The sequence below is a fragment of the Melopsittacus undulatus genome, chromosome 13 (assembly GCF_012275295.1).
Source record: "Melopsittacus undulatus isolate bMelUnd1 chromosome 13, bMelUnd1.mat.Z, whole genome shotgun sequence".
Taxonomy (NCBI): Eukaryota; Metazoa; Chordata; class Aves; order Psittaciformes; family Psittaculidae; genus Melopsittacus; species Melopsittacus undulatus.
The window spans coordinates 6,515,619-6,770,400 of NC_047539.1; the positions used below are offsets into that span (position 1 = coordinate 6,515,619).

General features: G+C 46.8%; 5 protein-coding genes across 14 annotated transcripts; 4 read left to right on the forward strand and 1 right to left on the reverse strand.

Annotated features, from left to right (window-relative positions):
- Nucleotides 1-37,855: 37,855 nt before the first annotated feature.
- LHX1 (LIM homeobox 1) lies at nucleotides 37,856-41,823 on the forward strand. The gene is made up of 5 exons (XM_034068930.1): nucleotides 37,856-38,322; nucleotides 39,440-39,666; nucleotides 39,910-40,187; nucleotides 40,760-40,925; nucleotides 41,249-41,823. The coding sequence occupies exons 1-5, from the start codon at nucleotides 38,153-38,155 to the stop codon at nucleotides 41,626-41,628; spliced, it is 1,221 nt and encodes a 406-aa protein (XP_033924821.1). The 5' UTR covers nucleotides 37,856-38,152; the 3' UTR covers nucleotides 41,629-41,823.
- Nucleotides 41,824-50,668: 8,845 nt separating this feature from the next.
- AATF (apoptosis antagonizing transcription factor) lies at nucleotides 50,669-102,918 on the forward strand. 3 transcript variants are annotated; one of them, XM_034068794.1, is made up of 15 exons: nucleotides 50,669-50,769; nucleotides 53,007-53,195; nucleotides 53,494-53,922; nucleotides 54,410-54,547; nucleotides 67,094-67,208; nucleotides 67,513-67,717; nucleotides 68,479-68,643; nucleotides 69,412-69,495; nucleotides 79,382-79,449; nucleotides 80,896-80,976; nucleotides 84,231-84,302; nucleotides 97,670-99,879; nucleotides 100,008-100,152; nucleotides 100,952-101,197; nucleotides 102,144-102,918. In XM_034068794.1, the coding sequence occupies exons 1-12, from the start codon at nucleotides 50,685-50,687 to the stop codon at nucleotides 97,731-97,733; spliced, it is 1,695 nt and encodes a 564-aa protein (XP_033924685.1). In that variant the 5' UTR covers nucleotides 50,669-50,684; the 3' UTR covers nucleotides 97,734-99,879; nucleotides 100,008-100,152; nucleotides 100,952-101,197; nucleotides 102,144-102,918. The 3 variants fall into 3 exon arrangements, with proteins under 3 accessions (XP_033924685.1, XP_033924684.1, XP_033924683.1); XM_034068793.1 differs by having other exon boundaries at nucleotides 97,670-99,108; nucleotides 99,310-99,879; nucleotides 100,952-102,918; XM_034068792.1 differs by having other exon boundaries at nucleotides 100,952-102,918.
- ACACA (acetyl-CoA carboxylase alpha) lies at nucleotides 102,349-217,094 on the reverse strand. Of its 7 annotated transcripts, none has more exons than XM_034068787.1 (56): nucleotides 217,080-217,094; nucleotides 209,924-209,970; nucleotides 208,986-209,235; nucleotides 198,244-198,376; nucleotides 197,488-197,626; nucleotides 197,155-197,264; nucleotides 196,650-196,731; nucleotides 195,912-196,010; nucleotides 195,241-195,347; nucleotides 194,432-194,542; nucleotides 193,719-193,928; nucleotides 192,987-193,157; nucleotides 191,191-191,352; nucleotides 190,741-190,904; nucleotides 189,771-189,921; nucleotides 189,176-189,279; nucleotides 188,834-188,915; nucleotides 187,568-187,713; nucleotides 186,508-186,658; nucleotides 185,050-185,184; nucleotides 184,468-184,614; nucleotides 183,843-184,031; nucleotides 183,181-183,281; nucleotides 182,525-182,613; nucleotides 181,533-181,657; nucleotides 177,788-177,901; nucleotides 176,158-176,271; nucleotides 175,428-175,517; nucleotides 174,848-174,966; nucleotides 167,612-167,635; nucleotides 165,206-165,349; nucleotides 164,543-164,639; nucleotides 163,134-163,241; nucleotides 161,158-161,214; nucleotides 160,803-160,847; nucleotides 158,400-158,441; nucleotides 158,027-158,242; nucleotides 157,400-157,555; nucleotides 155,525-155,728; nucleotides 152,883-153,038; nucleotides 152,369-152,515; nucleotides 142,128-142,397; nucleotides 141,702-141,799; nucleotides 141,065-141,185; nucleotides 140,536-140,646; nucleotides 127,578-127,721; nucleotides 126,817-126,943; nucleotides 124,382-124,478; nucleotides 121,736-121,832; nucleotides 121,146-121,281; nucleotides 115,754-115,931; nucleotides 115,224-115,336; nucleotides 108,008-108,162; nucleotides 107,494-107,664; nucleotides 105,510-105,646; nucleotides 102,349-104,255 (listed from the first exon to the last, which is right to left on the reverse strand). In XM_034068787.1, the coding sequence occupies exons 3-56, from the start codon at nucleotides 209,207-209,209 to the stop codon at nucleotides 104,129-104,131; spliced, it is 7,047 nt and encodes a 2,348-aa protein (XP_033924678.1). In that variant the 5' UTR covers nucleotides 209,210-209,235; nucleotides 209,924-209,970; nucleotides 217,080-217,094; the 3' UTR covers nucleotides 102,349-104,128. The 7 variants fall into 7 exon arrangements, with proteins under 7 accessions (XP_033924678.1, XP_033924677.1, XP_033924679.1 ...); XM_034068786.1 differs by lacking the exon at nucleotides 217,080-217,094 and adding an exon at nucleotides 214,058-214,086; XM_034068788.1 differs by lacking the exons at nucleotides 167,612-167,635; nucleotides 217,080-217,094 and adding an exon at nucleotides 214,058-214,086.
- Nucleotides 217,095-219,701: 2,607 nt separating this feature from the next.
- On the forward strand, nucleotides 219,702-222,418 carry C13H17orf78 (chromosome 13 C17orf78 homolog). Its single transcript, XM_013130350.2, has 6 exons — nucleotides 219,702-219,759; nucleotides 220,025-220,105; nucleotides 220,367-220,639; nucleotides 221,053-221,166; nucleotides 221,719-221,840; nucleotides 222,299-222,418. The coding sequence occupies exons 1-6, from the start codon at nucleotides 219,702-219,704 to the stop codon at nucleotides 222,416-222,418; spliced, it is 768 nt and encodes a 255-aa protein (XP_012985804.2).
- Nucleotides 222,419-226,474: 4,056 nt separating this feature from the next.
- Nucleotides 226,475-250,447, forward strand: TADA2A (transcriptional adaptor 2A). 2 transcript variants are annotated; one of them, XM_031053704.2, is made up of 16 exons: nucleotides 226,475-226,533; nucleotides 227,536-227,775; nucleotides 228,424-228,539; nucleotides 229,545-229,604; nucleotides 230,203-230,294; nucleotides 231,823-231,980; nucleotides 233,331-233,419; nucleotides 234,187-234,259; nucleotides 239,682-239,745; nucleotides 241,637-241,680; nucleotides 242,239-242,349; nucleotides 243,746-243,817; nucleotides 244,413-244,545; nucleotides 245,198-245,241; nucleotides 247,248-247,321; nucleotides 248,967-250,447. In XM_031053704.2, the coding sequence occupies exons 2-16, from the start codon at nucleotides 227,751-227,753 to the stop codon at nucleotides 249,150-249,152; spliced, it is 1,341 nt and encodes a 446-aa protein (XP_030909564.1). In that variant the 5' UTR covers nucleotides 226,475-226,533; nucleotides 227,536-227,750; the 3' UTR covers nucleotides 249,153-250,447. The 2 variants fall into 2 exon arrangements, with proteins under 2 accessions (XP_030909564.1, XP_005154430.1); XM_005154373.3 differs by having other exon boundaries at nucleotides 228,433-228,539; nucleotides 248,967-249,152.
- The last annotated feature ends 4,335 nt before the right edge of the window (nucleotides 250,448-254,782 follow it).

Here is a 254,782-nt window from a genome sequence, read left to right on the forward strand (position 1 = left end):
TCATAATATGATTGTCTGCTGTACTGATGCCTTCACCAATCCCCAAAACAGCTTAAACCCTCATCACGCTATGTAATGCACGATTCCCTCCTGGTCCAAACAGAGCTGAAAATAGACACGGCCCTGCCAACCCAGCGATGTTCTGACCATCCTGGTCCTGCCGCCCTCCTGGCTCGGGGCTTGCAATGGCACAGACAGGAGCTCCCATATGTCCAGGTTTCCCAGCCTGGAAGTTTTGCCCAGCCAGGATTCATGGACTTTGGCCCCGTGCCTGGATTTCCGGACATCCGTCAGCCCACTCATAGCGGTAGCTCCAACCGAGCTGTCGGATGTCTGGAAGTCACAGGTAAATGCCCAGTGTGCTGCACAGCTCCATAATGGGGCTGATATCCCACTGCCTTTGGAGAAGGGTCCAAAGATACTCCATCAGAGGTAGCAAAACGTTCACCTTGCTGATTATAAGATATAAAGGGGGAAAACGGGATCATAATTGTCCAGGGCTACAGCTACCCATCACCCTGCCAAATGTGATGGCAAAGCCCCACATAGAAGCACTGTGGGTTGGGGTGATGCCCAGCGGGTGGAATGGCCAAGGGAGCAGTGCTGAGCTGCTTCTCCAGGCCCTTGGAGCTTGGCACAGCTCTGCCGTATGTAATACTGGATTTTAATGTATAATATTCTTTGCTTCCTAAATGCTGGATAAGAAAATCTCACCAGGGCATTTCCCCAGCGCTGATTTACTGGTGTCTGCTCCAGCTGAGGCCAGCGTGAAACCTAATCTGGGGAGATTTGGATGTTATTGGAATTCAGGATTTTCTGCTTTGTTATTATTTTGACTATATATTTTTAAGGCAAACCAAAACTTGGGAATGTTTCATAGCATGGGGACAGCAGCCGAGCAGGCATCTTAGAGGATACCTTCTCCCCTCATGTGGGCAGCATCCCTGCCCTGTGGGCTGCTCAGGGGCAGAGGGATTCCTTACAGGCTCTTGGAGCAATGGCAGATGGGAGATGCATGGGGACATCTCTGGCCTCTGAGGAGGTAACACCATGTGTGACACTGGGGACTGCAAGGCAGGAGCTGGCCTGGGCACAGCACAAGGAAACAGAAGCAGGAGCATCGCACCAGGAATGGTTTCTACCATCCTGGGGGCAAGCTCTGACTGTGCTGTTTAATGGTTGACTCCTGTAGAAGAGATGCTTTAACTATTTCAGCTCTTAGCTCCGATGTGCTGCTGAGTGGCATGTGTAGTAGTGGGTGAACATCAGGGCAATTGACCCTGAAATGGAAGCTCACCCATAGGGATCCTTGCCTTGGTCCCAGATGAAAATCCATCCCTGTGGAAAGCAAAGGAGTTTTGTCTGGGGCTGGGATGTCTCTCATCCATGTCCTGGGCAGGAAAGCATCTCTGGAGTCTGCTTAGGAGGAGGAGCAGGCTCAGAGGCAGTTGCACCTTTACACCCAAAGCAGGAGGTTGGGTTGCAACCCATGTGCTGGTGGGACCAGATTGTGTGTGAGTTTGTTGCTATCAAAACCCACAAATGGTTTGAAGAAGAAAGCCTGGTTTCCCGCACCGCCGTTCCCTGGGCGGATTGTGCCTCATTTGAAGCAGTTTTGGCTTTGCTTCTCACCCTTTTGAAGTTAGTTATTATCGAGGTTCTGTGGTGCCTTAATTATTCTCCTCAGAAGCATGGAGGGAGAGCAGCATTTTGCACCTGAAAATAAATCAAGTGCTGTTATTATGCAGGTTTCCTCTTTTCTAATTCTTATTTAAAGAACAAGGGAGGGAGAAGAAGTGGGGCAGCAGAAAGGGCCTTAAAGAGCAAAATGAGAAATAAAGACCAAGTAAACACACTAATTCTTCAGCACCAGCATAGGAAATGTGTATTTCTCTTCCGTTTGCTCCTGTTCAGGAGGGAGGGGGAAGGCTTTGCTAACACATTCAAATGAATTTGATATTCAATCAATGAAGATTAACTTGCCCAAGGTAAGATGGTTTTTACATTCATAAGGAAGTCAAATACGATTATGCATATGAGGAAATTATACAGAGATGAGTAGAGTATAATGTATGATAATTATTTGAAAGGATATACTTACACACTGATTAGCATATCTTGAAGACCAGACAGAGATGGAAGAATAGAAGGTAAAGATATTCCTCAAGATGAACAAACTGTAGAAAACTCGCTCCCCCAAAATCATAGAAGTTACTTAGAAATAGCATTTTCTTAAGGAAGGCAACCTGAAAAAAAAACACCTTCACAAGTTCACCTCGATTAGAAATTAAAAAATAGAAAGAAAATTCAAATCGAGTGTGTGAAACTTTGCTAGGAATATCCTTCTGCAGAGGAACGGTGGCCACAAAGAGATGAAAGGGGAAGGCCAGCGGGATGTGCTGCCTCTCCCACCAGCATTAAAGAGCAATCAGTTTTCCCCCAAGTACTGTGTGCCTGGAAGCAGGCCCAGCCTAGGGAGCACCATGAGATGAACCAGCTCCACTGCCCCTCCATTGACTTCAGTGGTGTTACACTGGTTGAGAGCAGGCAGATCTGGCCCTACACATGGTTTTGCTCTGGCAGGGTTTGCCTTTTTCCTTTCTGGCAGTTGTGATGGGAAAGAAGCATTTCCATAGCCCATTTATCTGTTATCCAAATGAAATTCTCTGTCATCCAAATTTGCCAGCGGGACCCTCTGTGCGTGTATGTGTGGAGAGAGCAGCTGAGATGGGGTTTGTGTTAAATACAGGAGGAATATTGTATCTGCTTAAGCCAGGGCAAAACAATGAGCACAGCTCAGTTAATGAGATAGATGAGCTCCCGCTGCGCAGGAAGCGATTAGGATGTGCCGGCCCTGCTTTGTGGCATTGAGGATCTTACAGCAAGAAGGATTCTCCAAGCAGGAGGCAATGGGATCTTTGAACATTTCCACTTCTATAGAGCAAATCAGAAAAATATGGCCTGGAGTAAGTATATTCCCATGTCACGGTTTGTTGCTTTTGGTGTTGAGTGATGTACAGCACCAGTAAGTTGAAGTCCGGTTGGGGAAAAGCAGTGCTTACTCTGGAAGAGGAGGGTCCTCACCTTGCGGAGCAGCAGCAGGAGAGATGGTTGGAGGTGCACTGATGGTGTTTGGGATCAGGGGTTTGGTGGATGTGCAGCCAGCAGTTTGGGAATTCTGAGGTGCAATTGGAGCTGGGTGAAGCACCAGGCAGCCACAGTTGCTGCAGCACCAGTGGTGGGTTCAGGGCCGCTGAGCAGTCCCACATTGATGAAGGGAGCAGGTTCTCTGCTGGCCAGGGTGCTGCTTTAGGAAAGCTGGGCTAGCTCCACCAGCTGATAATCTAGTTTTGTTATTAAAAAAATACAGAGAATGGGATCTTTCTTCCCATTTTGAGGAATAAGAGCAGTTTGTTTTGATGGATCCATTCCCCTCCTATAAAACTCAGCAGCCTGTTAGGTCTGTTGTCAATAGAAATGCCCTTTTTATCAGCCACAAGGACACATTTGTACTGCTTGTTTTCCCATGCCCCATGTCTGTCCCTAGACCTCTTTGGCAACTGAACATGCAGAACAGCCAGTTCTCCCTGACACGGGGGACATATCAGCCACACAACTGCTGGGGCCCTCACCCGTTCAGACAGCCCTATGGGTCCCCCTGATGATGATATGGATGGGTCTGTGCTGCAACAGCAGCACCAGGTCCTGAGCATCCCTTGGCCATGGCTGTGTTCCCACTGCCATACCCATCATGTTGCGATGCTTAGAGCTCAAGCCTCACTGGCTGCCACTCTCCAGCACCAAACTTCCTTTGGGAGCTAAAAAAAGGTCCTTATTGGCACCGTTTAAACCATGTGATGGGTTTGAGCTCAGTGTGGACCGTGGCACTTGGAGAAGAAAGGCAGCACATGGGGGTGGCCAACATGAAGTCAGCTGGCTCCCATCCCAGCCCGGCATCTGTACCGGCGGCACAGGACCACAAAAGCAGGGGAGGGATTGCAGCCAAGGGAGGGGGCAGGGAGGGAAAGGTGATTTTATACAAGTTGAATACATTTGTCTGGCAGAGATTTCCTGGATCCTGCTTCAGCTTTTAAGAGCAGCACTGTAAATTCATCAACACCACATGATTTTGTCAATTCTGACAGCTAACTTCAATGTTACGACAAATCTGGCCCCAGAGGATATTAAGCAAAGACGCATGAGCCTATAATTTTCTGCTTCCACGTGTGAGATGCTATAATGATCAAAAGAAAATGACTTTCTAACTACCACATCTCTTTGTGCTGTTTTCTCCATGCCTGCTGCACTAATTGAATCACCCCAGAGCCACTGTATCAATTCTAACTTCTGTATTAGGATTTAATCAGGCATGTGGACAGACCAGCTTGGAGAGGTGAGGGGCCTTTGTGAGGTGCCCATCTGCCTCCGACATTAAAGCCGCTTCCATTCAATGCAGGCTGAGCAACTTCAGGGAAATCAGGCTGTGGACATCCAGGGAAGCATTCGGAGATTAGCTGGGAAGCGTGGCTGGGAAGCTCACCTCCGGAGCCAGTGGGGAGGGCTCCATGGGCACACGTTTAACACAGTACCCAGTCGCCAACTTGCTTGGCAAGTGGAGAGTTGGTCCCAAAGGTTTGAAGGGGGTTATCCAGGTGGGATGCACTGTGCTCCGCATCCCTTCCTGCTCTGCCAGCCGGGTCTGAGGGTGCTGTAATTAAATCAGAGCAAGGGGTGGCTGGAAAGTGCTGCTGGGGAAGGGCAGGGAGAGCTGCAGCAAGGGCTCAGAAGGGGTGGAGTGTGATGGGATCCCAGACAATGTCCCCAGAGCCGCTGACAGACGGTGTCTCTAAAGGGTTGTTCCCCCAACTGCCGCAGCAGCTGTGGGGATGCTGCAGGGATGCTGTGCACCGTGCTGGGCCCTCTGCCTGCCCATTCCTGCCCCATCAAGTGCAGGGGGTTCCAAACTGTCACTACCGGGGCTGCGATGGCCACAGCACAGTGTGGTGCATGCAGGACCCATGGGCCTCCTAATAGCAGGGTGGGTATGAGGCCAAAGTGGATGTGCTGCTGAGATCCCGTATCCTGCACCTCCCTGCTCCTTCTCATCCCCCTGCACTCACCCAGCTGGCTCATCTGGCTTCAAAAGGGATTAAGTACTTGCTAGAAGTGAAGCATCCTCCTTCCATAAGGATGCTTTCAGTAATCGTTGCCATAATCAGTGCAAGCACAGCTTCAGAGCCAGCTGTGGGGTGAAATCACATCCATGAAGTTCCCTATTGATGTTCTAGCTCTGACCCTTTCCATGTATTCTCTGATACAGGGCAGGAGAGTTTATAAAGTTGCTGCTGTTAAAGCAGAGTTAGATCAGGGGAAATGAGGATGGGATGAGGTCGCCTGGCACCGTGGAAGTGGCATAAGACACTTGGCAAATCACATCCCTTCACATGGAGACCTGGCTCTTCCCATCCCTGGCGTCTCAGATGGAGATGAGTGGGAGCCTGGAGTTCAGGGGTCTGCCAGGGATGTGGTTGGAGCTCCCCTCTCCTCCCGCCCCATGCTTCAAACCCCCCGTGAAGGGCAGCCGCCTCTCACAAACGGGGTCTTAACTACCTGATTAAATCTCCCCCGCTGAAGCGGTGCAGGCACTAATTTGAGGTTGGTTCCCAAATTGGGGATTGTGTTGTTCCCTTATTTCAAATGCAGCAGTGAATAGAGGCAGGGAGGGTGGAGGGTGATTATATCTGCCCGCTCGGGATGGAGGAGAAAAGAGCGGAGAGTCCCAAACCCCAGAAATATCAAAGCCAGAACAAAAACCCTCTTTCTTTGAGAGCTGAAAACCTTCTGCTCCTGAAAGGGGCTTTAAGTGGTGGCTCTTCATAGTTCTTTCATGCCAACAGCTTTTCTGCTTGTAAAAGGGCAGCTTTGAGGACAGGAACAAGCCCTGGCTAAAGGGTGGGCTGGAAGGAGAAGGAGAGCTGGCTTTGGAGACGGGAGAGGGCTTTGGGAATCATGGAGTGTCAGGGGCAGCAGGGATGGTCCACAGCCGCTCTCACAGGCTGTATTTTGGATTTAACGAGCATGAAATTGAGCCCAAACGTGTGTCCCTTGGAAACATGAGTGCTTTATTCACAGGGACATCGGAGAAATTCGGAGGAGGGGAGCGGGATAAAGAAAGAGCATCCACGCTCCGCTGGCTCCGCGTGCAGATGGAGCAGCAGAGGGGATGCCATGCCCCAGCCCTCCTCATCCTCCCGGCCCCTCTGCAGACCCACGGGAGGGGGGCAGAAAGGCCATAAAGGAAGGGTGAGAGAGAGCCATCACTTGCCGGTCCCCTGAATGACAGGCTCTTGAGTGAGGCACCATATGCCGGCTCCTGCCTCCCGATCCGGAGGGTTTTCAGCGGGCGCTGGCTGCACAAATTGGCACAATTCAGCTCTCGAGCTCCTCAGCTGGTCTCCACACCCCACTTGACATGGGAGCGACCTCTCTTTTGTGGGTCCCGGGGAGAGGGGAGGGGGGACCCCAGGGTGGTGGCGCATCAATCGGAGGCTGTTCTCGCTCAGAGGAAGGAGGGGAGAGGGAGCAAAGGTGCCCAATTAAATGCACATTTATAGGCGATGCCGAGTAAACAGCTGATTGAATACACAGCACTTGGTGGAGGCAAAGCAGTGCACGGGCACCAGCACCACCAGCTTCAGGCTGCAGCACCAGGGCACATGGAAATGCCAGGGAAAGCCTTGATGCTGTTTCCATTTCTGTCTTTATTCACCCCACTCCGAGGGGATGCCAGGCAGGGGCCAGGGCTGTTTGCTGTCATCTATGGGCTTCTTTTCACAGCCAGTGCAAATGCCCTGCAGAAAGCAGGGTCCTGTCACCAAAGAAGCAGTGTATTGCCATAGAAAAACTTTTAGTGGAGACATTTTGACTCCTCTTTGTGGTCCAACTTGGTTTCATACAGTAATTCCCTCCTTGCATACTTAGTTGTATGTACGTACCGATGCGTTTAAAGCTTCCCCAGAGGCTTTATGTTTGTAGCTGTTGTAATACATACCCATGTTGTTTAAAGCCTCCCCAGACAGTAAAAATGCAAGGGGATGGTTGGTTTGTTGGTTTGATTGCTAAGAGCAAAGCATTTTGAGCCCTTCACAGCATTCTCTGTGCTCCTCAGGCTGGGTGATGCGATCTGTGGATGTCCAGGTGATGCTGCAGTGCTGGCAGGGAAGGATTTTCCCTTCCAGCTGCTCCTGCCATCTGGGGAAATCAAAAGGAGAGGGGATTGGATCAGCTGGTGGAATTAAAAACTGGGAAACTTGTTTCAGCTGAGTTGTCTGATGGATTCAGGCAGAGGTAGATCAGGCTGGTTTTCCTTTGGAAAGGAAACAGTTTTTAATCTGTGATACAATGGGAATCCCCCGTGGGGGCTGGTAAGTCTTGTCATTTAATTATCCTTTAGGCTCCTGTGTGTTGGTTAAAAACTCTCTTCATTTGGTTCTTTGCCGTATTGTCCTTGCCTATCCAGTGTGGCAGGGCAGTAAGGCCAAGGAGATAGAAACATCCAGGGGAGGAAGGATGCTCCGTGGTGGGGAGGTGAATGGAAGGGGCCGCTCCAGGCCTTGGCTTCTCTGTCTGTGCCATGAGAGAGCAGGAGGTTCATCTCCTATAGTGGAAGGGTCTCAGGGAAGAGAAGTGCTGCATCCCTGCATCCCTGCTGACCTCCAGATCAAGAGCTTTTGATAGCTGGTTCCTTGCCTCCCCTTAGAAATAACTTCCTTAGAAATAACTCCCCTTTGCAATGCCCTCTGTGGAGCATGAACTGGCACCAGGCTCTCCACAGAGAGCACAGACACCCAAGCTTTCATCTTTACATAGAAAGACACAAAATCTCTGACTATTCTTGAGCTTTATCAACATTAGGAGGTTGCAGGTACCCTTAAAGGGCAGTTTTGGTGAAAGCAAGTGTTCAGCACCAGGAGAAATCAATTTTTATGAACTAATTTGAAGGGAAGGGGGTTAATCTTGTTATTTAAGTACTTCCTGTAGCACACAGAAGTTCTCCATTGTGAGCAGCACTGTGTTCTCCTCTTTCCCAGAGACAGGTTTGATTTTAAACATGTAATTTGCTCAGCAATTAGGGCTCTCCCCTGCTCTGTATATAAGCATGGCACTGCTGTTAATGTCACTGGGAAGCCTGTGGGCAGGAGAGCAGATCCCTGGATGCACCCTAATCTCTGGTGCAGTTGGGAGATGGAAATGGGAAGGCTGATGGAGTGAGCCTTGAAAAATGAGTGTCTGTGCTCGTGCCCTCAGGACCCCATCCAGAGCCATTCACAACCCTTGGGACTCTCTTTGCTCTCTTCAGTTAATGCCTGGGGAGGTTTATGGGAGGTCTGGTCAGCAGCAAGACTGTGCAGCCCATGCACAATCCCTCTGCTTTAGCCATGCATCCGGCAGCCTTGAGTTATCTCACCCACCAAACTTCAACCCTTTCTATTCAGCATCAGGAGCTGAACTAACAAGTGATGGCTACAGCAGCAGGATGGCTTATTCTGCAATAGTGCAATAGTGATGCTTTATTTAAGCCCCTGTTCTTAAACATCCCATGCAGAGATGGCCATCTCTTCTGCTGCTTGGGGTGGGGAAGGCAGCAGCAGGTTAATGGTGGTGGAGATGTGGGCTCTGACCATGGCAGCGCTGGCAGAAGGGTGCACTGAGGTGCAGGGACATGCTGGGATGGGATAGGAGAGCCGGGGTGAGGAAGAGCCAACACCCCCAAAGCTCCCAAAGGGAACAGGGCAGGGAAAGCGAGAAGAGGGCAGTTGCAAGCATCAGGTTTAGCCCTCAACAAAGCGCTTGTGTAGAAAAGAGGGATGCTCATCTTGGAGCATCCCCTGCTCCATGGGATGTGCAGGTTTATACTCTCTGGTCCAGCCAGGCTCTGCAGCTGCATCTCCTCTGTCACCAGGGGAAGGGATGAGAGTGAGTCTATTGCTCCTGCTTGGAGCCATCCGGCTGCAGGGAGGTGCAGACCTTGTCCCTGCTACCTTTACAGCTAAATCAGCACTTGGTGTTCTGATCAGACAAAGGCTGTTGCTAGATACGTGGCATCTGTTAGCAGCCTACTGCTGTCATTAGCTGCAACCAGGCATCTGCTGCTCCAACCCAACACAGAACAGATGCCAGTTTGGGAGCGGTGGGGGCAGGGAAACCCCCGAAGCTCTAATATTTCACTTCCCCACCGACGGCCCTTCACGGTTGGCAGCGGGGCCGGTTGCACCTCGGCAACTGCAGCTTTCAGATGGATCTCACAAATACCTCCCCATGTCCCTGCCTCTCTGCTCCCCCCGGCTCCGTCTGCAGGACAAGCCCATTCCCTGCTCGTGTGCTCCCTTCGTGCAAATCCCTGAGGTGGTTTGGGCATGTGGTGCTCAGCGTTGGTGCTGGCAGGGCCAGCGCTAATCCACAGCCGTGCAGCCGGCATCACCCTGTGCCTGGGTAAAGACAAGGCTCCGGTGGGTGAGAGCTGCTTCAGGGGCTCATGGTGAGACATAAATCCCAATCATAACAATAATAATGATGTATAAGGAAGGGTACAGGAGCTTTGGATCTGCCCAACCTTCACTGTCAGGTTTTCCAAGCATGTTGTGGGATGGATGAGGAGAAAAGAGGAAAAGCGCTTGTCCTATGGGGTTTTTTTCCCCCTAATACCATAGTGATGGAAAGATGAGGGCCCAGTGCTGATGGGTAATGAGACAATATCAATGGGCTGCGTTGTTAGCACCGTACCAAATAGGCTTTTAATTTTCTGGGGAGGTGTGGTGCGTCTCTGCAGAGCCAGCATCAATCATCGTCACAGGCACCAGGTCCCGGCGCTCCCGGGGGCTTTCCATGGAAAAGGATTCCCTCTCCCTCTTGACTGGGGGCTGTTCTACCTCCGTGGCGATGCCTCTCGCAGACTAATTGCTGATTTGTTCTTCTTATGATGATGGAGCTCGTGTCACCACGAAACAGAACATTAGGATAAAGTCTTTAAAGTGGCTGTGCAGCTGGAAAACTCATTTCCAGTCCCTTCTGGATATAAAAACATAGTGGAATTGGGGAAAAGGATATTATTTGTGTCCATAAATGGCTGGAAATGAATATGGGCTTGGTCAGAAGCTGCTCAATACCCACCTAGCATGGCTGTTTCCTTGGATATCTCTCCTTCTCTCCCAAATCTCTGTAACCAACTTTTCTTTTGGTTCCCTCTGGTTTCCTTTGGGAACTGGTGGTGCTCAGGATATTTATTCTTATGCCTTGGCCTCTGGAGCCAAGACCGATTTTCCGAAGTAATTCAGTACATAAGAGCCAGTCCCATGGAAAAGGAGGGGATTTGGGCTCTGTGGCCATGCAGGAAAGGAGTTTGGGAAGTAGTGTGGGCACACTGATTGTAGCATCACACAATAAGTTTGTGTATGCCCTCTAAGAGCCTGGGACCTCCCAGGTTATATTGATGTCACCCCAGCTGCTGCTGAGGACCATTTGGGGGTGATTCCCAAGCATGAGATTGCTCAGGAAGGTTAAATCCCTTTGCATCCCCATTGCCCTCTCTGCTCTTTGCAGGCACAGGGGATGGAGCAATGCAAAGAGAGAATAAGGGAAAACTGTTTGTGTGAGAGGCTGTTTGGGGGGAAAAGAAAGTATTGTTCAGAAAAGAAGGTGGCAAAGCAGTGGCTGCGGCCCCTTCCCCAGATGCAATCCCACTCCTGTAATTTCTGGGGGAATTGGTTCATCTTGGGTGCAGATATATTTGTGTCAAGGTGCAGCTGCACAGATAGCCTGACTCTATGCATAGTAAGAGGCTTTCAGAGAAGGAGGTTATGCCCAGAGCAAGGCCTTATCAGAGCAAGCTGCCTGCCATTTATCTGGTTCCCTATCAAATATGAAAACAGGCCTCAATCTGCTGCTTCTATTTTCCTTGGGAAGGCTATGGGTGGAATGATAATTTAGTCCAGGTTTTTTGTTTCCGATGCTAACCTTCTGCCAAACTCTGCTCTTCCCAACTTCACTCGGGCACCCACCGGCACGGACCCAGTGCCTTTGTGGGTGAAATCAGCCGAGCCCAAACCTTCAGGGAAAGAGGTCTCTGTACTCAGAAGGGGGCTTTACATGTGTTACGTGCAGGGCTTGTGGAATATCTGTCGTGTACCCATTTAACAGCATTGTAATTATTCATTATTTGTATTACAGTAGCCCCTAGAGGCCTCACCAGGTCTAGGGCTGGGTCCCCATGCAATGGCATGGGGATGGATGCAGCGGGATGGGACTATCTCAGGGATGCAGGGGATGTGTGCTGATCCCCAGCCTGCACCCAGCCCTTTGCAAAGAGGATGCTTACTTTGGTCCAAAGCTGAGTATATCCTTAGAGCCACCCTAAAGCATGTGGTGTCCCCCTGGGTGCTGGAGCAGAGGGATGGGGCTGTGTGGGATGTGACACAGGACCTGAGGAGCAGAGCCTGGGGCAGATCCCTTGGAGCTATGGCATGAAACCCCAGCGCTGTGCTCTTCTCCTCCCTCCTGCTGCCATCCATCCTGCAGGGCCTCCCCGCCGCAATAATAAAGCCTGAAAAGCCATTGCTTACATTTTTAATTCCATATCTGTGTCTAACTGCTGATGCTAAACTCCGATCCCACAGCTTCTGAGGGCAATGCGATCCACATGTTAATATTTTAAGCCAGCCACTAATATTTTTATGTGGGAAATTGAGATTTTCTACGGTTGCTGGATGAGCAGGGCCATTTCTCCATGCTGCTGGATGGATCTGGAGCTAGGGAAAACGTTATTTAACATATTTGTGTCTCTCAGGGCTGCTGTCCATGCTGGGGGGGGGGGGGTTGCTGCTCTCTGTCTTGTCTCTGCAATGGCTCCATCCTGACAAGGAGCCTGTGCCATTGGATGTGGGCAGATGCCCAAAGCAGCCAAGCCATGGGGAGTGTATGTGTCCCCTGTCTTGGCACTGCTGCAAAGTGGATGGTGTCTACATGGCTCCAAAAAGCTCTTTGCCATGGTTTATCAGTTGTCCTGCTGCCCTGGTGTCAACAGGACAGGATCAAAGTGGCTTTTCTATTTATTCTTGCCCAAAGTGGCTGTTCCTCCTCAAATCCTTCTTCCTCATGCTTTGTATTCTTAAAAACCCAAGAGCAGAAACCTATTTATAAAACTCAGGCACTTCTTGACAAGCAGCAAACCCCATCTAGTTAGGAAGTGGAGGGAGATGGGCAGTGTCCTGGCCACCCGAGCCCATGGCTGAAGTAGCAGCCAGTCCATCTGGTACAAGGAGCTGATATGAGAGGCAGTGTCTCTCCCTGATGGCTGCCTATAAATCACGTTTATGTGCTGCAGTCATGGTCCAGGCAGCGCTGGCTGGACACAGGGTTTGGCAGCACCGTGGCCAGGGTCACGGTGGCTGTAAATTGTCACCCAGACACAGGGAAGTCAAAGCTGCTCCGGAGCCAGCACAGGGATGCAGGACAGGGAGCGGGACAGAGGTGCGTGTGCTCACAAACACACACTTACCCCCTCCCCACAGCCCTAAACCTCTGCTGACAGCCAGGCAGATGTGGCAGAGCTTAAATGAAGTGCAGACAAGTGTCTGTGTCCCCAGCCTAATCACTCCATCTCCACGCTGCTGACACGCTGCGTTATCAGGCTCTATGGAAGTGCATGCCCGGGCTGGGCTCTGGAGCTTGGCGTCTTTGTCAGCTCAGCACTTAACCCAGAACCTCGCCTGTGTTTCCTGGCCATGCTCTGTCCATCAGGAGCCAGGGATGGGGCAGTGATGCTGACCTGGCAGTGGCTGGAGGTGGATCTGGGGGGTCTGTGAGTGGCCAAAGCTGGGGATGTCTCCCCCAGTCCACTGTGCCATCCCACGATAGGGCATCATATGTGCCTCTCAGCCCCAGCATCCACCCCACGGCAGTTGTAAGGATGCTGTGTCCAGAGCTGCTTTTGCCAACATCTACAAACCTGGTGGAAAAATGGACATAGAAATAGGGCAAACTCCAAAGAGCTTTACCCAAAATACACTGAGAGATTGTTTTCTCAATCACAGCAGGAATTTACAGTGTGAGGCAAGAGACTGAGTTCACTCCTTTGGGCATCTCTTTCCTACCACCCACCTCCATTAACCTGTTCCTTGAGGTAGCATGAGAAAATATTACAACACAAACTTATGGGAATACTCTCCACTGCATCAGACGGCCTCTTTCTGCTGCTAAGAATTGAAAGCATTCTTGGGATTTAAGCAGATTCCAGACGAAGGTGGATAAATATTGAGACAGATGCACCTCAGCATCTTTCCAGTAGTTAAACGTGCATTTTGTATGGATGGACTTTAACGAGTGCTCCGAGATTTTGACCCGCTGGTATAGATTACTGTGAGAGAACCTGCCAGGCCCACATCATTGTTTGAGACAAGTCCATGATGCAAATTGGCAGACAAAGCAGTGAGCAGTCAATACAGATTAGAATTAAGTCTCTCCTCTTGTCCACAACCAGGGGCCCTGCATTGATCGCATTGCAAGCGCCAGGAACCTGGGCTGTGCCCAGAGTGGCGGGAGCAGCAGGAGCTGTGCCCAGCTGGGAAGGTGCCATCGCTTGATCCCTCTCCTGGTTCCTGGCCTCAGCATCTGCAGAAACAGGTCCCCAGCCAAGCAGGCAGTGCTGATGCTGCTTTATATAAAGAGGCACCTTAAGAAATGTGGGAAAAGGAAAGATAGAGGAGGTCAAAGCTGTGGTTTAACACAGGGTGAAGACTGAATGCACATCTAAGCATGTCCTGCACTGGGGTCTCTTTCGTCTACATGGGAGCTGGCAGAAACATCCACCAATAGGCCAGGTTGGATGGAACTTGGAGCAACCTGCTCTAGTGGAGGGTGTCCCTGCCTGTGGAACCAGGTGAGGTTAGAAGACCTGCACAAATGCCTACAAGGGGAGGGAGCTACTCAGGAGCCAGGTCAGGACCTGCTTCAAAGGAATCTTAAGCTCCAGCGTTGGGCTCTGTGAAACATCTGGTCTTGAAACAGCAGGGTTTGGGGCAGCAGCACAGATGGGTTTAAGTTACAGACCTAAGAAGCCATCCGTGCCCTTCACCTCTCGGCACCAGCCTTGCCACTAACTCAAGACTTGGTTTTCTCAGCCCAGATACGTGGCTGTGGCACCAGCCCCAGGAACTCCTCCCTTGTGAAGAGCTTTGCACATGCAAAGGGTCTGAACAGACCCAGGGCAGGGCTGGAACATGAGAGCAAGCTGCTCTCGTGGAAGGTGCCCTGCCTGGGGCATGGGGTTGGAACTGGGTGAGCTTTAAGGTCCCTTCAACCCAAACCAGGCCAGGATTCTGTGATCACTGGAAGGTTTGGGGGTGAAAATGGAAAATACTAAATTACGCTTTCTTTCCAATGTGATAAAACCAATCTGCGTTGTGTCTTTTAGGTGGTTTTTCCCCTGTCAGATATTCCCATTGCACAGGGTTGGGAATCTCTTGGGTTTACCGGTGTTTTGCTGCCATGCAGCCCTCCGTGCCTCTTGGCATGCCAAGCTTTCCCCATGCACTCCCTCTGGGAGCAAGCTACCTGGCCAGGGCAAACCAAAGGTGAAACAAGATCACAACAGGCAATATTGTGCATGTAGAGCTAAACCTTCTGCTGCCACCAAGGAGCCCCCAGCAGCACTGTGGCCTTTGTTCATGCTCCTGGCCCCGCAGAGCCTGCCTGCCTCCCCTCTCCTAGGCAAGCCTTTGAATTTTTATGCCGGTGCTTTTCTTTGCATTGACCGGAGTTTATCACATATCTCTGGTTGGGATCCTGCCTGGCTTAGCAAAAGACAAAAATGGGGAGGAAGAGAAAAAAAAATAAAAGAGAGAGAAAGAAATCAGCTGAATAATAGGAGGGATTTGTAGCAGCTGAGGATTTGCATTCAAATGTGCGCCAGCCTCCTCTGAGCTCGAGTTTTATCATGTCTTTACAGCCAACAGCTTGTTTATGAATAAAAAATGTGGCATGAAACCAGAGGAGTGAGTTGTCTTTGTTTTGTCAAGTGTGCGGAGACAAAATGCTCGCTGCTCACAAGTCTTCACTTCATACAAGTCTGCCGGGACGGGGGCAGCTGGCCGCGGGCTGCTACCTGCGCGTTGCCATGGCCGGGGGCACCTCTGCACCCCTCCATATGCATGAGTAGGGACCCCGCCGGGCGCCTATGCAAAGCAGGCCCTGCTTTGACAGGCAGGCACTTTATTAACTCATTAAGCTCATCTTGTTCCTTTAAACGCAGTATAATTACAAATAAAGCTGTCACACTTTGTTTGCAGTTATAGCATTTAGCTAAGTGCCGCTACGACCTGGGATTCAAGGAGGAAAGGGAGGTTAGGAGCCGGAGCCACCAGGGAGGGAGGAGAAGTTTGAGGCTGTCCTCAATGGGGAAATGGGTCTGGATGGTAAATCAAAGGGTGAATCTGCAATAAACCCATCACCTTCAGTGTGTTGGCACAAGGAGCATCCCTTCTCCCTTCACCACCACTGCTGGAAAGGCAAGGAAGGATGGGGAGAGCTCCCAGATCAGACCAGCACAGTACACCCGTGGGGTTGGTTATTTGCAGTTAGAAAAGCACTGGTGCCGTGGCCAGGGAAAACGGGAATGTTGTTTGTGTCTTCTCACAGGGTTTTGTGGCCCTGAGCGGGAGGCAAAAGGAAGGGCTGGAAGCGGAGCGGGCGAGCGTGCCCCCACCTCTGCCGCCAGCCGGAATACAGAGCAGGGCTGGGAGCATCATTGGTAGTCAGGGCACAGAGCCGGGAGGGATGCGGGCGGAAAACCGGAGCGGGAGAGGGGAGGAGAAGCAGAGGTGATGGCAGTCAGAGAGCAGGGGGAAAGAGAGGGATAAGGAAGGGGGAAACTTGGAAGGAAAAGGCTGTGAGCTCTCCCCTTCAGTGGGTGAGGGCGTGAAAGGAAATCATCCCCTGCCATAATCCCCATGGATGTGCACTGGGAAATAGTTGCTTGTAACGGAGACTCTGGAGTTGGCAGGGTGTCAGAAAGGATGAATACTGATACAGGTGAGAGTCAATGAAACCATGCAAGGAGGGGCTTTAACACCTGATCTGGGTGCAGTCACCTTCCTTGTTGGAGGAGAAGGTCTCGTTCAGCAATAGTTCTGCCACAGGTTTAGCTTTGGTGCTTGGTTGCTGTTCACCCAAGTGCACTTGGCAAGTGGGATAATACTGTATTTTGGGAGGGAAAAACAGAGGGATTGGGCTTGTGAGAGATTTCAGCTGCAAATACTGAAAGAAAATGAATAGAAAATGCACACGTATGGAAGCATCCCTGACTTCTCTACATGGAATGGGCTTTCCCAGGTACTGGGGAAGGAGCAGAATGCTTTGTGGAGGTGATGGGAGCCCTCCTGTGCTGTGCTTGTGCAGGGAAGGTGTCCCTGGGAGCTTTGGTCTGCCTTCCTGAATGCTATCAGGATGAGGCCCTGCATCAGCAAAAAGGAAGGCTGGTATCTTCACCAGGGCTGAACCAATTAGCACCTGATTAAGGTCCTAAACGCCTTTGGGCCTGCTGGATAACCCACTCTGATGACATTAAGAGATGATTGGTTGGTATCAGTAGCTGATATGTTCTCAGCAGCCTCTTTAGTGGTGGAGGGGGGTCTGCATCATCCACACAGGACAACAGAGCACTGCTGCAGCACTGCACGTCCTGCTCACATCCTCGTGCCACAGCAGCCCTTGCTGCCCTACCTTACGTGTGGCTGGAGCTAAACCTGCCCTCATCCAAGCGGGAGCAGCGGGGTCCTGCAGGATGAGGACCAGGCTTGTCACACAGAGCGCACTGTAATAAAGAGCAGCTCATTTAACAGTCCCAACAAGGGAAACAATGGGCTGCGAGTGATTTTCCTGGTTTTTGCAGAAACTCCTCTAAGGCCGTGTCCTAGATTTAGCACAGGTTCTGATAAGGCTGAAAGAGATAAGTCCCAGATTGTACTGCTGTGCCCAACAGACTGGTTACATCGTGCTTGATGACACTTCAGACCCGTTGTCATGACCCCATATAATCCGGCATCCTGGACCATCTGACACACATTTACACTTAACATTTTGTTAGAGACTCTATAAATGAGATCTCTTTGACCTTCAATCCTTGGCTAATTGCTAGTTTCATGTACAAGACTAGCCTAATTTTACGTGATAATTACCTGGAAGTGGCAATACATATGGCATTGCATGTTTGAAATGTCAGAACTGGAAAAATATCAAGTGGCTGGAGTCTTAGGCAAATGGAGAGAGTGGAAGGGTCAGAACAATATACTTTACTGCTCAAATGATGAAGAGAGACTATATATCACTGTAAACCCTAGTAAATAGTATACATCTGTAATAAATCCTGTGCATAATGTTTGTTGAAGGGTGCTGTATCCCTATGCAGTTGAATGCTAAGGCAGACATAAAACAAAAAGAGATCTTGAATGTGCAAGTGGTTTGGTTGTTCGTTCAACTTGTTCTTTTCACCGAGGGATACACACTCTGTTGTCAGATAATCCCAGATTTCTCATACCACATTGGTACAAACCTGATAACATCCTGCCATGGACAGTGCATGGGATGGGTAAAGGGTGAGGAGCATCAACAGGCCGGAGCTAGGGAGCCATTTGGATAAAGCTTTTCATATTTGGGGAGTCTCAAGGGAAAAACCACCCTGTTGGGTTTTCCTTGACCATGGTGAGGAAGCAGGAGTGGGATGGGCTGTGGAGAGCATCCCAAAAGCATCCAACCCTTAGACGGGTCCATCTGGTGCTGGCTCCCCCCTCATTGATGGTTTGCTTTGCTGGAAGTATGACTATACTGCTTGTTTGCTTACCAGGGTGTATCCACCAAACAATGTCACAGCCCATATTTGGGTTTAATTAATTGATTAATAAGATTATAATTAATGAAAAGAAATTAAAATCGCTGTGGTAATTAATTCACTGTAAACATTATTGACAATGCTTCCTAAATACTGTAAACTCAGATTTAGAGCCCTGGTTAGCAATGCCGGGTTGTGGGATCACTGTAATTAAAGGTGGAACAGACCTATTGGATTATTGAGCCTATCCTCGCAGAGGGGCAGGTTATGTGTCCATATATATATATATATATGCTGTTGGCATTTTTAGCTTACCAGCTTTGCGATACTGCTTTAAATGTGTCAGTGATGCTCCTCTCCAGCAGACATTTATATTCAACCTGTGAAAAGCACATTTTCAGGTTCTCAGATGCCCCCTCTGATTGCACTTGTCTGAAATGTTACAGCCCATTTTTAGCCAGGTAATCCTGGTTTTTTTTCCCTGAGGTTTCCCTGTCCAGGCTGAGGACAGGGGGCATTTAATGTTTCCCAAACATATTTAATGTTTCCCAAAATGATGCCCAGCAAATGGGAAGTTCCAGAGCAGGATGTGGTAGGAGGATTCTACCAGAAAGGGTGAAGGGGAGCACAACTTCATCAGTGCCTATCTCTCTGTGTTTGTCTGGACAAACCTCTGCTGCCTGGTGTCTAGCACTGAAACAGGCTGCCCAAGGGAATGTCCATCACTGGCAGTGCTCAAGGCCAGGTTGGATGGGGCTTGGAGCAAGCTGCTCTAGTGGAAGGTGTCCCTGCCCATGGTTGTAACTGGGTGAGCTTTAAGGTCTCTTCCAACCCAAACCAGTCTGGGATTCTATGATGATTCTAATTGTGTGCTCCCATCCTGTGCAGTCAGCACGTGTCAGAGCTGGGAAAGGAAAGCACAGGGACACACCACTGCACACCCCCTTCCACCAGCACCTCGTGCCTCCTGCTCTGCTAACACAGCCCATTTTGTAGCCAAACAACCAAATTCAAGGTATTTGCAGTGCATCTCCTCCCTGCCATGTCTCAACCCAGGCTCTGTTTTCTCAGTGTAAAAAGCTAATCCTTTTAGGAACACGGAAATTGGGAAACAGACCCGGTGTCAGCCCAAACCACGTCTCTTCCCAGGTGTTCGTTAAGATTAAGCGCTGCACTTCCCTGTCCTTCCACACAAACTGATAAGCACTTGGTTTATCAGATAATAAATGGTAAACAGCAGAGTAAACAGGTTGGTAATAACTTTAGTGCAAAAGCTTTAGGGGAACAAGAAGTATTTGAGCTTCAGCCTCCTGTGACAGACGTGGCCATGGCTGCATACCCCCAGGTTACTCATAGAATCACACACTGGTTTGAGTTGGAAGGGACCTTAGAGAGCATCCAGTTCCGACTTGGAAGGGACACCTTCCACTAGACCAGGCTGCTCCAAGCTCTATCCAACCTGGCCTTGCTCATCTCCAGTAATTGTAACAGCGGACTAAATCCCATATTGCACTCTTCTCTGGGATACATGGGGCTGTAGGGAGTGCGTTTGCATGCTGCCTCATTGGTATTCCAGTGTCTGAGCTGGCTCATTCAGAGCCAGTGCAGAGCTCCATCCCTAGCTGCAGTGTATCCATACCCACAAGTGCCGCTGACGTGGGAGCAGCAGGATTTCACCCTGCGGGAGCTTTGCTGGGTATATATGCTTGGCAGAGCAGGGCCAAGCTCCGTGCAGAGCAGCCCCGGGCTCTTTGCGGACCCCAGGAGTGCTGTGACCCATATTTGCTGGATCAGGGAGCTGTGCTCTGCGGAAGTCCTAGTCTCAGGTACAGTGCCTGCAGGCTGTCTTCACACCTGCCTGCCCCCAGCAGTGGGCAGAGCAGGGATCCAGCTCGGTGGCTGTACAAACGTTTGGGCTGAACTCTCTGTAATGTCTATTTTGCCAAGCCTAGGCAGGCAGAAACATCCTGTGGGAGCCCTCTTAGGGCTCTCAACAGTGGTTTTCCATGGGGAAAAGGCAGTGTTACAACATGTGAGCAACCTGCTCTAGTGGAAGATGTCCTTGCCTGTGACAGGAGGTTGGAATTGGATGAGTGTTAAGGTCCCTTCCAATACAAATGGTTCTCTGGTTCTGTGATGTCCTCAAAGGCCAGAGATCCCCTTTCACAGATCTGATTGCAGGGATGGTGCGGAGCTTCCCTGGTGCCCCAAATGTTGGTTTTTATGTACTCTGGGTAGCAACAACTCCTTTTGGAGACGCGTTTTCTCTCCCATCACATCTATGGGTGCAAGGCACGGGACGTGATGGGTATCACACTGCTCCCCTCGCAGTGTTTGCCCACAGGAGGTTGTGCAGTGCTAGGATGTGTTGTGAGCTCAGATGCTGCCTCATGTCAGCTGCCTCTTCTGTTCTACTTAAAGCATGCATCATATTTTGTGCTGACTTAATACAACACGGATAGTTGTACTTTCCAAGTAGCTGGCAACCCTTAATCAATGTTAATTGGCTCTAATTAGCATATGTTAATTAATGATATTTACTACAAATTAAAGGTATGAGTGCTCCCAGAGGGTTTCCTGTTCATCCAATTAGTGCCAATTAGTTGCAATTAACACGTGTAAATGAGATGCCATTGAACCCAAAACAAACAGCACATAGTCTGCTGTACTCGCTTGCAGTTGAACTTGAGCGTGCGGTGACAAGGGGAGTGGAGAGGGGCTGCAGAGGGCTGTTAAATTACTTCAAGGTCTCTAACATCTATTTAAGCTGGCTCCTTATGTCTTATTTTGCCTCTCACTGCATGTGAGCAAGTTGAAGGGAAGTTGATCTGAGCAAAAGCCCTTGGCACAGGAAATGAGAGCTGTTTCCTTGTCTTGTTGGACTGTGAAAAGGACACGATGCTATTAAGAACACTGACATGTTCCTATCTGCGCCTAGCCCTGGTTTTGCATGTAGCAGGGGGATACACAGCCCCAAAACTGAGGTCCTTCTGCACCCAATGGGACCATGGGACCCAAGCTAATACCACAGTGAGTTATGGCACAAGAGAGCCCATGGCTGTTCCAAAGGATACCCATCATCTCAACTAGTTTCCCAGTCTTCCTTTGTTATTTTTCCCCAGCCCATCTCCAGCACCATCATCAAAAGGTGCATTTTCAGCTCTTTACTTCTCCTTTCTTTATCCTGGAGGTAAACACATCCACAAGAGCTTCCTGCCCTGGGCTCCCATTGCACCCGCAGTCTGGCAGGCAGCAGAACAAATTGTCATAATTGTGTTTAATTAAAAAGCATAAATGGATTATCTTCAGGTAAGGATGATTTATTTAACTAATCACTCTGATCACAGAAAATGTATAGTCTGGAGATGGAAATCATTTGGGGGAAATGGGTAATTCCTTTTCCCATCAGCTCCGAAGTATTGCAGACTTGCAGCACAAAATGCAGCCCAGAGAGAGGGGCTAAGCCAAGGCATGAGCCTTCATCCCAAGGGATGTTTTAGAACACCCTCTCACCCCACATCTCTTGTATTGAAGTGGTTCTTTTCCCCTTAATCCCCATTTTCAACATCTGGGTTGTCCCATTTTTGCATGGTTTGTGCTCCACCACAAGCTCAGCCCTAAGCACAACCCCTCACCCTATAAATTCAGTGGGGTGAGAGGATAACCCTATATGGATGGAGCCGGCAGTGCTGCTGCAACCGTTCCTGCAATGGGGAGGGGATGCAGTTTGGATGCTGAGCCCAGGGCCAGGCACTACAAACACCAAATGAGCATAATTAATTGACCATCTGCTTGAGAAGCCACGTTCTGGGTGGCACTGAAGTATGACTGTCACATCAGGAGCCCTCACATGGCTCTGGAAGTTGGGTGCTTTGGATACTGATGTACGGCTCAGACATCCTTAACCCTCCTTTGGGTTTGGAAGGTGCTTTGTGGCACAAGGCAAAGCCTGCAGCCCCTTGTCACCTCCAGGGGTTGGCAAGGAGAAGATCCTAAGGGATTCTAAGAAGGGTCTTTGCAGATCAATCCTCACCATAAAACAATCCCTTTGGTGTGGTTATGTGTTTGGGGAATTATTTGCAACCATTACAAAATGAGCTGGGAAATAAGGCACCTGTGGTGTTTCCTGTTATTCCTCAGAAAATTCTCCGTGTGTTTAATAGGTGGTGTTTAATAAAAATGAAAATGAGCTTATCCTGAGCAGGCATGCACGCCAAAAGCTGGCATTTAAATTAGAAATTATGATTTAATAACTTGTCAAGAAACTCACCAATGTAACAGCGTGATAATTATTGAAAGGAGGCTTCAGAAATACTGGAATACTGTGATCCACTGGGAGAACCCAGCTCAGAAATGCCCAGTGATCTCTGCATGGGATGGGGCTGCAAGAAGGCTCCCAAAGGAGTCCTACTCATGAGGTGCCCAGGGGATGATGTACTTTGGGTTTTGCTTGGTTCACTATGGGCTTACACAGGCAAGGGGTATCCAAGGGGTTCTCTTTGGCTGCAAAGGGAACTGCGGATAGGGTGGGCAGGGATGGATCCTGCTTTGGGAAGAGGGACTCTGGAGCTCCAGGACCAGGAGGTACATGCTTGGTGCAGTACAGAGAGATCATACTGGGAAGCTGGATACCTGCCATGGGTTGGCAGCAGCAGTGGCACAGCACCGGCACACAGCATCATGCTGCAGCAGAGCAGGATGGGGTTTGCAGTCACGATGATGCAGTGAGGAGCTTGGCCATGGGGAGCTAAAGCAGAGCCTCCTGGTGCTGAAGGCCAAGCAGACGGCGCGTGTCGGGCGCTGGGGCCGGGGAGGGATGTGACAGACGGGGCTGGAGGCAGCAAGGCTTTGCCCAGGGGAGCTTGGCCATGGCCCAAGGACGCTGTTCTGTGTCCAGCTCTGCTGCTAGTGTCTCCTGCCGGGCGGGAGAACAAGGCTCCACACAAGGGATGTGACAACAAACACACATTTATAGTCTTGGGAGGTCAACGTTGCTCCTCAACCCCCCCCAGCCCCCCAGGCCTCCTCCAAACCCTTGACTGATGCCAGGAAAAATTGCCTTTAGTGAGGCCTTATTGTCCCGTCCCTTAATTTAAGCAAAATGTTCACATAAGGAGTTTTTAATCTATACTTGAAATTACAGTCGTGACTTTGTGTTGGTTGATGATGGCATCTGACTCTCAGTTGGAAGGCCATTATTTCCGCCGTTATTTCTGCTATGATTTACAAAGCAGTTAAAGCAAAAGCTATGTAATAAATAGTGAAACACTGTAATAGATAATTCCATGTATTTAAATGCAACAGACCCCTTGGCATGATGCTTGGATGGCAGGAGGGCTTCCAAAACCTGGACAAAAGCAACTGGCAGGCTCAGGTTTAGGTTTCTGGCTCAGAAACCAGAAAGCCACAGGTCTCAGTACTGGGTGTCCCCATGGGAGCTGGACATCAGATCCCACAGGCTGGAACAGCTCTGGCTGCCCTCAGCTGAGAGCAGGGAGCTCAAATCAAGGTTATCCCATATAAGTGTAAGCCATTCCCACTATGGTTCTTATCGTGTGATGCCTACGCATGTAGTAAAAATGGGCTCACCAAAATGAGCATGAGAGCCCAATGTTTATAGCAGATTTCTGCCATAAATTAAGGGAGTGGGAATGGACCCCCCCAGTCCAGATTAACCCATGGCTTCCCCCTGTACCCCGGGATTCTGGCACCCTGACGGTGCCAAGGACCTGGTGCTGTGGCTGGCTCTCAGCATGACTCCCTGCTTGGTGCGGGTTCATCTCCCTTGTGCTCTCAGCAAAGGGCTTTTTCCTCTGGTCATCCAGCTGTGTTCACATGTAAACAGCTGGAACAGGAGAGGAGTCCTTCATAGAGCAAGTTCAACAGGGAAAACACAACCTCATCCAGACAGATGCTGGGGAGGGGAAAGGTTCCCGTTGACTTCAGGAGCTCTTGGGGCAGGGACTCCAAAATAGGCGAATTCCTGGTGAATTTGATTGTAAATGGAATCCCTCCCATACGTTCTGATCCCCGCTCTGGAACTGCCTGCACAAGTCAGGAGAATTCCATCTGGGCTTCGCAGGGAGGTGGAGGAGACACCGTTTGGCAGCTCTCTGCTGGCAGAGGATCAGCTGCAAACTGCTGTAAGTGCAAAGAGCCACACCTGAGGCACAGAAGGAGCCTTGGAACAGGGGATGCCCAATGGGCCTTTGTAGCCTCTCCCATTTGATACAGGATTATGCTTTAAGATCACAAACCCCACGTGAAGCAGTTTATTTCCATTCTGTAACAGGGTGGTAGGGCCATGAGTAGGGATCGTGATGCTCCCGGGGTAATAGAGCCCCATGGGGACACGCGGCCCTCCAAGTCCTCCCTCAGGCTATTGTCACTCTTACCAGCTCCAGGGATCTTAAGGATTATCAATTTAAATGTTGCTGAAAACTAAAGTCTCATAAAAGCTGAGCAAGGAAAACATTAAAAACTGGCTTCTTTTGGGTAACCTGTAGAATTAAAACATTTTGATATCTGTTTGGAAAGCATCAGAAACAAAAGAGCTTTGGTTATTTCTCCTCACTGCGTCCTTGTTTCTCAGGGGTCCCAATGCCTTGTTCATCCGGCTCCTTTCTATTTTACTGTGTGAGTGGCCATCCCAGAGGAAACTCTTGGGGATGAGTAAAGAGAGGGAAGCAAAAATAACAAACTATGAAAGTGATGGGGAGGAATTGCTCTCCTGTTTCCTCTAAACCCAGCAAATGGTAAGGCAAAACTTTCATACAGACTCTTCCAGTATTTTTCAGTGAAAAATATGTTTCCTTGGAGAAATTCCAGGTCATTCTATGACTAAATAGTGAGTCTGCTTATTATTCCGGCTGGTGCTCCAGGACTTTGGGGGTTTTTAAGTGAAAACAACTTGAGAGAGAAGAAAAAAACATCTCTTTGACACTAAAATCAAAGAGGTGCTTGAAAGTAATTGGAGTGGCCTGGAAAGAGCTGCTTAGTCGATAACTTTGAGTTATGTTGTGCCATATGGGGGTGATGGGGAGACCCGAGGTGACCACAAATCGTGGCCCCATTGGTGTGAGGTGCAGGCAGGGAGGAGCTGCTGCCTGCACAGGGGGCAGGGCCCCCCATGCCCATCCCTCCTGCACCCCCACCATGGTGCAAAGACCATTCCGAGCCCTCCCGTCACTTCCATCCCCTTTGGCACTTGATAAGATGAGGAGATGGCACCTGGAGAGCACAGTTATCCAGGCAGCATCCTTGGGAGCCACAGCCCTGGGGTGCAAGTGATGGTTTCCTCTGGCTGAGATCCCTGCCTAAACCTTGCTGTGGGAGCTGTTCCCTTGCTCAGCTGGGTCTGGCAAGATTAAGATTCATGACTTGTGACATTTTATGGCCAGATCGGCCAGGACTTTAAACCAAAAGTCCGTCTTTTTTTCTTTATAGGGAAAAAAAAACCAAGGAAAAAAGCTTTTTATTTCATTTTTACTTTCCCCCTCCTTCAATCTTTCCCTTAAGAGAAGCAAGGGTACCACACCATCATGATGATGCTGTGTCCCAAAGCCCCACCAAGCCAAGAGGCAGCTTTGCCCAGTGCATCCTGCGGGATGGGATTGCGGCTCTTCCTCCCCCCCGAGTCATCTCCTTCATCCCAGCAGTTTGTCTCTGGCTCTGGCCAGGCTGCCACATCTCTCACCTCCCATCCCCATCAAAGGTGGGACATGGAGAAAGGTTAAATTCAGGTCAGGGCTCCCCAGTCACACGTTCCTGAGCACATCCCTTGGGAAGCCGCAGGGATCCGCGCTCCGGCAGTGCCCGCGGCTCCGGCCACTCGCAGTCAAGGTGACAACGGTGGTGGGTGGATGCAGCCCCCCTCTTCCTGCACCACAGCCTCCCCACCCCAAGCAAACACACAGCTTATGGTGAGCTGGGGGCCAAACAAATGCGCCTTTGAAGAGTGACAATGAAATAAATCACCCGTTACTCCATTGGCACACTTGATAATGTCGTTATCGTCAAGAAGGGGCTGTTGGGAATGCTGGTGAGTGTGCCACAGCAGGGGCTGGGGATGCTGGGGGGGGAGCTGCATGCGTGCCCCTTCTGCAGTGGGGTTCTCTGCCCGCCCCAAGGAGTGTCATAACCTAGTGCTGATGTTTGCCTTCAGAGAGGCATGGAATGGTTTGGGTTGAAGGGACCTTAAAGCTCATCTAGCTCCAACCCCTGCCACAGTCAGGGACCCCTTCCACTGGAGCAGCTGCTTCAAGCCCCTGTGTCCAACCTGGCCTTGAGCACTGCCAGGGATGGGGCAGCCACAGCTTCTCTGGGCACCCTGTGCCAGCGCCTCAGCACCCTCACAGGGAAGAGCTTTTTAATGTCTAAATCTCCCCTCTGTGAGTTTCCCTGGAATTCAACAGGTTTGGGATCAGGGAGGCCTCATCTGAGGCTTTATCCCGAGGCAGGAGGGATTTTTCCTGCTGGTCTTGCCTCTCCATTGCACTGTGTGGTGCTTCCCCTGCCTGGGAGCATGTGGGTCTGTGCCCCGAAGGTGCTTTGGCACCTCAGTCCAGTGTGTTTCGGGCTCATGGTTGAAACTGATGGGTTTGGTTGAATTTGCTGCTGTAGATGCATGGACTAAGGCTGAGCTGATAGAAGCTGGGTGTCAGAGTGCCTCTGAGAGAGGGTGAAACTCTTTGTTTTCACTAAATCTGCATCAAATCAAGCTTTTACATGATGTGGCTCTGTGTAAATCCTGCTCCTGACCAAATCCAAGGAAGTAATCCTTGTTTTAGCTGAATTACATGCATCTGACCACCTCTATTCACACTGGACTCAATCAAGGCTACTCAGGCTGCCCGTGTCCCTCCTTCCCTCCCCTGTGCTCTGGGTAAGGAGTTCCCAGCTTTTCACTGGGCTTGGATGGAGCCAGGAGGATGGATAAGGAAATGAGGAGAAGGAGGAAGCTCCTTCCTCTACTGAAAGCTTCAGCCCTCATCATAGTGCTCAGGCTTCACTCTGGCTTAACCAAGACTTCTCAGCTCCTGGGCATGATGTGAAGTGGGTGCTTAAAAGCTTGATCCTGAACTATGGAATTTGGATGTTTTTCCACTGACTTGTGGAGGAGCAGGATCTGCCCTCAGGTCCCTGCGGGTTTAGGCCAGAGGGCTCCATGCCTGATGGGTCCTGTCCATAACAAAGGAGAAGGCAGAGAAAAGGAAAGGAAAAACAGGGGAAAATGAGGAATTGTGAATGAAGTTGTGCTTATTCAGCTCCCCCAGATGCCCAGGTCTCCATCACTAATATTAAGCAATCCCTGACAACACCGCTATGCTTTTTCCCAAAGAATAACCTGGGAAACCGACCTGGAAATGCACAGAATTCAGTCAAATGTCTTGTCTGCCGAGGCCTTTATGATAAATGTAACAAGGGAACAGCTCTGCCAAAAACTGAAATACAATTAAAATGTAGGAAATCGACATTTGGAATGGAGCTGGGATGCGCTGGGAACACCATCACCTGATCGACAAGGGGGGGACCTGCAGCCCTCTATAAACCCCAATAATACAGGCTAATTTATATGCAGTTATTCACGTGTGCAGTAAATTCCAATTATGTTTACAGATGTCTGCTTAACATTTATGGAAAAGGAACCTCAGCATGCCTGAAATATCCTTATAAGGGTTTGGATAGGGCTATCTCTGCCTTTTTCTTTCTCTTTTTACCAACACCAATTTAATTATGTTTTGCAGATCTGAAAATAAACCCCTCATCCAGCTGGGCTCTCTGATAGAAGGTTGAACATCTAACGCACAGATAGGGGTGGTGTGACCATTTCAGAGGTGTTTTAACTGTATTGGGTTTGTTTTCTGATGGAACTCAGGAGTTGAGTTGATGGTTTAGACACACAAAATAAACAGGAAGAAGCGCAGTAAAAGATGCACAGGTTCCCAGATTGCTTCCTGTTGGAGTGATCTTTATTCTTTGTCTTGGAATTTCTTTATTTAATAGGAATGTTTCATTGCTCATCACATGGTAGCATTGTGCCCTTGGCTGTGTGAAGACCCCTGGCACCCATCTTTGGGTTTCCCAACAGAAGGTGTTTCTCACCCTTCTCCTCACTGGACCTGCACATTCCCTCCTCTTCCCATGTTTTATATCCTGTTGTGTGTTGTTGCTGCTGGTGACTGTAGTGTTGGTAGGGCTGATCTTGTTGGGCCCCTTGGTCTGGGCTCTAAAGGCAACTGCAGCTCCAGGAGGTAACAGCCCCATAAGGGGGACCTGCCTGGCCCAGCCTTGCTCCCTTCACAAGCTTGGGCTTTAGCAGGGAATTTCACCCAAAGAAAAGGGTATTTTCTGCTAATTCCAAACCTGCTGGTATCACTTTTTCTTCCTCTTTCTCTCTGAATTTGGAACACTCACAATTATTACAGCATGTTGTGTGAGCAGCATCACAGCCACACGTCACTGCAGATGTGTCTGTCTGGGGACAGCATGTGTTCAGTTGGGCTCCAAGCACCAGGCACAGCCCTGGCATGATCCCAGGGTGTCTGAGACAGGGATTTCCACAAGGAAGAGAAGGATCGGGATGCTGTATTGGTGCCTACATCCACTTGCTTCTCCTCTGGAGAGCAAAGGTAATGCACACTGGCTTCCAGGGCTCTGGACACCCACCCTGCTGTCCTCAATGCCATGGGGTCCCTGAACACGACTGTGTCTGTCCATGTCTGGTGATTCATGTTAAGCTGGCACAGCAGCTCGCGGGGGTGGTGCAGACACTGGAGGTGAGGAAAAGCTTTTTCCATGGTCATTTTTAAAGCTAAACAAGTGGGTGTCTTACGTATGAGAGTGCTTGAATTCAAATAGGGGAATGAAAGCAGCATCAGTAGCTGGAAATGGCATTTCCCTCCCGCATGAAGCATCAGCCCTGTAGAATATTAATTGGGGGTTTTAAAAGCTACAGTAGGAAATCATCTTCCAGAGCACACACAGCCCTAAACCATTCCTCAAACACAGGAGCAACGCAGCAGCACTGGAGGACTCTGTGTGTTTGCTTGTCCAGCCTGTGGATGGTGGTGGGAAGGGAACCTTTCTGTGGGCTTCCTTGTGCAGGGTTATAATCTCCTGCAGGTATGCAGAGAAGATTTGTTTGGAATTAACACCATATTGATTCCATGCAAAGCCATCCGAGGGAGCAGAGATTACGCACAGCAGCCACCAGGCACCCACAGAACTCCACTGCCTCTGCTCTCCCGCTGCATTTCACCTTGTGCACAGACACTACGGTGATGGAGCTGCTACGAACACCATGGGGTGACCCGGTTAAGTGAAAGGAAACTCTTTCCTTCACAAGCTTTGGAGCAGCTTCTCTGGTTTTACAAGAGAAGTGACATAAGATTTGGTGTGAGGGGGGTAGGTTGGTTTGAGGGGATGCAGTTGGTCCGGGACTTGGAGATCAGTCCAGGGACTCACTGTAAAGCTCAGGTTGGGATGAGGATGAACACCCAAGCTCCTCTGCAGTGGTTAAATGACCCCTTTGGGAGGCCCTGGTGCCATTCTTACCTTGGCTGGCAGTGGGCAGGCCAGGGATGAGGGCACGGGTTTTAGTATCTGTGGTACAAGGTGGGATGGAGTGTTCATCCTCAGTCATCAACCCAACAGGTGTTAATGAGACATTTCAGAGAGGGAGAAAAGAGGAAGACCTCTTGTGTTGTTGGAGTAACTTGTTTGATCTGAGAGCGTATGTGGAATAAATGTGCCAGATTTTAAACAGGGACTTCCATTTATTAGCACAACCTTAAGGAAATAGTTTGTACATCATTAGGAGTGATGTCTTCTCAGCAACCATCATTACTAGTAACACATTTATCTAATAGCCATTTATTCTGGAATCTTATAGGCTTTACAGATATTACAAAACTACAGCAAGGAAGACTTTATTTCAACAACTGGGAAAATACACATTGGTTAGGAATTCTGCAGAATCAGAGATAAGAGTTTGAACGTAGAATCATCGAATGGTTTGGGGTGGAATGGTTTCCATTTTCATCTGCACATGGCATGATCTGCAGGCCAACACAGAATAGATCCCTCAGATAATTTCTTATGGTTTAATTTCACCATTTACAGGAGAAGCATACGTTGTAAAGCTGTTCACTGGGGTTTGGGGCTGCTCCCCAACCAAGTGACCCTCGATTTGTAACCAGGTTTACTTGTTGTAAAGAGGACAGGTTCCTGTGCCTTTGTGGTTACACTGGTTCAGGGTTGGATGCTCCAGAGCCACCTTCGCCTGTGGATAGAGAGAGGTGGTAAGAGCACAGTGGGACCTGCCTGATGTGAAGTTCTCATGAGTGACAAGTTATGACAGGCCCTAGTGAGGAGGGGAGCAGGGAGGGATCTCCCAGCCACTGTTAAGCTGCTCTGGTTACGTAGCATGTGTTTGTGGTTTGAGAAGCTGTGAGGTGTGATGTTAACAGTGTGCTGCCAGGACTTCAACAAAGAACCATGCCTTGGAAATACCAGATGGGAGAAAGACCAGTTCCAACTGTGGCATAACAAAGACAGGGGTGGGCAGCCTTTTGCATGACATTTTCACCACTTTGGAATGATAATGCTGCTGTGGTGCTGCCTTTCCAGTGCAGGTGATGCTCTCCCGTGCTTCCAGACCCTGGAGCCTCATCTAAACCTGCTGCTGCCTCCTGAGGGACAGCACAAATAGGGTCTGGAAAAGTTTTAGTTCCCTGTTCACCAGGGAACACAATAAGGAAAGGAACTCTGAGAGGTGATGGAGTCTGAAGGGTGCAGTACATCCATGTGGGAGTTGGGAGATTTGCTTTGTGCCCGTCTCTGTGTGACTCTCAAGAAGCTGATCCCCATCCCACAGGGATCTCCAGGCCCTGCTGGAATACGAATGACAAAGATGATAAGGAATAGTTGTTTTAGAATAATATATATATTTTAATGTATGCTTCTGAGCATGGAGGATCGGCCCTTGGCAACATTGGTGTGTGGCTCTGCCTTGCATGGGCGGCTTGTCCTGGAGCACGGCAGAGCATTGGCAGGCAGGGCCCTCCTGGGGATGGAGCTGTATCCTGGCTCCTCCTGGAACAATTAGCTGAAACTAATGAAATTTCACATTCTAGAACAAAATGGTTTGTTTTCATCTTGAAAACAGTGTAATGATGCACTTCAGAGCACTGGGATTGTGGCTGTGCATGCCATATCCTTGCTGTAGAGTGGAAATAAGCTCTGTGTGTGTACAGCCAAACTTACAGCATCGCTTACTGTACAAAGGGGAGGGAATGGGTTTTAAATGTACATCTTTTTAATCAAACAATGTGTTTGGACACATCTCCACACTGCAATGCCCCAGTTTCACACCATCTTCTATAGGTGACCCTATAGAAATCCACTGCTCCATTTGCAGCTCAGGTGTCACAAGCAGTGTGTGCTGTGCTGTGCTAACGAGCCCTGTCTGGAGCATGCTGGTGACCTCTTTAATTGCATCCACGCTCACAGCACAGGGGGATGAGCACTTGAATGAGCCCTTGCCTCTTACCTGGCTCTCACCCACTGGCCCAGGCAGCAGAATGTGCTGAGCCACAGACACCCAGCACCCAGGAACTTTGCTGGACTCAGGCTGTGTGAGCCCACATGCCTTGCTCTGTGAGTGTGTGATGAAGCAGGGAGAAAGCAGGGCATGCTGGCCAGAGCCTCCATGCCCTGTCAGTAGCCTTAAAATAGAAGCCTATATAAATAGGCGGTGACATAGGATATTATATAGTAATGTGGTATCAAATTGTAGAATCTATATATAGAAGATTAATCAGCACTGGGGACTAAGCAGATAGATATAAATGCAGCTGGGAGCTCTGGGTTCATTTTCATAGGAGTGAGGGAAGTCCCTAGTGCTGTGGTACCTGGTCCAGGTGATGCTGCTTTATCACCTCAAACCCAGACCTGCTCCTGCATTCAAAGCTACATTGGATGAGGCTTGGAGCAACCTGGTCTAGTGGAAAGTGTCCCTGCCCGTGGCAGGGGCTTGAAGCTGGATGAGCTTTAAGTCCCTTCCAACCCAAACTATACTGTGATCTATGATTCTGTGCTCCACAGCAGGTAGGCAGAGGGCAGTGCTGGTTTCCCCACCGTCGCAGGCATATTATCCCTCTATTTTATTGGGATAGTCCTATTTTTCTTTTATATCAATTATTTTCCTCAAACACTCTGCATGAGGATGATGTCAGACACCCAAAGTTGATGCTCTGCTGATGACAAAACCCCTTTGGCATTGGGAACCCTTTTCTCCAACAGTTTGCTAAGGATGCAGAAGCCCTTTCTGTGTGCGCATGTGGGAAGCCAGCGACTGGTCTATAGAGAGAAGTCCATGCAGTTACTCCTTTCTAAGCAGGAAGATCCGATCCTGCTGGGCAGGAAAGCACTGTCGCCCCTCACAAATAAGAAAACCAGGGAATTCTCCCGGAGCCAAGTCCGTGGCAGGAGCAGAGAAAAGCTCTGGACACCCTCTTCCCTCTGCCACTGCCGCTGCACAAGATCCCATGTACGTGTTAGATGCGTGGCTGAGATTGACTCTCACGCCCAGGGAAGTTCAGCGACTGTGAAATTAGTAAATTACACAGGCCCACAGAACTTGGAAAAACAATATAATCCTGGGGGGACTGAAATAATTAATTTGCTAATCAACTACACCTTGCTTTTTTTAATTTGCAAATAGGACTCGCGTTTGTTTCCCCATTTCAGCCGCCTCAAGAGCAGCAGGATTTCGGGCAGCAAAGGCCAAGGGATGCAGGGCAGAGCTGAACAGTGACCCCAACAAGCACCGGGTGATGCTTTTGGGGCGGGGGGGGGGCTCTGGATGCAAACCCCGGATCCAGGCACTAACTTGCGAGGGAAGAGCCGGTTACTGGTTTGTCTCCTGGTCTCATTGCACCCGTTGTTTGCTTTAAATCATTTCAAATGCGGAGGTTGTCAGACAAGACAATTAACATGGGGAAGGGGGAAAGTATTACCATCCATTATTTGCCATAACATGAATTTAAGCCAGGAAGTCAAATGATAAAATATGTGGTGAAAAGTGGTGGTGGTGGGAGTGCCTCAATGAGTAATAGCCCTGGGCTTCTGAGCCTTGAACTTAACGCGCTAAGTAAATCCCCGAGGTCAAAAAGTAGGAAAATTGTTGCAGCTTGGGGAGATATATTTTAACTTCGCAAAGGGTCCTGGCAAACCTGCCGCTGGGCTTCGGGGAGAGGAGGATGGAGAACGGTGCGCTGCGCTGGTGGGTGCCTGCAGCCGCTCCGGAGCGGCTCGGACCGACGGTCTGGGGCTGCTTCCTTGTTTTGGGGCGAAAAAATCCTTATGTATATGTATATATGTAGATTAAAGCGGCGAGGAGTGCGCCGGAGCGGGGCTATGGGGTACTCGGTAGGGGCGGGCAGGTCCCCAGCGCCGCGGCAAGAAGCGATCGAGGCGCCGACGGGGCCCCCCGGGGCGGAGGGGAACCGGGAGGGGATTGCGGGGTCCCCGCTCCGCTCCAGCTCTTCCCCTTTAAACCCTGTTCCTCCCGCCCGAGCTGACCACGGCGCTGGATTTATGGCGAGCGCTGTTTTGGCAGAAATCCCCCGAGCCTCCCCTCAGCCCTAAATCCCCAGCCCGCGCTCCCTGGGAGACCTCCTGACACAGAGCATGCCAAAACAGCTTCGTTTTGCCTATGCATTAGCAATCTATTTTACCTTTTTGACATCTCTCACACATAAAACCGTAAGAGAGAAATAAAATATCTGTCTCTGGGCGAAAATAAAGCTTTGCCTCCCTCCTGATCTATAGGATATAAAATAAAGCCATGGCTTTGATAGTGGCTTTTCCTTATACCGGAGTTGCTTTTGCACACACGGAGACAATGAAGATGGATGAGCCGGGATCGGTGCTTCCTCCCGGGGTTTGTTTCACCCTCTTTTTTTATAGTCTCCCCCCGCCCCCGCCCCCTCTTTACTTTTCTTTCTTTTCTCTTTTATTCGTCTTTTATCTGCCCTTTTCTCTCTTCAGCAAGGGGAGGAATCCCCTTCGGCTGTCACACACAGCCCTGCCCCGACCCCCAGCGAGCTCCCGGCTGGGCTCTGGCCCCTTCCCGGGCTCTCGTTCCCATTCCCGGGGAATTTCCCCTTTCCCGGACACTTTTCCCCTTCCCGTCGGCCGGCAGCTCTCAGTCAGACGCATGGGCGCACACCTCGGGTTTGGAATAATTTATTAACTCTATTTCCCATAAACAATGCATGAGCTTCGAGTGTAAGCGACAACATTTAGCGACGTGGAAAGAAACCCGGGGGGGGAGGGGGGAAAGCTAATCAAGGGGGGAGCAGAATAAATAAGGCCAGGGAAAGGCGAGCGGAGCCGGTGCCGACTTCCCTCCCCCGGCATCGCCCCGAGCGCAGCAGAACCAAGCGGGACCCTCCGATAGGTATTTTAAGGAATTTCTGGGGAGTCCAAGCTCCTCTAAAACAAACCTGGCGCGGCGATGGATCCTGTCCAGCAACGGGGTTATGGCGTGGGGTTGTTCTACCGGGTTTAATTACATCTTCACTGTTTGGTTAGGGCAGCGGCCGCGGAGATGTTTAACAGGCGGAGGTGCTTTTCCTACGGGGAAAAGTTAGGGAAGGGGAGAAGGGGTGAGCGGGGGTTGATGCTCACGCTTCACCCGCGCTGTCCCCCCGCAGCGCTGCCTTGGGTGCTCCGACCCGCCGCGGTGCTCCCCGATGGATGCGGGAGCAGCGCTCCCCCGGGATGCGGAGGAGTCCGGGAAGGGGGGAAAGAACTGGGATGGACACGGAGAGCGCGTCCGTGCCCGAGCAAGAGGGACGTTTGTTCCTCGGCTTCGCCCCGGGGGCTCTGCCGGTGGCCGGGCGAGCGGCTCCGGTGTTTGTACAGCACTAGTGCCCCGTAAAGGAAAGAGAAATCCCATTACCGGGCGCAGCGGTGTAGAAAGGCTGCTGATAACCGGGGTGATGTTTAACTAAAAAGACGGGAACGACACCTATAAAATGCAAACTCAAACGCACCTAAAAGGGGCATTTTCCCCCCCTTTTGTATCAGATGTAAAATAAATCCGAGGGAGTTTTTATTAACATTATTTTACTCTTTTAATTTCCCTCTTTTTGGACTCCCGGGCCGCTCGGCTCTGAACACTTCGCCCCGTTCTCCCCCGGGTATGGATAGGCTCGGCCCCGCCACCCCATCACGGGGGGCTTGGGTCCGGCCGGGACCGGGCCTGGGAGAATTGCGGAACACAATGAAAAACCAAACTGAAATGAAATCAAATCCCCACCCCATGCGCTGTGCCCGGCCATCCCCGTGGCTTGCAGGGATTCTTCCCGTTCCCTCATGCCCCATGGGTGCCCCCCGCCGTGTCCCGCTGGGGACCGGGCTCGGTGGGGTTTTACTTTCTCGGATCCCACTGGAAACAGCACCGGTATTTTCACCGCTCAAACACCCGCTGTAACTCGGGGTCCCCCTTCCCTAGGGGTGTTTGGCCCTTGAACACCCCACGGCAACGGGGATGTGTGTGTACTGGGGTAGAAGGGAGACCCGCCGGTAAATCACTATCGCGGCACTGCGGGTACCGGGTACCGCTCGCCCTCCGCACCCCGGGGGACCGGATGGGATCGGGATGTGGATAGGGGCACCGTGATGTGTGCCTGCCTCGGCGTCCCCAGGCCCTGCGCAGAGCCGTCGGGACGGGAGGGGCAGGGGATAACCAGCTGCTTTCGCTAACGCCTGGGAAAGGAGAGAGAAAAAAACACAACAAAATCGCTGTGAAAACCTGGTGCTTGATGGACATAAGCTGCTCATCTCCCTCCCCTCATTCATCCCCACCGCCACATGTCACAGGGGGCCACGGTCAAAGGGAAGGGTCCCCTGACGCCAGCCCGCAGCTGTCGCCTTCCCGGGCGGCGGAACGGGGCTCGCTCCGCCTGGGAGCGGCCCAGCTGCGGGCACCGGCCGGGGGGCGCCCGCCCGGGCCTCCATTGATCCCGCAACCGCCGGCAAAGCAAAGCAACAGCTGGACGGGGACGCGGAGCGCCCTGCGCGGCCCCGACAGGGCGGGGATGGCCGGTTCCGGGGAGACCTGGCCGGGGGTCGGACGGACACCGGGCCCGCGGCTTTTAAACACCCGCAGAAGCACGGGGGCTCGGCAAGCCCAACGCCGGGCCCATCCGCCCCAGGCCGGAGCCCCGAGCCGCGGTGAGGGATTTTCTGCTTTCGCTTCCTTTTTTATGTTCCAATTTCTCCTTTCTCGTTTTTCCTCCCAAGAACGAGGAAAAGAGACATAAAAGGGGGAGCAGGATGATGCTGCGGGCGCCGGGGTCGGCTTCCACCAACCCCCGGTCCCCGGCAGCCGCGGAAGGTGCGCATCCCGCTGCTATGTGTGTGACCCGCTCAGGCCCTTTAATCCCCCATTTCTCTCCTAATTCCCCGCAAGCGAAATCCACCCGCCCGCGACGGGGGCAAGAGCGGGGACTCCCCCGCGGAAGGGTCATGGGCCCGGCGGTGACACCCCCCGGAGCACCGGGCAGCAAAGAGGACTCACGTCCCTCCTGAACCGGCCCGGAACAGACCGAGCCCCTGGAAGGTAAAAGCAAAGGAATCTTTATTTGACAACCCCCTCCCCGAACAACTGCTAAAAAAGTCCATCCGCGGCAGCGCTGCGAGCGCCGGTAACGGAGTCACCGCCAAGTTACCGGAGCCTTCCTTCTGCCGTCGGAGCGCCGCGGCCCCGGCCTCTCCGCACCTTTCCTCCCGGCAAATGCTATTCCCCGGCGGGGAACACCGCACCGCCCTGCGGGAGCCCCCGCGGCCCCGGGACGCGCCGTTTACGACGAGGGAAACCCTGTTAAACGGGGAACTCGTTGGGCACCGCTTCTTCAACCGTCCGCAACGGGAACCGGGCGGTGTTTGCCTCTAACGGATGCACGATCCCGTGAGGGTGCCGGACCTCAACGACCGTCCCTGTCCCCCCCCCGCTCACTGCCACCGCACCGGCACACCTACCGTCTGCTGCGCGCTCCCGGCGCTCCGAGCGGGGCGCGCCTCGGCCGGGCCCGACCGCGCCGGCGCCCCGGCGGCTCTATAAAGGGGCGCGGACGCCCCGTCCGGCGGCGGCGCGGCGGGCGCGGGAAAAAGGGGGGGGGGGGGGTGACGGGGACGGCAGCGGCGACGGCGGCGATTGGCCGGGCCCAGCGGTGACGTGTGCGCGCGGTGCATAAGGCTGCGGCCGCGGGGCTGCCGGGAACATGCAGAGCGCCCTGCGCGGCCGGGACGGCGCGGCCCGCGCCGCTCTCTGCCCGCCCTGCCCTGCCCGGCCCGGCCCGGCCCGGCCCCGGCCTGCCCCGGGAGGCTCCAGTGCAGCCGGCAGCACCGGGCGATGCCGCGCCGGCTCGGCGGGGACGCGGCCGGCCGCCGCGGGTAGCGCGCAGGGCGCTGCGCGGGGGTAGGTAGGAAGGAGTCGGGCGCGACGGCAGCGCCGGGACGTCGAGGGAGAGAGGCAGAAAGGATAAGGAAGGGAGAAAGAGGCGAGAGGACGGAGCGAGGAGCTGCGGAGCGTCCCCCCCTCCCCGCGTAAGGACGGCGGCCCGCTCCGTTCCGCGGGCGCGTAGCGCCATGTCGCCGCGGCCGCGGGCTGAGCCCCTCTGAGCGCCGCGGCCCCATGTCTCCGTTTGTCGTTTATTCCTTTTTCATTTTGTATTTTGATTTTGATTTCTCTTTGGGAAAAGCACTTTGACTCCTGACTGCTCTACCTCAGACCTGAGAAACACTCGTCACTCGCTTTTTGCCGTTGGGTTTTTGGGTTTTGTTTCCTTTTAATTTTTCTTTTTTTTTTTTAATTTTTTTTTTCGCTTTTGAATCGTTTTTAATTTTCACGAGCGCCGATCTTTCTGTCGTTGTCGTTTTGTCGTTCCTATAATTACTCTCGTTGTTGCTGTCGTGGTTGGTAGCGGCCGGGACCCTGCGGTGTGTGGAAGCGCTGGTCTCCTCGGGCAGTGGGTGGTTTCTCCTGTGTATCCCTTCTAGGACACTCGAACGAAGATTTGTTTCTTTTTTTGCTTCCTCCCTTTTCTTTTCCTCCTCCTTCGCTTTTCTGAGGCTTTTAAAACAAACACAAATTTTAAGCAATTTTCCGCCGGTGTCGTCTTGAAAAAAACACATCTTTTGATTTCTTTTTTGCTTGACATCTGGGAAACCGACCCCCGCTCTCAGAACTAACCAAAGACAATGGTTCACTGTGCAGGCTGCAAAAGGCCAATCTTGGACCGGTTTTTGTTGAATGTACTGGACAGGGCTTGGCATGTGAAGTGTGTTCAGTGCTGTGAATGTAAATGCAATTTGACAGAGAAATGCTTTTCGCGAGAAGGCAAGCTTTACTGCAAAAACGACTTCTTTCGGTAAGTACCGGGCCCTGCCCGCGGCCGTAGCTCCTCTGCAGCCGTTTCTCATCTCCCTTTTTCCCTATTTCGTTTTTATGCGCTTTCCCCCGTTGTCACCGTGACCCACAAACACCTTTTTCATCCGCACCCGTCGCTCTTCCTCCAGCCGGTCCCCCTGTGGGGTGGGGGGGTTCAGGCCGGGGGAGGCCCTGGCGCCCCGTCGAGGGCCGGCCGCTCTCCACTTGCCCAAAGTTGCCTCGGAACTATCGACCAGCGGGTCCCGGTGCTGCGGTCACCACCGCTGCAGCCGCTCTCCGCCGGTCAGAGCTCGGCGTTGCCTGCAGCCGCACCGCCGATGGAGGCCCGGTGCAGCAGCGCTCCGCTGTTCGGTGCGCGGCTCCGCGGGCCCTATAACTCCCGTTAAACGGAGCCGAGGCCGCGCCGGCGGGCAGCGACCCACTGCTGGCGGATCGATGGAGGGGGCGTTGGGTACCGACACCCGCTCGCCGCCGCATCCCCCGCGCATCCCGGCCGGCTCCGTCGGAACGAATCCCGGGCCGCGGGGCCCCTGTTCGGCCGGGCCCGCCGCACATCGGCAGCGATGACCGGTTCAGGACCGGGGTGCTCTCCCAGCCCTCCCCGCCGCACACCGAAGACCGCACCCGTGACCCGCTGCTCAACTGCCTGGCACCGGGAGGCCGTGGGGTGCCCCGGTGGAGCAGAGCGCTGCAGGTTCCGGTGCGGTTCGGGTGCGGGTCACCAGCGCCCGCCGGGCCTGGAGCGGCCGCAGCCCGTGAATAACGAACACGAGTTTATGCTTAATATCGATTAACGTGTCGTTAATTGCTGTGCCGGGGCGAGCTCCGGACATCGCCCCGATGCTGAATCGTTCCTCACACTTCACCCGCCCCGGATCGGGTCCTTTTCCCTATTCTTTTTTTTTCTCTTTTAATACATAATCCCAAGCACCCTCTGGTTATGGACGGAAACAATCCAAGGGATGCTTTATTTTATGGAATGTCTTTTGCGCGACCCGGTGGGGCGAGCGGAGGCCGCGGTGATGGGCGCGGGGCCGGGCTGCGGGCAGCTCTATGCAGTGAACGGCGCTGACCCGCTGCCCGGCCTCTCCCCGCAGGTGTTTCGGGACCAAGTGCGCGGGCTGTGCCCAGGGCATCTCCCCCAGCGATCTGGTCCGCAGGGCGCGGAGCAAAGTGTTCCACTTGAACTGTTTTACGTGTATGATGTGTAACAAGCAACTCTCCACCGGCGAGGAGCTCTACATCATAGACGAAAACAAGTTTGTCTGCAAAGAAGATTACCTAAATAACAGCAATACTGCCAAAGAAAACAGCCTGCATTCAGGTGAGGGAGCGCGGCCGGGGTGATGCCGGGATGCGCTCGGCATCCGCGGGGTGGGAGCGGCTCCGCTCCGGTCCCCTCTCCCTTTCTCCTCCCTTCTCTTTTCCCCTTCTCATCTCTTTTTCCCCTCACCTCCCCCTTCTCCTCTCCCTTTTCCCCTTCCCGATCGTACCTGCCCGTCTCCGCAATCGGTGTTTTCTCCGGGACGCCCCCAATCTGAGCCTGCTCCGCTTTGCTGTCTCGCAGCCACCACCGGCAGTGACCCCAGCCTGTCCCCCGACTCCCAAGACCCTTCCCAGGACGACGCCAAGGACTCGGAAAGCGCCAACGTGTCCGACAAGGAGACGGGCAGCAACGAAAACGACGACCAGAACCTGGGGGCGAAGCGGCGGGGGCCCCGCACCACCATCAAAGCCAAACAGCTAGAGACTCTGAAAGCCGCCTTTGCGGCCACCCCAAAACCCACCCGGCACATCAGGGAGCAGCTGGCACAGGAGACCGGCCTCAACATGCGGGTCATCCAGGTACCGCAGCCCCGGCGCCGGGGATGCGCTGCCGCGGAGGGGCCGGTGCTCGGGGGGAAGCCCCGGGGCAACGTCCCCGCCTCCCATTTAAATCGTTATTACCGAGGCGGCCCGGTGAGGGCAGGGGCAGAGCTGCGAGTTTCTTTTAGAAAGTCCTAAAGGATGCTGCAAATGGTATCGAAATTAATAACCATAAATGTGAGGGGTTAATGGATAAATAAGAATGATAATACGCTGGAATTATTAAAGGGTTTATAAACCCGCGGCGCTGGGGGTAATGGGGGGTTAAAGGACCATTAAAGACGAGGTTAGATTGGAGAGGCTCAGTGTGAGGGTAATTAGGAGTAATCTTGTCAGGGTAATAAGAATTAACTCGATCATTCTTGACCTGCGGGCGGCCGGGAGCGGCCTCGGGGCCGCGGTCACGGGTGGGTTCGGCCGCGTTTGGAACGAGAAGTAGCGCGGAGCGGGGTGCACCGGAACGAACGGGAAACGTGGGGGGGGGGGTCCCAGGCTGCCGTGAGCGGAGACTCCCCCGTCGGTGACCGGCTCCTCTCCCGTCACCCGCCCAGGTCTGGTTCCAGAACCGGCGCTCCAAGGAGCGGCGGATGAAGCAGCTGAGCGCGCTGGGCGCCCGGCGGCACGCCTTCTTCCGCAGCCCGCGCAGGATGCGGCCGCTGGTGGACCGGCTGGAGCCCGGCGAGCTCATCCCCAACGGGCCCTTCTCCTTCTACGGAGGTGGGTATCGCGCCCCTCCCCTCTCCTCCGGACACCCCGTGTCGCGATACCGCAGCCCCGCTTCTGCGCCAGTACCGGGGGCAACCCCACTGCCGGTTCTGCAGCCCTGGCTCTGCTGGAAGGGCAGCCTCGGGAACCAGCCAGGCCGTTAGCACATCCCCCTCACCCGGGCCAGGCCATCAGCACGTCCCCTGCCTTGTGTTTGTTGAGCTCTGGGTGACAAGTCGAGACATCCCCCCCCCCTGCAAATGCACTCTCGTGTCTTTTTCACTCGGTTGCTTTGCCTGTGTGTTACCTTCCCTCTGTCTCTCCTTGCCCAGCAGATTATCAGAGCGAGTATTACGGCCCTGGAAGCAATTACGATTTCTTCCCACAAGGACCTCCATCATCCCAAGCTCAGACGCCCGTGGATCTCCCATTCGTGCCCTCTTCGGGGCCATCGGGCACCCCCCTGGGGGCTATGGACCACCCCCTGCCCGGACATCACCCCCCCAGCGAGGCCCAGCGCTTCACTGACATCATGTCACATCCCCCGGGAGACTCGCCCAGCCCCGAACCCAACCTGCCTGGGTCCTTGCACTCCATGTCCGCGGAAGTTTTTGGCCCTAGTCCTCCGTTTTCTTCACTATCTGTCAACGGTGGTGCTAACTACGGCAATCACTTGTCACACCCCCCCGAAATGAACGAAGCGGCTGTGTGGTAGCTTTAAAACAGACTGGGTCTAAGTAAGTGATGATCATCTAGTCTGCTTATTGTTACGGTGTACAGAAATGAATACATAGAACATCTCTCCTGCCCTGAGACAATATTACCTTGGGCACGAACTGAACCCAAATCGCTCCAAGGGAAGCTTTGCTCTAGACCAGGACAATCTCCGCGTTACGGTTGTATCCAACAGGCAAAGGGACTGACTTTTTTTTGTACCATTGACAAAGGAACTGGTGAAGCTGTACAGTAAAGTGCTGCCATACCGTAGGATGGCGTGAGTGTGCTTACCCTGTCGGATGTCATCCTAAGAGCCACAGTCCTTAGGAACTTCTTGTTTTAAAACACAAAAAACCCACAAATTAATAACTGAAGGAAGGAAAGGTCAAGGAAAAAAAAGGGGGAAAAGGAAGCGTCAAGAACTCTAGTGTTCCGGTTAAGGATGGTTCTGGCATTTGAATTTGTTTGTTAGTTTCTGTCTCTCAGAAAGTTCGCCAACAAGACACTGTTTAGCTCCAGCCATTGCAGCCTGCTGACTACCAGGTGGGACAACTTTCCTTTTTTTTCCCCTTTCTTCCTTTTTTTTTTGTGTGTGTGTTTTCTTTGCCAAAATAGCAAATACTTAAATGTTAAAGCCCTCAGCACCAACTCTTCTACCTTCACAAAGCTACACGTACAAAACCTCCTCGGCATAGCGAAGGTCACCAGACCTCTAAGGCAAAATGACTTGAAAAGCAAGCAAACAAAACGCAAAGTATTCTACCTTCACAGAGAGAGAAAAGCTAAACAAAAAAAAGACTCTATTGAACTAAAAACAGTCAACTGTTTACGTCTAATGTTAAATTCAGGAGTTCAGTGTTTTGCTAATAAATCCTGTTTTAGAACCTCTTGTTCAAAAGCAAACGATTTTGAGCAACCAACCAAAATAGTTCCTTTTTTTCTTCTGTTCTGTCGCTGTTCTAACAGATCGCAGGGCTTGTGGTTCACTGTGCTAGTTTGTAAAAGGTGTTGTTTACAGAAGGCAGAGAAAAAACCCCACCAAACCCAGACAGTTGCCAAATAAAGTGAATCTATAGCACAAATACTGTAAGGTGCTTGGCACCAGCAACCCGAGAAGGTGATTAAAAAGTGTTACAAGGTTTCAAAGAGAAAAAGACAAAAAAACCCGACATCTTTGCTAATTTTTAGTCCTGTTGAACATTCATGGAGTTGTTAATATGACTTATATAGACCCACACAGGTTTTATTTTTGTGTCTTTAAAATAAAAGTCCAAAATATTTAAATTTTATGGTCAAATATGCAGTCAACAGCTGCTACTTTTTTCCTTTATATATTAAATTTCTCATATGTCTTTTATTGTTCGAATAAACCTAAGCTTGTGTGACCTCCAGTGCATATTAGACCATTCACTGTATGAAAGAAAACATGTTGGATAAAATTTGTGCGTTTTTAATAAAATTAGAAAATCTGATGTTTAGATAACTTGTGTTTCATTTGATGTTTGAAGCAATTTAAAAGGGATTCTCTCGAGTTAAAGAGCCCTGAGAAGCCTGATCCACTCCACTGATAATCCTGTAGAGCTCTTTTGCCTTGGTGGAAGCCTAAGCCCTGGCGTCCGCGCATTGCCCTCAGCGGCAGCTCCAGCCTCTCCTTCCATCTCAGGCTCAGTTGCTGGAGCACAAACCCCACGTTAACGCCGTGCATGCAATTCCCCAGCTGGAAACTAGTCAGGTTGTGAAATCTATTCACTTCTCCTTTGGAAACAGATTCCAAATGCTTATTTTATGTGTAAACAAAACTGTATTGTCAATGTAAAAAGCGTGCCAAGATGCGGGTTTTAATGGATGCATTTTTAGTTCGATTCATTCTCCAAAGGTAATTTTTCTTTGGGTTTTTTTTTCCCCTTTTTCTTTTGTTTTCCCGATTGGATGCTTTTGAACCTCAATGGCATGAAAGTCATTTTAATCCTTTTTCTTAGAGCTGGTACAAAGTCAATTATTTAATAGCATTTGGTGTGTCTGAAGTTCTGCAAGGGGCAGCGAGGGAGAATATTTTGCTTTGCACTAGATGCAGGCTTATTTTCTGGGAGAAAAATGAGTGAAACAAAAAAATCCCAGAGCTTTGTGAAATAACAGATGTAATGTTTTAATTCTGAATCACTGCAGAATCCCAAATACTCAGTTCTTCAAAAGGAAAACTCTCACTGATTCCAAGAGGACTTTGACTTGCGTTAGACACAAAGGAGCAGGTTCCGTTCTGGAAAGTCACTGCTTTAAATGTTTTCCACCTGCTGAGCTGCTAGAACAGGGTGAGCTGTAATTGCAGATTTCCTTCCATCTCTCTGCTAATAGTGACTGTGGCTTCTCTTTTATTTAACATAGACACAGAAAATGATGCTAAAACACCAACTTTTCCCTTCCCAGCAACTCAATTCTTTATCTTGTTGGACTGGGGGGGGGAGGGGATGAAATATCAAAATGCTTTAAAGTTGTACAATTTGTAATTTTCAATGGTGGTTTTTATTTTGTTCACAGCCTAATTTCTATGCCCTAGCAGAGGGGCCACCAAGATGAAGCAATAGTTCACTTTAAACACAAAATGTCTTATTTAATAATATAAAGGTAAAAATACCCCCCTATCTGCAAGGGGTCTGTAAGTGTTTCTATAAAACTAATTCATGCTTTATTAAATACAGGGGAGACTTCTTAAACTGCTGGGCTTGTGTCGAACTCATTTATTTGTCTTTTGTATGAGTGCTCTGGTTTGTGGCTCTTTTGCATTTATATAAGCAACGTAATGGGCGATCTATTTATTACAAACTTTTACCTATCTGGGCAAGTGCTCTTGATAAATGCTGCTGTATTTGCTGCTGGTCTATGCTGCTGGTTTATTGCTGAATCAATTCTTTTCAATGAGGATTTCACCAAATAGGCTGATTTTGTAGAAAACACATTACTGCCGAGTGAGATTTCTTTCTTTTTCTTTCCTTTTCCCCTTTTTCCCCCCTTTTGTAACGAGGTGCTTGTACTCTTCATTCCGTGTTCATTTAGGCAGCGATGCGATACGGTTCAGTTTAGGTCAGTGGCTTATAAAAGGGAGGGAGGAGAGCCTGGCTTTTTTTATTCCCGACGCTCCATCCCTTCCATAGGGGTTCTGCCCATCTCTGGGGGGGGAGCCCGGGAGCCGTTCCCATGCTTGAGGCTGAGCGTGTCCTTCAGTGCTTCCCGGGATCCGCTCCGGAGGCCCTCGTGCTTTGTGGATTTGAATTCTGTGCTCTTCAGAGCAGGCTGGGTGTTTCTGAAGACCCTAATCCAGCAACAATTGCACAGTCAAAACTCCTTTTGAAACCATTGTCACGTTGGGTTCTTGTAAGTCCTTGTTTACAAGAGCGTTTCCATTGACTTCAGTAGCGTTGCTTGGGTGAATAGCGGTCTGCGGGAGAAGGGCCTGGAAAAATCTGTGCTGTTCTACATGGGTTTTCCATGCAGAAACATGGACACGCATCCGTATGCACGTGCGATGGGATTTCAAGAGTGGTTTTAGAAGCAATTACTCTTTTGATCTTTTCCTCCTTGACCTTCACTTTGTTGCTGTGTCCAGCCTGGAGGAGGGTGTTGCAATGCGTGAGGCTGAAGGCTCATGCAAAGCCCATGTGTAGGACCATTTACTAAGAAAAAGTTACAAGGCCTTGTAAGTATTATTCCTATTGAGGTAATATATACAAGGGGATATTTTGAAGGCTGATCAAAGTGTCTTTCACATGCCTTGAGTTTCCAGCATCCCAACACCTCTGCTTTTGGCTCAAACTAATTGTCCCCCTGTGCTATCACTGTGCGATGCTCCTTGCTGCCCTTCCTCTCCTGTTACTCCTGGTATCCATTTACTCAAGCCTTCGCTTGGGGAACAGTGGGGGATTTGTAGATCTGCATCCCAGGAGGAAGAGTGTACTTCAGCTATGATTTCTAGACCAATGATGTCTATTATTTTAATACATGCATGTGTGCCCAGATGCTGAGCGATGGGTACATGATACAGAGCTATAAATAAATACAGTTTTCAAATATCAGTGGTGATTCACATACTTTTGCCATCCCAGGAGGTGGCAGATGTTGCAGTGTCCTCTCAGGAATGATTCCTTTGGCCATAGTCTGGATTTTTTCCCTGGATAAGAGTGTTGCATTGAAGCTTTGCATGTTCTCACAATGTTAAATGTAAGCATTTGCAGCCTCTCTTTCTGTTACTACCCCCAGTAGATAAATTCATATATGTTAAGTTTAAACAACTGATGCCTATCCTTAAATGCTGCCAGCACTGTTGAGCTGGGAGCAGGGGATTGTGGTGCTGGAGCAGCTTCTGGAAGGTCTTTTCTTTGTGTCTGCCATGGCACTGGGTGCTCAGCATTCCTCATGCCAACAAAACATCCATGAAGTTCTAAATGAAATTAAAGGGACCATTACAAATATATTTTGATTCTAAATCCTTCCTGGATTGCTATCATCTTCTGTTTCCTTTCTGGTTGTATTTGTGGTGATTTTAGCTGGAGACCATGGGGTTGTGCTTGGAAAGTGGAGTTTGTCGTTTGGAGAGCTTTTATCCATCAGGTGCTGAATTGTGTTGCAGAGATTGGAGAGTGAACGTGACCTTACAGCTCCAAATTACCACCCTCTGTACCTGGGATTCCTGTAAGGGTGCTCTTAGGCCAACTGCTTTTCCTGCAGTGTTTTCCCCATTTGTGTGTGGGATCACTGAAGGTGATGGGCACAGCTGGTTTATTGCCCGTGTCATGGTTTGGTTCTTGGAGAATCCCCTTGGTCCTCAACTTTCCGCTCTTGGGGATGAGGGGCACAATGGGGCTCTCTGCAGCCTTCTGTTACAGGCTGCCTTCAAATGAGGACCACCTCCACTTGGGTGCCATTTGGTGCGCTCTTAGAGAGTGGTTTTGGCAACTGTAAGAGTTCGAGTTCTTTTCCTGATTGGTTTTAATCCAAGTTCTTCCTGCAGAATCCAAGCCTTAAAGCAGCTGCTGGTATCTCACATGGTTTGGAATGAAACACTTCACTCTGCTCCTCGAGGAAGCCCAAGTTTGCAGGACAGGTCAAGTGGGACGTAGTCCAAAGGTCTCTTTATATGGTATGAGAATGGTCACACAGCACAGACCGGGAATATGAGCTGGAAAATATCCCCCTGGCTTCCATGGAGCCGGAGCGAGCTGCGGGGAAGTGTTGGGAGTGAGCACTGCCCTGCACGGTTGTGCCCAGTGACTCGGGAAGAGCCTTGTGCTGTGTTCCTGCACAATCCAGTGTGCATGGGAGGATGCTTTTTGTGGATGAAAAATAGAGATTTTGGCTCTGTCTAAAAAAGGTTTTCTTCCTGGTTTTGAATTGTCTCTGGGTGGCCTTTAAAATTCTTATCTGCTGGAAGCATCTTTAGGCTGCGCCTATTCAGGCTCACTGTATTCATTATGGTTCTAGATGTACGAGCCATTAAGTGTTGATTAAATCTTTACAACAGTTGTGTTTTCTGAGTGAGTGGTGGGCTAGGAATACCCGAACCACCCCAGTAAATACAAACACAGGTGAGAAATAGTAAGAAATATTTATAAGGAGAGTGGTTTTTAATGTACATAACCTAAATGTCCTCTTAGGTCATTTATTTTAGGGGGTGGGCTTATGAGTGCTCTTTTTTGCTTCTCCCCAGTTTTTTCCTCTTCTTTTCCCCCCTATTTCCCTGACAAATTGTGTTGCTGATTTAAGAAAGGGAAATCTCAAATGGAATAGCCTGGCTGCAACGAGAAAGCCTGGTTTGGGAAATTACATTTGCTAGCCAAAGTGTTGGAAAGATAAGCTCACTCGGGCTTGTAGCTATTTTTGGACAGCATTCAGTCCTCCGGATATGGGTCAAATCCTGCCGTTGATAATGCAATTCAATTAAATCCAGTAGACGCGGCTCTGGCGCCTGTCATTCCCATGGATCTCTATGGGAATCCCATCGCAGCCCGGAGCCTGCAGCTCACCTCACTCCCACCGCTCCGCTGAGCGCAGGTTCCACGGGCGAGCAGTGCGTTACTCGCTGGTGGTGTCTGAACAGCTTCACGGTTCCAACACGTTCCTTTATTTATACCTTTAAGAAATGCCCTGGAAAATGGATTCCTGTTAATAACCTGTAATTACACAGACACACGAGGATGATGTGGTTCTTCACTGCCAAAGCTACCATCTCATCTGACAGTTTCCTACAGGATGACAAGCTCCACGGGTACACGGGAGCACAAGAGGCTGGGTGTGAGGAATTAAAAGCACCTTCTTTCTTGCAGCGCAGGCTGTTCCAAATGCATTTGTTTATGTGCCCTGTGTTTAGGGTGTTAGTTCCATTTAGCAAATAAGCATGTAAATAAAAACGAAAATTAAGAGGAAAAATGCCACAGGAATTCTGTCAGTCAGTTTGATGGCTTCTGCTTATAGTTCATAAATAGGCAGAGGGGTTTACGGAACGCACCGTGATGCAGAAAAGGCTTTCGTGATTGTCTGGAATTAAGATGTATTGATAGATTTGGGGTGGTACAAATATTCCCCCGCATGATCCTGAGTGCAAACCGTGGCAGTGTGGTTTGAGGGCATGTGAACCAGAAATTAAAAGCGAGCCTGAGAGTCTCATTTAATTACCCTGCTAAGTGAAAGGCCAAAGAGAGGGAATGAACGGGCAGGAAGGAGGCTCCGGTGGTGCAATACGTTAACAATCCGTGACTTCCACACACTGCGTTTTCTGTTTGATGTGGGTTTATAGTGACTGGATCTCCTTATCAAACACTGTGAATTACCAGCTCCTTGTGCTGATCCCAGTAACCAGAGGAGGGCCCAGTCTGGGGCTCCCCCTTCTCCCCTGCACATGGAGGACACATGTAATGTACGTGTCCAGTGCATATGTGCGAGTGTAGCCTTTCTGTGTGTTTTGCACCAGTGTAAGCAATGGAAGCAGGACAGAAAAGAAACAGGTCTATAGAGTTTGCAGTTGTACATACAGGAATCTTAATGCATTGCTGGATTTGGGATTTATACCAACCAGTTGTCCCATTAGTCTCAGTGGGTGAAATCCTGATCTCGCTGGCGTGAGGGGCAAAAACACTGCTGACTTTAAGCAGCCCATTTTTCACTCCAAAGGAGTAATGCAGCTCACTGTGTATTTTTTATTAATTAGACTGGGTATGTTGTATTTAACCATCACTAAAAGCCTCTCTCCCTTTATTAACAGGGCTATTTATTATTCGTGAGGTTAGAGAACATCCCCTTTTCACTCTTTAAGAGTGCAGAGGTTCGAAAACACAGTTACACAGGGGGGTTCTTGGCACTGGCTCTTTGCTTAGGTGAGTGGTTTGTTACTCCTGTTTCACTTGTTTCTGCTCCTTAATTTTCTGTAGATTTATTTCTCCAGGCTCCTCCCTTTGTTTGCAATGGCATCTTTTACTCTGGAAATAAAACACCTATGAACTCAAAGGAAAAAGAAAGACCTAGAAGCAAAGCCAGGGAAGACACACGGTACCTATCTCCCAGTTTTTAAGTTTCCTGGTTTATAAACCCATGTCTTAGTGAAAAACAAATGATAGTAGTGCTTAATGTCACATTGCTGGAGCAATGGTAAACCCACATAATATATAATGCAGAGCATTGTAGCTGTCAATCACGGCATGATGAAATAAATACAAACTACAGTATGAAGGAGTGAGATGCTCAACAGCATAAACTCCAAGGGTTTTGCTTGCGATGGAAATGTGCATTTTCAGTGAACATTAGGTTTTATATACATTGAATTGTATATTGTCTATGCACTACCCGATATCATATGGTTTTATAGGGGGAGTCCTGGGATGTGTGAGAAAGGGGTGAGATGCTGGGGTGTTTCCCATCCATCCCCTGCAGGACCCCGGTGGCAGGAGCATCGATGGCTGCAATAATTAATGATATTCCTCTGCCCTCTGTAGGAGAGCTGCCCGCACTGAACGCTGCTGCGGGAGCACCCCGACCTGTGCAGCCCCCACCGCTCTGCATCCCAGTTAGAAACCAGGTCCGGATTCATTTTTAGAGCCTTTAAAAGCAGGTAAGAGTCCTGAGTGGACACGAAGGGGGTGATGAGCAGCAGCCTATGCAGCTCCTCTCCCAACCAGGGCGCAAACCAGCTCAAGTTTGCAGGTTGCTGCTGGCACCTTCATGGGGAAAATCCAAGTCCTGGAGTCCAGGCTGACCCCTGAAGCTGTTCGTTGTAGGGTCTGAAGTTCAAACCTGTGTCTGCAACTTGAATCCAAGATGCAGATTAAGGTCCCTACTCACTTGTGACAAAGTATGTGCCAGGTCCCATTGACTTTCCCCAATTCCGGGTCCACCTGTGTGTTTTGAGGTCACTTCACCCCACAGAGCAGCCTGGAGAAGCTGCTGGTGGCAAACCCAAGAACCTGTTCTCATTAATGTTCTCGGCTGGCCACTTCTCCATCACTTTGTTGCTCCTTCTAGATGAGAGTTGGGCAAAAGCACCCCAGGAGCTTTGGTGCTGGTGTGGATTTGGTGAGGTTGGTGTAACTCTGGTGTAAGGAGCCATCTGGTGTAAGTCTGGTGTAAGGAACTATTTGTGTACCACGACTGGGGCTAACTATGAACCCACCTTTCTAAGAGGGACCGTGGCTCCAGCAGAGGCTGAGGATATTTAACATACGGAACAAGGGAAGAGCTAATTCAGGTCTGTGCTGCCACCGGTGCTAAAAAGGTGCAATGTGAGTTAAAGCAGTTGTAGTATTTGATATTATATATTAGGTTTTTGCTTTTATACCACTATACCGTTATCCCAGTGCTGCTCAGCTTCATCACACCGGTTCCCACATCCGCGATATGCGGTTATCGTTATCCTCCATCAGTGAGGGGACCAGGAACCGGCACCTGCGGCCGGGCGGGCGGGCGCTAGGACCCAGCCGTGGCCCCGCGCCTCAGGCCCCGCCCCGCATAGCTCCACCCCTATATAGCCCCGCCTCGCTGCCCCTCCCTTCTCTCCCTCCTCCCTGCCGTGACAAGATGGCGGCGCCCTTAGCGCAGCAGCTGGAGGAGCTGCTCAACCCCCGGCCCAGCTTCCGCGACCCCGAGGACGACGCGGAGGAAGGTGAGGGGGGGACGGGAGGAAGGTTTAATACCCGCGGCCGCCGGGGACGGAACGGGGCGGAATGGGCGCTGCTGGGCGCTGCCGGACCGGCCGCACGTGGCGGAGGGGGTGCTCGGCCATGCCCGGTCCGGTGCCGCAGACGGGGCCCCGTCGTCCCCACGGACGCCTCGATCTGCCCCCTTTGGCCGTCGGCTGTCCCCGTTGTGCTCCCAGAGCCGGGCGGCCGTCGGCCCGCACTGCCCGCCGCACCGCGCCTGGATGGTCCATTGCGGGAGTCGGGGCTACCTTAGGGGTCAGGGTTACCTCAGGAGCCCGGGCTGGGGCTCCCTCAGGAGTCGGGAACACCTCAGGGATCGGAGTTACCTTCGTGGGGACCAGCGTTACCTCAGGACCCCTTCAGAGATCAGGGTTTGTTCCTTTAGGGGCCGGGGCCATTTCCGGGGGGACCGGAGTTACCTCAGGGGTAGCGGCCATCTTGGCGACCGGCGTTACCTGAGGGACCGGGTTTACCTCAGGGCCCGGGGCTGGAGTCACCTCATCGCCGAGTTTCCTCAGGCCTGCCAAGGCCGGGCTGTGCAGAGCCAGGCTGGGAGGGGATCTGGCTGGGAATCTTCAGGAGAAGAGAGCCGTAAGAGCGGAGCGGCGGGACGGGACAGGACGGTTCCTCTGCCGGAGCAGCGCGGCCGGGGCGGCTGAGGGAGCTGGGAGGGCCGGGCCGCTAGTGACACCCCTATGCACGCACACTCCTTCTGCTCAGAGCAGGGCTCAGCACATTACACACGTGTTGTCTGATGCTAAACAGCGGCCAAATTCTCGGTTTATATCTTTAATCGAGCTGATTTTGCCTTAGTTGTGCTTTTTGGTACCCATCCCTTCTCCCACGGCATGTAGGTGGCGATGTCCTCTTTCCAGGCTGGTGCCTGTTGATTCCTTGCCTTACCCTTTCCAGAGCAGTTTCCCCATGGGGCAGGACTCCTCTGTGGGACATCTTGTCCCAGGTTCCTGCACTTACCTCTGGAGACTGTGAGTTAGCCCTTACACACTGGTACCGGTTGGTGATAGAAGATGCTAGGCGCCATTCATGGTAAATGTACCAGCTAGCCTGGATCTTCTATACAAGTCTATGTAAGCAATAATGTTTTGTAAGCAACCTCTTAGTAACCACTGGGGAATCAATGTAATCAGCAGAGATACTTCCCCATTTTAATAATCATGGTTTAGTTTCATACATCAGGGGTGCCAAGACTGAGAGTGCTGGAAGATCCATTGACTGCCACGGGTCTGCCCCTTTTGCCCATTGCCCATTCACCCCTTGGTGCCGAGCATCTCTTGTAGCTTTGGTGACTCTATTCAGACCTGCTTTGGTTGTGAGCAGGAGATTTTTTTTGCTTCCCCCCTGCCTCAAGTAAACACTATATGTGAGGCATTTCCATTTCCAAAGAACATTAAAAGAGCACTTAGCGATGTTCAGCCACTTGGATCACTCAATTGGGTGAACAAAGCTAACCCTGTAATTTTGCATACAGGGTGTCTTGCACATGAATGGAAATAGGGAGGTGGGCTGGTAGGATGTGTTCTCTTTGCTGGACTGCTCTATACCTGTGTTCTGGAGAAGATGGGTATGAAAGAGGGTAATAACCACGCTGAAATGATTTTTCTCTGTTTAGCTTTGCTGAAGTGCTTATGTATTTTTGTGTAACAAGAGGCCAAAGTGCATCTGAAATTGCAGTTTTCCTCTTTCATTCTGTAAGCATGGAGTGAGTGAAGGCATTCCTGCTTTTCTGAGCCCTCCATCTGGAGGACTGTACTTCTCATGTGCTCTCTCTGGAAGGGCTTGGATTGGCTTAGTTTCATGTGTCCTCTCTAAAATAAAGAGGGGGCAGGAAGGAAAGAGTGAATGTGGGCAACGTTCATTCAAAGGAAAGAATTCAGCAGGACTTTTGTTAACAGACATCAATCCCTGCATTGCAGGTGAGCCCTGTGGTTCAAACCTGTCCTTCTATGCAGAACATGAGTGTGCTGGCTTTCCTTCACGAAGCAGGGAAGAGCCTTGCTCCCTGTCAGAGCCTAAAAGCCAGGTTCCTCTGTGAGGCTGTGTTGCCATCCACGTCACCTTTGCAGTGTATTTTTGTTTGTGGAGCATGAGGAGTTTTCCATGACTCCTTCCTGCAGCTGGTGGTTCTAGCCTGAAATTCAGTTCAGTTTAGTCATCCCTCCCGTTTTTCTTTTCCCCACAGCTACAGTTGCTAAAGTGATTGACAGATTCGAGGATGAAACAGCAGATGATGTTTTACCTGTTGGCAACATACGGAAAAAAGCTTCAGCCTCTCTCTTGGAAGCTGATAAAAGGTACAGTGGGAAAGCTACATCTCGCAAAGCTTTGCAGGAAGAACTCTGGGGAGATGCTGTATCTGAAGAAGGATCTGGTAAGAAATGTCATTTCTTTCCCCTTTTCACTAGATTAGTTGAAATTTGAGTAACTAACTGAGCTAGTGCTGTGTGAGCTGAGATGCCAAATTTTAGGTCCCTGTTACAGGGTAATAAACTGGTACATTTAGGTTGGACATCTTGAAGTGCCTTCCCAAAATTCGGGAGTAACATTGTGCGATGATAAAATGGCGTTTGGAGCTCAAATAGCCCAAACCAATAACTGTTGATGATGCATGCTGCAAAAAGACATATTTTGCTGGTGAGTAAATAACTGTTTTCTCTTTTAATTATTAGCTGAAGAAGCATTAGATGACTGGTACAGTGGCAGTGAGGATTCGGAAGAGAGTGGGAGCTTAGGCACTAAAACAAAGGAGAAGCTGGGCAGTGCTGGCAGTGACCAGGAGGATGACTTGGAAGATGACTTGGAAGACGATGAAGAGACAGATCTGTCTGCCAAGACCAAGGAATCAAAGTTCAGCTTCCAGAACGTCACAGACTTTGAGAAATTTACCGAGGGGATGGATGATGTTGGAAGCAGTGAAGGGGAAGATGAAGATGATGCCAGCATGGAAGAAGGAAATGATGAGGAGGAATATCAGAGTGAAAACCATGACAGTGTAGAAGAAACCAAAGACCATGAAGATGATGGGGGAGTGATGACATTCTCAAAAGGACAAGAGACTGATGAAGTAGAAAAAGGAAAAGCAGTGAAGAACCAGCTAGGTTTGTACACGTTTGCTTTGCATTTTGGCAAGCCTTTCACCTTGCTGACACAATAGAAACTGGCTGTGTTAGGAACCGCTTCAGCATGTTAACATGCTGTTAGCATACTGTGTGGGCATGCTACAGCAGCCCTAGTCATGTTTGCAAATGGTCTGCCAAATCTGCTATGCAAGCTGGTGTCACTGCTGCTACAAAGTCTCGTGTTATGAAGTGTATTTATCCACTGGCTTAATTGAACCAATAGTGAATTACTTGTGGCATTGGTGGAGATCAGGAATTACCACACTGGTAGTGCTGATGCCATTTCTGTTTCTTCTGAAAATGTTATACTGACTGCAGTTTCTTCCTGTCTCTCCTATTAAATTATCAAACCCCCATTTGCAGAGTGTACTTTTAAACAGTAAAGGAAAAAGATGTTTTTTCTTTTGTGGATTCTAGAATTGCAGTCAGGATCATATTGCTTTATTTTCTCTTTTTTTTTATAAAGCTCTGTGGGATCAGCTACTGGAAGGGAGAATCAAGATGCAGAAGGCGCTTATGACAGTCAACCGACTTCCACAGCCAGACACTTACCCAGCCTTCAGGAAGGAAGGTGGACAGGAATTTGACAATGCTGTTGAGAACTGTAAGAATTCTTTTATTTCTCTACTTTAGTTAGACTACTGTAGCCAGTATGGTTTGCCTGTGTAGGAAAGTGTTAATAGGAAGGTGAGGGCTTTGAGTTCTAGGTGTCTTGTGTTAGCTTTTGGTTTGTGTTGTTAGTGAAGTTCATGTGAGCAGAAACCAAAACCTGTTTTCTACCCCAGACAAAGAGACACCTTGCCCAGAGACACGTTGTGGCATCAATTTTGTGCTGGGGCAGTGAACATAAAAATTTGCCCTAACTAGGAGTGTTGTAGCCCATAAGAGAGGGCCTGTGCTGTTAAATCAGCAGCAGATACCTTTTCAGCTTGGAGCTGCTTTATCTGTTTATTTCTTAGAATCACTGTTAATGATATTGACCTGGTGAGATTTGTAGTAGATTCTCCAATATGGCAAATACAATTGCATCCTCCAGTTGATAATTGCCAAGTACTTCACTGTGTTGTGGGCCTATTTAATTTTTAGAATTAGACACCTTTTTTTACTGGAGTTAAAGTAAATGCACAGGGAGATGAATATTTGGTACATTATCCTTAGGAACAAATACAAACTATTGCAGGTATCAGTTGGTGTCTATTTCTCCCTGACATGCTGTCTTCTGATTGCATTAATCACAAATTAATGAACTTTATAGAAGTCACAAATTAATGAACCTCAAGAGGCTTTGAGACATTTTGGCCTGGCCTGGCACAATTAATCTTAAAACTGGATTAGGAACTTTCCCTGTCATTGTGCCTACACCAGGTGTAGATGCTCATCTTAGGGCGTATACCTCACCTGAACATGGCAGCTAATCAGCTTATGTGGAGTTACAGCAGGTGCGATCTGTTACACTTTAAACTTAGCTCTGCTGCTTTGAATTAAGTGATTAAGGGAGAAAAGGCAAACTCCCAACAATACTAAGCTGACCTTTCAGTGAAATACATGTTATTAATGTATTTAATGAGATGCATTACAAACTGCACTGAGCACCATGTTTCATTACAGGTCTAAAATGCAATATCATTAAAGACCTTTAACAGAAACAATGGTTGACATTTTGATATTTCCCATAAGCAAAATATGTCCAAGAGCATGGAGTATAATACTGTACACAGTACAGCAGGGAGGCTGATCTTTCAGTTGTTCAGAACACTGAAGCAAAATCCACTGTTAGTAACTGCCCGGCAGTTTCCTCCCCACCCTCGTCTCGTAGTCTTATCATAGAAGTTGTGGTAGTGTACTTGGATGTTCCTGGTAGTCCGGGTTTGTGTTCTGGATTTTGTCTGTGAAGACAGCAAGGAAATAAAGCTGGAGTAGGTTACAATAAACTGTAGGTTTTGATGAGCTATGCTACCATGCAGTGCAGCTGTCTTTCACTGCCCTGCAAAGATGCTCTTTCCAGAGATTACAAAGTGCCAAGCATGAAATAAAGAGTAAACTTAGACATGAAGATCTTCTGAAAGACTAGGGATATAGTTGGTGTTATGTGGCAAAGACCTGTTTCTCTCTTGCTGTGTTAGGCCTTGTGAGAGGGGTTCATGTCTGATTGATAGCTAGAGCTTTACCCAGTGTGCAGTCTGAGCTGTGCTGCATCTTAACTCTAGAACTTCTGCCTGGATAGCAGGGCTGTGGCCTGTCCATTTAGGAGGTGAAACTAAGTAATTCTGAAAGTATACATCATAATATATTTAATAAACTGTCTTACTTGGTTCTGATGGGGCATGTAGTAGGCTGGGTAAACACTCTTGAGTTCTCATCCTTTCTCTGCTACCATCTGATGAGTAGGATCCCATTCCCTGGACATGAAAAAATAGAAGAATTGAACATGAGAAGATTGAAAGATGAGTGTCCTGTAAAGTAAGACAGGACTTTAAATACTGAATGTTGAGGTGGTTCCTTTGTGTGTGATGCACTTTGGTCTTGGACAGGATTTGGGATAATCATGACATTGACGCTGTTTTGGACTGGATAGTACTCCCCTTTCAGGCAAGCCTCAGCTCCTTTCCAGATCACCAACAGAAATTTGGCATGCTTTCATTGAACAGGAAGAAAGGATTTGATGTTGATGCTGCACAAAGTAGTTAATGCCAAAAATTCAGACTCTGGATGTCTTCTGTAGCCTGCTGAAGGCAGGAGGGCAGAGAGGTCTGCAGCCACCTCTCTGAGGACCTGCACAGGTACTTTGCATCTCTGAAAGCTGTCCCAGAATCCTCAGTGATTTATCCCAAGTCCTTCCATTTCTCAGGAAATCTCTGCTCTGTGATCACAAGAAGGATGATTTTTTGAAGTGGAAAATGGTCCTTTGTGTATTTGCCTCTTTGCTATCTCCCACTTGTGGCAACCCTCTGTGCAGTTAGTGGTGGTAGTGAAATCCCCTTAGGTTTGAGTATAATTGTGTTAAAGAGTAGGCAGCAGTGCTCTATACATTTGCAGTTTGAAAGCTAAATCTGAGTGAACGCAGTAAGGTCATGCTTATTTTCCCAGTTTTGAGAGTAGAGGTTACAAAGCCTCTAGTGTTTTGATTTATTATTTTTTGTAATATTTTATGATTTTTTTCTTTAATGATGCCCCATGGTTTGGACACTCTGGATTCCTGAGATCTCAGGTTCTGGTGGATGATTTACTGCAAAATTGCTTATAAATTGAAGTAGAAAATGTTTTGCAGACCTGGCAGCTTTCAGGCTTCACACCCATTTGTCACCCAGCATTTCCCTTTGTGTATAGAACAAGAATTAATTAGGCTGCACTGCAGGAAAAGTTTATGGCCATAATTTATATAGGATGAATTCCTGTTTAAAGAGACAGCCTTGCTTTGTTTGCACTGTCTTACTTTTTCTTTCCCCCTCCTTTTTTTTTATTTAATCTTTAATTACATTCCAGCTTTTTTTTTTTTTGTCACTTTTTACATACAAATTGGAGACAAAACTGTGGTCATGGAGCTTCTGTTTATTCCTGGTTTGCATCCATGGAGCAAGTCAGAGTAGGTTTTAATACTGAAATCACAGCAGAGCGCAAATGTTTAATGCACCACACACATGAACTCCCACAGCTCACGTTCCTGAGGTGCTGCTGCCCGCGGTCTGTTTCTTCAAGATACATTTGTATTCTCTTGCACCATATCTTCCAGTCTAGTCCAGGGCTTGAGATGTTGCCTCTGTTTGGGGTCTTGCACGTTCAATTAATGTTTTTCATAATCAATGCAAGTCAGAATTTGCAGCCTGCTCCTGATTTGCACATTAAAGAGACCCATTAATTAAAAATTCCAATCCCTGGCATGTTCCCGCAGGATCCTTGCATTATTTACATAGAAAAAGAGTGCAAGGTGCAAGTTTCTGTGCTGTGGCTCTGTGCAGATTGCATGCCTGCCATTCATATTTGTGTGTGTGTTTTCAAGGGGGAGGAAGGTTAGAACTGGATCTCAGGAAAATGTCACCAAAAATGACCTCAAGGGCAAGAAAGACCCAAAGAAAAGGTGGAAGCAACATCAGTGAAGCCACATCCAGTGTCAGGATTTAACCAGTTCCTAGGTCTGGGGCTTGTTCTGTTAAATCTTGATACAGTGACAAAAACCCTGCAGCTAGTTGGGGGGCAGGGGGGCAGGCAACAAGAGCTTTAAGCAATGATCTCAGCTGACACAGGCTAGAAGCTGTTGTTCCATGTGCCCTCTGTCGCTGAGCTTCCCAGTACTGATGTGTAGCTCTGTTTATGCGATTTGCATTACTTTGTCTAAAGATAATTCTGGTTGAAAATATTGAGCTGGGAATGTTTGTTGACTAGTACTTTATGTTCCCAAAGATCTGGGAATTCTGACTTTTAAATACTGTAATATGTTCAGTTTTTAGTTGGTGAGATTAGTTAAAAGCAGGCAGAAACCCAGGTGAGGTTCTGCAAGATCGTGATGGAAATGGCAAGACTTTAAAGGGATGAGTAGTTGTACATGTTTTCATGTGTGTTTCCCAAGAGTTCAGTAGGTCCCTGAAATGTAAACTGCTGGCTGAATTTTTGTAGGTGTTTTTGCTTTGACTCTATCTGTCAGTGGATTAAGAGAAAACTCTGGAATTCCACATGGCTGTTCTTCAGCATAAGCTCAAGATAAATTGTTTTGGAGAAATGGGGGAAATACTGGTATTGGTAAGAGGTAGATATGCAGGATCTGGAAGAATGGGTTTCGTCACTGAAGGAACAGAAGTGGGGACAACAAATATTAACTGTTCTTTACACTTTGTTGAGCTGTGGAGAAGTTATACAAAGGTTTGTGATCAGTAAGAAAATAAACCTGAATAAAGTGAATCAGATAAAATCAAATTAAATGCTCCATGTGCTTGCAAGGCCAGTATCCCCAAAGCTGCTTGGATTATAAATGTATTAATGGAGCAGCAGCCTCAACTTCTCAGTACAGTGCCTGGTCAGTATATGTTTTAAATAGGGTGCTGGGAAGAAACTTCTTTCAAAGGAAAGATGTAGAAAGATGAAACAAGGGAAATGAGTGCGAGCTACATGTAAAGTTTGCAGGAAAAAACTTACTGTTCATATTACTGTGGCCAGTTTCTGCAACTCAGAGTCAGTTGCTGGATAACCTGTATTACACATTGATTAGTTATTCCCTTCAGGTGTTACATCTCAGGTGCAGCTAGCCAAGGGCTGATGTTTAATTATGTTTTACTGAAAAGTAGAGCTAAAAGGAGCACTTAAACTTTGCAGGTGTTGCTTGGGGCTGTATAGGTGTGGGTGCTTGTTGCCCTCTGGAAATGGAGGAGATGCTGACTTTTTGTTCCTAGAATGTAAGGTCCAGTCGAAACACTTTGACCCAGAAATGTCTGTTTCTGGGGTGGAAAAAGGTATGTTGTTTTGAGTGTGCCAGTAAATGACAGTGCTTGCACCTGGAGCTATGGGTACCTGCATAAGAATCTTAGTTTGCCAGATTGGTTAATCGCTCCTGTGACAAATATCTGTGGCTTGTGACTAAACAGCACATTTGTGGACAAGGCCTCTTAAGGATGTGATTAAGAATCCCACTTACATTCATTGCCAGCAGGAGACCTCAATGATGCCATGTGTTTTCTGGTTTTACATTCTTGCATATTAAATGTTTCTGTATGAATGCTTCACAACTGAATAGCTTCATTTTCTTCTAGGTTGCCTCTGTAATATTTTGCTGGGAAGGAGCTCAGGACTGATTTTATTCAGTATCTGTTTAGTGTATGTTCTTAGTGTCTTTTTAATAGAGGATTTTGTCTGGGTTCTGTTACTTTGGTTCCTGATCTTTAAAAAATGAATAATTACATTCTGTAGGCCATCCAGGTAAATCCTGTTGAAGAAGATGGTTAAGCATTGACTAACTGAGTAAGATCAAGTCTGCTTTAAGTAGCAAAGAACCTGTTCTACTTCGTGTAAGAGGATGTATCTGGCAAGGTGTCTTCCTCCCCAAATGTGCAGCATCCTCCTTCTGGTGGCGTTGTTCCTTGCCTTCACCTGGTTGTCGTTTTACACATCTGGTTAGAGAGAAGCTGTCACATGAAATGTGCTTTATAGACTTTGGGTTTTCCAGAGAAGCTGCAGGAATCAGCTACCAATAATTCATTTGTAATTTTATCATCTCTATTTGTGGATTGCTTTTAAAACTAAACTGTATCCACCCATACATCTGGAGATGATAATACATTAACACAGAGCAGGGTAGGTGTCACAGGGGAGTGGGGGAGGAACTGTGGCACAGGCAGATTGAACAGTTTCCAGAGGCACAGAGCAGTTACAGGATTAATTGGTGCTAGGCAAGATCATGGACTTAAATACATTCTTGCTTTGAAGATTTTTACTGGGAGCCTGTGCAAATGTGTGACAGCAGAACTGGGTTTCAGGCCTGAGTGTAAATTATTGTGATCAGATCTAGCCCACTTAAAACTGGTAGTTCATTTTAATTGAATTGTATTAGTCTAGACACTTGCTGAATACAAAACCCATCCTGCTTTTCAGTCCATGCAGGGTTGAATTTGATTTAAATGGATGTGGATGCAGGTGTCCCCAAATTTCACCTTTTCTCTCTGATCTAATGAAGAATCTATTCAACTCTTTCTGGGTCTGAGCCAAAGCCTGTTGACATTAATGAAGACTTTTCTCTCAACTAAAATAAATGAATGAACCAGACCGTTTTTTTGTAGACTTTGTTGTAATGGTCCTATGCTGTGGAGAGCTTTTGGTAAGAACTGGGGTCAGAAAGGATGATCTGCTCATGGGTGGCCATTGTGTGTTGTGCCAGTGAGTGAGAGGGAAGGGAGATGAAGTGAAAAGCTTCAGACAAAGGCACAGGTCTCATTTTTGGAGCTCACTTGTTTGTGCATGTTTAGATGGGTGACGGTGTGTGTGTGATGTGCAGGATTTGGGCTGTGCAAGGTACCAGGAACATACTTGGTGTTTTTTTGTTGCTGACTGTGAGTTGTTCATAGATCCTGTGTGGAAGGTGAAGTGCAGGATATTTATTTGTTTAACATGCAGTTTTAGTTTATGTTTTCTGCGTGTTTGTTGAGGGTTTTCACTGACAAAACCCATCTTGCCCTTCCTCAGGGAGTGCCAAGGCTTTTAGCTTGTGATAGTCTTTTTGAACAGAATTGCTGTCTGCTTCTCCTGTGCAGATGTGGTAAAACTGAAACGCTCCCATTTAACGGGTTATCTCCATAGCCATATGGGTTGGACACTAGTGGTGTTTGAGGTTTATTTAAAGCTGCCTTAATTTCTAGTGCAGGCAATGGTAGAAGAGTCCATACTATCCCAACTCTGGACCGTGGAATTACACCACACTTTAAGCACATCAAATAGGTTTGCTTGCACTTGAGTTTCCAAAGATAATTAATAGCTAATTAAATAGAGTTTAGCTAAATACTTACGTGTGTGAGTCTGTGTACTCCACAAACAAGATAGAGGGGAACAAAGGCTTGCAGAACATTCAGACAAGCATGTGCAAATGTCAGCTAACTCGGATTAATTGGCAATTGGTTACCTTGAGATGGAAACTCAGTGCTTGTCATGATAAATATAATGAATGGCCTGGTGTTATATGGGGAGGTCAGTCTGGATGGGCTAATGTTCCCTTCTGGCCTTAATATCTAGATAAGTATGAAATTTCACATTTCCTCTTCCTTTCTCATTCCTGTCTATGTACTTGGGGATTCCTGCCTGGCAGAGATGGGGATGTGTGCTGTCAGCTTCTTTACATTTACAGTAATGTAAAACATCAGGTTTTATAAATCTCATTTTTTAAAGCCCCATCCCCTCCCTAGTTTAGGCTGATATCAAAAGATGCCGATGGAGGCGAATCAGTAGAGCATGAACTTCATGGAAGTGTTTCTCTTTCTCTCCCTTCTCAGCTTTCCCCCTCCCCCAGCACCCACTAATAAAATCCTTGAATACCAAGCCTTTTATTCTGTTGTTGCATCTAGTTATATTCTTTACTTTTAGCAAACTCATCTATGTCTGATCCTGTTGTCCTTACTGCCAAATACAGTAATATTTGAGTGAAAGGGCTAAATTGAGTCTGTTCTGTGACTCTTTGGGAGTCAGCTGAACTGCTGGTGTGAAAAGGGTTTGCAGCATTGGCTCCTTTGTGCTGAAGGAATACAATTTCCCCTCTGCAAAGGCTTTTGCATCATTTGCATTCCAATGGAACCAGCAAATTGGGCCTTTGGTTTGGAGCAGACCTTTTTTTTTATTGCAATCAGCAGAAAAGTTGGCCTTTTTCCTCCTATCATTTGATAAAATTTCACAAACTCACTGTTTTGGGAAGCAAGAAGGGAATGTTACTCCAATTGTCCCAAATAATCTGGACATATTTACAAGTGCTTTGTGCTAGGATTCAGCTCAAGTCTGTGGATACATGTGTTTAACTGCACCACCACCTCTAAAACAATCCACTCTCTGATGCCAAAGGGCTCGCACCCAGCCTATAGTTTAGTATAGGCTGGCTCTTGTGGCTTCTGTCTTAGACTTATCAGTAGTCTGGGCACAAGGATGTACAGGGGTGCAAAACTGAAGATAGTGAAGTCCTGCCTGCACCATGTTGTTCCTCCTACAGTGAGTTAACGCAGCTGGAATGCCAGGAAAGCTATTGTCCAAAGCCCCATGCTTAAGATGTGATACCTGGAGGAATTCCCCCTTCCTTTTGCTAGCTGGGTAATGTTGCTCTGCTGTTGGGAATACAGAGCAAGCTCCAAAAGTAATACTGACAGACTTCAGAATTATGATACACTGGAGCTGTGGCGTAATTCTTTGTTGAAGAAGTTAGAGGCCTAAAATGTTAAGGCTTATTGTTATTCCGAGTTGATAATCTCTGCCTTGCTTTAATAATTTTTCCTCATGCCTGGATAGCCTGCGAGTTGCACAATAATCACTCACACAGCTTTGTAATCAATGCCCAAAGTAATAGGATTCCGCTGGCCAACGGCAATTAATAAATTTGTGTCTTTTTTAAAACACTGGCAAGTCGGGCCTGAAATACGACTGACTGCCTCTCCTCATTTGCATATTTATTGCAGTGGAAAAATTCTTGCCGAATGATTGATGTTGAGCCTGCCTCTTGAATTCCAAACAGCACATTATTATGAAATGAAAAATGCCGGCCATACAGTTGATTAAAGTTGAAGACAGTGGAATCGGTGTTTTTTAAGATTGTGGGAGAATTAAAGGCATATTTTAATAGATGTTGACAAGAAGTGAACTAACAAAAGCAAAGCAAAGGATTTGCTTGAAAAGATTTAATCAAACGTGTTTCGGGGGGGATTAATTGCTGGGGATGACTAGTGCAAGTGGCTGGCTTGTGGATTTGAATGAGAAGTATTGTTCTCAGGCCAGCATATCGAGTGCCATTGTGACCTGTAGTTTTAACTCCTGTCCCGCAGTTGTTTGAAAGGAGTGAAAATTCCCCCCTCTTCAGCTGAACGTTGGGATAAATGGGTGTACCTGATAAAGATGCTTTTCATTATGTGTAGCTATTAAAGTAAAAGAGGTTTGATTCCTCTCCTTTTTATCTGAGTGGGGCACTGTGCACACGCTGGGCAGCGGTGACTCAGTGACTCTCCACGGTAGTGGCACAAGGAACTCACAGTATTTGGCAGCTCATCTTTGCTCTGCAAACTGGTTCAAACACCGGGTGTGTTCCAGTTTTCCTGTGTGAGCGCTTCATGCAGCCTGTGGAGATACACAGAAAATTAGAAGCTGCCATGTAATGCCAGAGCCTCAGACTTAATTGGGGGGGGGGAAGTAATTTAATTCCCAGGATTGGCATGGGCTCTGTATTTCAGCTGTGGTGTGTGGTGTTTCATGCTGGTACATCACAGTAAGATGCTCCTGTCTCTATTTGCAGACAGTGTGTACATAGTAGCAAGCAGACACTATTCTGCAGGGGAGCACTGCCACCCCATCACACCCTGTTAGGTGCCAGCAACATGCAGCCATGGAGTTAAAAAATCCAGGGAGTTTTGCCCCAGTTTTTAGGATTCCCTCCTTGTCTTACCCCAAATCTGCTGGCTGGATGCACCAAGGAGCTTTTCGGGGTGGAGCAGTTTTGGGAATCCCACTGCTTAGCTCTCTGTGAATACCTTTGACAGCCTGGCCTTGAGGGCACAGGCTTTTTTCCATCAATGTAAAGTGTCTCCACATGAGGCTGGTCCCTGCTGCTCTGCACCAGCTGCTGCTCTCCACAGCTGCTTGGGAAGATGAAATGAGACCCCATTTTTAGAGGTCAGGAATAAGAGCACAGCTATTTTTCTGTGCAGGAAGCAGCATTTCTACAGCAAGTCAGAACCTACAGTGATGGGTGAGCACAAGAGCTATGTTGCCTGTAAGTCCCCAGTGTGGCAGTGCTCAGGCTTCAGTGGCAGTGGAGGCACAGGAGGAAGGGAGAAGGCTGGTGGGGATGGTACCAGAAGCCACCCCACATGTATGTACACATACAAGGGGATGCCAGCAGCACAGACAGTTTGTCTGTAAGCATTGGCATTGACAAAATTGATTTTTGTGGTTTGAGAGCAGTAGGACAGATTTCATCTCTGGTGGGTCTCCTGACACTTTGATACATGGCAGTGCTATCCCTGAATGGAGCTAAATACTCCAGGGCTACTTTCTGACTGGGTGAAGGGATGTATAAAATGAGAACGTATGAGAGAGTATTAACAGAAAGGCACACTTTGATTTACTGGTACTGGCTCCCAGCTTTCTTGGTGGATTGATATGCTGTCTGGTGGACCTGGAACAACTTTTTCACTCCTGAGCACAAACTGAAGGGGCTCCCATGGACTCTTAAAAGTGACTTTTATAACTTAGCGTCTCGCCACAGACGCTCCTGGGGTGATTCTCACTGGTGATATACAGCCCGGTGCTAAAGGTGTCAGTTCTGACAATGATGTCGATCTAAGGTAGAATATTTACCCCAGCACATTATAGTGCAGATTATTCATTGCCTGCTGACCATGGCCCTGCTACACCCCAGAAGAGCTGGAGTGCTACTTCAGTTGTAATTGACAGGATCAAAGCTGCCTGGGGTGCTTTAGCTGCTGCTGGAGGGTAGGCAGCAGGGAGAAAATAAACAGTTTGGGAAGCTCTGGGGACATTCATCTGTTTTGCAGTGGGGAAGATTTTGCTGCTGCAAGCTGAGCTCTCAGGCTGGGGTAGGGGTGCTTTCCTTTTGCAAGGGATGTTTTAGCTGCAGACACATACAACACATGCATTTTTAAGGGCTTTTGTCTGTCTCTTTTATTTGTTTTGATGCCAACACATGACTCTTACAAGTACAGCAAACCTAGTCCATCAATAGGTTTATATAGAGAATGGGTCAGGACATGTCTGTTGTGAACTGTGAGCCAGGGAAGGAAGAGTCCAACAAGTGATCTACAACAAAAATCTTAAAGCATCTTCTCCTTGACATTCTTGTTACTGAGGTCAGGCTGTAATCTATCTGAAGATGGTGACAACTGAGCAATATCACAGTGGTAACATGTGGGAGATTGAGACCTCTGAATGTCTGGGCTGATTTCTGCTTGCAGTGTCGCTGTCTAGCTGATGGAGATTTGCTGCTCACTCTGTCCATGATCCCTGGCTCCTCTGTTACAGAAAAGAAATAGAGTGATGAGAAGTTCTCTCCATTCTTTTACGGTAACTACAAAGAAACAGATTTGGGGGTTAAGCAAAGCAGCTCCACTAACTATCTTGCCAGAAAACAGATCCTGAAGCCATGTGCTGCTACCTTCCCCCAAACAGGGCCTGTTTTCCCCTTCTTGTAGTGCCTTTTTGTAAAAGTAGAAGGTAGGGCACCAGAGGCAGGTAAATAGAAATGAATCTGTATGAAGTTCAGCCTAGGTTTTTGGATAGAAGTGTGCCGAGTGTTTTACCTGTAAGAGCTGAGCTGTGATTGATGTGTAGCAATGTACTAAGGGAGAGTTGGTGTAGGCACAGACAAACACTTGTTTTATATCAGAGCATGCTGCAGGGAGGCTTGTTGGTCACCACAAAAGAACTGTTTTTTAAAGAACAGATGCTGCAGCAGTGTGCAGTTAACCCCTCCCACAGTCAGCTGCAACTCTGTGTCCTTGGAGAACATAAGATCATTAGACAGAGACCGTTTTCCCTGCATTTGCATAAGGGGAGATTGTCAAAGCTTCTGGATACACAGCATCAGATCTACATCCAACATTTGTGTCTGCAAACACCCTGGAAAGCAGCTACTCATCCCTGTAAAACTAAGCTTCCCACCATGTATTAATCATTTTGTACACCTCTCCACCCGAGTCTTCGCTTACTTTCTAAGGCTCTCTGAACCTGCAGTTCTGCTTTTTTGATCAGAATCTCCTCATTAAACTTGCCAGGTCATTGTTTAAGTTTCCCCCATAGATCAGATCTTGCTACATTTAATTTTACTTACAATCTAATTTCTTACACTTCCTGTGTGGTGAGCACAGTGGCACAGAAACCAGTGGTAATCACAGCCCTGCAGGAGTTTGGCTTTTCTTCTTGCCTTCCTCCTGCTCCCTATAACATGCACATTATATACAAGAAAGGAAAGTCAAGAGGTCAGGTTTAGATAGGATGTACACATACACGTTTTCCCTTGTGTTGCTTTATACTATTCAGAAGCTGGCATCTGCTCCAGAACTTCACAGAGGAGAGAAATGAGCGAGTCAGCAAGAAAGGTTGTTGTCATATGTGTGTGCCATCAGGCACTTCTGCACATAGTACTTGCTTCTTTAGTATGTTAATCCTTCAGGCTCTACAGTTGCAATGTTTGTGGATGAAACGTTAGCTCAGTATACTCCCAGTGTGCAGCCAGGCGGATGGTTAGGAGGCAGTCCTGCCTCCTTCCCTCCTTTTTCTTTCCCAGTGTGGTGGTGGTTGACATTAACAGCTATAAATCAGTTTGAATTAAAAAACACGTCTCTAAGAGAAAAACAGTTAATGGGACAGGCAGTAACTGTGGCAGAAATTCACATTCAAGATGAGAAACTAAGTGCAGCAAACCTAAGTGTTCACCAGTGGGAAATGGTCACTTGTATCTCTTCTTCTGCAGGTTGTAAAGCCCTGGAGGCGTTGATGAAAGTATTAGTGGAGCTTCAGGATGAACTGCTTTATCAATACCCAGGCACAAGGCATCTGGTAGATGGAAAACAATCCAAAACTGAGAGGTAAACACAAAACAAGACCTTTTGGAATCTTTTTGGTCTTCAATAAATAGGGCAGTGCAGAACCTTCCTGACCATCCCATCCTCCCTGTCTGCTGTTCTCTCAGGTCTCAGTTGCTGCTCTACTCTGAACAAATGTCTGGTTTGTAATCTTGCTGATAACAGAAGGAACTAAAACTTGTGTCTTTTACCATCAGTTTCACCATGGTGTGGAAAGAGCATGGGTGGTAGTGAAGGGGCTGTTAAGAATTCACACATGTTGCCTTAGAGAGATGTAGGGTGGTTAATCTGTGTGTTCTTGTTCCAGTGATGATGAAATCCCTAGCAGTAGTGATGAAGAGAAAGTGGATAAGGGTCAGGAGAAGAGGAGGAGCCTCCCCAAGCGAAAGCTGAAGCTGGAGGAGTACCCAGAGTTCATAGCCAAGCGCTATGCTGACTTCAGGACCTATCGGAACAGCGTCCTGCAGAAGTGGCATGAGAAGACAAAGCTGGCATCTGGCAAAGTGGGAAAGGCAAGTGTTTGTTAATGTGTGCTCACATGCTTATTGTTCAGCAGAGATCTGGGGAGCAAGCTGATGTGGAAATTCTGTATCTTGGATGTTCCAAATTAAGCTGAGAGTTACAGCACTAAGAACTAAATATGCAGGTGTGCTCTCTTCCCCACCCTTACAGGAGTCTGAAGGAAGCTCAGCCCTCATATGGCAAAGGCATAAACTCTTCTCCTTTGTTCTGAGCACATGGGCAGAAAACATTTTCATGGGTGAATGATTTCCCAAGTTTTGGGAAAAACTCTTGGATAATGTTGGTGTTCTCCCAGTAGCCAATCTCATCATAGCCAGTTTTCAGCAGCAAGTAAGCTTTGTGAAAATGCCACTAGTGCTTAGCAGCAAGCTGTTTGTGTTTTATAACAGAACTAGGGACTTTTGTGACTCTCCTCCTCCATGAAGTGTACACTTTAATACAGTGGGTAATCATTTCACCCGGAGATCCAGGGTCTGCTAACATCTGCGAGTCAGTATTAATCATTGAGAAGTTAATCTGAACCAGAACAGCAAAGGCATTTTGTTAAGCCAGGCGTCAGGTTGCCTCAGGTTGGGAAGGGAGAGAGAGAGAGAACAAATAAAAAATCCTAGCAGAAATCCCTGCAACGAAACCCAGACCCCCTCCTCTTGGAATGCTGTCTGCTTATCCACTGACATGGAAAGATAGAGGAACACTGCTGCCTTGAGGAAAAGCTTTCTGCATTATCTGACACTAGTTAATGTTGTTGCAGGGTTTTGGTGCCTTTGAGCGTTCAATCTTGACTCAGATTGATCATATTATGATGGACAAAGAGAGATTACTACGGCGGACACAGACCAAGCGGTCCGTGTATACAGTGCTGGGGAAGCAGGAACGGGAATCTCATCCCGTCCCCGAGTCTTTGCCTGAAAATTCGGTAAGATCTTTTTCTTTCTATAACTTACCGTGTAGCAGCAGAGAAACTGCAAAACAATTAGCTCGAGCCTTTAGCAGGTAATATTCTTGTTCGTGTGAAATTTATGGAGGAGATACCCAAGTGTTGATTCCTGTAATGTAATGGCTAAGAAGATGTAGACATTTCCATTCCAGTTTTATGGTGTTTGCATTATCTCCTGTGCCAGTTCTGGACAGGGGTAAACGAGGTTTGGTCTGTGATTGTGCCCTTCCTGTGCTGTTTGAAGTGATGATGCTGTCACTTAATCTGCTTTTTCAGGTAGTGGCTACAGAACTGTTCTTACTCTGGAGTTTAGAATCTTTAACCCAGAAAGTCACTTCTGAAGTCACACTGCATATAGCCTACAGAATATGTTAGTAGTAAGCCTGTTATTAATTTAGTATTTAAGAATGAATAAATACTCAATTCTGAGAGATCATGCAGAATTACTGCACTTGCAAGATGTATTTTTGCCATTACATTAAAAATATCTGTAGTATTTTGCCAGAAAGACTTCGCACAGTCCTATTTATTTCCCAGTAAAGGTCTCATAAATCTATTTTGGCACTGGCAGCGTTTCTGCTTTGCCTTTAAATGTATTCCTAGTCCTTAACAGCTTGTTATGTTGGGAGGTTTTCTCCATTCCTTCCTGTCTTCAAGTGTGTTTACAAGCTGCTGCACGTGATGTCATCAGAGTTAGGGACAGAATTACACACACATGAGCTTTCAGTCTTTCCTTTGTGCTTCTAGGAAGTCCTCCCTGAGTCAGAGTCCAACAGACACCTGAAGGACATAGATGAGGAGATATTTGACGACGATGACTTTTATCACCAGGTAGGTGATGGTAAATCTGTGTTGAAATTATGGCTCCAATTGGTTTTTTAATACTTACAGAGCTAATGTGATTGGTTCTGTGCTCTACATTTCTCTTACCAGTGACACTCAGTTACTCTTTTAACACCTGGAATCTCTGCAGATACCTGAGAGGACCTCACTCGCAACTTTTGATATAGGGCAGCGTGAGCTTAAGATTGCGCTGTGGATGGAAACTTACGGCTGTACTTGAGGAGTCAGGGCCACAGGATAAGGTCTGTCTCTGTTCTTGCTGGTGAATGTTGCTATACCAGAGAAAAATGACTGAAGTCTCTAAAGGTGACTGTTCTCTGTGGGTAGAGTCCCATTATGAAAAACGAGTCTAGTAGATCCTCAAGAGCACCTGAGTTACTCTCAACTCAACCTAAATCATCTACCTACTGAATGAAGAAGCTGCAAGGACTTTTCTTGGTATTGTGCCAGTTTGGATTTAGGCCAGTTACTCTTTTTATTTGCAAAATTCCTAGAAACAAGGGATGCGCACCCAGTGCATGGAGGCTGCAGCTTAGGGAAACCTCATGTTCGTGCTTCATTTAAGAAATGAGAATGCCAGCTTTATGCAATGCGGAAATGGCCATATATTGAGGAGTCTTGATTTGCTGTAAGTCCTTCCCCACTGCACAAAAACCAGTTCTATTCTGATGATCCATAGAGAGCTTTAACTTCAGGACTAAACAAGTACTATTATTGCATTAGAAAGGCTGAATTTTCTGATCTGAATAGCATTAGGGTGGCTAGGAAAGTGTTAGGGCAGTGGAATAGAGTTCCTGTCTCATGCCTGTGCTCTAATAACTGATTTAACCAGAAGCATTTGAATGGTTCTAAAATTTGGGGTTTCATGTACAGAGCCAGCACTAAAGGTGAATAAAAGATTTATTAAATTGCTAATTCTTACCTGTGTTTTACAGAAGGGAAATACAGGGAACTCTAATGCTGCCGTTTTTTTCCCTTCCAACAAGGTTTTCAACACACTTCCAACACTACTGTCCAAGACAAATATTTGCAGTAGATCTCACCTAGTACAGAATTAGGACCATGTGAATACTTAATGTTTGTGAGGAATGTGGTCAAGGCAGCCTGCCTTAGAGCCAGGACTCGGTACCAAGCCAGATCTTCTCCAGGCTGCATGTTACTGTAATGGCATCTCTGTGAGCATTGCTGTGAATTGAGGAGCATATCTTGGGCAGGTGAAGGTGCTGGGTTCATCTGTGGAGGCTCCAAGTGTCCATCTTTTGGGCAGCAGTGGTTGAAGAGGCCACATCTGTAAGGCAGGGAGATAATACTGAGGTGGAATTTGGTGTCCAAGTGGACCCAGAAGGGCAGCTTTGGGGGCCACCGTAAGAACACTGAATAAATGAAGTTTGTTTAACAAAACAGTAAAGTGGTCAAGGAGAAATAGCTTCAATTGACAGGTCTGTGGACCTTTGCAGGGAAGGTGCTTATTGGCCATGAAATGTTAAATTTGTAAAAGAAAAGCAGCAATAGATGAATGGCCCATCTTCCCTTCTAATAACTTTAACTTCGATGCATCGTGATTTCAGAAATATGAGTAGTCCCAGCTTAGCTTTTCCCCTCACTGGTTAATTGGGGTGCTGGGGTTAATCTAAATTAAAACTTAAACTAATAGAGGTCATTGAGGGAAGAGAATCACCTGAGTAAAACAAATGGGGCTGCCAGGCACGACTGTATCTTGGCCATTTCCCAAGAGGGAGGTGGCAGCAAATTGGAGTTGTTTCAGCATTCGGCAGAGGTGAAGGATGGGTGACACCGGTTTAATGTACGGCACCTCCGGAAGCGTTCCAGATTGCATTCCTTGCTGTACCAACTGCTGCCTCCTGCGCACAGTGACTGGGAGCAGGACCAGCCAACAACATCTGGCAGCACAGCAAGGAATGGGTGCAACCTTCAACACCCCATGGACTCTAAATATGCTGCTTAGGCTGGTGGAGGCTTTAATCACTTACCACTCTTTGGAAGCGGGCTACGACAGCTTATCCGAGCCTCGTACATCACGCACAGACATCTGCTGAGCCGCGAGGCAGCAACACATTCATTTTCCTTTCTTGCTTGTTGGGGTTTTTTTATATCCCACCCTCCCTTCTCTTCCACTGCTTTTCTCTCCTTCCATCCCCAATATGCTTCTTGGGAGAGATGATCTGTAAAGATTACTGCTTCACTGTGTGCAAGTAATTGTGGGGATGCCAGCCCCTTGCCAGACAGCATGCGACACCTGTGCTGCTGACCTGGTTAATATCTTCTGTTGAGTGGGATTTGGCAGAGATTGGAGCTGAAGCCATTTCAATGATAAGGCTAAAGAAAACTGCTGTATGGTTCCTGTCACCTCCCAGTTAAATTGGTTTCATAAAGGGCTTTCCTTTATTTGTCAGGGTGCTAAACTGAAGCTGAACATTGCACCCAGAGAGGGTAGAGTGCGTTACAATAGAGCACTGACAATGCAGTGTGTTTTCTCTCAAATGGGTCGTAACTGGGCAGCACTTTCATGTGTGTGGATGTACAAATATAAAACATTGGAAGGGACCTGGTTCTTTAGGAGTAATCAGTAGCAATGTCTCTGGTTTCTGGAGCTGAGGTTGCTCAGGAGCTCTGACCTCTGGGCATTATGCGCATTGCAAAGTGTACGTGTATGCTTCAATGAGGGCTTTTTTCCTTGTATTTGCATTTAGATGCAGACTTTTTTTAGTATCACTTTCCTTTTTCTAAGTAATGTTTGATAATCATCAGTTTATTTTGAATACTGTTTAGGGTTTAGTAAACAAGCAGATAAAGGAGGACATTGGAAACCAGCTCCTGTGTATTTCAGTGGGAAATCAAGTAAAAATGAAGGAGAGCTGATGAATGTGCACAAGTTACCAACAACCGAATAAGCAGCTTCACCATTTTGTTACAGATTATCATAAAAAACCTCCTTAATGAATCTACTTTTCCTGCGGAAAACCAATTTTCTTGTCCAGGTCTTGGTATTCAATGGAGTTCACTGTGTGGGGCTGGTGGAATTTTATGGCAATTCACATTTAAACTCTTTTGTGTCTGTTCATCCCATTTTGCTTTTTCTTGTCTTCTTCACTTGTTTTATAAGCAGTTATAATTTTTATTGTGGTGGCCCGTGGTAAATAGTAATGTGAAGCTGAGCTGAATAATGCAGGGGAAGTACTGTCACCTCGGTTGCACTGGCTGGGAATAGTGAAACTGTGTCAGCGGATCCTCATTCCTGCCAGCAGTGAGAGGCTCAACTCTGTTTCCTTTCCTTTTAAACTCTCCTTCATACATGGTTTTAAGGGAAGGAAAATGCTTTTTATTTTTACAAGTCATGTTTATGTAGAATTCATTACAGCTGATATTGCAGCATTAAGACTTAAAATTCCAGCCTGCTACCAGAGAGCTGCTGGTCTGACATGCTACAGTGGAGATTTTATTATTAGGTTGAAATACTCCTCTAGTAAAGGAGAGAGTGGAAATTGGTTTATTCCCAACAGGAATTAGGTTAGTGTTCATATGCTAAGCGTTCCACTGGTAGCAGCTCTTCCCAGAACAAATGTTCATCATCGATGGCAGCAGGTATGCCTAAGAATTAGGAATATACATAATCCCTTTTTTCCTCTGTTCTCCTGCTCCCTTCTCTCCCTAATTTTGGGTATGTTGTATGTCACTGCATTGTGTAACAACCCACAATCACCAGGGTTGTCTGTGATCACCACGACTTCAGCAGCTGAGTTGGAAGCAAGCTGGGGAACGTTCAAGGAAACACTGAAGACTTCAGAGGGATGGCAGCAGTTTGCCAGGCAGGGTTGCCAGTAGCTCCCAGAGGGTTGTCATATGTTGCAGTGAGCTGTGGTTTGTTCCCAAGGTGAGCATCAATAGCAAGAAGAGTTTTTTTCCCTTCCTTATCTATATCCTCATTACTTAGGGAAGGAGTTAATCCTGAAGGAAATATTGTTTAATTGTAGGACTTGTAGCTTTGCTGTTGTGAAGTGGCTGTGTGTGTGCCTGCCCACTCTTACACAGTCTGTGACAGGCATAATTTTTACAAGTGAGCAGGAAATCTCACTAACTTCCTTTCTCCTAGCTCAGCATCCCAACTGCCTGCTATAATCAGAGTAACCACAAACTTGCAACCCTGAATCTCTTGTTAAGATGCTTCTAGCTCAGTTTGTTTCTCTTCTGAGTTGTATTTGTGTCTAAACCACAGTGTGGCATTTTAGAAGACTTCACCTGAGGGGATAAATTTTAACTGATGTCCCAAGCAGGAGTTGGCCTAAAGCAGTTTCTGGGGCACAAACTGTGGTTTTCTCTCTCGGGTATTTGATAATGCCCTAAACAAGTAATTACTAATGCAGTGAACTATTAAAAGTCAATAATGGTGAGGAATAGAGAGAAGAGTGGCTTTCTGACAAGCTGGTTTACCTTAATTAAACTGGTGAATGATTAATATGGACAGTTGATCTCGTGTCTTTAATGAGATGCATTTAGAGTTTTGTGTGAAGAAGAGATGTCTCGAACCATCCCGCAGGTTAATGGCAATACAATACTCTTATCACAGGCATGTATCTTTCAAATGGCTGGGTAGATGGTTAATAACACGTTTTAAAGCTTGATTTGAAACTTCTCTTAATGGGTTATGAGAAAATATGCAAGTCAATGCCTATTCTGTACAAGGCTCAACTTCAAGAAAATGTTTTCTGAAAGGAGGCTGTCCAGTGGTTTCGTCTCATATTTTTGGTTTTTACATTATAAATAATGTCAGAAAGTGGTTCAAGGGGATTTAAAGATAATATTTGAGCTGCTGTCTGAATTTTCTCTGGTGTTGCTAGAAATCCAAATCGTGTTATGGTCCTGTGGGGCGGGAGCTTGGAGGAGGAGGAGAAACAGCTTGTTTCTGCATCTGGGCAGGACATGGTGTAAAATGTGTGCTGGGTAAGTCCTGGGCTATTGCACCTTGTCGTAATTGATACTGGTTTAATTCATTGTATGGTGTATAAATAGAACAAAGAGGGAAAAATGGATCTCTCCAAAGGCTAAAGGAGAAACAAACAAACATAAATACTGAAATTATACTGCTAAAACACAGCTTTGTCAATTTTGTGTTCAGAAATGAGGAAAAGCATTTGGGGTTTGTAGTCTTCCTTCTTGGACTCAACAAGTTGTACTTACCTTCTCCCTTGCTGTTTCCTACAGTGATTTTGTTAAAAAAGACCTGCTTTTTAACCGGTGTTAAAAGATGATTTAACAACAGCACATTTCTTCAGTGTGTGACATGTCATATTGTGGCTCTATGAAGCAGGATGAAGGTAATTTGTCTGAGCTTCTGAAAGATTCTGTGTTAAAAGATAGCGGAATGCCATTAGTAGACCTTAGCACCATAGTAATTGCTTACTGTCTCTGGGAACAAACACACATTCAGCTGGAGAAGTCCACAGAAGCAGTTGACCAATACTTTAGAGTTCCTCACTAACAGTATTTTTCAGCCAAGGGGTGACAGAGTGTTCTGTTAAAGGGAAGCAGCTAAAGTCTGCCTTTCTCACACTTTTCTCTTTGTTTCACAATTCACAAGTAGTCAAATCTTCGTGTGATTCTGCTGCTTTAGCAAGTGACCAAGATGGTAGAAGCCATACAAGGTTCTGTTTGTCTGTTGTTCTACACAGTTGCTTTAACATGAGCATTATCAGACCCTTGTTTGATATGATTATCAGCACAGGGAGCCTGATGGGCATTGTTTTGACTGCCCCATCCTGTAGCTCACCTCTTCGCATACCTGAACTGGTGAGTTCAAAGGCAGCAGTGCCATTTGCAAGGCAGAGCAGGTGCCTTTGACGCACTGTAGCAGGAATGACCTGTGCCTTTCCTGGCTTTTCTGAAGATCTGAGTAACATCAAAGTGTTCCTTTTGTTCTGATTGTATTCATAAACTTTGTAAACTCGACTGTTTCCTGTGATATACTGTAGATGAACTTCTGTGAGGTTTTAATCTGAATTGATCTGTAAGGTCTAAGAAGAGGGAGTCTTTTGTCGCCAGGCTTATTTCAGCTATATTTAGCTCTTTGTCTCAACTGGAAATTCTTAGGGGTCTGCAAATCAGAAAGGTCAGCAACTGTAGTATTAGAAACACTGATAGATAGTGCATGAAAATGAGACCTAACCTCTAAGATGAAAATTGACCTCTAAAATGAGAAATGAATCTCTATTACCCTTGAACAACACCCTGATGGCATTTCTAAATCTCTCTAATTCTGTACAATGTACTTTGTGTGCATGTCTTTAACCAGCACAGACAGGGAGTCCTTTTAAGGTGAATTCTTTCGAAATACACCCATCATGGGCTCTAGTGTCAATTTAACAATGCCTTTTGTGTCAGCAGAGGTGGGTGAGCACTAACCACTGCTGGAGCTCTCACCTTTGGACATGTTTTGTGGGAACACTGCCTTGCTCTCTGCTAGTGATGCAGATTTAAAGCTCTCTCACATGCTCAGGACACAGGAGACCGAGTCAGTTCCCATGTGCTCCCGGCCCTCCTCAAACATGGCTTGTGGTCCTTTGCAAACCACACAGTCTGTGTGCATTCCTTTGCTCGTGTGGTTGGTAGTCCCTGGTTTTGGAGTCTGGTTGGGTTGGGTTTAACAGCAAAGCTTTGTTGAGTTCAAAAGTACATGTTCAAGAGCACTCTTGGCATCGGCGCTTCGTTCCAAAGACAACTCACATTAACAACTTTCTTCTGCTTACCATTGTCCACTCTGCACATAGTTTGTCCTCCTGCTTCTAGCTTTTGGTAGGAGCAGCTTGGGGTTGAGGTGCAGGCTGCTGGATGTGGTTGCACTTCATTGCAGTAGGCAGTTGTGTTTGCTTACATGGGAGACTGAGCTTAAGGCTTTTGAAGTTCAAGGAAGATGTGAAGAGATGAAGGAGAGAAAGCAAAAAAGGATACGTTTCAAATCAAAGCCTTTTGATGCTGAAATTGCCTAACTCAAACTCTTGTCTTCACATATCAGGGCTTAATGCTGATAGTGATTTACTTACACTTCCTAGTTAATAATTAGACATTGGGAGACACCATATATCACTCCTAATGGAATATATGGGGTCTGATGAGAGTTTTCCGTTTTGACTAATAAATTTTAACCAGAATCGCCAAGCTTAATGAAATATTACCACTTCGGAAGGGTTTTAAGTCTTGTGCTGTGAAAACAGTGTTGCTTTTTTCAGTAAATGAATTTATCATTCCCTCTGTATCCTGAGCCCGAGCTGGCTCTGGAGCATAGGCTGAATGCAAGACTCTGAACTAGAAAGTGGAAAAACTAATCAAATCCTTAAAGACCAAAGGCAGCGAGGCAGGTCTAGACTGACTTTTTCAGTGTAGCCTCTGGCTACATCCACTTTTATGTTAGTAACCATTGTTAGCATGATTTATAACTTTAGCTTTAAGACATACGCTATTTAGATGTAATAAGATGCTTCGCAGCTTTTATTTCTGCTTCCTAATTTCCCTCTTGTTCCTGCTTTGTTTCATTTACCCCCATCCTCTTTGTCTCCCTGTCCTCTCCCCAGCAGCATCCTTAGTCCCGCAGTTGATGCTGTGATGAAGGAACACTTCACTGTCAGCACCAAGGTCAACCAGACTGCCTCAGCTAATGGCTGAGGGGCTGATGGCCTGGTTAGGGCAGAGAAGACCACTGTGTGTAGGGCTGAGTCTCCTACTGCTGCACAAAGCTTTTCCCTTCTAGCTCTGTGCATGGAGAAGCGGATATGCCCCCCAGGAAATAGGGATCCCTGCTAAGCAGGGTACAGGTCAGCTCCATGTCCTTCTAATCCATCATGGGAAACACTGGCATGCCAAAAAGAGAATGAGTCTGTTCAACAGGATGCTGCCCCCGTCCCAGGTACAGCATGAGGAACTTGCCCTAAAAAGGCATCTTGTTCTAAGCAGTGTAACCACAGCTGTAAGATAGTAGCAGGGCTCCTTAGTCTACCCAGCTCTGGGTTTTGTGAGTCCAAGTCCTGCTGAAAATGCCTTGCTGCTTCATTCTCTAAGAGCGTAGGATGTCTGCGCACTGTCTTCTCATGCCTTAGTCTCTGCTGTTACTACTCAGTGGGTTTTGCTGTGCATTGTGCCAAGGAAGCAGGATAACAGGGGACAGTAAACACACTGTATTGCTGGTACAGGAAGAAACCACTAAGCCCCTGTTGCACCATTTCTTGCTGCTGTTAAAACCCTCCCTCCCACCTTGCTTTTGACAGAATATTGACTAGGAACCAAGATCCCATTTCTGCTTAGCCTTAGGGGCAGCTGTTTACAGAGTGGTGGTGTTACACAGGTTTACTGTGTCGTATGTCTGTGTAAAACTGGATTTGGATCTTGTATTTAGCTGCCAGGAGTGACTGTGATGAAGTGGGAGAGATAAACTGATAGATTGTGTGCCAGAAAGATGTTGGGAATCAGTCAGATAAACAGGGCAGAGAAGTAGCTTGCTGTTTTCTAGTGATAATAAACCAGTGGCCTCTCTTCCTGGGATATTTAAATGTAATTGCTGCAGTCAGAATCTCAAAAAATAAGCAAGAAACAAGAGTCATATCAGGTGTTTAGTTATGATTGAATCCCTCTTTTTTGGTAATATGATGTGTGCCGTTAAGAAGAGGAAAGATGTGGTCAGGTATAATAAGTACAGTCTCCTAAAATGATACCCATTTACCTTTATGGCATTTTTCTTCTGTGGGGTGCAGACCTTTTCCCTTCCTTATTTCAGAAACCATAGGAGTCAGTGAGTTTCTCATGCAGCAATGAGCCTGGGACAGCTTTTGGCCTCAGCTGTGCTCAGTGGAGCAGCATAGGGTGGAGGAAAAGCACTTTTCCTCCTTTCTTCTCTAGCATCAATGTGGAATTGCCTGGACTCTGGTTTGCAGGAGGGTCTGTTTTGGGTTCTGACCTGCGGCAGTAGCTTCCATCGTCAGTGAAATGTCAGCCTCGATAAAGCAGTCTGTGCCTCTTGGTTTTGGAAGGTTTATTTCTGTTCTCTGTGTTAATATGTTGGCTGATACCCAAGGCACAGCACGTACAATTTACAGTGAGTGGTGATAAACATACAGCACCGGTCAAGTATCCAAAAAGACCGTTCACAATATTCTTTGGCTGCAGGAAGCAAAAAATACAAACCCCCAACCCTCAGGACATGAAAAGAAATAGGAGAGTCTGCTTGAGTGTTCCTGCTCTGGCTGTAAAAGTTATTTTGCTGTGCTGTTCCTTGGAGCGAGCATTACTGCCCAGAAATGCTTGACTTCTGTCTGGTGAAGTGTTTCAGTTCCCCCCTGCCCTCCCCACTCAAAGTGTGGGGCAGAGGTCTTGCTGCAGATCTGCCTGCCTTGTATCTCTTGCCCAGGAGAGCTGCATACACAACAGATTGTGAACTTTTAGGTCTGTTTAATCCTTCCAAAGCCACCAGCCTTGAAAACACAAGCTGAGGCTCAGCTGCTCACATCCCTTCAAGCTTGTCACCCATTTGCCCTCTGTGGGATTGTGCACTTTGCTCCAGGTTCTTGGGACGAGCAGTTACCCAACGCTGGACCATCTGACAGCCTCAGGGGAAGCTTTGCAGTGACCCGCAAGGACTCCACTCTAAACTACTCCTATATCCATTTGAAATTATATGCAGAAACTCTTTGTAGTGGCCTTTGGTATTATCATATATTCTGTGGGGACCTTTTTGGATGAGGGTGATGATCTGCAGTAACCTAAACTTTTAGCATCACCATGAGGCATCCAGGTCTTTTGAGAAACGTTTGAGCCTGCTGGCATTAACATGTCTTTTATGTGCTTTTCAATGGGATTATTGTCTTTCTTCTAGCTCCTTCGAGACTTCATAGAACGTAAAACCACTTCACTGGACCCCAATGACCAGGTGGCAATGGGCAGGTAAGTAGCAAGTTGTCTGTAACATCGGTAGCTTTACCCCAGCACTGCATTCCAGTCCAGAATTACTTGTGGGTTTCTGTTCCCGTTCATTGTAGAGGGTCACATTTGGAATGATTGCAGAAAGCATCATCTGGGCGTAAGAAACTGCATAACAAATAATGAAACCAGTATGACATGAGTCAGGAGAGTCATCTTCTGTAGCAGATTCCTGAGTTACGGATCACAGTGACTCCAAGTTTACCAGACTTTGAGCTGTGCCCTGGTTTCTCTGCAATCCCCTGAAGATAATTCCAGTTGTAAAAGGCTTGTTCCAGACATTGGATATTTCTCTCAGTGGTTCATGCAGTACAAATGGGATCCATAGAGGGGTGTCTTAACCATCCCTGGTTAGGTGGAACTAGACAAAGCGGCTGCCTGCTGCTGAAATTGGGCCTGTTCTTGTTACAAGCTCTCACTTGTCATTGTTTTAGAGGAGCAAACCTTCTGTCATGAGTTCATTTAAGGCAATTCCTGTGTATGCTCTTTCCCTGCTGTAGGAAAAGATACTATCCAGTTAAAACAATATCAGGGAATGTTCCCTGGATGCAGAAGTAAATACAATTCCAGGCAGGGAAACTCTTGTTTCTGTTAAATTCTCTAGTTAGAAAAGAATGTTCAAAATACCTCTTAATGAACAGGGTACATTTAAATAGCCGTGGGCTTTTAATTTAGAGTAGTAGAAAAGCAGAGGAAGGCTGCAGTAGGGCTCTCCACTGCAAAAGTGCTATGGGGTATATGTATGAGGAGGGGAAGAAAATGCATTAGGAAATTTTGTGATGGTGAACTAACTTTTATCCTTGTAAAATATTACCCAAATTTTAGTGCAATGTGTCAAATTTATTTTGTGTGTCTGGAATATTATGGAAAGCTCTTCACTATAATTTAACATGATATAGACAAAATTACATTTAAGTGGTGATTACATTGTACATTTATCTGACTTTACAATAAAATAGATTACAGTAATTAAGATTATATTAAGATTGCAGTAATTGGATTTTGCTAGATTTTTTCCCCTGATGTTGAGTTTTCATTGTATAAATCAGGTAAAATGATGCTCGTTCCTGTGAAGAAATATTTATAACTGGTAGAAGTTTGTCCCTGCTGAAAACTTCTTTAGTTTAATGAAGTTCTGTCTGAGAGGTTGGGCTTTCCCTTCTCAATACAGGCAGGGATCAGACAGCACTTTCTGAGTGTTATTGTCTCTTTTTGGCACGTTGTGTAAATGCCCTGTCTGTGGAGTGAAGCAGCTTCACAAGCATTTGGAGTTTCACACCTGAGGTTCTGATCTCTTTCACTTGTGTAAATGCAATAGGCAGCTGGGCTGGGAAGGGTCTCAGACCCTATGGTAGCTAATGCTCATTTTCCTCGTGGCTCTTTAGTTGTGTGTCCTTTTGCATTCCCCAGGCAGTGGCTGGCCATCCAGAAGTTACGAAGTAAAATAAAGAAGAAAGTGGACAGAAAAGCCAGTAAAGGGAGGAGAATCAGGTGGGTGCCAGCTTTTGCAAGCAAACAGTTCTGATTTTGCCAAATAAAGTCGTGACTACACTGGGTTGGCTCTGGGGTGCACTGGGAGGCTTATTTGTGCCTTTTAGGGCAAGATGTCTTGCTCTGGCATATCCACTGGGGCATCTTAATGTTCTTTGAGCCTAGAATAAGGGCTTGGTTGGATGCAGCTTGTGAGCATTGCCTAGATTAGTCTTGGGAAGAGTGTTCACTGGTCTCAGAAAATACTGGATAGAGGAGTTCAAATGTCCCCAAGTGATGTGGGGCCATAATTCCCAGTGAAAGCCAATAAACACCTTTTGTGCAATATGTATTTAGCTGATTGAAATGCGGGTAGCAGCTCTAGGGGAAGATGTATAGAAAAGCCTCAGTAAGGTAGATGTCTATTTTCCACTGACTGTCAGCTGGAATTTGGTGACTAATTTCTCTTTAATGTCTAAGTCACATCACAGCTTTCTTTAGCTTTAGCTTATTTCCCATCCTGACTCCTGGATCACTCAGTTGGGTTGAACTCTCCCCTTATGTTTCCAGTGGAAGACTCCTCCATGTGATAGGGTGGGAAGGGAAGCAGCCTGGAGAGGATAGGTTGGGCTTTTTCCCCCATCTTTGCAGAGCAGAGTTTGTCATGACTGCATGATTTGTGGTGGAAGAGGTGTCTGTGGCAGGGAGGCAGCAGCAAAGCTGCACCGCTTCCTGCAAAACCCGCAACATTAACCATCCTTTTGTGAGTAAACTATAAATCCTGAGTTTAGATGGCATCTGATAGAAAGTCAGTGGAGTCAGTCTGGGTCAGGCCTGGCATAGCAATTTTTAAGATAGATGTCATAAGATAATTTATTGAAAGAGGGAAGAGCTACTTTGTTGGCCTGAAAAGCCTATAATTATTGACTATCAATATTCCTTTCTGTCAGCATCACACATAATTGGATATATTCATGATTCAGTCAAAACGACTGACAACATCACACAACTGAGTCAGACTCGTAAACCTCCAGGAATAATGGGGAAGTCTCATTGTGTGCAATCTGTGTGCTTCAGCATTCCTGAGAGATAGCTCTCTGGCCAAGTCAATTGCCTCTTAGATCTTAGGGGCCTTTTTTTTTGTTTGCTTCTTTAAATAAAAGTTGTACTGACACTGCAGGGAAAATATCAATAACAGTAAAAAGTTCCATTGTCTGTGTTTCGGATTGACATGCAGTTAAGCTCCAGCATCTCTTCAGTATAGTCCACTAGAGCCTAAAGTTTCTTTCACTGAGAGACTCCGTGTCACCCCGAGCAGATCACTTACCCTCATCACTAAAACTGGAGCAGCAGTGCTTAGGTTTGATTTCATGAAGGGCTTGGAGATCCTGGAGAGCAAAGTACTAATACTAAGTTTCCTCTGTCTCCATAATTCTTCCTTTTTGTTTCTTCCTTCATAATTCTTCCTTTCTGTTTGGCAAATAAAGCAGTCCTTTAGCAAACCTTCAATATTAGAGTGTGTTTGGATGAGATGTGCTAATTTATTAGGGTCTGAGGATCTTCAAATGCTTTGAAAAGCAGCTGATCTTCCACTTGCCCTCCATGGACAGGGAAACTGCTGTACTAAGAGGGGAGGTGAGCTCATCTAAAAACTCCAGTTGAGCTTAGGAAACCTAGTGCCTGGAACTCTGCAGTGCCTTGCTAGGACTTACCTTTTCTTGCAGTAGACATGGAGGAGTGATGTGTGCACCCTATTTTTCATGTCAGTGATTCCTGGTCCTGTGCTGCTGCAATGTGGGATGTCTTCCTTTGAATGAAATGAAATAGTTTAGATCTGCTCGACTGGGGTTTGTAAAGTGCTCATTTAAAGAAACGTGCCATTAATGAGTTCTGGGCAAACTCATGTCAGAGAATTCATCTTAGCTGCCAGGTCCCTCTGCCACTGTCCCTGTATAAGTGTTGATCTCTAGGAATCCATCATACAATAATGTCTGATAAGTGAATTGTTTGATAGTCCAGCCTGTTGACCTGGGGTTTGTTTCAGAACTAGCCCTGCACAGCTATGTCTGTCCCCTGACTCCATCACCACAGGTAGACCAGGGCAGTTCCTTCCATTAACAGTGACAAAGACTTGATTGTGCGAAGAAGGCCTTGTGTAAGGGTGAGTGTATGCTCTGCCTGAGGAGCTAGTCTGAAATAGTCTTGTGAGCTAAAAATCCCCTCGAGGGAATGTTCCTGCATAAGCAAACAGAAGGGAGTGCAGATGTGGCAGAGTGGAAAGGTGATTCTGGGCAAATGCTCGTGAATCCTTTTGCTGCTGTTTGTCAAGCTCTAAAAATAGCAGCAGCTTGGATAAAACATTTCAGACCTGGGTGGGCAGCATTGTAGTGTACACCAAAAGCCACTGGTTTGGAATCCCCTGCCCATACACACTGGGGCTTAAAGCCACCTTTTCATTCTGAGTTTTTCAGTCCTCTGTTAAATATTATGCCAAGTCCTTGAATATAAGTCGTGAAATCCACTGCAGGTTCCTTTCCTAGCCCAATGTTGAGAGCAGGAAGGGGAGCCAGTATCTGAAGGTGTAATACAGCTTGCAGAAATGGTTTGGTGGATCAGGAGTGGAGACAGATGCAGCACTATCACATCTCTTCTTTGCACAGGTCTTTCTCCTTCGTTTTTTTTTACATGCTCCATTTATAAGTTATTCAGGGTAAGACTTTCCAGCTATGGCTATGGCTTGCAGAGGGGGCTGTTGATACCCTTTAGGGCCCTAGATACAACAGAGCAAGGAAGAAAGTGATAGCAGATGGATGCTCAAAAAGATCTGATGCTCTGATGCCTCTGCTGCCTGCAGTGGGCTCTTTGGGCACAAACTCCAGAAGGTGATTAAGATGCCAGCTGAAGGGAAGGCTGAAAAGGAGTTCTTGTTTCTTTGTCTCTGGAGTTTTCAGGGTTGTCTGTTTGGGAGCTTGATTAGGTACTTGCACACAATTAATGGATGCTGTCTGTCCTCTTGCTGGCTGTGATAAAAAAGGATTTGTTTGCCATTCAGTTCATTGTATCATCTGATTGTTCTTGTGTCCATGTTATAAGACAGGAAGAGGAGGAAAAGGAGGGGGAAGTGCCAGTTACAACTGCTGATTCATTAGATACCAGCCACCAGGAAAGCCAGTGCTTTGCATCTCAGGGGCTGGTATGTTTCTATTCAATCAGCAACATTTCCTTTTCATTAATAGTTACTAATGTGCTGTCTGCTTATTTCCTGCACTATTCAGGTATCATGTCCATAGCAAGCTGGTGAGCTTCATGGCACCTATTGACCACTGTACAATGAATGATGATGCCAGGTGAGTAATAGATTAATTATGTTTCTCAAATGGCTTCATGACAGTGTGATATTGACCTGTTCTTCAGTCTGTCGCCCCCTCCATTTCTTCTTATCAGTTAACCATTTGTCACTGGCCTCATAGCCTGGGTGTCTTGGTCACATCTGCCCAGGCATTCTGGCTGAGCTTTCACTCTGTAATTACTGTGGCACCAAACAAGAACTTTCCATAAATCTCAGTAGCTACATTTTGATTCCTGGTTTAAAACTCCTCTGATTTTGAAATCTCATTTTGGGAATTATTTTGGAAATAGATAACTAGGTTATATGATCTCTACAGGTATAACCAAAACTTACAGAGAACTTGTTTTCTAACAGAAACTGCAACTGGTTTAGATGTGTTTAGTATGCATTTCCTTAGAGCAGTTAATGACTGGAATAATTCAGTCAAGAAACACTCAAGACCTAAATGTTGCTCGTGCTTGTGTCTATTTAAAGAGCAAGGAATTTTATTGGCAGAATATACTGTTTTAATGTGCCCATTAGTAAAGCAGATACCAAGTCTTGTGCATGGTTAGTAGGTAGCTTTTCTGCATCTACACCTGTTTTTCTTTGGAATGACATTTTTAAACTAAAGCTGGAAATGCCGAGCGTTTTGTGGGGAAGAGGTGGGATAATTTTTCCAGTGAATGGATGTAGAATGCTAGAGAAACATCTTTCCCCTGGGTTGCAGAACATGTTTGTGCTTTGTGAGAGAGAGAGATGTCATCTGTCTGTTTGTGAAATGACAACCACATACCTGCTGGTTTTAGGCTGTTGCCTTTTGGGGTATTGCACAGGCTTCTGGATGAGAGCTCTCTAGTAAGCTGGCACTAAGATGTTTTATGGTCATAATATTACCTGTGCTGTTTCATCATGAATCTTTCTCATAGTTCTTTACTCTTTACTTATTTTTTTCAAGTGAGATAACTGCTCTGATTCCTGAATAGTATCTAAATCCTCTTGCCATGAAAATAAATGTGGTGCATGTATGGGGTGAAAGCTGTGCCTCCAGCCATTGAAAGTGGTCAGTTTTTCCACTCTCTTACCTGAATTATAGGAAAAGAGGGTCAGAAGTTGCTTGAGCACTGTGAGATTGAACGCACTGTGTACATATATATCGCACTGTCCCACAGATTAAGCAGGTAGCTCTGTCCCCAGAATAAAGGCACACTTAGGTTGTAATGGGGTGTACATGGGGGGGGGGGGAGGGGATGAAGGTGAAAAAAACCCAGTGAGACTGATCCTAATAATGTAGTAGTTACACCATGTTTGCTGTCCCCAGAGGTGACATTGCCTCCTCCTTCACAGTCCACTGCAATTCACTTGTGTTCCAAAAGTTGCATAGAAAATGCATTCTGTAAGCCAGAATTCTCCAGCAAACGTGAAGCGCATCGAAGCAGCTGGGACGGTGGAGTTGTTGTGCACAACAGCCTCCTTGGGCCTCAGCTACACTTCATCTGCCTGCCATCTTCATAACCCTTATCTTAACTCCTCTCAGGAGGCACCTTGAGTCCACCACGAACCGCACGAAGCCTGCCTGACCCTCAGAAGCTATTACAGCTAATAGGATGCCATCTACGTTCTGCTGTGTCGACACAGTTATCATTGTGGTAGGGACAGAGTGGTTGACATTTGGTTTACTGAAAATGTCTCCTGGGGGTTCTCTCCACGTCGAGCGGGTTATTACAGCGCTTGCATGCTTTGCAGAGTCTTTGGTGGCAGCAGCTGCTGCTGCTTATTGTCTGACTGCAGGAACTTAGTTCTTACATTAAGTTTATTAGTCACTTTGGAGGCCCGCCATACTTCCTCTTAATGGCATTTCAGTCACTCATCTCCTGATGCTGGTTTATCCGGCTACAGCAAGACTGTCAGTTGATGTGTTCTCACACCAGTGAGTGTGCCTGAGGGTCACATCCTGTGGGCAGCTGTGTCCCCTTCTGCCAAGATCAGGTTTTCTGGCAAACCCTGGACCCGGAAGAGGCAATGCTGGAATCAAGTGGGCAGGTTCTGTTTCTAGTTCTGCCAGTGGCTTCGTGGGTGACCTTGAGCAGGTTGCTCTGTTTCAGGGGCTCTGATTCCTCTTCTGTGCAGCAGAGCTCTGCTGTTGAGAAGTGCCTGTCAGAAACAGTGGTTTAGTAATAGTAGTATTTAATTTTTTAACCTGTGTAGGAAAGCTTTAGTTTTAGATACACAAGTAGAAGCTTAAGCTTCCCTCACTGTGTGTCCAAATGCCTGCTGCTTACCTCTAACACAAAGAATATGCCTTACCTTTGCTATTGCAAGCATTACAGACTTCCTTACACAGTGTCTCTGCAGCTTCCTCCCTACATGATGTGCTTTAGTATGTTTAGTACTAATGTTGAGCTTAAATTTCTCTCTGCTGTAATTTAGGTCTGTTAGGAGCAGATTCTTGCCTCCTTTCTGCAGCAGCACTTCCACATTTGGGCATTCTTACTCTGCACAGGGAAGACCTGAGTGTTACTTAGCTTTAGCTTCTTTCCTTTCCTCCCTGCTTTATATCGTTTGTGTTTGCATCCAGACATAAAACATACTCAAAATCCTGTAGTGTCTGAAGTGAAGCCTCTGTAGGTGTTTGGTTCAACTCTCCCAAAATGAAGACACTTGCAGGCTATCAGTCATTTTTTAAATCACAGCCACTCTCTAGGGGTCACTTCACATCTCTGTTTAAAATGCCTCTGCACTTGCCGTGGGCCATAATACCTCTGTAGCAGCACATAGCATCTGGACAAGGCAAGAAAAATTCAACATCTGCTTTAAAGTGCAAGTGAATTAAAAAGAAAGGACCAGGCCTGTATGCATGAGAGGGAAGCATTAATGAGAACAGCTTCCTCTGTGAGAGAAAAAGGTAATTTTATTGTTTGCAAGTATGAATTACTAGATTGAAAATGCAGGTATACACTTCACAGGATGTGATCATGGTCTGAGCCATTTCCTTTTTCTGGTCAGGCACACTAAAGGCACAACCCCAAAATGCATGCACGTCTGAACAATGGGGTTCTCTTTTGGGGTGTGAGAAGTTTTAATGTGTCAGTGAGCTACATATAGAAGAGGGCTGTAGAAACAGCTGGCAGAACATTCCCCTTGGATGAAGGGAGATTCTTGGGAAGTGCCAGTAAATGCCAATGCAGATGTGGGTGGGCAGAAGCTGTGGGGCTAGCACAGAGTGATGTAATTCTGGTTCTTTCTTGGCTCTGTCAAGTCCTCACACCTCCTGATGAATGCATAAGCCCTCTATCACTGGGGCAAAAGCAGAAGGGAGTTGTCTGTGACTGTTGTCTTGCTTTGCTTACTGCATATGGGTTACCCAGGATCTGGCACATCAAGTTTATCACTTCCCACTGCTGCTGGCTGGAGAAACAAAGAGCAAATACGTGTGAGGAGAAGCAGCCTGAGTACTGCGTGGAGAAGAGGATGAACAGTCACTCCAGAATTGTTTTACAGCCTGAATTTGAGAAAGGAAATGTCCACGTATAATAACTGCCTTTGTCAACATCACTGCCATGTTCTTTCTTATTCTTGCTGCTGGTTGGAATAATAGCATTTGTGCAGGCAATTAATCTTCCACTTGCCAGTTTTTCATGCACCCTACACATGGGCATGGCTGTTTAACCTCGTGCTCACATATATTATGTTGTAATGTGTGGGACACTGGTGGCCTCGAGCCCTCCTCTGTTTTAACCCCTCTTTGGTAGTATTTTAAAACATGCACTGGGAAGTGATTTTTATGGTTATATCAGGGTATATGTTTATAGACTTAAATACAGTTATTGTGCTCTTGGGCCAAGGTTTTTGTAGTTGGGCCAAGGTCATCACTACATAAATAGACCTGCCCTAACACAAGGAATCTGGAGGCAAAGGCTCGAGTGTAAGTGCACTGTCATGATTGTCCAGAGGAGAGGGCTGGTGTCTTGGGCAGCAATTACCTGGGATTAGAAGAGGGTTGACCTCTCTTTGGTGGGTGATTTCACCTGAGTTTGAGGGTGGCTTCCCTTGAAATCCTTTTTTCCCATCTTCACGACCTATGGTACTTCACTGATCCCATTGCTCCAGGGTCTGGTGTAATCATTAACACAATCATCCTTCAGTATCACCATGTGCAGCAGAGTTGGGAAGATTCCAGCCTTTTCTGGTTTACACTTTGGGAAATGAAGCATAGATCAATCATAGCCCATATCTCCAAAGGTATTGGGGTCCAGAAATCCATGAGTCAAGAGCCTCAGTGACTTGCCAAAGGTGACACAGCAGGCCTGGGTTAGAGCTGTAATTAAACCAGATCTTGTGAGCCTTCAGCTGGTCCAGCTTTGAACAGCCTCATGTTTTCAGGGGATCAGGTATCTGTGCATTCACAGCTCCTGTGCTGGGTAGACGTATTTCTCTGTGGGCAAGCTGAGGGTAGAGATTCCCACTGAATGCCCACACAGAGCATCTTTCAGCACACACAGAGCTGCTCTATCTGCAGGAGTGCACCCTGTGAACAGCCTGGTTGTGGCAAGGTCAGGTGAAGTCTCTGTTCCGGGGATGAGCTGTGTGTGGGTTTTGGTTTTGTTCTGCCTCTCTGTCAGCTTTGATACATAGATCCTCAGATCTCTGCACTGTACCTGTGTGTGAAACAGAGACTAAACACAGACACTTTAAAAAGTATATCAAATTACTGCTAAGTCAGGTGAGCTTTGTTATTTCACCTCTGGAGGACAGTAACTTGCAGGAGAGACACCCTTTAAGGACACAGATGTTTGGTCCAAACACCTTTATCTCCCATGAGGACTCAGGTTATTCTGACAGGTAAAACAAGATTGTGCAAATATGCAACAGTGATCTAATCAGCTGGAACAACAGCAATATTTTAACTGGCGCTACCTTTTAACAGCATCATTAAGGGCTCTCATTACTCTTTTATTAGAGGCTCACTCTATTTCTTATCAGATTACAGAATGAACATAACTCATGGCACTGATTTGATCTCTTGTTAAAGAGGATTACAGCTTTGCATTAACTTGGATTGACACGGTTTATAATTTGCTGTTGATACACATGCTGGCGGTGTCACATGTTTGACCCCCTCCCCACAGCACAGCCGAGGAAAAGGACACCCATACATCATCATTAAAGATGGCACCAGTGCAGGAATGGGAGGGAAAAGGAGGCTTTTCTGCAGTAAAGTCAGGCAGGACAAAAGAGACATGTTCTCAAGTGCACGCTGGAATTCAGGACAGGATTTATAACTGGGTGAAGGAGGGGGAGAATATATCAAGCTTTTAGAGAGGCTGCTTTTTGCCTCAGCAAATGGGTCTTCATTATGAAGGAGGACTTTGCATCTCTTATGAGCCAAATTAGGGGGAAGAAGTTGGCTGTAATGGGACTGTGTCAGACCATACATTTCTACCACAACATGAAGCCCTTCCAGAAGCTGGGGAAATCTCCCATTCTCTTTCCAGACCTCTCCACACTGTGATTGTCACCAGTTTGTGAACTGGTCCCTGCCCTCAGGCAGCATTGATCATATACCACAAGCTGATGGTGTAGCTTGGCCAGATAGCCTGTGTGCCTGTGGTGGCCCTTACCTTATTGTCCCTGGTTTGTGGGAACCCCAGGCAACTGGGGCTTCAAGACAGGGCTGTGTGCCAGTGTTGTGTCTGACTTCTTCCAGCTCCAATGCGCTGCCCATGCCTTGTCTCTCCACACCTCCTGTAGTAGGTTTTGTGTTTCAGGAATCACTGCTTGAAATCCCATAGCCAAGTGCAAGGACTTAAGCCCCTGAATCCACAGGGGCCATCCCATTGGCCTCAGGTCATGCTTGATAGAAGAGCATCCAGCCCACTCTTGTTCTTGCACGAGCAGACCAGTGCCTGATGGGAAGCTGAGTTAAGAAACAGATTATCCAGCTGCCAGCAAGGTTTGGATTAGAGCATTTCCCTTGGATTCAGGCAGGATGTTGTGTATTTTCCCCATCAGCATTCTCACTCTTGGACTTAGTGCAGTTGCTTTGTCACAGTGTCTCTTTCTGCAAGCAGAGGGGGGTACGTAGTAGGAAATCCTGGTATTAAGAGATTAGTTTACTTATATGACATAAGAGTTTAATATTAAAAAAAAAGGAAAGGTTGGTGAGATACCAGCCTTGAACTTAGCTCACTTTGTACTTTGGGTATTAAAGCACCATGAGACTAGATTAATGGAGGAATTTGGGCTCTGGGATTGTCAATCCAGTACATTCACCACGACAGAAGTCCCTAAAAGGAAGCCAAGCTCTTATTTCTGGAACAACTAAACCAGCAGCTTCTGTCACCGTGTTGGTGGAGAAGAATTATTCTAAGTTTCTGTAGACGCAGCCTGGATGATGGGTTACCCTGCTTTGTATTGGCTTTGTTTTGGGAAACAAAGGGAGTAGTGCTAACATGGAGGGCCGTTTCTGAGTGTGCAGTGCTCTGAGGTTTGAGGAGAAGCTGCTGTTCCTGGCATGAGGCTGTGGGTATGAGTGTGAGCTTCCTGCCTGGGTGCTGTGGCCTCTGGAAGAGCACCCTGGAATGGCAGGGACCCCCTTGGGGGATGTATGGGGTCTCCTGGGGAGGTGATGTGTAGCCTGCTGCACAGCCTGAGTTCACTCAGGGACTTAGTGCATGGCATGATGGAGCCTTAGACCTGAGCTCCACTGGGAACCAAGAAAAACCCACTGCTGTCCTATGAAACTCAGCCTGCTTGGCTTGACTGTAGGTCCTGAGGCACCATGGCCATGGTATCATTCTGTCCTTTGTGTATCATTGTTTGGTGGATTTTACCCTCCTAACCTTTGACTTTGCCTTAGAAGTCAGCTCATGTAGATGCAGTTAAGGATCCCATATCGCTTTTAACCACAGTTGTTAGAAAGGCTGGTATTTGAACAAGGAACTGTTGTATGTTTTGAGGCTGCAGTAGTGAAGTGGGATACGTGACCCTGGCTAGTGCCAGTGGGCTGAAATCATCATGTCCCAACATTTGATGTTTGACATCCCATGTAAGACGACAGGCGCCTCTGTTATGGAAATTTCCTTTTTAAAGGGAAAAAAAATAACCTGTTAAGAGCTGCAAGATGATTTGTCATCCTCCCTTTGTGAGACAATTTGTCTTCTCCTGCATCAAATCTGTTATAAAACAGGCAAGCTGTGAAAGAGGGAAATCATCCTAGGAATATGGGATGTTAAGGTACACAAAGAATGGTCCCCCCCGTGCGCCTGTGTGCATGTCTGCGCAGGACACTTCACGTGCAGCATTACAGTGGCTGCTCTGCTCAAATACCCATCTAAAAACAAAGAGTGGGAAGGCAACATTTTATGGATTTCATGGGGAAATGAAAGCTGCTGGAAGGCATGCCAGGGGAGCAGGCTGCAGCCTTCTGCACGTCCCTGTGTTTTGCTGCTTCTGCAGCCACTTGTCCACACCTTTTACACTTTGTGCTGTAAAAGCTCAGATGAAAATGTGAATACCGAATGCTGTTAGGATCAAAATCAGGATGAGAGAGGTCCCAAGCTCAGGGCTGGTCAGTAAGCAGATGGCTGTGTGCTGATGTAAGGGAGAAGTTTGTGGAATTGGTGACAGAGATGGCAGGTCTGCACCTTGGGTCTGGTTAAGTTTGGGGTGCGGTACCTTGAGCAGCATCTCCATCCTCTCCTCCCTGCCCCGTCCCCAGATGCAGCTTCACAAAGTGTGCTGAGTCCCTTTGTTTAGGGCAGGAACCAGCTTTCTGAAGTACTTATAAATCTTGTGCCTGCTCTCAAGAGACAAACCAGAGGTCGCATGTCACCTGTCATAATTTAAAGCCGTGAGGCTAAAAGCATTTGCAGAGACTTGGAGGACCCGATCCCGACCTGCCTGAGCGAGGGGGAATTGCAGCAGACCTGTCTGGATCTCCTTCAAGCACCCGGCACGGTGATGGGAGCCGTCTGGCTGGGTAATTTATAGCTGGAGTTGCACGCTCCGGGTTTGGGCCATGCTGGGAAGCGAGTGAGAGAGTGCCATCTCGTGGGCCTGCATCCCGGCCAGCACCGTGTCACCGCACAGCCACCGGACACGGATATGGATACCATGGCCAGGCACTGTGCACAACGCTCGGCTCTGCCAGTCAGGCCCCTTTGCTCTCAAAGACAAGAGTTTTAATTCTCCTTCAGTGATTGCTGCTGCTTGTTTTGCTCTGCATCATCGACCGTACCATGGGTTTGTTGCTGGGGAAATAGAGGAGCAGGGAATGCATGTTGGAAGGTGTGTGGATACGGAGCCAGATCCACACCCCAGTCATGCTGATGTAGGGCAATGTTTTTTGTCTAGAATTGAAAAATAAGGAGCTTCAGCTTGTTTCATCTTCCTGGGTACCTGCTCTGCTTGCTGGGCTCTTGATCATCTGAATTTCATACCACTGGCTAAAAGATTTCTTAGGATACAGACAGAAAGTTTTCCATGGAAGTGATCCACAGCCAGCTTCAGTTTTCATCCGGGGTGTGTGTTTTCATCCTCCCTTTCTTCTTGGGGGTTCATGTTCTATCTTTCTATATCTTGTGAATTAAAAACTCATTGTTCCCAGTGGAGGGTGTCGGGGAATGGAGTAGGTATAATTCAGTATTGCTTGTGGCATATTCTAAATTATCCTCTTAATTTTGGGCCTGGAAGAAGTAAAAGGTACATGGGGAAAGGTACAGAAATCTGCTGGAGGGCATTTTTAGTGAACCAGCACAGCAGTGACTCAGGCAGTGATGTTGTATTAATAACACTTGGGAAAAAAACACCAGAAATGGAATTTTCCTCCTTAATATTGTTCTACTCATTTACAGAACTATATTTAAACCCAAGAAGTAGCCTGGCTATAATTACATGGACTAGCCCAGCATCAGCTGTTCTTCCCTTCCGTGTGCACTTACGTGTTTGTTTTCCCTGTTGTATTTTTGGTGGAATAGTGTGGCTGCAGATGGGCAAAGGAACTGCTAACAGTTTTAATGATGTGTGTTTTGATGATTCATGGATTGATCAAATGTGCTGTTGCTATTAATATTCACCTAGGGCCCTCTGGCCCTTGGTGTGTGCGTTTCCTTGCTGTCTATTGCAAGGATTTTGCCTAAATAATGTGTGTAGCAGCAACAGCTGGGATTGGGGGCTGGTGAGGTCCATTGGTCAGTTGTACACCCCTGATACTGTCTGAAGCAACTGCTCCTTTCATTTGAGTTTTTAAAGACATGTTGTCGACATGAAATCCATCAGGTTGAATGGTGAGGAGCTGGTTGGCATCCCTGCAGTGCCGTGGAGTGGTGCTGAGCTGGGCCTTGGCTCCTCTTGCCTGCACAGGCAGATCCTTTGTCTGCAGAACGCACATCAGGGGCTCTCCACAGCCCAAAGCGTTGCTGTGACCGTGCCAAGGGCTGTGCAAGTGTTAGAGCTGTGAATGGGAAGGCAGTTGAGCTGCTGGCTTGAGGTTTGCATGGGGAATGCCCTCCCTGGGGTCCACAGCATGGCTGGGATGCAGGGACATCCCTTCTGTGCTCTTCCCACACAAGTGAGGTGGAAATAGCACCAAAACCAGGACTTTTTTTACAGTGCAAGGAGCAGAATAAAGCAGCTCCCTCACACACACCTTTTGTCTCAGGCTGCTGGTGCATTGAGAAAGGGCTGTGCAAAGTTTCTAGGTGCTGAGTGCCTGTGGAGTGAGCCCTGGAGCTGGGAAAAGAGTGAGTACTTGGGCACATGGCTCCCGGAGCAACCAGCCCGTATGCTGTCCTCAGCCCTTGGAGCCAGCTCTGAAGAAATGCATAAATAATGAAGGCAAGGTAGTTACACACACATGTTTTATGGCAAATGGCTGTGTGGTTCCTGATCATTTTTTCCAGAAACAGGTTTTATGATAATATAGTAAAAATATTAAATTAGAAAATGCCTCACTAAGGGTGATAAAACCTTACTACAGTGGAAATAGGTAATTATCCCCTCTGCAGCCTAAATGACAGTTTAAAAGAAATAAAAATGTTAGTGCTCATTACTTGCTTTTGTAGGTTGCAATAAAGGGTAAGTTAAATTTTAATTCAAGGAAGACCCCTGTATCGACCTGCTTCTTCCACACTCTCTACCTGAGGTGTAAGTACTGTTAATTACTCACATAGGTTACTCCTCAGCACACTGCTAAGACCAGCACCTCTTTGTGCTGAAGTCCCCTTTCCTTTACCCAGAGGTAGCAGGCTTGCAGCAGGGTGGGTTGCTTCAGCTCAAGTCTGGTGTTTAATATATGTGGGTGGAGGAGAGGAATTTTGTATGTTTTAACCAAAATCCAGGTTCATTATGCATAGCCTTAAGGGGGCTGAAAGTATTAAAATCCACACTTACCCTGGTGAATTGAAACAGAGACAAGGTTAAACCTGGAGGATTGATGAGTTTTGCTCTCTGCATGGTTAAATCCTGCTGAGGGGAGATGCTGTGAAAGGAAGGTAGCCCAGATGATAAGAGAGGGGAAAAAAGATTGTGGGTTGGGGTATTTCCATTAGGGTGAAATATTAGTTCTATTTCAGGGGTTCCCTCATTCCCCTCCTTCTCCTGCCGCTCTTTGACAGTGCCCATGCAGTGTTATTATCCAAACAGCTCCACTTGGATTTTGACTTAAACAGAGGTTACCAGCATTGTGCCCAGGAGGCTGGGGCTGTGGGGTGCTGTGAGCTGCAGGGCTCCCTGCCTGTGGCTGTGGGTGCAGCCCCTCTTTGCACCCATGAAACCCAGGGTGTGAATGTCAGATTCAGTCGGTGCTGGCAGCGTTTCTCTGCTGGTGAAGATAAATTCTTGCTTGAATTCATCTCCCTGGGCCCTGCTTGAGAAATGTCTGTTTATGTAAAATCTGTAGGGTTGGAGCAAATGCTGCAGTGATCCCTGAACTCTTGTACCCATCAGGAGGCTATCAGGAATCCAAAACCAGAGACAAACCAGAGGGGACTGGTTCTCCACCAGTGGGAAAGGCCAGGGTGAGCTGCAAAGAAACATTGCTTTTGGCTTTTGCTGGCTTACCAGGAAAACACCAAAACTCTTGTTTCTTTGGTTGGTTTCTCTGGGGTTCCTCAGAACGTGCCCATTGTATTTTGACTTCCTTGAATGCCTAAGAGAAGGGTGTATGTAGAGGAATTGCAGGCAGGAGCCTCTCTGTGCAGTGGAGGTGATGTTTGGGAGAAATTCCCCTTGGAATGCTGCAGAATGCCTTTGAGGTGTACTTGGCAAGCAGTGAGACGGTTTGAAGCTTGTTATCTGTGACTGAGGCTTGTGGGCAAAACAAAAGTGGTTTCTGTTGCTCACTGGCACCAAGGTGCGGGGAAGGAGAAGCCTGCATCCTGTGGGAGAGGATCCTCCCAAGGAACAGTACTTAGCAGAGGGAGGGGAGCAGGAATAGAATTGGGATGTTTCCTTGGAAGTGCTCGAGCTGCTCAGCCTCTTCTGATGGGGTTTGTCAGCTTTGGACACCTGAGTGTGAAATGATCTCCTATCAAAGCACCACTTTGAGCATTCCCTCTCTGCTCCCGGCACGTGAACCCCGCTGCTGCCCGGGAATGCCATCGATTGCAGCGCCAGTGGAAGCGGTTGTTGCTGTAATGATGGGGTCTGAGCCAAGCTGGCAAAGCCAGGCTGAGGGCTGTGATTGTCAGAGGACAAAATAGCAGCATTCTGCATTTCCTTTCTGATCACTGACACTGCCTTAAAGTCACATTGTCCCCATTGCCGCGTGCCACCTGACTTCTCAGTTAAAACAGCAAAAGTGAGTTGCATTTATCAGATAATAGTCAGAGAAGATGGAAAATGGTGCAGGTTTGGGTAAGGCGTTCCTCTCCCTCCTCTTTTTTCCTTTCAGGAAAATACAGCTTTTTGTGCATCAGCTCTGTTTTCTAGAGGTGTTTTGATTTGGTATTTGTGTTAAACTTGCCATAACCCCTGTGCACGCTCCCAGTGTAACACAGAAGCTCCAGCTGGGGTTTCACACTCTGTACACACAAAACACAGCATCAACCATTTTGTCATGTAAGGAGATGGGCACGTCCCTCACCACAGCCTCATTTGTTGATGGTAAAGCAGTGATTTGTTAATTAGCTGCTAAATGAGAATTAATAGGAGAGATGTGGCCCTGTGAATGAGAATGGTGGCTTGTCTCTGGTCCATGTGCATCCGTCCATCCTCCTGCATTGCCGGAGCTGATACTTGGTTCCTTGTCTTCCTGGGATTAATGGTTGGCGTTTTCCTGCCATCAAACCTCAGAAGTTCCCTCTTTCTTGAGGCTGACAGGTAACTTTCTGCAGTGGAAGTGTCTGCAGATAGTTTTCAAACCAGTTGCCATCTCTTATTGATCCCTGAAGGAGCAAAGCATCAAAGCAGCCCCTAGCAAGGGTGGTCCCTGTTGTAGCCTCCATTAAGGCAGCAGCTGAAATCACAGTGTCTGTGTCAGGTCTGGACTTCATCCTTTGAAGCCATGTTTTATGCAGTCTTGAGCAGTAGAGAAGTCTTTTCTCTGCCTGTCCTGACAGTTTTCCAGGATCAGCTTTCCCAAGTGCTGGCCCTGACAGACCAGTGAGACACTGGCCCACAGCGATGCATTATTTGATTACTGCTCTAAAAACCTGGTGATGATCAGTGTGTTCTGAAGGAAAAGCCCCATCCTCTGTGTAACCATCACTCCACTCGTGTGCCTGGCACACCAGGCTGTTGCTTTAGTAAATAAGGCTCTCCCAATGCTTTTCCCTTGATTTCCAGATATCTCTGATTTATAAACATGCTCTGTCCTTTCCCCATCTCTTATCTCAGGCTGCTTTGGTTCTAAAAGTTAAGGGTAAATACAACACCAGCCCACTTTGTTCTTGTAAAAGGGAAGCTTGCTCCTGTTACCAGAATTGCTGCCTAGGTGCTATTAATTGGAATCTTGTTGCTGGCTCATTGTCATTGTTTCTCAAGTACCGTCAAGTCCAGGAATATGTATGAAAACTGAATTACAGTCCCACGTAATGTGTGATTGAACCCTCCTCATGGCTCTGTGGGCTCATACATCCTATTAAAATACTCAGTCTTGGTTTCTTACTTGAAGAGCCTGTCTGTAAAGGGCAAACTTAGAGAACTCCTCATTCTCTGGAGATATGGTACCCAGCCACACTGAACTATTTACATACTGGTGTTGTGCATGTGATTGGCCTCAGGCAAGTTCTCCTCTTTGCCTGTATTTGGTAATGAAGATTGTTGAATGCATTTTTAATTATTCAAGGCCTTGTCATTTTAAGGGGATGGGTTTGCAGCCTCCTGCTTCCATTCTGACCTTGGATAGTAGCTTGACCCCCTCTTTCTCCTTCCTCTTTTCCCCAGGACAGAGCTTTATCGTTCGCTCTTTGGGAAGATCTCCAATCCCCAAGAACCGGAGCAGAATTAGCAGGGATTGACCACAGCAGCAGGTTCCTCTCCCTGCACTGGACACTGCCCCATCTCCTGACATCTCCTTGGTCTGGGCTGCTGCTCATCTGACCCAGAGCAAGGTCTCTCCAGCTGCTGGTTTGTTGCTGTAAAACCCACTGAAGGAGCATCCGATGCAGTTTCTGCTGAATCACACGGAAAGGAGAGCAGGGAGGTTCAGCTTGGCTGAACGCCCTCTCTCTGCCATGGAAATGAACTCTGCTTCTTCCCAGAGACAATCCAGTTGTAACTGTTCTCTTTGAAATTCCCGACCTTGATCCTGCAAGCTGGGCACAGCATTCTGCCAGGGGACACACACACGATGCAGAGCAGAGGGACCACCAGCCCCTCCCCCCCCCCCTGCAATCAGGTCACCCACGTTTGTAGTAAATCCTTAGAGATTTTCATGTGGGAGATGGGGGGATTGCTGGAGCGTGCTGTTCTGGTCGCTGGCTGCATATCTGGAATGTGTGACTTTAGTTTTCAGCGAGTCAAGAGGATTTAAATGTCATTTACATAATTAACATGGCCTTATAACAGAGAAAAGGTGCTCTCGCTTGCAGGCAGCCAGAGCTCCCTGTTCACACTGTTTCTCAGTGAGCTCTCACTGCACACAGGGACGTTTGCTGACTGGTGATGAGCAGGGCACTGGGGTACCTCTGGGGCTGTTTACTGGTGAAGTCCAGCACTGATCCTATGCACTGAATCGTTTCTGCTGATCGTGACTCAGCCATCCTGCCTTCACCATCATCATCACCACCGCTGGGGGATGCCAGTGCGGGTGTAAAACTGGCCAGAGGAGAGGACTCATGTGAGGTCTTATGGGGTGTTCATCTCCAAAGGGCAGAAGCTGGGAATGAAATCCCTGCAAGGGGAATCTGTCAGCCTGCTGTGATCAGTCTGCAGTGGAGGTTATCTTGTGTAAATAATCGCTGCATACATGTGTGTGTACAAGGGGCATTGCTTGTGACCATGTGAACTGAGCTTTGTTTTGTGAGTTTTGAGCAATCCAATTAAACTGTGTTGTAACCTGGTGATCCAAGTGTGGTCAGGGCAGGAAAGGGCCCAGCCCCACCAGCACGGTGTCACTTCACCTGCATTGCTTTGCACATCCCTGTGAGCTGCGGGCTCTGAGGACACCCAGCACACACCATGGGAATGTAAAGGCTTGCAGTTGTATTGATGTGTTTGTTCACTGTTTCTGAACTCCAGGGAAGGTCGGTTGGATCTTTCCCTGCCCACTGGGCTACGAGATCTCACTTTAGTTGTTCTTTGTTCTTAAGTAAACATGCATTCTAAGTATGTAGCAGATTGGATCATAAGGAAGGAAGCCCAGGCCATGACCTCTGCTTCAGGTGAGACCCAGTGCACAGGAGATGATCCCACTTTCTGTCTCCTTGTGGGAATTGCTCCTTTTCCCTCTGTTCCTGTCTCTGCTGGAAAAGGGCTGTGCTACAAGCACAGGTTTATCCTTTCCCCTCAGAAGGCTTTTGCAGTCCCCAGAGCTGTCTGCAGACCTGATACTAATTAATCATTTTTGCACCTCATCATTACAGATTGAAGTCTTGGAGTCACCTGCTTCCAGTAAATGGCTTCCTAACACCTCCAGTGATGTATGGGGAGAAAAGAGCCCTCCACAGCAAGAGAGACCCAGCTCAGCTGCAGAGACTTGCCCGGAACAAGTTGCTGTGTGAAATCACAGAGGGTTTGGATGCTGTTTAACAGCAGAACAGGTACACCTGTGTATGGGGATGGGTCTGTCCAGGTTCCACCACCCTGCACAAAGCAGATCCTGCAGCTCCATATGAGGGGCTGCTCACAGAACTATTCCTTTGGGAAAGGGGTTTCTTTTGTGACTTGCTATTTTAAAGCAGGGCATAAAAAGTGTGGTCATGCTGCTAAACCCAGCTCCTCCAGCTGCTGCTCCCAGGAGCAATGCTGCCTTTCTGCCTGGTCTTTAGGGAGCTGCTGGCTCCAAAAGCCATCAGAGCTTTTCTCTGTTCCTCCCCGGTGCTGGTCCTCACCCCTCTGGATCGATGCAGGGAGCGGCAGCAGCATGGGGCAGGCTCCAGCCCTGTGCAGAATGGAGCATTTTTCTTGGCTTTAGAAAATAAGTAAGTGCCAAGGTGAGTATTGACTTTGTGTGGAAAACATGCGGATCATGGATGAATAAATCTTCGTGCTCGCTCGCAGTGGAGCAGGAGCTGCAGCTCGCAGGGAAGTGCATTGATTTCTCCTGTTCTCCCCCCTGCAGCTCTCTGGTCAGGATTTGCCAGGCGGAAACACACTGAATGTCACCGTTGGCTCCTCTCTGCTCCCTTTCTGTTGCTGATGACCTTGTGCACAGCAGAGAGCCCAGCAGCACTGCTCGTCCCTCTGGGAAGGTGCCAGAGTCACAGGTAAAGCAACATGCCCAGAGCTGTGGGGAGAAGGGCCTGGAGGCTCCATGGCTGCAGGGAATGGCTGATCTTTAAGCCACTGGTACTGGGATACGATGAGTAATCCCATGTTCATTAGTGAGCCAGTTGGTTTAGTTCAGGCTGATGCCTGTCATTGGCCTCCTCTTGGTGTAACCATCATCCATGGCACATCCTGGTGATGGTTCTGTCCTCTCTGTCTACCCCCCACCTCCCATCAGTTCCAGCTCCCCAGCAGACACTGGTGTCCCCACCCCTTGAACTATACCTGCACTGGTTTCTCAGCAGCAGCAAAGCTATATGGTCTTCCACCATCATTAAAATCTCATGGTTTAATAACCACCACTCCAGATGGCATCAAGGGGAGTAAATTAGCTGCTTCCAGAGTTGGTGGTGGTGGAATGGGTTCACGCTGCTTGCATTGTCAGCGCAGGCGTTAAGGGTGTTTAACAGAGAACACCATGGCCCTGCCCTACTCTTGGTTTGCTCTGCTGGCAGCTTGTTGGGGTGCTGCCAGTGCTGTGCCACCCCTTTCTGTTTGACTCCTGTGTCCTTTACACTCCTAACACCAGGGCATTCCATTTTTTACCCTTTTTTCCTATTTGCAAGTGGGAGCTGGCTGCAGTGTTAAAGGGTAATGTGAACGCTTTACATCTGATAACTTCTCATTCACATTGTTTGAGGAGATAAGAGTCAAAGCCCTACTAAGCATGCTTTTGAATTCACTTATCAGTGCTTAACCAGCCTTTTCTCCCGCTGTCCCCTGTCACCACCTGGGTAGGGGCTACATGGGGAGAACCTGGACTGGCAGTGCCTGCTCACGAGTCCTGTTTCATCTGCTGATGGTGCTGTTAAGAGCAGGGCTTTATTCCTGCTGTCGGAGCAATCCCTCGCCTGGATTGGAGTGTGCTGCAGGAGGAGGTGCATCCTGTGTAATCCCTGAGCAGCAACGCATCAGAGGCTGCGGAGGTGACGTGCCCGTGCCCAGCAGTGGGATGACACAGCTCTGCCCCCCAGGGAGGCACAGGTAACCAGGATGATTCCCACCCAGTTTTCCTAATGCTGCCAGTTAACAGCAAGGGAGATGCCTCACACACCACCCTCCACCCCGTAAACTGTTAATTCATGATACAGCTGCTAATTAGTACCTACACGAACGGGCATTACACCTTTGCCAGACATTGCACAGCAGCTACGCAGTGGATCAGGGAATGATGCTTGCGATGGGAGGGACAGAGGGGCTGTGTTAATCCTTCCCCCCCTGCTTCCAACAGCAAAGAATTTCAACTTTGAGACAAACAACTTCATTTACAAGTGTGTCTCTAATTAGCTGCAGAATTAGTAAAGCCGAGTTTTCCCCCCATAGATCGGCCGGAGCCCCGGGGGAGGCTGGGGAATAGAGAGAATCGCATTTCCAATTATTTTGTTGAATTGCTAATTTAGTTATTGTGCCGGCTGTAATTGTGATGGGTATTGGGTGTGCAATTCAATTTGGTTTAAATATTTGTGGGAAGGCTGATCAGTAATGGAGCTGACCTATTTCATGGCCCACATTGAGAGAAGAGACTAAAACAAAACACAGCACCAGAGCCACAGTTTGCCTCCGTTTGTATTTTTGATGTCTCTCATCCCTCTTAAGACTGTTGCTGCAACAAAAGGTTTGCATTAAAAGATGATGGCACTTTGATCTTGGGCTTTGGAGAGCTCACAGCTTTGGTGCTGCTTTTCAGGGGGGTTTAATACGTAGATATTTTAGGCTGAGGAGTTTTCAATGTGTTTCTGGAGTTTGGGGGCTGGCCCCTCGTGTGTGTGTGTCCCCCAGTTTTAATTGTCAAGATTCTGGGTTGAAAAACAACTGCTGGAGTTGTGTTGGGAAATGTGCTCCCATTTAATGTCACAGGAATGCCTTTAAGGTGGGCAGCTGCCAATTGGTGTTTGTGTCATCACCCTCCATGCTGGTGCTTCCTTTCCAGGGGCTCCTGTTGGCCAGGTCCAAGGCCACCATCCCACCCCCTTAGGGACAAGCACTGGGTGTTTCCTCAGTTTCAGTCACAGTAATGGTAAAGATGACAATAAATCCATGGAGGAGGAACAGGACTTGCTAACTGCGCTGGGCTGGGGGCTGTGGGCTGGGAGAGAGCTGGGACCGGGGGGACAGACGGACACTGCAGGCAGCAGAACTGTCATTCATTCTTTTATTAAAAGAAGTTGAGGTAAGTGAAAGACTTCAGCACCAGCAGAACCGCGCGGCCCGAGGGCAGCTCCCCCCCCGCTGGGACGGCACCGGTGCCACTGCCAGGGAATGGTGCTGGAGCCCGACCTCAGACCAGCACTGATGGTAGCCAGTGGCTGGTTTTACCCCTGGATGAAGTGGAGCCTCACTCAGTGCCTGTATCTTGGGATGCCCCCCGAGCAGTCGACATTGCTGCCGGTCCTGTGTGTCCTGCTGCAGCCCAGGAACAGCAGCTCTGGGGCTTGTTTAGGGGGGAAAAAAGGTCTTTTAAATCAGATTGGGGTTCTTAGCTATTAAAACAAAGCAAGTCCTTCAGCTGACAGGGCTTCCTTGGCTGCTGGTCCCTTGGGAGGAGCGTGGGTACCCAGGATTTGGGATGAGCTCCAGCCCTGGCTGCGCTGCACTTCAGAAGGAAACGGTACAGGTGTGAGGCACTGGCACCATCACTAGTTAATTCTCCAATTAAAACATCCCTTCCTATTTATCTGTATTAAAAGAGGAATTGTAAATCTGAACTACCTTTAAGACCATCATTGGTGTAATCTCTCCAGTGCTGGTTAGACCAGATCCATTACAGTGTCTGTGTACTAGGGATTGACTGTGCTTCCAACCAGAATTCCACCTTTTCTGAGCTTTTACCAATGTCAGAAGGCCCACGACAATACACAAGTGTAGCAATAAGCTTGGGCTTGGGTCAGCCTGTGGGGATAGGTGCTTACCTGCCACACACATTCCTGCCCTGCTCCAAGAGTGATCATTGGAATTACCAGAAATCATTTCTCTTACATTCCCATCTTCCCATGTGCAGGCAGTGATGGAGAAAAAACTCTGCTCAGATGCAGTGGACCAAGGTTTCCTTGTGCGTTTCTAACCCCACTGCTGACCGTGGCTCTGGCCTTTCCCCTCCCCTGTGTTCTGCTGTTTCCCACTCCTACAAAAGGGATTAGCACTTACACAGCGTGTATGCAGCACAGGGATGCTCATGTCTGTAAACCCCTCTGAGTAAGCAGGGCAGGAAGAGCAGAGGTGTTGAGCAGCTGCGTTTTGGTCTCCTCTCTTACCTCCTCCCAGAAGGGCTTTCACACAGTTTGCTGGCCTGCTCTAAAGGAAATGGGCACAAGGCAAAGCAAGCAGGGAATTGCCCTCCAGAATCCTGCCCTCACACCATGGTGGTCCCAGAGCCATCCCCACAGCCTGCCAGGGCACAGGGACAGGCCTGGAACACGGTAACAGGACAGACATCCCCCTCAGGACACAGGCAGAGCCCAGCCTCGGCGATGGGCTCCCAGGGTCACATTGGCACTTGTCAGCGGGGAGGTGCCGCTGCAGGGTGAGGAGAGCCGGGGGGGGGGGTGTCAGTGTGACACCCCCTGCTCTGTGGTGCGCAGGCCTCACGGTGCTGCAGCACCCTTCATTGCCTGGCTGTGGTGCTGAACAGCATCGGTCCAGTCACGCTTTGTTAAATAAATAAGGTACAGTTAAGACAGCAGGGCCTCGGTTCCGCAGGCGCTTGTGTTTCTACATCACCTCCCTCGGGTCTCTGGCCGAGGAACACACTTCCTCCGGTCACTCTGATTGGAAACAATACAAATGTCCCTGTGGCAGCGCTCCCTGAGCTCCCGCTCGCGGTACAGTGGGCGCAGTCAAGCAGACAAAGGGCAATTCTGAGCTGCTGCTTTTTTCCTCCGCTGTACCGGGCAGGGGCAGTGTGGGAAATCGATGCTCTTACGTTGACGAAGGGGAGTCCATTGTGGAAAGGATCCGCACGATCTCGGCTCGCTGCGTGGGTGATATATGCTGGGTCATGTGCACTATGGAATCCATGGCAACCTCTGGATTGGCCTGGACCAGGCTGGAAAGAGGCAAAGAGTTAAGTGAGGGCAGCCCTGGGCACTTGCACCCGAGAGAGCTGGGAGCACCCACACCCCCCCCTGCCATCGCAGAGCCCCATCTGCAGAGAAGCTGCTGGAAATGATGGTGAGGGATGCCCTGAGTCACCAGACATGGGGCCCTGGACCCACCGGAGCATCCCAGCAGGGTCTGGAGCTCTCCCCTGAGCTCTTGGAGCTGCTTTAAAGGGGGATCTCCAGTTTAAGAAATAAAAATGACCAAAACCAGATCTGTTTGAATTCAGCCTCGTTTGTCTTGTGAGGGTCAAACTGGCTCCCATGGAGAGAAACTCCTGCAAGGAGAGCAGCTGATGCTCTGCCGGTTCTTTGGTGTAGTTCTAAACAGCACTCAGAGCTGGGCTTTAAGACACTGAGCAGAGAGGAAACCAGTGCGAGAGCTCAGGGGCTAATAAAAATGAAGGGAAATAAGGGTATGGATATTCTGGCTATGTGGGGGCAGCACAGCTCAGAGCTGATCTCTGGGCTTTAGGAGAGAACATATGTATAGATGTGTGTATGCATATATAGGTATGTGTGTGTATATATTTGTGTATATATGTGTATGTATATGTGTGTATGTGTATAGATGTATGTATATATGTGTGTGTATATATGTATATATGTGTGTGTATATATGTGTGTGAATGTGTGCACATGTATATAGTGTGTATGTATATGTGCATGTATGGGTATATATATAAATGTGTGTGTATGTGTATATATGTATATGTGTATGTGTATCTGTGTATGTATATATGTGGGTGTATGTGGGTGTGTGTATATGTGCGTATGTGTATATGCGTATGTATATACATGTGTGTATATATGTGTATATGTGTGTATGTATATATGTGTGTATGTGTATATGTGTGTGCATATGTGTATATATGTATATGTGTGAATGTGTATATATGTGTCTGTGTGCGTGTATGTATATGTGTATATATGTATGTATATGTGTGTAAATGTGTGTGTATGTATGTATGTGTATGTGTGTAGTTTGTGTCTGTATAAGGCCTGCTAAGCTAGTTTTCCATTACCTGTCTAATGGAGTGTCTGTGCCATGGCTCTGTCCCAGCAAAGGGCAGGGATGGCCCCAGAGGGTTCAATCCCTCTGATCACGTCCCTGCTGGTTTATGATCCTGCTCCAGGCACGTGCTGTGTCCTGGCAGGAGCAGAGGCCGAGCTCTAACCCAGGCTGTGTGCAGGTTCCTCACCTCCGGATCTGTTTGAGGATGTAATCCCGTGAGATGTATTTGATGTTTTCTCCCACCACGGAGCGAGTTCCCTCCTCCTCCGTCAGCTGCTTCTCCAGCCACTCCACCAGGTCCTTGTTGCTGTCCCACAAGTAGCCCTGTGAAGAGCCCACAGGCATCACCCCATGTCCTGTGCTGCGCTCCCAATGCACCCTTCCCAACTCACAGATACAGCAGCCGAGGGGGAACATTCGGGGTCTCCCCATCCCAAAAAGCTTTGGTGCCAACCCCCCCTTTTCTCCTTTGCAAGATCATTTCACCTGGTACTTGCCTACATAATAATTCAGGAGTGTGTTAGGCTCCTAATAGCCTTCTCGCTCCTCTCTGCTCCTCTCATTTTCTTTACAAATCATTTAAGAATCGTTTTGTTAATGGTTTCCGGAAAAGCAAGTACCACCATTAGCACTCATTCATATTTATGTCATTTTATTTGGGTAATTAAACACAAAGCTCCTCATTTAAAGGTGCACTATCCTTCTCTGTTATCACTAACCAAGTCAAAGTCAGAATGACAATGAGCTCGGTGCAATGCACCGTGGGGTGAGCAGGCACCCTCCTGGCACAGCACAGGGCAGCCCCCAGCAGCTCCAACAGGGAACCCCGGGCACTTGGGATGCTCACGGCTGTGCCTGTGGCCTGGCTGGGAGCAGAGTGATTTGGGGCCGCTTGTGGAACAGGAAGCAGGAGGATCCAATGGGTGTTTACACCCAAAAGTGAAGCCTTGAGCTGGGGGGGGGGGTAATGGGAGCAGCATCTTTCCCATCCTGCTGAGCTATGGCCCATGCCAAAGCCCAACTTCCCTGTCCTTAAACCCCAGAGAGGAGCACAAAGGCAGCACTCACCCATCCTCAGTGCTAACCTCTCATTATATACTGAATTACCTGTTCCAAAGGCCAGGAGATGGTTTTCCCCTTCCCTGGGCTGCTCCAAAGCTGTGTTCCTCTGACTGACGATGGAAACGGTGCTACACCCTTGGGTTAGAGCTGGCACTGCCATGAGCAGCCCCAGGCACAGACCCTACTCCAGCCCCAGCCCTACCTCACACTAATAAGGAACCTCCAGCATCGTGTCTATGATTGTTTGACCGCAGTGATGTCACCTCAACCTCAGGATTTTGCTTATTTCATTGTTTTCCCCTATTACTCATTTAAACTCCAGGTTTTGCTCCATGCCTCTGCCCCCAGACAGGCCAGAAACGCTCCCTGCATACAAAGCGAGGCCCATGACGCTGCCTTCACAGTTGCAGACCTGTGCAGAGCTCGATTTACCCAAGAATCCCAAAGCTTTTAGTTTAGGAGAATATTTAATACTCTTATTAATCATTTTTAATCCGTTTGCTTTTAATTAAGAAACAGCATGATGCTTTCCTATCAACATATGCCAGGGAGCAGATTAATTGTGGCTTAAGATAACTCTCCTTGATTGGTGTAATGTATTAGCTAACGAGATGCCCGCTTCTAAAGACGCTCAGACACTACCTTGGAAAGCTGCTGCCCCCCAGAGACCCCCCCCAGCCCCTCAGTGTTTGTGACTTTAAAAATAGAATCAAATCAAATCGAATCCAACACAAGCTCCGATTGGAGAACTCTGACAAACACAACCCGGGAGCAGCGACAGAGACTGCGGCTTCCCCAGCTCAGCACAAGTAAAGGACCCCTGGCCCCAGTGCTGGGATGAGGCCGAGGGGAGCTCAGATCTGTGTCCTGGCCTCTGATGGCTCCACACGGTGTTAACAGCACTGCAGGAGCCGGGGAGAACGGCCAAGGGCTCCCTGTGCTGAGATGTAGCAGTGGTGAAGGAGCACCAGGGCTCTGAGGTCTGACCCCACCAGCCCCAAGTTCCTGCTCCCCCTCAGGTGCTTGTGGACGTGGCAATTAAAACCCAGGCATCAAACCCTAACTGCACCTGGGAGGACCAACCCTTTGGTGAGAGCTTTCCCACTTACCTTCACTGTGCCTTCCACTTCCACAAACCAACGCCTCAGCATGGCCTGGATCTGCCCATCGGTCAGCTCGGGATTGGCATCGTGGATCTTCTTTTTTACCACATCTTCCAGAAGTAGACGTCTTAATCTCCAATAGAAGAAGGTTCGGGACGTTTTCCAGTCTAGAATATCCTGCCCAAGACATAAGTGGAGAAGGAGACATGAGTGAGGGATGACACATGGAGAAGTACATACCCCTTATTCCCACTGGCAAAAAAAGGCACAAGAGAACTACAAACATTCCCATGTCAGAGCTTTGACGGTTCGACCCATCATCCCATTCGGGCCCAGAAAACACAGGGTTTCAAATGGACACGGATCAGGTAGAGGTGCACAACACACTTGTGTTCTGGGCCCAGGACACAGCTGGTGTGTGCACAGGGTTTGCTCCTGGCACTTGGGGATGGGTTACTCTGCCTGCATGAGCCTCCATTCCTCCTGCAGCAAACCCCAGGGGCCGCTCCCTGGCACTCACCGTTATGACCCCCTTCTCCTGCATCCGGCCAGGGGTGTCGTGCAGGTCAGCAAACTGCATGGCTACCTGGTGGTAGATGGGAAGCAGGAATTCCTCCCGCTCCTTCAGCTTCGTCTCCAGCTCCTTTCGGTCCGTGGGGCTCAGCTCGGGGGTACCTGCAACCAGAACAGCCACATGTGAGGGACAGGGCAAAGCAGAGGGAGCACAGGGGCTGCTGTGCAGAGGAGAGGCCACCAGCTCTGCAGAGCCCAGAGAATGGGAGTTTCCTCCATAGAGGTGAAGCCCAGACTGCGTCTGGCCGAGACAAACACCAACCATCAGCTCCCAGCAAGGCCAAGTTGAGTCTTGAGCCACATCTGAGGGTTCCAGCCTGGATTTGCTGCCACCAGGATTTAGGCAAGAGCTGCAGAGGAGAGCTCACCATGGAAACTCTTCCATTTGAATGCCAATGAGCTGAGACATCACTTAAGTGACATTTACTGGGCTTACTCCTAAAAACAAACGATGTCCCAACGCACAGTTTAGAGGGAAACAGGGACAGTGTAAAACCACCTGCACAAGTCCAGGTTCTCCTGCAGGCTGATGCCATCGGGATCCCTGCCTCAGCAAACACGGGGACACTGAGCCCAGGCCGAGGGGCTGAGCACAAGCAGCTCCTGACACGGGGCTGGGGCAGGTCCTGCTCCTTTCTGCTTTGCATCACTTGTATCAAGCCATTTCCTTCCAGAGCTCCTCTTGCAGGCCAGAGGGGTCTGAACACACACGCACATTCTGAGCCACCGGCCAGACCCCAACGCTTCCTAGGGCATGTTCTTAGGTGCCTCCCAATACAAATGCTGCCCAACCTTTGCATTGCAAGGAAGGTTTTGAACTCGGAGCAGCTGCTCTTATAACCTCACAACACAGAATTCCTTGTGTCTGTCCCTGTTCCAGTCGCGGCTCCTCCGCTCCCTGGTTGAGATGGGTGCACCTCAGCCCATCCGCTGGTGCACGAGGCGAGAGCAGCCGGGGCTGGTAATGATTGAGGTGAGATTAACAAATATGTCAATGTCTATTTTCTGCTTAATTTAAAAGCAGCGTCTATAAAGATTTTTGACTTCTGAACCCTGTTCTCCTGCAAGCACAGAGGTAACAATGAGGAGGGGGATAAAGAGTGATTATCCCATCATCGATCGTTTGTCAGGAGCATTTCTTATTCACTGCACTATTGTACAAAGCTAAGCTCCCGATCAATCCCGTAAGCCCCCTGTACAATTAAATATCTTGGAATGGGTTTCTTTCTTCCCCAGTCAGATCTCGAGGCCTCGGGGTCTGTCAGGAGGATGGGGCTTTCTTTAGTTATTTGGTGGTAAAAGGAAGTCTCCTTCCACAAATCTCACCTGGGCAGGGAAGGAGCTGCCTCCGCTCTCAAGGTGCTTGACAGTTAATGGAACTGTTACAGTTTAAATCATAGCAACATTACCCAGCTCCGGGGATGGACTCGCTGCTCATCAATAGGGAAACAAAAGCAGCAGCTCCCTGCAAGGGGCACACTGGGATGCACAGCGCAGGGGCTGGCACCCAGGTGGGACACGGAGGCAGTTCAGAGGGAGGTGACCTTCCCAAGCACTCTGAGTACCAGATAATGTCACGTTTGTCTTGGATTGCTGTGTGCTCTGTGGGCTCCTAGTGTGCTGGGATCTGTTCTATGGTGCTGGAATGACCCTGCTCTGGCAGGGGCAGAAGAGGCCATGTAAACATCTTAATTCTGCTCGCAGCACCTCTGAAGCCTCCCCACAGTGGTGACAACACCAAAACCTCTCCATTCTGCACTGTCTTTACCTTTTTCTTTCCTGATCAGTAGCAAAACTGCCTTAAACAAGTTACAGAAGTGCCCTGGGAAGCACTGACACCAGGATACCATCAGATCAGAGTCAGTTCTGAGGGCAGTGGCCAGGGCCTTGCCCCCCCCGCACAAACAGACCCAGTTAAACCAACAGAACCCACTTTCAAACCACATTAACCATTAACCTAAAATGTTCCCAAATGCTTCCTGGAGGAACCTGGCAGCTCGCGCCTGCCCATCTCCCCCAGCATCCCCTCCCTGGCCTGTGTCCATCTCCCCATGGGGTGATTCCAGCCTCCTTATCCCTGGCTTTGGGGCTTACAAACTCCTTCTAGTGCAGAGATGAGCTGCAGCCAGGGCACAGGGACCTGCACACACACTGTACAGCCTGTAATGGTGGGAAGGCTTCAGAGGAGCTGCCCTCCCCATGCAGACAAATGCAAGAGCTGCAGCAATAAATCCCAGTGATCCCTCTCCAGTGCTGAGTATCCATTTACTCTCCTCTCCAAAAGTTAAGGGGAAGCATCACAGCAGGGAAGCAGCATCTGAACTGGTTTGATTTGTGCCCCATTAAACAGGAAGGGCTCTGAGCATCCTCTGTATGTGTGTGGGGCAGAGGGAGCCACCAGAGCCTGCTGCAGTGCAGGACAATGGGTGCTGGGATAAGGCTCCTGCAGGTGGGAATGGCTGGGCAGGACCAAGAATCATGGCTCCCGTAACATTTAGTAGCGAAATGGTTTTTGTAAATACAACCAGTTTCAGAGGTCAGACAAAATGACTTCCACAAATGTTACTGTCCATTTCCCTGCCTTTTCCTTGAACATTCACTCAAAGACCTGGGCAAACCCCAGCATCGAGGCCTCTGACCCAATGGATCTGAGAAGATGGATTCAACCTCAATAGCTGTGTCTTTCTAGACTTAGAATCAGGGAATGGTTTGGGTTGAAGGGACCTTAAAGCTCCTCCAGCTTCAACCCCTGCCAGGGCAGGGGCACCTTCCACTGAAGCAGCTGCTCCAAGCCCCTGTGTCCAACCTGGCCTTGAGCACTGCCAGGGATGGGCAACACCTGCAACTATAACACACCCCCCCCCCAGATCTCACCTTCACCCCCTCCCCACCTTTAACAAAGCTCTTGCCAGGCAAAAACTCAGCCAAGGCAGCAAGAAAGGCATCAGAGCAGGGGCTGCCCAGGGACACAGCAGCCACCCCAGCCCTGGGGCTGCGCAAGGGGAGGAGGGAGGTCACTCAGAGCCCCGCATGTCCCTGCACAGAGCAGGAGCTCTGGGTTGCTGCTTGTTTCTTTAAATGAGGCTGCTTGTAATTGCTTCGCTAAATATTCAGCAGGATTTATGTTAGAAAGGTGCAATAGGAAACAGCAGCGAAGGTCACACATGCCCATGACACGAGCTTGAAATATCCTTGTACGACTGCACCGGGGGATGTTCTGCCCTGGGCCTTTCCACCTCTGTGCTCCTGAGCCCTCACACTGGATCACAGCAAAGGGGCAGGGATGCAATGCCAGAACATCCCTATTACGGGAGGAATCCGAGGTGCCAGTGACAGGAGGGAGCTGACAGAAAGCAGCACTTGCTCTCCTAGGCTCATGATGGGGAATTAACCACAATTTGAATGCAGCAGCACTTGCATACAGAAGCAGTTACTGGGAATCAGCATCTATGAAAAGACAAAGTTCCAACCGCGCCGCCCGTGCTGGTCCAAGACGTGGTGAGCGATGGGATGGCAGCAGCAGCAGCATCCTTCTTGCTTGTTGCTCAAGAGGACAACCAGCATTTTGATTAATTACAACACTGAACAAACCAACACCCCCAAACCCAGAACCACTGGACTTGAGAGACGCAATTTAACTTTCCATGCTGAAGCCTGGAAGGAGGCAGGATGGGATGGAAGACCTCAGGCACTCAAGAAACAAGGCTGGCCCCAAGTCACCAGCAAAGTCTGTGGTACAGTCAGATCACAGGATCAGCCAGAGGATATTCCCCCTATTACAACGTGTATCAGGTGATGAACAGGAGCTTCCCTTCACTATGAGATAAATACCCAATAGGAGGAATATAGAAATGTAAAATCCAGCCCTGCTCCAACCGGAGCCGTTTTGCCATTCCTTTCCTTCCTATTCCCCCCATTTTTGGCACGCATTCTGCTGTGCACCCGCCATGCCCAGAATCCCTATGACAAAGCTGATTTTCATTCTGCTCCCACACGTTTTACTCTAATTGTAATAAATAAATACAATGGAATCTCTGTATTCCTCACCACAGCCTGAACCCTTTCTAGGCGATTTCTAGGCAATCACTGCTCCCCTTGCACATGGACTTGCACATGGAGCCGTGCTCGTGGGCAGGACCAGGGCTCTGCTTCCTTCCCTTGCCCTCTGCTCCTCGCTGTTTGCAATAGCACAGCTCCTGAGTGACATTTTAATAAAACATGGGGCTAATAAAACATCGCAGTGACCGCGCTGGAGAATTGATAATGAACAGATTTATGTCAAATTATTCAATATCTGCCAGCCTTCCCTGCTCTCGCACTCCTCGAGTGCAAGTCCAGCCCCAGCATCTCCAGATGCCTGCAATGAGACCACTGTCGCCCCCATCTCCCCATTGCTCTGCAAGATGTAGAGCATCTCCCTCTCGCCTGCTCTTCAGCAGCTCCAGGGAGGGATGACAGCCACTCAGGGGTTAAAGAGAGGCAGTGAACCCCCAGCTAATGAGTAAGAATTCAGCAGGCAGTGTAAGATAAATGGAGCTTTCTCTGCTTCTGCTGGAGTCAGCATGAACTGCGGCCCTGCGGCTTGTTTGTGGCAAATGGAGTGCGCGAAATATCAAAGGGCAGTGATCCAGAAGAAGACCGACTTTGACAAATTTTAAATTGGCCAGAAAGAAAACCAGCAAAAAAAAAAAAAATATATATATATAAAATAATTTATGCAATTCCTGTGTCCTGCAATTCCTGCTACGGCACCGAATGAGTGGCAAAACAACTGCAATGATCACCCGATGCTGGGAGCAATTACGATCCATCTAAGTGAGATGCTTATCAGTGACTGAAGCTTTTAGAGCTCTGGGTATGTACAGTTGTAAGTGACTTGCTCTCGTGTTGCAGTCATTTTAATTAAAGTCTATGGAGTTTGCTGGGAGTAATTACCCTGTAGAGGAAGAGAGGGGAAAAACCTCCCTGCGCAGGCTCCTGCCTCCTCACACAGCACTGGGTTGGATTTGTGGGGCTGGATTTGTGGGGATGGATTTGAGACTGGTGGCAGAAAAGCATCTCCCTTCTTTCCCCCTGTGTTCTTTTCCAGTGATGCTGGTGCAGGTCCCACTGGTGTGACTCAAGGGTGCTCTGCAGGTGTCCTGCACCCACCCTGGGTGACAGACCCCATGGAGGGGCAACCCAATAGTGAATTAGTGCGTGGCTCTGTTCCCCCCTTCCTCTACCACTTCAGCATTTGAACAGCATCAGCCAGTGATTGCTCCTGGGAAAGGACTCACGGGGCAGTCCCTGCACACAAGACACTGTTTCCATGCAGAGGCAATAGGTTGGTTTGTGCTTTTTATGGTGGGTGAAGGTAAATACTCTCAGCAGCAGTGCTCCCACTGTAGTGCCATTTATCTGCATGGACCGGAGCTGACTGCTCAGCACACTGCCTGCTCTAACCACACATCTGATTTCTCCTTCCCTTGGAGCCTTGATCACCAGAGAGGCAGCTCCCCTGTGTTGGGCACGGAGGTGTAGCTGAGTTCTGACTGTGCATGGAACTCCACTTTAAACAGCCCTTACACTGCAAAGCATGAAACACCTTTGGAAAGCAACTGCTGGGACCCTGTGCTCAGTCTCAGCAATGCAGTGTGCTCACACTATCTGTATAACACAGGTCAAAAGTGAGGTTTGGTGACATGAAATCTCCTTGCTGCAACTACAAACATTAAAATTGGGTTTTCATTCCAACAGACACAAGTGTGTGGAACACCACATCCATCCTTTTGGGTACCTGTATCCTCTATGTCACACAGTTAACACACAGTGTACACAAGCAAGACCTGAACTCAGATAAAACTGCTGCCTTGTGCTGGTCTGCAGACTCCTGCTAACCCTGCTTCCTGCCCAGAAAGCAATTGGCACAGGGAGAGAAAACAAAGGTGTCAAATACTATCATTAAAAAAAGAGAGGAAAATGTCTTTGATGCTATCAAAGACCTCAGTAAGAGCCTGGTGTTCAGCAAACAGCCTCATTCCCAACACTCCCCACACCCTCCCAATTATTATTCTCTTCCCAAGGCATATCAGAATGGTTGTTTGCTGTATAAGTTGTTGCACTGCCATAAATTAAAAAAAGCCCAATAATAAAATGTAACTGCAGCAATAGCCACGATTTATCAGTCATTTGCAGAACAGTTTTCCTCCTGAAGGATCCCAAAAGGCTTTATAAATTCAAACCATACCCACATAGCAGGCTTCTTCCACTGCTGAAATGGAGTCAATTTTGGAGGTAAAAAGAGGCTCTGCAAGATTATGCTCTTATAGTAAGAGCTAGTAAAGAACTATTTAAAGAGTCTATTCCCCTGAGAGAGCACATATCTGATATTAAGTGCATTTTGCTGAACACTCTCTATTTGGGGCTGTTGGGTATATACCAGGCGTTGGGATCATTTGGAGCAGAGCACAGTGATCCCACACAGGCAGCGATGTGCCAGTCACTGAGCACTGCACATCACCCAGGTGTTACTGAGGAGGGGAGGAGGATGTTTTATCCTCTTGTAACTCAAGAGCAAACAGACATCATCACTTGAAACTACCTCAGACACACAGTGATAGTGCAGCAGCCCAAAATGTCTTTGGCTGGATTCTTAGCTATGCCAAATGCAACAGCACCACAATACGGTTGGAACAAAATGAGCTTTAAGGTCTCTTCCAACTCAAAATAGTCTGTGATTCAATGATTCTGTGAAATGAGACCAGCGGAAAGGTTGGCCCATGAGCTTTTAGTGAGCTGAGCACTTTGCACAGATAGAAACTAGACCTGAGCATGTGGAGTAAGGGTCTGTTGTAAGACCCACGCAGTTAAAAAAAGGGATCAGTTCAACAAGACACTGTGTTACACACAGCTCAGCATGCTAAACACACATGGAACCAGAGAATCATTTGGGTTAGAAGAGACCTTAAACACATCCAGTTCCAACCCCTGCCACGGACAGGGACCTCTTCCACTGGAGCAGCTGCTCCAAGCCCCTGTGTCCAACCTGGCCTTGAACACTGCCAGGGATGGGGCAGCCACAGCTGCTCTGGGCACCCTGTGCCAGTGCCTCAGCACCCTCACAGGGAACAGCTTCTGCCTAAGAGCCCATCTCAGTCTCCCCTCTGGCAGCATGGACGTACCCAGCCGCTCTGCCAGGCGGATGTAGACGGGGTCCACTCTCCTCATCGTCTTCACCAGATCCTTCCTCCGGAACTTGATTTCTACTGTCCCCTCGGGCTCCAGGACTCCTCCTCTGATCAGCGAGGGGAAAGAGAAAAGAAAGGCACTTTCAGGTCATCAGACAAGGGGAAACACATAATGGAATGGTTCAACGTTGGCTAGAAAGTGTATAAGAAAAGAAGAGGGGAGGGAGACAAAACAGAGAGAGAACAAGAAAGAATCTTAGCTACTATTTATCCAATGCACCAAACACAGCAGGACTCAGAAACATGCCTACCCAACAAGCAATGCTCTCTGGCAGTCTCATTTCAGACCACAGGTTTCTCTGTCTTTGCTTCTTTTGAGCAGAGAAGGAGGCAAGGACAGAGGTTACAACTGGTAAGTGGTCAGGTCCTTCTAGTAATGAACTGCCACATTCTGAATGGAGAGCTTCTCACCCAGCCAGGGCAGGATGCTGCAAGGCAGGAGGTGGTAGAGGGAGCTGCCATACCTGCTCTCCCGGTCTGCATACATCTCCATATGGCGGGGGTTGATGGTGGGGTCAATGACAACCCAGGACCCTCCCCTCAGCTCTGCTTGAGGTGGGATGTAAATCAGCACAGGCTGACGATACTCTCTGAGGCCGTCCACAATGTAGGCACCAAACTTGAGCACTTGGTCATACATATCTGCAGAAGAAGGACATGGAGTTTGGAGTCAGAGTGTGTCAGTGTTCCAGCCCTGCCATGCTGGTCAAACCAGGAAAGAAATAGTTACTGAGCTCTTCTCTCCACCTCCTGCTACAACACTGCAAGATCCAGGTGTCCTTATTGGACATGGGCAAGACTTACTACCTTCATACAGTGTACCTGGCACATTTTGTGGCAGCAGACCTTTTACATATCTTTATACAAATGAAGTGTGTGGGGAGGGCTGTGATTCCTCTCTTCTTGCATTAGAATTTGTTTAAGGCATTTTACTCCAGCTTAATAAGAACAACTCCTCTGTGTAAAGACAGTGCACTGAAAACATCAGCCCCAAAGGTGATTTAAATAAGAGAAAAAAAGGAAGGCAAAAGAATTTGTATGAGATGATATAGTTTATAATGGATATAGTTCGTAATGGAAACAGGCACCCTCATATATATATATTTTGTTACATATAATTATATAGAGAATATAAAATCAAATATACAAGAAATGAAAAATACTTATTAGGATCATCTAGTCCATCTTTTTGTTCACACAGGACTGTATCCTACCTTTCTTTCCCAGTGCTTTTTAAGGCTTTCATTTAGAAATCCCAGACACTAAATCTACTGCTTCTTCAGGGCCATATCCACAGCCAAACAGATGAAATTTCCCTCAGTATTCAACCAAACTTCTCATCCTTCCCCATCTCCATTCATTTCACATTACTCCTCCTCCCATCACCCTACATAACCTCTCCATTCCTCTGGGCTTGCTGTGAATAGCAGTAGGTTTTTCAGTGGGGTTTTTCCCTTACACACACTATAGGTGTTCATTTCTCACATCTCCCAGGCCTGTATTTTCAGTCCCCTTCATCATGTTTGTTCTTTGCTCAGCATCTCCCAGTTTACCTCATTTTTTGGCATTAAAATACCAGTGCATAGAGCAGACAAACTAAACATGTTGCGTGTATGTATCACACACACAGGCTGGCCATCAGAGTTACATGACTGAGACACTTCCATACATCTAAAATCCTTCATCACTTGAGAAAACCATCATTTCTGGGGAAGAAAGAGACTCCAGCAAGGCCCCCTTGTCCTTTAACCCTCACTGTAATGTTAAACATTAATATTAACATAATTAAGCACTTAATTCTTTGGGAAATACACACAGTTTTATATACTACACACAATAACATATATAGAGCAAGTGAGAGGTGTATATAAACTGTGTGCAGATATAAAGTGTGTGTGCATATACATATTACATGTATAAAAGCACCACAGGCACTGATGTGACCTCTCCAGTTCATTTCCAAGGTCACTGTCCGAGTACCCAACAAAAGGAATTCCAGGTTATTTAAGGAATGTCAAATGCTGATGAAGAAAAGAACAAATGACTGCCTCTAATTGCCACTGAACATCAATCGTGGCAGAGACAGTGGGGACTGAGAACCAAACAAACCTCCCAACCTCCTCCTTTTGTCCTGAGCGAGGAAAAAAAAGGCCTCAAAAGGGGTGACAAATTTATTACTAATTATACAATTATTTTATTATGTAGTGCTAGTAATAAACTACTCTGAGTACTTTCAGCTAATTCCAGTGTTAAGAAAATAATTGCTTGATTCAAATTATTTTATTGGAATTAATTCTTTACTAGACATTTCTCACTAGTGCTACATAATAAAATAATTGTGTAATTAGCAATACATTTGTCACTCCTGCCAAGGGTATATATATATTTTACCCAGGTTAAGAGTAGAAGAAAAGCACCACTCCTTGTTTGAAGAAGGCAGAGAGGGAGGAGGAGCATCTGAGAGGAAGAACTTGATGCTTTCCATGCACAGCTCCAAATCTCTTCCAGGTTTACCTGGCATTGGCAAGGTCAGGGAAGTCTTTCTGTGCTCACAATACTTTCAGGATTGGACTTTCAAAGCTATCCAGCAGCTATGTGGTTCTGTGCACAGTTACTCCTTTGGGGATCCTGCAATACAGCACTTCCCAGAGCTTTAGTTAATATTTTATATATAGATTTATGCCAACCATGGGCTTCTGCACACTTGAAACATCTGCTGAGATCCTGGCCCTGCTGCTGCACTCCTGAGCTACAGATACACCTTAATACTTCCACATCTGTCTGCAGGGCATCTCCCCTTATGGTAACTGCTTCCACCACAAACACCAAGTCCTGCTCAGATAAGGAAGAGACAATCAACTGAAGGGTCTCTATGGTGCCACATACAGCTCCAGGCCATGGAACCTGCTGAGCTCCAGAGATGAGCCAAGGGGAGCTGAGTGCCCAGAAGCTATGGAAGGTTCCTGCTCTTCTGCAGGGTTCTTTCCTCCCCTCATCCCAACTGTTCAATCTGCCTACACTTACCACTTCAGCAAAGGGGGGACTCTTACAGAATGCCTTGACAGGTGCAGCTTTATAAACTGTTAGTACTGTAACTAACACACTGTGTTTAAAACAAACCCAAGTGCTTCCATCCTCATCTGCACAGCAAAGAGCTCCACACACATTTTAGGTGCAGGCTGCTCCTGCAAGGAAGTGGCTTATGTTGAGACTGGAAAAATGAAATACCCTATTTCTGAGCCAAATTTCATTCTTGTGTTCATTTAAACCTCATATAACAAGCCACTTGCAACACAGAAGTGCTGCAGGGGTCCTTGAGGAAGAACAGGGGTGTCTGGTTCCCAGCACACGTTCCCATTCCCTGCCTGCCTGCTCAGCTGCAGCGTGCATCCGTGTCTACTACACACAGACACGAAAGCTGCTGGAAGCTGTTATCATCACACTGGATGTGTAAATATTGGCTGTGGGATGCATCAAGCATGCTAGAGAGGCTGCAGACAGCTTTCTGCATCTCCATCGCGTCGGGCAGCGTGCCCTGAACCTCCAAAGCTGGAACGGATCTCATCAGCTTGGCTGGATTATCCGACAGGACCTGAAGGTAAACACCAGGCACATACTGGCTGCAGACACATAATGTCCCTCCTAAAGCCATTAGGTACAAGCAATACCACCATTCAACAGCCAGGTAATCAGAGCTTTAAACCAGCCTTTTCATTCTGCTGCATCTATTATATATATCTATATTTATTGTTATTTATAACCTGTCCCAGGAAAAAAAAACCCAGTAAAACATGAAAACCCAACTGCGAGTGACCCTGTAGCACAAGCTGCAGTTTAATGTTGTGGGGATTTGCATGCTATCAAACTATTCATGCTATCAAACTATTCATGCCATCAAACTATTCATGCCGAGCCCAAGACCCTGGTGCTAATTTCCAGTGAATTTCACGCTTGATGTCTCCCCGTCGTGGGTCACTGCCGGTTCGCCTAAATAAACCCCTTCCAAATGGCTCCTCCATCTAAATATTCCAGCCAGTTCTTATAATTTAATTTTGCATTATGCTGAAGAGCCTTCTGGCCAGAGAGAGCTTGTTGGGGGAACCACCACCACACTTGTGATCCGCCTTTATTTATGTTAGTTAGTTACTTACTTGATGGCTTGAATTAGACCTCCCAGGCCGACCAGGGAAGAGGGTTGATTTTTCTGTTTTCTCTCTTTTTTTCTCCCCCCCTCTCCCCCCCACCACTAATGTCAATTTTCAGCATAGCAAGAGCTGTCTCTAATCTTTTCCTACTCATTACACACAATTTTGGAGTCATTTTACCCACAGTGCAGTCGGCTCCTGGCAGTGTGTTTGTGTGCACTGAGGGGTGGCATAATTGTTTATTTTCCCTCCCTGCATAATCCCCAGCCAGCACTGAAACCAAACCTGCAAACAACTCCCCAAGGAGCACCAGGAGCAGCAGGAGAGACCTGCACTTGCTGTGCCAGCCCCAACAGCAACCCAGAGGCAGGAAAACACAAGGACCAAGGTGCAAACTACAATGGGTCCTCCTCCTCCCAACTTGGCTGGAATACGAAGGACACACAATATAAGTACTAGCATCCACCTTGGGTTTCTGGTCTCAACTCTAAAGCTAAGCTCAGTTTATAGAGTTCACAGAGGAATCCAGCAAAGGGCACTAGCAAAGCTGACAAAACTTAGTAAAATGAAATGATACTTAACCAACCCTTGGTGAAGTTACATCAACAGCTTCCCCCTAAGCTGTGCAGTAGGGAAAGCAAGTCACAGAGGGAGTACAGCAGCAGCACATGGAGCAGAAACCAGCCTGAAAGGTAACAGGTACTTCCCAGAGGAACGGATTTTTCCATCTTCCATCTTTGCAGCTGCAAACTCAATGGCATTGCTTTCTGCAGCTTCTGCCTTTGTCACCCTGTGGGTCTGTCCAGAGCAGGAACTCTCACCGTGTTAGTGCATCTCTTAACTCCTCTCCTGTGTCTGTAACTGCCACGTACAGTAAGAGGCTGTAATCTTTTACTTATTTAGATTTTATAGTATCAATCTCACATTCTTGGCACTTCACGACATTTAAAGCAGCAATCTGGTGCAAAATGTAACTGCTGGTACATTAACTGAGCAGTTTATAGCTGCTCACTTCCTCTGAACATCACCACCACCAAGAGAGTGAACTGGGAGACAGTCCTTGATAGGACAACATTACAGTGGGAAGAATCATCAGGGAGATAGTGTTGACAGAAGATACATTTTTGATAGGCAATGTTGTTGGCTTCCCCAGCCCCACATTTAAGCTGAGGCAGAAGGATATAAAGCTTTTTGAGCAGAAGGGGTTTCCTGAGATTAGTGTTTAACTAACCCAGGTTGGCAGCTGTAAATTCTGTTAGCAACTAGACCACTGTTAACATCCAATTACCTGTTCTCACTGCAGATGAGACTCGCCTGGACTCAATTGTCAAGGTCTTTTCCAATCTAAATGATTTTATGCTTCTACAATTCTATGATCTTGCCAGTTCCTGTAACTGTGTATGAGGTTATGTATAGAAATACAGTTGCACTGCATATTTGGGGAAGAACTTGATACCAATTTGCACCTTGTATAGTCTGTGTTATTCCTGCTACCTGCCTATGAAAGACAAGACATACATGGAGAGGAGAGGAATGAAAACCTTGGTCACCACAGCTACTGCTGCATGGTATGTCCTTTTGCTCTGCAGGTTCACAGGTACAAGCTGTCACCACAGTTAAGCCACAGCAGGGAACAGCAGAAGTGCCCTGGGCAGTGAAAAACAACCCACACTAAGGACAACACCAAAAGGGGATCCAAACTGATGGTTACCTTTCATCCCACCAGAGAAGCCTCTCCAGTTTGCAAAGACCATCAAGGGCAGCCCTTCTCTGTTGAAGTCACTGATAGCCTGTGCAGTCTTGAAGGCAGAGTCGGGGAACCACACCTGACCAGCCTGCTGGATTATCTGTTGGGAATGAAAAAAGACTGGTAAACCTTGAGATACATTCATGCAAGAGTTAGCATAAACCCACAGAAATAGATAGAACAAGAGCTGTGATATGGAATTAGCAATGACGAATACAGTGCATGAAATGGTTGGGATCTGCTTTTCCACAGAAAAATCAGGACAATCCTTTTGTCACCACATCATCTAAGGCCAGGCTGGATAAGGCTTTGAGGAACCTGGTCTAGTGGAAGGTGTCCCTGCCTGGGGCAGGGGATTGGAATTCTATAGCCTAAGGGAAGCAGGACCACTCAGGAATGTGCCTCCTGTGCAGTCACTCTTCCCAGCAACTACCAGGCATCAGCACCTTATCAAGGAGCACCTGTACTTTCTGTCCCACATTTGGGGGTGAAAAATCCCATCAAGGCAAGTGCCCTTTCCAGAGGACAAAGCCCTGAGCACACATTCAACCCACCTTGGCTTCCGAGTCCAGGTTTGCAGGATCTGCAGGGATGCTGAGCTCCACCGTCCTTGTTTCTACGGCAACAACTCCTACAGGTATTCCTCCCAGCCTGGGCACAAGCAACACAAATCAAAACTCAGATTTCAACACACTATTTCTGATTTGCACATCAAATACACAAGAGGGACAAGTGATGGAAGCAAATGGTGGGAGCAGCATTCCCTCCTCTTTGAAAAGTTTAGGCATGTGGCTGGAGAATTCCAGAGCGGAAGTCACAGTTCTCCAAGCAAAATCTAGCTCTAAAGACTAGCACATACCTCACCAAAAATTCAATAGAATGAAGCAAAACCCGAAGTTTGAACGATATCACTGCACCTTTGCCACCCTTCACCTGACAGTGATACCCCCGACCATGAGAAATAAGCATGAAGACCCCAGCATTCCCAGGCCCTGCTTTCCCAAGAGCTAGCGGCTGAGGAAACACATCCACAGGCTGCATGTCTCTGCAATGCTGATGTCTCAGCCACCCTAAACCTGCTCTGCTTACAAAAACTCCCTCTCCCAAGAGGTTAGGGTGAAAGGTGGGGACAACGTTTGGGTTTGCCCTTCTGCTGTGGGAGGCTGCAAGGGTGGAAGGGCGCAGGGACACCAGGGAGGATTCTCAGCTCTGCTTTCACTGTATCTAAGAGCTCCTGCAGACAAAGAGCATCTTTTGCTTGTGCTGACAAGTGCTTACCCCCAGGCTGGGAGTCCCAGCAGAGCCAACACTCTCTGCTCAACCACCTCAAGCCGGATGACACGGCTGCAGGCAGAGAAAGTGACAAGGCCCATGTGCACATGGGGGTTGAAAATAGTCCCATTCACTATGATTAAGAGTCTGCCTAGAAACCCGTAATTGCAGAAGCCGTCTTAAATCGGTAACTTATAACTTCCATATTAGGGCCCATGTGACCTAATAAAGAACATCTTTATCCAAGTATTACAGTTATTTATTGAACTTGAAAACAGCTCAAAACAACTTCTGTTTTCCATAATACTTCATATAAATTTTATCAGGCTAGCACATGAAGATGCTACATCTTGTTTTATAGTGTGTCCCTGGACAAGTTGCCATAGAATAATAAAAGACAATTTACAGCCACCAGCACACATATTCCAAACATACATACAAAAGATGAGTTTTGGCAGCACTTACAGTAACAATCCCAGAAGAATACACTCAGATTTGGTTTTTTTCAAATGTCACTGCCTTTGAAAGAAGTGGGTTTCATTTGTGTTGTATATACCTGTTATGTGAGGGTCCAAAGCAACTTGGAATTTGCCAGAAGAAAGGAAGCTGAGAATGGGCCTGGACAGAGATCTTCCTGCTTTGCCAAATCACTGTTTTACCCCCATTCCCCAGAACACTGCTTAGCATAAAAGCCTTTAAATAATTATAGGACCTTGTGAGATAAAACTTCAGAGTGTCACATGGTAGATAAAAATACCAAAATGTATCAAAAGGTGGCATGACATCCCAAATTCTGGGGCCCCTTGTGCTATCATCATAACAGAGATAAGAAGCAGTACTGGTTGATGGTGATGCACCCTGGTTAGAGCCTCAGTGTGCTCTGTGTTCCTGGAGCAGTGGTGTCTTTCCCTGTCCCACTGCTCTGGCAATCGAACACAGCATCCCTAATGGGACATCCTGGTGCTAGTCCTTGAGTCATAGATTTGGTGAGGCTTGAGGCTGATGGAGTCAGCCCCCAGGGGTGACCACGGGAATTCCAGAAGGAATTCCACCATTGTCAGGTGATGTGGCTCTGGATTGTTGGCACTGTGACACTGACAGTGCGGGAGGTGAAAGAAAGGCAAGGTTTTTCTTTAATGCAGACTTCTGCTGGGAACTAAGGCCCTCTGAACACCCACCATGCACAGGCATGACTGTATCTCATTGAGTGTAACACCTGCAGCCTCCAGGATCCCATTCAGACACTTCAGGTTTTTTAATTCCCTCTCGCTTGCTTCCAAAGAAGGAAAAAACCAAAAGGCTGACAATTAACCAAAGCCACTGACATCAGTGAGGAGCTGGGAGTTGCTGGAGGCAAGAGGATGAAGCTCTGTCTTGAGAGCAGAGCTGGCAGTAGTCGGAGGAGTGACAAAGAATAAGGATGCTGCATCTGGACAGCTCAAGCACTTGTATTGGAAACTCGAGGGAGATAAATGTACTCCTTCAAAATGTCTTTACTCTGAGAGGAAGCAGACAATCAGATCAGGAAACGCACAGTGCCATTAGAGAGGGCAAAAAACTAAAGCAGCAGCTATGAAAGAGGTGGTTGAAGGGGGTTTTGAGCCCAGCTCTGATCTGCATCCTCTCAAAATACAGGATCCTTTCTCCAGGCTTCTGCTTTCTGCCAGCTCTGAGATAACAGACCTGCAACACTGAGAACGATCCATGCTGGAAATGTTTCCATGGCATGGATCTAAACTTTAGGCCATGGGGAACAGCTCAGAATCCTGCAGCAGAGCCACTTGGGAGCTCCCTTTGGGGAACGTCCTGTTCAAGTAATGACTTATTTTCACTTAGAGCCATCAACTTCCAAAGGATGGTCCAGAAAAATGCAAAACACAACAAAAACTTGATTTCTACAGATGTCTAAAACACCCCTTAGGATTTACCTGGCTCTACCAACCACTACTGTCTGTGCCCAGGGCTGCATGATCTCCAGGAACGAGCCATTGTCAAAGAAACCACTCAGCCACTGTCCTTTTTGACCTGAAGGGAAGGGAACAGAAATGGAAACATCAGGGGAGGGAAGCAAAAAAAGAGACAATATCAAAGCAGCAACTAAAACTTGCTTGGAAATGCCAACTGGAGGAGGCAGCACTGTCTCTTTATTTATTTATTTTTAAAATAGATTGTAATACAAGGGAACATTAGACAGCTGAGCATTTGTCTGCCTTCAGCCATCATGTCTTATTTCATTTGCTAGCCTGCATAAAGACAGTAATTCATCAGCAAAAGCATCATTTATTGTTAAACGATGGGGTTCGGATAGCAGAGGGACTTCACACGCCCTTAAATAAATAACTGGTTTTTTCAAGACACTGCAAACATTTGTCAAAAGGCAGTAAAGCCATTAAAGATGGCTTTCAGAATGCTTATTTCTATTTGGGAACTTTTCTCACATTTTTTCCTCTTGATTCTGCTTCATCTTTCATTGAAAGAAGGAACACTGAAGAAATCCAGGAACTAGACATAAAAACTCCTAGGTTATTTTAAAACCAGACCACACATCTGAGCATGTTTCCCATTCTTCTTTTAGGAAGTCTGGTATGAAATATTCCAAGACCAAAAGCCTCCTTGCTCCACAGAAGACTCCACCTGATGTGCCTCTCCCTGAACTCAAGGATGATTTGGGAGTCATCATCCTGGAGCAGAGCATCTGCTTCCAGACCTGTTCTCTTGCCCAAAGAAGGCAGCAACTTCCTAATGCTTGAGAGAAATCAAACTGTTCCTGAGGAGGCAGTTACCAAATGACTTGTCTCACATGTCAGCTTCTATCCTGAAGTCTGAGGCCCTGAATACCCTGATCACACTAACTATGAATTAGGATTATTTGCCCTTTGTAAAGCCAGTGCAATATCAGACTTGGGGTTCCTCCTGCACAACAAACTCCAATATATTGCCAATATCTCTATGATCTTCAAGGTTTTCTCCAGCCTAGTTAACTCTGATTCGATGATCCCCATGTGCAAGAATATACCTGTTCACTAACAATCCACATATATTCCTGCAGATAGAACTCTCGGGATGACAGTTACAAAGTCCTATGAAGGAGTTAAGCCTCACTACACTGACTTGTGCAGTGCATGGCAGGAAGGAACACCATGGCAGGAAGGTTTTCCAGTATTTCAGCTCAGCCCCTGCTCCAATGAACAGGTAAGGCCACGATGAAGAGCTTTTATTTGGGCTGACTGCTGATGCTGCGCTGGGGAGTGACAAATCAGATGTGCAGGCAGCTCTGTGCAGGCTGTACAAGCTGAACAGCCCAATGTCAGGGCATTGGGCTACTCTACGCACCCACACAACTACAGAAACCACAACTCTCTGAGGCACCTGCTTCACAAAGCTCAGCAAAACACATTAACCAACCCCCCCCTACAAAATCCCTCCCAGCTTCACCCCTTGGCACACAGCTTCCAAGGAACGCTTTCATCTGAACAAGCACCTCTGCTTCTGCAAACCCAAGTCCAAAACCAATTAAAAAGTGGAGATCCAAGCAAGCTAACCTCTGCTGACTTAAACAGGATGGAGAGTGTTTTATCAAGACCAAACTTGTAATTACTGTGTTCTACATTCCTTGCCTCTGTGGCCCTACTGTAAAATGTGACCATCCATTTCAAAATTATCTCTTTATCGCGAGCCCAAAGCTGATCGTTTAGATTCTGGCCTCGTGTTGGGCGTCAGTTTGAAGAATATCACGGCAATATCTCCTCTAATAAATGGCTTTAACTTTTCACCTAGGAGATATCTGCTTTAACTTATCACAGGGAATCATCTGCTTTCCTTAACGCTTCCACTAAATTAAAATCTGAAGTCACTCGATTGGGAAGCCGGCACTGGCTGCACTCAGACAGCTGGATGAATTACTGGAGAGGGGATGGAAAAATATTAGCCAAACCCAGAAAACTTAGTTTATCACACATCTCATTTTAGCCCCCCAAAACTCATTAATAACAGCAGGAGGAATGGTCACCCAGTTTGCAGCCTGGCCATACGCAGGCTGCACAACGCCAAAAGCAGGCATGGGGGTTCAGTGATTTCCAGGGTTTCCAATCCAGTTATTGGGCAAGATCTGCAGGAATACTGTGATTCCTTCAGTGTGCAGCCTCTCTGAATATGGACTCTGGACCATAAAAATATCTATAGAAGTAACTAACAATTGTAGGTGTCCTCAAGCACTCAGAATGTATATGCTAGTTCTAAACAATTTGAATCTAATATATAAAAGTAATCACATGTTAAGCTCTGAAGTGTATCTGGATTGCAGATACAAAGTCCTGCAACAAGAGACATTCCTGCGTATCCTACCCACCAAAGATCTACATACTTGGATTCGGATTGGGGCGCCCAGCCAGCATCCAGCGAGGATCATAAGGAGTCTTGGTAGGAACAAAATCTATGGGTCTGTCTATAGGGTCCTTGACTTTGAGGATGGGAACAGGGCTGTAAACACTCTAAGGAAGAAAGAAAAACATTGAAGGAAGTCATCCATCTACATGGCTTTGCACCAAAAGGACATGAGCAGAGTCCTCTTTTCCCCCCACACTGCACAACCCTTCACCTGATGGGACTCCAGAGGCTTGACAAGAGCCTGGAGAAACTTCCAAGGTGCTCCATACTCTCTCCCAAACCTTTGGCATCATCTGGCACACACTGTACTGCGTGCTCTTGAACTTCAGGCATAGCCAGAATTAGTGAGGGGTTGCAATTTAATTCTGAAAGGTGCCCACACCACTGACTCATTCCATGCACTCTTTCCTGAAGGAAGGTGACCTGCCTATTCTTGCTGCCTCCCTGGCTGCAGAGCAGCTTGCACCTCTACACCAACTCTGACAAAGTACTGCCTCAGAGGGGAACTTTTAGAGCCTTTTCAGTAGGAGACAATCCACTGCTTACAGAACAATCCTGCTGCCCAGAGCAGTGAGGGCAGCACAGCAGGGGAGTGATGTGGAGGTACCCACAGCCCAGCTCCTGCAGCACTTAGAGACAAAAACTGTTGACTTCAATACCAGAATGGTTACAGCCTCAGCTGTTCAGGGACCATACAAGCACAGGAAAACCATGCACTCCTGCACAGGCAGGAATTACCTTTGGCATGTAGGAAAGCCACTGCAGAATAGTGTAGACTCCTTCAAAATCATCACACACGGTGCTGTGCGTCACTCCGTTGTTGTGCATGATCTGGATCCCGCCCAGCTGGTTGTTGGAGGTATAAACTTCCCGTCCAAGCACCTTTTGAAAGGAAGAGGAAAACCATCAGTGGATGGGATGTGACAAGGGGGTGTTGGCTAAGGAGATACATACAAACCCACCCCTGCAGCAAGTCATGATGACTTCAGCACCAAAGCATGGAGCAAACAACTCACAACAGCTCTTCCCAAGCCCTTATGAACAGTGATCCCCAAGGGAATAACACAAGTGGAGAAACTGAGGCAGGAGGCAGCAATGAAGCTGATACATGACAAGGTCTCCTGGGTGCTGACCCAAGCTCACTAATTCAAACTTGCTCTAAGACAACTGACAGCATGGACCCATTTAACCCTCTAACAGGGGAAAAAACACCGTGCATGAAGGCAGGCAGAGCAAAGACAAAGCCCCACCAGCTCCATAGAGAGACTGGAAAGAATAAGCTTCTGTTGGGCTTCTAATTCTCTTGCACAGCTCCATCTCTAATCTCAGCCCAGGCACCGCAGCTCTTTTCTCATTCTCCTGCTGTCTCTTCCCATTTGCCCTCTCCCTGACTGATACACTGATCTCTCGGTCACTCGGCTTTCTGCTCCGCTGAGTCCATATTACTAATAACACCTCTGCCACGGCCAGTTTACCTCATGAAGGCAGGAGCACATCATTACAAAATAAACTCATAACTTTGACATTCTAGCAAATACATGCCGTTTGTTATTTTTACGGGTTGAGTCTTTCTAACAGGCAGAGGGCATTACCTACCTGCTTCATTTAGATCTTAAAAAAAGCCCTCAAACACACACAGCCAACCTGCTCTTCCCCACTGAATCACCAGCAGCTTGTTCTAGGAAGAAGGGGTACCCCGTGCTGGAGCCCAGGGGAGCCTGGTCCTTATGGAAGGGATGCTTGGGTCTGACTTCATCCTCATCGTACAACAAGGGCTCGGGCCATTGCTCATCTACCCATAGTAGAGGGAACTCCTCATGTCTCAGTATTTCACCTTGTCTCAGGATGTGACCTTTTAGGCTGAAAGTAAAGAAGGTGCTAAAGGGATATGAAAATAGAAAAGTTTGATCTGGTTCTAAAGCTCCATTGGACCAATTGGTTTTCCTCCTGTGCAAGCTCAGTTTATCACAGCTAGGGTCAGGGAGTCACTGAGCCCATCCAAAGCATTGCCTTGAGTTGTTGTAAGGCCCAGTGCTGTCATTGCTAACTCCAAATTCATCTTCTTTTGGTGGTGTGGTGCTTCACAAAACTCAGCATCTTACAAGCACCAGATGATCCTCACAAAGCTCCTGATGTCAGATGTCAGCTGAGGTTTAAATCCAGAAGAGGCAGAGGCACAACAGTTATGCAGTAGCTCAAACACTTATAAATCAATGTCAGTGCTGTGGTTTTGCACAGAGACGTCCTGGGTCTCCGTTCTGAGCTCAGAGACCTTCATCTTCCCCTAACAAAATCAGTGCCATGAAAAAACATGGTAAAGAAGACAGCAGCATAGATTTAGGTTCAAGGAAAAGAAAAAGCACAGGCCTCCAGATGCCAGGCACAAGCCTGCTAAATGCTTTCCACAGAGGAAAATAAAAATAAAGAGGATTTAAGCTCCCCATCTACGAACTAATGCAAACGTATGTACATGCAAAATGGGCCTCTGCTGCTGCTTATCTAGAGACACTGTAGACAGCTCAGGTTTACCACTGCTGACAGGCAATGAAAACAGTCTAATATACCGCCTGCTCTCGCCCCTAAATCCCTTTTTGGAGATCAAGATAAATATGCAGTTCCTTTTCCCGAGTGCTCCAGACATTCCAGTGAAGTGGAGGAGCAGGGTGAGGGGCTGTGCAAATGCAATCCCCCTCTGCAGTCCTGAGCCAGCTTTGGATTTACCCATCAGTGTTTGGCAGCAGAGGCCACGGAGTCCCAAGCTGCAGGTAGAAGTTGGACCGGTGAGCGCATGCTGCCTTTGTTCATATGACATGTATGTCCACACGTGTGTGCTCACTGCAGCAAGAGGGACATGTAATAAGGGCACATGCAAGCTCTGAATCTTGACTCAAGCACAGATTCAAAGCAAGCTGCTCCACTCACTCCCCAGCACTGGAACTGTGCAGGTAAGGGGTTAAAAAGGCATTTTCCAGGGATGCTGCCAGGCTGGGTGCTGGTCCCCAGCCTGCTCCTGCCCATGTGCTCCTCCAGATTCAGGAACGATGGGAGATCCTGCCAAGGTGTTCCACACACAGAGCTGCAGACTGCATTGAGTGCCAGAGGTGAAAAGGCACTGAAGGGCCAGCCAGCTTATAGACAATGATGGTTGGGCTTGAGAAAGAAATGAATGCGATAGCTCATCCATTCAGCTCTGCTAACCACCTCATCTCTGACCTCAGAGGACTACATTTTTAAAGGCTGACAAGTAATTCAATCTCCAATTAACAATCTTAAATGGTGCAACGCATATTGCTGTATAAATGTTTCAGCAAGAAAATATCCAAGGGTAAAAGAGAACACATCTGCTGGAGAAGTCCAAACCTGATACAATTAAAGGGACTCAGATGTTCCTCAATAAGACACACAGCAGAGGCACAAGTGAATTTAGAAATGATTCTATATTGCTAAATCAGTAATGCTAGAAAGAGACTCATAGGAGAAAAGACTGCACAGGATGAAATCCTCTATCTGATATGACCAGGATCTCTTGAAAGGGAAAACTTCACCCTGAGAGGTTGGGGTGACCATGAAGGTCCACTGAGTCACACAAAGCAGGAGGTCAGAAGTGGAAGCAGCACCAGCCCAAGGCTTACAGAAGGCATCGGTTTAATGACCAAACATGTGCATGGAAGGTTAAGTTTGCAAAGCAGGCCCTTCCTAGCAGGAAGGTTACTGGCACTCCAGGGAAAACAGATGCAGCTGCAGCAGTCAGCTGCTGTAGAACTGAGATCAAGAATGCTTCAGCAAGAGGGGTGGGAAAGACCAGGTTCCAGGATTTTAAAGCTCAGGTACACAATAAGCATATGCCTGAGTCTTCGCACTATTGACCTCTGATTTTGTGCTTAATCTGATGGCCAAAACGGACAGAAAAGAGCAGCCAAACAGCAACCAGCTTCTGGCACCAGGAAATGTGCTTTACATTATAATTGTTTCCACTCCATGAAAGCTCAGAAACCCCAAAACTGTGTTTCTGTCCATGCAGTGTGACACACTGCCAAAGAAAGCTGCTGTGGGTTGGTGGCCCCACACAAAGACCCCAAACCTGGCCATTCTGAGGTCTCTAGTAAGGAGCCCTCACTATCACAATAGGAAACCACATTTCTTTTGCCTTCAGAGGATCTTTAAGGAAGTACTAAGGAAAGCAAGGATTCTAGCAGCCTTTACATCTTCAACAGGTCTATAGGTATGTTGGCTGCACATTAATCATCTCAAGCCCATGTTGATCAGCTGCTTTCTCTGCTCCTTTGCAGAAGCTGGTTAGTTGAGACATTCCCTATGAAGCTGCTTTGGCTGCAAACTTGATTGGCTCCTATGTTTCATCAAAGGGGAAAGATGTGAAAAGATGACAGCAGAGGGCTTGAATGGGAATCATTAGATAACATAAGTGCTGTTGTTATTCAGAGCATATCATGTGTTTATATCAAACAGAAGTGCCAGATTTTTATCCAAATAATCTCAATAATTGCAATTCTCATCCCACCATTCGTATTATCTACCAGAAACCTGAAGCAGAAAAGGCACATGCACGTACTCTAAAGAGCCTACTTTTCATAAGCAGGCAGAAATGATGGGAATGAAGGTCTCATCAGAAAGCACAATGTAGGAACTCAAAACCCCACTGCCATTATGTGCAGTCAAGCCCCAACAGATCTCACCGTTTTCATGCCCATCACTCAGCTCTTCCCTGCACACATATCATGTCATCAGAGGGTAAAACAGCAATGCTGGATGGGAGAACCAGGAAGAGCCCAGCTCTGCAGCCCTGCCCCGAGTGCTCAGCCCATCCACAGCCCCCTCTCCCTGCCTGCAGCCCGCTCTTGCATTTCTAATCCAAACGTGTGCAGTTCCTGCACTTCTAATTTACGAGCATTCAGTGGGGGACCCTTCTGACTTGGGAACATATTGGCTCGGTCTAATGCTTGGAGATTATTAAAGTCAGAGCTATACTCCACTATCAAGTCTACAGATCTTTTATTTAGAAGATATGGTGCTCTAAATGCACAAAGAGCTCCCTGTCACCTTCACATTAAAGCCCCTAGTGCCTGGTAAATGGAATTATATAGCTGTCATCTCCTTTCCCCAAAGTTTTAAGAGTACAATGGGCTCATTTTTTCACACTCCATCCCAGCTTCAGAACTAAGAGACCTACTTTGTATTGATTTAGAGTCTCAGAAATAAATAAACCTGCTTCACCAATGTGATTCACAAGAAATTCATGATACACTATTGCATGATATATTTCAAGCTGTGGCTCCAGCTCTTTTTTCCCTTTGGTGAGTGATGGGGGAGGTGGGAGGCAGGGGGAGGTGGGGGGAAGCTGACAGCCTGATGGTTATTGGAGATGGCTACTGACTGCAAATCCACACGCAGGTCTTGCTGGTGGAGCCTTTGTATTGCTTTAATTTGGTGAGATCAGGGGGGGAAGAAGGGGCAAAGCAATTGCACTTCACCCCAGCAGGGGAAGACACATCCGGATGGACAACGCGGCTGCAGCTGGGATTTCTCCACTACCTTCTGCCTGAGGATGCCAAGGCACCTCAGCAGTACACAGGAGCAGGGCTCCAGGCAGATCACGGAGGAGACATTCCCTCTGTTTGCTGGTGGCAACACAAAAGGTTATTGGGAGGAAACAGCTCTTCCAGCTTGCAAGGACTGATGAGGATTTCTGAAGGTTTCTGGCTTGCAACAATCACATTTGCAGTCTTGAGATGCGGTCAAACATCGGACAGGGTCAAGATGTTTGTTTCTCAATTGTGAGATATTTCTTGTAAATCTTAGAAATAAAAAATTCCTTTGAAAAGTCAATTGGGAAAAATAAAGAAAAAACAAAAAAACCCCGAACTTTTAATCTGACCCCAAAAATTCCAAAGGAGAAATTCATCAAACCTGCTGTTTTTTCCTGAAGAGTTCCAGTTTCAGTGAGGTGGCATTTCCAAATGAAATATGTCTTGTCTAAGAATCCCTGCCTAGTTCTCCTTCCATGGTGCACAGAGACCGCCTGGTTTGCTCAAGGTCACTCCACCAGTCAGTGCTAAATCAAAAGGACTCAATATACTTTGCCAACTAAAATTACAGCCCCTGATTCTACATGGGGCAAACACCCATAAATCCCACCTGTCCCAGCCAGGGGGTCCCTCATCCACACACCAGCCCGATAAACAGTACTGATGATTGACTTCATGGTACTGGTTTGGCCAATCCCTTGGTCACCTTCCAGACCTCAGAAGAATCCCAGAATGGTTTGGGTTGGAAGGGACCTTAAAGCTCATCCAGTTCCAACCCCTGCCACGGGCAGGGACCCCTTCCACTGGAGCAGCTGCTCCAAGCCCCTGTGTCCAACCTGGCCTTGAGCACTGCCAGGGATGGGGCAGCCACAGTTCCAATGGGCATGTGTGCCAGCACCTCAGCACCCTCACAGGGAAGGGCAGTACCTCCAGAATACCCTTCAGGACAGGTAATTTCTCCACAAGCCACTGCAGAAAAGACCCAGAGGCAGGTCCCTGATAACCACAGTGGAACACCCCAAAAGAAAGATTATTCTAGGCCTTCTTCCCTTCAGCTGCAGTGAACATCAGGTACCTGAGTTAATGCTCCAGTAAGAACATACACTGCAGGCACAGGAACCCTCCAGGCACTGGGATACAGTCCTGGTTTGGTGATACCTCTGTAGGGTTTAGAATCCACTGGAGTTTTCCTGGCAGGTTTAGATAGGCAGAATACAGGCCACCATGCTAAATAAACTCCTCTTTAGCAGGAATAAACACACACACAGCACCAGCACCATTCCCATAGATAAACTGATCAAGATCCATATTAAAAATGATAGAAGGAGGGAGGGAAAAAAGAAGTCAACAGGAATCTATTAGACTTTCTTCCCTAAGCAAACATAAAGGGACTGATAATGCGATGCCTGGAACGTAAATTGTCTCTAATGGGAACAATACACAAATATCAGCACTTAAAGAAAGGCAATTAAAAATAAAATGTAGAAACACAGGGTAATGTTTGTTTATTTGCACTCCTTCAAAGTCCAGGCATCCATCCTGCTCACATTCACCTCTCTACACTGAGCAAAGACCTCTGTCTGACCAGCACTGCCACCAACCAGCCCTCCCAGCAGCTAACGTCTCTCACTGGCATTAAAAGGAATCAATTCTGCTCTCTTCCTATTGCCAAACATTGCTAAAATGGGACTGATTTACTACAGCTTCACTGTGACCTTGGGTCTCAAACCAGACTGGCTTGGTTAGGGTGTGAGTGAAGGTGACCTACGTTAAGGAGACCTCCACCAGTACCAAGGTCCTGCATTGGTCCTGAAAGAGCTGAAGATACCAACCTGCATCCGTGTTCTTATCACATCACCTCCTGCATCCATCCCAGACCAGGCTGAGCAGCTCCTCCTGCTTCCCCCACTGCTGGAGCTAAGAGCAGGGTAACCTTGGTGAGATCCATGAGGAGCCGTGGATGCTGAATGCTGCTGAAGTGTCGATTTCTGTTTGACATTTCCTAGACCCTCTTTGATTAGCATTCTCAAACACCCGGCACCCATACCTATCTTCCTAATAGTCTTGCTGTGCCACTACAGAAAGATTCATATCATGCATTAATAATTATAATGCTCCTTTGAATGACAGGGATGGCACTTGCTGTTCTAACTCACATGATTGCTCTCACATGATTGCTTTGATCTAATCCCAAGACTGGAGTCATCTTGAGCAGACACTGAGCTATCCCTGCCTTGAATCTCAAAAGAAGAGCTTTCCCCAGTCTGCATTTTACAGTAAACCCCTCAAACAGCATCAGTCTCACAGGGTTTCTATTTATTCTTCCACATTGTGAAATTGAGGGGTAAATATTACTGTTTGCGAGACTGAAGATCCATCACTCACACACGACAGACTCTGTAAGCTCCCTATTCCTCACACGAGCTCCTCCAGGGAGTCTCAGACCCAACCCAGCACCCTGAGCAGCTCTGCCTGGTCCTCCCAAGCCCTGACCCATGTTCTCACCCTGGCACTGAGTCCCAGAGCAACCACCAAGCTCTGCAGTTTCCCTCAGCCACAGCCTGCAACCATCAGGTCAGCGCCAGGCTGCTTTAGCACTGGGACCAAATGACACCCCACCAGTAGGCAGGGTACCCCCACGAGTCAGTCAGAAGATGCTTAAGACCCACCAACAGCACAGAGCCAGGCTGGCTGAAGTACATCACTATAAACTTGTGTCACCAAGCAACCTACAGCAGGGGATAACCACTACCCAGGGAGCTGGTTCAAGCTCTCTCACATGTACACTGCTCCTCTCTGCCTGCCACGTGGATGCTCCCACCATTCAGCTGCAGATCTATACCAATGAAACCATCAATCTCCTCAAAAGCAGCCACATCAACCTCAGCTCTGGCTTTAATAGTCAATACAATTCAGGACTGAATTAAAATACAAGGCTATTCTCTCCTGGCCTCGTGCAAAGGGGTTGTTGGGGTGTTGGGATTTAAATGCACATTGTCAAAACGATCCTCACAGCAATTGTGGTCTGTTGTATCAACAAGTCCTCAGGGACTCACCCACAGTCACCTGATTGACACATACACCCCGCTGCCCATCACGTTAACGTCCTCACCACCACAGTCCTGTCTGCATCAGTGGAAAAGCTACTCAAAGAAGGTCAATGGACAAAGGCTTGGAAGTTCTTTGGATATTTACATGTTGCCTTAGCAAACAATCAAGGTTCCACACATCAGTTCACCTGACAAACACCCCTCTAAAAGGTGTTCTTCAGAAGTGTTTTCTCCCCCTAAAAAACACCAATTCTCAGTGCTAGAAACAGTGCATTACTAACCTGGTTGGTTAGTTCCTGAGCTCTTTCAGGTCTAGAATAGGTTATACAAGCAGATACACTGTTTAAATTAAGATCATTTTGAAGGCAAAACCTTCCACAGAAAGACATCCTGAGGATGGATGCAGGTACTTCCCATCTGATGAGCTCAAAACACATCCCAAATACAAATGAACTAAGGATTCAAGGCCAAGGTGCCAGCAGGTAATTGCTGATCAGACGTGTCACATCACAACCAGGCAGCTGCCTGCACACTGGGAAATGAGACCCAGAGTTCTGGTTCTGAGCTATGCTTTGAACATCTCAGACTGTAGTGATTTCTGACTCTTCACTGCCTCTTTCCCTACGTACTATAGGATATCACTGAGGGGAAATAAAGCTAAACAGGAAGAAAGGGAACAGAACACTGCTGGTTACATTCTTCCCTTCACCTCCAGAAGTGATGTGACGACCACTTTAGATGTCCTGTTGTGAAGTGCAGTGTGGGGAGCAGTTCATCATCATTCAGAAAATAAACTGAGATTACTAGGTTGACCATCTCTGTAACAGACTGATGTGTACCAAGTTAGTAGAGGGCTCTGAAAACCTCTCTATAACACTGATGTGTACCAAGTTAGTAGAGGGTTCTGGAGACCTCCCTGTAACACTGATGTGTATCAAGCCAGTAGATGGTTCTGAAGACCTCTCTCTAACAGACTGATGCATATCAAGTTAGTAGAGGATTCTGAAGACCTCTCTATGACACTGATGTGTATCAAGTTAGTCATAGAGGGTTCTGAAGATCTCTGCTAAACCTGGCTTCCCTTAGAGGAAGCCCAAGACGTGCCTCTGTAGAGATGTGATTGAGAGCCACTGTTTACATTAACAAAACAGCCTTAAAGACAGGCTCCCTTTTCAACACAAAAGACAAGGAGGAGCAAACTCATTACAAACAGGTCAGCCACAGACTTGGGAACATCCCTGTGAGGACTGGAAGCTTGAACCAGACGCACAAGGCATAAACAGGGAGCGCTGGGCTCTTCTTCCCTCTATTGGAAAGAAAACCAGTGGAAATTAACCTGTTAGGGATGAAAGCAGGGGGAAAGGGAGTTGAGGGAGGAAGTGGGGGTGGCAAAAAGGGGGAGGCAAAGTTAAAATATATATATATATACACATAAAAACCTCTGCCTCAGCAAAAGTTTTCATTAAAATTTTAGACAAATGATCTCTGTGTCCTTCCCCCGCGCTGCCTGGGGCTCCATGCTATTTCTATGCAAATAACAACCTCGTGCTTTAGATCTTATTATTTCCACCGGAGCTGCGGCGACATGACCCGAGACGTGCGCGAGGTAGACAGCGCTAGGAGAGGGAGGGAGGGAGGGAGGGAGACAGCCAGGAGAGGGGAAGGGAGGGAGATGGAGTGGCTGCTCGCTGGAGTGTGAAAAAATATTGTCAGGAGTGAGCAGCAGAGAACAAAAAGCAGAATTGCCGGGATAACGTGTTTATTTCAGCCCCTCTCCCCATGTGAACCGGCAGCTCTTAAAATTCATTGGGCATCAGGCGATCATGCACAATCCATCTGCTTTCACTTTATCATTTGCATTTCATGCCTCCTGGCTTTTGATGTGCTGATACTTTGATGCAGTCAGGAGACGCGCATTATCATTATTTCCATTTCCAGGGGGGTCAGCGGGCTCGGCACAGGCGCGCGCACACGCTCCCGGCACAGGAATGAAATGTCATTTCCACCTCTCCACCCCCCGCTGGAATGCACTGGGGGAAGACAAAAGGGGGACGGATGAAACGCAGCCCCAGTGCCCCGCATGCAGAGCGCTGTGTCCCCACCACGCAGCACCACCACCTTTGGCCCAGGTCTTCCCCCCTCCCCAATGCCTGTCGGTGTGGGCTAGGAACAAAGACAGCTTCATCAGGAGCAGAGGGAAGCCTCACACAGCTCCTGTGCTGCTTCTTGTCACCCCTGACAGGCAATGGGGCTGAGAGAATGCTTAAACCTGCCTGGTATCAGGTGTCTCGCAGTGATGTGCCTCTCTACTTACAAAGCAGTGACACGGACACAGCCAGCACGTGATTAACCAACCTCCAGAACCAAACATTAGCTCCGGCTAAAAATGCTATTGACCTTGAGCTCATCATCTAAGTTATAGGTTGTAGTCTGGTTTTGGCATCTGGACCTTTCCCTCTACACCTAAACCCTCAGGCTGGTTTTACATAATGATAATGAACAAGATCTGCTGGCACAGAATGTTTGTCACAGCCCCCCTCTGCTCCTCCTTTAAATGAGAAAGAATCCAGTATTTCAATAGAGAAAATTCAAACCAAAACTCAAAACCACCCCAGAAGCTCGCTCACTGCTCCCTGAAAGCCCAATTGTCCCCATTTCTGCACTGCACGCTCTCTTCCTCCAGACTAGAGACATTTTGAAGATGGATCTGTAGCCACAAGACCACGCGTAAGCTTTGCACAGCATCCTCCAGGAAGACAGCAGTTAAAAGTCAGCAATGGAAAAACCAGTCCCAAATCACAGGGACATAACTGGGAAAAGCTCAAGGAACATTTCCATACAATTGGGTCAGGATACCTCCAGTTCCAACTGTCAGGCAAGGCTACAGTTTGCATTTACTTCTGTTTCAGGCATGATCTTTCCTCCAGACCCTGTCAGTGGGACTGGGGACCTTCAATTCCCATGCAGTAAAGCACTGGCTTTGCTGCACAGGCTCTTCTCACCATCTGCTCTAAGGGGACAAGAAGCAGCAGAGCTCACCCACTCCACAGAGAACTACAACGGGTTTCCACCACAAGACCCTTTTGGAGTCTTATTCATGTGAATGAACAAGAACTCATACTTCATGCCCCAACAGCCTCTGCATTCCTTACAAAGGAAGACTTTGCTTAGCTGGCCTTGGCTGACATTGGGCCAGCCACTTTCTAGCCAAAAGAAAGTTCAAACTGTCCATCTGAATTCAAAGGACAAGAGTTTAACAGTTTACATGGAAGAACAGGGAGACAGAGGGTAAGCCTGAAGCAGATCCTGCATTAGCATCCACCATTTGCTTCACACTCTCCTTAAGATCCCCCCTGGACTAAGCTTGGTCACTTCAGGTTAGCACTGGACATCACTCTTCTGGGACACAATTATAGCTGCATCCATTCAAAAAGCTCTGACCAGAACTGGATTCCCACTCTTCCACTATTCAAGGACAGGTAAACTTATTGGGTCTGGGGTTCGCTGTCTCACTGGGAAAGCCGGATAGGATGGAACAGATTCCTCCTTTGCCTGACCTTTAGCCAGGTAGAGGTTCAATGCTTACCTAAAAACGTGTAGGGAGGAAAACTCTTGGGATGGGCTAAGTCACCCGCAGAAAGCAGCTCCTCCTGCCTACACCTGCTGACAGAAGCCTTAATTTAAGGTAAACCCTTAATTTTTAAGTGCCTAAAATGTAGTGAGATTAATCTAATCCTATGAAAACGTTCACTCCATGGGTAGAGAGAGCAGTTAAACCCGGGAAGAAGAGAGGAGGAAAGAAGGACTGAACAGCCTGGCCCTGCCATCTGGGAAACTCTGCAGGGCCCCGATCCCCCACAAATGACAGCTGGAAGCAGGCAACTTCCTCCACTTGAGCAAGCACTAAACTGACTCAATTTCTTTTTAAAGGATGGATCTTCAAATGCCTCTTTTCCTTCCATTGATGCAGGTGTGCGACGTGTGTAAGAGATCTAACTGAGGGTACTGCATCCTGGAGTTGATAGGATCAATGCTTCATTTTCTGCAGAGCCCCCTTTATTCAGGGAAATAATTCAACGAGAGACTATTTTCCTTTTATCTCCCATTGTCAGGCAGGCACTCCTTGAAACACAGCTTGCAATGAAGCACAACCACCCCAGGTGCTGGAGAGGGCCTGAGAACAAAGCTGCACAATGGGAAGGGCACTCGCACTGCACAATCCCAACTCCCACGTAAACAAAGCCCTCAGTGAGAGGGATGAGAACGGAGCCGTGCCTGCCTCAGACAAGGAGCTGGAGGCTGTGGTATTAATAGGCTTGGGGCAGCAAAGGGAGAAAAAGCACCTCTGGTGAAGGGGGGAGGAAGAAGAGCCACTTTAGGAGTGAAAGCAGTAAGTTTTCTTACAGCCCGAGGTACTCCTCGTGCTCCCACAGCTGAGATGTCCACAGCATTCCTGACCCCTGGGGAACCTCCATCCACACTCTCCTCATCAGGCTTCGCTGCTCCCCCCTACAGTGCTGTGGATGGCTGAAAGCTCAGGGAGATTAGGGCCCAGGAATTTCAACACACAAGCTTCCAGATACCGGAAACAGCCCCGTTTCCTCCATCGCAGTACACAGTGGGTGGAAGAAGATGCTGCCCAGCTGTGGGCTTCCCCACTGCTGTCATTTATCACTGCACAGAACCTATGTGACCTGGTTTCAGCTGGGGTTAAACCACAACACTGTGTTAGAAGCTGCTTCTCCTTCTTTCCCTTCACCTGGCTCATGCTCAAGCCCTTTAACGTGCAGCTGTGTCGAGGTGCCCTGCCAATCTCCAGCCGGGATGCCTGGAACAGTGCCTCTGGCTGTCGGTATGATGCTCTTGTCAAGAAAGGACTGCTTTCTGACCAGAGAGCAAAGGAAAGACACTGTAAAGGCAAGTTCCACAGCTGCTGCCCTGTGTTGGGTCTCCTTCTTGATTAGAAGGAGCCCCAGAAGGAAGAAAGCAAACAGGACCGAGCACAGTGATGCAGAGTGGTGGCAGCTCCCTGGGTCTCCAGCAGAACCCACAAAACCAGCTCAATTCACATAGTTCTGAAGACTGAAACATGTAAAGACTCACTTTGTTGAGGGCTCCACAGCCAGTCAGGATTATGTGAGAGTTCTCCACCTGGATAGTCCTCTGACCCAGCCGGACAAGGTAAGCTCCAATTCCAATTGCCCGACACGTAACCTTAAGGAAATAAAGCAATTACATTGATTTCTGTCTTAGCACACAGCCAAACCCCTCTGATTCAAACACTTAGATAACGCCAGGCATGTTTGTATTACAAGGCTGTAAAACCTGCTCTCACTGCAAAACTGCACATTCTATTTTTAGGTAAAACACAGTAGCTTTATTTAAAAAAAAAGACTTAGCAACTTAAGAGACTGAGCAAATATGAAGCCAAATAACAGTTTTCTACAAGCGTTTTAGATTTAGCCTGCAAGGGCTCCAGCTCCACAACAGTGCCAGTGGCATTGCTCAAGCCTATGGGAGCCAATTCAGAACAGCCAGAAGTCTGATCCCAGATGTCCCTTCTGGATATCACCGCAGGGTTTTTAGCTGAAGCAGACAATAGTCTGAAGAACAGAAAGCAGTGGGGGATTACCAAGTTGATGGTGATAACACTCTCATAGGCTAAAGATGATTCTCCAGCAATCATGCCAGATCCTCTGAGGTTCTCTGTTCCAAGTCCATCTTCCTTTCCGATAATATCTGTTATCTTATACCTGAGGGAGACACATACAGCCTTTGAGTCACAAGGTCCAATGATTTGCTGAATCAGTTTGCTACCCAGAAAATGGAAAGTGACTAAGTATCATTAAGGCTCTAACGAATAATGTGCATAAAACCCAGCCAGGACCAGCACATGGGCTCATTCTGCATGAAATAGTCCTGCATCGGAGTAGCCAAAGCAGCAGTGCAAAGAGGAAATGCCAAGGGAGAGGACTGCCCATGGAAAAGTTATTCTGTCATTCCCACGGGCCGTGAGGAGCAGGCTGATCATAGGAAAAAGGGCCAGAAAAGAAGAAAATGGAGCCCAAAGGAAAAAGAAACAGAACAAGAGATTATAATGAGGGTCTTACCTTTTCTTTACATTTTTTATGCCTTCCTTCCCCAGCACAATCCCCTCTTACCCAGCACTCTCAGGCTGGCTTCTGTCTTTCCCACTAGGCCCTTGCTAAGCAAAGTACTTCAGCATGTACTGAACAGAAAGGTTTTCATCCTGACCTGTCTGTGCTTACCTGGACTCTCCATTGTCCTCCACATGTTCACAGTGAACTGAGTTCAGGGCACTCACTTTCTTATAGTCTTGAGGAGTCAGGTACAAGTATTTGTATCCCTGCAGGGAAAAAAGAGTCCATTCATCTAATTCCCACCTGGACTCCCTTCCGAATTCCCAATAACCCCTTCCAAAAAGAACATTCTGAGAGAGCAGGATTTAATCCCAGACAGCAGTGAGAAAATCCTCTCTTAACATCAGAGCTCCAGCTGAGGGATGCTTTCAGCGTTTAGCACCAGTTCATTCCAGATGCCAGTACTGCTGCCTGAGACATCCAATAGCAAGGAAAACTTTGGATCTAACAGTCTGGCAAACATTTACCCTCACCTCTATTAAAAGAAGCAGTATAAAAGCAAGATGCTGCAGAGCTTCTCCTGTGCCTCCTTACCTTGTATGGATCATCGGGGTCTTCCCATGCTACTTGGAACATGTGCCGAATCTCCTCAGCCAAACCAATCCTGGCTCCACTGTTGGCAGCCACATAGATACGGGGGATGCCATGTGTCCGAGCAAGCTCTGAAGCCCTCAGGAACAGCACATCCTCTTGAGGCCCGAAAGAGCCAATCCGGTATGTAATGTCATTGCCAATGACAATGATATCACGGCCTTCGGGATATTCCGGGGTCTTCAGAGTCATCTTCCAGGCCACCATCCCAACCTGTGATCAAAGAGCAGAGAATAACAACAACTAAGTGTAGATCTTCCAGATAGAACAGGGAGGAATTATGCATTTTACTGTGTGTTGTTAGTGTATTTTCCTTGGGAACTCCGACAAGACCAGCTCTGATACGTGCTGCCAGTGTGGAACACAGCTGGGAAGTCTTAATGCTTCCCAGACTCCCTGCAGCACATCCTCCATTGCTCTTCCCATCCCAGATACCAACAGTGGCTCTCCCTTTCCCCATTCAGGGATCTGCCACGGGTCCAAAACACATCCTGCAGACACCCCTCTCAGGGTGCTGCATTTATTCCATGTGCCAGAACTCCCAGGGTGAGGATGGATGTGCTGCTGTACAGAATCGTGACCACCTGATTGGGATACCCAGGTATCACCCCAGAACCTCATCACCCTGTTTCTCTGTCACCCTTCCCTCATTTTAATCATCCTTCTATTCCTAACTGCCTCCATTAATTTTTGTTTGCCCTTCCTTTCATTTCTTTGGCTCTTCCCTTTTTGCTTCCCAAACATTGCAGCAGTTTCTTTCAAACCTGCCTGGATAAGTAATGCTTTTTTGCTGCATATTTCTCTTTTTAAAATCACCAGATGATCTCTTCTGACCCATCTTATGGAGATCAGCAACATCTGTACCCTGCATCTCCCATCTCTCAGCTGCCACGTATCGCTGCACTGGGGACTTGGCCATCCTGGAATGCCATTAACAGATGGAAATAGCAGCGTCCCTTGAAAGCCACATGCATCACCCAGTCTCCGCTTGCCCAAGGATCATAAGCTCTGAGTACACATTCCTCAAGCCGATTGCACATCCTCTGCTATCAGGAGGGTTGAAACTCTCATTGTGGAGACTCTGAATTCTGAACATGATGAACTAAAGTGGGAGGGGGAGAGGGGAGAAGCAGCAGATAGATATGTGCCATTTAATCCAAATCAAAACGGCACAATACACAGTTAAGATCCAATCAACATCTGCAATAAGATATGCCATAATAGGCTCCTTAAAAAAAATAAAATGGGAGAGGAATTAATCAAAGGGTCATTGGAAGTAAAGCAGGCAGCAATCCAAAGCCATTACAACTGGCTACTGGCAGCTCCTTTCCCTTGCACCTCCCATTCCAAGAGCTGAGATTGCAAGTTAACAGAATGAGGGTGTTTCAGTTCACCTTCCCCTCAGTTCCATCCACTGCTATTTTGACTGATGTGTCAGAAGGGATTAATGTGTTTGCCTCTGAGTATTTGCAGATTTACAGTTACATCTCAGCATCCAACTGCAGCCTTTGGAAGAGAGAGATACCGCAGCACTTGGAAAGGTGGGAGGATAAACCCCTAGAAGGCAGTGGGATGCTTTGCTCAAATACCAGTACTCTTGCCAAATTATAGGGAAAAGTTGTATTGATGTAAAACAAGTGGGTACAGAAAGACTGGGGGTCACAGAGATGAGTCCAGAGCTGGCAGAGGAACCTAATGGATCCCAAACGAAACCACACAGGCTCCTTGGACTTCTGCCCTTCTGCTGATGGACTTTCATAGCAGAAAAAGAGACGCCAGGGGCTGGATAATGTGCCTCTGTGCTAACTCGCAAGCCTGCAGTTAGAAACAGCAGGTTAAAAAAGGCTGCAAATCCAAAGTTAAAGACTTCAAGATTAAGAAGTAAGGGATGGCTGCCTATATACCCTGACACCTACTGCAGCTCAGTTCTTTACCAGCCCTTACAGGGTTTTGTTTATCCCTGCCACAACTAAAATCCATAAGTGGGCACTTACAGAACTTTTTGATACCACCTTAGAAACCAGCTCCAGTTATGGATGGAAACCCACAGGGAAGATGGGGGAATGTCCCTGTTAAAACTGCACCACCCCAAATGGCACAAACACCAATTTTACAGGGTGTCCCTGCAGCTGCACTGATCCCATCGGCCAGGACCACCCCAGGAAGCTTCAGGCACCATTAGATGAGCACAACCCACACAAACAACTCAGCTGCTCAGGCTTTATACTTGCTAAATACTCGTTACCACAGTAGTGTGAGATGGAAACACACGAAGCCACTGCCAGAAACCTGCATGATAACCACAATGAACTGGAGGTAACATCCTGGCACCCTCAGCTCACCTGCGAGGCAGGTGAATTAACACTCACCCCAGGGCTGAAGGAGTAGTGACTGAGCTCCATCAGCACCCAGGACTGGGTCCACAGGCTCTCACCTATACATCTAAGGGATTTTCCTCACTTTCATCAGCTTGTTGATTTTTGACAGCACAGAAAACAGGAAAATTAAAAGCTTTTCCTATTTAGATAACTCAGATTATAATAGAATTCATGGAATAGTTTCCTAACCTGAGACTGTGAATCCTCTACATAAATAAAATCCCTTTTGTTAATGCTGATGAGTACAACAGGAAAAACTACCTAGCCAGGGCATAGTAAAGAAAAAATAGTTTATAGCTAACAAATATGGAGCAATTTAAGAAAAGAAGAATTAAAGTGCACCACTTTATTAACTTGTGTCTTCCTGCCTCCCCCATACACAGCGTGCTTGGTGCTATTTACCAAGTAATAAAAAGCACAGCGCACAACTAAGGATGGTTTTGCTATGAATAACGTGGAGTCTGTTTAAATTTACAGGCAGGGGAGTATGGCTCTCTATTTGAGGGGAAAAAGGGAGATGTTGAAGTTAAACGCAGCATGCCAAAAAGTGGTGAGTTCACAGGTTAATGAGGCTGAGCTAATCACGTAAGAGCACTGTCAGAACAAGACTGGGTGATGGTAAGGAGCAGTGCCTTCAAAACGGGCTCCTGTTAAGAGCCAGCACAGGTTGGAAGAGCTGCTCCTGCCCCAGCTCTGTTCCCAGCATGCCCAGGAATGAAGGCGAGAGGGAGGGGAAAAATAAAAGCAGGAACCGTCTTATTTAACTGTTTTTATGTTGGCAAAATGATTTGTGCCACAGTATTTCCATAAGAAGTGGGGCCATTATTCTCCTGTAGGAACACATTTGGTTTGAAAAGTATCACTGGACAGAACGTGGAAATCAAAGCGGATGAATTATTCACAACCTCCGATCAGAAGTGATCATTATTTCTGATGTTCCAAACTGTGATTAGGATTCAGTGCTCAGATGTCATCTGCTCCCTGAATAGCACAGCAGCAATGCAGACTCGCACGACACACATACATTACGCACAAGTTTTATATATATAATTTTATACACATCTTCTCTCACTAGAGCTTTGGCTTAATGTAACCATTAACAGATAGTAAAAGCAGGGTATTAACTAACGTTCGTTTTCATGGTGCTCATAAATGCCGTTAGTTTGACACACAGTGTCAACACTAATCATGGCCTAAAATTAACACCAAAATTGACTTCAACATTAATTGCGCTATCGATGGGAACAGTAATACACACACTGATGCAGTTACAAATCGACTGCGAGTGGCAGCCGGAGCTGTTGACAACAGGCACCGAGGGGAATGGGAAAGAAACCGATCCTGGCTCCTCCTGCAGGCACAAGAGGCTCGGAATGGAGGCAGCCAAGGCAAACAGGGGCTGGTGTCCAGGCATAGGGAGCTTTACAGTCTCTGTCTGGCAGGATCTCTAATTCCTGTAGAAGCACAGCTGACAAAAGCTGATGTGAATGAGAGCAGTTTAGCATTTGACAGCATCTACGCTTGAGCCGTGCCAGTGGTGTCGGTTTACTCAGCTTCTCTCACAACAAGGGTGATGCCTGAGCTGAGGTACTTGATCATGCTTCATTTTTACTTATTTACATCCCAATTTGGAGACCTGAATGTGGGTCGTGAAATTTCTACATAGGACAACTGAGCTCAGAAAACCCTGGTAAGGATTCTGACTTGTTTCCATTCTGTGGTACCTATATCATATGGAAGTTTTATATGTAAAAATATATAGAAAGCATGAACACATTTGTATGTCAGTATTTATTACATACAAAAGTTATAATAACAAAGGAAATGCAACAGTTGAAGGGGTCTAGTATGTGAGCACTGGAAACGCTGAAGCTGACCATTAATGAAAGCCTGTTTTTCCCCTGCTGTACTTGCATGTTAAATCAAGGAACATGGGTTTTACCACCCCTTTACAACCTCTGTCTATTCTGGATGCAAACCAGCAGCCACAGCCCCAGGATGCTGAATCCCTCTGCTGCACAGCCATGGATAAGGTGTGTTTAGAAAGGGACCAAAGACATGCCCAGATGTAGCAAGTTTTGGTCTTTCATCATTCAGATCTGATGCCCAGACCTTCAGATCCCCACTTGCACTGTGACCAAAAGCTGTGGAGTTTATCTTCAGCGTGACCCGACTCCCCAAACCAGGGTGTGATGCACATGTCCTGCTAGAGGCACTCAGCTTCAATGCCTTGACAAGGGTGGAATGCCAAAACCCAGGATCCCTTCATCCTCCTCTTGGCTCTGAAAGAGATGTCATTTAGCCATCAAAGCCACAGTCGCAGGCAGCAGAGCCAAGCGCACATTGGCACGGTCCTTCCCAACAGCACGCAGCCAAGTGGATGAGAGATGGGAAGAAATGGTTCCAGGAGGAAACGTGGCAGAGGTTTGCTCAGTGAAAGCATCGTGTGACACCACGGACTGAAGGAGATGTGACTTTGCCCTGTCCTGGTTCTTTACACTAGACTGGAGGGTGCTCGGATGGCAAGCCAGGGTGGAAACGAGCACTAAGCTGGCTGATGATCACAGGGGAAGTGCATGGACACACAGAGCACCAAAAGGGAAGCTCAAAATAACCTGCTCAAGGAGTTTTTACTGCACAAACATCTGTGCTGCAAGGAATGAAGCTTGTGCAGTGTCTCTTGGGGACAGCAAAAGGCCTCACGCTGAACCCAAACCAGATTCTCTATCTAACGCAAACTCCTGCTCCAAGCTCACAAAGTCAATTGTGAACAACACTGCAGCTCTGGCACCAACAAAAGCATTTTTGATGAAGCTTTCCAAACTAAACAGTAAATGACTTTTCCCTAGGCAGAGTGTGAGGCTTGAAAACATCAGCTGAAACAGTCTGCATCCAGTGAAGCTACAGACAAAGATACATCAGACAGTGACATTAGAGGGGTTTTGGTACCCTGTGCCTGTCATAAACCACAGGAACATGGGGTGACAAAGCAGAACACGCAGTTCAACTATTAAGCTTTGCTTGTATAATATTCATGAAGCCGCACTTTCAGCCCCAGGCCATGCAGGGACTTTTCCTCTGCCCACCACCGTCCTGAGCTTCACCTGGCCAAACCTTCCTGCAGCCTGCCAGCAACCAGCTCTGATCATGGATTACTGCTGATCCTCATGCTGCTGAGAAGGGAAAACTGTGACATCTAGTGCCAATAGGGAAAATGACACATTTTCCATGGACACTGCCCCAAGCCTGAGCTGAAGGGTAACACGGGGTGTTGCTCCAGGCACTTCTTGCCCTCACTTTCTCCTTGCCCTTGAAGATGAGTTGGGTTTTCTCAGAGGATGGTGAAGTGCTAGAGCCAGATGATCATGGTAAATTGTAGTCAAAATACATGAAGTGCTAGAGGAAAACCTCAGAATGCCCAGCTCAAGAATGACAAGTCTTATATAGGCTGAGGGAATTGCCTTTTCACACTACGGCTTCAGTTAATATGCTAATCTTCAGAACAAAGCCACCTTCAATGGGTATTTGAAGGGGGTGTCACTACATTACAGGTCCTGCCATCAGCAGAGCCACTGCAATCAACAGCTGAAGTCTTTAAACCAAGTGTTTTATGTGAGTTGCCAGCAGTTCTGCATCCCCAGCCTTGCTCACTGCTCTGTGTTTACACTGTAACACAGATCTATTCCCCTTTTAGCACAGCCACGTAACTACAGAGGGAAATCAGGGGCTTCTCTTAAAGTCTTCTTCTTAAAAGCCATTTAAGGTTAAAACATGTAAGATTACAAATAATTACAACTGGACTTTTCCCACCTATATAAACTCTGTACTTTCCAACAGTCTGTGTCTATCTTAAGAGTCAGGCCAAGCATCCACCTCTGGTCCTCAGTTCTTGATATGCTCAATTGTACACTAAATTATACCCCATTTGTCCCAAAGTCTATTCAGTCTTTACTCAGGAGCGTTTAGCAGGGAGCTATTGACTGGTGTTTGGTTCTGCTGATAAAATACTGTCATCTTCAGCTCCCTTCTATAGCTGATGGGTCTGAGATGAGTTACAAACTGTTCTCCACTTTTTAGTGTGGCACATTCAGCCTTGTCAAAGGTGTGGGTTTACTGAAATCCTGTGGTAGCAGGCAGAGCTCATCACAAGAGTCTGACACATGAGCAGAGGTGTCAAAGCAGCCAGACTAGTAATAGAAGGGACACACACAAAAGAAAAGCCAACCCAACACCCCCCAAAAAACCCAAACTCCTAAAAAGAGAGCAATTAGAGAGCAGGACATAGTTCACAAGCTTAACATGAAGGTTCCAGAACAGAAACCATCCAGCAGAAAGCTCCAGGCAGCATCCAGGAGACTGTCTGCAGGCCAAGGAAACAGCAGATGCACTTCAGGCAGAGCTCTGGCTGCCCTGAGAACAAGAGGCTGGAAGAAGGCCCAGCATTAGCGATGTGTTCCAGGCAGCAGGGCCAGCAGCACTGCATGCTCCCCATGCACTGTGGCAAGAGGCAGGAGCCTTGCTCGGAAGGAGCAAGCACTGTGCAGGAATAAAGAGCAAGTTGTATTTTCATGGTCCATTAAGTCCTTGGCTTCTTTTGTTGAGACTCCCAGCAAAGAGATAATCACTGCCAACTGAGGTGGTGGGCTACAGGGAGGTGGTCCTGAGCTAAGTGGGGAAACACCTCTTGTGCTCCGCAAGTTGTTGAGAATTCCCATTTCAGGGGTTTTCCTGCAAACACAGGTTATAGAATGCTACCTGTGAACTCCGAGAGGACACGAGAAACTCAGCTTCCAGCTCCTGCTCTGCCTGTGCTCGAGCAGGGACTGGAATTCCAGTTGCTGCCATCCTGCTGAACGCATTGACCACAAATCTCCTGGATTTTCTGCTGGTTTCTCAATTTCCCTGCCAGCTAAAACAATCAGAGCACTCAGCCCAGCTGACTACTTTGAGAGGAAGAGTGTGTTGACCCCTTTTCACAGACAGAAAACATATCTGTTCATAGGGTGTCGCACAGCTCCAGCAGGAAAGACAAGCCCACCTCAGAACAGCTGGCACCACAGTGGTAAGGCACTAACTTCCAATGGGAATAGCTGTGTTTGAGTCTGATCTAAACCAAGTACACCAGTGAAATGCACTAAAGAGCAGCTAGATTTACCATAGCCAGATTTCAGCAGACATTTCCTCTTTAGTAACTCAGCTCACTGGTGCTGAACTGGAAACAGCTCATACCCCTGGATCTCAGGCACAGATCCCACTGGCACTGACTGTTAACTAACCAAAGCTGGGGGAATGCTGTAAACATAATACACAGCACTTATTTAGCAAATCCAAACCCAAAGACTCTTCTGTTAGTGATCATCTCCCCAGTAATGTGATTTTCAGTGTATGTGTGCCTCTGGCATTCTGAAGTCAAGTACATCTATTTGAGGACAAAACTCTTCCTTAAGAAGTGCAGGCAAGTTTAAAGAGCCAAGGAAATGTGCCATGCTTTGAGAATAGTCCCTAACATATGGAAGAAGTGCAGAACCAATCCCTATTTTGAGCAACCTGCTCTAGTGGAAGGTGTCGCTGCCCATGGAAAATGGATGAGCTTTAACATCCCTTCCAACCCAAACCAGTCTGATGATGATGATGATTGTGGCTTGACTCCTCTTCCTGTGCAATGCTACCAGCTATTTCCACCTTGACGGATAACCCCGGGGTTCTTTGCTACCTGGCAGAGAAGACACTGAACTTCTCTGCCCAGATGCCATGCAGACTGCTTCTCAAACAAAAGCAGAATGGATCCACTTACAGCCTTAACAAAGAAAAGGCTTATGCTCTGAATTTACCTAGCATCTTGTCTCTTCCTTCTCCACCCTTACAGCCATCTCCTTTGGAAAGAGAACCTGGAGTGTGCCTTTGTGAAAATGTGTTTCCTCAGCTGAAAGGAATTAAACCATAAAAGCCTGAAGTCAGCTCATCCAGATAAAGCAAGTGCAGCACAGAGGAATGAATCTGTTCAGCAGCTCGTCACCTCCTGAATGTCACCTGTCCTTCAGCCTGCTGCTGGAACCTCTTCCTCTCAGCTGTGAATGAGCGCTATTGTGTGTGGTGGTGACTGGTGACACAATTCAATACCAAAGCCTCAAACCTCATTCCAGCTGCACACGGTCCTACAGCAACTTGTCCAGCTCCAGCCAGGCTGGGCTGACATCCATGAGCCTCCCTAGGGAGGCACAGGGCACTTCCTGGGGCTCAACGCCAAGGCCTGAGCTGGGATTTCACCTCCATTCTAGAAGTCATTATAAATAAAGCATGTTACACTCCATACCTCCATAAGAAGGGATCTTCAGCAGCCAGACTGAAAAATGTAGGGAACATCGTGCTTCCCCCTTGTCCATCTCACTTTCCAGTGACTCAACCCCTTGGCATAACAGCCACAGAGGCAGGGCTGGAACCTGTGCTTTAGATAACATGCCAGCACACACCACAACAGCCATGTAAAGTCTTCACAGACTGAACATAACTAAGTCTATCAAGGGTTAAAAAAAGCCTCCTAATTTTTTTTTGGTTGTCTTTGGGTACAGAATCTCTTATAATAAGACTATTTGTATTCATACTGGCAGAGTAAACACTACATGTTCATGCCCAGGCAGCTCTGTGCTTGTAATTTCAGCAAGAACAGAGCTACGTCCCTGAGGGACTTTGCTATTTCCCCAGCCACCATCCACTCAAAGGCTGAATGAGAACAGAGAAAGAGAGAAAGATGATGGCATAAGCCTCCGCAGCACCACAGCCTCAGCTTTCACTGAGAATGCAGGGAATAGCTCATTTCAGGTTTAATTATACTAGTTAAAGCAGTTCTCCTATAGGCCTGTGAAAGACAAGGACACAGAGCTCCCCTAGTCACCATTTACTGATTAGGTTCAATCTGCAAACATCATATTCAAACCCTTCCCCTGACAAGATACATGCAGTAAATAGTGATGAAAACCCCTATTTCCTCCCATCACTATACCTGATGGTTTTCAACAGAGCTTTTGCAAATCTGAAGATGATGTATCTAGGAAAGGGATGGTGCTAGTTCAGTGATGCCAAGTAGGAATAAATGATACCACCACTTAGAAGTGTTCAGATTTAAATGACAGCACTGAATCCCACCTAGCCTTGGCAAAAGAAATAAACCCATCTTCTACCAGTAAGCTTTAGTCTCCGGTCATTTCAATGCTGCAATCTTTGGCTTGCTGGTGGATGACACACCAGCAAACCCCATCACAACAGCCCCTTCGTGCTCCACCTGAAGGAGTAGCTCCATTACCCCGGTAGCAATAGCAGGTTCTTAGTCTCAAGTAAATCACTCACTAGAGGGGGATGTTGCACACACCTTGCCAGTGCCCGCTACACAAACACTGCAGGGCGAATACTTCAAGGGAAAGCATAAAATTGTTTTTACTTTTTGGTTTTTAAGCAAATGAAAACATTCTATTTAGCCCTGTAAAACAGAGTTTGCTCCAATACAAACTCCAGGTACCTGGAATCGCTGAATGAGCACTTCTTAATTATGAAGGAAAACCAGCATAGGCACAGGTTTGAAACAGAATCATCATTTACTGGGGAGGTTAAAACACCCACTGTATGGAAGGTATTAATTTTTAATGAAACAAAAACCTCATTTTCAAGGGAGAGCTTTCACCTGTGAAAGAGTGAATGAATAGATCTTGTGCCTGGTTGGTAAATTTTCATTACCGTTGTCAAACCTAGTCCAAACCACAATGTACTGCAGGACATGGGAAGAAAAGTAGCATTAAAGAAAGTGCAACTTGCCTCATTTCCTCCTGGCAGCCTGTTCATGTGCACGAGCTGGCCCTGGTCATCCAACACCAACTCAGTGTACGTGAGGATGTCGGAAGGCAGCGGTGGCGTTGGCAGGAATGCGTGTTCATTCATAGAACTCCAGAGTTTAATCAAAGACTGGGCAATGGAAAGAGAAATTCTTGTTAAGACCATCTGCAAATAGGCTTATTTAATCCAATGAGACTTAATATTCGAGACAGAACACTCCAACACATCCCTCCCCCTGTCTGACTGACAGCAGTCCATGGGTATCACTTGCTCTGGTTTACGTTCTAGCTTCTACTGTTTGACTTATTAATGGAACTACAGCAGCAGTGCATCCACAGTCCTAATTTCTTCCAAAGCAGACTCAATCCATAGCTGTATGAACCCTGCCAGCCACTTCAGGCCACTTGTTGCCCTGACAAGCAAGGATGGCAACTGATAGCAGTGCTCTGCAGGTACACAAGTTGAGAGCTACCCACCAGGCCCCTAAAGTACTTACCTGCCGGAACATCTCAGGAATGTCATAGACATATGATGTCCCTAAAGACTGTGCCTGGAACCTCTTGGACTGCAGCAGATCTTTGGTCACATAGGGGGTATTGATCAGCATCCCATGAAGTGGTCCTTGTTTATCCCCATATGCCTGGAACATAATCTGCAGCACAAAACAAGACCAATTACTGTTTCATCCACTGGTCCTATACACCTATTTCATGCTGATTTCACCAAAAACCATCAGGATATTCCAGACTGATCAGGTTTGTTTCTGTGCTCTACAAGTATGTTAATACTCCCACAGGCTGTAACACTGTGTTTCATCATGCATTACTACCCTTTGGAGACAGAGTGGACCATTACTGCACGGATCTGTGTATCATTGACTTATTGCCATATCAGAGCAGAGAGCAACGTGAACAGAGCCACATCCCCACAGAACAAAGTCTGTGACTTAGATGACTTCACATTCCCAGCATTTCCCCTGACACCCTATCTATGCCGATGGATTGTGATAGCTGGGAGCAGAGAGGAGAACTCTGTTATTTATGCAGTCGAAGAGCACAGTACCCGCATCTCCACTGACTGATCATGGCAGCTAGGTCAAGACTTGCATATGTCATTTGGCTTGAAGTTTTGATCTTGTAAGTTGAAAAGATTTTCCCCGAGTAGCAACATGAATTATCAACTGCCATGCTTCATGGCACCATATATTCCACCCAGCCAGGACTCGGAAGAAATCTATTGCAACCAAGGAACAGGAGGAGCTGCTTAAGTGGGACAACACTGTTCAAATGCTGCCTAATGGAAACACGCCTGAGAGAAGTGACATGATTAAGGCTTGGTTTAAACAGAATGGGGATCAGTTCTAATGTTACACACATCTTTTTCTAATTGAAGATGAATTAATTGAAGAATTCACTAAGTAAATATTCACTATGATAAAATTCACTAAGTAAAGCCTATTTTAAGCTTTAGATTAAAAACAGTAGCTCATGCTCTCTCCAGTCTCCACAGACTTCCCTTTGTGAAGCAGCTTCTTCAATGGGAGAAGTATTTATTCAGGGTAACAAGTGCTTGTGACAGAGCCTGTGTTAAGAGCTTTTACTATACTTGGAGCCCAGTTCTTCTTGGATCTCTGGAAAGCTTCAGTATGGTTCTGTGGGAAGTGACTGGGAAATGTGTACTGAGCATCACCACCCGGTACCACAGAAGCTGAACAAGAGATTGGGATCATAAACAGATTCATGATGAATCTGTTTTTCCAGTCTTCAGAAGTCAAAGCACCCAGCTCAGCAGTAATGATTGAGCTCTTTTAGAAGAGTGTTCCAAGTTCAGAATAACTCTCTGAATACACAGGAGAAAACCACACAGACCCAAACCCATCCTATAAACCTCCATCACGAGGGGGAAGATTTACCAAGGTTACTTAAAAACTGAGCACCTCAAGCTCTGTAAGTCAAACCTTCCTCTCAACTACTCAAAGTTTAATCATAGTACTTCCCATGGTAATTTTTCCATAGTAATTCCACAGTAATTCCTATGGTAAATTTTTTTAATAGAGCCTGGTTTAATATAATGGAAAAAGAATCAAACACTGGGCAGGTTGCTAAAAGCTGCACACTCACAAGTGCATTCCCCAGCTTGAAAAACATAAAACTCATCCGAGACAGAGTTTAAGAGCAAAGGTGACCTTCACAAATGACTAACAAGAATCAAGTGTTAAGCTCAGTTACTGGAGATTATGAAAATGCTCTTTTCTTTCCCCATCTTCACTCCAAGGCAGAAATGAAGTAAAGCACACAGCCCCTATCTGCCCTGGGATCTCTGGATGGACTGTATGGCCAGGCAGCCTGCTGGAAACACTTAAATGGAGGAGGAGAAAAGGTGACTCAGCACTTTGTGTTCAGCATTAATGGTGCCCAAGTGATTTATTCTGCTGCTGCTTCTGCATGGCAGAGAGATTATTACAGAGGGAGAAGTAAACATTGCTGTATTTAAATATTTTTCATGCATCCTATGCTCCATGGATTTTAGCATATGTAGGGATTGCAGTTAACCACACTATTCCTGTGCCATGAAAAGCAGGAATACCAGAATAGCCACAACCATTACAAAAGAGCCCATTATGCTTCATAAAAATTATATAAAAGCACCTTCAATAATTTTATATCATCCTACCCAGGTCATTCCCTGTATCTTTAGAATTTAAAAGATAAGTTCACAGATTTTCTCCATCTACTCAGGGAAACATATAATTAGTAATATTTTTTATTACAACCTACAGAATGAGCACCAACAGCAATTGCTTTTCTATTGCTTCTTTGAGCACTCTGCCAGAGGAAAACAGATGTACAAATGACCAAAGGTGCATAAAACACAATCAGAAGGCATGCACTTCACATAACTGATTGCATTCTGCACACCTACACACCTATTGCAAGATTAGCTTTACATCCCTTTGGCAAGTTGAATGGCAATTTTATATCACCTGAAAACACCACAACCCACAGAAGAGCTTCATAGAATCATAGACTAGTTTGGGTTGGGATCTTCAAAGGTCTTCTAGTCTATTCAAAGGTCCTCTAGCTTCATTAGGTAGAATGTATCTCCCCCCAGAATGATTTGCTCATCAAACCACAGTACCTGTGCTGTTCTGGAGTCTGTCACCTCTTTGTACAGGCTGATGTCCAAATAGTAGCCTGACTCATTGGTCAGGAAGAGCCGAATGGGAATAGCCTTCCCAGTTGGAGTCAAACGGATGTTGATCTTCAGCTCAGCTTGGAGCACACGGAGCTTCCACAGGCGACTCCCGTAGCGCATCACCATGCTCCGCACCGACTCCTCAATCTTAAAACACAGGAGAAGAATTCTTGTCACCCTTCTGGACACATCCACCCCTTGGTCACCCCTCCATCCCCCTGCTGTGAGGTCCTGCTCAAAGGGCTATGGGGGAACATCACACAAGAGGAGAGATGGAAGCTGCCATGGCACCTTGGTGTCCCTCATTCTCATCCCAACAAGCCTTGAGATAGACAGGAGCTAAACTCAACCTGGGGACTTAGTGAGGTTGAGGGACAGCACTGGAATCACTCCCCTTTTTCCTCATGGCACATCACAGCCCAGCATGGCACAGCGTGCCCACTGCTTCCCCTTACCCTGCCTCTCCTCCAGGCACAGTTCACAGCTAAGAACCAGATGCAGGCCAAGGAAACCCCTGACAAACAGTTGCTCAGCACCACAATAATCATGTTTCACCACACACGCGGTACGGTGCTCTAAATCACCAAAGCAATTACTACTTGGAGCTTGGCCTTCTGGTGTTCTATTAAACTTGATAATATAGTGCTGTTGGCAAATGGTGCATATTAAAAGAAGGCAATTTATAGGCTGATTTTAACATTCTTTCAAAAACTGAAGTCCCTTTTCCACAGCAGCTTAGGGAAAAGTCATGGTTCATATCCAAGGGCAAGTGAAATTCCAGGGGCTGAGCATCCAGGCTTATTCTGAACTTTCCAAACCTAAAGATTTTGGATATGCCAAGAGAGGATTTATTCCAAAGCGATTTAAGCCACCAATTTCTAATCATGATTTAAAAGTTATTGAGCAAGAGACGCTTATTTTGATAACCAAGTCATCTTTTTAAGCTTCCAGTTACTCTTGTAAGGCAAGGTCAGCTTTCACCTTTGGGTAGCCATGAACAGAATGTTGATTTCCTACTAAATGTAGCCTTTACAATTTACTTGGGACATTCTTTGTAGTGCTTCTGCTAACCAGAAACATGCTTTAGGCCTTGACACTTGCATTTATGCATCTGTCAGGTTTAAGGTTCATTAAGTTATGATGTTGATCTCTGTGGTTTGGTATCAGGGAATGAAAATGAGGCACTTTTTGTAGCTGAATTGACAAATCCTTTTTAAGTCCATGATTTACCTCATGTTCTACTTGGACAGAATCTGGACTTTGGTAAAAAACAGAGAAGCATTTAAAGCTATTTCCTTATTAAAATTGTTTCTATCAAACACACAATGAAAAAATCAGTTTTGCTTCAAATACAAAACATACTTTTAATAAGCTACTCCTTGGTTCCCACAGAGGAAGTGAGCTGCATTGCCTGAAGGACAGTGTTACTCCACTAAACATATGAGCTCTGCTAGTTCTGGACTCTTACATTTAATATTTATTCCTAGATTAGAAGAAAACCCAAAGCTTTCTTCCCTCCTCGCTGCCAAGTGGGCTCTGTTAAGTTATGTGACTCTACTTTCTCCACTGAAAAGCAAAACTCCAGGATCTGTAGAATAACTAAACTGACCTTCACATTACCACTTAACACTGGTCCCAGTTTCCTGTGCTTTCTGTTGTAAAGTGGCGACTAGAAGCCACTTGTCGCTCCCCAGTGGGTATTAAACTGTACTCAATCAATAGGTGCATTTAAACAGCAATAAGAGGCAACAAGAAACCATTTAATTCTGGTGAGTCACACCCATGAAAACAGCAGTTTGGAGCTGGGGGAGATCTTACCTTGGATGGGTCCATGATGACAGTAGGCACAAAATTCAGGAAGATGTGATTGCAGTCTGTGCGCACGTTGGTGTTATTAAATGCCACCTCCAACTCATCCATGGCTTCCAACAGCAACCGCTCCCCCTCATTTTGCAGATACTCAAAGGAGGCTTCCTGCCAAATATTGTGAACAGATAATTTACTTTCTACTCCAAGCCTCACAGCCCAAGAATAGAGTGTTTGAAAATCTGCAGGAGTTGACTGTGAAAATAGGTTACATGAGTTTCAGCAGGATGTGCAACCCTGAAACACATCCATCACCATCACAGAGCCCGAACTCCCACTGCCCAATCTGTGCATCCAGCTGCCTTGTGCCCTCAGCATAAATCCAAAGCTAGACAGGGCAAGAGAAACACAGGGGAACTACAGCTGCCTCAGAACGCAAGGACTTCAGACAAGCCACCTGGGCCACCTCTTTGAAGCAGACGAATACAAGGTCCCTGAAGACATGCTTCTGCAGAGCTAGCAAACAGAGGACACACATACACAGCACTCTACACAGGTAAAATGTTTGTGTGCAGGTGCTAAAATGGCTCAAAAGACCTTGCATTGGAAAGAGACCTTGCATGGTCAATCAAAACTCACCTTGGTAACCAGATCCGAATGCCTTATAATAGCCCGCACGAAGAACCTGTAGTCTGTCACCTCTGCTCCCACTTCAACTTTAGCTGCTCCCAGGTAGAGATGCATTTTGTGATTGGCACAGGGAATGGCAGTGAGGTCAAAGTTCCGCATTCGGTTCAACTCCAGCTGAAAAGCCAGAGCTGGCTCCAGGTGCCGGTAAATCCGGTCCTCCTCAAACTGGAGGCATCAAACAGGTAGAAAAGAGGGTCAAAGAGAAGGGTGGGTTAAAGAAGCTGAAACAGCAAGAGCTGTGTTGCAACTGAAACACTGAGCCTAGAAGACAAAGTGCAAGAGAGCAAGTCCTAAGCTCAACTATTCAGAACACACAACTTACCTTATCCCGGGCACGGAAGGTGAAGAACTTTGGAAACTCCCTCTGAAAACAGAAACAACAGTGTCAGCCCTCCCAAAGTAACCCCTCTGCTCTACCCAGAGTGTTGCCAGGCAGACCTGGGCAGCACCACAGCACAGCAGATGACAGGAGTCATTACCAGCTACATGCTCAATAGCACAAAGGGTGGTGGAAAATCAAGTTTCCCTCCAGAAGACAGCAGAGGAAGCTTAAACCTGTCTTCACTGCTAATGCAAAGAGGATACCTGATTGGGGTTTTATCATTATTGATAATTATTAACAGACAATAGCAGGGAATTGTCCAGACAACAGTGGGAAACTTCTATTTTAGTTATGATTCCTGTGGAAATGTTTGGGAGCCATACAATGATATTAACACTCCATAATGGAGGCAGACGTACACACAACGATGACGTGTGTTCTATAGCTCTCTTCATACTATTACTGCTAGGAATACTCTCTTCATAAGGAAAACTATGACTTGTAATCTACCTAGTCTTCTTCCTTACTTGCTATAAAGCCCCCAGAACTTCACCTGATCAACCTCAGCTGAGCAAAATAACCTGTGTTTGACTAGTTTGACTAACTGGTGGTACCAGAAATCCCACCTGATAATTCAGGCACATCAGGTGAACTATGAGCATCAACTGCACTGAGAAAACTACCACTTCCATGTTTCCTCCCTTCTCTTCCAAATCCCTCCTACCTGTCTCCCTCTGCATGCTGCCAATTCCTCCTCTCATCATCCACGCTCATTCTATCCCTAATGTAATTGCTTTCAAGGCATTTGACGAGTGTGGTGGGCAAATATAATAATTAGATGTGCACACACACAAAATTCTCAGTGCTCTGGTACCAAAATCCAAAAGAGTGCTCCATTTCCCAGGCAGAAGAATTATCCCCCTGCTGTGTTCTAATCAACCAACCATCATCAAGACAATCACAATAATTTGCCTAAATTAGCCAATCCAGACACCCTGCAAACCACCGAATGTGCGGAGCTACAACAGAAATCATCAGAGTTGATTATTATACTAATAATCACGTTAAAAACCTAATGAGATGAGGAAATTGGAAGCTTGCTGGAGCAACTCTCTATTACCTCAACATGCTGGGAACTAATTATATAGACTGTAATTAAAACAAAAACAAACCCAAGCCCAGGCCCTGGCTAAGTTAATAGTTGGTCCAGTAATAAACGGGATAGAACAGGAGCTGTAATAAAGACTGACACTCACAGGAGATCCTGGAGGTGCTCCACAAACTTTGCAAGCACGTGCTACACCACACTGCCTCCTCCAGCTTCAGAACTAGGAGCATCCCAACAGTCCAAAGCTGCCAGTGATGTCTCCTGTTATCCCTTCCTCCTTTCTGACCACTGACACATGCTACATTCATTATTCATAGGCTTTCACTTTTCACTCCCAAATATCAATTCATTTCTCTAAAACTTCCTGGTTTTAAAATCTAAAGCCTGCACTTCCTTGCTTAAGATCCCAACACCTCTCCAAAGAATCCCATCTCCTATATAAGCCATTGACTGATACATGTCTGTGCCTGTACTGTGGCAGCAATTCCCATGTGGTGATACCCACATTTGTATAAACACTATTTATACTGGTTTGTAGGCTGCTTTTCCTCTCATGCAGCTTGCTAAACCACATGTGTGGAGCACAGGATGGATTTCTTGCACCTTCAAGACTCCTAATGATTTCCAGAGTTGTAAAGCAGATACACAAGGGATAAAAATCTGATTGATACCTTAACAATGCCACACTGAAAACAGGCTTAAAGTGGCCCTCACTGCTGCCCAAGCCCTGGGGAAAGAAGCAATCCTTAGCAGTAAGAGCATCAAACATTTGCCACCTCACAACGCTATTATAAGTCCAGAAAGTCACTTCAACTACTCCTCTGAGTTAAAGCCAGGGAGAAGGTTCAAGAAATCACCACACTATGCAGGAAATCCAAGCATTTAAGTTGATTGCATTTTAAGAATACAGAACAACACCAAACCAAACAAACCCTTTATTAATGTGGCAGTCATGAGCTCAGCCAGGTATCAAGAGAGACTTGAGCACGTGAATGACCCTTCTGAGTGCAAAAGGCCTGTTCCTGTATTTGAAATGAGGTGTTTAAATACTTCACGTAACTCTGACACCAACGTTGGCATTAAATCATAGATCCCAGACTGGTTTGGGTTGGAAGGGACCTTAAAGCTCATCCAGTTCCAACCCCCTGCCATGGGCAGGGACCCTTTCACTAGAGCAGGTTGCTCCAAGCCCCGTCCAACCTGGACTGAGAACCAAAGGAGAAACCTGGAGTCATTTACGTGTCTCCTGGCCTCAGGTCAAGAATACCACCGTGGTTTAGGCCCTTTTTACTTACATGAAATCTCTGATCCACCTCATAGTTGACCTGTTTCCTGAAGTCCTTACAAACGAAACATACAAACACAGGGAGACAAGGGGAAAAACAAAGCAGAAGAAAGCTACCAATTAGGATGAAAATTAAAATGAATTAATTCAAGAACACAAAGGCTGCAAGGATGGTTACAATTGTAAATTCATTTTCTTAAGCAAATTCATCAAAACCATTTCAAATTTTAGAGAACAAAACCAGTGAAGAAAGAACTAAATATAGTTAAATTCAGCTTTTAATGGGGGGAAAACACACATGAAGTGTCAGAGCTATTATAGGCTAGAAAGCAGAGTGCTGAGCAGCATGGGAGATGTCAAAATACCTTTTGTGCTACCAGGAAAGTCAGCCTCCGAATCCCGTGTTCAATCAGGACTGATTTCTGTGAAAGGCAAGGATGGAAGCAGGTGAGTGGAGTAACAGCACCAGAACCAGTCGAAAACATGTCAAAGCCTTCCTGTGAGCTGGAAGAGCTCCACAGAAGCTCCTGCATCTCTGCTGCGAGTTCCTAGTCCGCTTCAGCCTGCTCGTAGGTAGGATTTCTCATGTGATGACCGTCTGGCAGCACACACAGCAAATACATTAATTAAATCTGAAGAGGTAAGTAACCGAATCACAGGAACACGGCATTCCAGCTGAGCCTCACTAACAAGTACAGCACAAGAGTCACAGCCAAGTCTTGCAGGAAACGCTCTTGCTCCTTTGCCAAAGGAAGTTGGTCTTTTTTTTGCAAGGATCACTTTGTGAAGGGAGCTCAACACAGACATGGAAAACAATGGGGAATGAGGTTTAAAGGAGCTAACCCAAGGAAGGAGGCAGTACATACTCGATCTTGGCACAACAAGCACACAGCCAACCCGGGCCAGATGTGTCAATATTGTAAAGGTGAGAAGTGAAAGGTGTTATTTGTTTGGGGGTTTTCAAGTAGATTAGATAACATCCATTTGGGTTGCTTCTTTCTCAGATTCCACTAAGCCATGTTTCAAATGAGCGCTGCCATCAGTATTTGCCACATCACTGCTCTTCTGAAGTGTTAAGATCTCATAATTCTGCTCCTAAAACTTCTGCCTTTCTCCTCCTTTTTCCAATTTAAAAGCAACAGGAATGGAAAAAGGAAAGAACAAAAAAGAAACAACTGAGGCAGAGCAGGAACAAAACAACCCCTTTCAGCACAGACTGAAATGTTTTACTAAGGTTAAGCCCTTTGAAAATGAGCATCAGTGACTATATTCATGGCAAGAGGAAGAAAATAACTTTAATAATGCCATGATTTAAAAAGCAAAAATTGTTATTGCTTTTAAAATTCCACAAGTGGCAGACAATAACAGCATAGCAACAGGATTCTGATTACATCGTAATAATGTGGGTCTCACAGCAAGTCCACAGCTATTACAGAGCGATTAGCCATCAGCACCTGGAGAAACTCCATTTACACTGACTGCCTCAATCTCCTCCACAAGTCATTTACAAGTATATGATCCTAATTTCTATTAAAAAAAACACACACAACATGCTGGGACTAGAAGATTATTTGGACAATTTGGATCAACCTATTTGATAGTTTAATGTGGTTTGGAATTTTTTTTCCCCTTCTCTTTCCTTTTATCCCCTCCCATAAAACGCCTGGAGCATGATCAAGCAGATGAAAAGCAGAACTAGTTTTAATTTTAATATTTGGTTATATTCCTTGCTTAAAGAGACAGGGAACAGCTGAAGCCATGTGGATTCCAGCCCCATTTTAGAAGCTACTCACTCAGTCCTCCCACAGTGCTTGCAGGTACCACCAATGCAGCAATGTGGCCCATGCTTATGGAAGAGGCACAGAACAGATCATATCAATTCCACCTTGAGCCAGAAATATCCTGCTAGATGCTCCAGGATGCCAGCACCACGGAGAACAACTTTAAGTGCATTAAGACTGTTGTAATACAGCAAATACAGACTACTTCAATGTCACTTCCCATGCCTCTAACAACTGTGTCACCACGGAGAGGGATACAGGACATTTTTGCAGAGCATCTGAAGACAGATCAAGATTCACCTGATGTATTTAGAATCTTAAAGGTCTTTTACCCTATCAAAAAGTAAAGGGCAGAAATCCTGACCTGATGGATTAGAACACACTGCAAAGAGAAACAATGGCCCAGAGGCTTCAGGAAGGTGCAGCTACATCCAAAGCAGCAGCAAGGCTTTAGACAGGATAAATTAAGGATGTAACTGTTGCATTTATTTATTTCCCACAGCAAACAGAACCATCCTGCACAACGCCACAGCTCCAGGTAGAGGATTAAGGTGACTTACCTTGCTCTGTGTGAACTCTCTGAACATGGCTGCCAGCCCATCATCATCCACGTCACTGTCTGTTTTAATAGCAACATTGAGAATGTGAATGGGCTCCTCACGGGCAGCCTGCAATTGAAAGAAAACATTCCCCATCAGTAAACAGTTACCAACTAGTTCTCAAAAGAGGCTCCCTAAACACAACTCTAACATACAGATGCCCATGGGGAAATGGCCTCAGCAGAACATGCTGTGCACCAAGGAAAACCACGAGGGAAATCCTTGACCAAGCAGCCTCACAAATGTGAGCTCACAGGGGTAGGAGTTAATGGCCACAACAGGAGCTTCACTTGGAGAATCCAATTCTGATGGTCACATCTGATTTGGCTAACTCGAGTGTGGTTCATTTGGATGCAGAAGGAATGCAGGGTCAGGTCCTCTCTTAACAAGACACAGCACAGGCAGGACATTAGAGGACTTCGGCATCAAGAGAGGTGATGAAATTAAGTGAATTCAAAGTGTAGGAACAAAACAATGTGTGTTTCCAGATCTCCACCAAAATGCAATAATGTGGAAGCATAAATTACATTAGAGCTCTGAGAAATGACAAATTTAGCATTTAAGAGCCTGTGGTTCACAGTGAAAAACTGAGTATGAAAAGGAAGTTATCCCTGGTGAGGTGAGGGGGAGGTAGAGAGATCTGGGGGCATTAAGGCTGGTGGTAATATTCTGGAACAAGGCTACAGTACCCACACACGTCAAGATGAATGTATCAGTTTAAAACCAAGCCTTGTTCTGGACACAGACTGCATTCCCACAGAGTTTCCTGCTGTTGGGGGGCAGGACAGAGCAGTGGAGCAGCTACCTGTGTCTCTGAGGGAAACTGGTCTTCTGTTACTAAGGATTATGAACCATCTGCTCCCTCTGCACCTGTACTCCACATCAGTGCAAAAACTGAGGGGTTCCTCTCATCTTTTCCTCCTCAAAACAGTGCTGAGAGGTAGAACAGAAGGAAGACTCTGAAGGTAACGTGACTAGGAAGGGTGTAAGGCACAAAATAAGTGTGACTCAAGGTAAAGGTAGTTGAATATGCAGTTCAGTATCCCAATACACTTAATTGCGGGTCTAAGCTCTCAGTTACGCTGCTGTGGATCCTGTAATTGTGCTGATGTTAAAAGCCACAAACCAGAATTATATGGAGAGTGAGAGACTTCGTTGTCGTTTTAGAACAGAGTCAGAAAATGGCCACCTACTTTGAATCACCTGCTGTGGAGCAAGCAAACGAATCACATACATAAATACATAAAGCTTTTAACTCCCGCTTCCAGCACTCGAACCAGTGAAAAGTATCTAGCCTGCAGTCACTGCGGCATTCTGCACGCCTTCTCTTTCCAGGCTGAGAGCAATCTCCAGAGAAGAAAATGCTGTACCTTGTCTTCATCATACAAGGAAGCATGGCCAGCTTCAGGGAAGGTTGGGCTCTGGGGAGGAGAGTCGCAGAAGCAACCCATCACTTCATCAAAGATTCTGAAATACACCAGAGAAGTATTAGTCAACACGCTGCTGCAAGCCCACACAGCCCTGAGAGCCACAAATCATGTCACTAAAAGGGGGAGGGAGAGAAAGGAACTCCTTCCCTGTGCAGGCCAAACTCAGAAGATGAGGAGGCAATACCTCCTCCACCCCTCTAAACAAAGCAGAGCCTGGATCTTCTAACATTAGTCAGAGATCTCATGGTTGCAGGCCCTCATGACTACTAAAGGTTCTGCAGGGTGGGTTTTGCCTACCCCTACAAGATTGAAATCATAAAGACCACATCCTCCCACCTACATACATGTGAACAAGAGCATTAGAGGAAATCAGCACATCTACAAGTGATCTCCATCAGCAGAGATTCAAGATGCTGATTCTTCTGGTTGCAAACTGCTCTTACAACAGTCCGAAGCTTTCTGTTGCCATCTCAAGGATCCAAACAAACTTCCACCTGGAATCCCGGAACTCAGCTAACAAGCTCCAGCCCAGCTTAAACCTGACTCATTTGGGTCAATCTAGGAAGGTGGGAACACAACCAACCCTCACCCTGCCCCACATACCTGACAAAATCTTCAAAGGTGCGGAAGGAGACCATGCCACCCATGCGCTGGCATGGTGGGGTGAAGGAGTTATCCAGCAGTACGTCACTCACACTGGCTACATGGACCATCCCATAGTGATTGAGGTTGGAAGAGAAGGACATTCTAAATGGCAATTCAACAAGATAAGAGTTAGTACAGACAAGGGAGAGAAGAGCATCCCTGGATAAAGATCTGTGCACGTGTGCTCTGGCTACTTGAAGCGTGGCTGTTTATCCAGTACAACTGCTGCATCATTTGTTAGCTTCTTCAGCAAGCCAGACCTGCAGTGCTGCCTCCAACAAAGCCCCTGCACTGCTGGCATGCCTTGGTGCCATTAATGCCCTTACCTGGACATTGTCCCAGTGTACAGGAACAGTTAAAGGAGTTAGGAAAGGATGTTATAACCTTTTAAAACCAGAATTCCTTAAGGAGTTTCTTGCGATGGCAGGTCAATTCTGGCTATGCAAAGCTGAAGATGGTTTTCCTCCTGTATGCACGTTTTTGCTTTACAGGTGGACCGCTGAGATAAACAACAATAATTCTAAGCTTTGGCATTTTAAAGGTTTAGTAAATTTTTACAAATTAAGTTCAAGTGTACCCATGCTATCTTATTGCTTCCACAATTTTTCTGGCCATAGCATAATTTACGCTCCTCAGATGCAGTGTGGTTCAGTGTCCTCCCTAAAGCCCTGTGCCAGAAATGGAGGGGTTTATAGTCTGACACTAGAATTTCCATTAAATAAAGTCCTATTACAGTGCCTTCCACTTTAACTACTCACCAGATGCACTCCTCCAGCTAATTTAACCCGTACTTTAAAAGCATTGCAACTCCCCTTATTTATTTTGCTCAGGTTTGAGTGCTAAAAGGTGGCAGCTGCTAAATACAAGCAGTTGGCCACAGAACACAGAGCTCCAGACACTCACTGCTGTCATACTCATGCCTGATGTCCACCGTTCAAGCACTGAGGTCCACCACAGCACACACATCATTCATACAGGACCAAACCCTTACATAAGTGAGGGGGACTGCAACGTATTTACACAAGCTCAGAGGAAGGCACTGAGTAAGAGACTTCTATTTAAAGCAGAAGCAGCATTTACTAATGATCATCATTCCTTCCTGGCGGAAGGCAAGATCCTGAGTATGCTGAACATCACTCAGCTCTTATAAGAGCTGGGGTTTGGTTCACTTTAATAACTGTTTCTCGTTTCTGACCATGACTACAGTCATCTTCATCCACTGAGGAACCCACTTCCAAAGCTCCCTGCTACACAGTGAGACCCTCAAGCCTGCTCTGAAGGGAGAGGAATGCAGAACTGGCACACGGCAGGGCTCTGCAACACAGAACAGTGCACTTGTGCTTGCTTTGCTCTCCCCAGAGCTTAGGAAGACACTAATGGAGCTCAGCTTCTGTCCTCCCCAACTGGTGCCACAACAGGAGGCAGAAGGGGATGGGGACTGGAGGCTGCTGACGCTGCTACTTACCAGCTTTACTAAGACTTCTTTCTCTCCACACACAGAAAACCACAGTGATCTGGTCCTAAGTACATTGTTAAAGAGTCTAAAACATCAGCAGTTTGATTAATAGCTCTCCGTGCTTAAAGTCACTCTATGTTCCTCTAATTTACTTCTGATTAAGAGCCATGAGACTTCCAAGCCCATTTTTACTATTTTTCCCTAAATAGGTTTCTAAGCAGCAATAAATAATAGGTATTCACGTTTGGAAAGAGAAATATTTTTCAGGACATGCTTTGGTGTACATTTCTTACAACCAATACAACAAACTACCACAGAACAGTAACTAAACAAAGAGACAGCAGACATTTTTCATGTATTATTTAAAACAAGAAATACTTTTCAACTGAGACACAGGAGGAAAAATTAGTGTCCGAAACACAACAAAACATGCTGTCAGCTGTTTGAGATGTAGATTCATCTATGGTGGGAAGGAGGTGGAACAGCCTCGAAGCTAGTTATAAGCAACTAGGGTAGCAATAGGTATGTTATCGGGTAGGAGTGACTGCCTGGTTCCCTGTGACACCCTACCAGAGGGGCAACAGCTGGAATCCAGTCCCAAAAGCCAGACCCTACAAGCAGCATCCTGCTGGCAGTTGGCTGTGTACCATACTGCAGATGAGCTGAGTGCCCTGGCAAATTTAGTGACAAAGGCTGCTGCATGCAAAGGTTTTTTTCAAGGGGAGAGAAAAGCTGAAAACATGTTTTAGACAATGGGAGAGGAAAAGGGAAGGAAAAAGAAGAGTCATGTTTGAAAGCTTCCCAAGTAAAGGTAAGGGCACTAAAACAAAACAAGTTAAGACATTAAGTATTAGGCTACTTCTTTCTAGTCTGTCTTTTCAAATGTTAAAAGATGACAAGTACCATACCTGTTTAGCGTGGGGATGTTCCCTCTGTAATCAAACAACCACAGTTAGTTACCGATTGGTTAGTGACAGCCATCATCAAGAACTAGCATCAAGCTGATCCACAGACCAGCGACAAGTTTACAGTTTTACTAATCCCAAATTTGTCAACCGTCAGGAACGGGGCAGGATTCAACTTCCTGGACCATGAGAAGGCACCCACCACCTGACCTCGCCTGCAGGGCTGCCATGGGAAGGAGCACACATGCAGGTAACATACCCCAGGAAACCGTGCCACACTACCAGCATTTCTACAGCATCACACCCACCTCAAGCTCTTTGCATGCACACAAGCAAGACCAGAGCAGGGAGTTTACACTCCCTGATGGAAGGGCAAACAACACAGATGCTAGAAGTGACCATATCACACAGGAAGATTGCAGCGGGTTCAGGAAAACAAGGCAAATTCTCGTTGCCAAACCTCTCCACTAAGCAGCCATGCACTGGCTCCCACAACAAGGCAGCAACAAAGCAAACACATGCATAAACACCATTTAACACGTGGCATTTTCAGCATTTCAAGGCCTTGAATACCCAGAAGAACAAGCAGAACTTAAGGCTATTTATAAGAACATTGCGTGTCAGTCCACCTCTTCTCATATTTGCATGCAGACCAGGGCTTAGCGATGCACGTGAGGCAGAAGAGAGTTGAGGGGCACATCTTCACCCCAGCGTGTGTGAAGAACTGCTCATGCTACATTCATGAAAGCACAGGGTTGCATATTGCTCCATGCAAGATGCAAAAACTGCTGTGATCTGACATTCAACATGGTAAAGACTAAGCTGAAACAAAACCATGCATAAGGATGCTTGCACAAAGAGAACAGCAAACACTACACGATGGAAAGCGAAGCTTCAGGGAGCACATAACTGGACATTCACCCTCCCCTTCCCTATAGAAACCTGTAGGAGATCAAACCACAGACTTTCTTAACATCCTTGTCCATAGCCAGCACCCCAAGTTAGTGGCCATGAAGTTTCAGTACTCAATGACAGGGTATTCCCAGGTTAATGCTGCTAAACACCCCAACTGCACCCGGTCCTGTCCACAAGCTGGTTTTGTCACAGCAGAGTCATAGTCACTGCAAGGTTGTGTGTGTTTGGTGCATTACAGGTAGAGGCATGAAAAGTTCCTGTGATCCCCTTAAGCCATACAGGAGAAAGCACAAAATGACCTAAAGACCTATCTGTTCAATGGTAAATAGTGTTGTTTGGAGGCAGTGGGGAGAGGCACAGAGCCTGTGGGTAGGACCAAAGGGGCCATAGGGCCTCAGGGTGTTGGTGTGAGACTTTCTTTTGGACTATTATTTAGCTTGGCAAAGAGTGGGAAAGCTGCATGTGATCTATTTCAGCTGGGAAATCCAGTCTGGAGAGGCCTGGCAGTTCCTACACTGGGTACACTTGTGCAGTGCTCCCTGGGATGCTTTCAGAAACAGACAGGAAAAGAGCCCCAGCATAACAAATGTTCCTTTCCATCTCAGAAAGGGCTCCCTGTTGCCCTGCTCCAGGAACTCCAGCCACTCAGTACAGAGCTGAAGAGTCTATGGCAGGAATTGCAATGAGGGAAACAGAAGACTCAGGGGCTGGAGATGTCAGAAAGGAATGGAGGAGTAGTTTCCAAGCTGCACACTGTGGGGCTGGCTCTCTATCTACAGGTCAGGGTAGCTGCAGAGGGCTTCTCATAACAGGAGCTGCACTGTCACTTGTCACCAACACATGCTAAGAGGCAGAGGTTTGGTATTTGCAGTGCAAGCAGGCCTTGTGAAAGGGCATTGCAGTTCACTGAGCTACTGTACCCCTGCACTTCGACATAAAGCACCAGCCAGCAGCCAGGCTGCTCAGCCCTGGGCAGCACCAAGGGGTTGGGAGCTGTGTAAAGGCACCATCCTTCACAACCAGCTGGTCACAGGAGCAGAAACCTTCCCACCACACCAGCCCCAGCCCTTCTCCCTGTCTCATTTGAACTCCCTTCTTGACCAGGGAAGCTGATCTCATCAGGAATGTGCTCCTCACCAAAACACACTCTACTGTTACAATCCCCCCTTCTGCTCAAGCCAAAATCCCCTTGGCTCCCCCGGGATGAATGGGAATTTGTTTCCCCTTGTCCCTCCCTTTCTTTCTTTTATTTATTTCTTTCTTTTCCAGCAGGAGCACTCCCCTATGGAATGATGGCAAGGCATGCAAAGCACTGCTGGGGAGAGCAAGCTGTGAGAGCCAGTGCCAGCGCAGGGCAAAGCTTTTGAAATGAGGCAGCAAAGCGGAATCAGCAGAGGTCGGCTGAATAACCCACTTGTAGTTATTAACAGCAGTACCACAGGAGAAAGAGCAATTCCACCGGCTCTGACCAGTGGCATTCCTCTTCTGTTTCTTCATTTCTGTACAAGGATCTAAAGAGAAGGCTGTGAAACATGCCTCAAACCATACGTTTTGATGGGGTTTTTTTCCCTCTCCCTCTCTTCCCTCATTCTTCTGCTCCCTCTGTGATTCAGCCACGCTGAAGCTGCTGCTCAAGTCCAATTTGCATAAAATTATCTCCATTCCATTCAGTTTGCTGCCCCTTCAACAGCCCCTTCTTTGCTCTGCTGGAAGATTCTGCCCTTTCAGAAACAGGCAAAGCCAAGGGAACGGCAACACATTAGTGCTGCCTGCTGGCTAATTAACATCCAACCCTCAGCATGGAGCTGCAGGGATTTACAGGTGTCCTGGAAGCATTTCCCCCTCCCTCCCTCCCGAGAGCAGCCGCTCTTTCCCAACAAGGAGGGGACCTCAGGCTACCTAAGGACACACTGGAGTGGTACACCCGGGTCTGCAGTGCGGTCAGAGCCCGGAGCAGCCACAGCTGGTTCAGTACCAGCATTCCAAGGACTGATGCAAGAGGCTGTTTTAGCAACTCCTTCAGTCCCCAGAAAACACCCCTATTTCGTCAGAAATTCAAATCTTAGGAGTATATCATAGTAAAATGAGACTAGTAGGGAACCTATAAACCTGCTCTAAGTGTTGTTTCCTTATTCTTCTGTAAAAGCTCTGTTTGGAAACAGCAATAATTAATTTGGCTTTCAGCCTTCAAAATGGGTTTCTGCCTGTAAGCTAAGGAAGAGGCTGACAAGAAAAGAACAACCAAAATACTCCATAGATGATAAAACACCAAGAGACAGCAAAGGAGAGATCATGCACCACTCTTAAGCCTCGCAATGAGCAACATCAAAGTCCAAGTAGGGCGTCAACAAACATCCACAAGCACAGGAAGAGGAGGTACTGGGCAAAGCCAAGCACAAGATAGTTGAGACATTGATACTGCTAACTTCGGAAATGCGAAGAAGCTGAAGACTAGACTTGAATTCCACCCTTGGAAGCATCACGGAGAGCAGGATGCAGTCCCAAGAATGGATTCAGCCTAGGCAAGTTGCAGTAAGGCATTTGCCTGTATGTCCATGTTTGCCAAGTTGTGTGCATTCCCAACTCTGAACACGAGGGTGAGCTGGCATCAGAGAGCTTGGTACCAAGTTTCAAAGGTAAAGCTAAGCCAGTTATCAACACCTGAAGTCTTAATCTGCATTGTGGAAGCTTTCCTTCCCTTCCACCTTCCAATGGGACCTCCTGACTCGGGGATTCCCCAGGACATGTTAAGGCCAAATGTGACAGAGAGGGGTGGCATGTGGGACAAAAGGAAGGCTCAGCACATGGATGGACTGGGAAGGCATGGTCAAGGCATCAGAGGGAGCAAATCAAGCTGGGTTACACTTCTGTTTCCCCTGGGGCTCAGTGTATTCTGAAGGCATCACTGCCACACCCCAAAGTAGAGGTACATCCAGCATCTCCAGGTCCCCTTGGCAGCAACTGTCTTGGCATCTGACAGAGGAAACATGGTTACCTCTGAGTTTTTCCCTTCTGATCCTCCAGCACATCTGCTTCTGGGGAAGGAGAGAGCAAGAGAACAGCTGAACAACCTGGCTGGGGGACAGGATGAGCTGGAGACAGGGGATGCTTCAGGAAGAGCAGGGCAGCAGCACCATTCTGCAGCAGGCTCCAAAAGCTGGCTACAGCAGACAATGTCCCAGTTTAATTTAAACCTTAGAGCTTCAGACAGAAGAAAGGCTGTCCAAAAGCAGGACAAGAGAGGAGGATTATTAGAAAAACCCCTTCTCCTCTTGAAAAAGCACTATAATTCCCTCTCCTAGACACACAATGTTTCTTTGAACAGATTTTAAGCCAAGATTAGGCAAGCACTGTTTCATGCACTGAACACCTAAGAAAGGCCTTTCAGTGTCTGTCACCTGGCCTGCCATTCTCACAAAGGAAGCTGAACTCTCTAAACACCAGTCAATATTCCACCAGCTTCCCATCTCAGCAGGGCAGTCTGAACAAGAGGGAAGCAAAGAACAGCTCAGAACAGGGCTCATTTCTTTCTCCCATCTTTTCTCACCAGGACTCTAGATGACTGAAAGAGGCAGGTTATCCAAATGCAAGGGGCTCTGCACATCAGCATTTGTCTGCAGTACCCTGCTGCAGCACGCAGCCATCAGCATCCCGTGGACACTCTCGTCTCGCCTCCTCCAGATGGGATTACTGCAACGCCCTCTACTTGGAGAGGGCTGGCAAACTCCATTTACTGCAAAAGGCACCAGATGGTTACACTGTGCTCCTCATCTGCCTTGCACCGGGCAATAAGGATGCTGGGTTTGAGCTGGAAAGGCCTCTATGGTTTCAATTATAAGCAGTTTTTCTCCCTATGTCTTACCCTTGCAATTGGCATCAGTGGGGATTCTTACAACGGGATGTTTTCTATTAATTTAAACAAATAATTCCCAAAACAGTTTCTGCCCACAAAACCCACCAGGAGCAGGCTGCATTTCTATGACTTTCTTAGCAGATTTAATAGTTTTCCTTTCCTATCTAAAGCTTTCCTGTGGGTAGTTGATGGCAATTGTTCAGTGGCCAGAAATACAAAGCCTGAGTGGCTGGCTGTGATTAGTCAGATCAGAAGTAGTGACTGTGACTGCTACAATTAAGTAAAGACATAGCTGGATTAAATAACAAAGAATTTAAATATAGTATCCATTACCAGTTTGCAGTTTTCTCTACACGAATATTTGCTCCAGTAACATTTGGGCCCTTAAATGTTCACAGAAATCGACACAAAAGGGACCAGGGCTTAAAAATACCTGAGAAAGAGCTGGAAACCATGTGGCATCATACTAACATGATGGAGCTTAGTAACATCAGCTCCAATAAGGGAATGTTCTCTGGCTGATCAGGACCCAACCTCAAAGCCTCAAGGGACCTTTGGCTTGGTCAGCTGGGATACTTTGCCTATTGGGGTTTCCCTTGGAATGCATTTTTAGCTTTTCAGTCTAAAAGCTGGTGCTACAGAAGATACAGAAAAACAAACGATGGACGCAGAACATGGTCAAAAACAACAAAGAAGACTTCAGCAAGACAATATCAGTTTTGAGATTTCTGTATCTTGGACTTCGCACAAGGTCTGCCTTTACACCCAGCTTAAACCTCCACACACAGAGCTAACCTAAGCCCCAGGTATCCTGCTCCGGGCTGTGCTTCAGCACCCGAGCACACAATAGCTGCACAAGCTGGTACACACTGCAAGAAGCTGCATCAAGCAACAGGAGCCAAATTCATTGCTAACAGACTTAGGTGCAACTCCAAGGGACTGAACTCTAAGGGCTTGCCTGTGCAAGCAGTGGCTTTGTCCCCAAGCCCGCTGGCCTCTGCACAAGGACCGCAATGCGCTTTCCGTCAGCCATCAGTAGTGCTGATGGTTGAGAAGCAGAACTGAGCCACAGAACATTGCCCCAGCGAATCCAGCATAAAGGGGAGAGGAGATTTCAGGACAAAGCAGCAGTTCCCCAAGCAGGAAACAGTTCTCCTCTTCCAGCTGACCTTGTCCAATTAAGCTTGTGCGCAGTAATAGAGCCGTGGGCAGCACGGGCAGGCCAGATAACCCCCGAGCAACAGAGGTAACTGAGACCAGCGGAGGGAAGAAATGGAGAAAGAAGTGGAGGGCTCGGGGGGGAGCATTATAAAGGGATACTAAAAATAGTATGCAATTATTTACAAATATTCTAGAAATGTAGGAACCAGATGAGACCAAATGCATGTCCCATTTGTATTGGGAGTGGTTTGTGCTGCTTGTTGAGGACGGTCATTCATTTCTAGCAAACCAGATTCTGAAAACCATCTCATAAAATGTACTGATGGGTTCTCAATGAAGCGAGACTGGACCCCACTGCCCAGCCCCACCAAAAATAAAAGGAGGAAAAAGATGTTTGGAAACAAAGGAGAAAAACAGCGCCGGTGCCTTCCAGCCAAACCAGCACAGACCAACAGTGGCACCCGGCGGCCACCGAGTCTCACTGCACCAGAAACAGAACAGCGGCTAAAACACCCCCTGAGCTCCTGCTGCAAGTGAAAGAACACGGGAACTGACTCAGCTGCCAGTGCTGAAGGGGCTCTGATAACCAAGGGGTTTGGGGGTTTGTGTTTGGTGGGGTTTCTAAATGATCTTAGCACACAGTAGGAGATGCGACCCTGCTTCTGTAAGATGGAGCAGCCAACAGTTGATGCTTTTGGTTGCAGACGTAAGAAATACATCTGATAAACACCGGCTGAAAGCCACAGTACGTCAGCTCCAGCACTTCCATTTCAACCCATTCACACATGCATCTTGGGCTCCAAAAGAAGAAAAATACATGCTAGAAAAGGTTTCACCTCATCCGGTAAAGCCAGGTTTGAAAGTAGAGCCAATCCCAAACAGATACAAAGGGCTGGCAGGGGAGTGCTGCAGAAGGGACAGAGGATGTTTGACTGTTCTTTATTGGAATTCCAAGTAACTGATTATTCTGCCTGGAATTGTATCTTTTTGAAGGCTCCAGATTCAGCTAGAACTGAACTTCTAGAGGAAACTTCCTACAGAAGTGGAACTTCTTCAGAAAATACATGAAAACTATTGTATATAAATGAATCCAAACTGCAGAACCTACCCCCCACAGCTCCTGAGGCTGGAAATAGCTGAGGAGAAGGCACTGGGTAACACAGGGGCTTATCTTAAGTAGTTTGTGCTTATTTGAGGCACTGGGACTCTCCCTTTCTCCACCAATTTTGTTGCAAGCTTCCTTTGCTAAGATTGGATGTGGCCCCTCCCTAAACCTCCCGCTCCAAAGGCACCTGCAGACGTGATCTGACCTGTTTGGGTGGGAGGTGGGCAGCATGAACTGGAACTCCACCACACAAGTGTTGTCCTTCAGCTGGCGATGCTGAACGCTGTTTAACTCATAGGCAATATAAGCCCTTCGAACGTACACCTAGTTAGAGAGAAACACCATCAGCTTAGCTGGGGTAAGGAAGCAGGAAGAGACAAAGGAGACAAATAATACACCAGAGACTTAAAAAACAGTCAAATTGAAACAGATATCCCAAAAAATATCTAAATAGAACCCTAATTCACTAGAATTTAAAGTTATCCTTTGAGGAAGGCTGGTCTGGCAGGATGCAACCAACAACAGGGTAGAGGCTGACCACATTCTCTGACAGCAGCTTCATTTTCAACCCTTTCAACCATCTGATTCTAAAAGCAAAGAAGGTAAGTGAATGAAGTTCCAGATTCAAGTTATTAATATTAATGCTGTTAAATGCCAGGCTCCAAGTAACTGGCAGCTCCATGTAACTGGCAGCTCTCCTAATCTTGTGCTCAAAAAAAAATCCCCATAACAGAAACCAAAGAAAAATTAATGATATTTGGTTTTCTCAATGGCAATAGGCTTACCTCCAAAGCTGCCATCCTTACCACCTGGTTACTGTGGTAGAAAAAGTTGGGAAGCACATCAAAGATGGATGTCTCGGACAAAATGAGTTTCTAGAAGAGATCACATTAGGCATGAGCATTAAGAGGGAATCGCCTGTCTCGCAAACAGGGTCAGGCAAATAAACACATCCCAAATGAAGGCTGACTAATTCTACTTTCTGTGCTTTTCCTGTTGTACATCAAGGATTATGACCTTTTTCTATTAAATCATGGAATATCTCAAGGTGGAAGGGACCCAGAAGAATCAAATCCAACTCCCTGCTCCTGCTACCTAAAACTAAACCTATATGATTAAGAGCATCATCTGGACACTGATCTCTGACAGGCCTGGCACCATGACTGCTTCCCTGGGGATCCTGTTCCAGGGACCAACCACCCTCTCAGTGAAGAATCTTTCCCTCATGTCCAATCTGAACTTTCCCTGATGCAGATTTCCTTGTGTCCTATTGCTGGTCCCCAGACAGAGAGCAGCACCTCTCCCTCTGCTGCCCTCCTCGAGGAGGTTGTAGGCTGTGATGGGATCATTCTGATATTAGTATAGGGATGAAAACAAAAATGTGAGGGAAGCTACAAACCAGAACAATACAATTTAAAGCCACAAGGACCTTGGTACTACAGGTGAGATTTAATACAAAACATGGAGATCAAAGAGGAGAAAGCAGGGAAACAATGAGAGAAATTTGGTAGATACCTGCAGGTTCTCAATGCAGAACTGGTGTCCGTACATGTCAATAGCAGACAGGAAGATGGACTCCACCTGGTTGTGACGCAGCTCATAGGAGGGCAAGTGGGAAGCAATGAGAACCTGGTGAAGAGCACACACAGGGGATGTCAGTGGAAGGAGTGATGCTGAGCCATCAGCTGTTACCTCCGGAGCAGCACCAGCCTGCTCCATCCCAGCAGAGGCGGCTGGTTTCTCCTGTGAATTCTGTGGCACCTGGGTGATGCTGCAAACTCTCTCCCCTCCCCAGCCTCATTTGTGTATCTGCTCCGTTTGTATTATTGGCAATTCCCCATGGAGCAAAGGAACAGCTTCAATCAAGTTCCATCAGTGCATGTGATTTAGCACTGCAGAGCTGCAGTCCTGGGGATTGCCTGACCGGCTGTTAATTGGAAAGCAGAGCTGGCAGGCAGCAGCTGCAGGGAGCAGCACCACAGCCTGCCTCTGCACAGGCACCAGGACACACTGGTGCCAGGTATTAAATGCCCAACATGAAGGATGCAGAGATAGGAAGGGGAAGCAGCTTGCAGGGGAAAATGAAGTGAAAGAGCAACATAAAGACACAGACAAGGACAGCAGCACCATCCCCAGCATGCTGCTGAGAGGTTCAATAACTGAACGGTTCAAGGACACAAACACAATCCTGAAGGAAACATAAGGTCACTGAGCAGCTTCAAATGCCCCGTTCACTTTCAATAGTCAAGCTCTGAAATAAAAGGAGTGATCCTCAAAGTGTCAGCTTCCCTGCTTTCAGAATGGAGATAGGGATTGTGGAGTGTGAGCAGTGGATGGCATTACCATGAAACGATTGTGCCCTCTCATCCCTTCCTGCCTACAGACTAACTGCTAAAGAGGAAGCTCACAATAATATCCAAGTAGGTATCTGGCATTTAGATTATTATCTGTACCAAAATGTTGGAACTACCAATATCAAGAGTTCTCCCAATTATTTTCAGATTAAAAGAGATTGACAAAACACAACTCAAAGCCAAAAGAAACCTGCAAAAGACCAACATAATTCCTTGCAATAATTCCTTAGTGGCTGCAAGGAACATGTAGCTCCTGTGTAGATTTCTCTCCGTGTTCTGTGCACACCAATTCACAGTTGTAAGTCTGCTGATGAACCCAGATTCATGTCATGGCTGTTCACTGCACAGCTGCCTCCACATTCCAGGCAGCCTGAGCTAGTTGGGTTCACAGATTATACAGGCAGAAGGAACCAGAGCAACCATGTATTTCGACTTCCTCTGTCACACAAACCATAGGTGACTCTCAACTAACTCCTACTTGAGCCAGACAAAACCTTTTGGATGAGGAGGGACAAAAGGAATGTAATCTGTACTTCAAATATTACAGTGGTTGGGAATCCGCTGCAATCTGTGTTAGCCTGTCACAGTGATTCACCATCAGTTAATTCATTTCACTGTTAAAGCTGCTCACAGTAATCTACTCGTCACATTTGCACAGTAATCAAACTAAACATCAAGAGATATAGACTTTGCAAAAGAGAGAGCTCCGAGCGGGAGCAGTCCCTATTGATCCGACCAGCACAGCCTGGCTCTCGCCAGGATCAGCTTGGATTCTGAACACGCTCCCTTACCTGCCGCGCTCGCAGGGCCACTTTGGCGTTGGTCGTCTTGCTGAGCTGGGTCAGCTCTGTCAGAATATTAATCAGCTCATCTGTCAAGGTGGGGTCACGGCCACAGAGCTGGTCCTAAACATAAAGAGAACTGAAAATGCTTAGAACAGAGGAAAACCATCTCCCGTCCTCCTGCAGAGGAGCTGAAACCTGAATTACACACGCACGTGCTGGACAGCATCACCTCTGCAGGTCACCATCTCAATCACTCTGCAATGCTGTGCTGACAAGGGTACAGGTATTGGGCTCTCAATACTTTTACACATATAAATAAAGCTACAGAGGAAAGAAGGGACTGGCACTGTCACCCATTTTCTTATTTGCAGCATGTGCTGTGGCATGCAAACACATGAGAAATACTGACATGTCAGAGAGACTGGGGTTAAATGATTTCCCATTACCCAATTCCAGTTTTGCACCAGAACTCCCCTCTAGCAGCAATGCAAAACCCAAAGAGCATTTAATCGGAGTGAAATACCTTTTGTTGCACGTAAGGATTAACAGAGCTTCACCATGAAAGGTGATCAAACAGAAGGCGTTTATCTGGCAGGAGAACCTCCTGAAGTCCACTTCAAAAACACCCCAGAACCCCCCAAAACCCTGTAACTCCCCAACCACACATTTGACACAGCATCTGCAATACTGAAATGGAAGATCCTGTCATTCCTTTAATAAGGCTACAAAAAGCTAACTAAAACCATAACTTAATTCCCATGAATAATCCCACAGTCTTTGACTCAACTGTGGCTCACTGGCCTGGGAGCCTCTTCCTCTCACTCCCAAAGCCGGAAACCTTCTAGGAGCCTCTAATATGCTTCTTCTAGCCAGCACTTAACAGTTTTTCTCTTGGTAAATGAATCACAGGAGGAAAATGAGAGATGAAACTGGGATTTGCAACAGGAAAGAGTGCTGGCGTCTTTAAGAGATGTCAAACACAGAGTCCAGAAAAGACCCTTTGAAGATCCAAGAAGTAGAAAGGGGAAAAGGGAAACCTCTGTGCAGCAGGTTACACGGATAAGCCTGCCAGGGAAAACAAACTAAAAACCCAAAAGACAAATAATACAAGTCCTATAGACTGACTAACAAATTACAGCTCATGCTACATGTGATTCCAAAGGTAAACAGCTACTATCTCTTACTAGATCATTGTCCCCTACTAACCAGTCTTGGATCAGCAAACGTTTCAACACATCTAGGAAGGATGAAGTAGTTCCCATCCTGCTTTAAATGTGGTAGCTAAAAAAGGTGAAGGATGGCACAAGAACACAATTGCTAAACCATCCTCAGAGCCCCTTGTTACTGATGGATTCCCAGGGATACATCAATAACAGGATAGGCATGAAGGTATTTTGATATGACATTTGCCATTGGAGGACAGACTTACACCACCCCACAGAAATAACTTGGCAACGAAATGCCACAGCCCACCAAAAGTGTCAGGGGATCCCTCCAGTGTGTTTTCAGCTCTTGCACACTGGGATGTCAACCTTCACTTAAGTAGAAATCATAAAATCATCATAGAACACTTTGGGTTGGAAGGGACCTTAAAGTCCATCCAGTTCCAACCCCTGCCACGGGCACAGACACCTTCCACTGGAGCAGCTGCTCCAAGCCCCTGTGTCCAACCTGGCCTTGAACACTGCCAGGGATGGGGCAGCCACAGCTTCTCTGGGCACCCTGTGCCAGCGCCTCAGCACCCTCACAAGGAACAGCTTCTTCCTAGTAATAATTCCTAGGCCAGGAATTGGGAAGTAATGGACAGTGGTCGGCAGAATGGCTGCAGAGGAAGGAAAAGGAAAAGGCTTTGATGTTTCTCCGCATTCCCTGTTTCCCAGCACACACCAACACGAAGACACAGCACAGCTCTGCCTCTAAGACACGGCATGGCCGGAGGTGAAAAACCAGACAGAGAAAAGTTTCAGTCATGTTTCAGGGAGAAATAATCAGGATGCCAAGAGCAAACTGAAGCAGGGAGCTGGCACCGCGCTGGCTCTGCCTGCACTGATTGGCAAAGGCAGCAGCAAAGCCTCAAACCAGCTCTTTGACAAGGCCTAACGCCTCCCCGGCACCCCCGTGTAATTACACACTTGAGTGACTGGACTCTGAAGCAAATTGAAGGCCTGAGCTGCGAACAGCTGCCATTTTCTCTCTCCATCACGCCAGCATGATTACTTGAGAAATGAACAGCCCCGGCTCAAAGCTACTCCAGAATCCTCAGAGGAAATATGGCTCCGTGTTCAAATAATGAGATTCTTAAGGCAAGTGTTACTTACAATCACACAGCACAGCAGAAAGGGAAAGAAAGGAAAAGAGGAGGACAAAAAACACAAGGAGGGGGAAAGGAGAGGCAGAAAGAAAGAACCGGTCCTTCTACCTCGCAGACTGGAATTGAAGAAACCCAGCCTCAGCCTAGCACAAGGATGACTCTGTTCCTGCTTCTGAGAGCTATTTTGGGCATGGCTACTCTGGGCAGATTTTTGGCAGTACCAGCCCATATTGTGCTTGTAAAATGGAACAGAAAAGGAGCGTGGAGAAAAGGGAGATAGTATTGAAATGAGCCTCTTACAAAGCAGGATACCTAGCTGTAGTCTGTCACAGCTAAATTCAGCCTGCCTTGAGGAAGGGGGCATTCATCCTGCTTCAAAGCGTTTTGTGGGACAAGCAGCTCTTGAAGCTTTTTATGAAATATGAAATAAAGGAGACAGGACTCAACTGGGTTTTAATTATTTTTCCTGGGAATGTCATTTACTGGGAGTTTTACCCATGAGTGGGACTGAAGTAGATGAAACTGAGAGTTTTCATAGAGTAACAAGCCCGAAGAAGCAGCAAAGGTGATGGTGGGTGCTGGCATGAGGGTTCATTTGTGTTTCTAGGGTGGAATCTATGCATGTCCAAGAGGAATTCTGACCCTAGGACATTCCCCATCCTTTCACAAGCCCCCTGGACACCATACCAAGGGTCAGAGGCCTGATGTGAAGAGATCAGCTTTGTGCTGAGAAAGTGAGTTGGATTCCACCATGCAGACCAGCGTATACTGGTCCAAAAGCACCACTGCAAGTCTGAGATCAGGCTGAGACCATAACCAGGAAGAAGCCAAGAAAGTCACCATCAACCCCTAAGACTAAACTATAGCTCAATAAAACTCCTCAGCAGCATCCATATGGGCTGGCTCATGCTATTCCCTACCAGGGTATCACCCTCATTAGTAAAGAAGGACCATAAAAATGTTGCTATTACAACATCTGCTTTTCGTGCTGGCAGCATACTGCTTTGCGTTCCAAGCAACTCCAGTTTGAGTACCATGAGCTATATAAAGACAGGACCTCTCTGAGGCCTCTGGGGATGAAGAAGCGAACTAAACCAAGTCATAGCCCTCTAGCATTCTCCCAGTGTAAGAGTGAAGTCTGCATCCTTATCTCTCCACAGATGCTCACAAATCACTTGCCTCTCATAGGCAACTATTGCAGGATAGTCATGAACCAGAAGGTGCACAGACACTGAGCCAGACAGTGAGTCCCGGGTCTCCTCTAACACATGGCTTACATGCCCCAAGAACACAAGAAGAAACCCCCCTCTGCTGCCACTGCTTCTGTAGTCAGAAGCCTCCATCTTTGAGAAACAGAGCTGTCAATTCAGTACCTTTCAAAGCATCAAACACACAACTACAAGAAGCAGCAAATTTCTAGAGCACCAACAGGCAACTTACAATGAGCATTGTAACAAGCAGGTTCTTCTTGGTGACCTGAGCATGTGAGAAGATGTAGTTCAACACAGCATTCATATCACTTTTATTCTCTTCCCGAAGCGTGAAGACACACTTGTCATAGTGACCTGCAATCAGAAAGGCACATTTTTCCCAGTCTTCACACCCCTGTGTTAAGGAATACACGTTACAAGATGTGTCTTTGTCTTTCTCCATACATGTTTTGAGAATCTGCTTTGCATGGTCCACACAACTCTGAGAATAAAGCATTCCTTCCACCAGCCCTCAACTGCAAACTGTAATTTAAACATCCTACTCTTGTTAAAACAGTTCCAACACCAAATACCTCCTTTGTGAGCAATTCTAAAGGGAGGGATGGTGAGCTCACTCTTTCATTCCAGTGACAACCAAAATAAAATAACAGCAAAAAGACTTGCACCATCCTCCACTACCAGCAAATTGAAGTGGAAATGAAGCTGCGGTACCATTAGGATGGTGCAGGTAATGGAGCAGGACAAAAGAAGAGCAGAATCTGAACTACCTGTAAGAGCTGGAGCCTCAAAATCACCTAGTGCTCCACTGCCCTCTTGTGCCTGCCTGAAGCAGTGCAGCGCATTTAGTTCGATTGTGCTTCAGGCTGAGGTTTGTTCTTGGGAACAGCAAGCAGCTTCCTGGTGTTTTACTGCAGGTGCAAACAACTCAGTGATCTTTTAGGGGTTCTTTTACAGCACTTGATTTTCTTCCCATAGAATTTAATAAACAGTTAAGAGAGAGCTAAACAGGGTGGTGAATTTAAACAGTTTTTTCCAACTCCGGTTTTGCTACAGATGCTCAGGAATCAGGAAATAAATCAAGCTTCTAATATGAAGCTTCTACATGTGGAACCCTAACCCTGACCACAAAGTTAGTCTTTATTGAAGGGCGTCCATGTGGACCTTCTGGGACCAAGTGTGGTTCTTTCAGAAGTCAAATCCTTGATGTTCTTAGAGACTCACCATGCTGAAACTGCGTCTCCACCTTCAGATACTGACGGAGCAGATCCATCACCACTGCTTTCATGTGACCTCGAATGCCACTCCGGTACCTGCAGAAACAAGTAAGTGAAACCTAGCACTCACTGAGACTGGTCAAGCACAGCTCCTACGATCCACAAGTAAATAACACTCACCAGGAGTGGCAGAACAAACCTGTTGGCTTACAGAAAGCAGCATACCTGAAAACCCCAATTGTTATGTGAATCCCTAATTCCTGCCATTAATACCGTGGGAAGCAAGGCTCATGCTTTGCAACCAAATGTCCTTTTTCTTCTACAAATACTGAAAACTCTATACATTGGAAGGTGTAATACACACCAGCAGTTTAGTGAAATGGCAAAGACATGATCAGTGTCAGGACAGAAGTTAAATCTTTCATATGGCAAAGGGAAAAAAGGAAGGATGTGCCTGTGTGTATTCCACAGGCAGCCAGGAGCCACACACATCCTCCGCACTGTGGACCTGAGGGAAGTGTGCAGGCTTACTGCTTGTGATTTAGACTCTGAGCATAATCAAACCATGTGAATACAGATGAGCAGGCTCAGGTCTTTCAAGCAGCAGCAGAACACCCCAACCAACCACCCAGCAGTTAGGGAGCAGCCCTGAAAAAGACTCACCTCTGTACCAGCTGCACAATGCTCTGAGTGTTCATGAAGAAGACCTCACGCTCCGATTTGCGGTTCAAGGTGGCTGCATGGCTGTCCAGGATATTGGCAATCTGAAAGAGAGCCATCAAATCACATCAGAGTCCCTGCCCTGGTGGGACAATCTGGCTGAACAACCAGCAGAGAAACTGAGCTCTTCCAAACAGACCAGAGCTCCAGCAAAGACCGAAGCGTTATAAAGTGCTAAGGAAGTTAGTGACCTGACAGTGACACAAAAATCAATGCACAATATCATATACTGGAGAAATCATCTTCCAACACCTCATTACGTAATGAGGCCTCCCTTAGTTGCAATCACTCTTTTTTAAGGTTGACACTACATATTGCACTGCAGCACACGCACCAGGCGAAAAGCAAATAGGTAAATGCCCACAAGGCCACTGATAGGATTAAACTGCTGCCAAACTGCCTGTTTAAAGCTACACTGAGCAGGGAACACACATCCTTCTGTACAGGCAAAGCAGGCAAGCTCAAGTGATACAGGTAGATCCCATGTCGAAATGCATCCTTCAGGTCCAAGTAACCTCCAGATAATTTAAAGGAGCTTTCCCTCCCTCTCTCCTTGCCCCAACACAAAACAATTTTTGTTCCCCTATAAAGTGTGGTTTCATCACCTGTTGGCTGGGAAACTGGCAAAGGACTGATGTGATGTTGCTGGCATATTGGGCCATCTCCTTCTTGATGGACTTCTCTACATTGGGTGGAATCCGTCCAGAAACACTGGTCATGATGTCCTGAAGCTCCAGCAGAGGTAAAGATGGATCTCTCAGTGTCTTCATTAGTCGTTCAACCCAGCCCTTCACCTGGAGAGAGACAACTCAGTGTAAAGACAAGCATGAAGAAAAGAATAAGCAGCAAAAAGGGAGAAAAGGCTTTTTGTTGAGGTCATCTTCAATACTGTTTTATCACACAGCTAATCCAGGAATTGAGAGAGACAGCTGGGATAGATGACAGAGCTACTGTGCTATCTTAAACCAAGAGCTGACTCAGATTTGTCCACCTTCCTACCTCCTCCCTCTAGGACTTCTACCCCATCTACAAGGCTGCAGTGACAAGCTCAACTCCTTGTCTTTGTTTTGGGTATCATCAATGGAATTCTCCTATCTTACTTTCTGGTGAGATTGACTGGGAGGAAGTCTAAGAAAGAAAACTGAATTGAGCTGGCACTAGCAGGGTAGTACTGGCTGAACATGCAAACTGCCCAGCCTAACCCTGGACTGATAAAGAACCAATGGATACCTTGCTGCTGAAGTAGGGCTCTGGCAGGCAGTATCCATTCATCACATTGACCAGGTTATCCAGGACATAATGGAAGATGCGATGGAGTTTCTCACCTCGAAGCGCTGTGCTCTGGATCTGTGGCAAGGTACCTGTGTGCAGTTCTGCCTGGAAACACAATGAACGGCACAGTTTGTCACCTGCATGGCATCATCCATGGTGGTAACATCTAGTTTACCATCAACTGGAGACTCAGATTGAACTTGGAAGAATTTCCAGTGTGAAAAACGCACTTGGTTGAGAGACAGAAAGGTTATGAGCTGGATCTCCAACAGTTCCATGTTGTGTACACACAAAATAGGCTAACACTACTACTGAAGTAAGAAGGGAACAAGAATATACGTAACTTTACCCTGAATCAAAGGAAGAGACAATAATCTGAGTCCTAGTCCTCATCTGAGACAAAGGAGTGGTAAAGTGACAATTCCAGTACATTGCACACATCTGAAATTGGTTTCTTACACAGGACCATCTTGTACCACTCTCAACATCACTCCCCTATTAAAATCACAACAAACATCTGTGCTTCCTGCAACTTCTCACCTGCTGAACCCTGCTAGGATCATCCAGCTGGAGCTTGGCAATCACACAGCCTGGATCCAAGACGGCTCCTGGGCGTTTGACATAATGGATGCAGCCTGATTCTCCTGCTGTTAGTGTCATCACCATTTTCATTACCTGTAGCAAGGGAAACACGTTACCCACTCAGCTGCCACGTTCCCCCAGTGGTTCTAGTTCTGTGAGCCAGCAGCCAGTATCCTACCACAGGCAAAGCTCCATGAGTACCTTTTGGGTTCAGACTTTTCCAAAGGCTTAAAAACACAAGCACTGGGAATGAAACCCCAGACAATGAAGTGAACGGTAGAATGGAATAACTGGCCACAAACTAGCGCAGCAGGAATGTCATCTGTTCCACACTGCCTAGACCAATAGGTACTCATGAAGGTCCCATATTCAACACGATGAAAAAAGCAGATACAATTTACTGTGGCAATAGAGTTCACTGCGCTCTAAGGGCTGGAGGTCAGTGAGCCACTTGCAAAGGCTACAGCAACACATTCACTTCTAGCAGAGAGAACCAGGATTGCTTTCTAGAGGTCACAGGTCTCGGACTGCTCTTCGCAGAGATTCTTCCTCACATCAACATGAAAGCTCTTTGCCTGCAGTGCAGAAGGGCTGGGTATGAGGGGAGATGGCTTAGTTTTACCATTGGTATACTACACAACACAACTGGGAGCACAGGAACTGAGTAGGTGGTTCCTTCTTAGCCACAGCTCTGTTGCAGTGTAAAAACACTTACAGAAAATATCTGGATCTCTGGCTTGATATTTTTCTCCTACACATTGTCCTCAAGGGGTTTAATTGCCCCTCTGTCAACACACACCCTCCCCTCCCTCAAATCTGTTTGAGCCATTCACTCCTACACAATCTCTCCTGCTTTCCTCACAGTGATGCAGAAATTGTTCAACCTCCTCTTCTCCAAGAGTTAAGGAACTTCCAAGGGAGAAGGGAGGAGTGACACTGATTAACTCATCAGATCAACCTGATAAATAAACAGGTAATCAGAGAACTCTCAATTTGCTACTTAATCTTATAATGTGACTGTTTCTGCGTCTGTGTCACTGCTAAACAGTAGTCTACACACAGCCTTCTTTACCACAGCTGGAAAACACAGAACACATGGACACCACTCTACCTTGGTGTCACAGCAAGAGCATAATCATGGTTATGGTTATCTGACAGAAATTTTGCTTATCACTTGAAATACAGGCATCAACACTCCCATTTCAGCTGTTAAGCTCTTAATTTCTTCCCCACCCTGTCAACTGTCACCGCTGATTCCTGTGTTAGCTCAGACAACATCTAGGAAGGAAATACTGTGACTTATCCCTTGTGCTCAGTTCCCAGCTTGAAAACATTCAACTTCTCACCCCCCACACCAGCTTTTGCCTGGGCAGACTCAGCATCTGCAGTCAAGTCAGTTCTCTGAGACTCTTTTACCTCTATTTCTGCAAAGCACTGGCCAGCAAACACGTGGCCCCCATCCTCCACCACGTACTGGATAAGCTTCCCAGCAGAAGGGGAGCGCAGAATGGAGGGATCATTCTCCTTTTCAAACACACAGGTCTTGTTCCCTATAGTGATGCGATACCTGGGAAAGAACGGGATAAATCACTGCAACAGAATTTCTTGGGGAAAACATGCAAAGGGGAAAATTCTTTCTCTCTTTCCCTGAAGAACACCCCCTCAACCAGCTCTTTGAGCTGGAAGGCCCAGCCCTGCATCTGAAAGTTCACGTTAACTGTATCAAACTAAGACTATGGAAGCCAAGGATCAGAAACCAGACACAACAGCCCTTAGCAAGGTTGGTTGTGTGCCACTTTTGTGCTGCTTCTCCACAAAACATCCATTGCCAGAACCAGAACCAAGGAAGTTCCAGACTTCATATAAACAAAGCCTGGTGTTATTGCAGATGACACTTGCTACACATTAACACTCATCACATGCACCAAACTACCCATGCAAAATCATCTTGTGTCCAGCACAAAGCCTACGAGAGCAGGAGCTGCCCAAATTCTCCTTGTATTCCTGACCAGATTCGTTGCATTTGTCACAGAAAAGAAGGCAGCAGAGGGGGCACTGGTTCATGTTCCAGAAGACAGGAGATTTAGGGACCTTATGGTTATGATCCCTGCAGGGAGTTTTGAGGGAATGCCCTGGAACAGCAAATCTTGGGTCTGTTTCTGAGGCACTTGTGGGGTTTCAAGGATTTTAAAGATTTTCATATTCTGGCTTTTGTTTGGGTTTTTTATAATCCAAAAGGGCACTTTCAAAGAACCAGCAGGAGAACATGGACTCCACACACATCCAGATCTTTGCTCTAACAGTAGCCAAGATCTGCTCTTCAGGTGAAAGCAACTTCTCCTTTTAAGCTCATCCATGCTACACCCAGTAGCCTCTTCCTAGCAGAGCATTCCATTCCCAACTGATGTGTAAAGTTACAAATATACCTAATTCTGGCTTGTATGCAAATTAAACAGTGATCTTTGCAGGTTGCTACCTGTCCACTTCTTCTTTCATGTAGGTAGTATAGCTGCTGCCATCATAAGACAGGAGCAGTCCTCCATCACTCAGCCGGTGCACGTCCACCTCCACACAGGAGCTGTTCATGATCACCACATAGGAATTGGGAGACTGTCGGGTCACCTGCAGGTCCGCAAGAACAGTATGGAGCCCATGAAATGAACCCAGCATTTATAGTGCCTTGGTTGCCACAACAGACAGTTTTCCAGCACTCCAACAGTGGGAACTGAAGGGCAACAGAGCCACTTGTTCTCATGTTAGGTGGGAAAAGCAGAAGAATTTAGGATCACAAGGCCAAGCATTTAGCAGTTGAGAGATGCCTGAACTAATGCTGTCCATTAATCTTGATTAAATCCTTTCACACCTATGCATTAATAGTACAGGACTGAATCATACACCATTTCTTCACCCTGATCTACACACAAAGCACTGTCATATACTAATATTGCCTAATGAACAAGAGAAGCAACAAAAAAGAGACAGTCTTATGGAGAAAGCAGCTAAAGCTCTCCCTGGAGAAAGGCATCCTGTCACAGCCTCTGCCACAGAGCTCCTGCTTGAAGCTGAGTAAATGCTTAGAACACCCTTTAGGGCTGTTCAGTGCCTCTCACCAAAGGAGTGCCAAAATACAACCATGGAGGTGCAGAATATTTACAGCTGCAAAAAGCAGTGTACGGCCACGTCATTAAAAGCTGCACCATAATAAATTTGCCCAAGTAAGCTCATTGAGATTGCACAGGCAATCTTCAGTGCAGGATTTCCTAACCCTTGTACACTTGGTTTTGAAACCTCTCAACAGTGTTTCTAACATGGTCTTTTTGCACATAGCAAAGAAAAAGCACCACTAGAAGGAAAAAATGCTACAGATTCTGGTCATGCTGATGAAAGTGGGTTCAAACACCAACAGAGCAGATCTATGTGTTCAGAGACATCAGTCAAAAGTTCTGGTGAACCAACAGGCAGTATACTTTGCCAGTAACAAAGTTTTCTTCACCCTATGCAGAGCATTTCTTGACCTTGAAAGACTAACACTTACAGAGATATTGCAACGGAGAGACATGATGGGATATCATTATAAGGGAGATTGGACTGATTGCCTAACCCCACTACAACAGAGAAAATGAACTCCGCACAGAGTAATTCCAGTTCCAGTAATTATACATTACAAAGATTAAGCAAGAACAGCACAGGCATTTCCAAGTAAAAGAGACAAGAGGATGGGTAACCACACTGTGCATCATACCTTCAGCACATACTTCCGTCCTTCGTAGATGAGTTCCACATCTACAGTGTTCAGCAGTGTATGAGCAGGCAGGACTTGGCCCCTTGAAAGTGAAGTATGAAACAAAACTGGTCTTTTAGAAGCCATCAAACTGCTACCAGGGGCCCAAGCAGGTTCAAGGATGCATGCAAGAGTTTGGAAAACACTAGCAGAAAGATGGGAGCAAGCTTTTAAACCACCTCTTCTTAGGAGGAGTCTGCCAGAGAACAGTCAGCAGACAACAAGCTCTGTGTATTTCGGGACTGGACCTGAATCAAACTTGTAAATCACAGCTCATGACTGTTGGCTTCTCAGCAATTTTACCTTTCTAGAGAGTGCAGGAAGTTGGAGACGCTGTTTCGGAAGCTCACATCAGCCACGTGCAGAGCTCCACACACCACTCCCAGCATGGTATCAGGCCTTTCAGCCTAGAAAGGAAGAATACACAACACCATTCCACCTCCCTTAGCTTCAGTCCATTCTGGACAACCCCTTGCAGAAACAACAAATCTCAGCTTTACTTCTGGTTCACGGCCAACTTCTCTTAATTGATGAGGAATTCATGCAAATACAAACAGAAGGAACTACATTTGTAACTCCTTCAAAGAAAACCACACTTCTTAATTCCTGGATCACACCTTGAGGCTCCACCTAGATGTCCACTAAATTGGTTCCAAACTGCAAAACAAAATACCAGCTTTAATTCCCATGTACACTAAGATGCTTTTCTGATCTATCTCATGATGGTTTCTTATAAATAAGAACTGAGGACAATGAAAATATTAATTTATAAAGCAATAAGATTAAATCAATCACTCCTAAATCCTTATTCTCTTGCAACCAGCATGCACCAAGCTTGACCTCACATCCCCTTTCCATTCTCACTCCAATTTGCAGTCTGTAAAGGAAGCAGCTGCACCTGAACTTTCTCAGCAATAAGCCGATCCAACCAGCCCGTGTCAATGCGGTTCTGCTGGAAGCTTTCCGTCTCCAGGAGTTTAATCAAGTACTCCACAGTGGTTCGGAAATCCCCTCGGATGGACAGCTCCTTCAAAGCCACTACCATGTTTCTGAAAGAGAGAAGAAAACCTATTATCTACCCCATACTAACAGCAACAATGTGCAAACTGGTTAACTTCAGGTAGTTTCACCCTAGGAGCTGCTGGGAAAGAACAGCCTGAAGGTAACAGCAGAAGAACATGTGCACAGGACCAAGATTCCCTCTAAAAAGCTTGGGAATGAAGGAGTGTTAATTTCCTTCAATCTGGTGCAGGTAGGAGCAAGAACAGCTCAGCCAGCCAAGCTATAAATCAGGCGTTCCCACTGTTACCGCATAGGCATTTACCACATGTTAGGAGCGTAGATAAGACAGATGTGGTCTCCATCCCACAAAGAATGGAAGAGAGGAAAGGCTATGGATGCAAAAGGAGCCTGGATGACAGGTCAGATAGTCCTGTCTTGTGACTGGATGCTTCCTCATTCCACACAACAAAAGGAGGCTCAGTGACTTATGAACATTTATAAGACACTGGCCTAACAAGTTATCAGTGTTTGCCCTGTTAGAAGCCTTCCACCCAAATGCCTTCTAGGAAAGACTTCAACACAACAGTGGCTGCACCATAACCAGCAGCAGGCACACGAGGCAGGAATGAAACAGAAAGATAGAACATAAACTAAGCAAAAAAGTGTAGAAATGTAGGTGCAACACAGTGGAACTGCGAATCAAGACAGGACGAGAAGCCTGAGCATGCTGTGGGAAACAAGGTGAAGAGAGGGAAACTTCAAACTCCTACAAGTAAGGAAGCAGTCTTGTTTTTCCATGGCACTTTGGATCAAAGAGGACAAAACCAAGCAACTACCAAGGTTCTCCCACTTTTCTGACTACTTACGAGATGGCCTCTTCCCGGTTTTCTCCCCAAGAGAAGCAGTGACCAAACTGAGAATCAGCAAACTCATGCAGCCCTCCTGCAGCAGCAACACTGAAATAGCCCCAGACATTCTTATTGCTGCGGAAGTTCAGTTCCTGAACTGTTCCAGAACTGGGCTTAAATCCCTGTAAAGACAGACAGACATTGCTATACACCCTAAAGAAAAAGTAAATAAGCCAGAATTAGGGAAGTAATCAGAGTTCTGAAAGCCAGAGCACTTTTGTGCTGCAATATCACATATACACAAACAAGTTCAGGCTGTGTTTAAACAGAATCATCAGCTACATGAGCTAAAGGAAGAATCTATTTGCTGCCAAAATGTTCAGCAAGGAGCAGCAGCAGGGATTGAACCTTGGTGTAAGGCCCCAGTTCTCAGTGTGTGATCAGTAACTACGAGTTTAAAGCACTCACCTCATCAGGATTCTCACTGGTGATACGTGCAGCGATGACATGGCCCCGGGGACAGGGGACATGGGCTGAGTTCTCAAAGTCAATAGATGCATCTCCCCATGGAGAAACACCATACATCATTCGGATATCCTTGATCCTGTGGAGGGGAATCCCCATGGCAATCTAAGGAAAAATATAATAGAAATATATAAATATACATGTAATAATAGTGATTATGATTATGCAAATAATAAAGCACCACTAAGTAAGTTTTCCTCCTAGCTAAGAGTGCTTATTCCTTGAGGAATTAACTTCACCAACTCTCTGCAGGAGCAGATACACACACATGGCTGTTTTCTGATGTGAGCCTTCTCCATTGACACGTCTTGGAACATTCATACTTCTCAGGACAGCTGGGCTCAGTGTAATATCCATCGTAAGCCCTTCAGCCAGTATTTTCCATTGAGTGATTAAAAGGCTCCAGAGAAAGCTGGCCAGTGCTGGCTCAGCTGAGGATGGGCACACATAAGGCCTGTTATATAAAGGTCCTCATGAGACAGAAGGCTCCTAATTGTCAACTTTTGTTTCACAAAATAATTTCAGCGCTTGAAGTTGAACTAGTCATAGAATCATGGAATGATTCGGGTTGGAAAGGGCCTTAAGATAATCCACTTCCAACCCCCTCTGCTATGGACAAGGACGCCTCACGCTAAACCAAGGCTCTGTCCAAACTGGCCTTGAACACTGCCAGGGATGGAGCATTCACAACTCCCTTGAGCAACCTGTTCCAGCACCTTACCTCCCTCACCTCTTCCTTATACCTAACCTGAACTTCCCCTGTTTCAGTTTGAACCCATCACCCCTTGTCCTGTCACCACAGTCCCTGATGAACAGCCTCTCCATGCAGCCTTCTCTTCTCCAGGCTGAACAGGCCCAACTTTCTCAGCCTGCCTCCATAGGGGAGGTGCTCCAGTCCCCGATCATCCTCATGGCCCTCCTCTGGACTTGTTCCAACAGCTCTGTGTCCCTTTTATGTTGAGGACACCAGAATTACACACAGTGCTGCAAGTGGAATCTCACAACAGCAGAGCAGAGGAGCAGGATCATCTCCCTTGACCTACAAGTCTTGGTTAAAGACTGTTGAGACAAGTTTTCTTACACACAACATCTCCTTAAACCAGTTTTCCTACCTCTATTTACTCCTCTATTATTGCTTGTCTTCACACTCCTTTTTCCTGAAGCAGTCCAGGAGAAACAACTAGAAAATAACCTCTCTTTGCTTTCCAAATCAGAAAGAGCCCAACAGCAAGGCCATAACTTAGTGAAACAGTTGTAATAGAATGGATGCATATACATATAGATAGATACATACATGCATATATATACGTTGGAATACTGAACAAAGCTTTGCTCCAGCCATAAAAGATCAATCCCAAGCTGAGAGTACCAGAATGGGCCTTTGAACTGCTGGGTGTTCTGTACAGGAGGACCAAAATAGGCCTTTGAATCATTGGGTGTTTAGAGGAGGAAATGTGGACACGCCACATATCACCTATCCACACATGCAGATATAGGTCATATTTACGAGAGCTCTCTAACATTTGGCTTTATATTCTCTCCTCTATCAGTACCACAATCTATTCATCTGAGTGTGAGTATGTGATCTGGTTTTAACACAGAGCTCTGACTCAGACAACAATCCACCCCCCTGTTTTATTAAGCCTTCAGCAAAACAGGTTTTTCATGCTTGGGCCTCTTCATACAGTTTGAGTACTTCTGAAAGCCTCCAGAAGCCAAGACCTGGGCACTTGACTCACCTGGAGCTGTGCTGCAGGCAGATTGACATCAGCCACCATCTCTGTGCAGGGGTGCTCCACTTGCAGGCGGGGATTCAACTCCAGAAAGTAGAAGCTGCCATCCTGGCTGTACAGGTATTCCACAGTGCCAGCACTCACGTATCCCACCATTTTGGCAAGCTTCACTGCACACTAGGATATAGGAAAAGAAGTATTTGATTTCCAGGCCCTGCGCTCAGTTACTGGGCTCCATTCCTCCTACTTCAGACTTTTTGGTTGGCATTCCAAAACACCCAAAAGCTTGTAACAGGCCTAAAAACTGCTCAGAGAAAAGCACGGGGCACATGAGCTTTGATTTACAAGTTACAGAAGCCAGAGTTTAAGCAAATATTTATTATTCAGCATCAAACAATTCATGTAACTCTTACAGGTTGCTTTTAATATGACAGCTGTGGAGCAGCCTTTAAAATGCATGTACCCCAAAAAGAGGAGAGAAGTGCAGTTTAGATGTTTTTTGTCATATTACGTGGTATTAAATTATTGTCATATTATTTCATGGTGGACTCAGTCAGTATTGGAATGTGAGTCCCATTGGGAACTTGAGCCCACGCTAACCAGCGTGGGACACACAACCCTATATTGCTCCTTTAAAAGATTCAGGAGTGCAAAACTCCTGATGATGCCAAAAAAAACCCTAAGTCCTGCCTGTTTCTGGAGTCCCACAAGGCAGAGAACCTGCAGAGCCCCGCTCACCTGTTCCATGTGCTCAAACACCACCGAAGTTGCAATAGAAGCAGGTGCTTCCTCAATAATCTTCTGGTGCCTGCGCTGCACAGAGCAATCCCGGCCAAAGAGGGAGATAGCATTGCCATACTGATCTGCCAGGATCTGCACCTCCAGGTGCCGGGACTGCTTGGCCAGTCTCATCACAAAGATAGGAGAGCCTGGGACTTCAGCTTGAACCTACAACAGAGACAACACAAATGCAATGACCATTTCTGATAAGCACCTTAGTCACAATCATCCCAATTGATTTTTTAAGCAAGGAACATCCACAGTGCATCCCCTGGGCCACCTAAGGCTGAGAATACACTTTGTTCACTCGTATACAATTGCAGTACCATTTCCTTTCCTTTCTGCTTTCCTAAGTAACTCACAAGCTAAAGAAGGTTTGTGTCCCTCAACACTTTAGAGTTACACTGCTCATGCCCTCCATTACTTGGATTTATTTAGCATCTCCAGTGAAGTCTGGGCATTTGACAACTGTATTGGATATGCAGATAGAGTGAAATCCTGCCAGCATACAGAGCAAAGAAAGCATGAACTCATGATTCAAAGTAGCTAAACATGCTCTGGACACATAATGCAGTCTTCTTCAGCTATTTAACGTTTCTGATACATAGGTCTCAGAATCACCCAACCTGAGCATTCAGAACAAGACAGCACAAATCAACAGGAAAAGTTACCTGTCTGAATAGGTTGGGGAAGTCATCTGCGTTGTTAACCTTCCTAATTCCTTTTCCTCCTCCTCCTTCAGAAGCCTTGATCATGACAGGGTAGCCAACCTCCTCAGCAGCCTGACCAAGATGGGCAGAAAAACATGGGTAAGTACAAAATGGTTGAAAAGATCTTTATTTTCCTCTTGATTTGTGTCCAAGCTTCTATGCCTGACTATTCAGTAACCAAGACATGACTGGGATAGAAACCAAATATCCCAGTTTGAGAGGATGCCTGAAGTTGGAAAAAGGAGCAGTGCTTTTGTGACTCTTGCTTCTCAAAGCGATCACAAAATCTTCTGTCATTAAATTCACTAACTCACAGAAAAGCTTTTGTAAAATACAGGAAGTCGTTGCACTGGGTAACACAAAGATCATGTATCCCACTCCCTTTCTTCACAAAGGAAAACTCCCAAACCCTGCATTGTGCCAGGAATATTCCTTATTCCAGAAATCTTCCTCAAAGAGAAACTCAGCAAAAGATAAGATCAAGTATGAGGTCATGGGTCGTTATTAAAAACACCTCCTTCCTACATTACCCAAAAACCAGAAGAGAGTCTTTAGTGAAATAAAACTCTGGTTCCATATATCTTGTCTCTCTCCTCATTCCCACCTCATTCTGCAGGCTGGGTCCATGTGAAGGATCACTTCCCAGATTCCAAGACTCAGCTCTGTGAGGCTGACAGCCTAGTTCTAGTTCGTCCTCCCATTACAAATACATCAAACCTCTAGCTGTCTGCAGCAAGACCTCAAATACCTCCAGAACAGCAGCCACCCACCCGCAGTCCATCATCTGCATCTTTCACATAGCCTTTTTCATACAGCTCCTGAGGAACGTTGAGGATACGCTTCTGCAGATCATTCTCCTGCCAGTCCACTCGAAGACCTGAAATAAAAGCAGCATCTTCTTAGGTCGTGAGAACTCACACAGCAGACATGAGTGAAATAAACAGCAGTCAAACACAGTCACAGCAGAAAGAAACCAGTTCCACAAGGAACTGGTCTGGAAGCATTTAAAAGGGAGAGAGTGCAGAATGCAAAGAGATATTTCTGCTTCCTGGGGAGCAGATGCAACAAGTGATACCCTCTTTCATTTCCCCTGTGCAATTCTGCTGTCATTTACAGCCTTTTCAAACTGCATACTGCTTCCATGGAAGCAGAGTATTGGCCATGTGCTCCAAAACTACACGCTCCATGCTAGAAGACTGCAGAAATGCCAGACAGTACAGCTGTTCTGTTAGACCTATAGCCCATTACACAATGCATAAATTCTGCCTGGCATACCCATACGTATCACAGTAGCTAAGCCTCAAATACAGGTGTGAAATTCTGAACAGATGGAACATCCCTTGGAGCACCTATTTGTGCAGAGACACTTCTTAAAGATTAGACGTGAGGAAGAAAAACTACTAGAATGATCCTGATAAACACATGGCAGTTTCCTTCTTACCACTGCCACTCCAAGGAAGAGTTGGAATTCCAGCAGTCTGTGCCACTATCGAAGAAGCAATTTTATCACCTAAGGCCCACATTGCTTGGCTTGGAGGACCTGCAAAGAGCAAAAACAACACATGAGAAACACAAGAGACAGTAGCCATTAGTCAAACATCCAGAAGTCTAATCTAGGTTTCATGCCTATCTTTAGTTTTAAACATCACACTTGTCCAAAACTTCATTTAACATGCAGAATCCTGTGGTTTGGGGATGAGGTTTACCACATCAAACATCTCCAGCACTTAGTTAATACACTGCTAACCAAATCACAAACTTCCTGGACTGTTCATGGAAAACTCCACCCTTTCCAGAAACCCTAACTACAAACACCCTCTTCAAAATGACAACAGGGACACTCAGCTTGTGAAACAACCTGCTTTAACAGGAATCTTTTCTGATTTTGGATCCACAATAGTCAAAGGTGTGTTGGAGAACTTGCCAGTTCTCCCATACAAGAACTAATTCCCAGCACATGTCCAAACCTTATCTGTTTTCATTAGCCTCAGTGACTGGTAACAGAGTACACCATTAGACAGCACAGTGTGTTGCTCTGACTACCGTAAAGAACATATAATTCACCTTGCACTTGTAAACCATCCCTCAGGGCTCTCTTTCAGACTCAGGATTTTCTCCCCCTAAACTTCCCCATCTTAAAACAGGGACCAGACATCAGATCAGAAGAGTATATCCTCACCCATGAAAGCAATCCCATTTTTGTGGAGAAGCTCTGGTAGTTTAGGGTTCTCGGATGCATGGCCCCAGCCAGCCCACACAGCCTGCAGAAGAAAATAGCATAATTTACTCTCTGTTTTAGGAGAACAAGCAGAAACAGGAGGCATGCAGATACTTAACGTCTTTCTTTTCCCCACTGGAAACAGCCTCATCACATTCATGAGCCAGACCAGTCCCCTGAACTACACGGTAAGTTCAGTTTAAAGGGCTACTGCCTTGCATCTTGTAGACAAGTCAAAGAAGGCTGCTGCAGGAAGCTGTCGAAGAGCAACTAAGTGCAGGAAGCAAAAGGCTGAAGGGAACCTTCCACCTCCTGCAGGTATTCATGCTGGGAAATCCACTGCACTGTAATAAGCATTGTGCCCTCCGGTGCTACCATAGATCTGTGATTTCAATTTCTTTGATCTTTCTCCCCAGAGAGAAGTATGTTAGCACCTGTTTTGAGAAGTACTTTTGACCCTTCTCACCTGCACTGGAATCCGCTTTGCAATATCAAGAATGAGCTCCACATTTGCATAGTTGTTATTGTTTGGTCCTCCTGGAACTGGGACATAGTGATCTGCCATTTTAATATACTCTGCAAACACAAAGAAGGGCTCTTTTAGATTGCAAATCTAATAAACAGGACTTGGTCTAAAGTTCCCTAAATCTACAGCACTGGAAGTACTCCATCTCCTCCCAGAAGGATCAATTACTTGCCAGAATGGGATGTGATGCACGGACAAACATTGAACTTCTTGTGGGCACAGAGATCTGTGCGAGGAGAGAGTTCTGCACCTTCAGGGGTCTTCATAACTCACCTGCATTTGCTTTCAGATCCTCAGGAGTCACCATAACAACAAATCTGATGGCCCGCTCGTTTCGAAACATCTCGTAGGACCACCGGCGGATGGACCTCATGCACTTCACCGCTGCAATGCCATTATTTGCTATCAGCACCTGAGCATGTTAGAAGCAGGAATGAAACAGAGTCCAAACAACACCAAATGATAATGAAAAAGTTCTCTGCAGACTCTTGGTCCAATTCTGGGGCTGTGCAGTTTCCTTGGGCAGCATTCAATTCAGCAAGAATATTTAACAGCCCATCAGTCAATTTAGAAATAGGCTCTTACGTGACCATAAAGACTTTAATGTGTTATGTCTCATTTGGATTAAAGAGCAGAAGGACACAGGAAAATAGGCCTAACCAGTACCTGAAACTTCCACTGTCTGATAAGAAGAGACATCATCCATTAAATGAGTCTGTATTTCTAAACACATTTCTCAGTTTTTTTCCAGTCTACTTTGCTACAGCTCTCCATAAATCCTTCTGTAGCTCCAGAAGAGCTCAGGCTCACACAAATTTTCCCCCGTCACACTAAGCTAAAATAATGGGATGTTTATTTATCACACAGAAAATGAAATGGGAACACAGTGGTTACAGGCACAAGCACAACTTTCAAGTTCAGGAGTATTGAGTTTGGTATCAGCAGTGGACAGCCTTCTCGAGAGACATCCTCGCTCAAGAGAAGGGAAAACAACGCAACATGCCAAAGAGAATGAGGTCAATAATTTACCTTTTCAATAACCTTATTCCCACCAAACCGAGTAACAAATTCTGCTGGAGAAGCCACGGTGAAATCCCGCTGCACATCAACTTTCTTCCTGTCCCGGCCTTGCTTTACAAGGTGTAAACCAGACATGCTGGGCCTAGGAAAAACGTGGGAGACAGAAAAAGGCAACTTGGCAGTGCAGATGTACACAGATCATTGGTAAAGTTCCCCTTGACCATATTCCCCAGACAGAGAAGCAGATCACTTTTTACCTCCGGGCCACCAGGACCTGGTCTTCAGCTTTTACAGGGATGACTGGTTAGGAAGGAGGGATGAGTGGTGGGAAGGTATTTAAACAACCCAGTGCTTTGGGAAGACCCAACAGCAACCGAGGGGGTCGGTGTTATTAGAGCAGTGGTACCACTGCAGCATCAGTCCCCAGGAGCCAGGCAGGCCCAGTCCTGGCTGCCCTTGGGCCATGGGAAACCCTAACCTCTGCCCTGATCAGCTGCTGGAGAGCTGCTACCATTGAGCAACACCACAGGGAGGGCATGACAGGAAAACCAAGCCAAGGACAAGCCAAGCCATGTGCAGCATCTAGAATTCTCCCTTCATATGCACAGCCACCGAGGTCAGGTAGCTGAGAGCTGTAACTGTGGGGCTCACTGCCTCACATGAGGTTTGGAGCTTCCTGGCTGGAAATGAGCTACTGTTAGAGGCACCCTGTGACAGCCTGTGGGGAAATAGATTCCCCCTCACTTTTCCCCATAAATATGTGATGGCCTATGAAGATTTACCCATCTGGAATGCAGACCCTCCTTAACTGTGCAGCAATAACATGTGTTCTGACTAAGAAACTTGCTCATGAAAGAAGCCCTGGTCTAACTGTAGCAAGTGTCTGGTTAAGTCCAGATTCTTCTCTTACGCATGCTTCTTCTGAACAATCACAGTGCTAAAACAGCCTACACCTTGCAGTACACATTAACAAGGAAGATCTGGACCCACGTCATCTAGAACAACCTACTCAAAAAGCTACATGCCAAATCTGGTATCATCAACCATGACCTGTATGAGAAGGAAAGGTGACATTTTCAGGTAAGGCAAGATCAATGCCTAGATCTGACCATAAAGACATGCCAATCTATCAGACACAGGATGAAGCAGGTTCTTCCCTTCTACTGTGGCAAACTCCAGTGTTGTTTTTAAGATTTTCCAGAACAACCAGAAAGCAGCCCTTGAAGCTCAGATGTATCACTCTTTTCCTCCCATGACAAATGGCCATGCTTGACTTCAAGTTGAGTCTTGGTATAAGTGAAAACCTGTTCTATGCAGAGTGAAAGAGGCCTTGAAGCAATCCCTGAAGCCAAGAGTGGAGAAGGCAACAGAAAAACAAGATCAGTGGGGTGATTTTAAAGCATGTAACAAAAACAGATGCCTGTCTTCCAGTGAGATTCAGGGATATTCAACTGGCTGCACACCCAGTCCAGTAACCTGCTAGCTGATACCCAGAGAAAGGCACAGATCGAGTGAAGTGAGCAAACCTTCTCCCCTGTATTACTTTCCCTTCTTAACTGCACTTTCAGAAATAAACACTGTCAATGAACTTAAAACTTGTCCCTATCAGCAAGAGTTCACAGACTGCTGTAATAAGCTCAAGAATTCAAGGTGAGGAGCTAACAGGCAAGAAAAGAGGAAAGGTGCAGTTAAGGTTGAATTTGTACTAAATTTGTGTGTTTTAAAAGGGTCAGACTCTATGTCAAGGAGCACAGTCCAACAAGTGAGACAGGTTTATTCACTGCAGGTTTATTAGGGCAGTCACACCAAAACCAGGAATAAGACATCAAAATCCTGGGATCAGAATGTGTGAACACACATGAATAGGAACTATCCTGCCTGTAGTAATTTCTACTATACACATGAAGATACTGCTCCAGCTGAAATGTCAAAAGAACCAGAGGTTCATCATCCAAAATAATGCACAAATACTTGTTTACAAGCAAGTAGAGTTCAGTTTAGTTTGTGGCAGCAAACATACCAAGAACTTTACATTAGCTTTATTTACTAATAACCACTGGCTGCATGTTGTGTCAAAACAGGAGAGATGATTCTTTTTCTGCAGGGCAAGATGAGGTAGAGGTTGGGCAGCACAGCAAAAAGAATACTAAGCTCTAAACAAAACAGAATAAATGCTGAGTTGAGCCATCCCTCCTAACCACCAGCTCACAGCTGCTGTGTTTTGTTAGGCAAGACCTTCCAAAACACCCATCTATCCTTTGGAGCTGATAGAGCAGGAGGTCATGCAGAATCTCCAACTCTTTTAACACTGATTCCCTCGCTAAGATGTATTCTAGCATCCTGCTTGCAGACTGCATGCACAGACACCTCAAGGCAACTGGCAAGGATGAAGGATAAGGATCCTTTCAAAGGATGAAATGAAGATGGAAAAACAGCAGCACGCAGTCCCAATGCAGAGTGGCATTCTCACTTTTTGTGTATCTTTACTTGTCTAGCCCAGCAGTATCTTCATGCGTATAGCCCAGCAGAGCTGCTGCGCCGAGGAGACGCTCGCATCCGTAACCCTTACCTTTGCAGCATGTGATATCTCATTTCCTGACTCTGCTCTGCAGAATCCTCCATGCTGTCTCAGTGAGGGAATGAACAGATTTCAGGCTCGCTTACAGCTCCTCTAGCACTGCTGCTGCTGCTATTTGATTCTGAGAGCCCTGCAGCTCAAACCCCTGCAGGAGAAAGCTGCAAACAGCTCCGTGCAGTTCTCCTTCAAGCTGTGGCGCTTCCCAGATTGCTTCACTCTTTTAACCTTTGTCCCTTGCTTTCCACCACCCCTCTGTGTGTGCAAGCTGCTCTCCCGTGACACAGCACGCACAGTGCAGGGAGCAGCTTCCCCCTTCTGCATTCAGAGGAAAGCAGCTAATCAGGAAAGAGAGAAAATGAGCTACAGGTTACGCAACCAGGCTTAACGCCCAGCACTGCTGCTGCAGCCCCGGTGATGTGCAGCGGCTCCTCCAAGCAGCAGTGAGCTCCAGCTCCTGCTCCCCACAGCAGAGGTCATGCAAGGAAGTGGAGAGCGCAGGGTGTCCTCATGTGCTCCCTCAACACTCACAGAAACCAACATGCCTAGACAGGAGCAGGCACCTCACTGTTGACAGCAAAGGCAGACAGAATAAATGCAGCACAGGGGCTGGTTTGCCCAAAGGATCTAAGCCACACATAGGATTTAATACCACATTTCCAGGAGGGGTGGGGAGGTGGCAAGGAAAGCAATTCCAGAGGTGATAAGAAGAAAGTCAGAGGCACAGTTTGCACAGGTACACAGGACACGATACTGATCCAGCCAAGAGACAACAGAACGTGCTGGGCACCCACTTGGAAGCTGTGAGACCTGCACGAGTCACAGCTTCTGTGCCTCTGTTTCTCCACCTATAAAATGGAAATGAGATTCCTCCAAGTGCTATCAAAATAAAGTGTTCCAAGGTTCAATAACATCATTGGAGAAAGGAATAAAGTTTGCTCAGTACTGAGCCTATGTGAATACATAAATTGAAAGTTCTGGGGTACAACCAGGGTAAGGGCAATGACTGCAGCAGTACAGTGAGGAGCAAACCTGGCCTGGAACTAGACACAGCAACCGGCTCACATATCTCAATTCCATGACATTTGGGTCTGTTCCAGTGCAGGGCCATTCGCGGGCAGCACAGCTTTTATTCCATAGCACACACTCTTGGAATGTGTGTGCATCACCCAGGCCAGGATCACTTAAAAAAAGGAACAAGGATGAAAAGTGTCACATTCACGTGATGACAGCACGGAACCCTGAGGGCAAGGTAAGGTCACCGCAGGGGACAGGGAGCTAAGAACAGCAGAGACAAAATCAGCAACGACCAGCATGTGCCCGATAGACTGTAAGCAAAACAACCCCTCTGCAGATCCAGTTTCCTCAAGCTTTGTTAGCAGGAGGTTAAAGGCGACAGCGACACACTGTGGTACTGAGAGGGGAGAGAAATCACCAGAGACGAGACAGGGCGAAAACCCCAACGTTATGTATCTACCTAATAACTAAATGCCTCTCGCACCTCTCCGCCTTTGTTCCTATTTGAAGAACTGCTCAAACTACCCAACTTCCCCATTTAACTCCTTTTAAAACAGCAGTATGCAAGAAAAATCAGTACTGGCTTCACCCTGAGGGGCCTCTGGCCACAGCACTCAGCCAGGGGTGCTGCAGACCCTGCTCCCACACCCAGCAGGCACAGATGGAGCCATGACACCCTGCTCTCCCAGGTTCTCCAGGCTCCCACTTCCCTTCACCTCTGCAGGGAGGCCACCACAAACCCACCATTCCATCAGGTCCAAAGAAGCCATCGTAAGGGCTGAGAATCATGAACCTACAGACTCTGCTTGGGAAAATCTGCACCACCTTCTCTTCTGGTTCCCACCATGTGAGACCAGTAAAACCCAACTGATATTCATAGAATCCCAGCCTCGTTTAGGCTGGAGAGGACCTGAAAGCTAATCCAGTTCAAACCCCTGCCACAGGCAGGGACACCTTCCACTAGTACAGGTTGCTCCAAGCCCCATCCAACCCTGCCTTGAACACTGCCAGGCATGAAAGCAGTAAATGCTATATTCCATCATTTTCAAATCAGAACACTTGTATGATCTACAGCTCTGTTACATTTCCTCCGGTTCTGATCCCGATTTGGTTAAAATTTATACACAGTACAACTGAAAGGTTATTTTTCAGGCTTCACAAAAGCAGTTTCCCAAATACCTGCTCCAAAAGCCCCACCCACAGCCCTTGATCCAAACAGTGTCTGAGCATTGTAGCTGCAAGGAAACAAATCCCACTCGTACACACACAGCTTGACGTTACAGGAGCAGCTTCAGCACTGCTCAAAGCCATTCCATCCTGCCTCCTTCTCAGCTGAATTCACCACTGGGAAATCAACAGCCACGATTTGCTGTGACATCCCTGCACAAATATGCTACCCCAGGATGTTGTTCTCATACAATACTTACCATGGAACACGCACACTCCCTACAATCCTCATTTCCTAAACGTAACACTACTCAGAGCCCAAAAGGCAAACAGCATATGAAAACCATCCTCCCTCTTCAGTCCCTCGGCCTGCTGGCAGACAAAGGGGAAGCCTGCGCAGCTCTCTCCTGTTCTTCCCTCCAAGATAAAAAGCATCTATTAGAGCCACATACCTGACGCACATCGCAGCCAGGAGCCTGCATTGATCCCAGCACTGCAACATGCCAAGTGCCATCAGTGACGTAGCGGTTTGTTCCAAAGGCAGTGAGTGATGCATCAGCTGCCTTGTTTGAAAGGCAGCCTTCGGGAGACTGCAGCACACACACACACCCTCAGAATGGACTCTATTTTTTCCCCTCTGTATTTGGCCTGCAAAGGATGTGGAGAGATGGCAGCAGCACCATCAGTTTGGGCTTTATGTTTCATAAATATGTAAGCTCTGATGTGAACATATATCTGATCTGGGTGGTAAGACTTGAGCCAGCTGAAGCATCCATATCTGCTCCTGTTTTAGATCTGCCTTTCAAATCAATTTCACAGAAAGGCAGAAAGAGCAAGGACAGCCACAGTGTTGTAAGGAATGCAGAATTCCAGAGCTGGACTAAATGGCTCACTCTGTCTTGGGCAATAGGCACTGGGAGGCAGCAAACTGGACCTATTCAGAGACAGTGTTCACCCATGATTTTAAAGAGACAGAGCAGCTGGCTTGAATGCAGACACTGATGGATATCAGTGCTTCAACCTACAAATCAAAGGCAACAAAACTCAACCCAACTCCGATAAAGCACTGAGCACAAGGATTTCAGGGAATTAAATTAAGGATGCTCCACAAAAAGCCAAGCTCAGCCCTCTCCCTACTCCTGGAGTACCACTTCACTTTCCTGCTAGTGCAGGTTTTGAGCAGCCTCGGGGCAGGTCTTTAGCCTAAGACACTATTTTGGTTCCCAAACTACAGAGCTGTTGATACAGCATATTCTGATAGGGGCAAAATAGTACCTCCTTATCTTTCCAATTATAAATATCAGACAAGTAAGCAAGTCAGGGCTGCTGTCACTGCTGTGGTACCTCAGCCCGCAGATCTCTGCAACACCTCCCTACGAATTACTGAGTTTAGAGAGGATGTTTGCCACGTTAACTGAGTCAAAGGCAGTAAAATACTTCTTACAGCAATACAAAACTCTCCCTGTTGAGAAGTATGCAGAAGAAAAGTTCTTTAAAGTGGATTTGTTCCCTAAACGGAGTAGCTTTCAAGAGGTGGTCAGTGTAACTGGGAGCAGTTCAGAACCCAGCACACCTGACAAGTTCCTTCTTTTCCAGCAGATACAGGAGGGAATTCAGCCTTTCTCTCCTGGTGGATGAAATTCTAAACATACATCACAATGTCCCTCACTGTCAGAAGTGGGAACAAAATGGAATCAAAGCCTTTGGTCTGGCAGGGGTTCCTTGAGGATGCACAGCTCTATGCAGAAACATGCAGCAGTACCACTCTGCCCTACCTGCTGAGCCAACAGCAGTTGATCACAGCAAAGGAAAACATCTCAGCAAGCAGCATGGAATTCCAGTTTATTTATTGGCCTCCTGGTCCCCGAGATGCTAACCCCTGCACTAAAACCTCAGCAGCACCACGGCAACTGAGAGCATGGACAGCAGAGCCAGAGGAGGAGGAGCCTTCAATGCCAGCAGTGGTTGTGGAATGGGAAGGATTCAGTTCAGCAAAGTAGAAATCCCTTCTGGTGCAGCTGGAGCAGTCTTGGATGCAGCCTTGCAGATACTGAAGTGTGCTCGTATTTCTATCAGACATTTGTGCATACAATCACAGCACCACCTTCTTACAAGACCATCTCTACCACATCAATGCTCTAAAGTGTAATCTTCTCCTGACCACAAACAGTTGGACTGGAAAAGGATTGATCTTAATTCAGAACCAGCTCAAAAGGATCCTTTATTACTTTCAGCACTCTGCAGTCACTCTACAACTGGTTTCTAAGCAGGGACCGGTTTCTAGGCAGTGTCCCAGTGCCAGGCTGGGCACACTCAACACACCAGCATCCACACTAGAATTGAGGCATTCTTCCAAAATTACTTAAATAGCTGATTCATTCTTCTTAAGTGCCTCAGTAACTTATTGAGACTGTTGCCTGAGAAGTCCAAACAGTGTGAGATGCTAAAGGCTGAAGCCTCTTTGGGCTTAATATCAGAAGTAGCAGACAAACTACTTCCTAAAATTTGGCTTTCAGTCACTGTGAGCCTGTCAGGTGTTCTACACCCATTTTGTTGCTTCTGAAACCAGAGCCCTCATGTATAAATACCAGCAGGCGTGCAGGATTTCAGTCTATTTTAAACAAGAAGTTGATATAAGATACTACCTTTGAAGCTGGAATTTAATTTTAGTAGTAGTTAAGAACAATTTATCACAAAACAAACAGACCCAAAGACTTTCCAGGTGGCATTTATAGAGAAGGGTTTTAATCTACCCCTGAAATCCCAGGATGGAACAGAGTAACTGGCTAACAGCTCACTACACTATGAGCAACAACTGGATGCCAACAGAACTACTGCCTTCAGCTGGAAGTGCTGATGGAACCTTCTGAACTTAAAGACAACACAATCATTTTGCCTGGAAGCGAAAGGAATAAGGAACAATTGTCTGTTGGGCTCATTATGTAAAGGAGCAACCTGGTCATTGGAGGGTGTCCCTGCCCATGGCAGGGGGCTGGAAGCTTTCAGGTCCCTTCCAACACAAACCACTCCGTGTTTCTACAAAAATGAAACAAGCGTAAACTTCGTTGATGTGAACTGCACATCAGTAGGGCATTTTCTTCAAGGACACCTGTTTTCAATGGTAGATGCTGCGACTAACACAGCAAGGAGGGCATTTACATGATTTTTATTACTATATAACTCTAAATAAATCAAGCAAGAAAAGAATCAGCATATTTTAGTCCCCGTGGTTATTCTTCCAGCACACAGCCTCTGTTGAGTGCTACCGTTCCACGCACGAATTTAAAGTTCATTATCAGTGTGGCTTTCTCAATCCTTTATAGCAGCAGCCAATTGGCTCAAAGCTGTCCACAGACCTCTATTGGGATTAAAGCCTGGTTTGTACAACCTGACCCAGCAAGAGCATAAACACCTAACAAGATCAATAAGGAGATGATGGAACACCACAGAGCACACACACTCTGCATGCTCAAATGAAGAAACAGGAGTTGGCACACAGAGCATCCCGAGCTGGGTCAGGACTGATTGATTACACATCACAGAAGGCTCCCAGCAGCTCAGACCTGCAAAGCTCCAGTACTGAACACACACCAAGCAGTCTACTGAAGCACCTATGCTTCATGAACTGGCAACACGATGTCACTTCCAAGAGCAATAAAGAAGTGGCAATGCCTGTTGCCATAGCCAACTCACAACCTCTTTTTCATCTGACTAAATTCTGGCTTTTAGACATAACTGCTCCCCAAGTAGGCCTCTGCAGCAAAGCCCCTCACTTCAAATACAACCTGCCTGTACCTTTCCCTGACCAAAATCTCCTGTGTGAAACTAACCACCAAATGGAAAGATTTCTTGTAACTCCTTCAAACAGGATACGCTCTCTTGCTTGATCCACTGGTCACACTGCACACAACTCCCCACAGCTCTATCTCGGTCACTTCAGAAAGTGGGGTACCTTTGTGATTACCAAAAGGAAGTTGGAAGCAAGAACACCAGTGTTCCATTAATTCACTGTCACAGAGTGATCGCGGGCAAGCTGCTGAACTTCTTTGTCTCAGTTTCTCCATCCGCAAACACTATTTGGAAATCTCCTCATGAAAGGAACTGCCATCCTGCTTTATCTTAGAAAAACAGCCTATAATGCTGGAACTTTTTTATTTGAATTGGCATTTCTCTCCAACTTAACTGAAAGTCAAGCACCCTCCAAAGAGAGTGCCAAAGCAAGCAAGTTACAACAGAGGAGCTCAAGGTTGCACACCTATTGCATTACAGCTCCCCGATGCCAGGCAGTGTCCTAAAGGTTGCTTGAGTTTCTTGCTCTCCTACTGTCTGTTTCCACACTAATGACAATGTGTTCATCCAGTTTCTTCTGTTCCTAAAACAAATATAGTTACAGGGCTAGAATTTTTCCTGCTTCAAAATTACCTTTTGTGCTGCCAAACTGGCAGCCTTTGGAAAGGTAATCCCCTTTAAATTTGCTTTAAGATTTTACATCTGTTATGTTAGTGCCAGCTGGCTGAACATATCCATCAGCAGGACCAGAACAGCTCAGTAAAGCATGGACTCTGAAATGCATTTCCTTCCTTACCATGCTAAGAAGGTTTGTGAAGAGGGACTGTCAAGTGTTGTGGTAAATCTGGGTGTTAGGAAGACTTCCAGCAGCATCCAGAATGACATTTTGGACATGTCACATATCCATTTTCATAAACAGAACAAGTAGACATGAAACAACTGTAGGGTAGTGGGAATTCAGATGATAGAAAGCATTAAACTGGAAGGACACAAGTGGGGCTTTGGTAAGGATTCATTCCAACACCAACACTCTTTTAACATTGTCATTTTAAATTTATCAGTTATGAGCTTAGCATCAAATCAGGAATGACTGAAGATGCTTTGGAATCAAGAATCTAATTCTAAAGGCATTTGACAAGGTGGCAAAGTAACCTGAAATGAGCTGCCACAACTCAGTGGTGGTAAGTGCAACTACTACATCTAGTAAAAGATAACTTTATCAGCATACAGGGTGGTGATTGTTCATGGACTGCTGCTCCCCACATACATCACCTCCTTGCTCTACCCAGTACTTGGCAAGGCCTCGAGTACAGCACTGACCACCAGACCTCCTGGGATGTGGGAAGCAAAGGAAAGGGACATGGAAGATACTGACCAGACACCAAGAAACATCTGTACACACTGAAAAGTACAAGACACCTCCTCTGTAACAGAGCAAATCGAATGGACACATCCCACTAGTGGTAAGCAAACCAGCACCACTGTAAAAATAAAGGGGCCTTTTGAGAGAGAAATATTAACACCAGGATCTCAAAAGCCCAACTTCATAGTTCATTTAAGCCACAAAGAATTAGGAGCAGTAGCAACATCACCCTTCTCCCAGCCAGGAGACCAACATCAGCCTGAGCCTCAAGCAGCAGCTATCATGGCAAGTCTTGGCTCACCACCACCCTGCAGGATAACAGCCTTTATTTAACCATTAACAAAACTTCCTCCATTCAAGCCAAAAAGCAGTACGGAGTCATTGACCTTCTCCAGGGGTGATGCCAATTCTCTGGTTATGTATAAAACAGCAAATCCCCCATAAAGACATAATAAGCAAATAATGTTCTTGTTCTCAACAAACATGACCCATCTGAAAGACACACAAGTGAAACCTGTAAAGAACTCAGTCGACAACTTTCATCTTTCTGAAAGGCAGGACAAGAGACAGGCAGTGTCAATACACCCACCACAACACTCAACAGCTGAGGTGTCTGAAAGGTGCTCAAGGAATTTAAGCACAGCTATTTCATTAAAACCAACAGAAAAGAGAAGGTTTTGATACAAATAAACATACAAGAAGTCATTTAGAAACAGAATGCCAGAAGATGTTTTGGGACAACAAAAATTGGAGCCAAACCTGGATATAAAGTTGAATCTTTGGATTATCTTTGGAATGGATGGGGAAGAAGACTGAATCCAAGTACTGTTTTATCCATACCTCATATGGGTTGCCAGACCATCTTGAGCATTGGGAAGTCCTAGATCTGACAGGGAATCTGAGCAGACAGATACAGGTGACAAAGACCTCTCCTTCTCCTCTAGCAGGTCAAGTTTCACCAAGGAGCTTGTCTCATCTTCCGAGTTATCCTCTGACACAGAGCCAATAATAAAGCGAGAGTGAGGGTTCTCCACAGGTTTAGTGGGTTGGGAAGACTCTTCCATGGCTCCTACAAATTGGGCTCTCAGCACTATAAGGGACAAAAGAAAGCCGAAACACAAACCCTGGGGTTAATAAGGTGCTTTCCAGTCCACCCTCTGTTCTGATTCAACAGAATCATCAGAGCTGTAACCAACATAAGATCATTTCCTGCAAGGTTAGCATGTGGAATAGGAGCAGCAAGGGGATCAGACAAAAAGACACTGGTAAGGAATGATGGGGCCAGAAGCAAAACCTCCCCTTCCTGGCAGCAGTGAACTGTCAGATTGGCTCAGCCATCTTCTGTACCTTCACCCTGACTTTAACCTCCTGGTCCCACAACATCCATGTCAATTAGGGGATAGTATCTACCTTTTGGTAACATATTGAAACTTAGTGGCATGATTTACAACTGTCACTGGAAAATACAAAAGTTCAGGTCTCCATTTTCCATTAAAAATATTTCATAGAGAAGAATCTCTTCATACAGAGAACTCTGACTATCAAACATCCAATGTTGTTCCAACAGGGAATGAACGTGTTTGCTTCAAAGTTAAAAAAGAATAGCATAATTACACGTGAGAAATGACAGATGGAGAAACCAAAGGAGTACCTCACAGCATACAGACAGGTGGGATGGGGCAGCTCTGATAGCCCTGCTCTGCCTGGCTTTGAGGCACTTACATGGTAATTACATGCAGCTGGAAATCACAGCATTGTAAGATCAGGTGTGCACTAACCTCTTGTTATCCTTGCCAGCTGAGCAGTTATCCACTTCCAAAACGAACTGGAAAATAAAAGAATTAACAAGTACATATTATTATACAGAAGAATTCTCTGTGTTTTCCAAACTACCTGAATCTTGGAACAAAAAGCTGTTATTAAAAAGCCACAGGTACCAAACTGACTTGATGGCCTTGCTCCAGGTCACAGAGTACCAGAGGACTGAGCCTGCCAGTCAACTCTCTCTGGCACCTTCTGAGCAAGGTGTTGGCACACACCTCATCATCCCATGTGTATTCTAGTTCTGCTTCTAGAAGAAAACATGTTTTTTGCCAGCGCTATCTATGTATGTCAGTCTCTTCCTCTGTCAGCTTCTGAAAGTGCTGCTGCCTTCAGCTGCATTTGATGGTCAGGAGTAAACCCTGATGAGTAGAAATCTCATGAGGAACTGGTGGCAAGAAGACACAGCTGACACTAGTTCACCAGTAAAACAAACCATGATACAGCAACACAGACAAGGGCAATATGAGGGGATACTCACTTCAGGGTCCCATTCTCCCAAGATGGACTCCACTATGCAGAAGGACTCTTTTGATGCCCTTAACTCCCAAGTGACATTTACATCCTAAGCTGACACAAAAAACTCATCAGTCCTTGCTAATGATAGCCATGTTATGCCAAGCACAAGGATGCAGCATGGTATGTCTGATAGGAACATAACAGCTTTCATTTGGTACACAAGCAAAACTAAACGATGTTATAACACAAGTAAGACATGATAGTAGCTTTAATTATAGCACAGACAAGGAATGTATAGGCAGTGCAATCCTTAAACACCATGCTCTTTCTTTTCATCACTGAGAATGAGAAACTGATCCAACTGGCTTACGCACTTTTACCATGAATGTACTTGACTGAACTATGTACACCCAAACTTGTGTTGACATCATTACTCCCACAAACTCCGGTTTCACTGGGGCCACAGGTGGTTCATTTTACAGACACACTTAATCATTTTGTGACCAAAATGCTACAAATATCTGTCTGAAAGGGTCACCAATAGGGTGGTGATGGAGAAGAAGGGGAAGTGTGGCTGCAAAGCCTGCATACCCATCAGTGACTAAACTGATGCATGAACTAAAATCAATGCATAAACTAAACTACACAGAAAGATTTCTTTAGCTGAGTGCTTGGACAGGACTTGCAGCTCAGATAGCACCAAGTTTAATCCAATATTGTTTGTACATATAAACCTGGAAATAGTATTTACGTGTTTATTTAGCCTGGCATCAAATCACATCCAGACAATTTACTGCTGGCACAGCTACCAGTGCTGAAGAACCTGGGATACAGCCAAAGGCTTCAACCCCTTCTCACATCAAGGACTTACACATTAATAAACAAGTTTTGAGGCTTTGCCTTCTCCTTGCTAAGCAGAGAAGGAAACAGAGAAAGAGGTAGTGAAGTGTTTCACTCCAATACTCCAGCAGAAAACATCAAACTAACACCACAGCTCCTGAGCCCCAGTGTTGCTCAAGCATCTTGTTTGTACAACTCTGTTCAAAAGCAGTTAGTTATCCATGAAGGCCTATTCAAATCCACTTACCAGCACACTTCCAACCCCCCGCAGCCCCATCCCAAAGCCAGGAGTCCCACTAATGTTTTGCAATCAGCTGGGAACTCAGGACTGCTCTGAATTAGACATAAACTTGTTCTCAGCACGCATTATTCACAGTTAAATTAACCTCATCAAACCTCTGCACGTTATACTGACTGCCTGAGACACAACTGCCCCAGCTCCTAGCACGCACCTTGAATTCAGCTGACCACCAAGAAAACACTCACCATTAACCAGTGTGGATGTACTCTTTGTTTTAATAATGATGAACCAGAGCCTAAAACCTCAAACAGTCAGGATCCTCAACACAGCCCCTAGACATAGTTTTGCAGGCAACGGCCTGGCACACAGGCTAACTCTGCAGAGAGACTGGAAAACCCCCTGTGATTTACAGAAGGATTTAGATTGAGAATTCAACACTGTAGAGATTTAAGAGCAGGTAACACTGAGCACTCTGAGCCTGCTCAGCTACAGAGATAAGTTTTAATGACAGCTGAACCTACACAGAGCCTGAGCCGTGTTGCCCTCCCTCCTGAAGAAATCTGCCTGTGTTACAGGTCTGAAGGCATCCAGCACTTCCGCAACTCCCCAGCTTTGATGGCATCGTGGTGTAAGACCCACATGGTGTTCATGCTACAAGCAATAAAAACTCTGCAATCCAAATTCAAACAGTAACATATCTGGTTTTGCCTGAGGCTCTACTATCGTTAGTACAATGTTTGCCCTGACAGGGAACAGTGACAGACTTCGCAAGTTTCTGTAACAGTTTCATTTTAAGCTCATTATTATCCAACACACTATGGCACAAAAATAATGCCAGTTGGAAATTCAGCTTCTACTATTTCCAAGCCATCCCATTCTGAAGACAATTACACTATTGAAAAGGGCATTATTTCAGTGAAAATAAGTTGTAGGTTCTTTCGAAGACTCAGAATAGCACCTCTATGATATGTCATATGAAAAGGAAATTAACAGAACTGATTTTATTTCAAGGTTTCCTGTTTAAAGGCCAGCGATCTGTGCCTTCAATCCAGCTCCTAGTGAGCTTAGGGGGCTAAAGAACACAAATATGAACCAACAGAATGGACGTGTATTTACACCACCCAAACTGGATGAGTAACAGAAAGCAAAGGACCAACAAAGGTACAGACAAAGTAAAAACCAATGTATCTGCATAACAAGTACTTAACAGCTTTTAGTGCTCACCTGGAAGCAGAGCTCCAGGCTGGGAATGGGCACAGGGATGAGTTCTGCACCAAGAGAAATCACCACACATCAAACCCAAGGAGCTCCTGCCCATGTTCCATCAGGCCAGCTCCCTGCAGCACTGGTTTGGCACAGCTGATGGGTCAAACCTTGCTCTCCCAGGCCCGAGCCTCTCAGTTAGTAACTGCACTTTGCTTCACTCCCTACCCTAAAACATCCTCTGCAAGTACCAAGCACCTTATGAGGCTCTTTTACTTCCAATGTATCGACAGGTACTTCACAAACTGCAGGTCCACAGGTTAGAAGCTCCACTCTGTTTTCAGGTTTACTGTACCAACCTTAAACATATAAAGTTAAATATACAAGTGGAATTTATGCTTCCTAGGTCTCCTCAGGTAAAATACGTCTATGTCTCCCCAAAAGAACTTGAAGACAAAAAAGAGCCTATATTTACAGCCATCCTAACCTGCCAAGACACTCAAGAATATGTGTAAATCCCATTGTCTCTGAGAGAACTGGTCATAACCTAAATAGTTTGCTGATCACTCACAGATAAACTGGCACAGACCACACTATTACTTTGGATTATTAATCTTTTTTAACGTGGCATATTTCATTTTAAAACTTTCTCCTGCAGATTTAAGAGATGCCACAAAAGGAGAGGTGACAATAACGATGTGTTTTGTCCTGCAAATGTGCTTTTACAACTTCATTGTCTCTAAAGACTCCGCAGCACCCTCGGGAGGGCATTCCCAGGCCCTCCGAGGAAACGGGCCGGAACTCTTCCCCTGAGATCCTGAAACGCGATCAGGATGCCGGGGATGAGCAGCGGGCAGAGCAGCGCCGGCCCCACGTTGCTCTGGAGGCTGCAACACTCCCGATGTTATCGGCGGTGAATTAGCCCTCCCGCAGGAGACAGAACCACAGCCAAAGCCATGCTGCCTCCATGCCGCCTTGTTTCGCGCTGGAGTAGCGGGGAAGCCCCACGAGGGATGGTGCCCGGCCACAGCGCGGCCGCGGGCAGCAGCGGGGCACCCGGAGGAAACGAACCCGCTCTTCCGGTCCACGGGCGCGGCCCCACGCCGCTCCCCGCGGCTGGATACCCCCCCCCCCCCACCACCACCACCACCACCTTCCAGGACCTAAGGCAGCCCTGCGGAGCCTATAACCCCGAGCACAAAGCGGCCGGCGCGGCTCGCCTCAGCACGGCACAACGTGAGCGGATCATGCCGCGCTCCCCCGGGCCCGGCCCCGCCCAGCCCCACGTTGAGCGCTGGCTCCCGGTGCTCCAGCGCGGGGTCCCGGCGGAGCGGGCCGCGGTGCTCACCTCAGCGTGCCGGGCGCTGCGGAGCCGCACAGGGCCCCCGACCTGCGGCTGGGCGGTGGAGCTGGCGGGGGCGCGGCGCGGCGCCCCCATCCACCGCCAGGCCACGCCCCCTTGTCCAGGCCACGCCCCCCGCGTCCGGCCACGCCCCCCACGGTGGTGTGATGCACGGAGTTACCTCAGGTCAGGCACCTCCAACCTTGCCCCGCCTGCGCCGCTCCCATTGGCTGCCGGAAGGAACACAACGGGGGGCGTGACCAATCAGGCGGCGCGTAAGGGCGTGGCCAATGAGGAGACGCCTATGGTCTGAGCGGCCGGTTGAGCCCGCCCACTGGCTGCCGGTGCTCGGGGGGTGCCGGTGGCCGGGCTGGCTTACACACACCGGAGTCTCCCCACATTCGGGACCCCCGGCGCTCGTCCCCTGCACCCCGAGCTCCCCACACGGCCCCCGGTCCCCAAACCTCTGTGGTACCCGCACGGTGCGGGCCGTACCACCGGCAAGCAGCAGGGCCGGTAACAGGGCCTTGGACCGGGCAGCAGGACCCCCCCTCACCCTCCGCTCTGCACCGCCCGGAGGGGAGGACCCACGTGGAGCGGGACCACCGGCCCAGGCACCGAGCAGATACACGTGCTAGGCGGCTGGGAAGCAGGCCAGGCGCTGCCCGCGTGTTTTCTGCCTGTTGTGTGACCTGGAGCCATCGCTGTGCGGATGGGCAGCGGTTGTAAGTCTCATTTCAAGATGGCCGCATTGCCCGGCTCCTCAAAGCCACACCAAAGACTCAAGTTTGATTCCTGATGCTGCCGGACCCGCTCCCTGCGCAGGCAGAGCCTCCTCCCGCTGCGATGGGCAGTGCTGCCAGGGGTGCTGTTGAGCATCCACACAAGCAGTCTTGAGCTCTATCCCATGTTCTGGCAGGGCTTAGTGCCATGCTGCCTTCCTGGCGTGCTCAGAGAAACAACACCCGTCCCTTGCTGTGCCTTCCTCTGCCTCATGGGGAAACGGGGGTTTCTTGTGTCGTTTATACATATGCTCGACTCGTTACCCCTGCCAGGTTTGAGAGGGTACCCCTGAGAGCGCACCCCAGCCTGGGGACTGCTCCAGGACACTGCTCAGAGCTCACAGCAGCAGCAGCAGGACTGGTAACGGAACAGCAAACTCCTCAGACACCCACTTCAGTTTAAAACTCTGCATAATGAACATGAGCCGGCTTCAGTGTGCGCTTGCAGCCCAGAAAACCAATGGTATTCTGGGCTGTATCAAAAGAAGCGTGACCAGCAGGTCCAAGGAGGTCATCCTGCCCCTCTACTCTGCTCTCATGAGACCTCACTTGGAGCATTGTGTGCAGTTCTGGTGTCCTCAACATAAAAAGGACATGGAACTGTTGGAAAAGCCCAGAGGAGGCCACGAGGATGATCAGGGACTGGAGCACCTCCTGTATGGAGACAGGCTGAGAAAGTTGGGGCTGTTCAGCCTGGAGAAGAGAAGGCTGCGTGGAGACCTCAGAGCAGCCTTCCAGTATCTGAAGGGGGCCTACAGGGATGCTGGGGAGGGACCCTTCATTAGGGACTGTAGTGATAGGACAAGGGGTAACAGGTTGAAACTTAAACAGGGGAAGTTTAGATTGGATGTAAGGAAGAAATTCTTTACTGTAAGGGTGGTGAGGCACTGGAATGGGTTGCCCAGGGAGGTTGTGAATGCTCCATCCCTGGCAGTGTCCAAGGCCAGGTTGGATGAAGCCTTGGATGATATGATTTAGTGTGAGGTGTCCCTGCCCATGGCAGAGGGGTTGGAACGGGATAATCTTAAGGTCCTTTCCAACCCTAACTATTCTATGATTCTATAATTTCTTCTTAAACTGTGTTTTAAGGCCAAATCAGCGGTTCCAGGATAAGCAAGAACTGCTCCCCCAGGAAACACTGACCTGGAGCATATTGTGGGGTCTGTGCCCACTGCACAGGTACTCCACATCCAGAAAACCTGATTGGAGCTTTGTGGTTAATCATTGGGTTACTGTTCTCTCCCCTCCATCTGGACTAAACCTGGAGGATTGTTCTGGGCATTGACACTTTATGTCTCTGTAGATGTGTCTTTTACTTAAAAAATCCTCCTCTATTTAAGTATTTTTATGAAGGACCTAAAGGCTACTTGGTGTTAGTTATTCATACACTGTGCTCAGTCCCTGCAGAAGCGAGGGGGAGTACTTGACACACCGAGGGATCGTGTCCTAAATCACTGATAATAACTACATGCAGATCTTACAAAACCAGAGATTACAACAGGTGCTTGGTTCAACCTGTCTAGTGTTCCAAGTACCCTGGTCATGCTAAAACCTGCCCATCTCACCCATTCGGTTAATAAATACTGTTCAAATACTGCTGGAGGAGTGATTGCTCCATGTAATTAAAACCTGTAGCAACTCTCCCAGTTCAAGGGCAAAGAGAAAACAGGAAAAAGAGCAGCAAATCAAATACATTAACCTTAAAAATAAAGCGGGGACTTGGAAGGTGATTTTGAAATTAGGCAGTAGCAACAGCCCCAGGCCATGCTCAGCTCTGATGGCCTCAGAGCAGCACTTCATTTACCACTGTAACTACCACCCATCATACTGAAGCATGGTTGTTAAGAGCCTGTGTATGTACAGTATAGAATGGATCCCAAAATACTCCAGGATGTGAATTCTACATAAGCATGTAAAAGCATAGCTACAAAGGACTAGTTAAAATGTGTTTAAGCCTCACACTGACCTGTGGTTTAATACAGGCAGACTGTTTACAAACTTCAGCCATCCTTTCCCATAGTTTTATCACATTATGAATTGTAAATGCATTTCTGCTTGGTCCTTTTTCTGTTAAGCTCTTAAACTGGGTACACTAGACATTATTTACTCCTATTGCATGAGTTATGAGCACATGCACTGCTTACATGTGCAACCCTACCACCCACCCACACAACTCAAAAAAGCAAGTGTAGCTTCAATAATGCAAGGAAATTATTGCCAAACAAATACAGGGAAAACATTAGTACCTTTTACAATGCCAAATTAGGGCTCCAGGTCTCTTCTCGGCTCAGATAACATCCCCAGTGCAAACACAGAAAAGATCATCCCAGGTTTGGGGGGTGAGTGACGCCATTCATCCTGGCACACCTCAAGTCCTGGCAGGCAAGTAAAGGAGAGAAAGGTCATGGCATGTTTTAAAGCAAAATCCTGCTTTAGCTGCTTAGAAAATGTTCCAGAAGGTTTTAAACATTAGGAATGAAATATTACTCCCCACAACGCTGACAATATCTGCCTGTTTTCAATGATATTCACTAACAAAACACCCCGCTCTCTCCAGCTGGTAGGTTAGCCGCCATCATTAACCCAGGCACGAGATGCGCTCTTACTTGTCCCAGGTTTCCTTACAGCTTCAGGAAGAGCCCTAAATCATCCTGTAAAACTGGTGTTAGGATTGTCTCCGCATTCCCAGCCCAGGAAGGGAACAGCAGAACTAATTGGAAAGAAAGACTGCGCACTGTAGATGGGATGGTGAACATTTAGTATTGGTTAACCACATTCAAAAGAAATATTTAGTTGTTTGAAATTAATTATAATCTAATTCTGTTTCCAATAGCTTTTTGATTCAAATTATTTCCATCTGAAGTTGCATAAGAATTAGCAAGTATGAAAATGTCCTTAAAAAGAGGACACAGAAGTGTCTTATCCAAACTTTCATTTTTAAAGATGTTTCTGATCAGCTGAGTGAGAACACATGGAGAAGACAAAATCTTCCTCTATAAACTATCCTGATAGGATCCTTGGAGATCCATGAACTGCATTCACAGGCAGAGAAATGTGAGCAAACATTTTTATTTGATGCTTCTGCATTAATATGCTATTTCCTAAACAAAAGATGCATTCAGATGAGTGAGCATTTAAATATGTTGCTTTGCTGCTACATCCTCATTGTACTACACTCAAGGGGAGGACTGTGTCAGGAAGAGTTAAAACCGTGTTTATTGGGAAGATGGGGAATGGTTTCTTTACATTCCTTCCTTGTGGCTGGTGTCAAGCTGCAGTTTATGGTAGGTGGCTGCCAGTAATAAACAAACACAGCACTTCAGTGAAACATGACACAATCAAATACAAGGGCCATTTTATTGGGAAGCCCTGCCAGGTCTGGAGCAGACCACATGCACCTCACGAGTCAGCCCATGTGAGATTCTCAAACTATCTTATCTTTTCACAGCTTTACCATAGTGGTTTTGGGCTTTTACTTCCTATTCTACTGCTGGCTTTTCAGTTTTCACTGAAAAAAATCGCATTGAACTAAAGCAGCTGTATACACTCAAAGGAAAATCCTGCAAGAATCTGGTTCTATAGCACCTGACAGGTTGTAAATATTAAATATTTATACTAAAATCCATTCTTACCCACCATGAATAGCTAAACTTAATAGGCATGCAAAATAAATATTGACATGCAAGCCCTTGCCACTCCATTTGCTCTCTTTTGAAACTTAAACATCTACTTAAACATTATCAATACTTCTTGAGTCTCTAGAGTATCAGTCACATTTTGGTATGTCAGGTGTTATTTTAGACGACTGGACTGCAAAATTGTATCCTTCCGTGATGGGGGCCATAAACCTGTGGTTAATCAGCCTTTTAAAAGCGGAGGCTTTGGAGGAAAAAGTGATTTGCATCGCCACCTTCTGTCTAAGACAGAAAATGCCAAGTCCCCAAAAACCATCTGCACAACAGCCTAAGGAATCTCACCAAGACTTTCTGATTGAACCAGCAGACAGTAGCCTGATCTATTTCTGTATTTATTTCTGTACTTATGCACATCTAATGACCAGCTATTTATGCTCCTACAGCTACCCCCAGCAGCACACCCAGTCCTGAAAGCAGCCAGCACCAGGGCTGGCAGGTAAACACAGGCTCCCTCCACTTCCTAAGCACTTCTAGGCTTTATTAACAATCTGAAAAGCAGGAAATGGCTTGGGACCAGCCTGCTGGGCATGACCACTGCAGTGGAAATCCCTGCCAGTGCCAAAAGACCTGTGAGGCCAGGTGATGGTGGCTGAGGGAATACGTGGTGCTGGTTTTACTGTGTATTGAGCCAGGTTTGTGCAGCAAGGCCCACAGGTGTTGAGGGCCAGGAGAGGCTCCTGAGGTCCCTCTCCTTGAGGGAAAAGGCTTTAGGTAAGGGTTCTGTTTGCCTTTCAGCAACGGGGTGTTGCCATGGGGGGGCCCATTCTAGACCCATGGCAACCAGTGGCCTGCACCAAGGACCCTAGTGTGTCCCAGAGCTCCCTCCCACAGGACACTACTTATCCCTGTTTCACCCGTTTCAGTGCCTAATTCTGGGCCTCAGGACCAGGGTTAACCTGTGACGTACCTACTGAAAGGAAATCTGACCCACAGAGAAGATTTTCAGGTACATTTTTTACCAAATTACACAGTTTTTTCCTGTAGAACCATCTACAGTGAGTTCAGGCTCTAACTTTAAACTCTCCATATGTTGACCAGGTTAAAGGTGCATGATAACAGAGGTTCGGGATCTCTCCTAATCGCTCAGTATCTGCTTAAACACCTTTACAACATTACTCAAAGGAAGCAGTAAAGATAAAAAAAGCTTCAAGATTATCAAGAAGAGATGCAATTATGTTCGTAATATTAATATTTAGCTTAGTGTTTGCGGTCAACAATCTCAGCAGAGAAGGTGAGTGGGTCACATACCTGCAAGCTCTAACTGAATTAAACTAAGGATTAAGAGACTTCCCTCTGTAGTATTAGGAATGTACCTTTGTAATTTAACTTTCCTCTATGATATCCTGAACTATGTCTTTAATCCTTACACCCTGACCTCAAATTCTGCACTTTTGCTGCCAGTTAAAGGTTAACATTTAAAAGTAGTTACTAAAACAGGGGAGTAGTGACTTAACCCTGCATTGTTAGTAAAAATGGTCCTTGCTTCATTCCCTCAGACCTCGGAGACTACAAATGTCATGTGGAAAATGCCTCAGACATAGGTAGCAGAGTAAGGAGCCTGAAGATCTTCCTGCAAGGTAAAGAATCACTGAGAGAGGAAAGCTGTGAGGGCTCTGCACCATGAGGTTAATGTTCTCATCTGTCTCAGCTACTCCTCAACCACCTGACCAAAAAGCATATAAAAGATCATGCAAAATTTTAGCTGTTCTGCTGAAAGAAACCAACTCAAAGAGACCCTTACAGCAACCTCAGCTAACTGGGCTGGCCTGAACCTCTTGTGAGAAGAATTGCAAATAATTTAAAAGAAGCCATTTCTAATGTTTCTTATCCTTTTCCAGGCCCTGGAATAGCAGCAACCAAGGAGAAGATAAAAAGAACCCAAAAAGTGATGAGTCTGGTATGCTACAGTCATGAAAGCCCCGTGCACGTAGATGTGCTGTACTTGGAGAAGATGTGTGGATATGTGACTGACTGGACAGTAGAGAAGCAAATCCTACATGGCCTGAACACCTTCAGCAATGCAAATGGGAAACCTGTCACCGGCCATACCTGTGTTTCACAAACACAGCAGAGGAAGATGTTTCCAAGAAAACTTATTCTTAGAGAAAAAGGTAGAAAGTTCAATATAACAAAGAGAAGTTTAGGTATGTCAGAGGATGGCAGTCTCCTATTTCATACAGCTGATTCCTCAGCAGTTATCTAAAAAACAAACCTATTTGTACCTTTCTATTAAGTAGAAAGTAAGGACACAGAATTAACACTACTGAAAACTTCAGGGTTTGGGACAATTCTGTGCTGCTGTTCTCACTTCCTTTGGGAAGGTCAGGACATTTTGGCAAATAAGAGTCTCCAATATTAATACCTGTAGAAAATTCTGTATACTGGAAACTCCACACAAGCAAGAAAACTATTTCTAGCACTTCACTGCATATTGCCAGCTGTGTCAGCATGCACTTTAGCTGCTTCTGGCTCTTCCCTTTACACAGAAGCATACATCTGCTTTTAACCTTCTTTTTGTTCCTAGTGTTCCTGGAAGGGATGTCAGATTGTGTTGTAACAGCAAAGCTGCCCAAGATGAAAGTTTTTGCAGAGGGTTTGGCTGTCCCGACGATGCACTTCAGAAACCATACTTTGTATGGTAAGTACCACTTCTCCCTGCAGTCACACAAGCAGCACAGGGGCAGTGTAAGGGCAGGAAAAGATAAAGCTTTCACACACACAGCTTTGATGAAGTTCTCCCAAAGAACCGTTTCTGTGAATAGCTGTATTGCCTCTCCCAATAGATGCAACAGTCCCTGGCACTTTGTCAGTCCATGACTGTAATGAGAGAACAGCATTTCAGCCCTGACCTTCACAAGAAGTTACCTGTGTCCAAGTGTGCCCCACAAGGGCTTCCGGCTTTCCTTAAAAACCTCACCTGGCTTCAGTGGGAAATTACAAGCCTTACCACTGTGACTGGGCTTGCACACCCATTTCAGCAGGAACTCAAAGATATTTGGGGTATTTTAAGGTTAAAAGTTTCTGAGATTCTAAAGAGATTTAGGGCTTCCTGTGAAAGCCTACAGGAGACTCTGAACTGTTCCTCTGCTCAGGTCTATGCAACTTAGCCCAGCCCAACCAAAATGAAGAAAACTTTGAGCTGTCAAAGACTGTAAACACACCTGAAATACTCTTCTCTCTCTCATTTTAGATGACAAAGATATGCTGAACAGACTGAAACTTAGTATCATCCTCAAAGTGCTCATCGCTGTTATCTTAATAGCCTTCGTAATATGCTATATAGTGTTTGCTATATGCAAAATTCCCTGCTCGGTAAGTTTCTGAACACAACAGCTTCTCATCTTAGTCCCTCACGCTCATCCAGAATACAGCCTTGTAAGCATGACTGATGAGCTGAGTCCTTCGAAAGTCTTCCACCTCTAAACTGTCCTTCTTCAGGCGTCAGGATGACGTCTCACAGATGGCCAGCAGATGCCCATGCTCAAAGGACAGGTCATCCTCTCTCATCTTCTAGGCTGCAGGATGAACTATTTAAGCATGCTGGTGGAGGGTGTCTCTATAAGAAGGAAATACTTAGAACAAAAGACACCAGGGGTTGCAATATGCCAACTTCCTCCCTGAAGCCATATTGCTTTAATGCCTAAAAATCCAGTAGCATCAGCATGGCCCCTTCAGAAACAAGAGCTGTTTTAGTTCTGAACAGTTGGTATTCCCTATATTCCCCACCAAGACCTACAGACCCCTAACTGCTTTTTGCTTCCTTCCCCCAGTGCTTGGGCATCAACATCCAGAAAAGCGTGCCTGCAGGCCGCAAGCCAGCGTATGGCCAAACAGCAAAGCTTTTAACTCCATTTCTGACGGAAAAGAAACCACAGGAAACTTTTGTCTGAGTCTCCTTCTCCAGGTACTGCTGGTCATGGTCATCCAAATCTGACAGAGGGATAGCAGGCCTCAATGCAAGCAGTTTCCAAGTAAAGGAATTTCCAAGTGATTAGATAGTAAGGAGAGAGCTAAACCAGTCCCTGGTGGAAGCTGGGTGGGCTCAGCCATCCCCATGCTGGGCAAACAGCACCCGCAGAACATGCCATCATCATGCCCATGGTCACAAGCAGAGGTGGAAGGGAGCTAAATGAGACAGAAGGGAAGCTGGGACCATTGGCGTGGGGAGGATGTATGGGGATAGGCTAACCCATGCTGCTCCTCCCAGGGTAACCTGGTTTTAGGTGCAAGTTACTGGGCTTGAAGATAGACCTCTCCCTCCCCCCTCAAAAAATTACACATCCCTGAATTATTAAGGTGCATTTTCATGCAAAAATTAAATAATCCTGTTCTTCCTACCCATTAAGTGAACTACTGAGGTTGAACAGTTATACTTTACGCCCACCTTTCACTGAGACTTGGGATCAAGTCACTTAACTTCAGCTTATCCAGTTACTTGTCTGTCACGCAGCTCTAACAACTGCCCTGTAGTGAGGCTGGGCTCAACCCTGCTGACAGACAAGAAGCTCCCTGGATATCACACATACAGAGCAAACTACTTGAGAGCATTCAACTTGCAGAAATTAGCAGTAAATAATTTCAAACAGCGAATGAAAATTACCTCATTTGTTAGAACTTCTGAGTAAAAAAAAAGGCACATTATTCATTACAAATTATTCATTCAGATCTTCTCACAGTGTAACTAGTGAAAAACGTGCTGTAGTGAGAGGCTCAGAAACTGAACTGAGACCCTTCAGTGCTATTTCACATAAGCCACTGAACACTGACCGGGTGGTAACACGTTTGGGCTTCTGCCAAGCTGAAAACCAGTTGAACAGACATAAGGTAAAAGACTTTTTGTGTTACTGCTCCCTCCAGGAGACACCAGGCATGCTGTTAACTTCCCTTCAGTCCAACCAGGAGATGTCACACCACTAACCCCCAGACCTGAACAATGCCAGCGCTGCTGTTAGAATCTATGAATAAGAATAATCAATAAATATTTACTGCCATTTCAAACTCTGCCTCTTCCAGATTCTTAATTTTTCCCCATAATTTTTCACATGCATAATTTCCAGGATTTTTAATCTTGCTGTGAAATAGTTCAGACAAGCAGCAAACTCATCTTACAAATAGCAGATCACCTTCTCCAGCCTCAACAAGAATAATGCAGATGTTAATTGTTGAGCTTTAGCCCTTCTCTCAGTCTGAGTGGGTGCATCACATTTCCATGTGCTGACAGAAAATATATTTCTGATCTATTTGCAAGGTACTTCTATCTAATACAGCTGTCAGCCCTCAGATATGAACTGCCAAAGGCCACATCTGTCTGCTACAGAGAACAGCTCTCATCAAGTTCCCAGAATCTGCATAAATGAACAACGGCAGCCTCTGAGCCTCTCAGTGAACAATGTACCACTTCCCCACAGCGATGCAAATCCTGTTCATCTGAATCAACATCATCCATGCTCTGCAGGGCACCACAAGAATTTCACACAAAATTACTCATTTTCTCATAACAGCATAAAAAATGTTGCACAGAAATGGTAATGACAGGAGGTTTCTGTGGAAGAAGTAGGGGGTCACTGTGCTATGTGGGGTTGACATAGCCCTGGCCACATGAGATGTCCTGGGCAGGTTGAGTTTACTGCAAGAACAGACCCTAAGCGTAAGCAAGGATTTGAAATGCATGGAATACCAGTTACATTTGCCAGCACCAGGGCACCAAAACCATATATAGAATCTACTTAGTATCTTCATTAAACTGCATTTTCACTGTTGGCATTGCTGTTACAATTTCACCAGTAAATGTACCATGTGCAACACAATATAGCACACAGGGCTGCCACAGATGTGATGGGAGATACCACAGGGTGCGTACAGCCACTGCACAGGGTTTGGTGCGCAGGCTGTCTGATGTGAAAACAATTAAACAAAGCAACTAGCTAAATCATTTGTGAGCTTTGGTGTCTTATGCAATGCAAGACTTGTTAAACCCTGGTCAGATCCCTCTGTCTGGATGTTCTTAACAAGTGGAAGCCTACTTTGTTCACCTAGTCCATAAGGACATCCACTGTGCACATGGGAAACAACCAGGACATGTCATGATGTCTGCCTGCAGTCAAGGAATCATAGAATCCCAGACTGGTTTGTGTTGGAAGGGACCTTAAAGCTCATCCAGTTCCAACCCCTGTCCCAGGCAGGGACCCCTTCCACTGGAGCAGCTGCTCCAAGCCCCTGTGTCCAACCTGGCCTTGAACACTGCCAGGGATGGGGCAGCCACAGCTTCTCTGGGCACCCTGTGCCAGTGCCTCAGCACCCTCACAGGGAAGAGCTTCTGCCTAAGTGGAAATCCTGCCTGACCAATTTGGTGGTCTTCTATGATGGGGCTACAGAACTGATGAAGAGGGGTGGAGCAGTTGGCATCATCTACCTGGACTTGTGCAAAGCGTTCAACACTGTCCCACATGACATCCTTGTCTCTAAATTGGAGAGACATCAATTTGATAGGTGCACCACTCGGGGGATAAAGAACTGGCTGGATGGCCACATGCAAAGAGCTGTGGTCAACGGTTCAATGTCCAGCTGGAGACCAGTAACGAGTGGTGTCCCACAGGGATTGGTGTTGGGACCGGTCTTGTTTAACATCTTTGTCTTTGACATGGACAGTGGGATTGAGTGCACCCTCAGCAAGTTTGCCGATGACACCAAGCTGTGTGGTTCTGTTGATACGCTAGAGGGAAGGAATGCCATTCAGAGGGACCTTGACACACTTGTGAGGTGGGCTGATGCCAACCTCATGAAGTTTAACCATGACAAGTGCAAGGTCCTACACCTGGGTCGGAGCAATCCCAGGCACAGCTACAGGTTGGGCAAAAAGGAAATTCATGGTAGTCCTGTGGAGAAGGACTTGGGGGTGTTGGTCAATGAGAAAATGAACATGAGCCAGCAGCATGCACTCACAGCCCAGAAAGCAACTGTATCCTGGGCTGCATCAAAAGAAGCGTGACCAGCAGGTCAAAGGGGGTGATCCTGCCCCTCTACTCTGCTCTCATGAGACCTCACCTGGAGCACTGTGTGCAGTTCTGGTGCCCTCAATATAAAAAGGACATGGAACTGTTGGAAAAGCCCAGAGGAGGCCACGAGGATGATCAGGGGACTGGAGCACCTCCTGTATGGAGACAGGCTGAGGAAGTTGGGGCTGTTCAGCCTGGAGAAGGCTGCATGGAGACCTCAGAGCAGCTTCCAGTATCTGAAGGGGGCCTACAGGGATGCTGGTGGTGGACTCTTCATTAGGGACTGTAGTGACAGGACAAGGGGTAATGGGTTAAAACTTAAACAGCGGAAGTTTAGATTGGATGTAAGGAAGAAATTCTTTACTGTAAGGGTGGTGAGGCACTGGAATGGGTTGCCCAGGGAGGTTGTGAATGCTCCATCCCTGGCAGTGTCCAAGGCCAGGCTGGATGAAGCCTTGAGTGACCTGGCTTAGTGTGAGGTGTCCCTGCCTATGGCAGGGGTATTGGAACGGGATGATCTTAAGATCCTTTCCAACCCTAACTATTCTATGATTCTAAGAGCTAGATAATCTAAATAGTAATCCAAAACTCATTCAGTTTAACCCATTCCCCTTTGCCCTATCCCTACAAGCCCTTCCCAACTGCCAACCAGCCAGGATTTGCCTTTCACTACCTCAGAAACTTGAAGGGTGAATGAACCCGCAAACACCCGATGGGCAGGAACCACCGAACGCGGGTTCATTAACTGCTACAGGAAGGAGTTAAGCTCTTCCCAGGTATACCTGCAGCACAGCGGGGGGAGCCCCGGCCTCCTCTTCCTCCTCTTCCTCCCGCACCGCTCCCCTCAGCCTCAGCCCCCCCCACCCGCCTCAGCTCCCCTCAGGCGGGAGGGGCGGAGCGGGAAGGTGCCGGCGGCGCGCGCACGCACGCACGCTCGTACACGCGCGCGCACGCACGTCCGCCCCGGCGCATGCGCACGGGCGCGCTCAGTCCGGCCACCGAGGCGTGAGGTGAGAGGCGGCCGGTGAAGTGCCCCGGGCAGTGAGGGGCAGTCGGGACCGCACCGGAACGGGGAGGAGCCGCCCCGGGCCGGGAGGGAAGCGGGATGGGCGGTGTCAGGGCAGCCGGCGGGGCGGGGAACGGAGAAGGGAACGGGGGAGCGACAGCTTCCTATGGCAGCCCCAGCGGCTGCGCGTGTGGGCGGGGCCTGGGACGGGGGCGGGGCTTAGGATGGGGCGGGGCGGAGGGCGCCGCCTGGTGGTGATGGGGAGAAGGGTCCGCCAAGCTGGACAGGGACTGGGATATTGGGATTGGAGACTGGGATACGGGGAGTGCACGGGGCTGCCGCAGGAATGGCCTGTTGTACAGGTTCAGGCAGCATTGTAGATAGGGCTAAAGGAGGTGGCAGTTCACAGAGGGGAGCCCGAAGGTGTTGTGCGGTGTCACTTACAGGCATGGGGTGAAAATCAGCCAGGAAGTTGTTCTCTATTCCCTGAGGATCCAAGCAGGGATGTGTATCTGGGGTTGAAGCAGCTGCCATCTGTGTGGAGGGGCAGTAGAGCTTCCGTGGTCCCTGCACGCAGGAGCATGCCTCGCCACGTGGTGTGTGGAGAGGAATGGTCTAGAAAGAGAAACACGAATCTCAACAAATGAGAAGCAGAATTACCTTGTCAAAGTGAGATGTGTAACACAGCTCTGCTCCCTCGGGCTGTGTGGCAGTGTAGAACATCACTCTACAAGTGCTCTTCAGTCAGGCCTGTTCACAGAAGCTAAAACACTGGAATAACCCTGAAAATGTAGTCAACATGAACATGCTTGAGTTCTGCTATGCTGTGTCTATGCCACCTCTAACCTGTTCTTGGTGCTTCTTAGAGGTGCAGACCCCCTCCTTGCACAACAGCTGTTCATAGCTTCCTGCTCAGTGCATTCCCACCAAAAGCCTCGGGTTGGGATTGGTTTATATCCACACCACATCTCTTCTTACCTTGGATTTGATTTCCTCTTATACACAGAAAACACTCTCAGCCACATCAGATGGTCCCTCTTCTGACAGCCCCTTTGCTTCAGGACACCCTGGGAGGATCTCATCTGTGAGGGCTGTGTGAGAGGACGTCTGCAGGAGAGAATACCCTTCCTGCACATCCTGGCTGGAGCAAGGCTTATGTTGCAAGCTTTTAGGCAGGACGGGTTTTACTCACAGGAGTAAGAACACTACCGAGGCAGAGGAATGGAGCGCCTGGCCTCCTTTGGTAGTAAGTACCATAAGATGACATTTGGAAAGTGTTTGCCGTTGCTTAAAGGCATTAGCAGCTGTCTGGGGGAAGGAGACAGAAAAGTAGTGGTGTCTGGTCCACAGGGTCACTTCTTTGATCCTATTCTCAAGAGCACGAGTACATGAATGATGCAGTGAGAATTCAGGTCTTTTTTTGCATCTACTTTTTATAGTTGGGCTGGTTCAAATCCATTTTCTTGGGAAAAATGTGCCTTATAACTTGACAGTCTTTTAACTATTTTGCCATGAACAAAATTAAGAACTTGCAGAGCAATGCTTCATTCCTGGTTCAGCAATTTGAGCAGAGCCTGAGGTTTGGACAACTTACAGAACAATCCTGTGATGCCTTTGCAGCCACAGCAGTGTGCTCTTAGAGGTACTTGAGGGATGTGGATGGGAGATGCAGTATCCTCTGCACATAAGGTCTTGGGTCTGCTCTTTGTGATGTACTAGATCAAGTCAACCAGCTAGCACAGCTCGATGAGTTGTACCAGGGGTCTGATACAGAGATTTCCCTCTGTGTCCACTCAAAGAGGTTATGTGATTTCCCTTAGGATGACCAGGCACAAGTGAATTTAGGTGACTGCAAAACCAGTGCAGTGTTTGTGTTGCATAAGGTTTCTTTCTGGGTTCGCAGATGACCCTTTCGATAAGCCTCCATGCCGAGGTTGCTCATCGTACCTCACGGAGCCCTATGTGAAGTGTGCTGAGTGTGGGCCTCCTCCCTTCCTCCTCTGCTTGCAAGTAAGTGTAAACCTAAAGCATAAGCATTGATTTCATTGAGAAAGTCATCAAAGGCCTGTCTGGTGCAAGCTGTTCCATAAACACATTAATAACTGCTCTCTGTAAACGTGGATCAACACACTTATTTGCTCAGGGACAGGGAAATGACAAAGAAAATGCTGGAGAAGAAACAAGCCATGAGCAGCTGAAGGAGATCTTTGTAAGGGCATGCAGTCAGCCCGACTCTGTAACAGAGCATGCTGCTGCATGTCTAGGGAGGTATCGTTTCTGTCCTTTTTTATGGCATGGAAAAGAAAAGCCATCAAGAAACACCCATTCCCTGTCCCCACACATTTCTTTCCCCTCCCAAATGGATGTCTGGGAAAAAGGTGCCATATTAACAATAATTGTTGTGAGCCGATACAGTTCTTTAGAAGTTGTATGTGTGATCTGATAAGCACAGAAAGTGCTGGTAGGTTTTGTTATGAAATAATTAAGCTCTATCTTCTATTATTTAAAAATGGCAATAACCTCTAAAACTGAAAGAGGAGCCCAGATATGTACAAAACACACAAACCCATATTTTGTACATTGGGGGTACTTGTATTCATTTACCTCTACTTAAAACCCCACAACTGTAACTGCATGCTGGTGCTTTCAAACAGGGAACCAAGATTAAAGGAAAACTGTTTTCAATACTCTCCTCTTGGAACGAGCCACTTCACAAATACCACCGAGCTTATTTCACCCGCCTGACTTTGCCATAAGCATGTTGATTCACAGGGGTTCTGTCTTGGTGCAAAAGACAAGCAAGATACAAAGATTGAACACAATTTTAACACAAAATTCCTACTTTTTATGTTTTTTCTAAAATGGGATCAGAAAAAGATTAATACCTTTTTCAGCCTCTCAGGTGGGCAGGCTTGGGTACCCAGTGGTTAGGGAATAAAAGGAAGAAAGAGACAGATAAAATGTTTTCAGGGCAGAAGTAAGGGACTAACATCATGCTCATCTTTTGTTCTGCAGTGTTTCACCCGAGGATTTGAATACAAGAAACACCAAAGTGATCACACTTACGAGATAATGGTAAATAGTCTTTTTTGATAACTCCTACTCTTGAGCTTTCATCATTTCCCAGGAGTTGGACCCTTGCTTACTAATATACATTGAAAAGTTAAGTGAAGTGATGCAGTTCTTTCATTCAGAGGTTTAGAATCATCCTTATAAGCAAAGCAAACTGTCCATCTGGAACATAATGGAATAGTGGAGACATTTAAAGCTACAACTGATTGCTCCTGGATAGCACAGTGCACCTCACTAGACTTCTTCAAGCATGTGAATCAACTTCTGCTTCTCTATTCCTATTTTTTCTTGTCCCAAATCAATTTTAACAGTAATTTTTACTGTGTTTCATAGCATGACACTGTTCCATTGCAGCTGGTCGACACAACATGTAACAGTGCAGCAGAAGATCTACAGCGACAGACTACTTTTTGCTGTAGTTGATGGCCCAGTGACTAAATAATTCAACAGTTACTTGATCAGGTTTTGTTAGACACAGTAAAAGTTGAAAACTGTCAGTATTATATACTCTGTTGCCCTGTAGTTTAGAACTTCCTTGCTCTTCATGTGATGGATTAGAATAGAGGAGCACAGCAGTCTTATGTGTTTTTTTCTTCTCTAGACTTCAGATTTCCCTGTCTTGGATCCTAATTGGACAGCTCAAGAGGAAATGGCACTCCTAGAAGCTGTGATGGACTGTGGATTTGGAAACTGGTGAGAATTTAGTGGCTCAGCCAACTTCAGTGAACAATGAGTAGTTTTTCCTTTCATTTCATTGGATCTTGCTACTGAATCCATCAGTGCACACTGAATGTTCAGTGATTTTCTGTGGGTAAGACACTGATTCAGCAGCTGAAATGGCAGACCAGGGCAGCAGATTCTGGTTTCAAATCTGCTGTCAGATATACAGGGAAATTGGTAAAGGCTTCTTGTGAGATGCAGGGCATCTCCAGTGACAAAGTTCCCTCCGTTCACTTTAAAGTCTCTGTGTTTTGAAGGAATTCAGCTATTGCACAAGGTTTTTCTGTGCCTCAGTTTACTTCTACATGAAAACCAACTACAGAACTTCTTCCCTAGGGTGGTTTCAGTTTGCTTACAGCTGACCAGCTGGGTATTATTTTTGGAGGTTTCCTGTTTCCGTGTCATATTTAGGGTAGAGCATTGGAAACATTAAATATATTTTATGTTATGTTCACATCTGTTGTCCAACAGGAATTTTATGCACTTGTAAATAAAGGAGAGCAATAGGCATGGAAAAATAGCTGTATTAAAAGTACAGAACTCCAGACTCCACTGGAACAGAACTGTGAGTTCTTGTGTGTACAATGCTGTCATGATTAAGACTGAAAACTGGTTGCAGTTATGTGCTGCAAGTATGCTGTCTAGTACACTTTGCCCTACTTAGCAATACAAGTAACCTTAGCTTCTCCCTTAAACATTTGGCTTTTTTCAGGCTTTACCAAATAAAGGAAAAACTGACTTTTCTTCCTGGAATCCTGTGTATCCAGTTTTTAGTTGAACAGAAATTGAAGTGATTGTTGCTGCTGGATTATTGTATTGAAAGTCCTCAGCTTACCCAGACAAAATATTTCATGTTTCTGGCCAACCACTTTTCCAAGAAAGTTTGCCAAAGATTTCTAGACTGGGTTTTGTGAAACCATTTTGCTGTTGGAAGAAGCCTGTTTAACACTGCTGCATGAAAGGGGAAACCACTGCCCTCCAGTTAAAATCGCAAGAGAAACAAGAGAGGCAAACTGCAATTCCAGACTTTGAATTTACCATTACCTGCAGCTGGTAGAATGTATAAATGAATAAAAAGTATGAAAACCTCTCAAATCACAATACTCAGGTTTCACACTTACACAAGATTTGGTACATGCTGTCAGCCAGGGAGTTTCACCTGTAAAGACAGTGAATTGCATTGCTCATGACCACCAGAAATGTGAATTGCATTGCTCGTGACCACCAGAAATGTGAATTGCATTGCTCGTGACCACCAGAAATGTGAATTGCATTGCTTGTGACCACTAGAAAAGGGCTCCCTGGCACTCTTAGAAAACATGTAAGTATTGGCTCAGTGTTAGTATGCGAAACGTGAATTCAGACAGTACCCCAGAGCAGTTTGCTGCCCACAACACCATCACTTTCTTGTCCATAATAACCTTTTCCCACTAGAGAAAGGTAAAAACCCCTCAACATTTCTGTGTTCTCCATATTAAGCCTCCCCCTCTCCTCACTTCAGGCAGGACGTAGCCAACCAGATGTGTACCAAGTCCAAGGAGGAGTGTGAGAAACATTATATGAAACACTTTATCAACAACCCCTTGTTTGCATCTACGTTGCTGAACCTGAAGCAGGCCGAGGAGGCGCAGCACAACGAAACAGCCATTCCTTTCCACCGTGAGTATCTCCTAGCACATGCAGGGAGCTTCCCCCTAAGATCTCTGCTCTTCCAAAACTGGAATGAGCAAGCTGTGGACACAAAGGCATGCATCACACATTCAGTTTGCTTTCACTAACTCAAATAATACGAGTAGTAGGGTTTTCTTCAGGCTAGTAAATCCCTGGTGTACCAAATAGACACAACTGACAGTTCAGGGGGGAAAGGGAGGGAACAGCATGGTCTGATACAAACAACAGGTTCTCAAATCCAGAAGTTCCCACACAGCCAGTGCAATGGTCACTCACAGAAATGACCACAGCAAAAGCCTGGATGTGCATATTCATTAAGGACAAGCTACCCCAAAGCTAATTCACATGGAACATGATAAAACAGCATTTCCTTCATCATAAATACCAGTGTGAGTTCTCACCCTGGAGTGGTTATTTTTGTCTAGACCCTGTGTAGCAATGTTAACTGAGAAGGCATTTCTGCCTTTAAAACCTTTCACCTGATCATCCACTCAGTAGAGATGTGATTTGTCCTAAAATCACTCCCTTTAAACTATCCCTCTCACATCGCTCTCTTTAAAACTGCCTTTTCAAAAGCATCTGCTACATTTCATCAGTTTAACAGATTTCCAGTTTTCCTTATATGTATCATCTTTAGAATTGCCCCCCATCTAGCACCTGTTCCATTGTAAAGCTCCCCAGAATGGCTGGGTATCTGGAGGTTTAAATTTCATGCTGAAGTGGCTTCAGCTAAAGCAGCACTGGACAATTTTGGTTCTGGCCCTGGCTGTTGTTATTTTATGTGACCTGGGCCAAGCCACATTCTCTGTGCCTCAACTTACTTAATCTGTAGCCTGGGACTTGTAATGTTTAGCTCCTTCACAAGCGTATTGTGAGCCTCACTCCCTTATTGTCTGTAAAACACTGAGCTCCTCAGTTGGGAAGCACTGTAAAAGATCAGGGTCATGTGGCTTTAATTGCAGCTCTCTCTAAATAGCACCCAGAAGATGGCAGATTTAGCACCCCTCTTGCTATTAACTGAAAGAACCTGCATGCTGAGACCAAGTGATCTGCAGAGGTTTGCTGGGGCGATGCTGAGCTCTGAAATGTAGAGTTTACATTTTATAACCTATTCATTACCTCCGATTTCTGTGTTTGACTTTCGAGAGTCCTATGAAGATCTCAGATGACTGCTTTTTCCCTGGATAAACTCAGTCTTGCTCTCCATGTAATGCTGAATAAAAGCCCAATCAGGGTGTTTTTCTTCAACTAATTATTCCCACTTTTCCTGCAAAAGAAACACCTATTTAAAGCATGAAAAAAGCCCTACACAACAACTACAACCCCTTATGTTTTCAGCTGCTGATGATCCCCCACGGCCTACGTTTGATTCCTTGCTCTCCAGGGATATGGCTGGGTACATGCCAGCGAGAGCAGACTTTGTTGAGGTAAGACTCCCTCTTCTCCCATTACTTTAAATTTACTACTGAATGCAAGATCAGCAAAGCACACTTGTTTGCTCCTGCCCATAGGTCTTTACTCTGCATATAAAATGAATCAGAGGACAGGACAGTGCTTATTAAGGATTTAGTTGCAGAGGTGGTGCTGCAGCCCTGCAGAGCTGTTGGCAGGCATCAAGGAGTCCCTGCCCTTGTGCACAGGGGCTCTACGTCAAGCGTGCTGCTGCCACCAGATGTCCAGCAATGAATGGCTCTTATGTAAGTGGACTAGATGTGGTGAATTAGATGCTCAGCAAAAAGGGTCAGCTTCAGCATGCTTCTGTTTCATTTGCCTTAGAGAAGCACGTATGAGGCTGATCCAAAGATCCCTTGAAAGACCTGCATTGTTTTCAGTGGTTTTAGCTGTGGGCCCAGAGCCCCAATTCCTGTTGCAAAACAAGCTCTTGTACATGAAGCCATGAATTCAACCATATAGGGGCTTGTTGGTTTTCTACATCTGAGCAGAATTTCCACCCCAGTGTGGGATTCATGGAGATTACCTGATTAATTCTCATTATCCTATCACAGCATCCTGTTCCCGTTCCAGCCATGGGGGTGCACATCATACATTCCCTAGTTAAATATCCCCTGTGATGTATGTTGTTCAAGGATGGAACATTGTAAATATCTCTGGTTTCAGTACTTCTGTGTGTACTGGAACTTGATACCATTTTTTACTGCTAGTTAGTGTTAATCTATTTATCACTTCTGAACAGGAGTTTGACAACTATGCTGAATGGGATTTGAGAGATATTGATTTTGTAGAAGATGATTCAGACATTTTGCATGGTAAGTCCCATATGTACATTGTCTGAAAACAATGTTTCAGAGTTGCCCAGCCAGAATTTCATCAGGTCTCTTTTTTCTCCACACGCTAAAGAATGAACATACATCTATTAATGCTCTCGGTTCTGTGTGTGCTGGGATTTAAACACTGGCTTTTCTACAGTCCTCATTTTCAAACCTCTTTTAAAAGCTTTTAATCAACTGACATACAAATGGTACTTGTATAGAGAATAATGCACTTCACTCACTGCTGAAATACAGCCAGTTGTAAAGTAGAACATGACTGAAACCAGTTTCCACCAGTAGTAGGCACCTCTTTCGGAAAGACACAAAAGATGTTTTATCCGGTATAAACTCCAGAGGAAAGCTTAGCTAAGTAGAAGCAAATCATCTGAAACAGCAGTTTGTCTGGAAACAGCAGCACATCACCTTGAATAAATAGACCTAAAGGCCTATTAAAACCAGAAACATCAATGCCTCGATATTACTTCCTCTCCGTGGCTGAAAGATATTCTTTCCATCTGCATAATGTTTGTGAGCATCATAGTAAAGCACAACTTTTGTTCTGATCCAGAAAGAGCATCACTTCCTTCTCTGGTGCTAACAGCCTATTTCCACTGTTATATCTGGTTTCTTAGATCTGTCACTTATGCTAACCTCTGTTAGTTTAGGGGATCTGGTATCAGAATAGGTATTAATACAGGCAGCAAGCAGGTATGTAGTTTAACACTGTGTGCAACACATTGAAATTGTTCTACTCCTGAAGCTTTTTGGTTTTCATGTGTTAAACATGAACACTGAGCTACAGTAGCATTAGCTGAATGTGACAACTTATTATTGTGAAGGGGATGGTTGTTGCATTACTGCTGCTGAGTTTCTGTGAACGTAGCTGCCTTAATACCAAATAACAGGAATGATTAAAATGATGTTTTAATCCATAGAGAAAAGGAGATCATGCTTTTCCCCACAGTTATAAGTGCATTCAGTGTTTGAAAGCACTGTCTTTATGCCCCAGAATTCCCCCATCTATGTCAGGCAGTTCTAAGCTAAAGCCTCAGCATCCCTTGGAGACAGACAAATCCTGTTACATACAAAAAGTCTTTCCAAACTTAAAAAATCACTTTGAAATTTAGCAGTGCGTTAAGGAATGCAAACTCCCTTGGCTAAAAAAGGTTAGGAGACTCATATGGCAGACTCTCTTCCCTTTTAACATGTACTGAAACAGGGATGGCTTGTGGACATGTCAGATTCATCAAGCCATTTTTATGCTGTTTCTTATTCCTATTAAAAGATGTATTTTCTTGCTTCCATATCCTCTCCTGAGTTCTGGTAAACTGAAAAAGCCAAAGAATCTCCTGTTAGCACCCAAGAGCATTTGCACAGGAGAAGAATGCACGAAAAGGCAAGTACAGACAGACCCATTTCCTGGCATATCTTCCACATTTCCTGCAGTGACCCATTTGGAGGCTCCCTGAGCCACAGGCTGTGCTCAGGCCATTTTGACCAAGGTACCTGTCCTCCATGTACTTCCCTAACTACTGGCAGAACTGTGTGTATTTGTACTGCTCCCAGAGCATCCTGCAGCAGCCAGTTCAGCAATCGAGTTAGGAGTTCTACAATTTCATTATGTGCTGTGTGAAAAAAGACTTCCTTTTGTCTGACAGAGCTTTTGCCCCATAATTTCATTGGAGTTCTCTAGTCCATTCTTCAGTTGTTTCCAGTATTTAGTATGGGATGACAGGCATTTGCCCTGTGAAAACTCTTCGGCAGAGGTTATGGAGCGTGACCAGCTACATTTTCGATCTCTTAGCTCAGGAACTCTGGCATCTTCCTTCCCACAGCTGTCCTGGATCTGCCCACGTGAGAGAATGCCTCTAAAGATGAAGCCCAGGGTCTAACCAGCTGTTTTTCTTCTATAAGAGGCCTCTTGGGGACAGAGCTGTCTTCTAGAAACCTGTGGGATTAGGTCTTGCCCTTCTCCAAGTTAACAGGAAAAAGGAAGGAGCTGCATCCTCCCTGTCCCACAGTTTCAAACATCTCAGGTGCTGACTTTGCTTCATTGCTTGAGAATACTTTGCTGCCTAGTTTGGGATTTTTTACTGCAGAAAAGGGCTCAGTATTTGGCTCTGACTGCAGGATAATTTCTATGGTCTCCGTTTCTTCCGTTTCCCAAGTCACAGATTAGGGCTGCAATGTCTCAGTCGCACACAACACACGGGAGTATTTGCTGCTTGCACTGGAATGGAATTCCCCCTTCTTCCCTTTCCCCCTCCACATTGCTCTGCCTTTCTTGAAACGGTGTAACAATGATTCCATGAAAAGCTCTGGATCTGAGCTGTGTGGCCTCTATCTCCTGATACCCTTGCATTTCCCCTGTCACATTTTCCTGTGTCACTCTGAACAAGTTCTCAGTATTCCCACGAGAAAGAAAAGTGCAATTTAACACCAGGTGGAAAGCCTCCAGGCAGCCTGTTAGGAGGACCACAGAAACCTGTATTTCTGACACACCAGCTCCTCCCACCACACAGGAGGTCACAGACGCTGTTCACTCACTTCTCGGTATTAGTGAGATGGTATAAACAGTCTGAAACCTCAGATTTCAGTTCACTTCTTGAACTGTCAACTTCAGTTCTTGCAATAAGTGCATGCAAGCATATATTGCAGTTGAACACAAATATAATGGATGGATCAAAAGAAACAACCAGTTACAAATCTCAGTCAGCCCGGGGCGCTTGAATATTTCATGAATTACAAGTTTGCCTCAGAATGAATTATAACATCAGTAATTTGTCTTTTTTCCTGGCTTTTTCTGCCCTCTCCTTCTCATGTAAATGATTTTTACTTCTAACACTGGAAAGTAAGTGCTGAAACCACAAGAAATTAGTGGAAAGAGATTGCAACTGTGGCTGGAGAGCAGGGACATTTCATTGTACAAGATACAAGGCAGTCAATGTCCTTCTAAATCCTACATGAAATTATTCTTTCTTTATTCATATTCTCCTGAGAAGCTCTGAAGGCAGGGTCCTGCTTTCCTCTAGGGAGGGTGAATTTGGATGGTAGCCATTGCCCACACTGGACACACAGCCTGTTAGCTTTGATTGGTTTGCATTCTTCCCATTATTTGGGCCTTGCATCCCAAACAGGTTTGTGAGTGTGAACAAAGGTCTTGCTCATTAGTGCTCAGAAAAGTTTGTGCCAAGCAAATGAGGCTGAAGAGGAATAAAAAGCCAAGGAACTGATTTGGACACAAACCAAAATATTTGGATTCTTTGGAATGAAGAAAGGAGCCTTGAATTCCTGCCTATCGCCGCATCCTTCCGAGCTACTCCGACCAGCTCAAAGAACCTTATCCCTTCCCAAAATGGACACTTTGAACATGGTGTCAGCTTGGATTATCTTAAGCTACCAGTACAAACAACTGCCTCCCTAGCGTAATCCATGGGGAAAAGCACAGGCAAATCATTTTCATTCATACAGCATCTCTTTTCTCATTTCAATGCAGCATGGAACAGTATAGTAGCCTGAGTTATTCATGCATTCCAGATTCCGTAATTGGCTGTTCCTGGGTGAATATGTCTATTAAAAACAAAAGCCCCTCCAAAAAGCACATGTGGCAGCAAATACTAATTTTTCTGTGAGCAGAAGCTCCATTTCTCCCCTTCATTTGCTATCAGGAATGTTCCTTCCCCTCCCCTTGTGCGCTCAGGTGCAAGCATCAAAAGGCAATGGTTGTAGGTGCATAATTACTTGTGACATTTATAGAGGTTCTCAGTGCAGTTTCTGCCTGTACTTCTAAGTCCTGCCCACACAAACCCCAGGAAATCAAGTGTGAGCTGAGCTTGCAGAGGGTTTAAAGATGGAAAAATATTTCCCATAAACTGGCACTGATTCCAGCACTTAGGAAGAGATTTCATTCATGCTTAACTTGCTGCCTGTCCCGTTTCCTTGTCCCCACACTTAAGCAAGAAGAAGAATTTGCTACCTGTGCTTGTTCTTAAATTAGGAACCTTAAATACCTCTTACTGAAAAGCTTTTCAGGTCCCTTCCAAGCCAAAGCATTCTATGAGTCTTGAGCATTGGTTTTAGAAGAGATTTGCAAAAAGAGCTATGAATTTTGTACCCCCCTCCTGTCCTCATGCATGATCTTTTCCTCCTAGATTAACAGCACATCAGGTTGGTATAAACTGAAGGGGTTTTTTTGCATGTAAAGGATCAGCAAGTGTAAGTCAGAACTGTTGTTTCCTGAGCTAAAACACACACAGCCTTTGGGCTTTAGCTGTCCCTGTTTATAAGAAAGTCTATTACCCAGAGGACTCGACAGATGAATTGGCAAGGAGCTTCCTGAGGTTTACATAGAAATATAGAACATGTAATATATCATAATATACAGACATATAACCACACTGCTTTCTTAATTACTTATTGGAGAGTGCAATCAATAAAACACCAGTATCAGTTTTGCTCTTTTAACTAGAGAGGAGCAGAATCTGGGTTCTGTCACTGGGGTCACCCCTGTTTCTGCAACACACTGGGCTCAAAGGGGACATGCTCTTGTCTCTACAGCCTGTAAACCCACTGTCAAGTCTTAAACCTCTTCCTTCCGAGAGCATATTCAAGTTAAAAAAGCCAACCAATACAGCAGCCAACTCCACACTTATTCATGACCTAGAAGTTTGTGTTATTTAACAGAATGAGGAAAGGGAAGGGGATAGGGGTCTCCTTATCTTTCCTTTCAAGACTTTACCAAAACAAGTTCATTAACCCAGTGGTTACAGGAGAAGGAAGCTGAAGGATCTCTGAGTGGATCAGCCAGAGAGCAGACAGAGTTTGGAGAGGATCTGATTTCTAATGAGCATGGCTTTTTCCTGTGCTACTTCACATTGTCATGTACTATCCCCTTTGTTCCTCTGGCAGACAGAGAAGTTTAGAAGTTAACAAGCTAAAAGCTTGTAGATGTTTTTAAGAACTGCAGCAAAGATCTTCACAGAACTCTGTCTTTCCATTGTTTTGGAGTTCTAGCTCTCTGCAAAGAAGCCTTTGTCCAAGGATGATACCTCAGCTCCTTAAACCTGACAAGTCTGCTCTTCCGGAGAAGGAATACCTAACAATTGCATGTATGACTGAACAAATAAGTCTCAATAGTGAAACAGTCCAAGAAAGAAGAGTTCTCAGGATCTACCCAGGCTCATAGGTGCAGGCAGTGATGTATTTGGAAAGAGTATGCAAGAGAAAGCTTCTGCAGAAGGTTATCCTCTAGTGAGTTTATGCTCCTCTAAAATCACTGTGGGATATTTGAAATAGCAAAGCAGAGTGACCATTTCAGCCTATCATGAACATAAAAGCTTGGAAATCAGCGTAATGCAAAGATTACTTATGCATTCTGTAATATTATTTAGTATTCATTATTATTATTATTACTTTGCAGCTCTGAAGATTGCAGTTGTAGATATCTACCATTCCAGGTTAAAGGAAAGACAGAGAAGAAAAAAGTGAGTTTTCAAGCAATCACTGTGTTCCTTTGCTTCATTACCACATTTTTGTCCCCCGTGTTGTCCTAATGCTAAACATCATTATTTGCTGTAGCATCATTCCGGCCAATTTCCATGCCTGGAGACTGTCCTCTATGAGATTTGCATAACAGGCTACATCTTGGATGTGTGGTTCTCCTTCAGGCACAGATGAAGATCAGGCACATGGTTTTAGCAGTGCTACCAGCCCAGAAAAGACAGATTAACAGACCCTGATACTTAGCTGTACACAAGAGATTCCTACACACCATAACTTCTTTAAACTCTCAAACCAACTCATTAATTGGGAAAAGCCTATTTTCCAGTCCTTTCTAGTGCATAAAAGTCATGTACACAGTTCTCCTCATATTACTACCCCAAATCCACATAAATAACTAAGCTGCTAACACACCTTGTAAGTCACATAGGCATTTTGCAGAATGAGACTGAAACAGCACCCAAGAAACCAGCCACAAATCCAGGGCAAAAAAGAGGCAAATCTCTGTTCTTTCTGTTCCCTGCATAATGCTGATGGACTGCCCACAATTCATTCTCTGCTTCAGGGGAGGAAAAAAGTTGCCAGCCTGTAAGTAATTGCTAAACCCCTACTTTCTCCACAGAAATGTTTGAATCATTAGTTTTAATTCTTAGGGGCCCCTAAGTTAGTTCTCCCCTCTGCGGAATGAAGATAACCGTACTGCTGACGTGAGGTTGAATAGTTTAGTCAGTTCATTTGACAGCTTTTGAGAATGACTCAATCTGTTCATTAACTCCTATTTTAACTTTGGAAGACTTTGTTCAATATTTTAAATTACATCTTGCTGTATTACTCCCTGCTGGAAGAAGCAGTAATTTGGAGTAAGACTCCTCCATGCCTTCTCCTTATAATACAGCAGAGTTCTGCTGAATGACAGGTAGGAGTTGATACGTATTCACCTTGTTCTTTAGAAGTCATAGATAAAAAAAAAACATTTGTGGTATAATTTCCATTTTGATAAATCACATCACACTAAAAGAAAGTGCCATGAGGCTCAGTTACATAAACTGGTGTCGGTTTTCCTAAGTTTCTACAGCAGGATGGGACAAAAACCTGGAGAATGGCACTGAAATGCTGATGTCACTCTCAGAAAGGTCCCTGTACAGAGGACAGCAGTATTCTCTTATACATACTAAAGAAAATGGAATGATTTTGTAGAGCAAATTCCAGGCTGACCTCGATGAACCCAGGTCCAGAGCATCTCTCACCATTTGCAAAAGTGGGGTGTTTATCAAATCACCACATAGCAATAACCTCATGACATTGCTGCAACCTGTGACAGGTGTATTTGTCATGCACTTGTGAATCTCTTACCTGCCTTTTTGCTCTGCTCATTTCCCTGATGCTGACAGGGGCATTTCCAGCTTATGAGTTACCCAAATCATTTCCCTCTTTTTAACATCTAACCTATCACAGAATTGTACAGTCCATCTCTCACCCTTGCTCTAGCAGAAGGACATTTGTCCCTCCCTGAGGCTGGAAATCATGGTTCAGGAGACATTACCTCAGTTTTGGAAGGACAAGTTGTAAGGCACCACAGATGCAAAATCTGTGCCTAAAGAAGCAATTTCAAACCTTTAAAGCAATTGTAGCTCCCTTTGTGCTTGGTGCTGTCAGGGCTGGACTAATGCACATCACCCTCCAAAACTGACCCTGATTAAAGCCACACTGCATCACTGCATCATGTTTCTCAGCTGGCCAGCTCAGGGGTTATGGAGATTTCATCTGTTTGGTTTTAGACCCCTCTGAACCAAGGTTTTCTCTGAAGCCTTTGCAGTTATGAGGTAATACACAAGTTAATGCCTTTTATTAATACCACTTTGCTCCTAATTATAGGATTATAAGAGATCACGGCCTCATCAACCTCAGGAAATTTCAGAGTGAGTATCAGTTGTAACTGATTAACTTTAAAGGGGCCTCTACTTGGGAAGCACAGCTTTGCATGTTCCCAGTTTCCAGTGCATCTGTGTGGTTTATTCATGCTGGACCCTATTCAGATGGTCTGAATTCCAGCAGATTTCCTGCTCTGACCATTTCCAACCAGATGGCTCTAACTGTTCCCAGCTCAGTTTTTGTTACTGCCTTGGAATTGCTCTTCAGTGCTCCCACTGAGTATGGAGAGGGATGAAGGTGAAATCTAGACCTTTTAAGTGCATCGCACTACATCAAACAACATTTAAACATCAGCCTTTATGCTTTCAGAATTCTAAGGGCTGTATAATTGTGTTGCTGTGTACCCAGCAATCTGTAGTTGTGGCAGCAAAATGGCCAAGAAGTGTACCAAATGTGGATCTAGGAAGTGCACGGAATCTGGCTCTAGGAAGCGTACCAAATGTGGACCTTTGGGCAGATCACAGGGGCTGGTACTCATTCAGGTTCTACTGCAGTTATTCTCACAGCAGGAGAGATAAGGAGTGTCACTCTTTTCTTTTCCCTAGTTCTGGAAAGGCGATATCCAAAGGAAGTTCAAGACCTCTATGAAACCATGCGACGATTTGCCCGGATTCTCGGCCCAGTGGAGCATGATAAGTTCATTGAAAGCCATGCATGTAAGTATCTGGAGGATTTTAGCATATATCTTCTTCCATCAGCATAATGAGGAGTTGCATCATCTACAGTCTTTCCTAAATATATACTACTCCTGGAGGGCAGGAGGTTGTTTTTCTCCTCCTCCCCATCTACCTACCTCAGAAAAACAAATACATTTGTGGTTTCATGCATTAAATGAGCAGCAAGTGGTTTTTTCCACTAAACTCTGAGTTCCTTGTTGGATTTCTCAGTGGACTGAACATTCTAACTTCTAACGTGCATTAGAAGTAACATTTTCATATCAAAAGAGCACTGTTCATTTACTGGGACTCCGTACCACTGGAAGAACAAAATCCCTAAAGTGTATGTATGTCTGTATTGAGAGATTGGGAGCTGGCAGCAAATGGTGGATTCTTTGAAAGATCCATGTTAAGCTATTACATATCTACATAATTATATAGTACTGTGGTCATTATGTCCCTTACCTTAAAGGGAGAGGCATTGTTCCATCACTGAATCATCTCAAGTCTTTATGCCTAATCATAGCATGCATTTAGCCGCATTCCAGTAGGAGTCATTATATCCTGCTTAATTCTGTGACTTAAACTGGGAAAACTGTGGCTCATTAGGAGGCACAAAGCATTTAAACAGTTGTGACTGTGTTTTCAGGACACCCTGAGTGAAATACCAAAAGCATGATCCTGCAGAATTAGGAGTCCCACATGTGAGTGCAAGCCCTGGAACCTAGTTTTGTTATTGTAGTGACAGCGAAGTCCTCAACTTAACCTGAGACTCAAGTTCAGGCATTATGCAGTTCTCCTGAGCTGTATGAATAGACGAATTTGAGAGAAGCAAACTCGCTCCCTGTAAAACTGAGCCATGCCTGGAAGCCAGCTGATAAAAGCTAGAGTAGTAAATACCTCTGAGCAAAAGAACATGGGTATTTCATCTTACTCACTGCAGGAAAAGAGTTGTCTGCAAGGAAAAAAATTGGAAGGTCCTGTTATGAAAATCATAATTCAAAGACCATATTAGATGTTATAAGGAGCCTGGATGGAGGAGTTTTTCAGACCTATTGAATTGCCTTCCAGAAAACCTATGTTATTGTTACTTGCCTTGTCCAGGGTGTGACAAAGGAACTGTCAAAGCATGAAGATAAACTTGTCTAAGGACACAGATGCTAGAAACAAGTTAAATCTGTGATCAAGGAGGGTTAAAACACAGTGAATATGAGATCTGATACAGACTTGTACAGGAAGATTAACCTGGGCTGTGGTTCTGTGTACTGCATAGCTGACCTGTGCAGACAAAGAGGATTAACAGCAACGCTCCTGGTGCACCACAACTCACTGCCACTCCCACTGACCCACATTTGTTTTTTGGCTTTCCCTTTTGCTTGCTCTTGGGGCAAACCAGTGGAATTTGAGCTGCGAAGGGAAATAAAGCGACTGCAGGAATACAGAGCAGCAGGAATCACCAACTTCTGCAGTAAGTACCTGATGCATTATTCAGCCTATTCCCATTCATTGAGGTATGGAACGATGATCTTACAACATTTAGGATGTGTTGAATAAAGAGACTTCTTTGTGAAGTGCCTGCCTCTTTAACTGAACAGGGCTCTAGCAACAATGCTTCCGTCCAGCTGTGCTTTTATAAAGCTAGCCTGAGCCATCAGCTTGGAGAATGTGCTGTCTCACTTTGCAAAGAGTCAGAAAGAATACATATATATATATTGTCACGGCACAGTGCTCCCCAGTGCTTTATCTCTGGACACTTTCATTGCCTGTCAACAGGCGTGATGTCTGGAGAGAGGCCTAAGACCTCTACATAAACGAAATAGCCTGTTTTATCCTGGCATTGGATCGTGGAAGCTTTTTTGTTTGGTTTTTGGCCTGAAATTAACAGGGGGATGGGTGCAGGGTGGAATCTGATACCTTCTAATGCCAAGCAGTTGTCATGAGGGAGAATAGCAGAGTCTGGTCCAGACCTAGAGAACAATTTCTCATTTACTTCCTACTGTAGAACAACAGCCTGCAAATCCTGACTAAGGCAGCTGGTGAGACGTGGTTTCTGTTTGCCATAGGTGCCAGGACATACGACCACCTGAAGAAGACAAGAGATGAGGAGCGCCTGAAGCGCACGATGCTCTCTGAGGTCCTGCAGTACATCCAGGACAGCAGTGCCTGCCAGCAGTGGCTCAGTCGCCAAGCTGATATGTATGGTTACAGTAAGGCTGTGCATTTACACCCCTCTGCTCCAGTCAGGTGCAGACAACACATTGCTCTGTGTGATAACAACAGATTCATTCCCAGTTATTCCAGTTCCAATTAACTCAGTAGGGCAAGAAACTGGGCAGCAGCAATAGTGCTTGTTGAAGTGCAGACAGGGAGGTGACTAGTAATGGCTCAAGAGTTTCAGTTTTCTGTATTCTATATTTCAGGACCTGAACCACTGTTAATAAAGTCATAGAGGGAAGTGAGGGCTTTATGGACAGTAATGAGTGCAGAGATGACACTTGAGATGGTTCAGATGATTTTAGATGTAGTGGCATTATTAATGTGTAGTCACCCTGCACGAGCACTTTGATTTAAGGAGTAAGCTGCATGGCAAAGGAAGTACATCCTAAACACACATGGTCTGAGAGGATCATTTGTCATTTCCCCACTCACTGACTTTTTGTCATCCTCTCCCTCTGGGGGGGTGCTGAATATGTAGGAATCCTTTTGACTTCAGATCAGGGCCTGGGTTATGCAAAGTGAATTGTATCATTATTAGAAACTGGGGGGGGGAGGGGAAAACAGCCAATACATACAGTTATTCTTAAAGAAGAAAAACATGAAGGCAATTAAATATTTCCTTTCTTTTCAGTGATTCTGGCCTGACCCCCACGGTCCCAGTTCCTTCAAATTCAGGTAACTGCTTCTTGATGATGATGATAAAAAGCCAGCCATGCACCAGCAATACTGTTCTGAGAGTGGCTCTTGTGCTTGAGTGCTGAAGCATCAGTCCTCAAGCCTCACGGTTAAGCTCTGCTTAAGTCTGCCTTAATCCACAGCTCATTCCACTCACAGAGCCTCTAGGATTTTTTGCTGAGCTTCTAGATCTTTCTGGCTACAGGTGGAAAACCACCATAGAGCTATGTTAACAAGGCAGGAAAGAATCTGCACGTGGGAACAAAGTTTTGTCTTTAGAAGATAAAGGTAATCCAGGGTTTTAATGGAGTTGTGTAGCACATACCATAGCAATAGGAGCCTGACAGAAGGCAGATGTGGGAGTGACAGAATGAGATGGTAACCTCAGTTTTCCTTTTCCATGAATATGCTTTTATATTCTTTAATTCTGTAATCACAAGTTATGGGGGTTTTTTCCATCAAGAGAATCCCCACTTCTTTCAGTGCCCAGAAAGAGCAGATTCAGAGCTCAAAGCCCTTATGAACAAGACTTCTACGAAATTCCATCCTGTTTGTTGAGCTCACAGGGTACCATGCAATGAATGAGACCAGGATAAAGTTTCACTATAAGGCTGTTAAATGTTGCCAGGGAAAACTGGCTTCTGGCTCTGTCTCTACAACTAGTTTTTATGTGGATGCTAGTGAACTCAGAGGGGGACACTGAGTCTGTATGTTTTTTCCCCATTCCTGCCAGAAGCCTTGGAAATTTGGGTCAGAATACCAAGCAATTAGTCACTGCAGTTTGCACCGTGTTTTAAGCATAGCTGCTGATTGCTAAGATCTGGTTCTTTGGAGAGAAAACAACATTGTGTATCTCAGGGCATGCAAAGCCCATGAAAGAGGGACAGCATCCCCCAGCTGAAGGGCTGGTGTGAAGAATGAAATTCACTTCTTGTCAAGAATGCAGTGGCCCATGAAGGTGAAAAGCCCAAGAGAACATGGGTTGTTGTGCCTGTGGAGCTCAGATAGCAGGCAGTGTTTACAGCCAGCATCACATGTTGAACAAAACCCAAACAAAACACCATATAGTTGCTAATTGAGCAAACATCCTGCATAGTGAATAAGGCAAGGCTACTGCAGGAAAACTGCCACGTGTCTCTGTAATTAAAGGCTGCATCATACTGAATATACAAGAGAGCAAATTAACGTTGTTTAACCTTACTTATAGAGAGACTTTGGCTTTACAGCTGTAATGTTTTCTTTGATGTAGTTTGTGTGCATTTCCTAGCTTTATAAAATAGTAGAAATCAGATTGTGGCATGGCTCATCATAGTGTTCTTGTTCTGGGCTATAGAAAGAGGGAGCAGCACTGGGAAATACTATTAGCAACCCAAACCAACCAACCAACCTACAAGTAGGCAGCTCATGGAAAGCAAAGTTTATGACCAACAGTGAAAGAGAGAACTATGAGTACTGTTTGTATCATAAGAGAAAAAGAAATGCACAAACTGCATTGGCTTTGCAACATCTGCATCATACTTGGAGGCATCTAAAGAACACTGCCTCGTGGAGTTGTCAAATGCCAGAGAAACTGGCTGCTAATCCCAGCAATACATAATCCCAGCACCCTTGCAGAGCACACCCTTTGACACCTGCGGGAGTCAGCCCTGCATCCTGTGCACACCCTCCATGCAGCACCCACCTCCCTGACTTGGTTGGAAGAGTGCGTTAGTCAGGAGGTTCAGCCCAGCTTAAGGAGGGTTGGTGCTAATTTGTCTTTGAGTTCCTCCTAAAAGCCGGTGAAGCAGAGTTAACAGTGTGAGAGTCTCATGTGTTCACAGCACTTTGTCACTTCCAAACTCCTGCCTTTCATCAAATCAGTGCAGTTTTGGTTAAGCCCTGAATAACCACTTGGATCACACTGGGTTAACATCCCAGATTGAATTGCCCCTGTGCTAACACGGGTAAGAAACAGTCACCACCAAACTGCTCAGAGTTACTCACTGGCTTCCACGTTGTCTCTGCAGGCAGACGGAGCGCTCCACCGCTGAACCTCACGGGTCTCCCAGGGACAGAGAAACTTAATGAGAAGGAGAAGGAGGTGAGGAAAGGACTGGAAAGATACACCTATCCAAAACACCACCCTCACAGTGCAGGGGTGCTCACACCAGCTGTCCCCTGTGCTCTGAATATCACCCCACTTACATGCCCTGACTATGCCTTCATTCAGGTTTTCCAGCTGGCTTCTGAATTTCAGCTACTGCAGCAAATCAGCTTGCTTAGCAAAGAAAGGCAGAGAGCACCGAGGTGCTATTACAACATCGACAGTGTGATCTCTTCTCTCCGTCTGTTGTGAGACTGGGTTGAGCAGGAAGGTTATTTTTACTTAATGAACATTGTCTTTAAAATGGGCAGAGGATTCAAGGGCTTCACTGGACACATCACTGAACCTATAGCAGAGCTCTTTCTATGTTAAAGGTATCTCCCAGCCAAACCCCAACCAGTTATGGTAGTTTTTTTCCCAGCAATGCTCATGTGAACCATGCAGGCTTAACAGGGGAAAACCATAGAAAGAACACCACCCTATTTCTGGTTTAAAGGCACATACCAAGGTTTTTGTATGCACATGTGGCAAAGGATAGAATCTGGTTTTCTTTAAGCCATGTGTTGTTGGCTCAGCCTGGTGTTCTAGTTTGCAGTCCCATACCCTTGGCACAGTCACCTATAGCCCCATTCTTTAATTCAGTGAAAGGCAACACCAGAAAACTGTTGAAATGAAAGATTATTTCTTTCTTTCAATAGAAGTCATAACCTGCCCTTAACCACGAGCAGATTTCAGTGTATGTGAAACACAGATGTATTTCAGATTTCTCCCCTCTGTGTGGAAGCTGTTTCCCTTCACTGGAGATAGCAGCATTAAAAATCAGATCACAGATTCACCATGGAACATGGCACTTCTGGCTCCATTCAGCATATAAATAATTGTGACTAGGACATTATAGAGGGAATCTGATTTCCTTGTGAGCTGAGACAGAAGGTCTGAGTTCCTCTGAATTCTGCAGTTTCCTATCAATGAGGAACAATCATTAAGCATTTCCTTATTAAAAGGAGGAGGCAGCCACTATTTCCATCGGGAGTAATACAGTGCACCAGCTAGAAGGCAGCTGGTATTTGGGAGCTAAATGGGAACACTGCAGCCCAACAGCAGGCTTTTGAAAGCAATTCCCTTTACCAGACTTGCAACCACGTCATGCCCTCCCTGCACAGTTTCCATCCCAGCCTTCCAGAGGGGGCTGTGTGCATCGCTGCTTTTGTAGAAAGGTATTACAGTCTTAGGCTGCAGGGGATTAATAACCAGATGCCCTCCCTGGCTCTGCTCCAGCATGCCGAATTGCTGGTTGCAAGTCTCTTTGGCATGTGTGCTTCCCTTGGTTTGCAAAGAACACCACCCACACAGGACACACTCACAGTTCCGCTCCTGCGAGCCGGGAGCTCACTTTCATCCTCCTAGCTTATTCTTCAGTCAGGAATGTTTTTGAATGCAGCAGCCACCAGGCTCCTCCCCTCCCTACCTGTGGATGGAAACAGCTCGCAATGCAATGCCATTACCGTGTGTGTCCCTGCAAAAACACACATTGAAGATGCCTTCAGAAGAGTATTCCCATTGTTACTCCCCCAACAGGGATCACAGAGTGAAGGAGTGCGACAAGTGTTTGTGTTTATTAACTCCACCTTTTGTCTTCCAGCTCTGTCAGATGGTGAGGTTGGTCCCTGGAGCCTATTTAGAATACAAAGCTGCTTTAGTGAACGAGTGTAACAAACAAGGAGGCCTGAGACTGGCGCAGGCCAGAGCGCTCATTAAGATCGATGTGAACAAGACCAGGAAAATCTATGACTTCCTGATCAGGGAAGGGTACATCACCAAAGCCTGAGGACAGACACGGGCGCTTGGGCTGGAGCAGACAGACGCGGAGCAGCTTTGAAGTCACTCTGACAGTGCTGAAAGGTTTTAACAGTGTTGAATGAAGGACATTTCCCTTTGTTTAAAATCTTTTGGGGTTCTTTCTTTTGGTAAAAACAAGAAGGGAGCTGTGTTAAATTGTATGAAAACTGACATCTCTTTGTCTGGTTTCCTTTTGACTCCACTGTTTAACACTGCTGTTGTCAGAATTCCACTGCCACATAGGGCTGGGAAGAATCATATGCCATATGAGCCTATCTTGAATGTGAATGGGCATTCATTTCTAACACCTCTTGTAACTGAAAAGAGAAGCGTGGTACTTTTATGCTGGCAGTGACCCAGAATAAGGACAGAAGAGCAGCACATAATGAGTCACACTTTGACTTTGTGTGAGTACAGGGGTACAGAGATGCCATCCCCTCCCTTCTTGTCCTCCCTCCTAAAGCAGTAGCAGCTTTCAAAGGAGATGACACTTGCCTGAGGGTGTAAAAATAGAGCCTGGAGTGGTCCGGTCTTTTTAACTTAATTGTGACAAAGGATGGGAAAGGACATTGCAGGGCAGCTCCTCAACAGTTGTTGCTTTTATGTGATATTAGCACAGAGCACAGCAGGAGAGCGCTGTACAAACCAATAAGCTTCATCTGCTCACTCCCTGATTTGCAATTGTCAAATTCCATCTAATCCCTTGGTTTAAGTCTTTGTTACTCCTGCTTGCTGGAAAAGCTGGATGTTACAACTAGAGCAGCCTTTTGGAACATAAGGATGAAGATGCTCAGTGCATCTCACTAAAGAGAGTAAGCAAGGAGCACAACAAACCACCCAGGGCACACTGCAGCCCTTCCAGGGCCTTACTCTCATTACCCAGTTAATCAACAAAGCAATGATGAGCTACAAGTTACTACACACGCACTCCCCACCCCGTCACATCAGATGATCGCGACTTCAGTACAGACCATTTGTGTTTGGAAACACAGCTGGATGATGAAGACTGTGCTTTTCAGATGCAGCTAGACAGTAAAGTCTTTATCAAAGAGCTTCCATTCCATTAATGCTGCAGTAACATCCCATAAGTAACCTAACAGCCAAAGCAGGTGGGGTGTTGGTGCTCGCAAGTTTGGGATCTCATGGAAAAGCCTGAGCTACAACTGTAGTGATGCCTACTTAAGGTTTCTTTCTCCAAGAGCAATTACCCCGTGTACCCGAGGTGCCATTGAATGTGAAGTATTCTGGTTTGTAATAAAATCAAAATGACTTGAAACAACCTTACAGCCGCATTCCTGGACTCTGAGTGAGACTATAAAGGTCAAGCAACTGCCTGTATCTATATCCATCAGCTTCACACTATGAGGAGAGAAATACACAACAGTGGCTGCATGGATCACTAAAGAATTACCTAGAAAAGAATAACACGTAAAGAAAAGCAGCAGTAATAAACTACATGGTGAAGATTAAGGTCTGTAGAAATCAAGACTCCATAGACTGAACAACCGGGGAAGGGACAGAGAAAGCTGTAAATCCTTGGGAATGTTTTTCCCAGTTGTCTTTTAACACCAAACAGCCAAACTCCCTTTCCTCTTGCCCAGGCTCCTGTGCCGTCACTGGTACAGGAAAGCAGTAGGTAAGCTAAATACACTGGTCCCTGCTGCAACCATCCCAAAACCTGCCACATCCCCACCCAGCAAACTTACTGATGTTCCTGTGTCCCAAAGGGACCCCAGCAGGACTCCTGAGTTTGACCAAACACTGAACTGCCCAAACCTGAGCTGAAAAGCCAGGAGAGGGAGGCAGGACATGAACCTCTTCACTCAAGGGCTTTCAAAGCACTTAAAACCGAATAAAACCCAATGAAGAGACAAGCAGAATGACCCAAACACTGCAGCTGAGGCTCAGAGTGAGCTCAGCTGTGCTGCTGGTTTCCCAACAGAGCTGGCTTTCTGCAGGAGGCTCCTGCAGCGCACAAGGGCTCAAGCCAACACCAACAAATCCCTGCCCCTTCAGTGACAAAAGCTGCTGGTGCTTCCTCCCCTCCAGGCTGCCATGAGCACCATTAAACACACAGGAAAGGAAAGCCATGGGACAGCCCCTTATTCTCACCCCTCTCTTCCCAGCGTGGTGCACACTGCTACAGCCCCTCCAAAGCACTTCCCAAGGCTCAGCGAAGGTGGGATTTGGGGACAAAAGCTGCCCCAAGCCAGTCCCTCCTCCTTTAAATCCCAGCTCCTCACAAAATGTCTCCGTTGCTGCTGCCAGAGCCAGCTCCAGCCTCCCAGGAGCACGCTGTCTCCTCGCTGTCATCTGGAGAGGCTTTCAAAGGGGGGATCTATCTTTATCCGCACCGGGAAGCGCCATGCGCGGCTCTGGCACTGTGCAAGTAATTAACAATAATGGAAAGTTGGGGTTGCCATGGATATACTGCTCTATTTACAACCCGCACCTCGCCCCAGCACCCAGCCTCGTGTGCCAGCCCGGGGAAATCAGAGCCCCATTCACTGCCTTGGCATGGGCCTTTATTTGTAACCAAGATGCTGGAATAACAGGGCAGCCAGGCGGGATGGCAGGGGCAGGACAGAGGCTGATCCTGCCCATTGTAGGGGCAGTGGCTGCATGTTTGGGCTGTGGGTTGGGAAGCAACTCATGGGGTTTCTATGTTGTCTGACCTCATGAGCATCCTCGTCATGCGCTGCCAATAGAAAGCGACCAAATCAAAGCACCAAATTAGGTACCTCAAACCAGTCGTGACTTTGCTGTAAAAAGGGAAAATATAAAAGGCACTCCCCACACACCTTTTTTAGGAACTTTGCTGCCAACAGGCCTCAAGCAAAGAGAAAACAAGGAAAAACCATCAGCCTGGAGGCTGGGTTTGGTGTGCTGCTGCTGTGTGGGCCTCGCACACACAGCGCTCCAGGAACACCGGACCTCATTAGTTCACTGCAGGCTCCCAGCTAAGGACTGGAGTTGGCTTAATTAGAGACTCAGGTGAACATGAAAGATTAAATATGGAACAAGGCTGGGGCTGGGCGGCTGGATTGGGTTCACGTCCCCATACAGGTACCTGCAGAACGAAGGATGCCAGGGCTGGGGTGCTGCGGGGAGGCTCCATCCCAGCTCTTAGTCACTAATAAGCCATGGTAGGAGGAATGCACGGTATGAGCCCTCTCCAGGGCTCTGACTCGCTGTCATTAGCAGCAGCAGCAGCGCTGGGCTGGGTATGGGTCTCTCACTGCCGTCACACCAGCAGCAAGCACACAGGGCCCGGTGTGACTCAGCCGGAGAGGTGGGAGCTGCCACAGCAGCACCGAGGGCTCTGAGCGGCATCGGGGTGGATAATGCTGGTAACGAAGGCAAGAGGAGCCCTCACTGCAGCGCCTGCTCGAATTCCCATCCCCTGTGCCCCGTGAAACCTAAACCTCCTTTTGGAGACAGACACCAGGGCACTGGCACGGCACCAGCAGGTAAGGGAACACTGGAGCTGGTGTGCGAAATGGTGCAACACCAAGAAGGGAAAATCCAAACTACTCAGTGATCTCCCACTCTTCCAACATACTGGTTCAGTGACCTTGCAGGAAAAGCCAGCATGGATTTGTTGGTGGTGAAAGCACACACAGTGGCACAGGAAAATCACATGGCTTTCCATACTGCTCCCTTCAACTGGAATGGATGGAGAATGCCAGACAGCAAAGATGCACATAAGTATCTGCAGCCCCTCTGTCCTGCTGTGCCCGCATCCCACCTGGATGCTCCCCACAGATCCCAATGTCCTTCCACAGAGAACCACAAGCCAGAACATACATCCCAGCCATATGTTGGCACACCATAGCAGCATTGGGTCAGGACTGTGTGGGAACCCAATGGGCATCAGTGAAGCAGGAAAAAGCACCACAGCTCATCCAGTGGGATAGCAGAGGGAACTGGCCTTAGGGGATAGTGTTTTGCCCCATGTGATGGCACAGCCAGGAGCAGGCAGGGATACCCGGGCAAGGCACAAGATTGCCCCAGCAGTGACTAAGCCTCTGGCACACACAGCTCCCCACAGCTGGGTTCAACACACGCGGGCTGTGGAAACACTTCCCCTTCACTCACAGTCCCAGGCATGAGAGCATCCCATGGATCTGGGAATGGCCACACACCCGGCTGCGCCCAGCCACATCCCAGGAGCCCTAAACCGGAATCTCCCCCTGCCCACAGATCACAGGGTTGGGACATCCCATCTGCTCTGCTCCTGGTGTCACTGGGGAGCAAACAAAATCCCTGTCGTGTTGTGACACCCCCAGAGGGGCCTCCAGTGACCCACATTCAGCCACTTTAATCACACGTGGTGACCTAAAACTGCGGGTTTGTTCTGCCCCATTAGCAAACCACAGCCTGAGCTGGCGCCTGCTCAGGGATCCCTGCTCCATGCTGTCACCTCACACTGAACTAGAGGCAACTGATGGCTCCATGGCCAGATTTATCCCTTCTATTGCTTCCCCCCTGGGTCCCTGCTGCTGTCAGGGAGGTGAGGAGGAGAAGGCAGCACCCCAAAACCTTGCCACAGCTCTCCAGACACCTCAAAAGTGCCATCTGCCTGGGACACAAGCATTGACCAGAATGGTCAGTGCTGGCTGCTCTGTGTTTGACCACCCTGGGATGCAGCTGTTGCTCCCAAACCCCAGGAGGTCCCATGTCCCTGAGCCCTCAGGATCACACAGGGACCTTTCCTTGCATCATGCCTGCGTGGGAGGCTGAAGGCAGGGAAGAGTAAACTCTGGCGTAGCCATGGAAACTGGAGAGGATGGATGCATGGATGGATGGCGGCGGGTCCCTGCACACTGTGCCACAAGCAGCCACCTGCTCCCCACTCAGCTCCTGCTGCCCCTGCGGCTGCTGAGCACCCAGCGTGGCAGGAAAACACCCGCGTGATTAAGCTAATAGCCCTAATGAGCAGTTGATGGACTGCAGGCCGGATGCATCCTTCAGGAATGTGCCCTGGACCACGCTGTGCCACGCTCGCCCCAGCACAGAGTGTATCTGCCAGGCTGGACTGTGGTGAGGGGGGTCAGTGCCCTTCCAGTGCTCAAAGGCACCACAGGGGTAACCGATGGGGTCTCATCCTGCTTCAAGCATCTTTGTATCTCATTCCAGAGATGTTTAGGTTCCTACAGGAAGGGGGGGAACCCAAAAAGTGCTATCTGCCTCCTAGGAGACCATCCCTCTTTGCACGCACACTGAACCACACACAGATCCTGGCCAGACGAAGGTTAACAGCACAAGTTACACCAGCATTTAGAACATCTGCATGCAGCTGTAGAGTTCACAACGACTCAGGGTGAGCTGGGGCTGTGCAAGAGCCTATTTCTCACTTAATGACAGTCAAAGGAGGGGGAAATGAGGGGGTGAGATGCTTGGGAGGGAACCCCCCAGGCTGCACCCCAAACCCCATCCTCATCACTCCCTAGGCTGCCTGTGGCTGACACCACCCTGGGGGTGCAGTGCAATGGCTCAGAGCCCCCAAGCCAGGGCATGGTCCCTCTGCCCCATCTCCTGAGGTGACACCCCCAAGGTTCTGCTGCCTCTGAGCCGCTCCATAAACCCAGCATCACCCCGGCTCTGCCTCTGCCCCAC

Bases quoted from the DNA above. Each gene is read 5' to 3' on its own strand.
- AATF (XM_034068792.1), top strand. From the start codon at position 50,685: ATGGCGGCGCCCTTAGCGCAGCAGCTGGAGGAGCTGCTCAACCCCCGG. The intron at 53,196-53,493 runs GTAAGAAATGTC...TTTAATTATTAG, and splicing joins TGTATCTGAAGAAGGATCTG to CTGAAGAAGCATTAGATGAC. The intron at 53,923-54,409 runs GTTTGTACACGT...TTTTTTATAAAG, and splicing joins AGCAGTGAAGAACCAGCTAG to CTCTGTGGGATCAGCTACTG.
- ACACA (XM_034068785.1), bottom strand. From the start codon at position 209,999: ATGTACTTGTTAATTCTTTTATTTTCCAGTTCGTTTTGGAAGTGGATA. The intron at 196,011-196,649 runs GTGAGGATATAC...TGCTCTTTGCAG, and splicing joins AAATGGGATTGCTTTCATGG to GTCCTCCAAGCCAAGCAATG. The intron at 195,348-195,911 runs GTAAGAAGGAAA...CTTTTATTTCAG, and splicing joins TCTTCCTTGGAGTGGCAGTG to GTCTTCGAGTGGACTGGCAG.
- LHX1 (XM_034068930.1), top strand. From the start codon at position 38,153: ATGGTTCACTGTGCAGGCTGCAAAAGGCCAATCTTGGACCGGTTTTTG. The intron at 39,667-39,909 runs GTGAGGGAGCGC...GCTGTCTCGCAG, and splicing joins AGAAAACAGCCTGCATTCAG to CCACCACCGGCAGTGACCCC. The intron at 40,188-40,759 runs GTACCGCAGCCC...TCACCCGCCCAG, and splicing joins TCAACATGCGGGTCATCCAG to GTCTGGTTCCAGAACCGGCG.
- C13H17orf78 (XM_013130350.2), top strand. From the start codon at position 219,702: ATGTTCGTAATATTAATATTTAGCTTAGTGTTTGCGGTCAACAATCTC. The intron at 219,760-220,024 runs GTGAGTGGGTCA...TCATTCCCTCAG, and splicing joins CAACAATCTCAGCAGAGAAG to ACCTCGGAGACTACAAATGT. The intron at 221,841-222,298 runs GTAAGTTTCTGA...TCCTTCCCCCAG, and splicing joins TATGCAAAATTCCCTGCTCG to TGCTTGGGCATCAACATCCA.
- TADA2A (XM_031053704.2), top strand. From the start codon at position 227,751: ATGGAGCGCCTGGCCTCCTTTGGTA. The intron at 228,540-229,544 runs GTAAGTGTAAAC...TTTGTTCTGCAG, and splicing joins CCTTCCTCCTCTGCTTGCAA to TGTTTCACCCGAGGATTTGA. The intron at 233,420-234,186 runs GTAAGACTCCCT...ACTTCTGAACAG, and splicing joins CGAGAGCAGACTTTGTTGAG to GAGTTTGACAACTATGCTGA.